This window comes from Oncorhynchus tshawytscha, linkage group LG22 (genome assembly GCF_018296145.1).
Source record: "Oncorhynchus tshawytscha isolate Ot180627B linkage group LG22, Otsh_v2.0, whole genome shotgun sequence".
Taxonomy (NCBI): domain Eukaryota; kingdom Metazoa; phylum Chordata; class Actinopteri; order Salmoniformes; family Salmonidae; genus Oncorhynchus; species Oncorhynchus tshawytscha.
The window spans coordinates 12206799-12495156 of record NC_056450.1 but is presented as its reverse complement, the minus strand read 5'-3'; the positions used below and the strand labels follow the sequence as shown (position 1 = coordinate 12495156).

Here is a 288358-nt window from a genome sequence, read left to right as displayed (position 1 = left end):
GGAGCTTCAAAGACCGGCCTGTGTTCTCCGCCATCATCAAGCTTCTGGAGTCCTACACATACCTGACACTAGACATCTACATCCCAGAGGGCATAGACATCTTTGACTACACCACGAGGGCAGGTGTGCTCCTCTAAATATCTAGCCTAAAGCATCACATTCATGAATGAATAATCAAATCAAATTTTATTTGTCACATACACATGGTTAGCAGATGTTAATGCGAGTGTAGCAAAATGCTTGTGCTTCTAGTTCCGACAATGCAGTAATAACCAACAAGTAATCGAACTAACAATTCCAAAACTACTGTCTTATACACACAAGTGTAGGGGGATAAAGAATATGTACATAAAGATATATGAATGAGTGATGGCACAGAGCGGCATAGGCAAGATACAGTAGATGGTATTGAGTACAGTATATACATATGAGATGAGTATGTAAACAAAGTGGCATAGTTAAAGTGGCTAGTGATACATGTATTACATAAAGATGCAGTAGATGATATAGAGTAAAGTATATATACATATACATATGAGATGAATAATGTAGGGTATGTAAACATTATATTAGGTAGCATGGTTTAAAGTGGCTAGTGATATATTTTACATCATGTCCCATCAATTCCCATTATTAAAGTGGCTGGAGTTGAGTCAGTGTGTTGGCAGCAGCCACTCAATGTTAGTGGTGGCTGTTTAACAGTCTGATGGCCTTGAGATAGAAGCTGTTTTTCAGTCTCTCGGTCCCAGCTTTGACGCACCTGTACTGACCTCGCCTTCTGGATGATAGCGGGGTGAACAGGCAGTGGCTCGGGTGGTTGTTGTCCTTGATGATCTTTATGGCCTTCCTGTAACATCGGGTGGTGAAGGTGTCCTGGAGGGCAGGTAGTTTGCCCCCGGTGATGCGTTGTGCAGACCTCACTACCCTCTGGAGAGCCTTACAGTTGTGGGCGGAGCAGTTGCCGTACCAGGCAGTGATACAGCCCGCCAGGATGCTCTCGATTGTGCATCTGTAGAAGTTTGTGAGTGCTTTTGGTGACAAGCCGAATTTCTTCAGCCTCCTGAGGTTGAAGAGGCGCTGCTGCGCCTTCACGATGCTCTCCGTGTGGGTGGACCAATTCAGTTTGTCTGTGATGTGTATGCCGAGGAATTTAAAACTTTACTACCCTCTCCACTACTGTTCCATCGATGTGGATAGGGGGTGTTCCCTCTGCTGTTTCCTGAAGTCCACAATCATCTCCTTAGTTTTGTTGACGTTGAGTGTGAGGTTATTTTCCTGACACCACACTCCACGGGCCCTCACCTCCTCCCTGTAGGCCGTCTCGTCGTTGTTGGTAATCAAGCCTACCACTGTTGTGTCCGCAAACTTGATGATTGAGTTGGAGACGTGCGTGGCCACGCAGTCGTGGGTGAACAGGGAGTACAGGAGAGGGCTCAGAACACACCCTTGTGGGGCCCGTGTTGAGGATCAGCGGGGTGGAGATGTTGTTGCCTACCCTCACCACCTGGGGGCGGCCCGTCAGGAAGTCCAGTACCCAGTTGCACAGGGCGGGGTCGAGACCCAGGGTCTCGAGCTTGATGATGAGCTTGGAGGGTACTATGGTGTTGAATGCCGAGCTGTAGTCGATGAACAGCATTCTCACATAGGTATTCCTCTTGTCCAGATGGGTTAGGGCAGTGTGCAGTGTGGTTGAGATTGCATCGTCTGTGGACCTATTTGGGCGGTAAGCAAATTGGAGTGGGTCTAGGGTGTCAGGTAGGGCAGGTAGGGTGGAGGTGATATGGTCCTTGACTAGTCTCTCAAAGCACTTCATGATGACGGAAGTGAGTGCTACGGGGCGGTAGTCGTTTAGCTCAGTTACCTTAGCTTTCTTGGGAACAGGAACAATGGTGGCCCTCTTGAAGCATGTGGGAACAGCAGACTGGGATAGGGATTGATTGAATGAAGAGGCTAAAAGCAAACAGGGGCAGACTGGCCATCTGGCAAATGGTCCATTTTTAGCTCAGTGAGCTTAACTTTTTTTTGTTCAAAACTATCATTATCTGGCGATAAGCTAGAAATTGGCCAGTGAGGGGGGCCTCAAATAAATGGCCTGGTGTGATAAACGCCAGGGCAGATTTCTGGTCCCAGTCTGCCCCTGAAAGCAAGGATTTGGTCCCTTACAAAGCATTGCTGTAGTTGATTCTAGGTTCAGGTGTACTGTACTGTGGCATCAACGTCAAGAGAGATTTTATTAAACCAAGATTAAATGTTGTAAATGATTTAACATAAGGGTGTGTTGTATGTGTATTGTATGGCGAATGCAACCTATAGCCTTATTGTAAGATTGTACAAATGTTGTAGAACACTGGGGATTTTTGGATGAGTGAGAATTTCAGCACAAAATGGATGTCAGGAAGAAAAATCTTCTAATGTTATTGTCACATACAATTCCTCACATGTTTGGTCCATCATTAGTGAGTTCTTTTTTGAAATTATACAGATGTAATAAGCGTTCTTGATGTCATCTTGTCATGAAACCAGGCAAGTCATTATAAATCACCACTTTTTATTGTCAAAAGGTACAGAATAAAAAATACAGATCTTCATAAGACGATTACTGGTTTATAATTGGGTGAGTATCACTCTTGTGCATTGAACTGTAGTAATGAGGCATGTATTGTGGTCATACAGTTGAAGTCTTGAAGTCACTGATCATGCTACGCAAAATTGGCCTTTAAGTGTACTTCACTCCCTCTACACTGTTGATTTTGTTCATAAAATTGCTTGTCATTGACCATGATGTTAACAAACCAGCAGTTTGGACCACGTGGAGGTGACATTTATAGGTGTACTGTAGAGTTGCTGTTGTCAGTCTCAAGACATTTCAAAACAAACTCGTCACATTGTCTCCATCACTCACACACTCACACACATCTAAAATCCTAAAGCGAGGCACAAACCGCCATTTTCATAACACACCCAGTAATTCGGAAATGGAATAAGTCCTTGCTCGACCGACTGGATCAAGAACAGGAATATCTAGATATTTTCACACTACTGAGCGGAGCCGAACCAAGCCAAGATGAGCAGGACTAGTTACACATAAACCATAGTTACTGGAACAGTGCTGGAAAGGACAGCAGGAAAGGAAATTATCCAAGCCAGCACAGTTCGGGCCGGCACTAGTGTTATGGAAAAAAAAAAAATACATTCATCAATATACCTTGGGTAAAAAGCAATTTTTTTGGTACTACTGAAAGTGCAAAGCCTCCTAAAACAGAAGCAGAGGTGCACAAATACCAAATAAAAAGCTACGTTCACAGGAGATAAAAACCTAACCACTCGTGTAAATCAAATTGAAAGATGTCAAACCCTTACTTAGAATAAAAATCTGCTCATGTGTTTTGAGTTAAACACGAGAACCAGTTATCTTACATGGATGCTCAATATTGTATTCACCATAGCTAGCCCGTGACATCTTTTTAAAATAGCACTGTAATTCTAGTATCTATAGATATTCAAATATCTGGTGGGAACGTAAGCACTAATACATTTTGCCTCCAATGAAATGAAACTAATCTCTCGTCGCAATAGTAGGAGGACAAAAAAAGGGACAAATTTAGATTAAAGAATGCAGTTTGATGCTCAAAAACAAACTTGGTTTTTGAAGTTAAAATAAAAAACAAAATTTTTAACAATCCCATGTGCACACACAATGTATTATGTACAATCACTGTGGTAGAGTTAAGTAGAACAGAAGATATGAACCAGAGTCTGTCGACCATCATTTAAAAAACAACCCCGGTGGTTTGAGCCCTAAATGCTGAAAGCCATGGTATATCAGACCTTATACAACAGGTGGGTCTAATCCTGGACGTTGATTGGTTAAAACCGCATTCCAGCCTGTGTCTATTCCACAAGTTACCACCTGCTAAATCTGATGTTAAAATGCCTATTTACTCTATTCCAGTGGTGTTAAGTACTTAAGTAGTACTTTAAAGTATTTTTAACTTCAGTTGTTTTTTGGGGGCATCTGTACTTTACTATTGATATTGGACAACTTTTACTTTACTGCATTTCTAAATAAAATAATGTATGGAATCAAAAGTACTCATATTTTGAATGCTTTAGCAGGACTGGAAAATGGTCAAATTGACACACTTATCAAGAGAACATCCCTACTGCCTCTGATCTGGCGGACACACTAAACACATGCTTCGTTTGTAAATTATGTCTGAGTGTTAGTGTGCCCCTGGCTATCCATAAAATGTAAATAAATGCATGAGCAATTTGATATGATTTATACTTTAGATATTCAAGTATATTTAAACAAATACTTTTTTTTAAACCCCCTTTTTTGCCCCAATTTCATGGTATCCAATTGTTAGTAGCTACTATCTTGTCTCATCGCTTACAACTCCCGTACGGGCTCCTGAGAGACGAAGGTCGAGAGCCATGCGTCCTCCGAAACACAACCCAACCAAGCCACACTGCTTCTTAACACAGCTCACATTCAACCATGGAAGCCAGCCGCACCAATGTGTCGGAGGAAACACTGTACGTACACCTAGCGACCTGGTCAGCGTGCACTGCGCCCGGCACAGGAGTCGCTAGTGCACGATGAGACAAGGATATCCCTACCGGCCAAACCCTCCCTAGCCCGGACGCTAGGCCAATTGTATGTCGCCCCATGGACCTCCCGGTCGCGGCCGGCTGCGGCAGAGCCTGGGCTTAAACACAAATACTTTTACTCAAGTAGTATTTTACTGGGTGACTTTCACTTGAGTAATTTTCTATTAAAACGGTATCTTTTTACTTTTACTCAAGTATGAAAACTGGTTACTTTTTCCACCACTGCTGTTCCATCTGACTGCGCAATCCAGTCTCATCAGATCAGGCAGGGAAGTTAAACTTGATCTCCTCTACAAAAAGCATCTAGACATTCTCACATTTCTTTTCGACTAACATTTAGTTCAACAGCGGATATTTGTATAAACCTTGCTTGTCTGTCTCCGAAATTTGCAATATTGTTTCAATATTCAAATTCGATCTCCAGCTGTCCCATAGTAATGAAGGTGTCGGGATGACAGGCAGTCAGCCTTTCTCAGCATCATTTTTATGGATACATGAAGAAATATCAATAGAAAACTGGTCAAACGAAACAAAGTGCAGCTAGTTTGCAGTCTTTCCAGCTCGAGTTTGAAGTGATTGTGTTAGCTGTGTTGTTGGCTAGCTCATTTGAACACATTTTCTATGCCAGGTGAAATTAAATGTCACTAAAAAACACATTAAAATGAAAATGAAGCTACTTTGTTGTTATTGTCTGCACTGTTTGACGTGACTAAGTTAGCTAGCTAGCAAGGGATAAGAACGTTGCCAGCCAGTTTGGCAATGGAACATTTAGAATGAACGACTGGGTCGCGTCTCTGGCAACCTAACCGATAGAACGAATGGCTTGGGTAGCAACACTAGATTTGTGTCAGGACTATCTCGTGGAAGGGTTAAATGGAATGAATAAAGTCACCAATATATTTATGAAAATCTGTAAATCATTATTTGAATATGTTGGTAACCCGTTGTATACAAGTGATAATGCCCAAGAAGCCGGTGTTTGGAGGATAAATTGGCATGGTCTGCCGGCCCCACGACTTTGTCTCGGGCCTAACGCCCGTGCCAATATATCCTGCAAACACCGGCTTCTCGGACATTATCACTTAAGTATTCCATGGGTATGACAAAATTACTTTTTACTCTTCTAATTACATTGGTAACCAGTTTATAATAGCAATAAGGCACCTTGCGGGTTTGTGGTATATGGCCAATATACCATGGCTAATGGCTGTATCCAGGCACTCTGTTGCATCGTGCATAAGAACAGATCTTAGCAATGGTATATTGGCCATATACCACACCTCCTCTGGCCTTATTGCTTAATTATACAATGGACTTCTTTTGTATCTGCAATATGATGAAAATAAAATATTTTGAATTAAATATGTATTACAAATTGGGAGCATGCAATAAGTTTGAATCTACCATGTTTACAGTAAGTCTCAAATGACTATTCATTACTGAAAATACTTCATAATAGTTGGAGTAATCTCAAGCACAATTATGCACACAGTACACACAAGACAGTACAGTACAATTCTGCCATTGTATTGTAAAAACATAACTAGACATTCAAACACTGTATTAATCAAAAACAAAATGGCTAAGGTACATTACATTATCCATCAAGTGGTCATGATGAAAAAGGCAGTTAAATCTTACAAAAACATTAAAACGTCCTCTTACGTCCTTTTTCGATCCGCTGTGGATAGCTAGCAGCAGCAGTCTGGGAGCTTTAGTTAACCCCGCCGGACGGCCTGTTGACAAGCCATGTGTGAGTTTGGAGCAAGGCCTTTAACTCCTACTACACTTTGCAACTCCAAAGAGATGTTGGGAACAAAATGTAGGAGACAGACCACAACAGGTAGTACACACATGCCGGAGAGAAAGAGGAACAGAACACCATGACAACTCCTGCAAAACAAAACAGGAAAAACAAATGAGATGAGTCGTCTACCTAATGAATAGCCTACCTTTTTTCATGGCTGGATTATTGTGATCTGAAACCATTTTAGAAAGCTTCCATTTCGATTTAAAAAAAGGGAAATGCCACCACTTTTCAACATCATATTCACTATCTCCAGCACCAAACCAGTGTCTACATATGCAAAAGCAGAGTTTCTACAGCATTGACCTGTGGTTAAAGATGGTCCTAAAAAAAAAAAAATGGTCCTTTTACAACTTCACAAAATAGGATCACATTTTTTTATACAAATAAATAATGGGATTTTTTAAAAACCTGCAACGAGTTTCTAGCCAGAGGGAGGGTATTTTCTTGCTCTCCAAGTCATAGTGGGTTCGGGTTATAGTGTTGTATAATCAGTTCTTTTAAAATGTTTTAAAATCAGTGCTTTAACTTTTGATGTCATTGGGCAGACCTTTACTGAATTTCCCACATATGTAGACATTTGTATTGTGCAGAAGATAATGAAAATGAAGTTGAAAATTGGTGGAACTGCCCTTCAAGTAAGAACTTATTCTGAATGGAGGATTCGTATTACTGCTCACATGTTTAAAGAACCTGCGGCCTCATTTATCAAAGGTGCGTGAGCATAAAAAGCTACTTTGCTTGCGCAAGTTTACCCACAAAGGTTGGTATTTAGAAATGTTGAACTTGACGGGAAAGTGTGCAAATCTTTTGTATTGCAAGCAAATATAGTTATTTTTCGGGAGATGTGTTTGCACAGGAATTATAATAATGGTAGGCTAATAAATAGTAGCCTAATGACAAAATGGATGCATTTGCAGTTGATAAGATCATATAGCAGCATGTCACCTAATACATTTATTATGCCCACATAGGTCTAAATCACAATCATATTGCAGGCCATGTTGCTCATTTTCTGACATAACTCATCTATTCCCTCTACACAATATTACTACCATTTATCCACCGCTCATTCAATAGCCAACCATGCTCGAAAGTAAATAGACCAGTAACCTACGTAAGTATGTGTAGCTAGTATTGCTGTGCAATAGGAGCTCAACATAATAGCGTGTACCAAGGCAGGATATAGAAACACAATCATGTATTGACAAACAAAATATTGAACAAGAATATTTTGCATAGACGTGTGGGGCGGTAGGCCGCATTTACTTTTAAATTCTTCAATAGACAAATCAATCTTGCAGAATGCACGGACAGTATTTGGCACTCGCTATAGGTGGCATGCATTTTTTTTTGTGGTGAAAAAGTTACTGCAAAAGATTGAAACATCCTACAGAAATGTGATCTAATTTGCTATTCCGATTTCTTTAAGAAACAGAGATGGCCAAGTACCAACATCTCCAAATCATACAGCAAATGAGGGCGTTTTTGTTTCCATAAAAAGGTGAATGGAAGGTGTTTTCCAGGCCGGGTTGTAACGCTCAGTCTCGAGCACACAAATATAGTATGGCTCTGATTTATCAGTGAAGACATGCGTATATATTACGAGCGACAGTTTGATAAATCCCAATCATTTGTGGCGCACGCAAATCGTAGAATCTCCACAAATGCCATAATTTAGTAAGAAATCTACACACGGTTGATACAGTGGGGCAAAAAAGTATTTAGTCAGCCACCAATTGTGCAAGTTCTCCCACTTAAAAAGATGAGGCCTGTAATGTCCATCATAGGTACACTTCAACTATGACAGACAAAATGAGGAAAAAGATTTGCAAATAAATTCATTAAAAATTATGGTGGAAAATAAGTATGTACTTATTTATAACCATTGTGTAAATGTCGTACTAAATATCTGCGTGTGCCATTTCAGAAAAGAAAATGTACGTCAAAAAAAAAAAAAAGATCTATAAACTTGGTGCAAGCCATAAATGCATTTTCCCCGTGTTTACCTGTCGTAAAACTGTGAATATGTGAACAAGCATCAAACTCCACCTTCAAACTCCGCCCTCCACCTTTTATGGTGTATAATTTGATACTATTGGAATTAGGTCACAACAGTTTGTAAATTAACAATAGCATATTTGATCACATTTCTGTAGAGGCGTGGGCACAATATTTTGCAGTAACTTTTTCAAATTAAAAACGCATGTTGCCTATAGAGATGGGCAGTATTTCTGTTACATGTATTTGAATTACTTCTGAGTGTTTTGTATTACACTGGGCTGAAATACACTCCAATGTATTTTGTGTTACACTGGGCTGAAATACACTCCAATGTATTTTGTATTACACTGGGCTGAAATACACTCCAATGTATTTTGTATTACACTGGGCTGAAATACACTCCAATGTATTTTGTATTACACTGGGCTGAAATACACTCCAATGTATTTTGTATTACACTGGGCTGAAATACACTCCAATGTATTTTGTAACAAGATCCTTTCGAAAGCTGTAATTTCAAAATACTTTTTCTATACCATTTCTTTATAGCGGTTCCCAATTTTGTGGCCCCCTTCCACCCTAAATTGGTATCAAGTCAGATGGCACAAAGGTGTGGTAAGAGCGGCTATTAAATCAACCACATCTAAATGTAAGAAAATCTACCATTGCAAAGCATGCTGAGTATTACTCTTATGAGCACTGCCCCACAACAAGCCCAATGACAATACCCAGTGTGCTTTGCAGTTGTTCATTTTCACATATACATTTTGGTAATTTAGCAGAAGCTCTTATCCAGAGTGACAGTGCATTCAACTAAGGTAGATCAACAACAACATATCACAGTCATAGCAAGACGTTTATGTAACCTTGACAGAAAATGTTGTTGCTGTTCTGCTGGCTACTTGCAAAAGTACATTTTACATTTTATTTTGTTACATTGGTCTTCAGGGTATTTTGTCATTTATACCCATCCCTGGCTGCCTATACCAAATGCCTGTCCGCACATTCTGTTTGATTTATTGTATATTTGGCAACAATTTAGAAGTAGGCTACAACCCACACCTTTATGCAAAGGATGAATTGTTGCTCAATATTATGTTTATCAATGGATTATGTTATGTTTCCATGTCCTGCCTTGGTATAGGTTCTGAGATTAAAAAGGCTTGGACTGTCTTGCTTCTGTCACACAGCAATACTGTAGCTGACTCAGTGTCAAATATTTGATATAATCTACCGTCTATTTACAAGGTTGGTAGAATGTATGCTGTACATAGAAAAGGACTGAGTTTCTGAACGAGAAAAACAATGGAAAATTATTGTGGATCTGTCTGCATAATGTTTGATTTCCAATTCGGAAACATTGTCTGAGCTACTCAAAACATATTGAAATGACATACTGCAGTAGCATACATAGGCCTACTTCCAAGTAATAAAAAAAATATCAACTGTCTCGAGGTTCACCTGGTAAATGAGTCTGTAGGCAATAAAACAGCGCTGCCTGTGGGATCACATACAGAGAAACCTGAAAAACATAACCTACTTACATAGGCTCAATTAAATGAGAGATACACATAGTAATTTGTTTTCATGGCTACTCTGGGAATATGAACCAATCATTGCTAGGTGAGGAAAAGGTGAGGAATTTATTCTGCAATTGTCATGAAAAATAAAATAATAGTAAATAGATTCCTAAATCTAATTATTTGAGATTTAAAGAAAATATTTTTGCTCTTCTCACTAACGGCAAATGGCTGCATCTTGTGATTATGAATAAGCGTCATAATATCCCCCGTTTGCAAAAAAATAAAAATACTTAGTTCTACTTGCAATACAATAGTACAACCACTAGAAGATATGCGTACTCATGGTCTAAAGACACTCACATCAAGTTCAGTTTTAAAAGTGGGAAAACTGGTGCATGCACATTTTGGGGTAGATGTTTTTTATACATACTCACCTTTACAAATGACGCCCCTGGTATCAACATTCCAATAGACTTCACAGGACCAAACATCCATTTTTTGAAGAATTGTTTAAGCATCTCTAAAAAAACAGTGCTATATTAACTATCCCAGAACAGTTTTTTTTGTTTTACAGAGTAGCTGTGTGGACTAAATTCTCTGGATGCCACTTCCCAATAGGTAAACAACCGGACCGTCTGCACATGTGCGGGATTCTCTACTTTACACCACTTATTTGTTTTTATGTAGCCATTGCTCCCTCTGCTCCGCTTCCCTTCCTCCTGTTCTCACTCGACCCACACACGATTGGGTGTCTTTGTCTGGTGTAGAAACGTCACCAAATTGTTGTAACTATAAACAATCATTGTCTGTTGTAACTATAAACAATTGAATTTACCCCCCACACACATTGTACCATATGTGCAGCAGACTGATCACTTGAATTGACGCGCCTTTGGTTATTAACCATGTTTCCATCAAACCTTGTTATGCGAATAAAGTGCATGCCCATTAAAAAAAAAACATGACAGGACTGGCGGAAACAGAAAACGTTTCGGTAAACTTTCCAATTGTCGATAAAACAAAATAGGCTCGACAAGGTGGGATCTTATTGGGTCGGTAAAATTAATTATGCTGAAATAACTTCCCAGAACCCGAGGTAAGTAGGAACATATCGCCACAGCTTCTAAACATAACCGTTCATGCTAATAGCTAGCCAGCGTAACGTGCTAGCCATCCTGTAACGTGATGTACACTGTTTTCAAATAGAAAAAGTAAAGATGCCATCAGAGGCAGAATGATGTACAGTATGTCGTTGTGCAGAACACTATCCCAGTAAAAAGTTAATACAATATTTTTTTGAACCAATGGCAATGACGTAGAACGCTACAACTACTATAAAAGAACTGGAGGAGATTGATGGACCCATCTATGTGGGAGCTGGCTTGCCACTGGCTGTTTGTGAAGTGTCGAACTCTTCTTAGCAGATACTACAAAAGCAGCTGTGAATAGGCAGTGTATTTCCATATTGCACAAGCTCACCGAGTTCTGATTCAGAGGGTTCTCTTTGTTGCACACAGAAACAATACTGGCTCCTGGATGCAGCACACTTAGTGGAAGGTTCTACGGGTTGTGCTAGATGGTGGTGGACAGAGATCATCCGCTCCTGCCATAGGCTTCCAGTAAAGTCTCTGAGGCGCTCTGAAAGCAGACAATTCGTCAGAGGCTGGGGGAGATGGCGTCTGTGGGAGCACGGACAGCTCCATTGAGGCCATCTCCATTTTGAAGTAGTCCATTTTCTTTTTCTAATACTTCTATGCGTTGTTAAGCAAACTGAAAGGGTGCATATGGCCACCTGAAAATGTGTTTGAACAAGCATAAAGGAAATGTTGGCGATTTACTACAACCTCAAGTTATAGAATGTTTGCTCACAGGTATAATTCATTGTCTGATCCCTTCTGATGAACAAAATGGAATTATGTGATCCTACCTTAACCCATAGGAAGTCTCACCCAATTGACTACTTTAAAATGGTGGAAGCCCTCAATGGCAATGTTCATGCAAAAATGTGTTATTTCCATGTAATGATCTCTATTGAACTGCCTGATGTCACGGCCTAGCATCAACATCCTCGCCGGACACAACGTAGTAGCTAGCTAACTAGCAAGGAGGAGATCAGAAGTTATTTTTAATGAGTGCATTTCGCAAGTGACTAGTTTGCATCCTCTGCCTTAACTAAAACCACTGCAAAGGTTTTGCCTGAAAACATTTCTCAAATCGCAACATCTTTCTACAGGCTACAGAAAGTGTTTGATTTTTTTTCAGGCTTTGGCCCGCCTACCCAAACTCTGTATTTGTTGGGAGAGTTGTCGATCTGAAGAACCTCCCCAGAATTTGTTGTTGAAATGTCCAAGAGAATCCAACATGTGCTGTTGCTCTAGGTCTGGGATAACCGAGACTACTAGCTAACAGGGAGGAACTAGAACCTACAATGCAAACATGGCTGCTAAACCTCCCATGCAGGCTACTTTCTGTCCCTAACACCAAAAAACGGAATAATATAAAATACGAATGTTTTTATCAAACTAAAACTGAATAAAAACCTATTAAATCAAGTCGGAAAATGAACAAACTTAACTGAATACATTTAAAAAACAAAAAACAGATGTTTCTATCAAAGATCTAATATAGAAACAGAAAACTATAATAATGGAGAACAGTGCTCATTTAATAAAGCTGAATCAATATCTGCAAGATCACATAATGATTCATGAGTGTTCTACATAACTGAATATAATAGCATAGTATAATGTCACTGTAAGACAAACATCCACCTCTTTTAAAAAAAAGATTTTTTTTAGCAAAATGTGCTTTGTTTGAAACAAAACCCAGATACAGTTTAACATCTGCTTCAAAAGTTGTTCACAAAAACACTGTACATAACTCAAATATCTAAATGCATTTTCCCATGAAAATGGTTGGCATGCAGATGCTGCATCGGTGTTTCACCCGTAAAACGTGAAGACTAATAATTCACGATGGTGTCGTGAGAAACGTGGAAAAAAAGAGAGAAAATGAACAGCAGCTACGTAAAAAAAAAAAAAAAAAAAAAAAAGAAACCAAAAAAAGGTAAAGTAGCACAAAGTGCAGAACGTGATACAGTTGTTCTGGGGAAGAGGCTTCCAGAGGTTGGCAGGACGGGGGCGGAAGAGGGCCGTCGTTTTGAACGTGCAGCCTCAGCTTTCTTTGTGTTTCTAACTTGAATTCTAAATTTTCAAGAGCTAATCCAGCATCTCCCTACTACCTATTCTACTGGTGCAGTTTGTTAACCCTGGTCCTGGGGACCCAAAGAGGTGAACCATTCTGTCTTTGCCGTAGCACTACACTCGCCCCGTGTAACCAGCCTGATCCGGCGAGCTTATATAAACGATCTGCGCAGCAAATTATTTATGCATGCTTGCGAGATCAGGCTTGGTTGTACGAGGCTAGCACTACACATATGATTCCACGAATCATCATCAACCCTTTGATTCATTGAATCAGATGTGTAGTGCTAGGGCAAACACTAAATAGTGCACTCCTTTGTCCCCTGGACCAAGAAACACCGCATCTGGTGTATTACCTCCAGCGTAGACCACCTTCTTCCAGGCCTGTGACTCCAGGACCCTGTCGTGAGGGTAGAAGCCCTGGTTGACCATGAAGAGGATCATGGCCACAGCAGTGACCCGCAGGATCACCATGTTACCTCCGGTCAACAGGGAGAGACAGGCCAGGATGGCAGAAGAGTAGATACATGGCAGGCCACGGTACATGAAGGGGATGCCTGGAGATGAATAACCACAGAAAGAGAGACGAGACCTAAATGAAGACCGAATCTGACATTATTCAGTCTTTATTCAGCCTAGACTGTACTTTGAATGATAAATACACAAAGAGTGAAATTGATCATGCCATTATCCTGGCATTTCACATTTCCTTGCAAAGTCACTTACCGCTGGAGAAGAAGCAGAGGCGGACAAACACAGACAGGACGTAGCACATGCACAGGATGTTGTCCATTAAGGCATGTGTCCTCAGGAGCAATGATGTTGCAATCCCAAAGGTTGTGAAATCTGCAAAATCATCCAGTTTAGCACCTGAACCAGAGAAAACGACAGGAAGTGACCAGTTATACATTTGTCTCATGACTTGTCTCACACGTCAGATTAATGTCCACATGCTACTGCTGTGAGGCTAGTTCACTGCTAACATAAGATCAAACAAGTCGATCTAATCTCGTTGATGCCAATGGTCTACTTCTCCCTTTCCTGTGTGCGCATTTGTGTTTATGTAAAAAGGGGTCATCTGTAGTGGAAATGTCGGTGTCAGCATAACAGGCCTGCCACTTTCCTTTGTAAACAACATTCCCGAATGCCACAGTCTGCTTGTCCCCCCAGAGCAGGGAGCATGTTGTCACCGAGAGTCGAGCAGGAGGTGATTCTGACCCCAGCTTCAATGAACGAGATGGAATTCCACAGCACAGGGGTCAACAATTTCAGCAATTTCAGATATGTTGAGTGCCGAAAGCGTTGGGATAAAACAGACAATTGGAGCATGAGCCCCCCGAATCAGACTGCTTAGTCGGAAAGTGAAAGTTCAACTGACACAAAAACGGGGGCACAACACCCACCTGCAAAGTCATGCAGAAAAACACTGTTGGAACACAAAGCCCCTGAAATATCCGGGTGACGATGCATTGTGGTGCACCTGCTGGGAGCTATTTCAGGCAGCCGTGGGATCCATGGCAGTGTAGACGTGACTATCTGCACACAGGAGGTCGTTATGTATAAAGCCACCTGTATGTGCCTTTTTATTACATCATATCCAGTTATGATCACTTGAGAATATGCTGTGTCGTGTACAATAGGAGTTTGCTTAAAAAAAAGGGCTATTTCCTAATAATACACAGTCTGCGGCAGACAGAATTCAACAAAGACATGGAACCAGTGCAATGCAGAGAAGATAATTTACTGATCTACCTACAGAGATAGAAGCTGATCAGCACAGCTAAATGACAGCAAGTACACTTACTGCAACGAGATTCGTTTTTCTGTGGTTTGCTATCGCTTAAGTTCCCTTGGGATTCTCCCATATATTAATGAATGTTTTTAATAGGGTCTTTGTAAGGAAAACCAGTTTGGTACAAACTTGTTGCAGTATGCAACCTACTGTCCCATAGGAGAACCCTTTTTGGTTCCAGGGGGAAAAAATATTTTGGGTTCCATGTAGAACCCTCTGTGGAAACCCAACAGTTTTACATGGAACCACAAGGGTTCTTCTAAGGGTTCTCCTATGGGGACAGCCAAATAACCTTTTAAGCTTCTGGATAGCACCTTTTTTGTTTATGCTGATTGGGTTCTACCTTTAAGTATTCACACCCCTGGACTTTTGTTACATTACAGCCTTATTCTAAAATTGATTAAATAGTTTTTCCTTCATCAATCTACACACAATATCTCATAATGCAAAGCAAAAACAGATTATTTTGCTAATCAAATGTTTCTGTTGTGGAAAAAATGAGATCACATTTACGTAAGTATTTAGACCCTTAACTTAGTTCTTTGTTGAAGCAACTTTGGCAGTGATTACAGCCTCAAGTCTTCTTGGATATGAGGCTACAAGCTTGGCACACCTGTATTTCGGGAGATTCTCAAATTCTTCTCAAGCTCTGTCAGGTTGGATGGGGAGCGTTGCTGCACAGCTATTTTCAGGTCTCTCCAGAGATGTTCGATCGGGTTCAAGTCTGTGCTCTGGCTGGGCCACTCAAGGAAATTCAGAGACATGTTCCGAAGCCACTCATACGTTTCTTTTGGCTGTGTGCTTAGGGTCGTTGTCCTGTTGGAAGGTAAACCTTCGCCCCAGTCTGGGGTCCTGAGTGCTCTGGAGCGAAGATCTCTGTACATTGCAACGTTCATCTTTCCCTCGATCCTGACTAGTCTCCCAGTACCTGCCGCTGAAAAACATCCCCACAGCATGATGCTGCCGCCGCCATGCTTCACCGTAGGTATGGTGCCAGGTTTCGTGACGCTTGGCATTCAGGCCAAATAGTTCAATCTCCACAGAGGAACTCTGGAGCTCTATCAGAGTGCCCATCGGGTTCTTGGTCACCTCCCTTACTAAGGCCCTTCTCCCCCGATTGCTAAGTTTGGCAGGGTGGCCAGCTCTAGGAAGAATCTGGGTGGTTCCAAAATTCTTCCATTTAAGAATGATGAAGGCCACTGTGTTCTTGGGGACCTTCAATGCTGCAGAAATGTTTTGGTACCCTTCCCCAGATCTGTGCCTCGAAACAATCCTGTCTCGGAGCTCTACGGACAATTCCTTCGACCTCATGGTTTGGTTTTTGCTGACATGGCTGTCAACGGTGGGACCTTATATAGACAGGTGTGTGCCTTTCCAAATTATGTACAGGATGATCAATAGAAACAGGATGCACCTGTGCTCAATTTCGAGTCTCATAAAGTGTCTGAATACTTATTTACATAAGGTTTATGTTTTTTATTTTTTTTTAAATCTGCAAAAATGTCTAAACCTGTTTTCGCTTTGTCATTATGTCAGTATTGTGTGCATATTGATGAGGAACAAATGCATTTAATTCATTTTAGAATAAGGCTGTAAAGTAACAAAATGAGGGGGGAATCCATGGGGTCTGAATACTTTCCGAATGCACTGTAGGTTGGTAAATGATCTTCTGAATTATACATGGCATCTATTTTTCTCTTTTAAGGTTGTAACCATTGCCCATTAGGCCATTTGATCCATCAGCTATAATGACCAGCGCCAGTAGTAGATGGCTGGGTTGTGTGCATCACTAGCCTGATCCTGTTTGTGGTGTCTTTCCCACTCATAGTCCTGGTCATAACTACATGTTTCAGGCTAGTGAATCATCAGTGTCTCAGTGGAAGTTTAGCCCCGGCTAGAGGTATTGGACACCACTCCACTCACCGAGTGGTGAGCATGCATCAAGTCGCCTGGCAACTGCCCCATCTGCCAAATCCAGCAGGTAGCCAATCAGGACCAGCCAGCAGGCTGCATGTTGGTGGCTGCAAAAGGAGGGTATAAAATGTTGGGTTGCAGTTTTACAAAATAGAAATGACAATAGTAAGACATTACATGATACAACTGTAATTACACAGTAACCTATGGATTACTTGTTTATTACCACTGTACTTATGGCAATATCACACCAAGGGCTGCTTTTTATTTTTGGATTAACTTGTGGCTTTTACAGAGTAAGAAAAACACACAAATATCATACAATAAAACAAGGCTAAAAAAACAATAAACAAAGGGGAATAAAGAGCATAACTTTGATACAGAAATAAATAAACAAGATGAACAGACAGACAAAACAATAAAAAAAGCATCACTTTTGATTTAAACAAAACTTTCCATACACGTTTGTCCATAGAAGAAGTGGTCCTTAAGTTAATTTTTCCCTGAATGCAAAAATACAGGAGATAAAAGGTGCTCGAAGTTGACCCATTTTGCATACCCCCACCATACCATGACACATCCGTGTCTTCATGACTGGAAAAGATCAATGGTTGAGTTTCATATAATTTCAAAGCTTACAGTGTGGTCAAACTATTTGATTATTTATTTCACACATTTTTTGCAAATTTATGTTAAAGAGAACAAAAATTTATTTCTAGTATATATTTTTTTAAATCCAGACAACCCTGTTTGTAAGCGTTTAAATTATATCTCAAAACGTGTATATTTTCCATTTCCTACAATGGCCAAATATGTATGGAAGGTTTTGGTCAAGTCAAATGGGGTGCTGTCAAAAATTGATTGAATTTAAATGGATTTATGCAGATCATAGACATACAAGCACCAGACGACACAATCACAGAGGTCAAGTATGTGTAAAAAGTTTTAAAAAGCCGACATACAGTGCATTCGGAAAGTATTCAGACCCCTTGACTTTCCACATTGACACGTTACATCCTTATTCTAAAATGGATCAAATATTTTTTCACCTCAAATCTACACACAATAACCCATAATGACAAAGTGAAAACCCGGTTTTAGAATTTGCTAACTTATATATAAAAAAAAAATAGAAATACCTTACTTACATAACTATTCAGACCCTTTGCTATGAGACTTGAAATTCAGATCAGGTGCATCCTGTTTGTATTGATCGTCTTCCTAGAGCTGGCCGCCCGGCCAAACTTAGCAATCGGGGGAGAAAGGCCTTGGTCAGGGAGATGATCAAAACCCCGATGATCACTCTGACAGAGCCCCAGAGTTCCTCTGTGGAGATTGAACTATTTGGCCTGAATGCCAAGCATCACGTCTGGAAGAAACCTGGCACCATCCCTACGGTGAAGCATGGAAGTGGCAGCATCATGCTGTGGGGATTTTTTCAGCGGCAGGGACTGGGAGACTAGTCAGGATCGAGGGAAAGATGAACGAAGCAAAGTACAGAGATCTTCGCACCAGAGCACTCAGGGCCTGGCCTCCCAGCCAAACTAAGCAATCGGGGGAGAAAGGCCTTGGTCAGGGAGGTGACCAAGAACCCAATGGTCTTGCTCCCCAGAGTTCCTCTGTGAAGATGGGAGAACTTTCCAGAAGGATAACCATCGCTGCCGCACTGCACCAATCAGGCCTTTATGGTAGAGTGGCCAGGCGGAAGCCACTCCTCGGTAAAAGGCCCATGACAGCTCGGCAGGGACGGAGAGACTAGTTAGTATCGAGGGAAAGATGAACGAAGCAAAGTACAGAGAGATCGTCACTCCAGAGAGCTCAGGACCTGAGACTGGGGCGAAGGTTTACCTTTGAACAGGACAATGACCCTAAGCACAGTTCGGTACAAGCCTCTGCATGTTCTTGAGTGGCTCAGCCAGAGCCCGGACTTGAAGCCAATTCAACATCTCTGGAGAGATCTGAAAATAGCTGTGCGGCAATGCTCCCCATCCAACCTGACAGAGCTTGAGGATCTGCAGAGAAGAATGTGAGAAACTCCCCAAATACATGTGTGCCAAGCTTGTAGAGTCATACCCAAGAAGACAAGGCTGTTATCGTTGCCAAAAGGTGCTTCAACAAAGTAGTGAGTAAAGGGTCTGAATTCTTATGTAAATACTTAAATGTGATAATTTTTTATTTTGAATACTTTTGCAAAAATGTTTTTTTTTTTTAAACGTTTTTGCTTTGTCATTATGGGGTATTGTGTGTAGATTGATGAATTTAATCAATTTTAGAATAAGGCTCTAACGTAACAACATTTTGAAAAAGTCAATGGATTTGAATACTTCCCGAATGCACTGTAGAGTAGGAGAACTTTCAAGTAATGGAAATCGCACCAGGCCAGGCAGACCTGAAATTAAACGTGGGCTTTGTTTTGGCCAAGTTAGATCAAAAAGGGGTTCCACATCTTAAAGAAATGCTGTAGAGAAAGCCTCATTGGGAATTAAATCAATGATCCTTTGTTCCCATTGACTTCTTGAGGGAGCCTTATTAGATGGCCACAGCAGAAGAATACATTTGTAGTTAAGTGTTAAATCTTCATCTCTTGTTCCCAGTATACAAGACTTTGCACCCAGCTGGGGAGAGCATTCAAATAAACTTTATCCATCTCTTGTAGAACCTCTGACCACATTTTTCTATGGAAGGCCAATTCCAGAAACAATGAATGAAAACCTGAAACCCTGAAACTATTACAGACTGCACAAATTAGGGTTAATTCTATACCTAGACACAGGAGTGACATACAGTTGACGTAGGATCTTAAAATTGCATTTAGGGCAGCTTTGTTGACAGAAAATATCATAAACGGTATCTTCTACTTACTGACGGCTTTTCGTGCCATAGACACTTCAGAAACAGTATATCATTTAACACCACCAATGCTTTAAGGGTGGTAGTTGATGTGTGCTGTATGTTTTAGAGCCGACGGTCAGACGACCTGACCTTGATAAGCTGCTTGCGTTCATCTGGCTTCCCTCAACAGCGCAGCCTTTTTTTTGGCAGGACATGCGCTAGTGTCAACCGTCAACAGGACATTCAAAAAAAAAAAGAAAAGCCTCACAGATATAACAAAGATGTATGCTATAATAACATAACACTGCCACTGTCTATGTTAGCCTTAGTATGGTTTTGTCAAAGAAAATCAGATACTGTATGCTGTGTTCACTCACCCGTTCAGGCTGCAGAGAATAGAGGCCATGCCCATGAGCATGTTGGCCATAGACAGAGCATTGGCTGCATTTTTGCGTACAAACTCCTTGAGCTGGACACCCGTGGCCTGCTCGCTTAGAAAGAGCTTATTGGTACGCTGGAAGAAACCTGAGAACAGTGAGGACAGTGATTGCTATTAGCTGGTGGTCCATGTTAGTTTCACTTAGCTGCTCTGAAGAGGATTGTAGCTAAAACACTACAGATGTGATAGGACCATGTCATATCTGATGGACATACCTAAACTGCTGTACAGTATGTAAATCCTGTTTTAAACGGATATATGTCAAACAAACCAAACACGCAAAAGATAATCATTGCTTTAACCAATATTTTCTTTGCCAATTATCAGCTTTAACGTGTTTGGCTAGCTACTTGTGGCCCCTCAAGACCAGGATAGAATCAGAAGCTGTACCAAGATATGAAAAAAGATGAATGCAAATTAAAAGGGAAAAAGTCAAACCTCATGCACCCAACCTACTGTGCAGCATCCAACCTACAGTAGTACTAGTAACCAGCAGATTTCAAGTATAGGCGAGAACCTAAATAAAATTCACAAGTGGTTTAGGTTGTGCTTCAAAAAAAAAAGTATAGTTGTTACACAGTATTAAATAATGTATTTGTTATCAAAGAATGAACATTTGCAAAGAAACTTCATTTTTTATATACAAATTGTACATTATTTACAAACCTATGCAAGATTGATTCATGTAGCTAATAAAAAGTAGTAGCACTTACCAAGAAGTATGTAAGTTTATTGGAGACCCACCATTCGATAGACTAATCCACTTTTCAGAAAAGGGGCTGGCACAGTATGTACAGTAACCATCATTTGGTAGTGTTAATATTCTCATAGTCATTGCCACACAGAATACTTATTCAGCAAATATATAGTGCATGTATAGCTGAGACGGGCTGGTGGGGAGAGAGTAAGTGACTGTCCACACATGGTACTATACTATTGTAATGGACTGTCCACACATAGTACTATAGTGCAACCCTGAGATAATGAGTCTACTGGGCTGTTGATTCATTAGGCTAGTTGACTGGCAAAACAGTGACCTGGAACAATGACAAAGGACATGACAGCAACATTCACATGGATGGGGTAGCTTTTAAAAAGTGCCAATGGCAGTTTGCTTGTTCTGTTTTTTTTTAATTTTCTTTCTTCCATAGTTTGTATTTTGTGGAAATGTCATAGTAATTACATCATTTCCTTATACATTTGTTATGTGAAAGCCAAGTATTGTTATATCAAAGTTCCTATCAGTGTAACTGTGTAATTCCACCATTATGGTTATTAAAGTAATCGAAGAGTAAGGGCAATTTAATTGGACTTTCATTGAATTAATGATGCCAGAATCTTGAAGCATTAAAAGGCATCATAGATAGGTTATCTTACTCAAAAAGCAGGACGGTCCAGTGACGCTAGATACTTCACTATGACCAGGGCTGTTTTTGTCCTTGCAATGCTGAGGGTTTTCAAAGAAGGCAAACAAAGGATCTTTGTTCTTGAGTGTCTGTGGCTTCGCTATGGAGTTTGGATTTCACACAGAAGTTAATAAGCCGAGGTGATAAAAGTAGCCAAGAGAATATTCTCTGCCGACAAAGACCCATATACCTCTACATAAAATAAACATAAATAAAAAGTTACCATAGCAACCCTTTTTAAAACTAAAAGTCTAACAAACTAACGTCTGTACGTGAAAAAGGGTTAAAGTCATGTTCCTACTATTCTGTTTTGCACACAGAACTTCGTGTGATTCCAAAGCCAGTCGAGTTCAAGAGACTCTTCATCTGAAAGAAAACAGTGTATGAGACATAGCACAAGCCAACAACAACTTTTAAGAAGTTCACTTGACAAGCATGCTTCTCATTTCTGATTTACATTTTACATTACTTGGCTTTCGACAACCTAACCAGAAAACCCCAAATAGTAAACTATGGTGAATCAATAAACAGATACATTTACAGTATCTGCCACTAATCTTTGTCTGTTTGCCTAGAATGTCAACAAATATAGAAAAATATTGAAATATTGACCCAGTTAGCAGCTCTTCTGGAAAAATAAAAAAATTGTCAACCTGTTTTTCATAACTCAATGGAAAGGATACGTCAGGTCTGATCCCTAATCCGGCCAGTCAATACTGTCTCACCACTGATAAATACCACCAAGTATCAAGCCAGAGCCAGATACATTCACACTTAAGTTTATAGATTTCAGGGCTTATAGTCACAGTGTCTCAGAGTAGAAGTCCCGATCTAGGATCAGTTTTGCCTTTTAGATCATAAGCAATAAGACAGTGGGGACCTACTCTGAGACGCTCTGTGAATACAGGCCCAGGATGTCTGCCTATTAAGACGAGCATGGGGGGCAAATTTCACAACTGGGAAATTATGGAATATGTACATTTAAAAAAACATCATGCTCACACTTTAACTGAGAAATAATTTCCTATTAATTTAATATTACAAAAATGATGAAAAATAATAACAAAAACAAGATATTATCGTAGCATTACATTCTACCTAATCACATACAACCTGCATTAACATTTGATTATAGATTTAATTTTGAGTAAATATGTATTATCCACTCTACAATTTAATAGTTGACAACTTGCTATATAACTCTAAGCTAGTATAAGTACAAGAAGAAAAAAAACTGATCTGAGTTGTGAAAAAATATATATATAATAATAAACTACACCGGTTTTGCATGATTCTTACCAGACCTTGGCTCTAGTGTTGACACAGAAAATCACAACCATGTCATGCACATTTGTCCAGGGGCATCCAGCAATAAGCACTTACCAGAGGACGGAGTCAGCAGAATCATGATTCTCTCTGCGTCAGTCTGCCCACAGCACAGCAGCTAGAAAACAGTCTACATTTAGAGACTGTTACCCAGAAACAGATTAAACCTAGTTCTGGACTGAAAAGCATACTTAAAGAAAAGCTTAAAATCAATTTCAGTCCACGACTAGACTTGTGTCCAGGTAACTGGTCCATCCACTTGCCTTATGCAAGAGTTGGATTGACATTAAAAGTTGCTCTATTGGCAGGGCATGATGAAGAGCAGTTGGGCAAATTGAGACTGCTCTGATGTTGCCCCATTGGGCAGGATACATTTTTTAAACTGCAAGAATTCCAGTAGCCTAAAACTATTCTTTCTAGTTCCGGCCCACTGTTTCATTGAAAGACGGACAATCGGTACATTCAAATAATGTCACCTCGAAACATAACACTCAACTGTTATTTTTCTTTAATAGCAAATGATCATGCGATTCAGACCAATATTATACTGCCTTATTCATTGACTCACCATACAAGTTAAGTTACACACTGAAGGAAGGCCATCATACAGTATACACTGTGTCCAGGAATGTCCGACTGATTGATCGTCAACGACTTTATTTTCATTTGGCCATCTATCAGTCTTAATGTCATGATCAACTTCATAACAACAAACAGAAAAACCACTGCTACAATAGCTAATGGCGCACGTAAATCATGTCTTATTTAGAGCTTGAGGTTTGAAACCATCTCTATTTGTCAATGATGGTATGCTACAAAACAATTAGCACTACTGGTTTAGTCCTCTGCAGTTGATAATTGACCGAGCGATCTTCTAATCATTCTCGGAATGGACTCTTGTCAGGCATAAATGAACACTGTATGCCTGCAGTACCTTAATCACCCATCAATATCTCGGAAATTGCAATGCATGTCTGAAGCGAATTTTTTACCACAAAAATGAATAAATGACATTAGGCTCATAGTAGCCTAGTCATTTTGCACGCTATACCAGCGTTATCTAGTATAGTCAAATACACTCCTATATATAAGATTGTCATTTTCAAAGTAAAATCTATTTCAAAAGCAATAATTCTAGTTCATTAACTACATGATAAATGTACTACAAAGATCCTACACACTAGATTATTTAGCTACAATGCCATGGATCACAAGGCACTCAGTGCTGTTCACCTATGCTATTGGTTGACCCTATTGGTTGAGACAGTGGGTGTGCGCCATAGAGATGGATAGAGGTCTCATCTTTGTCTCAATGTTCGCTGCCCATGCAATCTCCATATGTGGCTGTGGATCCAACTATTTCAGGATATTTAATTTTAGTTGAGTTTTGGCCACATGAGAGAACAATGTGGTGGTGTTTTTGTCTTACAGTAGCCTAACTTTATACTATGCTATTATATTTTGTGTAAAATAAAAATGTAGTGGTTGAAGTGTTTCCATTACCCATTTAGGCAAATGGCGCATTAATAAAATTGCAGACAGCTTGTATGCCCTCCCAACCTATCGGTTTCATGTCTCAGGTGGCCCACAAGGATAGAATGCAATAATTAACTAATATTTGACATTCTAATAATACTCATGTGTCAACGTGTTGCCATAGTGAAACTTGCCAGCCAACCAGAAAAGCAAGGTGAAGCAATTCACATATTGTTGAAAGTCAGGACAATCCTTGCCCTGGCAAATAAACTTTATTTTTATAGTTGAAAAATAGAGTTTGCTGTATGTCGTGTTCTGTATTTGTTTTGTACCCAGAACTCTGGGTCTTGTTCCTGTCTGCTCTTTTATGTTTAGATAACAATTGTATACCTGTCTTGTATACCTATACACCATTCGTGTGTGTGTGTTCAATAAAAAAATATTTGAAACAAAAATAGAATTTACAAGCAGAAGCCACTTAGAATTAAATGTCGAGTGGAGCTTTGTGACATCACGTGCCTCTTGTAACTTCTAAATTATTCGGTTTCATTCACTTGTCGCAATAAAAAAAAGTTTCACAAAAAGAAATCCACTCGAACGGATAAAAATGTTTATCTTTAGAAAATGTATCCTACGGTCACAGCCGGCTGCGACTGGGAGACCCATGGGGCGGCGCATAGCTGGCCCAGCGTCGTCCGGGTTATGGGAGGGTTTGGCCAGCAGGAATGTCCTTCTCCCATCACGCACTAGCGACTCCTGTGGCAGACCGGGCGCAGTGCACACTGACACGGTCGCCAGGTGCACGGTATTTCTGCCGGCTGGCTTCCGGGTTAATTGGGCATCGTGTCAAGAAGCGAAGGTTGAGAGCCGTGGTTGGGTTGTGTTTCGGAGGACGCACGGCTCTCGACCTTCACCTCTCATGAGTCCGTTCGGGAGTTGCAGGGATGAGACAAGACTAACTAAATAATTGGATACCATGAAATTGGGGAGAAAACGGGATTTTAAAAAATTATATATATTTTTTAAACCTATATCCAATTACAACTATTTTTTTGGGCAACATTGCTTGTCTAATAATCTTGAGTTGGTGGAAACCTGTCTACTGGCTGATAGCTCCCAACCCATAGGAATCAAAATCCAGTTGACTATAAATTGCTGAAGCCCTCTGGCAATGTCCATGCTAAAAATGTGTTATATTCAAGTTGAGACCTCTACCTATCTCTATTGTGTGCGCACACTACGCAGTTTCTTCACTACAATAGCCACGCGCAACTACATCAATTCCTTACTAACCTTACAAAAAAGATTGCAGTCAGAATGCAGTATGGTGCAAATACTGCGTCCTACATAGTTTTTTTTTTTACTGCAGTAATTTTGCAGTATAACTGCAATTAATGCGTCCAAAATATCACCGTCGACTGCAGTTACTGCACATTTACTAGTTTCAAATCTGCAATCTTTTTTTGTAAGGGTTTCCCCTAAAATGTGTAAACTCGGGTGTTAAACGCATCATTCTCACAGTAGATGTATTTTTTTAAATACAATAATTTTCAAAATACAAAAACAAAATGGTTGCTGCAATTTATTTTATACAAAGTGCGTCACACATTTAGGGGACAAAATCTACAATTCATTGCCTTTCTAAATAGAATTGACTGAAATACTTATAATAATTATATATGGAAGTCAACAATCGGTATTCTGCGCACTATGTAAACTGATTTGAGGATAGTTTAAACTGTCTGACTTACCTGGAAGGACCTAAAGATGATGCTGAAATAGTGCAAATGATTGACACGGCTTCAATGGAACTAAGCAATCGTATTAAATGAATCTCTTCTGTAATAATTACTTCTTCATGTGTACAAAGTGGTTGTTTGTTGCATCCCAATAACGTTTCAGTGGTTCACCTGTAAAAAAGCATCTCAGTCTGCGTCTCTGCGCGCCTGCTTTTAAAGTCCAACAGAAGAATCCGCTAGAATATTCCACCGGATGTGACGCACAATAAACCGTCTATCGTTTGTCTGGCTACTGTACTGTACAACATTACATTATGAGAATATCATAATTTCACTGATGGATTTAGTTATAACACAAGTGTAGTTGGTCATCTATTTTGTAAATGAACATTAACATATGTGACGCACTCTATCATAATCAGTCGGAAGTCGCTATGGCTAATTTCCATATGGTGGTTGTCAACATTTTGATTTTTCACGGTTTGGTTTCATCTGGTTTTAACAAAACAATCTATTTGCTTTCATAATCTGTATGTTTCAACGTATAATTCAGAGTATAAATATGTATTTTTTATCTTATAAAGGTAGAACGAAACATAGCAACGGAACACTTTTCCCATCGGTTCGGCGGACGCTAGCTTGTGACACACACACCAGTTTGACCTCGCATTGGTACTGTAGACCTACTTATGTTATGTTACTTTTCTGAGTCAATTCAGGTAGAATTCATCGTCCTGCGTGTGTGTAAATCGTGGCAGGCAGCATTTTAAATAAGGAGATGTGCATAAAGATAAGCATCCTATGTGTTTATGGATCCTTTCCCCTTAATGTGTCTTTTCAAAGACACAATCTCTAGTTCAGTAAAATAAGGAGTCTATTGCTTCACTACTTGTTTAGTTTCCACTTTTTGTTACTAGGTAAATAACCAACAGCCATTGATAACACAAGGTGAATACGATGAGGAAACAGTCCATGTCAGCAGGGCCCATCTTTTAATGAAAAAACATTTATTTAAATCTCTAGTTGAGTAAAATAATTTGTTCTGATTAGAAGATAATCCAGAAAATTGCAGTAAACACCGCCACACGCAGGCATGTTCTATTCTCAGTCTCCAATATAATCGCATAGTTTACATCTCCGTGTAAAAAGGCGTCCCATGGTCTACTTCGTCAACGAGCTCAATGTATTCCAAACACTTGTGGTAAGAAGAAGATCCCAATAATTGAGGTATCCTAGTAAAACGATGCATCCCTCTGGTATAATCTATTGCGAACTCAAATATATTTTACTTATAAAGTCAAAGACGAAATTAATTTCAAACCACTGGTCTCAAATATATTAGCATAACTAGGCTACACAGGACCCATTGTAAAATGAGAGGCTGTTCCTCATTTTAAAAAGTGCTCAAGTCCAACATGCCTTAGCTCTGCCGACTGGGGCGTGGTTTACGGAGCGCTCTCTGAAATATGCGTCGTATCGGCGTATTCCACCGGATTGAGTTCTCACCATAGCGGCACTATCGTATCTGCGCTAACAAAACCTACACTGAAATCGCTATTTGTTTTGAATCAAGCTGTAATGGCCTATTTTTAATGGGATGATTTTCCTTTGTGCCCAATCCAAAATACTGTAGCATATCATGGGCGGTAAAACATTTTTTTTAACCTCCGGCTACACTGTCTCCTCGCTCTTCAGATCTGTTAAAACCCCATCATATATTAGTCAGTCACACATTGTCCCTACTTTACTGCCTACCATTTCGATAGCTTTCTACTGCATCAATGGATTCCCATGAGAAATATATAGTAACGTTGTGCTAGGAGCTGGTCTTCTTCGGTGGTGTTTATTGGCTGTTGGTATCCAATGTTATGGTGCATTACCGCCACCTACTGTACTGGAGTGTGGGCCAGAGACAGGGAGAAACTAAATCCTACCTGCCAGCCCCGTTGCTCTTAAATAATAATATTTGAGACTATATCTAATGACGTTCTAGTCAATATACTCTTTAAAATATGTTTCTGTATCCCCTTCTCCCTCACACTAGAGCTCAGCCTCTCTCTTTCCCTCTGATACTGCCCACACTGTAGCGATACATGATCCACGATCAATAACCACACTTTCCTGTTGGATGCTTTCCTATCACATAATGTCTACACTGCACATGAATCAGAGCAAATAACTACTCTGTCTGGCTTGACTTCCTCCACCCACTGCAAGGCCAACAGTATGGCAATCAGCTCCGCTGTATATACAGCCAGATGATCTGTAATACATTTCCTGACTTTCACCCCACATTGACCCAGTATGTCCTGTCCTTTGATCTTTTGAACCATCTGTGTAAATGGCCACAACATCCTGATGCACAGTATCCAGATGTCTACTAAACAAATCAGATGGATCAACACCCTCCCTATCTTTCTGTAATCCCTCCAACACTTCTAGATCAACTACTAGAGGCGAGAGTAGTCATGCTGGATTTACAGGAATAGCTACCATTCGACTAAACTCCCTTCCATACAGTCCCATCTCCTTTGCCTGGGTATTACCCACCCACCCACAAAAGCTTGTGTTCTGTCTTCGCTCATGTTCCTAGCATGCCTGTAAAATCCCTTTCGAAGGATGAGACACCCCATGTCCCTGTGGATTGACACAATAATTCATTGCCAGCTGCTGTCTCCTAATCTGCAATGGCATATCCCCCCCATCTCCACCTGTAGTGCAGCCACTGGGGACGTCAGAAACGCCCTACTACATATTCTGAGTCCTTGCCTCTGTATGACATCTAGACTTTCCAATAAGGTCCAAACTGCCGAATCAAAGGCTTTACTGCAATAGTCTATTACAGATCAGATTGATACAACATACATGGTCCTCGATGAGGAACGGCCAGCACCCCACTCCTTCCCCGTCAGCCTGGATCAATGCAACATACATGGTCCTCGATGAGGAACGGCCAGCCTCCCACTCCTTCCCAGTCAAACCGGATCAATGCAACATACATGGTCCTCGATGAGGAACGGCCAGCCCCCCACTCCTTCCCCGTCAGACAGCGCATCACATTTAGCGCCTTACACTTTCCCACCACTCTCTCAATGTGTTCTGCCTAGGTCAGTCTAGTGTCAAAGTACACCCCAAGGAACCTGAAGACACCCACCCTCTCCAAGTTTCTCCCATATAACCTCAAGCATACCTCATCTCCCACCTACCTCCTGGAAAAGAACAGAGTTTTCTCTACAGAGAACCCAAATACCCACATTAATGCTCACCGCTCTACCTCGTCAATTGCTTCCTGTACCATCCTGACTATGTATGGCACATTTCTTCCCCTCTCCCATAAGGGCCCATCATCAACAAATAATAGCCAGCTGTACCTGAGAGTAAACATCACTGATCATGATTGAGAACAACAGAGGACTAATCACGCTCCCCTGTGGTGTATCCTTATCCACCAGGTAGCGATAGATAGAGATAGAGACTTCCCCACCCTCACCTGGATAGACCTTCCAAACAGGAAATCCTTTATCCAGTTGTACATTCTTCCTCCCATTTGTACATTCTTCCTTCCTTCCATATTATCAAGCTTGATTCACAACCCCTCCTTCCACATCATATCATGCGCCTTCTCCACATCAAGAAAGACAGCTACAACAGTCTCCTTGTTCACCTGAGCCTTCCTGACCTCTGCTTCTAAACGTGTTAACCCTCGCAAGGCTGCAGGCCCAGACGGCATCCCCAGCCGCGCCCTCAGAGCATGCGCAGACCAGCTGGCCGGTGTGTTTACGGACATATTCAATCAATCCCTATACCAGTCTGCTGTTCCCACATGCTTCAAGAGGGCCACCATTGTTCCTGTTCCCAAGAAAGCTAAGGTAACTGAGCTAAACGACTACCGCCCCGTAGCACTCACATCCGTCATCATGAAGTGCTTTGAGAGACGAGTCAAGGACCATATCACCTCCACCCTACCTGACACCCTAGACCCACTCCAATTTGCTTACCGCCCAAATAGGTCCACAGACGATGCAATGTCAACCACACTGCACACTGCCCTAACCCATCTGGACAAGAGGAATACCTATGTGAGAATGCTGTTCATCGACTACAGCTCGGCATTCAACACCATAGTACCCTCCAAGCTCGTCATCAAGCTCGAGACCCTGGGTCTCGACCCCGCCCTGTGCAACTGGGTACTGGACTTCCTGACGGGCCGCCCCCAGGTGGTGAGGGTAGGCAACAACATCTCCTCCCCGCTGATCCTCAACACTGGGGCCCCACAAGGGTGCGTTCTGAGCCCTCTCCTGTACTCCGTTCACCCACGACTGCGTGGCCACGCACGCCTCCAACTCAATCATCAAGTTTGCGGACGACACAACAGTGGTAGGCTTGATTACCAACAACGACGAGATGGCCTACAGGGAGGAGGTGAGGGCCCTCGGAGTGTGGTGTCAGGAAAATAACCTCACACTCAACGTCAACAAAACTAAGGAGATGATTGTGGACTTCAGGAAACAGCAGAGGGAACACCCCCCTATCCACATCGATGGAACAGTAGTGGAGAGGGTAGCAAGTTTTAAGTTCCTCGGCATACACATCACAGACAAACTGAATTGGTCCACTCACACAGACAGCATCGTGAAGAAGGCGCAGCAGCGCCTCTTCAACCTCAGGAGGCTGAAGAAATTCGGCTTGTCACCAAAAGCACTCACAAACTTCTACAGATGCACAATCGAGAGCATCCTGGCGGGCTGTATCACTGCCTGGTACGGCAACTGCTCCGCCCTCAACCGTAAGGCTCTCCAGAGGGTAGTGAGGTCTGCACAACGCATCACCGGGGGCAAACTACCTGCCCTCCAGGACACCTACACCACCCGATGTTACAGGAAGGCCATAAAGATCATCAAGGACATCAACCACCCGAGCCACTGCCTGTTCACCCCGCTATCATCCAGAAGGCGAGGTCAGTACAGGTGCATCAAAGCTGGGACCGAGAGACTGAAAAACAGCTTCTATCTCAAGGCCATCAGACTGTTAAACAGCCACCACTAACATTGAGTGGCTGCTGCCAACACACTGACACTGACACTGACTCAACTCCAGCCACTTTAATAATGGGAATTGATGGGAAATGTAAATATATCACTAGCCACTTTAAACAATGCTACCTTATATAATGTTTACATACCCTACATTATTCATCTCATATGCATACGTATATACTGTACTCTATATCATCGACTGCATCCTTATGTAATACATGTATCACTAGCCACTTTTACTATGCCACTTTGTTTACATACTCATCTCATATGTATATACTGTACTCGATATCAGCTACTGTATCTTGCCTATGCTGCTCTGTACCATCACTCATTCATATATCCTTATGTACATATTCTTTATCCCCTTACACTGTGTATAAGACAGTAGTTTTGGAATTGTTAGTTAGATTACTTGTTGGTTATTACTGCATTGTCGGAACTAGAAGCACAAGCATTTCGCTACACTCGCATTAACATCTGCTAACCATGTGTATGTGACAAATAAAATTTGATTTGATTTAAGCAGAGCACTGGGTCCATAGTTCCCCTACCCTTCCTGAACCCACTCTGATGTGGCTATACTATCCCCCTGCTCTCCAGGAAGTAAGTTAGACTCTCCGTAATCATACGTTTCATAATCTTACATACATGTGATAAAGCTATTGGCCGATAGCTTGTTGGCTTCGTTGGGTCCTTCCCTGGATTCCCGGATTGGTACCACTACTGCCTCCTTCCAACTGCCTGGTAGTTTCTCCTCCTTCCACCCTCTGTTGTACAACACCAATACCTTATCCAGTGCCTCATCACTAAAATGGGCCAACATAAGATAGCACACCTCATCTTTCCCAGGTGAAGTTAACCCAGCCTTACCTATTGCCCTTTTCACCTCTGCCATGGTAAATGGTGCATTCAACGCATTATTTATATCCTCCCTCCCATCCAGCACTCCAGGATGCTCCTCTCTCGTTCTCTCTCTCTTCCTCTGCCCTTCCTCTGACAAATTTGCCAAGCTATGTACTTGGACAAACACTTTGGCCATTATCTCTGCCTTCTCATCTGTTACTGCCACATCCTTCCCACTCGTCAACACTGGATAATCCCACTCCCTTCTGACCCCACTCATCCTCTTAATCATCCCCCACACTTCTCCCACTGGTGTCGCCCTTCCAATGGTGTCACAGAACTGAGGCCAACATGACCTCTTTGCCTGACGGATATTTCTCCTCACCAGGGCCTTGGCCTGCTTATACTGAATTAGATGTTGGAAGTTATGTGTTCTTTTCAGTACTCTAAATGCCCTGTTCCTACTCCTCACCATTTCCCCACACTCCTCCGTCCACCATGGGTTCACCTAGGGGTCATGAAAAGGGTTGTACCAAAATGTTTGATGTATTAGAATAATTGATTATGCTTATGTTTTATTAATAGAAGGGGAGGGGTTAGACATGTGTGACTGAGACAGAACTCTGCAGGGGAGTGTGTGAGATAAGAGACTAGTCAGACATTCTACAATAAATCAACTTCGGGGAGGGGATATTTATTGCCTAGCTTTTAGATAACACTGAAACTCTATGTTTGTACAGCTATGGATGCAGGGTTTTGCTCTCAGGATTAAAAAGGTAATGACGTAGTCAATGACCTCACTAAGGTGGGACTTCGGTTTAATAAAACAACTTGAGACCTTTTGTTTGATCCAGAACTTACTCGGAAACATGCGTGCCATGTTCCTGTTTGTCAACTTCTGTCTGCAATTGCATTAATAAAGGTTTTTGAAGGATTTCATTAAATATATTGTCATAATGATAATTTCACCAATGAGCCAATGATGATTGACAAGGACGAAAGAAACAAACCCTGACAGTATAGCCTCAGTAGCTGCCCCCACTAACGCTGTTCTCACCCAGTTATTCATACTATCCACATCCCCTCTCATATCCACCCGAGCCATCACCTGCTCACTCACTCAGCTTCTGAAACGGATCCCACTTGGCCCTTCCAAAAACACACCTTCCTACTCCATCCACTGACACCTCCTCCTTCCTCCGGCCTACTGTGCATACTATGGGGTAATGATCACTCCTCCCATACCTCCCACTCACAGATTCCTGCCATCGCACTAGATACCAGAGTGAGGTCCAAGACAGACTCTTTCCCTGTGGCTACATCAATCCTGGTCCCTCGGCCATCATTCAGGCACACCAGGTCTTTCATTTGTAGTTCACTATCACCCCTCCTCTCAACCACACCTCCACTACCACATCTCCACCACCACATAATCCAGTTCAACACCTTTGCCTAGCATCATGTAGGGAAAACCTTGCTTTAGGAAGGTGGCACATCCCCCCCCTACATCTCTGTCCCTGCGAACCACTACATATCCCTATATGATAAACTCCACAGTTGGTTTGAGCCATGTTTCCTGTGCTCAAATCACATCAGGCTAAGCTGGCATATCTACAATGAACTGCTTGAACTCCTGCCCATTAGCCAACGGGCTTCGAACATTCCATTGTAGTATTAACATCATAACTAAGATCCAGTAATACATGACTCCACCCTCGACTGATTGAGGTCATCTCGAACCTCTTCCCATGTCAACCCTGTCACACTCAGATGTCTCCCAGCAGCTTTGACTATTAGCAGAATCCTCTCTGTTTTAGACTCTGCTATTGATAGCTCTTGCTATGAACGTCAACAGCTTTCTCTTACCTATGCATAACATATCGCCGCCCACCTGCCCCGTAATCACCCTCTCTCCCTTGAACCTGTATCTCTCTGGACCTGGACCACCCTCACAGCCTCAGCATGACACTCTTCTCTCCACTCTCACTTGTTGCACCTCCACTGCCTGCTTCATAGCCTCACCCCCGCTATACTACTTTTTGACACCTGCAAGCATGGCGCTTGCAACGTCAGAGTTGTGGGTATGATTCCCGCAGGGAATCAGTAGGAAAAATGTCTGCACTCACTACTGTATGTCGCTCTGGACAAGAGCGTCTGTCAAAAGTAAATGATGAGGCTCAAGTAGGCTGTCTAGCAAATTAAAACCGAGTGTGAGTGAATGTGTGGCATGTGAGAGGGAAATGGGGGACGTGTAGCCCATGCAACCTAGCTAGTAACATTGGGACTTGTGTGTGATGGTAAGAGATTGGTTACAGAAATGCATGAAATGGCCATCAATAATGTTAGCACATAACATTATAGCAAACATGAACCATTTACAATACTAGTTTGTGTGTGTTCACACAGGCATTTCAATGAGTACAGGTTATTGAAAATGTATTGTCTCAGAGATTATGACGATGACTGAATGTTAAATAATTATATATTGTTATTTGTCTTATTTTCAGATTTAAAACATTAGTGCTCATTGGTAAGATCCCCGTTTCCATGAACCTCTGTCAGCTCGAAAAGGGGAAAACAAAAAGAAAGGAAACAGAGGACATCATATTTCCTTGATAGACAGCAAATCTGCAGAGGAACATTCAAGTTCCTACAGGTACGTTTTCTTTAGAGTAATACAACTTGTTGTTTTCTGTTATTATTGGGGATGCAATAGTATTAAACAGTTTGGGGTATTTTTTGTATTCTTTATTTAACTAGGCAAGTCAGTTAAGAACAAATTCTTATTTACAATGACAGCCTACCGGGGAACAGTGGCCTTAACTGCCTTGTTCAGGAGCAGAACAACATATTTGTACCTTGTCAGCTCTGGGATTCGATCGAGCAACTTTTCGGTTACTGGCTTAACACTCTAACCACTAGGCTACCTGCCGCCCCCAAGTATTTAACCACTACAGGTATCGGTATCCCCCAGTGGGACAGTTGAGCTAAGGTAGGCTAATATGATTAGCATGAGGTTTTAAGTAACAAAAGCATTAGACATATTTGATACGGGCAGAAAGCTTACATTTAGGCTAATCTAACTGCACTGTCCAATTTACATTCGCTATTACAGTGAAAGAATACCATGCTATTGTTTGAGGAGAGTGCACTGTTATGATATGCAATGGCTCATCATTTTGCACATACAGAGTGGCCAAAATTTAAATTGCGCCTGGGCTGCAATAACACATTATGGCCTTTTAACTTGCATTCCAAAGATGTTGGTACAAAAAAAACAAAAGCATGTTTTTTTCTTTGCATCATCTTTTATCAGATCTAATGTGTTATTCTCCTACATTAATTTCACATTTCCACAAACTTAAAATTGTTTCCTTTTCAAATGGTATGAAGAATATGCATATCCTTGCTTCAGGTCCTGAGCTACAGGCAGTTAGATTTGGGTATGTCATTTTAGGCCAAAATTGAAAAAAAGTGTTGGATCCATAAGAGGTCGTATCATGAATAGAAATACAAGAGCTGGGAATACATTGTGCCTTTCAGCACACATTAAAGGGCTTTTTAAATCCTGTATTTTCTTGTTTCAGAATTTCTACAGATAAGCTGACTGCAGTGATAAAATAAAGGCCACAACCATGGTATGTGAGAGGACTACATGGGATGTGCACACATTTGTGTGCATGTGTATGCAGTGGTGTACAGTACTTAAGTAAAAAATACTTTAAAGTACTACAGGTATTTTTTTTAGGGTATCTATATTTTACCATTTTTACTTCACTACATTCCTAATGAAAATAATGTGCTTTTTACTCCATACATTTTCCCTGACACCCAAAGTGCTAGTTACATTTTGAATGCTTAGCAGGACAGGAAGATGGTCCAATTCATGCACTTATCAAGAGAACATCCCTGGTCATCCTTACTGCCTCTGATCTGGCAGACACACTAAAAACAAATGCTTTGCTTGTAAAGGATGTTTGAGTGTTGAAGTGTGCCCCTGGCTACCCGTAAATTTAAAAAACAAGAAAATCGTGCTGTCTGGTTTGCTTAATATAAGGAATTTTAAATGATTTATACTTTTACTTTTGATACTTAAGTATATTTTAGTGATTACATTTACCTTTGATACTTAAGTACATTTAAAACCAAATAATTGTAGACTTTTACTTGTCTTATTTTACTGGATGACTTTCACTTTTAAGGTATCTTTATTTTTACTCAAGTATGACATTTGGGTACTTTTTCCACCACTGTGTGTGTATGTGCACATGTATGCATGTACATATATGCCAAAAACAAGTGCACACCACATGTAGTCCTTGCAGATAATCATGGCTTGAACATGTGCAGTGTGAGAGTGTTCCTGTCATATGTACACTGAGTGTACAAAACATTAAGAACACCTTCCTAATATTGAGTTGCATTGCATTCACCCTGTGAATGGCACACACACGATCCATTCCTCAATTGTCTCAAGGCTTAAAAATCCTTCTTTAACCTGTCTTTCCCTTCATCTACACTGATTGAAGTGGATGTATTAACAAGTGACATCAATAAGGTATCATAGCTTCCACCTGGATTCACCTAGTCAGTCTATACCATGGAAAGAGCCATTCTTAATGTTTTGCACACTCAGTGTATATTTCCACACTATGAGGTTGGAATACTGTGAAATTGTGAAAATTATGATAATGCCCCTTTAGTGTAAACGCAGTTTGAAAAGACAGCCTGAAATTTCGACCTGTTTTGGTGGGATGGAGTTAGTCAATGGACCAATAAGAGAGTTTGAAACCTCTCTTCCAATAACAGCACATTTTCAGTTTCCCCCTCCCCACCCAGACCAATTCCAGACAGTCCTAGGAAAATATCTGCTTGAGAAAGTGCTCTTTGCTAAGAAGCTAGTTCTTTTTGACAATTTTAATTGATCACAATTGGACCTTTAATGCATGTCTGTGGATGTGACTGTATGTGTACAGGTTTGCTACAAAATAGACCCACTTTCTTTTGAATTGTAGCTGCACATTGTGCAAATGCCTTCCTAACCATCTTAAATAAACATGCCCCATTCAAGAAATTTAGAACCAGGAACAGATATAGCCCTTGGTTCTCCCCAGACCTGACTGCCCTTAACCAACACAAAAACATCCTATGGCGTTCTGCATTAGCATCGAACAGCCCCCGTGATATGCAGCTCTTCAGGGAAGCTAGAAACCATTATACACAGGCAGTTAGAAAAGCCAAGGCTAGCTTTTTCAAGCAGAAATTTGCTTCCTGCAACACTAACTCAAAAAAGTTCTGGGACACTGTAAAGTCCATGGAGAATAAGAACACCTCCTCCCAGCTGCCCACTGCACTGAAGATAGGAAACACTGTCACCACTGATAAATCCACCATAATTGAGAATTTCAATAAGCATTTTTCTGCTGCTGGCCATGCTTTCCACCTGGCTACTCCTACCCCGGTCAACAGCACTGCACCCCCAACAGCAACTCGCCCAAGCCTTCCCCATTTCTCCTTCTCCCAAATCCATTCAGCTGATGTTCTGAAAGAGCTGCAAAATCTGAACCCCTACAAATCAGCCGGGCTAGACAATCTGGACCCTTTCTTTCTAAAATTATCTGCTGAAATTGTTGCCACCCCTATTACTAGCCTGTTCAACCTCTCTTTCGTGTCGTCTGAGATTCCCAAAGATTGGAAAGCAGCTGCGGTCATCCCCCTCTTCAAAGGGGGGGACACTCTTGACCCAAACTGCTACAGACCTATATCTATCCTACCGTGCCTTTTCTAAGGTCTTCGAAAGCCAAGTCAACAAACAGATTACCGACCATTTCGAATCTCACCATACCTTCTCTGCTATGCAATCTGGTTTCAGAGCTGGTCATGGGTGCACCTCAGCCACGCTCAAGGTCCTAAACGATATCTTAACCGCCATCGATAAGAAACATTACTGTGCAGCCGTATTCATTGATCTGGCCAAGGCTTTCGACTCTGTCAATCACCACATCCTCATCGGCAGACTCGACAGCCTTGGTTTCTCAAATGATTGCCTCGCCTGGTTCACCAACTACTTCTCTGATAGAGTTCAGTGTGTCAAATCGGAGGGTCTGCTGTCCGGACCTCTGGCAGTCTCTATGGGGGTGCCACAGGGTTCAATTCTTGGACCGACTCTCTTCTCTGTATACATCAATGAGGTCGCTCTTGCTGCTGGTGAGTCTCTGATCCACCTCTACGCAGACGACACCATTCTGTATACTTCCGGCCCTTCTTTGGACACTGTGTTAACAACCCTCCAGGCAAGCTTCAATGCCATACAACTCTCCTTCCGTGGCCTCCAATTGCTCTTAAATACAAGTAAAACTAAATGCATGCTCTTCAACCGATCGCTACCTGCACCTACCCGCCTGTCCAACATCACTACTCTGGACGGCTCTGACTTAGAATACGTGGACAACTACAAATACTTAGGTGTCTGGTTAGACTGTAAACTCTCCTTCCAGACCCATATCAAACATCTCCAATCCAAAGTTAAATCTAGAATTGGCTTCCTATTTCGCAACAAAGCATCCTTCACTCATGCTGCCAAACATACCCTTGTAAAACTGACCATCCTACCAATCCTCGACTTTGGCGATGTCATTTACAAAATAGCCTCCAATACCCTACTCAACAAATTGGATGCAGTCTATCACAGTGCAATCCGTTTTGTCACCAAAGCCCCATATACTACCCACCATTGCGACCTGTACGCTCTCGTTGGCTGGCCCTCGCTAAATACTCGTCGCCAAACCCACTGGCTCCATGTCATCTACAAGACCCTGCTAGGTAAAGTCCCCCCTTATCTCAGCTCGCTGGTCACCATAGCATCTCCCACCTGTAGCACACGCTCCAGCAGGTATATCTCTCTAGTCACCCCCAAAACCAATTCTTTCTTTGGCCGCCTCTCCTTCCAGTTCTCTGCTGCCAATGACTGGAACGAACTACAAAAATCTCTGAAACTGGAAACACTTTATCTCCCTCACTAGCTTTAAGCACCAACTGTCAGAGCAGCTCACAGATTACTGCACCTGTACATAGCCCACCTATAATTTAGCCCAAACAACTACCTCTTTCCCAACTGTATTTCATTTTAATTTATTTATTTATTTTGCTCCTTTGCACCCCATTATTTTTATTTCTACTTTGCACATTCTTCCATTGCAAAACTACCATTCCAGTGTTTTACTTGCTATATTGTATTTACTTTGCCACCATGGCCTTTTTTGCCTTTACCTCCCTTCTCACCTCATTTGCTCACATTGTATATAGACTTATTTTCCTACTGTATTATTGACTGTATGTTTGTTTTACTCCATGTGTAACTCTGTGTCGTTGTATCTGTCGAACTGCTTTGCTTTATCTTGGCCAGGTCGCAATTGTAAATGAGAACTTGTTCTCAACTTGCCTACCTGGTTAAATAAAGGTTAAAAAAAAAAAATAATAAAAAAATAAAAAAAACAAATAAAAAAAACAGGACATTAAACTGTAAATCAAATCAAATCAAATCAAATTTTATTTGTCACATACACATGGTTAGCAGATGTTAATGCGAGTGTAGCGAAATGCTTGTGCTTCTAGTTCCGACAATGCAGTAATAACGAGCAAGTAATCTAACTAACAATTCCAAAAAAAACTACTGTCATACACAGTGTAAGGGGATAAAGAATATGTACATAAGGATATATGAATGAGTGATGGTACAGAGCAGCATAGGCAAGATACAGTAGATGATATCGAGTACAGTATATACATATGAGATGTATGTAAACCAAGTGGCATAGTTAAAGTGGCTAGTGATACATGTATTACATAAGGATGCAGTCGATGATATAGAGTACAGTATCAACGTATGCATATGAGATGAACAATGTAGGGTAAGTAACATTATATAAGGTAGCATTGTTTAAAGTGGCTAGTGATATATTTACATCATTTCCCATCAATTCCCATGATTAAAGTGGCTGGAGTAGAGTCAGTGTCATTGACAGTGTGTTGGCAGTAGCCACTCAATGTTAGTGGTGGCTGTTTAACAGTCTGATGGCCTTGAGATAGAAGCTGTTTTTCAGTCTCTCGGTCCCAGCTTTGATGCACCTGTACTGACCTCGCCTTCTGGATGGCAGCGGGGTGAACAGGCAGTGGCTCGGGTGGTTGATGTCCTTGATGATCTTTATGGCCTTCCTGTAGCATCGGGTGGTGTAGGTGTCCTGGAGGGCAGGTAGTTTGCCCCCGGTGATGCGTTGTGCAGACCTCACTACCCTCTGGAGAGCCTTACGGTTGAGGGCGGTGCAGTTGCCATACCAGGCGGTGATACAGCCCGCCAGGATGCTCTCGATTGTGCATCTGTAGAAGTTTGTGAGTGCTTTTGGTGACAAGCCGAATTTCTTCAGCCTCCTGAGGTGAATATACTCAGGTGTGAATAGAGTGGGTACAGATTAAGACACAATAGTACCAGTAAATATATATATTGGATACTGGCCAATACTAACTATTACACCTGAAATCAGGTCATAGGGATACAACACTCCTCAGTGTAGTTTAGTTTACATGAATGTATTATAGTGTTGGGCTTCGAGTGAAGATTGACGATGTCATAAAATACTAGGTGCAAAAAAATATGGTACCTGCTATTACCGGTAAATTTTCCTTTCAGTCCTATGAATAAACATTATTGAAAGACACCAGTGACTCGGTGTACACTTAAATAAGAGTTTTTGATTGCAGTTAAATTAGATTTATTACTCAGAATAAGATTGCCCAGTTACCACACAGATTCCAAGGTTGATAAAAGGTCAAAAGTAAAATAGTCCCAAATAAACTTTTGTTTGTTGTCTACATGGCTATATAGGCTATATTCCTGTTCCTATCAGGCTGCACACCTGTCCGAACTGTTGTTCCTGACGCCATCTTTACTCATATGCCACTCTACAGGCAAACCCACAACCGGCCACTAGGTGTCAAACCAATAAGGGAGTTTCAATTACAATAATGTCAATGCAATTTCAATACATTTCGATTAAAATAACAAATCAATCAAATATCTTTAAACACATTTTTGTTCCACACACAAACTGTCTCTAACACTACTATTTGACTTAATGCAAGAACTTCTATTCTGGATGAAATATTTGTACATGTTTGTCCTATATTTGTTGGGATAATTCCCCATCCACGCTTGCAATATAACATTCACGTAATGCAGGTGAGCAAAGCAGCAAAAAAATGAAATAAAACCAGCATTTTCAAATGCTATCATTGTGACTTATTACAGCATATAAGAATTTAGCGTGCCTTATCTAATCTGATACTCATCATATACATTAAGACATTATGCCTTTGACGATATCCATGTCAGAAACCTGATTTTGATGTAACTTCCTTGGGAAACATTGGACTTTGTCAACAGGCCTGGTAATAGAGAAATCATCCTCACTTTCTCAGGTCTCTCATGTGTAAAGGGCTGGCCCATACAGATGAAAAGCACATAAAAAGGCGATTTAATTGTTTATTTATTTTTTATTTTACCAGGCAAGTCAGTTAAGAACAAATTCTTATTTACAATGACGGCCTACTCTGACCAAAACCGGACGACGCTGGGCCAATTGTGCGCCGCCCTATGGGACTCCCAATCACGGCCAGATGCGATACAGCCTGGATCTAAGGGTAACGATCGTATCATTTCCAGAATTTCCTGGGACTGGAGCACACGATAACTATAAGTGGATTATTAAATGGGAAATAAACAACCGCAAATACAGTATGGCTGCAACTGTCTACAGCGTCAAAATAAGTATATAACAACAATAATATGACTGAGAAAAAAATACAACTACTTAAAAATAACGACTGGCAAAAGAACACGACTAGGTAAAAAATTACATGACTGGCAAAAGAATACAACTCACAAGATTATAAATAGCACATGAATGTTTTAATAAAGAAACCATTGGGAAGGTCAGGAACACGAGCATTATCATCCAATGGACAATAACATTGTGTAGTACACTTCCATTCACTAGAATGTTGTGACTCTTTTTCAACATTTGCCTTTAATCTAAAAATGAAACAGACAATATTAACCATTTCAAAAAAGGTTAAATAATATCTTAATCAATAATGAAAGCGCCCATATTTACTTCACAAATAATCAGTACATCATTCATACCCAGGTTTATCTTATGATTAAGACCACACATAGGGCTTTCAATGTATTCATGATTTGTGTGACAGTTTCTCATCTGTGTTTATGCTGTGTTTTGGCCACATCTCCGCAATTAACACACTAACATGTCCCAATGAGTAATGGTAACACAATCAAAGAGTGTAACATACAGTAGTTTAGCCTAATCCTCAATTTTGTAATCTAATCGGATAGCCCAATGCAGAGCCATACTGTATATACAGTTAAAGTCAGAAGTTTACATACACCTTAGCCAAAATCATTTAAACTCAGTTTTTCACAATTCCTGACATTTAATCCTAGTAGAAATTCCCTGTTTTAGGTCAGTTAGGATCACCACTTTATTTTAAGAATGTGAAATGTCAGAATAATAGTAGAGAGAATGATTAATTTCAGCTTTTATTTCTTTCATCACATTCCCAGTGGGTCAGAAAGTTTACATACACTCAATTAGTATTTGGTAGCATTGTCTTTAAATTGTTTAACCTAGGTCAATTGTTTCAGGTAGCCTTCCACAATAGGTCGGGTGAATTTTGGCCCATTCCTCCTGACAGAGCTGGTGTAACAGAGTCAGGTTTGAAGGCCTCCTTGCTCATACACGCTTTTTCAGTTCTGCCTGCCCACAAATGTTCTATAGGATTGAGGTCAGGGCTTTGTGATGGCCACTCCAATACCTTGGCTTTGTTGTCCTTAAGCCATTTTGCCCCAACTTTGGAAGTATGCTTGGGGTCATTGTCCATTTGGAAGACTCATTTGCGACCAAGCTTTAACTTCCTGACTGATGTCTTGAGATATTGCTTCAATATAGCCACATAATTTTCCTCCCTCATGATGCCATCTATTTTGTGAAGTGCACCAGTCCCTCCTGCAGCAAAGCAACCCCACAACATGATGCTGCCACACCCGTGCTTCATGGTTGGGATGTTGTTCTTCGGCTTACAAGCCTCCCCATTTTTCCTCCAAACATAATGAATGTCATTATGGCCAAACAGTTCTATTTTGTTTCATCAGACCAGAGGACATTTCTCCCAAAAGTATGATCTTAGTCTGGCATTTTTATGGCGGTTTTGAAGCAGTGGCTTCTTCCTTGCTGAGCGGCCTTTCAGGTTATGTCGATATAGGGCTTGTTTACTGTGGATATAGATACTTTTGTACCCGTTTCCTCCAGCATCTTCACAAGGTTGATTTGCACTTCACACCAAAGTACGTTCATCTCTAGGAGACCGAACGCGTCTCCTTCCTGAGCGGTATGACAGCTGTGTGGTCCCATGGTGTTTATACTTGCGTACTATTGTTTGTACAGATGAATGTGGTACCTTCAGGCATTTGGAAATTGTTCCCAAGGATGAACCAGACTTGTGGAGGTCTGCAATTGTTTTTCTGAGGTCTTGGCTGATTTATTTGGATTTTTCCATGATGTCAAGCAAAGAGGGACTGAGTTTGAAGGTAGGCCTTGAAATACATCCACAGGTACACCTCCAATTGACTCAAATGATGTCAATTAGCCTATCAGAAGCTTCTAAAGCCATTACATAATTTTCTGGAATCTTCCAAGCTGTTTAAAGGCAGTCAACTTAGTGTATGTAAACTTCTGACCCACTGGAATTGTGATACAGTGAAATAATCTAAGTGTATGTAAACTTCCGACTTCAACTGTAGATGTAGAAATACACAAAGCACACATCCATTTAGCTCTAGCACAAACCAGTTGACGACCCCTTCTCAGGCTGATGTTACTGTTGGTTACCACAGTTGTTGCACAGACACTCCACTGAGACTGTATGGACTGAGGGGTCATGGTGGGAACGCCAGGGGGGCAAGACACTCATGGAGGAAAGGTATTAAAACCAAACATGAAGGGAACAGGGGGATGTGGGGAGGCAATACACAATAACCCAAGAAAATGATGCCAAGCTTTTCTGATTGCTCTACAACAGCAGAATCAAGCCTGAAATGAAGATATAACATTTTAAAAGAAACAAATATAAATAAAAATGAAGCAACTTTAAGTTAACTGATGGTGCTCATTTTCAGAATATTAATCAACATAATCTTAAGATTACAAAAAGTGAAAAGTTTGTGAACCTCGATGTGAATTTTGATGCCATATTTGTCATGAGGTAAACCAGTGTGGGCGAGCATCCTCATTGGAGCTACATAGGTCACAGCTAGCGAGCACCCCACCAGGGAGGTTGCAACTGCTTTCTCCTAAAGTAATCGACTCTGACTGCTGTGTGTCCGTTAGTCCCCCTCCAATATGTCTACCCCAATAAAAAAATTATGTTGGCATGAATGTGCTTCCATACAGTGTTAGGCACAACAGCTAACAAAATGATGCAGCTGTTAAAGAGTTCAATATCAGACTTGTTAGTTTCTAGAAGACTGTAACCAAGGCTAGTTGCTACTGAACCTGACTGAGGAACATCTTGAGTCAGTTCTGCGGTGACCCTCCTGAGGATTTAGATGGCGAGACTCACATTCAGTACACACACACACACACACACACATATACAGTAACAGTACACACTCGCTTTCAGTACACATATACAGTTCATACACAAGCATCTTATAGGGGTTTAAAGAGAGGGTGGGGGGTTGAGGGGCAACACATGCATACTGAACTTATAAGTACACATGTAGCCACTCACACACACTCAGACTAAACTGATATTTTACCTGACTGGCAGATAGTTGCCACATGGCTGACTGCAGAAGTAAAATCACAAAATGTCTTAGAATTCTCAGAACCACTCATAATAAAAAAACACAATACAAATCGCCATTCATTCTTTAAAACACCTTGACGTCTTTTGAGATCTACTCAATCAAATGGGACGTCGGTGGAGACACGTAAACGATGACGATTTCAGCTTATACTAAAACAAACCTCAGATCTCATGCATATCTGGAGAAGACCACAACCTCCCCAACCTCAGGAGAGGTGAAAGAAAGTAGGCACGTGTAGCATGTGTTTTACACTGATATTCTTTCAAATGTAGAAATGAAGAAACACATGTACTAGACAGACAAATAACTGCTAGTGGGCTGTATTTCCATGTCTAACTTAATAGCACCAAGTAAAAAAAAAAATGTAAAAATGTTTTACAGACACAAAAAATGGCAACCATGCTAGGTGTGGGAAAGCAAGTGATTTCAGAAACAGATCAGAAACGATTTGGTAGAATCGAAAAGCACGAGTACTTCTAATAGCGTTCTGCCTGTTTTTAAAATCCTGTCTTCCCCTGAGATGTGTCTTGATGATGCTTTGTGCCATGACCCCTCCCCCAATAGCGTAACAAGTCTGTAGGCATGCTCACCGCTACATTTCCCCTACAGAAGTGAAGAAAGAAGGCTTTAATGTCTGCAAGTATTAACACAACTAGGCCCTATTAAAAAAAGCCCTGGACACACAGTATTAGAACCCAGAATCAACTCTAGGACAAAGAGCAGTTATGGTTAGTTTGCATGTTTCCCCCACAAATATATAATATATATATATATATATGTATATAAATAAAAATTCAGTGCTGTAAAAACATCTCCAACTCCATAGGATCTGATCCATTGTAGAAGGCCTATGGCATTTGACTCTTTCTCATGACTAAAAGCTACTGCTGGGAGTATGAAAACTGTACTGGATCTCCTGTGTCCTTCATTGAGAATACAGCACTAAGCAAGTGAAGACTTGTTAGTATTTGTTCACTTTTTTTTGTTGGTTCAATGCACAGAGAGCAAAATATAATTTTGTTGTGTAGCTTTGTTTTTGGTAGCAGCAAAGCACCATGTTTTTTTTTCTCAAACTGACTGTATGTATGTATATGGGCAAGTCTCTCTGTGAGTCTGATTGAATCTTGTCTCCATAGTCTCTGGGTGTGTGTGTGTGTGTGTGTGGGGGGGGCTGCTATAGGTCTATGAGGAGCAGCGCCCAACGTTGATGCCATTCTCTGCGGCGGCCTGCAGCTCGATGGGTCTGGCTGGCTGATCTCCCGGCCGGGCGTTCATCAGAGACAGGTTCCTCACACAGCCTGTGAGCCCCGAGGAGAACTTCCCCCCCGTCATCGCAGATATATCTGGGGCTCCCCCTGTAACAAACAGACACATGAGCACACATACACACAGTGCACGTCCTTAGAGAAGACATATCACCTCTTTTAGTCAGTCATTTCCCTATTGATTTTGGACACTGTACTTTTGTACTATTTAGACACTTTGGGAAAGGGTAAAGTTCACATTTCCAACAGGATATTTAAGGTACTGTATTTCTCTACTCTTTGGAGACTGAAATATAATACTTGAGATTTTCCCAACAGGAAGAAGACGTACCCAGGTATACGTTGCCTTTGGTGTTCACCATGATGCTTTTGCCTTGTGATTGTCCTCGTTGAATGGCTGCTCCGTCTATCTGAATATATCCCTGTTTACCAGTTCTGATCACACAGAAGAAAACTTCCCTTACTCATATGATCAAGACACTTTGTCACAAAGCAGAGTCCATTCATTGAGAAAATACACCCCTACCAAAAAAATCGATTCAAAATAGATCTATCAGTGACATTAGAAATACATTTTTAAAGACACTGTGGAACAAGAGGTGAAAAATAAAAAGGTTAAAAAAAAGACAGTCCCTCCAGGATTTTTGGTGATATTTGCAGGCAAAAAATGCTTGATTTTGCTGAAGCAATTCAGATTTTGCATGGCAACATATGTCATGAAAATGTGCTGACGAGGGAAAACGTTTGTTGACGTCTGGCTTGATTGAACCATTTGTGCGGTAAATGTGGGGTGATTGGGTTGAAATTGTGAGCCCTCTTTTTGTACTGCGGGAATGGCTCAGTTTAATTTGATAATATTGCGATGATTTCACTGTTTTAAGTGGAAATAGTGCGGTGATTGGTTGAAATTGTGAGCCCTCTTGTTGTACTGCGGGAATGGCTCAGTTTAATTTGATAATATTGCGATGATTTCACTGTTTTAAGTGGAAATAGTGCGGTGATTGGTCAAATATGCAAGCCCTCGTATAACATGCAGGGAATTGTTGATTAATCAACAACAAAAAAATTGCGATCGCAGAATGGCAGAATCCCAGAGGTACTGATAATAGGAGGTGTAACAGAACACGAGTGGAAGGTCACGTATGGTACGTTACCTCACGGCAGTGACCTTATGCCATCTGCCATCATTGATGGGCTCTCTGGACTGTATCTGAGACTCTCCACTGCCCAGCTGGTAGCTGTGGACAAACAGGGAACATGCAACAATAGCATTACTACTGCAGTAGGATGACATACAGGAGAATGAGCAGCTATGTGCTTACTTAGGACTGGTGTAAACACTTTACCAATCAGTTATATACGAACCGTAAGCATGGCAATTATAAAAAAGAAACAGTCATGACAGTGATGCTTTCTTACCTGAAGACTAAGTGTCCGTTTTGCAGACCAAGACTTATAAAGTCCTTGCCCTTTCCTTGATCTCCAAGCTCCTGGAAATAAAGTTGTTTAGGTGACACATCGGAAAGTTATGACAGTATATTGATATATTAAAACCATAATGGATTTGTATTTATTTACTGAGTGCACAGATTCTCTGTAATTAAGACTTGTGGAGTTGCCTGTATTGTATAAGATATATATATATATATATATGGTGCATATTATAGTACATTGTTAAAGATTGATTGAATTGATAGCTAAAAGTGGTAGGCTGCTCCAGCCAAAGACAACGAAAGCCAAGTAGCCTTATCCAGATTGTTGTACATTTCAAAACATGTCGTCCATAGTAATGTAAGACTGTCAAATTCTCTCACAATACATCTATACATGAAGTACATCACAGGAGGCTGCGGAGTGGGAGGACGGCTCATAATAATGGCTGGAATTAAGTGAATGATATCAAAACACACAGAAACCTTGTGTTTGATTATCAAGCCATTTATTCCATTCCAGCCATTACTGTGAGCCCGTCCTCCCCAACTAAGGTGCCACCAACCTCCTGTGAAGAACATATCCTGAACTATACCATATTTACCAGGTGTTTTGGTGAGGTGGATACCTTTTTACTAGCATGCATCCTGCGGAAATGGCTAGCGCCATTAAAGGGCTCCTGGGGAAGATGGGAGTGGGGTCGGGTGAGACATGCAGTGCAGGCAAACAAAACAGTGCTCTCAAACCATGCCTGGACCTGGGACTGTCACATGGCTCGCTCAGAGCCAATCATGCCAAACCGACAGCCATTCTGTAAGTTGCATCAATCTCAATGAAACGAGTAATGAGTGAGCAGTGAGAGCCAAACATTATTAATAACCAAACAGAAAAGAGCAGTTGAATGTCAAGCGAACCTATTTGAGTCTTAGAAAAGCTATTCATACACATCAAATGTATTATTATTAATGTGAGTGTAAAAAGGTAGGTCATTTTGTGAAGGTGGGTTATTGGTAAATGTGTGATTAGATGGTAAGGATGATAAGGAGTGCTGTGGGGTGGGGTGGGGTACGGTGGCAAGGTTAGGACATACTACTCCCTGCCACAGGATCAGGCCCTCTTTGGAGGAGGTGTTGACCTTGAGCTCCATCTCGATGGTCTCTGGAGCGTCAGGGCCGCTGCAACACACACACACACACACACACACACACACACACACAGAGCCGAGATTTTAAACTACAAAGACCACGTCAATGCCTCACTACAATAGTGACCATTATAGAGAAGGAAACTGATACCAGCTTAAAGAAAGTTGCTTCCTTCCCCACTTGGGAAACTCTGTCTCACCTTCTGGGGAAGATCGTCTTGGGAAGAGCAAGGTAACCGTTGTCATAGAAATGAGCGGCATACTCAATGGGGGCATCTATAAAAACAGAGTAGAAAACACAACACTTTAGTTTCCTGTATGTTGCCATAGGTGGCAGCAGGCTGAATAGAACCATCCAATTGGCTCAGTTAGAAACTAAAGTAGTTACACAAGAGTGAAGACAGACATGGAAAGAGGGGAAAAGACAGAGCATCTTCTTGTTTGACAATAACATTTCAAATAGCTCTATTTTTGATGTGTATTCCTTACAGTACAGTATTTTAGACCAATGTTGCAGATTGAAGATTCTGTATTGACAGACAAACTGTACAAAAAACTCCAGTCAGATGACATTCTCCATAGTACATGTCATTCCTTACACGCACACATACACACACACACAAACTAGTCAAAAGATACAGGCATATCAGTGCAGTGGGGACCCAGATGATGTAGTACTCCATGTTATCATCTTCAGGAGTTTCAACACACCCCTGATAATACTTTCATCCAAATACTTTTAGTGGTTAGTAACTGACAACGAACATCCTTGTTCCAATATGTAGAAAATGCATTTCACAGTCAGTTTCCACCGACAGCAGTAGTGGAGTTGTTTCTGTTGTGGTTTTGGACAGGCAGTTCAGAGGATGGAACAGAGGTTCGTGTTGCAGTGAGTGGTTGGTTATTATGTCATAGACTCGACAGGACGCTTGTTTAGGAGAGGGAAAAAAGGGGAATTCTACATTTAAAACCTATAAGGTATCTCAAACAAGACAAAGAGAAAGTGTCACTGGGCCAAAAGCTGCTGAGACGCAACTGCAAGATTATGTAATATCCATCTGCATGCTACAGTACACTTAGCCTTTAACATAGAATTCCCCTCTCCCAACATGTCACAGATAGGACCACAAGCCACCAGTTGAGTGCAGAACAGACATGTGTAGTGTTGGTTTGGTAGTACAGTACACGTGTTGTGTAATTGACTTGTTTCTCTGATTTGCTGAGTGTGTTAGGCTGGCGGCGGGGGCCCACTGGGGCTCTTGAGGGCCCTCAGGTCGGTCGGTGGGGCCCCTGACGGTTAGTCACGGTTATGTCAGGCAGAACTGAAGGGAGGGATACTGTACCATTCCCCCCGCTACCCTCCAAATTCCACAGGGTCTCGGCGAAGCTGGAGACCTGGCCTGTGTGTGTGGGATATAACCATGAGAGGCCAGGGGTAAGACATGTGGCTCAGACACCCAACACTTCAGAGCACGGCTGGATCCTATAGACTAACTGTCTAATGTTATGCAGGTTCGAGTGTGGAGAATCATCTTCATATGGGACCATTCCTTAGACGAGGGGTCTGGTTGAGGTCTAGCTAACGCAACGTCCTATGGGATAGAGCTAGTTACCAGTAGACATACAGTTCCTTGCAAAAGTATTCATCCCCCTTGGCGTTTTTCCCATTCTGTTGCATTACAACCTGTAATTTAAATGGATTTTTATTTGGATTTCATGTAATGGAAATACACAAAATAGTCCAAATTGGTGAAGTGAAAAAAATAACTTGTTTCAAAAAATTTGAAAGAATAAAAAACAGAAAAGTGGTGCGTGCATATGTATTCACCTCCTTTGCTATGATGCCCCTAAATATGATCTGGTGCAACCAATTACCTTCAGAAGTCACAATTAGTTAAATAAAGTCTACCTGTGTAGTCTAAGTGTCACATGATCTCAGTAACACACACACACACACACCTGTTCCGAAAGGCCCCAGATTCTGCAACACCACTAAGCAAGGGGCACCACCAAGCAAGCGGCACCATGAAGAACAAGGAGCTCTCCAAACAGGTCAGGGACACAGTTGGAGTACAGATCATGGTTAGGTTATAAAAATAAAAAAAACATTAACTTTGAACATCCCACGGAGCACCATTAAATCCATTATTAAAAAATGTAAAGAATATGGCACCACAACAAACCTGCCAAGAGAGGGCCGCCCACCAAAACTCAGACCAGGCAAGGAGGGCATGAATCAGAGAAGCAACAAAGAGACCAAAGATAACCCTGAAGGAGCTGCAAAGCTCCCCAGTGGAGATTGGAGTATCTGTCCACTTTAAGCCGTACACTCCAGAGCTGGGCGTTACGGAAGAGTGGCCAGAAAAAAGCCATTGCTTAAAGAAAGAAATAAGCAGACACATTTAGTGTTCGCCAAAAGGCATGTGGGAGACTCCCCAAACATATGGAAGAAGGTATTCTGGTCAGAGGAGCCAAAAATGTAGCTTTTTGGCCATCAAGGAAAACACCATGTCTGGGGCAAACCCAACACCTCTCATCACCTCAAGAACACCATCCCCACAGTGAAGCATGGTGGTGGCAGCATCATGCTGTGGGATGTTTTTCCATTGGCAGGGACTGGGAAACTGGTCAGAATTGAAGGAATGATGGATGGCGCTAAATACAGGGAAATTCTTGAGGGAAAGCTGTTTCAGTCTTCCAGAGATTTGAGACTGGGATGGAGGTTCACCTTCCAGTAGGACAATGACCCTAAGTATACTGCTAAAGCAACACTCGAGTGGTTTAAGGGAAAACATTTAAATGCCTTGGAATGGCCTAGTCAAAGCCCAGACCTGAATCCAATTGAGAATCTGTGGTATGACTTCAAGATTGCTGTACACCAGCGGAACCCATCCAACTTGAAGGAGCTGGAGCAGTTTTGCCTTGAAGAATGGGCAAAAATCCCAGTGGCTAGATGTGCCAAGCTTATAGAGACATACCCCAAGAGACTTGCAGCTGTAATTGCTGCAAAAGGTGTCTCTACAAAGTATTTACTTTGGGGGGAGGGGGGTGAAAAGTTATGCATGCTCAAGTTCAGTTTTTTTGTAAAAAAATATTTTGCATCTTCAAAGTGGTAGGCATGTTGTGTAAATCAAATAATACAACCCCCCAAAAAAAAAAAAAAAAATTTTAATTCCAGGTTGTAAAGCAACAAATAAGAAATTGCAGAGAGGGGTGAATACTTTCGCCAGCCACTGTAACAATCTCGCTCAAAAGGGTGTATTCTAAAACTAATGTGGTGCTGTGAAGAGATCCAGACATTTCTTTATCTCCTAGCTACTGAAGACACAGCACTGCAAACAAAATCATCATTCACAATTATACCATACATCAGCTTTTATGGTAACAGGGCAATTCTTGGAGTAATAGGTAGAAAATTAAAATACAATATATTAAAGTGTTTTAATAAGGTTTATAATAATTCCTTATCCAGATACTTTTATCCAGAATTGTTCCATTCGCTCTGCTGGTCTCCCTCATCCTCTTTGATAACAAAGTTACATCTCAAAGGACTAAAAGATAATATAATAGATGTCATTTAGCAGACGCTATTATCCAAAGCGATTTACAGTCACGAGTACATGTTTAAGTATGGGTAGTCCTGGGAATTGAACCCACTATGCTTATGTTGCAACTGCCAGCGCCATACTCTACCAACTGAGCTTCAAAAGGACCACCAAGACCCCAACAGAGGACCAAGATATAGTGGAATGGTTGTGTTGTGTCCAGTGTATAGGAAAATAAGAGCAGTACTTACTCTGTCCACAGATGGGGCCATTGAAGCCTACTGGACACACACACTGGCCATTCACACAGCTGCCTCCATTCTGGCACTGGTCACTGCTCTGGCAGGTGTCCCTCACCACCTCACAGCGCTCACCTGCAGAGGGCACAGGGTCAGGGTTTAGAAGGGACAAAGTGGCATTAAGAGGACAGATACACACTGCAGTGACCCCATTTGCTAAATAGTTAACCAATAGCTACCTGGACTATCTGCACTGACCCATCTTTGCACTAACTCTTGACTCTCATCACATACGCTGCTGCTACTCTTTATTATTGATCCTGTTGCCTAGTCACTTTATCCCTGCCTATATGTACAGTACCAGTCAAAAGTTTGGACACCTACTCATTACAGGGTTTCTTTATGTTTTACTATTTTCTACATTGTAGAATAATAGTGAAGATATCAAAACTAAACTCAGCAAAAAAAGAAACGTCCCTTTTTCAGGACCCCGTCTTTCAAAGATAATTAGTAAAAATCCAAATAACATATCTTCACTGTAAAGGGTTTAAACACTGTTTCCCATGCTTGTTCAATGAACCATAAACAATTCATGAACATGCACCTGTGGAACGGATGTTAAGACACTAACAGCTTACAGACGGTAGGCAATTAAGGTCTCAGCTATGAAAATTTAGGACACTAAAGAGGCCTTTCTACTGACTCTGAAAAACACCAAAAGAAAGATGCCCAGGTTCCCTGCTCATCTGTGTGAACGTGCCTTAGGTATGCTGCAAGGAGGCATGAGGACTGCAGATGTGGCCAGGGAAATAAATTGCAATGTCCGTACTGTGAGACACCTAAGACAGCACTACATTGAGACAGGACGGACAGCTGATCATCCTCGCAGTGGCAGACCACGTGTAACACCTGCACAGGATCAGTACATCCAAACATCACACATGTGGGACAGGTACAGGATGGCAACAACTGCCCGAGTTACACCAGAAACGCACAATCCCTCCATCAGTGCTCAGACTGTCCGCAATAAGCTGAGAGAGGCTGGACTGAGGGCTTGTCGGCCTGTTGTAAGGCAGGTCCTCAGACATCACCAGCAACAATGTCGCCCATGGGCACAAACCCACCGTCGCTGGACCAGACAGGAATGGCAAAAAGCGCTCTTCAATGACAAGTCGCGGTTTTGTCTCACCAGGGGTGATGGTTGAATTCACGTTTATCATAGAAGGAATGAGCGTTACACGAGGCCTGTACTCTGGAGCGGGATTGATTTGGAGGTGGAGGGTCCGTCATGGTCTGGGGCGGTGTGTCACAGTATCATCGGACTGAGCTTGTCGTCATTGCAGGCAATCTCAACGCTGTGCGTTACAGGGAAGACATCCTCCTCCGTCATTTGGTACCCTTCCTGCAGGCTCATCCTGACATGACCCTCCAGCATGACAATGCCACCAGCCATACTGCTCGTTCATGATTTCCTGCAAGACAGGAATGTCTGTGTTCTGCCATGGCCAGCGAAGAGCCCGGATCTCAATCCCATTAAGCATATCTGGGACCTGTTGGACCGGAGGGTGAGGGCTAGGGCCATTCCCCCCAGAAATGTCCGGGAACTTGCAGGTGCCTTGGTGGAAGAGTGGGGTAACATCTCACAGCAAGAACTGGCAAATCTGGTGCAGTCCACGAGGAGGAGATGCACTGCAGTACTTAATGCAGCTGGTGGCCACATCAGATACTGACTGCTACTTTTGATTTTGACCCCCCCTTTGTTCAGGGACACATTATTCCATTTCTGTTAGTCACATCTCTGTGGAAATTGTTCAGTTTATGTCAGTTGTTGAATCTTGTTATGTTCATTCAAATATTTACACATGTTAAGTTTGCTCAATGGAATCATGTAGTAACCACAAAAGTGTTAAACAAATCAAAATACATTTTATATTTGAGATTCTTCATAGTAGCCACCCTTTGCCTTGATTTGACTGGTACTGTATATACAAAAGTATGTGGAAACCCCTTGAAATTACTGGATATTTTTTTGCTGACAGGTGTATCAAATAGAACACAGCCATGCAATCTCCATAGACAAACATTGGCAGTAAAATGGCCCGTACTGAAGAGCTCAGTGACTTTCAACGTTGCACCGTCATAGGATACCACCTTTCCAAGTTAATTTGTCAAATTTCTGCCCTGCTAGAGCTGCCCCAGTCAACTGTAAGTGCTGTTATTGTGAAGCGGAAACATCTAAGAGCAACATCGGCTCAGCCGCGAAGTGGTAGGACACACAAGCTCACAGAAGGGGAATTCTGAGTGCTGAAGAGCGTAAAAATCACCTGTCCTTGTGGCAACATTCACTGCAGAGTTCCAAACTGCCTCTGGAAGCAACGTCAGCACAAGAACTGTTAGCAGGGAGCTTCTTGAAATGGGTTTCCATGGCCGGGCAGCCACACACAAGCCTAAGATCACCTTGCACAATGCCAAGCTTTGGCTGGAGTGATGTAGAGCTCACTAACATTGGACTCTGGAGCAGTGGAAACGCATTCCCTGGAGTGGTGAGTCACGTTTCACCATCTGGCAATCCAACGGACAAATATGGGTTTGGCGGATGCCAGGAGAACGCTCCCACCCCCAATGCATAATGCCAACTGTAAAGTTTGGTGGAGGAGGAATAATGGTCTTGGGCTGTTTTTCAAGTTAGGCCCCTTAGTTCCAGTAAACTTTCTGGCAACAGTTTGGGGAATGCCCTTTCCCGTTTCAGCATGACAATGCCCCTGCACACAAAGCGAGGTCCATACAGAAATGGTTTGTCGCGATCGGCGTGGAAGAACTTGACTGGCCTGCACAGAGCCCTAACCTCAACTCCATCGAACACCCTTGGGATGAATTGGAATGCCGACTGTGAGCCAGGCCTAATCGCCCAACATCAGTGTCCGACCTCACTACTGCTCTTGTGGCTGAATGAAAGCAAGTCCTTGCAGCAATGTTTCAACTAGAGGTCGACCGATTATGATTTTTCAACGCCGATACCGATTATTGGAGGACCCCAAAAAATATTTGTAATAATAACAATTACAGCAATACTGAATGAACACTTATTTTAAGTTAATACATCAATAAAATCAATTTAGCCTCAAATAAATAATGAAACATGTTCAATTTGGTTTATATAATGCAAAAACAAAGTGTTGGAAAAGAAAGTGCAATATGTGCCATGTAAAAAAGCTAACGTTAAAGTTCCTTGATCAGAACATATGAAAGCTTTAACATGAGTCTTCAATATTCCCAGGTAAGAAGTTTTAGGTTGTAGTTATTATAGGACTATTTCTCTCTATACCATTTGTATTTCATATACCTTTGACTATTGGATGTTCTTATAGGCACTATAGTATTGTCAGTGTAACCATATAGCTTCCGTCCCTCTCCTCGCCCCTACCTGGGCTCGAACCAGGAACACGTCGACAACAGCCACCCTCGAAGTATCGTTACCCATCGCTCCACAAAAGCCGCGGCCCTTGCAGGGCAAGGGGAACAACTACTTCAAGGTCTCAGAGCGAGTGACGTCACCGATTGAAACGCTATTAGCGCACACCCCGCTAACTAGCTAGCCATTTCACATCGGTTACACCAGCCTAATCTCGGGAGTTGATAGGCTTGACGTCATAAACAGCTCAATGCTTGAAGCACAGCGAAGAGCTGCTGGCAAATGCACTCAAGTGCTGTGTGAATGAATGCTTACGAGCCTGCTGCTGCCTACCACCGCTCAGTCAGACTGCTGTATCAAATCATAAACTTAATTATAACATAATAACACACAGAAATACGAGCCTTAGGTCATTAATATGGTCGAATCCGGAAACTATAATTTCGAAAACAAAACGTTTATTCTTTCAGTGAAATACGGAACCGTTCCATATTTTATCTAACGGGTGGCATCCATCAGTCTAAATATTCCTGTTACATTGCACAACCTTCAATGTAATGTCATAATTGCGTAAAATTCTGGCAAATTAGTTCGCAACGAGCCAGGCGGCCCAAACTGTTGCATATACCCTGACTCTGCGTGCAATGAACACAAGAGAAGTGACACAATTTCCCAAGTTTAATATTGCCTGCTAACCTGGATTTCTTTTAACTAAATATGCAGGTTTAAGAAAAATATACTTCTGTGTATTGATTTTAAGAAAGGCATTGATGTTTATGGTTAGGCACATTCGTGCAACGATTGTGCTTTTTTCTGCATAGCGCTTATGTTAAATCATCCCCCATTTGGCGAAGTTGGCTGTCTTTGTTAGGGAGAAATAGTCTTCACAGTTCGCAACGAACCAGGCGGCCCAAACTGCTGCATATACCCTGTCTCTGTTGCACAGAACACAAGAGAAGTGACAATTTCCCTAGTTAAAATAAATTAATGTTAGCAGGCAATATTAACTAAATATGCAGGTTAAAAAATATATACTTGGGTAATGATTCTAAGAAAGGCGTTGATGTTTAGATACACATTGGTGCAACGACAGTGCTTTTTTTCGCGAATGCGCTTGTTAAATCACCCGTTTGGCCAAGTAAGCTATGATTCAATGATAAATTAACAGGCACCGCATCGATTATAGGCAACGCAGGACAAGCTAGGTAAACTAGTAACATCATCAACCATGTGTAGTTAACTAGTGATCATGTTAAGATTGATTGTTTTTTATAATATAAGTTTAATGCTAGCTAGCACCTTACCTTGGCTCCTTGCAGCACTCGCATAACAGGTAGTCAGCCTGCCACGCAGTCCCCTTGTGGAGTGCAATGTATTCGGCCATGATCGGTGTCCAAAAATGCCGATTACGATTGTTATGAAAACCCGAAATCGGCCCTAATTAATCAGCCATTCCGATTAATCGGTCGACCTCTAGTTTCGACTCCTAATGGAAAGCTGTTATAGCAACAAAGGGGGGACCAACTCCATATTAATGCCCATAATTTTGGAATGAGACGCACAACAAGCAGGTGTCCACATACTTCTGGTCTTGTAGTGCATCTACCTCAGTTACCTCGTATTCCTTCATATCGACATATTCCTTCACTGGTACCCCGTGTATATAACCAAGTTATCACTGTATTTATTTATTTATTGTGTTATTACCTTTCTATTATAATAAACAACAATTATCTCTGCATTGTTTGGAGGGCCTGTAAGTAGGCATTTCACTACTAGTCTACACATGTTGTTCACAAAGCATGTGACAAATACAATTGATTTGGTCAATATTATCAGAATAGGATAGAGTTATTGAATACCAATTCTTAAATCAATCTATGGCATATAGCTCGATTCAAACTGAGATCCCATAGATTGTACGTCAATTAACATTTACAATGGACTCACCCTCGAAGCCATCCTTGCAGAGACACTGGTATTCATACTCAGCAGTGGGCATGCATCTCGCCCCGTTCAGACAGGGGTTGCGGTCACAGGGACTGTTGTCCTTACACTGGACGATGGCCATGCTCTCTGTGAAGCTGTAGGACAGGTCCACCTTCTTACCATTGATGGACACCTGGACAAGGGACAATACACATGGTAGAGGTTAAAGGTCCTGTCAAGTCAAATTGTCAGGGAAAAGACATTGTTTTCCCCCCTCTATTGTACACGGATATTCTGTGACTGGATATCTGAAGTGACATTGGCGGTGCTAAGGTGATTATAAACATGACATTAGTGATTATGAATGGTAATAAAGGGAATCATGAATCCTCACGTGTCTCTCTCACTCTCTGTGTGTGTGTGTGTTGAGCGCACCTCTCCAACGCATCCATAAAACACATCACTGATGTTAAGGGTCTTGGGTACGATCTCCAAGTTGGGGACTCCTCCCAGGTACATGGGGGTGTGGATGTTCAGGCCCTGGGCCTTGCCAGGTGACGACCTCCTGACCTCCCGGCCACCGTCAACCTTCAGAGAGCCGTCCTTGTCGAGGCGCCCGGCTTCCACGCGGTGCCACTGGCCAAGGGTGATTGGCTCAGGACTGCGCAGGACGGCTTGGCCTGGAAACAAAGACAGTAGTAGCATGGGTTCCACTATGTCCACTATGTCTGAAGGCATCAGTGCTTTCTAGATCTATAAGCTAAGATTCAAGAATCTATGGCACAGCCAGAAAAAGCTTTCAGCTTGAAAACGAAAAGATAAGTCGGAGTGGATACACCAGGATGAGTAGCTATCGCAGTATTCTATATACTTATTTTCCACCATAATTTGCAAATAAATTCATTAAAAATCCTACAATGTGATTTTCTGGATTTTTTTCCTCATTTTGTCTGTCATAGTTGAAGTGTACATATGATGAAAATTACAGGCCTCTCATCTTTTTAAGTGGGAGAACTTGCACAATTGGTGGCTGACTAAATACTTTTTTGCCCCACTGTATATATATATATTTTCTTATTATAAACTGGGTGGTTCCAGCCCCGAATGCTGATTGGCTGGAAGCAGTGGTATATCAGACCGTATACCATGGGTATGACAGAACATTTATTTTTACTGTTCTACTTACGTTGGTAGTCAGTTTATAATAGCAATAAGGCACCTCAGGGGGTTGTGGTATATTGCCAATATACCACGGCTAAGGGCTGTGTCCAGGCTCTCTTCGTTGCATCGTGCATAAGAACCGTCAATAGCCGTGGTATATTGGCCATATACTACACCCCTTCGGGCCTTATTGCTTAATTATAATGTGTCTTTATGCTCTCACCAGTCCCCAGTTCATAGCGGAATTGCACGTATCCTTCTACCATCTCCAGGGAGACAAAGTCCTCTGTCTTCATCTTCTTGCCCACGCTGAAGAACATCAGGCCGTCCAGGGCCATGGGTTTGAACTCCATCTCGATGCGCAGGTCGTTGTGGATGTTGGTCAGAGGAGGGTATGCAATGTACGAGTCCGTACCGTCAAACAGGGGAGTAGTCACCAATTCACCTAGAGGAAACAAACAGCAACAAGATGTTGAAATATTATGTGACCAAAATGCCTAAAAACAAACAGGATAGAGAGAATATCTATTATATCTAGTAAGGTGTGATTATGCCTCAATTGCAATACAGGAAAGTGGGCAATGCACAGAAAAAAAAGAACAAAAACTGGTTTCCCTTACCGTCCATGCACTTGTTTCCAGACTTGCCCAGGTGGCATCGACAGTCGTAGCCCAGGGTGTTCTGACGGTTGATGCAGGTGGCGTCCGGTCCACAAGCCTCTGGGTGGCAGTGCAGGGAGGAGTGGTGCTGACAGTTACTCCCTGTGAATCCTCTGGGACAGCTACACTTGTACAGACTGGCCTCCGAGTCCTGGCACATCCCTCCATTCTGAAACACAACGCCTCAATGAATGAACAAATTCATATATTTTTCAAGCGGGGTCTGAGGACGTGGTTGTCAGCTGACCTGACAGGGGCGGTCAGTGCAGACGGGACAGTTGGACACGCCCGTGGAGCTGCGCTGCAGATCCTTGAAGATGATCTCATCACCTTGGATGACCAGCTTACGGATGCACCCTGGATAGAACCAAGAACAAGAACCGGAACATTCCAAAACAGTGATCAGCAAAGTCTTGTTTACTGTTAAGAAATAACCAGTTACCAAACAAACAAATACTGCATGTTATAAATGTGTATCTACTGTTCCCTGAAATATGGGACATTTGTGTTGCACCAGGTGTTCTGGTTGAAAGTGAACAAAGAGTGATCTCTCACCGACAAAGCCGGTCTTGAGGCCAGCTGTCTTGGCCAAGAGGGTGTAGTTGGGGTAACCACCCACATACAACTCCTCATTTAGATCCAGTCCCTGGAACTTTCCCTGTGATACCAGACAGGAAACAGTGTTCATGGATTAATCTCCTTGATACTGTATGTACTTTGTATGAACTCAACAGTCTTTGACTGACTATGTGAAACTACCCGGGAGCGTCTGTTGGATATTCTCTTCGTGTGAATGACATTGTTGAACAGTCTCTGGATCTAAAAAAAAATGAGAGCGGGACACTACCTGTGAGCTCCCATTGACGGGGGCCTCCCTGTCCACTATGATGGAGCCCTGGGTTTGGTTGCGGTAGAGCTCTATGGTGTGGAACTCTCCCAGTTTGATGGGGGTGGGGTAGCGGATGGTGGCCATGCCAGAACCCACGTCAAACCTGGCAGGAGAAAACAGTTCAGGTTAGCGTTATCGCTTTCATTGTCGTTTTTGCCAGCATGATTGTAATCGCCATTATCATCAGCTAATTTTGACAGAGACTAAGGACAGTTCAAGTTACCATTCATCAATAGCTTGTTTATTCTTACACATTGAGCTCATGTAGTGTTCATAGTGCGCCAGAATGATAGCTAGGTGCTCACCTGAACTCAGGCCTGCCTCCCACCAGCCCCAGAGAGATGAAGTCTGCTCCCATGGTCCTCTTCTGTCCATTGTAGATGATCATACCTGGTGGACCAGTGTAGGTACAGTTAGCTTGGTACACACCCAGACCCCCTGGAGCCAGTCAGAGAAAAACAGTCCCACTGGCACCAAGAGGGGAGCTGAGGTCACTCAAATAAGCTGCATGCTAGCAGGTTAAGGGCCAAGCTTGGGACAGTCAAAAACGGGTTCTAGTATCTGCTGCCCTGGGGCATCGCTCTGCTCTGTATCAAACTGTTCGTCTGTCTGGCTTGATCCATCTCTGCCTTCACACGGGCTGCATGCCAGTGACACATGCTCTGCTAAACTCTGCCCAACCATCATCAGCAAGGTCAAAGCCAGGGCAGTCGAAAACCATGCCTCCTCATAAATGTATCCGTAGCATCTATGGCTCTGAAACGTAGCGGTTATAGCAGAGAGATTTCTTAAATGCGGCACAATTGTTATTTTTTTTTTTGGGGGGGGGGTAGTTTACTCTGTACAGCTTCCATGAGCTGGTATGGAAGTTGTTATCAGAGTATGTGTGTCACCCATTGAAGCACCCCACCTCGCTGGTGGTACTGTACTCTTTACTAGCTTCAGAATTGCGAAGCCACATACAGTACTGTCCAATCTTTATTATGAGGCCTAATCACTGTATAGGCTAATAAGACATTAATTTTGCAATAATAAAGCTTGTCTTAAGTAGCAGCAGGGCAGTCTTGTAGGTAGAAGCTGATGCATAGAGATGAAATGGATTGTAATGATGACATCATACTGTCCTCATCAATAGGACAAAGACTAATGGAATGACGAGCGGGGGGCGCCAACACAGCCACCATGCCTGAATGAGGACATAGACCATTCTTCAATAGGCTTCTCTCACAGCCATCAGCTGTGCTCTACATTAGGATGCATTATGGCAAGGTAAAAGGTCAACATCACTGGTGGCTTTTCAGCCCAAAAAGCATCACCTGCATCAGTCCTGAGTGTGTGAGCTCAAGCACTGCGACTCACCCGCATAGAGGATGAGACCTTCACAGCACATGGGTGAGAAGAGAGGGAGTGTGTGGAGGGACAGAAGAGGGGGGTGAAATCATGTGAAGAAAAAAAACAAGGAAAGAGAACGCACTCAACGACACAAAGACATAACAGATGCAGTCAGGATCACTGTAGTCAGTGATCTTCAAAGCAAAAGTTGCAAATCCACTGGTGCAGAGAAAGCTATTTTTCAGTACATAAGTCTGACTGTAAGTGACTACAGCCTCACCATCAGGATTGTCTGGCCTGAAGCTGATCTTGATGCTGAAGGACTTGTAGGCGTTCTTGATGGTGGGCAGAGTGAGATGGGACAGGGGCTCCTGGGTGAAATAGGGCATCACTCGATCTGTAGAGATAAAGGATGGAGAATCGTAGAGTTAGATACTGGCAATATCAAAAGTTCCCCTCCGATTCCCCTCCCTCTCTTACTGCCTATGAACTAGAGATAGGGGATGGGGAACCATGGTGTTGGATACTGGCCTTAATGTAACAGTTGAAGTCAGAAGTTTACATACACTTAGGTTGGAGTCATTAAAACTCGTTTTTCAACCACTCCACAAATTTCTTCTTAACAAACTATAGTTTTGCCAAGTCAGTTAGAACATCTACTTCGTGCATGACACAAGTGATTTTTCCAACAATTGTTTACAGATTCCAGTGGGTCAGAAGTTTACATACACAAAGTTGACTGTGCCTTTAAACAGCTTGTGCCTTTAAACAGCTTGGAAAAGTCCAGAAAATTATGTCATGGCTTTAAAAGCTTCTGATAGGCTAATTGACACAATTTGAGTCAATGGGAGGTGTACCTGTGAATGTATTTCAATGCCTACCTTCAAACTCTGTGCTTCTTTGCTTGACATCATGGGAAAATCAAAAGAAATCAGTTTTTTTTTATTTGACATTTTAGACAATTTCCAAACGCCTGAAGGTACCACGTTCATCTGTACAAACAATAGTACGCAAGTATGAACACCATGGGACCACGCAGCCATCATACCGCTCAGGAAGGATACGTGTTCTGTCTCCTAGAGATGAACGCACTTTGGTGCGAAAAGTGAAAATCGATCGCAGAACAGCAAAGGACCTTGTGAAGATGCTGGAGGAAACGGGTACAAAAGTATCTACACTGCTCAAAAAAATAAAGGGAACACTAAAATAACACATCCTAGATCTGAATGAATGAAATATTCTTATTAAATACTTTTTTCTTAACATAGTTGAATGTGCTGACAACAAAATCACACAAAAATTATCAATGGAAATCAAATATATCAACCCATGGAGGTCTGGATTTGGAGTCACTCAAAATTAAAGTGGAAAACCACACTACAGGCTGATCCAACTTTGATGTAATGTCATTAAAACAAGTCAAAATGAGGCTCAGTAGTGTGTGTGGCCTCCACCTCCCTACAACGCCTGGGCATGCTCCTGATGAGGTGGCGGGAGGAGATCCTGAGGGATCTCCTCCCAGACCTGGACTAAAGCATCCGCCAACTCCTGGACAGTCTGTGGTGCAACGTGGCGTTGGTGGATGGAGTGAGACATGATGTCCCAGATGTGCTCAATTGGATTCAGGTCTGGGGAACGGGCGGGCCAGTCCATAGCATCAATGCCTTCCTCTTGCAGGAACTGCTGACACACTCCAGCCACATGAGGTCTAGCATTGTCTTGCATTAGGAGGAACCCAGGGCCAACCACACCAGCATATGGTCTCACAAGGGGTCTGAGGATCTCATCTCGGTACCTAATGGCAGTCAGGCTACCTCTGGCGAGCACATGGAGGGCTGTGCGGCCCCCCAAAGAAATGCCACCCCACACCATGACTGACCCACCGCCAAACCGGTCATGCTGGAGGATGTTGCAGGCAGCAGAACGTTCTCCATGGCGTCTCCAGACTCTGTCACGTCTGTCAAGTGCTCAGTGTGAACCTGCTTTCATCTGTGAAGAGCACAGGGCCCCAGTGGCGAATTTGCCAATCTTGGTGTTCTCTGGCAAATGCCAAACGTCCTGCACATTGTTGGGCTGTATAAGCACAACCCCCATCTGTGGACGTCGGGCCCTCATACCACCCTCATGGAGTCTGTTTCTGACCGTTTGAGCAGACACATGCACATTTGTGGCCTGCTGGAGCTCATTTTGCAGGGCTCTGGCAGTGCTCCACCTGCTCCTCCTTGCACAAAGGCGGAGGTAGCGGTCCTACTGCTGGGTTGTTGCCCTCCTACGGCCTCCTCCACGTCTCCTGATGTACTGGCCTGTCTCCTGGTAGCGCCTCCATGCTCTGGACACTACGCTGACAGACACAGCAAACCTTCTTGCCACAGCTCGCATTGATGTACCATCCTGGATGAGCTGCACTACCTGAGCCACTAGACTCCGTCTCATGCTACCACTAGAGTGAAAGCACCGCCAGCATTCAAAAGTGACCAAAACATCAGCCAGGAAGCATAGGAACTGAGAAGTGAAGTGGTCTGTGGTCACCACCTGCAGAACCACTCCTTTATTGGGGGTGTCTTGCTAATTGCCTATAATTTCCACCTGTTGTCTATTCCATTTGCACAACAGCATGTGAAATGTATTGTCAATCAGTGTTGCTTCCTAAGTGGACAGTTTGATTTCACAGAAGTGTGATTGACTTGGAGTTACATTGTGTTGTTTAAGTGTTCCCTTTATTTCTTTGAGCAGTGTCTTATTCTGACATCTCACATTCTTAAAATAAAGTGGTGATCCTAACTGACCAAAGACAGGGAATTTTTACTAGGATTAAATGTCAGGAATTGTGAAAAACTGAGTTTAAATGTACTTGGCTTAGGTGTATGTAAACTTCCGACTTCAACTGTATATTGCCTTCCACAGTGTTTCTATACAGCTGACTGACCATGGACTTTGAGGGTCGTTAAGGCCTCCACTTTGCCCTGCTTGTTGGAGGCAGTGCACACGTAGATGCCAGAATCCTCGTGGGTCACTTCGGGAACCGTCAAGGTGTTGACTACCTGTCTACACTTAGGAGGGAGTTCCCCATCCAGCTAGAGAGAGAAGGACACAGAACATGATACAAAGGGTCAAATCAGGATCCTGTTCACCAGGCACAAAGCAGATGAAAATGGTCAGAAACAGATAGTGCCTATCTTTAATAGTTTGTTGGCTACCTTGGACCATTTGATGGCAGGCACTGGGTATCCTGATGCCACACAGGGCAGGACAGCATCTGATCCCACTGTCACTTCGTTCAGCTCTGGCAGAGCTGCGATCTGGGGTAGGGCTTTACAAACAAATATCCAACAATACGATCAGAGGGGACAAGGGCTATAGGAGTACGCGTGTTGTGTGTGAGTCTTTGTGTCTATGTGTGTTTGCAGACGTACAGGTGCAGTACACTTCTCTTTCTACTCACACTGGACATGTAGGACCACCTGAGACTGCACAGAGCCCACGTTGTTGGTGGCAGTGCAGCGGTACTGTCCTGCGTCAGCATCAGACACCTGCTCGATCTTCAGCATGCCTCCCTTCACCATGATGTGTGCCGGCAGGGGCCCTCCCACCCTGCTCCAGCGCACCGTGGGCTGGGGCTCACCGATTGCCTGGCACTCAAACTCCACGGAGTTACCCACCATCACTGTCTGCACAGCGGTACGTACGTTGATCATCACCTTGGGCAGGGCTGTAGACGGGAGAGAGTTAATACCAACATTAAATTAATGCTGGAATGGATATATTTAGGGGGTGTCAAACTCATTTTGCCCCGCAGGCCGCATTCAGTCTTCACCAAGGTCCGGAGCACTGCAACTAAAATGTGTTATATCTCCATGCCATCAAAACAAGCAAATAGTCCTCTAGCCATCGCTTTTAAAATGTTCCATGCTCCCTGACTGTCTAACATTTGTTTCATTGACTGTTAGCAAGCTGGACAGAGAAAAGATACTATAAAATGTAGGTTCACTTCTGCACAGTTTCAGTTTGGTTTTAGCCATTTCAATGTCAAATGAGATCGTTTCCCCGCCCCCAAAATAAATAAAAAATTCACTCCCCTGCGGGCCAAATTGAATGAGCTCGTGTGCCGGATCTGGTTTGCGGGCAATATGTTTTATGCCCCTGATTTCGAACAGAATTATAATAGATTGCATAGAGCGGCTATACAAAATTCTCCACTGTTATAACTCAGGGTTGTGTGTCAAAACGCGTGTCAGTGTGCCTCACTGATTTTGTGGATGTTGGACAGACCTTGGATGGTAAGCTTGGCGGAGTCCTGGGCCTGGCCGTGAACACTGGTGGCTCTGCAGATGTAGATGCCCTCATTGCGCTGCTCCAGGTTCTCAATCCTACATAAAAGTACACAAACGTATCAGCGCAAGACAGATGTCGGAAATGCACTTCCTGATTTCACCAAGTGGTACATGACCCTTGATCATCATCTGGTTGATCCGTGTTTCCTGTACGCTGGGAATTGGGAAGCAAGTTCAGGGAGTGTATTTAATAAATAAATGAACATAGACCAAAACAAGAAACACGGGTAGCGTACAGACATGAACACTGGAACAGAAACAATAACGCCTCGGGAAAGAACCAAAGGGAGCGACATATATAGGGAAGGTAATCAGGCAGGTGATGGAGTCCAGGTGAGTCTGATGAGGCGCTGGTGCGCGTACCGATGGTGACAGGTGTGCGTAATAATGAGCAGCCTGTTGACCTCGAGAGCCGGAGAGGGAGCATACACGACAGATCATCATTTAGTTGTGTTGATCCTGGATCGTATTTAAGTTGTGTGTTATCCTGGATCATCTTTAAGATGTGTTGATCCTGGATCATCTGTAAGTTGTGTTGATTCTGGATCATCTTTAAGATGTGTTGATCCAGGATCATCTTTAAGATGTGTTGATCCAGGATCGCATTTAAGTTAGGTTAATTCTGGACCCTCATTTATTTGTGTTGATCATTATAGGTATTTTGACTGCCTGCTGTGAAGTGTCTCTCCTGGTGGGTGTGACTCACCTCAGCACCCCATCTTTGATGTGATGGTTGGGGGGCAGGGCTCCTCCCTCCTTCAGCCACTCCATGGTGGTCCCCAGGCCTCCTGCAGCAGAGCAGGTAAACTCTACAGCACTACCCCGGGCCTTTACCTCCACCTGAGGAGACACACGCACTGCCAGGGGGGCTACACACACATCCAAACATCCACATCCACACATCCACACACCCACACAAACACATTATGTTTTGAGTTCCCAGTCGCATGGCTTTTAGGTTTGCTTTTCATGAAAGCATTTCCCATTGCAAAGTAATTGAGCTGTTGGCTCAATTTGGTTTGCCAAATAAGAACAGACAAAGCTGTAACTGAGCACAGTACTTACACCTGACAGTGACTGTGGCATGTGCTTCACTGGTGCCCACTTTGTTGGTGGCGACACACTTGTAGGTGCCAGCGTCCTCGGGTGTGGCTAGGTTAATCTGGAGGTCTCCTCCTTGGACGTCAGCCCTGGTGGACAGGCTGCCATTCAGCTTGGTCCACTGGAAGAGCAGGGGGGGAGTACCATGGGCCAGGCACTGCAGCCGGATCACCTCGCCCACACGCACTGCCACGTCGTCGGGCAGGGAGGTGGCATAGGGAGGGGCTGCGTCCCCAAGACATGGAGGGTTAGAGAGTAGAGACAGGGACTGGTATTGAGACATTAGGATGATTTGAACATGACCTGACCTGTTCACCAGACGTGCTACCTTGTCCCGGACCTGCTGTTTTCGACTCTCTCTCTCTACCGCACCTGCTGTCTCGACCTCTGAATGATCGGCTATGAAAAGCCAACTGACATTTACTCCTGAGGTGCTGACCTGTTGCACCCTTGACAACCAATGTGATTATTATTTGACCCTGCTGGTAATCTATGGGCATTTGAACATCTTGAAGAATAATCTGGCCTTAAAAATGGCCATGTACTCTTATAATCTCCACCCGGCACAGCCAGATGAGGACTGGCCACTTTTAAGAGCCTGGTTCCTGTCTTTGGTCTCTTCCTAGGTTCCTGCCTTTCTAGGGAGGTTTTCCTAGCCACCGTGCTTCTACATCTGCATTGCTTGCTGTTTGGGGTTTTAGGCTGGGTTTCTTTATCTGCTGATGTAAAAAGGGCTTTATAAATAGATTTTATTGATTGATTGATTGATTGGACAATGCTACTCATGAGCAAAGCAAGGAACGGGCACCGAAGACCAACATTCAGTCACAATGCAAAGCTATGTTTCATATACACTAATGGACCAGTTCCTTATTATCTATGTTGTGTATCAATCTTTCAGTTTACTCGCGTTCATATCTATACACTTCCGTTCAAAAGTTTAGGGTCACTTAGAAATGTCCTTGTTTTGAAAGAAAATAACATTTTTTGTCCTTTAAAATAACATAAAATTGATCAGAAATACAGTGCAGACATTGTTAATGTTGTAAATTACTATTGTGGCTGGAAATGGCAAATTTCTTATGGAATATCTACATAGGCGTACAGAGGCCCATTATCAGCAACCATCACTCATGTGTTCCAATGGCAAGTTGTGTTAGCTAATCCAAATTGGTCATTTTAAAAGGCTAATTGATCATTAGAAAACCCTTTTGCAATTATGTTAGCACATCTGAAAACTGAAATGAAGGCTATTCCATGCGAGAAATTGCCAAGAAACTGAAGATCTTGTACAATGCTGTGTACTACTCCATTCACAGAACAGTGTAAACTGGCTCTAACCAGAAGAGAAAGAGGAGTGGGAGGCCCCGGTGCACAACTGAGCAAGAGGACAAGTACATTAGAGTGTCTAGTTTGAGAAACAAAGTCCTCAACTGGCAGCTTCATTAAATAGTACCCGCAAAACACCAGTCTCAACGTCAACAGTGAAGAGGTGATTCCAGGATGCTGGCAGAGTTCCTCTGTCCAGTGTGTGTTCTTTTGCCCATCTTTATCTTTTCTTTTTATTGGCCAGTCTGAGATATGGCTTTTTCTTTGCAACTCTGCCTAGAAGGCCAGCATCCGGGAGTCGCCTCTTCACTGTTGACGTTGAGACTGGTGTTTTGTGGGTACTATTTAATGAAGCTGCCAGTTGAGGACTTGTTAGGCATCTGTTTCTCAAACTGGACACTCTAATGTACTTGTCTTCTTGCTTCTTGTTGTGCACCGGGGCCTCCCACTCCTCTTTCTCTTCTGGTTGGAGCCAGTTTGCATTGTTCTGTGAAGGGAGTAGTACACAGCGTTGTACGAGATCATCAGTTTCTTGGTAATTTCTCACATGGAATAGCCTTCATTTCTCAGAACAAGAATAGACTGATGAGTTTCAGAAGAAAGTTATTTGTTTCTGGCCATTTTGAGCCTGTAATCGAACCCACAAATGCTGATGCTCCAGATACTCAAATAGTCTAAAGAAGGACAGTTTTATTGCTTCTTTAATCAGAACAACAGTTTTCAGCTTTGCTAACATAATTGAAAAAGGGTTTTCTAATGATCAATTAGCCTTTTAAAATGATAAACTTGGATTAGCTAACACAACGTGCCATTGGAACACGGGAGTGATGGTTGCTGATAATGGGCTCCTGTACGCCTACGTAGATATTCCATTAAAAATCAGCCGTTTCCAGCTATATTAGTAATTTACAACCTTAACAATGTCTACACTGTATTTCTGATCAATTTGATGTTATTTTGATGGACCAAAACTGGACATTAAACAAGGACATTTCTAAGTGACCCAAAACTTTTGAAAGGTAGTGTATGTGTACCCATATCTATCTCCATAGTGTTTCTGTACAGACTGGGAACTTGCTTTCAATGATGAAACCAATCTATCACTCATGACTAGCTGGCCAGACCAGCGTGCACAAATTTTGAGACTCACTCTCAACGTCCAGCATGATGGTGACTTCGGTGGTGCCCATGCTGTTGGTGGCATTGCAGATGTACTCTCCAGAGTCTGCCCGGCCAACATTGGGCAGGATCAGCGTGTTGTCCACTACCTTATGTCTCCAGGGGAGAGGGGCACGCAGCTTAGACCACGTGATCTTAGGGACAGGGAAGCCTGAAGAGTTGATTTTGAAAACACAATGAATATCAGTGTGTGAAAAGGACTTGTACAGTCAATTATTTGTCATGCCAATTCTATGATCTTAGCAAAGATGAGGTGAATATAACATCCATTTCCTCTCAGCTCTCATTTTACTTAAAAGTATTCTCTGTACTAACAAGTATCAGTACAAACAATACAACAATTATTCTCTTCTCAGTTCTCTTTGCTATATTTAAAGGTGGATTAGTTACCGTGAGCGTCACATCTCAGTGTGGTGCTCTGTCCCTCCACCACCACCATGAGGGGATCGGGCACAGAGGCACGGGGCGTGACGGGCACCTGGGCAGCCCCCTCCACCATCACCTCCACCCTGGTCTCTGTGGTGCCCTCGTCGTTGTGGGCTGTGCACACGTAGGTACCACTGTCCTCTGGACGGGCCACTAGGACCTGCGGAAGGGGAACAGCATTACCGGGTCTGCACAGCGTAGAATAAATAGCACACCCTGTCATTTAGTTTAGCGCGAAAATGAATGATATCCAAATACTAGGGCAGGTTACCCAGACACAGATTAAGCCTAGTCTTACACCAAGAAACCCTTTGAATTGAGAACCTAGGATTCAACTTAATCTGGGTTTAGGAAACCACAAAAGCTCAGTAACAATGACTTGGAGGTTTCATAGGAAGTTGAGGATCAGGAACACAAATGCAGTACACTACCTGCATGACGGCGTTTGACTCCATGGGCACAGGGCTGCTAAGCATGGTGTTGCGGGCGCTGTCCAGTCTGTGCCATGTGACAGATGGGCGTGGCTCCCCGGAAGCCTGGCACTCCAGGTTAATGGGTTCACCCATCCTGACTCGCACGGGCCCCTGAGGGGTGACGGTCGCTACAGGAGACTCTGGAAGGAAGGATGACATCATCAGGACGAACAACCATTTGGTCACTCTGTTGCCACGGCAATTACTAAGGGGGTTGTAACAGAGGGAAGATGCTTACGGTGAACCACATCAGAAACATCAACACCGTATGTGTGTGTGTGTGTGTGTGTGTGTGTCTGTGTGTGCCATACCTCTGATGATCAGAGAGACGATACTCTGGGTGATTCCAAACAGGTTGGTAGCCACACAGTTGTAGGTGCCCTGGTTGCTAGGGCGGGCGTCAGCGATGGTGAGGACAGTGCCGTAATGGCCAACCTTCACATTGTCTACAGAATTAAAGGTTTCATGTGGAATATTTTAGTCTGTCAAGTACATCTCTGACAAGCAGCAACTTTGTGTGTTTGATTAAAAACATAGCTAAATATGAAGGAAATGTAACAGGATACAGACTATATTATAGTACTATATATTACTGTAGATATTGTAGGTAGTTTGCTTGTGTGGATAATGACATGATTCTGACATCTGAAATTAATATTACTAAATGCAGTGGTGTAAGGTACTTAAGTAAAAATACATTAAAGTACCACTTAAGTCGTTTTTGGGGGGTATCTGAACTTTACTTTACTAATTATAATTTTGACATCATCCCTGGTCATCTCTACTGCCTCTGATCTTGCGGACACACTAAAGGGAAAGGGGGATACCTAGTCACTTGTACAACTGAATGCATTCAACTGAAATGTGTCTTCCGCATTTAACCCAACCCCTCTGAATCAGAGAGGTGCGGGGAGCTGCCATAATCGACATCCACGTCTTCGGTTCGGCGCCGGGGAACAGTGGGTTAACTGCCTTGCTCAAGGGCAGAACAACAGATTTTTACCTTGTAAAAAGCTCAGGGATTCGATCCAGCAACCTTTCGGGTTACTGGCCCAATGCTCTAACCACTAGGCCACATGCTTCGTTTGAAAATGATGTCTGAGGGTTGTTATCCAGAAATTAGGGTTGCTATCCGTAAATAAATAAAAAACATGAAAATTGCGTAGTCTGGTTTGCTTAATATGAGCAATTTTGATACGTATATAAGTATATTTTTGCAATTTAATTTACTTTTGATACTTAAGTATATTTAAAATACTTTTAGACTTTTACTCAAGTAGTATTTTCTGGGTGACTTTCACTTTAATCCTTTTCTACTAAGGTATCTTTACTTTTACCCAAGTATGAGAATTGGGTACTTTTTCCACCACTGACTAAATACCTGTCTGCAAAAGTCCTATGGAATTGGGGCCTCCCGAGTGGCGCAACGGTCTAAGGACCCAGGTTCGATCCCAGGCTGTGTTGCAGCCGGCCGCGACCGGGAGACCCATGAGAAGGCACAGGGGAGGGTTTGGCCAGCCGGGATGTCCTTGTCCCATCACACTCTAGTGACTCCTTGTGGCAGGCCGGACACACGCACGCTGACTTCGGTCGCCAGCTGTACGACAGTACGGTGTTTCCGCCGACACATTGGTGTGGCTGGCTTCTGGGTTAAGCGAGCAGTGTGTCAAGAAGCAGTGTGGCTTGGCAGGGTCGTGTTTCGGAGGACGCCCTCTCCTGAGTCCATATGGGAGTTGCAGCGATTGGACAAGACTATCTACCAATTGGGGAGAAAAGGGGTAATAGTAAAAATAAAAAAAGTTCAGACTTATTGAACTGAATGGGAGGGGCCTCACCAGGAAGGGGCTGGTTGTTGGACAGTTTCCACTCCAGCCGTATGGGCTCTGCTCCACCGTAGACTCTGCACTTGAAGCTGGCTGACTCTCCCTGTCGCAACGCTGCACTTTGGGGCTCAATGGAGATGATGGGGGTCTGCAGACCTACTCCAGGAAACACACACCATTACAACAAGACAACATTTCCTCTCCTCACACCTCACTAATCCTACAACATTTACCAGACGGTGTACTGAATGGGAAGCAAATACAGAACACGAGAAACTAGAAACCCAGGAAGGTTTGAACCAGGATAAGATCACAGTGTGGAATAGAAAAACATACTCTCAGAGGTCACTTTAGGGAGGGTTGGAAAACAAACAACTGGAAAAGTACCACCGTACCTGACGAAAGGCCACTAAATAAAGTTCTCTAAAAAAACAGATGTTCCTACTGTATATGCCTCTGGCTGTTTCACCATCATCCCTGGTGATATCAGTGGGGAGGATAGTTTCATTGTACTGTCACAGAGAGAATGGCTTAGTGACTTACGAGAGGAGGTGGCAGTGACTGAGACAGAGACTGAGGCCTGACGGACAGGAGTACCAGGCCCTCCCTCCACAAGACAGATATACTTCCCAGAGTCATCTGGACCGGCAGAGAGGATACGCAGCTTGGTGCCCAGAACCTACGCATGCACACACACACACACACACACACACACACACACACACACACACAGTACATATGAGTGACTATTCAGCTGAAATAAACAGAACAGATCTTCATGACATTACCAATTAGCTTTTACTAGCTGTGCGTGTATGTGTATGTGTATTCCAACCTGGTGATTGGCGGACAGGCGTCCACTTTCCCTGCTCCAGGTGACAGCAGGTGGGGGGTTACCAGGGACAAAACAGTTGAGGTCCAGGCTCTGTCCCTCCTGGACGTCAGCTATGGAGGGCTGGATGGTGATGGCTGACGAGATGGTGTCTCCTCCTATTGCTACACAGCAACAAACGCAGGATACAGACATTTACAAAAGTTATATTACTGTCAACACACAGCAGTACTCCTCTGGGTTAGGTTGACCTGGGTCGTGTTCAGTAGGGCGAAAATGTTTTGAAACAGAACGAATCAGTACTATCTGAACTTGTCCACTACAATACAGCAGTTTTTATATATTGTTGCACAGCATTTTAAAATGTGTACCCTACTGAAAACGATCCAAGTGCGACCTCTCACCTCTATTGACGGTGACCTCGATGCGAGCCTCTGAGGATCCGATGGAGTTGGTGCCCACACACAAGTAGGTGCCAGAGTCAGACGACTTGATGTTAGGGATTAGCAGGGTGCCAATATCTGTGCGCTCCATACTGGCCTAGAGAGGACACGGCAACGATCAAGAAGAGGGATGAAGACTATGTCACAATGGCCTTAAGACACGGACTACTGTGGTATGAACTACCTGACAATGATCACGTCTCTACCCAAATCCAATAGAAGGACACCATACAGACACATGAGATGACTTACCTTTGGAGAAACGCCTACTCTATAAACATTGGATTTCACAGACCACAAATGGTGCAAACAACAGACATTCTTGACATGATTTTTAATCCATGAGGAGGCAACACCAACAAAATCACATCGCAGGTGGATCTTCAGCATATATATATATATATATATATACACACCAGTTGGTTGGTTGTTGAGAATAGTAATGTTTCCTTTCATCAACATTACTATGATGATTCTACAGTTACAACTGTTGAATTGACAACGAATAATGATCACTATTCAAATAGTTACCAATGACATACAGTAGATGTCTTTGACACTAGTTAGTAGTAGACTACAGTAGGTATAGAAGTATGTTTTGTTGTCCATAGTAGTATGTTTTTGGACACTTTTGTACACTTAAAATAATCGTTGTTGAACTGATTCAGTACCATGTTGACAGGAATGGGAAACTGTTAGGGAATTAAGATATATGACATAGGCCTTTGAGCCAATGGTTTCATCACAGGCAATACAAATCTTCTCTATCCATGTATGAAATCACTGGAAATGTATAACAGATGTTTCCTAATACTTACAACATCATCAACCCTATGCCTTCATCTCTAAATTAATCCCAATGTTCAACAACCAAACACAATAGTAAGACAGCGTGATCCTCTTTTCCAATGGGGAAATAATCAGCCTGTGTATGGTAATGTCAAATCGAGTCCCTAAGCAACTACTTCACACTTAACTATAATGGACAGTGGGATGGACCTTGTCAATATTTCAAACCTTATAAAACATCAGCGTGTAAAATGGACCAGTGTTATGGCTGAGAATACACAGTAGTACACCTAAAGAGAATTTAAAGGGGTGTGTCTAGAGAGAATTTAAAGGGGTGTTTCTAGATGGAAAATTTAATGGGGTGTGTCTAGGTAGAGTATTTAAAGGGGTGTGTCAGGGCTGGGCTGGGTGGATTACAGTATCTGGGAGGTGGTGGTGGTGTGGCATCCATCCGTGGATAAAGCTGCTTAGCTCCGGCCTAGTCAACTGTGAGGGCCAGGCTAAAGTGAGCAGAAGCCGTGGCGGGCCCGGCTCAATGTGTGTCTGAACCCATTCACAAGTTTTCAAAGCAATCCATTTGCGAGAGCACACAGAATTTCTGCGTGGCCGCACGGCAGAGCCCGAGTCCCCCTGGGAAAAGCTGACACAACGCTGAAGCTCTCTGAGGCAGAACAAAACCCAGGGCCTCGGGTGGCAGAGGAGACACGAGGTACGGAGGGAATAACCCAAAGCCCCTTGGGGGGCCAGGACCTGGCACAGGAAGCAATGTCCCAAATACCTAGCTATGCCCTGGGGCCTGGGTGTGTACATAGAGGAATACTAATAATAATGTAAACAGAATGGAGGGGGATCAATATTTTGTTTAGGACAAACTAATGTAAGGGATGATATGATCATGTGGACAAATTTGAAAATGGAGGACGATGGATGGATGTGACACTTATAAGACAAAAACAACAACTAAACCATGCCATATGCATCATGGAGGCTTTGTGAGAAGCTCTTTGCTTGTGGTGAATGAATGGTGGTTACCGTGTGTGATGATGAATCAAAGGAACGTTTGATCATGCTTTTAGTAGAGTGTGTTGAAGGGTCAGTAGAGGTCAGTAGAGAACAACATGTGGGTCAGTAGAGAACAACAGGTGGGAAGAAAGAGATGGGACAGACAGACATTGAGACAGAGGACAGATGGACAGACCTGCAGCTCCTCAATACGTCTCTGTAACACATCGAGACTGTTGCTTTTAAACTGTTGGAAACCGTGAGAAGGAATGGCCTGAGCAAAACGTCAAGGAAAAAGGGGGGGAATAAAAAAAGGGGAGAAGGAAACACAAGAAGGAAAAAACAACGGTATGTCAAAATACACCAGAATTCACTTTTTTACCAACACAACCCACGGTGAGATACCAGCACCATATATTATATACAATATATAATAGTTACTCTTCAGATCAGGATATATCCCAACCTCATCCTGAGTCCCAGGCAGAAAGTATCAGATAGAAAGGACCTGTGTTTACCTGCGGGGGGAGTTGTCCTTCCTGTTTCTTCCAGGTGAGTCCGGGGCTGGGCCTGCCTCCAGCCCTGCAGTACAGCCTCAGAGTCTCACCCTCATAGATGTCCGCCCTCTGGGGGCTCACCTGCACGTGGGGCAGGCTGGCACCTGAAGCTTTCAAGCACACAGGAAGGAAACAGGAGATGACCAAATGAGTACCCAACAAGACTGGTAGACAATATGGGCCGGATTCAGAGTATTCTCAAGTAACAATACCACCCTATGAACCTGTGACATTGGCCTGCTGTTGATGTTGAGACCCACTGTGTAAGTAGGGCAGGGGTTCCCAAACTTTTTGGCTTTCCTGACCCAATTGAGGTGTGTTTTGAGTCGCGACCCACCATAAGTGAAAAAACATACACACAAAGACAAAGTCAAAAGTAGATTCATCATCTCTTCTTCAAAACATTCAACTGAATATAGATTTGAGTATGGTCTTTAGTGACCAATTTTAAGAAACTGACTGTATAATTAGGAAATTAGTTGTGCAGGGTTTTAAAAAAAAATCAAAATGGGGCGCAGAAACGGGCTGAATTCTGTCTGGGCCCTGGGCAAGAACATTTGAGGTGCTCATCTTGGCAGCGGAGAGACAATTGTGCAGTTTTAAAGTTAATTTCCTGCAAATCTACACATTTTGTCATGGAGCTGAAAGGACATTTTGCAATTTTAAAGCCAATTTCCTGCAGTTCTATACATTTTGCCATGGAGCTAGGAGAGAATCTTTCAGTTTTAAAGCTTAATTTCCTGCAATTCTACACATTCTGGCAAGACTAATGCTGCGTTGTTATGCTCAAACATAACAAATTCAATGGGGGCCTGATTGTCAAGCTTTTATTTTGGTGACTGTAAATTCTGAAAGATTGTCGGCTGTTATTAAAAAATATACACAGTACCTGTCAAAAGTTTGGACACCGACTCATTCAAGGGTTTTTCTTTATTTTTTAAAACTATTTTCTACATTGTAGAATAATAGAGAAGACATCGAAACTATGAAATAGCACATCTGGAGTCATGTAGTAACCTTTACCATTGGTCCTATTAGCCAACGTACAATCAATCGATAATGAAATAGACAAACAAAGATCACGTAGATCCTACCAACAGGACATTCAAAACTGTAATATCTTATGTTTCACCGAGTCGTGGCTGAACGACAACATTAATAAACATACAGAGGGCGGGTTTTATGCTTTTTCGGGAGGATTGAACCACAGCCTCTGGTAAGACAAGGGGTGGCGGTCTATGTATATTTGTAAACAACAGCTGTTGCACAAAATCTAAGGAAGTCTCAAGGTTTTGCTCTCCTGAGGTACAATAACGATAAGCTGTATACCACATTATTTACCAAGAGAGTTTTCATTTGTATTTTTCATAGTTGTCTACATACCACCACAAACTGATGCTGGCACTAAGACCGCACTCAATGAGCTGTATATGGCTATAAGTAAACAGGACTTTAATGGGGACTTTAATGCAGGAATACTCAAATCCGTTTTTACCAAATTTCTACTAGCATGTTAAATGTGCAACCAGGGGGAAAACAACTCTAGACCACATTTACTCTACACACAGAGATATGTACAAAGCTCTCATTTGGCAAATCTGACCAAAATTCTATCCTCCTGATTCCTGCTTACAAACAAAAACTAAAGCAGGAAGCACCAGTGACTCTCAGGGGTGCCTGCTCAGTCCCTTTTCAGTCAATCAAATTTAATCAATCTAACAGATTTATAAAGCCCTTCTTACATCAGCTGATGTCGCAAAGTGCTGTACAGAAACCCAGCCTAAAACCCCAAACAGCAAGCGATGCAGGTGTAGAAGCATGACTACATGGCCAGGCACGACTCCAACACCATCATTACGTTTGCCAATGACACAACAGTGCTTAGGCCTGATCACCGACAACGACGAGACAGCCTATACGGAGGAGGTCAGAGACCTGGCCGTGTGGTGCAAGGACAACCTCTCCCTCAACGTGATCAAGACAAAGGAGATGATTGTGGACTACAGGAAAAAGATGACCAAACATGCCCCTATTCTCATTGATGGGGCTGTAGTGGTGCAGGTTGAGAGCTTGGTGTCCACATCACGAACAAACAAACATGGTCCAAGCATACCAAGACAGTCTTGAAGAGGGCACGATAAAACCTATTCCCCCTCAGGAGACTGAAAGAATTTGGCATAGGTCCTCAGATCCTCAAAAGGTTCTACAGCCGCACCATAAAGAGCATCCTGACTAGTTGCATCACTGCCTGGTATGGCAACTGTTCGGCCTCCAACCGCAATAGAGGGTAGTGCGTACGGCCCAATACATCACTGGGGCCAAGCTACCTCTATACCAGGCTGTGTAAGAGGCAGGCCATAAAAATTGTCAAAGACTCCAGCCACCCTAGTCATAGACTGTTCTGTTACCGCACGGCAAGCGGTACCGGAGCGCCAAGTCTAGTTCCATACGGTGCCCCCTGCACATTGACTCTGTACCGGTACCCACTGTATATAGTCTCGCTATTGTTATTTTACTGCTGCATTTAAATATTTATTATTATTTTTATCTATTTATCATCTCTTTTTTTAAATATAGATTTTTACAGTTTTTATAGATTTTGTTTATATTTTATTTTTGTGTTTTTCTATATACACTACCATTCAAAAGTTTGGCGCCACTTAGAAATGTCCTTGTTTTCCATGAAAACATACATGAAATGAGTTGCAAAATTAATAGGAAATATAGTCAAGACATTGACATGGTTATAATTAAAGATTTTTAATTGAAATAATAATTGTGTCCTTCAAACTTTTCTTTCGTCAAAGAATCCTCCATTTGCAGCAATTACAGTCTTGCAGGCCTTTGGCATTCAGGTTGTCAATTTGTTGAGGTAATCTGAAGAGATTTCACCCTATGCTTCCTGAAGTACCTCCTACAAGTTCGATTGGCATGATGGGCACATAAGTACCAAACAGTCAAGCTGCTCCCACAACAGCTCAGTAGGGTTGGGATCTGGTGACTGTGCTGGCCACTCCATTATAGACAGAATACCAGCAGACTGCTTCTTCCCTAAATAGTTATTGCATAGTTTGGAGCTGTGCTCTGGGTCTTTGTCCTGTTGTAGGAGGAAATAGGCTCCAATTACGCGCCGTCCACAGGGTATGGCATGGCGTTGCAAAATGGAGTGATAGCCTTCCTTCTTCAAGATCCCTTTTACTATGTACAAATCTCCCACTTTACCACCACCAAAGCACCCCAGACCATCACATTGCCTCCACCATGCTTGACAGATGGCGTCAAGCACTCCTTCAGCATCTTTTCATTTTTTCAGCGTCTTACGAATTTTCTTCTTTGCGATTCGAACACCTCAACCTTAGATTAGTCTGTCCATAACACTATTTTCCAATCTTCCTCTGTCCAGTGTCTGTGTTATTTTGACCATCTTTATCTTTTCTTTTTATTGGCCAGTCTGAGAAATGGCTTTTTCTTTGCAACTCTGCCTAGAAGGCCAGCATCTGGGAGTCACCTCTTCACTGCTGACGTTGAGACTGGTGATTTGCAGTCAGGTCAAGATGATTTAATGAAGCTGCCAGTTGAGGACTTGTGAGGCATCTGTTTCTCAATCTAGACACTCTAATGTACTTATCTTCTTGCTCAGTTGTGCACCGGGTCCTCCCACTCCTCTTTCTATTCTGGTTGGAGCCAGTTTGCACTGTTCTGTGAAGGGAGTAGTACACAGCGTTGTAAGAGATCTTCAGTTTCTTGACAATTTCTCGCATGGAATAGCCTTCATTTCTCAGAGCAAGAATAGACTGACGAGTTTCCGAAGAAAGGTCTTTGTTTCTGGCCATTTTGAGCCTGTAATCAAACCCACAAATGCTGATGCTCCAGATACTCAACTAGTCTAAAGAAGAACAGTTTTAATTGCTTCTTTAATCAGCACAACAGTTTACAGCTGTGCTATCATAATCGCAAAAGGGTTTTCTAATGATCAATTAGCCTTTTAAAATGATAAACTTGGATTAGCTAACACAACGTGCCATTGGAACAGAGGAGTGATGGTTTCTGATAATGGGCCTTTGTACGCCTACCTAGATATTCCATAAAAAATCAGCAGTTTCCAGCTACAATAGTCATTTACAACCTTAACAATGTCTACACTGTATTTCTGATCAATTTGATGTTATTTTTATGGACAAAAAATGTGCTTTTTTTTATTTATTTTTAAACAAGGACATTTCTAAGTGACCCAAAACTTTTGAAGGGTAGTGTATATATATATTTTTTCTTTTCTTAAAACGGCATTGTGGTTAAGAGCTTGTAAGTAAGCATTTCACTGTAGTATTCAGCGCATGTGACAAATACAATTTGATTTGATTTAAGGTCGGGCAATTGTGGAGGCAAGGGCATTTGATGCAGCACTCCATCACTCTCCTTCTTGGTCAAATAGCCCTTACACAGCCTGGAGGTTTGTTGGGTCATTATCCTGTTAAAAAAGAAATTATAGTCCCACTAAGCGCAAACCAGATGGGATGGCGTATCGCTGCAGAATGCTGTGGTAGCCATGCTGGATAAGTGTGCCATGAATTCTAACTAAATCAGCACTACACCATCACAGCTCCACCTCCATGCTTCACGGTGGGAACCACACACGTGGAGATCATCCGTTCCCCTACTATGCGTCTCACAAAAACACGGCGGTTGGAACCATACATCTCAAATTGGACTCCAGATCAAAGGACAGATTTCCACCAATCTAATGTCTATTGCTCGTGTTTCTTGGCCCAAGCAAGTCTCTTCTTATCTTCTTGTCCTCTAGTAGTGGTTTCTTTGCAGCAATTCGACCACGAAGGCCTGATTCACGCAGTCTCCTCTGAACAGTTGATGTTGGCATGTGTCTGTTACATGAACTCTGTGGAGCATTTATTTTGGCTGCAATTTCTTAGGCTGGTAACTCTAATGAATTTATCCTCTGCAGCAGAGGTAACTCTGGGTCTTCCTTTCATGGGGTGGTCCTCATGAGAGCCAGTTTCATCATAGCGCTTGATGGTTTTTGCGACTGCACTTGAAGAAACTTTCAAAGTTCTTGACATTTTCCAGATTGAATGCCCATCATGTCTTAAAGCAATGATGGACTGTCGTTTCTCTTTGCTTATTTGAGCTGTTCTTGCCATAATATGGACTTGGTCTTTTACCAAATAGGGCCATCTTTTGTATACCACCCCTACCTTTTCACAACACAACTGATTAGCTCAAACATATTAAGAAGGAAAGAAATTCCACAAATTAACTTTTATCAAGCCCCACTTGTTAATGGAATTGTGCCTTGTTAAACTTTTAACAATGAATTGTTTAACACGTTTTTGGTTACTACATGATTCCATATGTGTTATTTTCGATGTCTTCACCATTATTCTACGATGTAGAATATAGTAAAAATAAAGAAAAACCTTGGAATGAGTAGGTGTGTCCAAACTTTTGACTGGTATTGTATATTCTACACACTTTCTATTTGGTTTTAGTCATTTAAGTTTAAACTGTAAGTGTTTTCCATCCCAAAAAAGTATATATATTTTTATATATACTGAACAAAAATATAAATGCAACATGTAAAGTGTTGGTCCCATGTTTCATGAGCTGAAATAAAAGATCCCAGATATGTTTCATACGCACAAAAACATATTTTTCTAAATTTGACAGGTGTGGCATATCAAGAAGCTGATTAAACAGCATGATCATTAGACAGGTGCAGCTTGAGCTGGGGACAATAAAAGGCCACTCTAAATGTGCAGTTTTGTCACAGATGTCTGAAGTTTTGAGGGAGCGTGAAATTGGCATGTTGACTGCAGGAATGTCAACCAGAGCTGTTGCCAGAGAATTTAATGTTAATCTCTCTACCATAGGCAGCCTGCAACATTTGGCAGTACTTCCAACCAGCCTCACAACCAACCGCAGACCATGTGTAACCACCCCAGCCCAGGACCTCCACAACCGGCATCTTCACCTGCGGGATGGTCTGAGACAAGCCATTCGGACAGCTGATGAAACTGTGGGTTTGCACAGCATATGTGGGAACTAATTCTTTGCACAAACGTCAGATATTGTCTCAGGGAAACTCATGCTCATTGTCCTGTCGTAGAAAATTGCAAGATGATGTTTTAATGCTTGTATTGCATTATAGTTGTTGTTTTATTCGACAGAATAGAGTATTGTGTGTGTGTGTTCTACTGAGGATGGGCCTCTATGAGATAGCACTGACAGAGGAGATTTACGATGTCTTTGGGTAATAAAGTCTAAAGAGCATTCCAGATAACATGAGGTAATGTTTTTGTGCTCTACCGTACCAAGGTGAGACGGGTTCTAGTTTGGAGTAGAGAGGGCCAGACACTGGTCTTTACAATGAAAACTGTTGACACAGCAGTAACTGTCTGCTATGTTTTATCGATATCTTCCATACAAATCTTAACCTTTGAACTGTTCCTAAGATCTGTGGTTCGTCAGTGTAAGTTGATAGGGGTGTATCTTGGCTATAAAAGATCTTTGTACTTTTTGTAGGTACTTTCAATGGTTCATTAGAGAGAGCGCATCACTGAAAGTCAAAAAGGCTATTGCAAAGCTTATTATTAAAAAATATGTAATTTAAGTATAACTCTGACTGGTGTGTGAAGTTTGTAACTCTCTCCTCATTTAGTAAAGCAGAAATATGCCACCACAGTCCTCACCACATCTTGACCTGACTGCAGTTGAGCGTTGTAACCTACTTCAGTGGGCAAATGCTCACCTTCGATTGTCACTGGCGTAACCTACTTCAGATGGTAGACAGCGTGTATGGCATGCGTGTACGACAGAGCGTTCCAGTTCCCGCCATTATCCAGCAACTTTGCACAGCCATTTAAGACGAGTGGGACAACATTCAACAGGCCACAATCAACAGCCTGATCAACTCTATGTGAAGGAGATGTTTCGCACTGCATGAGGCAAATGGTGGTCAGACCAGATACTGACTGGTTTTCTGATCCACGTCCCTACTTAAAAACAAAAACAAATCTATATTCCCAGTCATGAAATCCATAGTTTAGTGCCTAATGTATTTATTTCAACTAACTGATTTCCTTATATAAACTCTAACTCAGTAAAATCTTTGAAATTGTTGCACGTTGCGTTTTATATTTTATATTTTGGCATCCCGCGACCCACCTGGACCCCTGCTGTGACCCACAGTTTGGGAACCACTGACGTGGAGGACAGCCCGTGATGTGTGTTCTCCGTGGGTGTTGAGGGCCTTGCAGACGTACTCCCCCCCATTCTCCCTCTCCACAGCAGGGATGGTCAGGACCCCTCCACGGACCACAGCATTGGGGCTCATCCTATTACTGGGACCTAAAAACACATAGATTTCATGTTTCCCTTTTGAAAGTAAAGAAATTATACATTGTGAATAAACATTAAGAACACCTTCCTAATATTGAGATGCTGACCCCCCTCCCACAGTTGTGTCAAGTTGGTCGGATGTGTTTTGGGTGTTGGACCATTATTGATACACATGGGAAACTGTTGAGAGTGAAAAAACCCAGCAGCGTTGCAGTTGTCGTACCTGGGCCAGTGCCTTTGAACAAGGTGCTACTACCATACCTCGTACAAAGGCACTTAAATATTTTGTCTTGCCCATCCATCCTCTGAATGGCACACACACACAATCCATGTCTCAATTCTCTCAGGGTTTAAAAATCTTCCTTGAAACTGTCTCCTTCCCTTCATCTATTCTACTCTGATTGATGTGGATTTAACACGTGACATCGATAAGGGATCATAGATTTCGCCTGGTCAGTCTATACCACTAGCAGGTGTTCTTAATGTTTCATACCCTCAGTGTATACTTCCAAAACTTCAAGACTAAGCCAGCATAAACTCCATTGATAAAGAACAAGACAATGCAGTTCGTGCTGGCTTAGTTAATATTATACATTTTCCACTGGCTATAGCCAGGCCTTCCTTACCTATCCATTTGATGGCAGGGGTAGGGTTGCCAGTCACAGTACAGTGGAACTCAGCATGGCCTCCTTGCTGGATGGTCAGGACAGAGGGAGTGACAGTAGCCACTGGCTGGGCCGCCTCGCGAGCTACAATAAGACAGAGAACAGTAGAGAATGACTCAGAAATACATAGCCCGCAAAATACGGGACATTAGTGTTCAAAAAAGGGCAGGAAGGGGCTTTTCTGTAGGAAGGAGCTTTGTTTACAGTCAACACTTTACAGCTACTGCATGAGATTGGAAATGATGTCACACTCGATCAACAAACACTTACCTCATCCATTTGTTTCATAAATGGTAGCAATAAAGAATATATTCATGGCTACCAGACTGGAACTTGAAGTGACTTTAGTCAGAGTGCTTTTTTGGCTGTAGCGAATTTCATTGAGGCTGGGTCCTGACTCACTCAGGCCAAGACTGTGTCTGTGTGCAAATGCTTATGATGGAAGGCAGAGTGAGGGTGGCAGGACGAAGCCTAAGTACGTGGTCTATGCCCGTGCCCCTTGGCAGCCACGGCCTCTGTGCAGCCGATGCAGATGAGAGGTGGCAGGCTGGCCTTGGCAGGGCACACGGTTCTCTGGGCACAGCTCTCTGTGCCAGCTTGACTGGACACTGAGCCCCAGCCACATTCAATCCCATCTGATCCCAGGGCGTCAGAGCAAAAGAAATCCCCCTTTCAGCAGCCAGGGAGGACCATCAGGCTATTTAAGCTCTGAGATAAGCCCTGGTCTGGGTCTGGGACTTACTGATCTGACAGAAACAGACACTAAAAAGGCCAATATTTCATCATCTTTGTTTTTCTAAGAGGATGGGCACTGACTGTGGTGAGCCTCAACAATGAGACATGGAAATACTGGGGGAACAAAGTATACAATGATATATAATAAAGTTACAGTGTGATGATTGAATATTAGAGCTTGACTTTGATGAAGACTTATACAGTTGAGTGACCTGCGTGTGAACTTTGCAAAGTTCTCTAGTCTATTCTACAGATTTCTAAAAGCTTTTCCAAACCTGCCGTTTCCTTAAAATATCACTTCTGTAAATGGGTGGTGAGGTGACATCAGGCCATGAGTATTCTATCTCATTGAAACATTCACTGTGACAGTTGAAGGAGGCTGTCTGTAGTTAGATTCCAGAGGGAGATGAGGTGAACAATGAAGATGAGAGGAATTCTCCACCCTCCAGTGAGCTAACAGCCATGATGGTGGATATGATGTGGTGTACTAGGCACAGCATGATGTTTGAAGCACATTATGAAAGCTATTCCAGTGTGTGTCCCTGTGTGGGACTGGCAAGCAGACTGCAGATAGGGTGAGTGTGGGTGGGGTCTCCTCTGTGTTGAGTGTTGATTGGAAGACAAGAAGCTAAGTGCATCTACATAGAATGGGGAAATAAGAACATTCTAGAATCTTATTGAGTATGTAACGTTCCCTGTAAATAGTTCAGATACTTGAATACTATAAGGTAAAGATACAGATCTGATCTCAGTCGGATGAATGTACTAAAATGTGCAATTACGCAATTGCATTAAAAATGCGAGTGTGAATTACTGTGCAAATGGAAAACTTGAGGGGACCTGAGATTAAGTGCATGAGAAACTTTGTGGGTGGACTCAACCTTTTGTGGACTCAACCTTTGAGAGGAGCTTCCAACATAAATGACCATGCACCTGCACCTATGAACCCATACCATAGGAGCCAGACATGGCCTAGTAATGCTAATGTACAACCTACTATGTACTGTAATAACTAAAGTATATGATGTCAAGAGTATTACCAACATATGTTATCAAAAAGATTATATATATATATAAAGATATATGTTATCAGGAATATTGTCTGTTCAAAGGCTATACGTTTGAGGAGACGAAATGCAGAGCCAGCTTCGACTTGCATTTCGGCATTTCAATTAAGACCTTTGAAGATGCATGCCTCCCTATGATAGTCCAGTTAACCGTATAACCATGTAACCGTATAACCTTATGTGAAGTGCAAACTGTATGTAATCCCTGTGGTTGATTGTACATGGGCATTACCAGACCACCATTTTCATGCTGACGACGGCGGTAGATGAATGCATGCGTGACCGAGAGAGTGAGAAGCCCTCCAGGGGTGAGGTGGGGTGGAGGTGGAGAGGTGTGGCCATGCCATGCCCACTTACGCTTTCCATGTCCTTCCAACATTTCATAGGTCGTGTAAAACATCTGAGTCTGTGAGGCCTCTGGAAATGGGGGGAGGGAGGAGGAAGGGACAGGCAAACTGACAGGTGAGTCTCCAGGTCAACGGTGGAACACTGGCATTGGAATCATCATCCAATGCTCCTCCCACTGAGCCTGTGGCCCAATTATTCCCCAGAATACTGTGGTCCATCCAAGTACAGCCTGGTATTTCTTGTGCCAGTGATTTTCCAAAAAGCACAAGACAAAACAATACAACAGTAGAATGATAGGCAAGGAACATACCAGAACTTGAATGCAATAGGCACCAAATCCCCATCATGCATTTTAAGTATTCAAACAGGTTCTCCAATTCAGATTGAGAACTGAATGAGGAACAACAACTACGTATTGAGGACACTAGCCCCTTTCTTCAAAGAAAAATGTGCATTTTCGAGGATTGTCCATTTAGACACGTGCAAAAACTAATCTGATTCAGCCAGTACGACACATACAGACCAAGGAGTAAGGTAGCTTTTTCATGATGATCAGAGATAGCTGTAGTTGTATGTATTCACAATCAACACACACACTTACCTTTCAATGAATTTAGGTGAGTAATTGTATGCTTTCTGAGAGATTTCTGAGGTTCTGTGAATGTTGGGTAGGATATAAACCATATCACCTTGGAGATTGTGTTGTTGCATTCATATTACATACAGGAATGGGGAAAGGGGGATACCTATCAGTTGCACAACTGAATGCATTCAACCGAAATGTGTCTTCCCCTATGCTATATAAAACATTGCTGCTATGAACTATGGTCATTTACTGGTGTAACAGTGAATAAAGTCTACTCAGAGAGATTCAAAATCAACTAGTTACAGGTAAACTTCACAAACACATGGGACAAGAACACAACAATAAGGTATGGCAGAACACAAGACAACAAGAATACAGATAGTAGAGAGACACATTTACGAAACATGCATGTTAGTAGTCAAGAAGTCATATCTGGAGCCTTGTACACTGAGGGTGGTAATATCTTCTGACCCATTGAAGTCTCACTCTGCATGACTCAGTGTCATATCTTCAAGTCTATGATCATTACTTTAATCAACTTGATATTTTTCACAAAGACTTTCAGTTAAGATTATAATTTTTTTTAAACACATTGTGATATTTGTATATTGCGTCAGTATCCGTTAGGTATTACAAATCAATTTAAATCAGCACATAGTATACTGTACAGTAAAATATGTTTGAAACGGCACCTTTGGTTATCCTGGCAGATTCTGTCTATCGGCACACCAGCGAGATTTGAATTGGCATATTTCAGCCACCGAATCAATCTATTTGTCTCATAGTAAGATACTGTGTAAATATATATATATACAGTGCCTTGCGAAAGTATTCGGCCCCCTTGAACTTTGCGACCTTTTGCCACATTTCAGGCTTCAAACATAAAGATATAAAACTGTATTTTTTTGTGAAGAATCAACAACAAGTGGGACACAATCATGAAGTGGAACGACATTTATTGGATATTTCAAACTTTTTTAACAAATCAAAAACTGAAAAATTGGGCGTGCAAAATTATTCAGCCCCTTTTAAAACTTTCAGTGCAGCAAACTCTCTCCAGAAGTTCAGTGAGGATCTCTGAATGATCCAATGTTGACCTAAATGACTAATGATGATAAATACAATCCACCTGTGTGTAATCAAGTCTCCTATAAATGCACCTGCACTGTGATAGTCTCAGAGGTCCGTTAAAAGCGCAGAGAGCATCATGAAGAACAAGGAACACACCAGGCAGGTCCGAGATACTGTTGTGAAGAAGTTTAAAGTCTGGATTTGGATACAAAAAGATTTCCCAAGCTTTAAACATCCCAAGGAGCACTGTGCAAGCGATAATATTGAAATGGAAGGAGTATCAGACCACTGCAAATCTACCAAGACCTGGCCGTCCCAGTCTAAACTTTTAGCTCATACAAGGAGAAGACTGATCAGAGATGCAGCCAAGAGGCCCATGATCACTCTGGATGAACTGCAGAGATCTACAGCTGAGGTGGGAGACTCTGTCCATAGGACAACAATCAGTCGTATATTGCACAAATCTGGCCTTTATGGAAGAGTGGCAAGAAGAAAGCCATTTCTTAAAGATATCCATAAAAAGTGTTGTTTAAAAAGTTGCCACAAGCCACCTGGGAGACACACCAAACATGTGGAAGAAGGTGCTCTGGTCAGATGAAACCAAAATGGAACTTTTTGGCAACAATGCAAAACGTTATGTTTGGCATAAAAGCAACACAGCTCATCACCTTGAACACACCATCCCCACTGTCAAACATGGTGGTGGCAGCATCATGGTTTGGGCCTGCTTTTCTTCAGCAGAGACAGGGAAGATGGTTAAAATTGATGGGAAGATGGATGGAGCCAAATACAGGACCATTCTGGAAGAAAACCTGATGGAGTCTGCAAAAGACCTGAGACTGGGACTGGAGATTTGTCTTCCAACAAGACAATGATCCAAAACATAAAGCAAAATCTACAATGGAATGGTTCAAAAATAAACATATTGTTAGAATGGCCAATTCAAAGTCCAGACCTGAATCCAATCGAGAATCTGTGGAAAGAACTGAAAACTGCTGTTCTTCAAATGCTCTTTTATCCAACCTCACTGAGCACAGAGCTGTTTTGCAAGGAGGAATGGGAAAAAAAGGTGGATTCAGTCTCATCATGTGCAAAACTGATAGAGACATACCCCAGAGACCTACAGCTGTAATCGCAGCAAAAGGTGGTGCTACAAAGTATTAACTTAAGGGGCTGAATAATTTTGCACGCCCAATTTTTCAGTTTTTGATTTGTTAAAAAAGTTTGAAATATCCAATAAATGTCGTTCCACTTCATGATTGTGTCCCACTTGTTGTTGATTCTTCACAAAAAAATACAGTTTTATATCTTTATGTTTGAAGCCTGAAATGTGGCAAAAGGTCGCAAAGTTCAAGGGGGCCGAATACTTTCGCAAGGCACTGTATATATATATATATATATATATATATATATATTTTATTAATTTATGTTTTTGACAAGACACATTTGAAACATAAAAAAATGAATGCACTGACAAAACATTTTTACAAACTTTTTATCTGTTGTCAAAATAAATGTAAACTGTGTTTTTATCATGCAAGCAAACGCATGAATACAGCGTAAAATCAAGTACTAACCAATCATCTTTCCCTATCTATATATCTTGCTGTTTATGTAACATTTCTCTAACATTTCTCAAATTTGATTGTATAGTCAAAAAATTCTATGTTTGGATAACATATTGGTATAAAAAAATCAATTATATATTTTTTTACTGTGCCCCTGATTTATAAATGTTGAATAAAATGTTAAACCTCAACACAAATTAAACGCAACAAAGTGTGACATACGCAAGCAAGTAAGTTGACTTGTGACAGCATTGAAATCAAACTAGCCTCAATAACCTTTCAAAAGTCAAATCTTGAACACATTTTTCTTGGCGCCAGATTTACACATACTGGATAGTATGATGCAAAACAAGAAGCCTTACTTACTATTGACAATGCAATGCCTTGGACCCTCTTAATAATCAGATCCATAGAACAGATAGTGAAAGATATACTACGAACCTAAAGTTCAACCACAGGTTCTCTACCTGCTGCAAGGTTGATAGCACCATTTTCAACATTAACATTCATCAAAACAATCAGGAAAGTAATAAAGGATCAGATTTTTATACAGTGTGTGCTGGTTCTTTCCCTGTATGATCATCACGTCACACTCGAGGGAGGATGGAGATTGGGATCGTGATGGGGCTTCTATACAGTACTGTATGTCCCCGGGGTGATTGACTGAAGTCCTCTTTGAATGTCAGTCCCAGTCAGAGTCACTAAGCACCCATCTTGTCATCCATATACCTCATCAACCACTACAGCTCAAGGAGAAACCACCACCTTCCCAGCCAAGGTTGCAGAGCTCAGGAAAGACACCGAATAACCAACACCCTGCTAGTAAGAAAATTGAAGTGGCACAAACTAGTGTACAAGTGGCTAAAAAGTTACCAAACAACCACCGAACCCACAGTGAAGACAGCAACAGCTAAAGATCAGAGAGAAGATGTCACCGATGGCAACAGAGACCAAAGGACTGTCACCGATGGAAACAGAGACCAAAGGATTGATAAGTCCTCACTGAGTATTAAACCAAGAAGCAACTTGAAAATGAATCAAATATATGCCACTGGGCAAGACAACCTTCTTTGGTATATCAATTGGGGGTGGTAAGACCACAGTTCATAGTAATTAAAACTACTTGAAACTCTTGAGTGGGCAATATCTTTGGACTTTGGTAGCATTGAGGTCTACTGTGTGCAATGATGTCTTAGACAATTGATATTGTATCTTAAACTGATGGACCTTTTGATTATTTTATCATTAGTATATCCACAAGCGGTATACTGCTCATGGACCAGTCATGGGTTCTGACTTCTAAACTTGAAATATTGTTAATCATCAGGTACCCTAGGGAAAGGATAAATGGCCACAGTCTGGTTCCTACACCAGAAGTTAATAGTTATCTGTAGGAGGAATGTATATGGTTGAGGTCACTGATAAGGGTGGAGAGCTGTGAGGTCAGGTCAGGTCAAATTCACAGAGAAGGAACAGTTTATTACCAACATCACTTAACTTTATGACTAACAATACAAATGTAATGTTTATAGGGAATGAGGAGACTTAACCCAAATTGGGGTATATATACTTGTGCTGGTGGGAACATGTTTTTTCTCTGTTCCAGCTGTCTGACTCTTTGATTGATTCAACTTAGTTTAAGCTTTACTAATTGTCTGTGAGTTTTTAGAACCTAATACTAGTAAAGATTGTACACACAGTACGAAGGTCGGGCCGTTATTAGAAAGACAGAGACAGGTAGCATAGAGAGAGATTGGAAAGGTTTAAAGTGAGAGGTTATCGGAGTTTAGGAAGTGGGGGGCAGGGAGTGTGAGTGACAGGGGTTATGCTGTTTGCCAGAAGCTGCAGACAGATAAACACATTCAACACAGTGCATGATATAAGGGAGACCGAGGCAAAGCAAAAGGAAGGCGGGTCATGCACCATTCAAGGAGGGCTAAGGGGAGGAACTCAAAGAAACAGAGCTTGTAGGGTGGTGGTATAGAGGCTGATGGCTAACAGCATGATGGAGCCTGCCTGGGATCACGAACCTGGCACGTAGAGGACGGCTGTACCCTCGTCCATGGCAAACATATTGGAGCCTGTACACACGTAGATGCCAGCGTCCTCAGGCTGGACGTTCTGGATGGTCAGGATGCCGTTGAAGTCCATGGCTCTGTTGGGCAGCTTGCCGTTACCCCGCCGAGTCCACACCAGGGTGTAGGCTGGAGACTGGGAGGGGACAGATGGGTACAAGATGTGAAGTAAACACAAATAAGAGAGAAAGAAATGCAACAGGGTGGCCAGTAAGAGGGAGACAATTGTGCTTAATGTGTCTGACCAAGATGGCGTAGCAGTCGGACGTGTGTTTTGTCTTGTCCCGTGTATATATTGTTTTCTTCGTATATACAGTTGTAGTCAGAAGTGTACAAACACCGTTGTCAAATACATTTAAACTCTGTTTTTTTCTTCTTCTTTTGGTACAATTCCTGACATTTAATCCTAGTAAGAATTCCCTGTCTTTGGTCAGTTAGGATCACCACTTTATTTTAAGAATGTGAAATGTCAGAAAAATAGTAGAGAGAATGATTTATTTCATCTTTTATTTCTTTCATCAAATCAAATGTATTTGTCACATACACATGGTGAGCAGATAATTAATGCGAGTGTAAGGAAATACTTGTGCTTCTAGTTCCAACCATGCAGTAATATCTAACAAGTAATCTAACCTAACAATTTCACAACAACTACCTTATACAACTACCTTATACAAGTGTACAGGAATGAATATGTACATAAAAATATATGACCCGAACGGCATAGGCAAGATGCAGTAGATGGTATAGAGTACAGTATATACATATGAGATGAGTAATGGAGGGTATGAAAACATTATATAAAGTGGCATTGTTTAAAGTGGCTAATGATACATTACATCAAGATGGCAAGATGCAGTAGATTGTATAGAGTACAGTATATACATATGAGATGAGTAATGTAGGGTATGTAAGCATTATATAAAGTGGCTAGTGATAAATTGATTACATCAATGTTTCCATTATTAAAGTGGCTAGAGTTGAGTCAGTAAATTAGCAGCAGCCACTCAATGTTAGTGATGTCTGTTTAACAGTCTGATGGCCTTGAGATAGAAGCTGTTTTTCAGTCTCTTGGTCCCCGCTTTGATGCACCTGTACTGACCTCGCCTTCTGGATGATAGCGGGGTGAACAGACAGTGGCTCGGGTGGTTGTTGTCCTTGATGATCTTTTTGGCCTTCCTGTGACATCGGGTGGTATAGGTGCCCTGGAGGGCAGGTGTTTGCACCCGGTGATGCGTTGTGCAGACCTCAGTACCATCTGGAGAGCCTTACAGTTATGGGAGGAGCAGTTGCCGTACCAGGCGGTGATACGGCCTGACAGGATGCTCTCGATTGTGCATCTGTAAAAGTTTGTGAGTGTTTTTGGTGACAAGCCAAATTTCTTCAGCCTCCTGAGGTTGAAGAGGCGCTGCTGTGCCTTCTTCACCACGCTGTCTGTGTGGGTGGACCATTTCAGTTTGTCTGTGATGTGTACGCGGAGGAACTTAAAACTTTCCACCCTCTCCACTACTGTCCTGTCAATGTAGATAGGGGGGTGCTCCCTCTGCTGTTTCCTGAAGTCCACGATCATCTCCTTTGTTTTGTTGACATTGAGTGTGAGGTTATTTTCCTGACACAACACTCCGAGGGCCCTCACCTCCTCCCTGTAGGCCGTCTCGTCGTTGTTGGTAATCAAGCCTACCACTGTAGTGTCGTCTGCAAACTTGATGATTGAGTTGGAGGCGTGCATGGCCACGCAGTCGTGGGTGAACAGGGAGTACAGGAGAGGGCTCAGAACGCACCCTTTTGGGGACCCAGTGTTGAGGATCAGCAGGGTGGAGATGTTGTTACCGACCCTCATCACCTGGGGCCGGCCCGTCAGGAAGTCCAGTACCCAGTTGCACAGGGCGGGGTCGAGACCCAGGGTCTCAAGCTTGATGACGAGTTTGGAGGGTACTATGGTGTTAAATGCTGAGCTGTAATCGGTGAACAGCATTCTTACATAGGTATTCCTCTTGTCCAGATGGGTTAGGGCAGTGTGCAGTGTGCAGTGTGATGGCAATTGCGTCGTCTGTGGACCTATTGAGGTGGTAAGCAAATTGGAGTGGGTCTAGGGTGTCCTTGATTAGTCTCTCAAAGCACTTCATGATGATGGAAGTGAGTGCTACAGGGCAGTAGTCATTTAGCTCAGTTACCTTAGCTTTCTTGGGAACAGGAACAATGGTGGCACTCTTAAAGCATGTGGGAACAGCAGACTGGATAAGGGTTGATTGCGAGGGTTAAAATGTTTTACTCACGTTGGCTACAGTGAAGGAGAGCCCGCAGGTTTTGGTAGCGGGCCGTGTCAGTGACACTGTATTGTCCTCAAAGCGAGCAAAAAAGTTGTTTAGTCTGTCTGGGACAAGACATCGTGGTCCGTGACGGGGCTGGTTTTTCTTTTGTAGTCCGTGATTGACTGTAGACCCTGCCACATACCTCTCATGTCTGAGCCGTTGAATTGCGACTCCACTTTGTCTCTATACTGACGCTTAGCTTGTTTGATTGCCTTGCGGAGGGAATAGCTACACTGTTTGTATTCGGTCATGTTTCCGGTCACCTTGCCCTGATTAAAAGCAGTGGTTTGCGGTTTCAGTTTTGCGCGAATGCTGCCATCAATCCACGTTTTCTGGTTGGGGAATGACTTAATAGACGCTGTGGGTACAACATCACCGATGCATTTGCTAATAAACTCGCTCCCCAAATCAGCGTATTCGTCAATGTTGTTGTTCACCGCAATGCGGAACATATCGCAGTCCACGTGATCGAAGCAATCTTGAAGAGTGGAATCCGATTGGTCGGACCAGCGTTGAACAGACCTGAGCACGGGAGCTTCCTGTTTTAGTTTCTGTCTATAGGCTGGGAGCAACAAAATGGAGTGGTGGTCAGCTTTTCCAAAGGGAGGGCCTTATAGGCCTTATATGCATCGAGGAAATTAGAATAACAATGTTCTAGGGTTTTGCCAGCCCTGGTAGCACAATCGATATGCTGATAGACTTTTGGGATCCATGTTTTTAGATTAGCCTTGTTAAAATCGCCAGCTACAATAACTACAGCCTCAGGTGGTTTCCAGTTTACATAGTGTCGAATTAAGTTCTTTCAGGGCCGCCGATGTGTCTGCTTGGGGGGAATATACACGACTGTGATTATGATCGAAGATAATTATTTTGGTAGATAATGTGGTCGGCTTTTGATTGTGAGGAATTCTAAGTCAAGTGTACAAAAGCACTTGAGTTCCTGTATATTGTTATGATCACACCACGTCTCGTTAATGATAAGGCATACACCCCCGCCCTTCTTTTTACCAGAGAGATGCTTGTTTCTGTCGGCGCGATGCGTGAAGACACCAGGTGGCTGTACCGACTCAGATAGCGTGTCTCGAGTGAGCCATGTTTCCCTGAAAATAAGGTTACAGTCTCTGATGTCTCTCTGGAATGCTACCCTTGCTCAGATTTCGTCTACCTTGTTGTCAAGAGACTGGACATTGGCGAGTAGTATGCTCGGGAGCGGTGCGCGATGTGCCATGTCTATGGAGCCTGACCAGAAGACCACTCCGTCTGCCCCTTCTACGGCGCCGTTGTTTTGGGTCGCCGGCTGGGATCCGATCCATTGTCCTGGGTGGTGGTCCAAACAGAGGATCTGCTTCGGGAAAGTTGTATTCCTGGTCGTAATGTTGGTGAGTTGACGTTGCTCTTATATCCAATAGTTCCTCCCGACTGTATGTAATAAAACCTAAGATTTTCTGGGGTAACATTTTAAGAAATAACACACAAAAAAAATACTGCATAGTTTCCTAGGAACGCGAAGCGAGGCGGCCATCTCTGTCGGCGCCGGAAGTATGTTTATCACATTCCCAGTGGGTCAGAAGTTTACATACACTCAATTAGTATTTGGTAGCATTGCCTTTAAATTGTTTAACTTGGGTCAAACGTTTCGGGTAGCCTTCCACAAGCTTCCCACAATAAATGGGGTGAATTTTGGCCCATTCCTCCTGAGCTGGTGTAACTGAGTCAGGCTTGTAGGCCTCCTTGCTCACACATGCTTTTTCAGTTCTGCCCACACATGTTCTATAGGATGTTTGTCTCATCAGGGATGATGGTCGGATTTGCGTTTATCGTCGAAGGAATAAGTGTTACACCGATGCCTGTACTCTGGAGCGGGATTGATTTGGAGGTGGAGGGTCCGTCATGGTCTGGGACAGTGTGTCACAGCATCATCGGACAGAGCTTGTTGTCATTGCAGGCAATCTCAACGCTGTGCGTTACAGGGAAGACATCCTCCTCCCTCATTTGGTACCCTTCCTGCAGGCTCATCCTGACATGACCCTCCAGCATGACATTGCCACCAGCCATACTGCTCGTTCTGTGCGTGATTTCCTGCAAGACAGGAATGTCAGTGTTCTGTCATGGCCAGCGAAGAGTCCCAATCTCAAGCCCATTGAGCACGCCTGGGAAATCTATGATAATTGATCATTTCGATAAGCATTTTTCTACAGCAGGCCATGCTTTCCACCTGGCTACCCCTACCCTGGCCAACAGATCAGCCCCCATTGAAGCAACTTGCCCAACCCCTATTACTAGCCTGTTCAACCTTTCTTTCGTTTCGTCTGAGATCCCCAAAGATTAGAAAGCTGCTGCGGTCACAACCCTCTTCAAAGGGGGAGACACTCTAGACCCAAACTGTTATAGACTTATATCCATCCTGCCCAGCCTTTCTAAAATCTTTGAAATCCAAGTTAACAAACAGATCACCGACCATTTCGAATCCCACCGTACCTTCTCCACTATGCAATCTGGTTTCCGAGCTGGTCATGGGTGTACCTCAGCCACGCTCAAGCTCCTAAAAGATATCATAACCACCAGCGATAAAAGACAGTACTGTGAAGCCGTCAGCATCGACCTGGCCAAGGCTTTCGACTCTGTCAATCACCGCATTCTTATTGGCAGACTCAATAGCCTTGGCTTCTCAAATGACTGCCTCGCCTGGTTCACCAACTACTTCTCTGGTAGAGTTCAATGTGTCAAATCGGAGGGCCTGCTGTCTGGACCTCTGGCAGTCTATGTGGGGGTTCCACAGGGTTCAATTCTCAGGCCGACTCTCTTCTATGTATATATCAATGATGTCGCTCTTGCTGCTGGTGATTCTCTGATCCACCTCTACGCAGACGACACCATTCTGCATACATCTGGCCCTTCTTTGGAAACTGTGTGAACAAACCTCCAAACGAGCTTCAATGCCATACAACACTCATTCCATGGCCTCCAACTGCTTTTAACCAGTTGGATTTAGGGGGCGCTATTTTAATTTTTGGATGAAAAACGTTCCCGTTTTAAACAAGATATTTTGTCGTGAAAAGATTCTCGACTATGCATATAATTGACAGCTTTGGAAAGAAGACACTCTGACATTTCCAAAACTGCAAAGATATTGTATGTGAGTGGCACAGAACTGATGTTACAGGCGAAACCCAGATAAAAAAACAACCAGGAAGTGCCGCATTTTTTTTAAACCGCCTCATGCCAATGACTCCTTATATGGCTGTGAATGAGTTACGAATGAGCTTACGTTTTCCACGTTTTCCCCAAGGTGTCTACAGCATTGTGACGTCTTTTTAGGCATTTCCCTTGAAGAATGGCTGTAAGGGACCATATATGGCATGTGGTCCCATGGTGTCTCCCGCAGAAAACCTTGCGTAAAATACTGAGGTAGCCATTTTTCCAATCGCTTCTTATGAGAAACCAACTGCCTCGACGGATATATTATCGAATATATTTGTTAACTTCTTCGATATAGGGGGCACTCTTTTAATTTTTGGATAAAAAAACGTTCCCGTTTTAAACAAGATATTTTGTCACGAAAAGATGCTCGACTATGCATATAATTGACAGCTTTGGAAAGAAAACACTCTGACGTTTCCAAATCTGCAAAGATATTATCTGTGTGTGCCACAGAACTGATGCTACAGGCGAAACCAAGATGAAATTTCAAACAGGAAATGCCCCAGATTTTGAATGCGCTTTGTTCCAATGTCTCCTTATATGGCTGTGAATGCGCCAGGAATGAGCTTACACTTTCTGTCGTTTCCCCAAGGTGTCTGCAGCATTGTGACGTATTTGTAGGCATATCATTGGAAGATTGACCATAAGAGACTACATTTACCAGGTGCTCCGCTTGGTGTCCTCCGTTGCAATTATTGCGTAATCTCCAGCTGCGTGTATTTTACCATTTGCTTCAGAGGAGAAACCAAACTGCCACGAATGACATATCATCGAATAGATATATGAAAAACACCTTGAGGATTGATTCTAAACAACGTTTGCCATGTTTCTGTCGATATTATGGAGTTAATTTGGAAAAAAGTTTGGCGTTGTAATGACTGAATTTTCTGTTTTTTTTCTTAGCCAAATGTGATGAACAAAATGGAGCGATTTCTCCTACACAAATAATCTTTTTGGAAAAACTGAACATTTGCTATCTAATTGAGAGTCTCCTCATTGAAAACATCCGAAGTTCTTCAAAGGTAAATTATTTTATTTGAATGCTTTTCTTGTTTTTGTGAAAATGTTGCCTGCTGAATGCTAGGCTTAATGCTATGCTAGCTATCAATACTCTTACACAAATGCTTGTGTAGCTATGGTTGAAAAGCATATTTTGAAAATCTGAGATGACAGTGTTGTTAACAAAAGGCTAAGCTTGTGAGCCAATATATTTATTTCATTTCATTTGCGATTTTCATGAATAGTTAACGTTGCGTTATGGTAATGAGCTTGAGGCTATAATTACGCTCCCGGATACGGGATTGCTCGACGCAACAGGTTAAAAACACCTTGAGGATGGATCCTAAACAACGTTTGCCGTGTTTCTGTCGATATTATGTAGCTAATTTTGAAATTTTGAAGTTTGGCATTATAGTTGTAGCATTTTTCGGTCGATTTCTCATGGTGAAGAAACGGGAGCTTTTTCGCCTACAAAAATAATATTTTTGGAAAAAAGGAACATTTGCTATCTAACTGGGAGTCTCCTGAGTGAAAGCATCCAAAGTTCTTCAAAGGTAAATTATTTAATTTGGTTGCTTTTCTTATTTTTGTGAAAATGTTGCCTGCTGCCAGCAGAGCCTAGCATAGCATTATGCCACGATAAACTTACACAAATGCTTGTCTAGTGTTGGCTGTAACGCATATTTTGAAAATAATGACAGTTGTGTTTGAATGTATTTATTTCATTTCATATGCGATTTTCATGAATAGGAAAAGTTTCTAGGGGTATTTATGTCCGTTGCGTTATGCTAATGCGTTTGAGGCTATGATTATGCTCCCGGATACGGGTTTGCTCGTCGCAAGAAGTTAAATGCTTGTAAAACTAAATGCATGCTCTTCAACCAATTGCTGCCTCCATCCACCCGCCCGACTAGCATCACCACTCTGGACGGTTCTGACTTACAATATGTGGACAACTACAAATACCTAGGTGTCTGGTTAAACTGTAAACTCTCCTTCCAGACTCACATTAAGCATCTTCAATCCAAAATTAAATCTAGAATCGGCATCCTATTTCGCAGCAAAGCCTCCTTCAGTCACGCTGCCAAACATACCCTTGTAAAACTGACTATCCTAATGATCCTTGACTTCGGCGATGTCATTTGCAAAATAGCCTCCAACACTCTACTCAGCAAACTAGATGCAGTCTATCCCAATGCCATCCGTTTTGTCACCAAAGCCCCATATACTACCCACCACTGCAACCTGTATGCTCTCGTTGGCTGGCCCTCACTACATATTCGTCGCCAAACCCACTGGCTCTAGGTCATCTATAAGTCTTTGCTAGGTAAAGCCCTGCCTTATCTCAGCTTACTGGTCACCATAGCAACACCCACCCGTAGCACGCGCTCCAGCAGATATATTTCTCTTGCTCCTTTGCACCCCAGTATCTCTACTTGCACATCATATGCACTTCCAGTGTTAATGCAAAATTGTAATTATTTAGCCTCTATGGCCTATTTATTGCCTTACCTCCCCACTCTTCTACATTTGCACACACTGTACATAGATTTTTCTATTGTGCTATTGACTGTACGTTTGTTTATGTGTAACTCTGTGTTGTTTTTGTCGCACTGCTTTGCTTTATCTTGGCCAGGTCGCAGTTTAAATGAGAACTTTTTCTCAACTGGCCTACCTGGTTAAATAAAGGTGAAATAAAATAAAAAATAGTTTAATAATAAGGTATATGGTAAACAAAGGTGTTGTCAATTATAACCTGTTTCAGGATGCTAGGTGGTATTTCGCACATCACTACTTCACAGGAGAGGCAATTGAACGTCTTTTTGGAAGAATTGCCTCCTGGAACATGAACTTTCATGTGCCTTAATAACAAACATGTATTCCATCTGTAAGTATGAATAAAATGGTTAAATTACGACCCTAGTTGGTTAAGCCACAGTAAAATATCTTCCTGCTAGCTATGATTGGCTGAGATAATGGATGGGCTGGACATGCTGGAAGATGAGTTTGGATTGGTCTGCCATGTAGCATGCTTCTGTCTTCTGTTCTGCGTGTTTTAAATTTATATAATGTTAGCCATCGAGACCTACAAACGTTTTGCTACTTTACGTAACAACATTGATGCCCTGAATTTAGCAGGTGCTATTGACAGATCAGTTGAAAAGGTTGTGATGGGCTACTTTCTGCACACGCCACAGTCAGTGTGAACCGGAGTGACTTGACACAACATTCGCCAAACAAGATGTAGCTACAAACAAAATGGAGCTGTGTTCATCCATGTATACAGGTAAGAGTCTAGCTACATTTTCAGATTTTCTCATTTTGTCAGAAAGTCGTTTTCATTGCAAGTTAAAGCATACTGTTCGCTAGCTAGCGAAGGTTAGATTGTTGGCTCGCTAGCTAACGTTACGTTCATGATCTGTGTAGTAATATTATAAGAATCAGAAATGCATTGCTAGTTATAGCCTAATGTTAACTAGTTAACACAGAACCTAGCTGGTTAGCTTTAGGTACCTACATGACAATGTTTGGTATTGGTAGTAGTATGAGTTGGGATTATGCCAGTTCATTGTTAAACTAGCTAGCTAACTACATGTCTAAACAAAAGACTCCACCTCGGACGGATTATTACATGACCCATCAAATTAGCCAGATGTGTCTGTCTGAGGGTGATTACGGCCATCTATTGTATTTTATGAACATGTGTACATGTCTAGACAATAGTGACCCACTTAGCTAGATGTGGCTGGGGGTTGGTTATAGCATTTCTTTCACACAACCCATCAATTTAGACAAGTGCGTCGGGTAAGCGTCATCTAATAATCATTCAATATTTTTATCTGGACACTTTCGGTTTTTGATATTCAAATAACCATTTCACTGTACAGTTCACACCTTCTGTATCCTGTGCATGTGACAAATACACTTGATATAGTGTGTGTTTACCAGAGATGGTAATGTGAAGAACAACATGACATGCACCAAAGTCAGATTAGGATATAGGCCAAAGGACTAGACAAACTATTAAAAATAGGCCACAAGTTTTACCACTTTTAGTCTTGAAATGGGTCTATCTTTAAAGAGATTAGGTGGCTAAGGCTTAAGAGAATGATGCTAAATGGGGGTTGAAAAACATTGGTCCTCCAGTATGTGTACCAAACAATTCAAAGGGCCATTTTCTCAAAAGTGGGGTTACAAGTTTATCAACTTTCAAAGCAGAATGACTTTCCCATTGTTCCTCAACTGCAGTGTATGATATACCATTTTGTAGCTTTGAGTCTCTCCTTTTATCCACTGTAAAAAAAACTGAATTTCAAATTTTGCTACATAGGACAAAATCCAGGTGGTGGGAAATGATTTAAGCACAATACCAACCATCTAAGATACATTAAAATAAGCCGAATTGATTGCATTAATGTCTCCATGTCGGTCGCTAGTCTTACCTGGCTCTTGGCTCTTGGCTGTGATTTAAGCACAATGCCAACCATCTAAGATACATTAAAATAAGCCGAATTGATTGCATTAATGTCTCCATGTCGGTCGCTAGTCTTACCTGGCTCTTGGCTGTGCAGATGAAGCTGACTGTTGCGCCAACTGTGACACTCCGTGCTTTGGGCTCCTCGATGGTCACCTGAATGGGTTTGTACGAGACAGCTGGAAAAAGACATGCACAGAAACCATTCAGTAAACACTCAAATGTCCCAAGTTACAATTTCTTAAAAGTATTTACTGTCTCAACTTCAAACATATTTTGTTCAAGTCAGTTTTAACTATTCAACAACTATCTGTAAGATCAGTGGGGGAAAAAAATCACAAAAGTATTCCAAATGCACTATTTTAACGGACAATTACTTGTGACGACAATCTCAGCGCGGCTCCTGTTGGTGTTGCGTTGGTCTCTGCAGGTACAGACATACATGCCTGTGTCACTGGGCTGAACACTGGGGATATGCAGCTCCTCTCCTGAGAGAATAGGTAGGAATGAGATTAAATTACCAAGGGGAATGGACTAGTACTTCAATAGCGTAGAAAAGCCTTACAGTTTCCCATGAGTCGCATCCAGGGATTTTGGATCTTTTACTACGCTATCCAAAGTATAAATACAGTAAAGTACACACACTACAGGGTACAAAAATATGTTTTGAGCAAAAATATATTTTTTACAAAACTGAACTCTTCAAGATGTTGTTCTGCTGGGAATCTGTGATGTCATCACCTCTCTTTGTTGAGGAGCAATAGAGAACAAAAGAGGACAGCCCCCCCCCCACACACACACACGTGCCAAGTCATGACTCGCCTGGACCACCTATTGAGATGTGCCTTTTGTTAAGTAAATCAGGTGTTAAATGAGGTGAAAAGGAGACTGGAATGCCACTTGAAAGGAGAAGAGTAGAGGTACTCGGTGGATGGGCTTTCTATTGTTCTTAGGTCACTCTGCCCCCATTTCACACCAATTTGCCAGGGAACTCAGTCACCTGACAGGGTCAGTCAATCACAGGCCTTATCTGGTGGGGTAACAGACCCCCACTACCATCTGTACCTCAGTCTTTCTCTGCAACTCCAGGAGTGAATAGCAAGGTGACCAACCACCTGGCTGTAGCAACCCACAGAAGACTGACCGCTGGGCCTCACCCCATGGACTCTTCCCTCTCTGGACATTCCCTACTGTGTAGTGCATTTATGACCATACAACCACTTCTACTAGTCCCATCTTGCTACATTGGTGAGTGTGCATCTTAAGTGTGTGCAAAAAAAGTGTGTTCTACATCTGTCTCCTACTGGTCATTACTACACCTTCTAACAGAGACGCAGGGACAATTGTATCTATATTCACCAATACTGGTCTTTAGTGAGGAGTGTATACTGTGCCGCTATATACAACAACAGTAATGTATGTATGGCTCTTATGCTAGGCCAAGTCATACTCCCTATTACCCAGAACTGGTCTGTCCAGTATACTATACCTTGTCTTTGTCTGACGGCGCTGTTGGTCATGGGGCGTCCATCCTCCCTGGACCAGTAGTAGTAGTGGGGTGGAGGGCCGGTCACCTGGCACCGCAGGGTCACTGGGCTACCCTGGGCCACCAAAACCCTCTCAGGGTACACTTTCACCACCAGGGAGGCTGCCGCTGCTGGGTCAGAGGTTAAGGGTTAAAGGTTAGGGCACAAGGATCAATCGCAGAGACACTCTTGGTGGTTAAGTCTGGCAGGAAGAAAAAGTAGATTGATTTTGAGTTCCTTTTCAGTTGGTTCACTCAATACAACATGTATCCAAGTCTACTGGACGTTTTGGGTTCCCTTACTATTGAATGGACGACACTTAATCCTGTCTTGTGGATTTCCAACGTATCCAGTTGCACAGCTGTAGGGGACAGAGAGAAAGACATTCATATAGAGTCAACACAACGTCAAAGGACACTGAAAAGCCAGTCTGAATAGAGCAGCCTGGTACTAGCTCAGTTTGTGTTGTATAGCCATTGGCATGACAATGACCACAGGACACCGACAAGACAGAACAAACAGATCTGGGACCGGGCTAGAATAGAGAGGTAAAGAGAGAGTTGTGTCAGCTTACCGCTCACAGTACTGGCCAGTGTATCCAGGCTGGCAAGCAGTACACTGATAACCACCGTTACCAAGGCTCTCACAGGTGGGGGAGAACCTGGCAAACACACACAGATAAGCAAGTACAGTATACTCCAGTAATAACTAACCCAGTGGGATCTGTTCCAAGTTGGGATGTAGGGCAAAGTTTCAAAGACAGATATGAATGACTGAGAACTACATCTTGTTCCAATGGAGGACCATTTTGATACTGTTTATCGTTTTTACAGAAGCAAAGCAACGACCCCTTTTTATCCCCCAATCGGACTGGGACTGTGTTCTGTGTCCTAATCCTGTTAGCGGCTCACTACTCACTGGTTGTCAGGGTCGGTGTGAGGGCAGGCACAGGGCTGGCAGTCCTCTGGGGTTCCAGCGGTGGGATCCCCATAGAAACCTGGGGCACACTGCTCACACAGCTCTCCCTGGGTGTTGTGCAGACAGCTCTGGAGATGCGGGAAGACGACAACCACTCGCTTGTTATTCAATGTACTTGTTTCAAATCTACTGCTATTTTGGACCTGAGGCCATGTGGGTGGTGAGCTAGGATTCATTGTGATCTCAGAGGCTGAACTGATCCTACATTAGCATTCCTGGTTTTAAATTAACGAGGTTAACCTGGATAAAATGAAGGTTAAATAAACTAAATGAGAAATTCATCAAAACAACTGCCCTAAAGAGATTCTCTGGGCTGCATACCGTGCAGATGCCATTCTCGGGGTGGCAGGAGTCAGAGTGCCCGTTGCACTCACACAGCTCACAGTGGCCCAGGTACAGGCCCCCTCCGGTACGAGTGTAGCCAGGGGCACAGTCCTGGTAGAGAGAGAGTTACAACTGTCATCACACCGTGGGCTTGACACTCTCAGGGTGGGTTTCCTGGACACGGAGCCTGGTCCTCCTTCGAGCATGCTTTCTCCAGGAGGCAAAAAATTAAAAGTCTGCTGACTGTTCAAACATACATACATTTACGTTTGAGGTTAATTAGTCAACATTGCCACTTGTGGCAGAGAGAGAGAGAGAGAGAGAGAGCTCCTCTTACCTGACAGGAGAGTCCCTGGTAGGCGGGCGGGCAGCGGCACTGCTCCACTTCTAGAGCCTGAGCCAGGCCACTGTAGTTGGGCACGGCCACCTCCATGCTGACCTCGGAGATGCTGGAGGACCTCATCTCTGTGTAGTAGGAGGCCCGCACCAGGATGTCATCCAGGTCAGCCAGCACCATCATCAGGTGCTCCCTAGTGGCAGGCATGCCGTCGGGGCGACGCCAGTTCTCCTACAGGGCAGGGAGATGGGAGTTACTACCATTGTATCACCGGGATGCTAGTGTGACCTGTGTCAATGAGGAACGGATGGGGACTATAAAGATCACAGCTACTGTAGAACACTGACCTCTCTAAAGACGAGCTCAAACTGGCGGGACTCTCTTGTCCCCTTTCCCCTCTGCCAGAGCTGGCGAGCCACCAGGGTGATGTCATTTCCCTGTGGGCAACAATGACAAGGGCAACCCATGGCAGGTGAGTGTAAAACGAATTGATGCGACAGCAGTACATGGAAGAGAATGACGTTCATAACTTGTGGGGTCTATGTGCTGTGGAATGGATGCAACAACAGTAAATGAGATTGAACACAATGTTAACTTTGGTGTATACTTACAATAATCTGAACATCAGCGTCTTCGATGGCTGTTCCTCTCTGGCCGGCTACATAGGAGATGGTATACTTCAGCTTCCCACCATACGAGTTCACCTATTGTAGAGGTGGAGATAAATACATTTAGTGCCTCTTCTATTAGAAATGTGTCTTTCTGTAAGAGCAAAAAAACGCGAAGCGATCAAAGAGCACATGATGTATTACATTTCTCTAAGACGTTCATCTTCTCCAATAAAAACGGAGTCATGCTTGACATCCCACCACTTGGAGAAGTGTCTTAGTTAAACAGTGATCATTAATCAATAAGTGCTGTACACTACACAGGGTGGTGTCGCCCTGCCCTTCATTTCCCTTCCACAGCTCTGATAGTTCAGGTGGAGGAATGGTGGGGTGGTTCTGTGGCCAAACGGTTAACCGAAGGGTAAACACCCAGTCAGGGTGCAGGAAGGCTGGGCCTGGCTCGTACTGTTACCTTATCCCCTATGAACTGCTCTGGGAGCTGCCAGTAGAGCGTGTCATCCGGGTGCAAGCTGAAACCTTTGTAGAACAATGCGTACTGGGGCAGAGGAAGGAGAGCATGAGAGAGCAAGCCAGAGACAGAGCTCAAAAGATACGCAAGGAGAGAGAGAGAGAGAGAGATAGGCATCGCAAGCACAGTAGAGAGGAGAGCAGAGAAAGGGTTTACATTTTGGTCCCCTACTAGTTAACTACTACTTGGTGACAAAGTGACACTCACACCATGCGTTAACTGGCAACTAAAACAACAGCTTCCAGTGTGTATAATGTGAAAATCACAGCTTGTAAAGGTGACTGTGTGACATGTTTAGACCCTTATACAGTATAATTATAGATTACATATCCAGTGCTCCTCTTTAAGTGAAGAACTACAGAGTACGACTTTAACAGTAATTGTGTACTGTGCTTTAAAGAGGAAAATGCCACCCTGCTTAGTCATGGAATTTATGCACATACTGCCCTTTTCAGCCCTATCTTCTCTTTCTTGTTCTTTTGAAAAAGACCCAGGCGGCGAACACTTTGACAATACTAAGGAAAACTGTACAGGATAAACCTGTGAAATATTCACTCTTGTGATTTGTGAATGGATGACTTTATGATCAACCTGATCGGTTGTTGATTAACCTTCCTGGCTACAGTACACTGTATGTTATCACATGGAGGGAGGCAGTTTCCTCTGCTTGTGTTTGTCAAGAGCAGGGTCATGCAGTCAAACAGTCTGGTTGTCTGTCTGTCCGTCTGTTCATCATTTAGCCAGCCAATCAGTCAGCTAGCCAATCAGTCAGTCTGTCCGTCCGTCCGTCAGTCAGCCAGCCTGTCATCATGTCTACCTGGCTGGAGGCCCCTGCAGGCCCGGGGCCACTGGGAGCACTAGGAGGACCCACTATGTTCTTGGTCCCCCGCTGTTGAGTCTGTCAACAGGACCAGGCCCAAAAAGAGAGTAAACCAGTCAGTAACGACCACAATAACAACTATGGATGAGCTTAAAAGTTAAAGGATTGAGTGTTTCTCATAGGGGTTATTTTAGATGTACCTTCTGTCGAGGAGAGTGACCTGGGGAGGCTGTCTGAGGACTAGTAGGCCGTACCAGGGAGGAGATACCAGAGAGGGAGGAAGGGGGAGAGGGGGGCCTCAGGGGGGTATGAGACCCGGCCCGAAACGAGGCGCTGGGGACCTTCCTCTCAGAGGAAGAGGAGGGAGGGAAGGGAGGAGAGCCGGCTGGAAAGTTGGAGAGGATTGCCCAGATCTCATCATCCAGCTTCTTCACTTGTTCCTGGGGGAGAGGATGGGGAGGGTGGTGGGGGGGGGGCTCATGAGGGTTTCCCCAAAGGAGACCGCCCACCATGCAAGGTAAGAGACACACCAAGCACTGGGGTCTGGGGGACATGCTGTGTCATGCTCTTAACCAGGTCTACAACCCTGTGGTATGTACACAACTTCACTCACTGGGGCCATTGAACTGTCTAGTTTCTACAATCCTAAAACAGGGAAGTCTTGACGCAAAACATCCAAACACGTCGGCTATTAGACACAACATGGCTCTCTTCTCTTCAAATTCCAGAGCGCCTCACAATCCCATTCAGGTCTGTTTGTAATACACACACGTGCATTTTTACGACATGCATCTGGTAAATGTACTGTCAACGTGCTGCAGTTGCTTTCATGCTGATGTATACCATGCCACAGTAAATATCCAGTCACATACTGTCTTATGGGTGGTGGGATTATCTTTCAAGGATGTCATGGCAATTGACATCCCAAAAAGCAATCCATATCAGGGGAAGGGGGGAGGGGGTGGCTGGGTTGTACTGTTGTCAGTAGACGTGTTGTATGGACATAGCAGTGGGTGGCTAGGCTACAGTAGGAATACCTGGCTAGCTCTTTTGGACCTGGAGGTGCCATTACCCTTCGAAGACTTCATCATGTCCCAAACGGACGCATCCTTCCTCCGTTGCTCCTCTGTCCAGGCGGAGTCTCTCTAGTGTTGTGAATAAACAAGGCTCCCGTGATCACTTTCTAATTCCCCACGTGGGAGCCAGCGGAAGACTTTAGAACTAACGGGGGACTGGAAGAACGTAACTGCTGTTCACGGCTATCAATGTCGGACGTCTGCAAAACTCCTCCTGACTCAGTCGCTTCAGTGCACTACATCAGAGTCATCCACCGCGTGATTGGTCCATTAAACAGAGTGACGTCTAAGTAACCAATACGCGTAGAGTAGTGTAACCCGCGATGGCATGTGAACCTGAAATATTCCTAATATTACAGAAATGTGTGTAAATAGGGCCATTGCTGTATGTCGATTGCTGCTACAATGGAGCTGAAACTAGGAAAAATTTGAGACCATTGGAAATGGAGGAAACCCATGCATCTCAAACACACAAAACCTCCTACACTCAAGAAAATAAGGGTAATGTATGACGCATTTATCTCAACACAAATCAAATGACAAATCACACCAATCCTTTGTTTGAATTACAGGCAAACATTTTAGTCATCAATTCTTCACAAAAAGTGTTGTTTTATTTTTATGTGTAAACTGTCATTGGTGAGGGGCTGGTAAGTAAGCCTTTCACTGTAAGGTTGTACCTGTTGTATTCGGCGCATGCGACTAATACAATTTGATTTGATACTGGTCAATCCACAATCATCACCACACGACAAGCACCGCTCTGGTTTACCTGGTGCGCTCGTCTCATACGAGCAAAGAAAGCGTCCTTCTATAGAGTGGACAGGCAAACCAAGAGTAAAAATAACTCAATTACACTTGAATGATGCATAAAGAACCAACATCTTCTCAAGACAAATAATGAAATGCATCCATGTGATGCTTTCTAAAAGTAGATGCATCAACAAACAGTACAGTACTGACTTCTATCTCAGAGACTGCTATGGCCAATGCTTTCTGATGAGGTTCTACCGCCTTTAATACATGGTAAATTCATGGAGCATACAACCAAATGACAATTTCCCACTATGAGATTGGCCCTCAAACTTAGTGTTTTCTACGATATCTCATTTAGCAAACCCTTTCACAACAAAGACCAGCACAGACATTCAGGCAGAAATTGAGAGAGCATTTAAGCGCTGTTAGGAGCAGGAATGCTAGAGGATTCCCGAATGAGAAGAAGCCACTTCGCACCATATAGCGAGAGAGTGGGAGTAGACGTCGGGACAGCGTTTGTATCGTCTCTGATGGCCACGGTGGACAGATCCTCATCTGGGACTTACCTTATCCCCTTGGAAAGCCTCGGGCAGCTGCCAATAGTGGGGCTCCTGGCCCAGGTAGTCAAAGTTGCTGTAGGAGAGCTGGGTGCCGTCAGTCGACACCTCCACGGTGAATCCGGTGGAGATACGGTTGGTGAGCTGCCGGTTGACCAAAGCAAAGCCCTGGAAGTTGCCTGGGGTAAAGACGGATGACACCTGCAGGACACACATGAAGGGAAACCAATCGCACTCAGAGAGACAGGAACGCCATTTATTCAGTTCAGTAGAACTTTATTGGCAATTGCGGCGCTTTCAGCAGAGCTGTAAGTATATGTTTGTGTGTTGACTTGCCTATATTCCTTAATTGGTCATTGTCACGTCAAACTCAAACAAATATGAGACCAGCGCCAGGCTACTCTCAAAGTGCTCTCTTCGTATATTTACTCATATATTATTTTCAGGAAGTCGTTTCCTAGTTCTTGTCGCCTGGGTACCTGGTCTCTGTCGTGGGAGGAGCTGGAGCACTGTTGAGTGACTCCCATGCAGAAGCAGGATAGGCAGCCATCTTTGTTGTCTGTGCTGAGGTGGAAGGTTCCCTGCTTACAGTTTGAGCAATCAGGGCCCTCAACGTTCATCTGAGACACAATGATATAGTGTGAGAGGTGAACCTACACATACATAGAACATAGACTTGAATGGGAATGCCATTCAAGGGACTATATTTATATGGGACAAACCTAGAGAGATAACAAGTGGATAAGGATATAGGAGGATATCAATGGGGCTGGCGGTTTTAATGAAAAACATAGCGAAGCCTTGGTTTGCTTACCTTGCAGCGACACACACCATTTCCATTGCATCCTTCACTTCCTCTCTGATCACAGTCGTAGCAGTTACCTGTAAACATGCCATAGCTGAGCGTTGCACTCAGTGTGCCTTCATTCCACCAAATACTATAATGTACACAGCCACAATCTGTTAGCACGGTTAACACCGCCCCTGAGGGGGATAGAGTTATATTTAATTGAATAATCTACACCTACCATTCAGATCATTGTTGCCAACAATACACGTTTGTCCAAGCTGGGGGTTGCCTGTGTACCCAGCAGCACATCTGAAAAGGAGAACAGCCAACATTTACACTTTAAAACAAACATTTCCAGTCAAAGAGGACACACACAGGGAAGGAGCAATGGGGGCAGGAAACTGAGCGAGCCGTGTGAAGAGATACGTGATGAGGCTTGTCCTCGCAGCACACTCTTGGCCCAGAGTAGACACATGAAAATACACTGCTAGTCAAATACTACGCATGATGTATACACGCTACACAACAGAGCTGTCACATTATTAGCCAACAGCAACAATTTATTCATTGTGGATTTCCATTGTCCATGCACTAGGCATTCCCCAGGTCCCCTGCAATTATGAGGGGGGTTTATTTTTTAAACACTACTCACAATCACATTGGGACACATACAGCTTTGCTACACCACTTGAAAATCCACTGACTTTTGAGTATCCCAGATGCAAAAGAAGGCTAAAAGGTATGTATGTATTGGCGATGTTGGAGATAGACAAAGCACAGCCAATGCTACAACTCTCAACATGGGTCAAAATGTTGAAACCATCTCTCTTCTCATTAGGTTGCTAGAAGATGAACTGAGGAAGGTTGTGTTAAAGTTCATTTTCTATTTTAAAATAATGTGTCACCAAACCTTGATAAAAGACAGCAGAGCAGAGAGAATGAACCGGAGAATTGAAGTCTACGTGCAGAAAGAGGCATCATATCGCATCAGGATATAACACTGAGAAGCTAAGTAGAAGCAAGCTGAGGCACTATGTCCATCCACCAAAGCTCTGTCCAGCTAAAGAGCCCAATAGGCCAGGCCACCCTAGGGGAGAGCTACCCTAGCTGCTCCAGTTCTTACCTTGTCACTGGAAGCTCCACGGTTGAACAGCCAACAAACGCACAGCTTCAATGGGACTTTGGAAAAACCTGTCCAGTCTAACTTTACAGTAAGAAGCTAAAACAGTTTTTGGAAACTATCTGACCAATGCATGATGAAGCCAAATCTGGGATATTATTGAGGTCAAGAAATGGGTTGACATTTTACATGTTTCATGTTGCTATTTGGGTTATGCACAGTAAGCAAAAAATAAATAACTTGAAGTACAATCACAAGGCAGCAAGGGCCGAATGAATGCTATAAATACACAATACACCACAATCACATTTACATACACAATCATATCGATAGTCATCCAATCACAATAGCAGATGGAATTTAAACAGATTTACACCTGAACATAGGGACGTCGGAAAGCTTGGGCAAACTCACTTCAAATACTTAACTGGCAGTACTGTATAGTATACATCAGTGGAGGCTGGTGGGGGGAGCTATAGGAGGATGGGCTCATTGTAATGGCTGGAATAGAATTCATGGAACAGAGTCCATACTGTTTTGTGATGTGTTTGATACCGTTCCATTTATTCCATTCCAGCCATTACACTGAGCCCATCCTCTTATAGCTGCTCCCACCAGCCTCCACTCGTACACATATACAGTGCATTCAGAAAGTATTCAGACCCCTTCACTTTTCCCACATTCTGATATGTTACAGCCTTATTCTAAAATAGATTAAATCGATTTTTGTCCTCATCAACCTAATAATCAACCCCATAATGATGAAGTGAAAACAGGTTTTTAGACATTTTTAGCAAATGTATAAAAAAATAAAAATAGAAACACCTTATTTGCATATTCAAACCCTTTGCTATGAGACTCGAAATTGAGATCAGGTGCATCCTGTTTCCATTGATCATCCTTGAGATGTTTCTACAACTTGATTGGAGTCCACCTGTGATACATTCAATTGATTTGGAAAGGCACACACCTGTCTATATAATGTCCCACAGTTGACAGTGTATGTCAGAGTAAAAACCAAGCCATGAGGTCAAAGGAATTGTCCATAGAGCTCTGACACAGGACTGTGTCGAGGCACAGATCTGGGGAAGGGTACCAAAACATTTCTGCAGCATTGAAGGTCCCCAAGAACACAGAGGCCTACATCATTCTTATATGAAAGTAGTTTGGAACCACTGGTCACCCGTGCCAAACTGAGCAATCGGGGGAGAAGGACCTTGGGCACTCTGACAGAGCTCCAGAGTTCCTCTGTGGAGATGGGAGAACCTTCCAGAAGGACAAACATCTATGCAGCACTTCACCAATCAGGCCTTTATGATAAAGTGGCCAGATAGATTCCACTCCTTAGTAAAAGACACATCACAGCCCGCTTGGAGTTTGCCAAAGGGCACCTAAAGGACTCTCAGACCATGAGAAACAAGATTATTTGGTCTGATGAAACCAAGATTGAACTATTTGGCCTGAATGCCAAGTGTCACGCCTGGAGGAAATCAGGCACCGCTTATCACCTGGCCAATACCATCCCTACGGTGAAGCATGGTGGTGGCAGCATCATGCTGTGGGGATGTTTTTCAGCAGCAGGGACTGGGAGACTAGTCACCATCGAGGGAAAGATGAACGGAGCAAATTACAGAAAGATCCTTGATGAAAACCTGTTCCAGAGCTCTCAGGACCTCAGACTGGGGCAAAGGTTTACCTTCCAACAGGATAACGACCCTAAGCACACAGACAAAAAAAACGCAGGAGAGGCTTCGGGACATGTCTGTGAATGTCCTTGAGTGGCCGAGCCAGAGCCCGGACTTGAAGCCGATCGAACATCTGCACTGCAGCCGAGGTGAGTAAGACATATAAACGTGTTAACCCTCGCAAGGCTGCAGGCCCAGACGGCATCCCCAGCCGCGCCCTCAGAGCATGCGCAGACCAGCTGGCCGGTGTGTTTACGGACATATTCAATCAATCCCTATACCAGTCTGCTGTTCCCACATGCTTCAAGAGGGCCACCATTGTTCCTGTTCCCAAGAAAGCTAAGGTAACTGAGCTAAACGACTACCGCCCCGTAGCACTCACTTCCGTCATCATGAAGTGCTTTGAGAGACTCGTCAAGGACCATATCACCTCCACCCTACCTGACACCCTAGACCCACTCCAATTTGCTTACCGCCCAAATAGGTCCACAGACGATGCAATCTCAACCACACTGCACACTGCCCTAACCCATCTGGACAAGAGGAATACCTATGTGAGAATGCTGTTCATCGACTACAGCTCGGCATTCAACACCATAGTACCCTCCAAACTCATCATTAAGCTTGAGACCCTGGGTCTCGACCCCGCCCTGTGCAACTGGGTACTGGACTTCCTGACGGGCCGCCCCCAGGTGGTGAGGGTAGGCAACAACATCTCCACCCCGCTGATCCTCAACACTGGGGCCCCACAAGGGTGCGTTCTGAGCCCTCTCCTGTACTCCCTGTTCACCCACGACTGCGTGGCCACGCACGCCTCCAACTCAATCATCAAGTTTGCGGACGACACAACAGTGGTTCAGGATACAGCAGAGGGAACACCCCCCTATCCACATCGATGGAACAGTAGTGGAGAGGGTAGCAAGTTTTAAGTTCCTCGGCATACACATCACAGACAAACTGAATTGGTCCACTCACACAGACAGCATCGTGAAGAAGGCGCAGCAGCGCCTCTTCAACCTCAGGAGGCTGAAGAAATTCGGCTTGTCACCAAAAGCACTCACAAACTTCTACAGATGCACAATCGAGAGCATCCTGGCGGGCTGTATCACCGCCTGGTACGGCAACTGCTCCGCCCACAACCGTAAGGCTCTCCAGAGGGTAGTGAGGTCTGCACAACGCATCACCGGGGGCAAACTACCTGCCCTCCAGGACACCTACACCACCCGATGTTACAGGAAGGCCATAAAGATCATCAAGGACATCAACCACCCGAGCCACTGCCTGTTCACCCCGCTATCATCCAGAAGGCGAGGTCAGTACAGGTGCATCAAAGCTGGGACCGAGAGACTGAAAAACAGCTTCTATCTCAAGGCCATCAGACTGTTAAACAGCCACCACTAACATTGAGTGGCTGCTGCCAACACACTGACACTGACACAACTCCAGCAACTTTAATAATGGGAATTGATGGGAAATGATGTAAATATATCACTAGCCACTTTTAACAATACTACCTTATATAATGTTACTTACCCTACATTATTCATCTCATATGCATACGTATATACTGTACTCTATATCATCGACTGCATCCTTATGTAATACATGTAACACTAGCCACTTTAACTACGCCACTTTGTTTACATACTCATCTCATATGTATATACTGTACTCGATACCATCTACTGTATCTTGCCTATGCTGCTCTGTACCATCACTCATTCATATATCCTTATGTACATATTATTTATCCCCTTACACTGTGTATAAGACAGTAGTTTTGGAATTGTTAGTTAGATTACTTGTTGGTTATTACTGCATTGTCGGAACTAGAAGCACAAGCATTTCGCTACACTCACATTAACATCTGCTAACCATGTGTATGTGACAAATAAAATTTGATTTGATTTGACATCTCTGGAGAGACCTGAAAATAGCTGTACAGCGACGCTCCCAATCCAACATGAGAGCTTGAGAGAATCTGCAGAGAAGAATGGGAGAAACTCCCCAAATATAGGTGCGCCAAGCTTGTACGGTCATACCGAAGAAGACTCAAGGCTGTAACTGCGGCAAAAGGTGCTTCAACAAAAATACTGAGTAAAGGGTCTGAATACTTATGTAAATGTAATATTTCAGTTTTGTAAAACCTGTTTTTGCTTTGTCATTATGGGGTATTGTGTGTAGATTGATGAGGGAAAAAAATTTGAATCCATTTTAGAATAAGGCTGTAACTTAACAAAATGTGGAAAAAGTCAAGGGGGTCTGAATACTTTCCGAATGCACTGTACTTGCATGATTGGGCTAAATCAAATTTTACATGTACAATTTGTCCATATAATAGGGGTAATTTATAAAGTCTGCTGTGAAAGTTTCAATGTAATACTAAATACTGTATGTGTACGTCTTGAGGTAGTCTGACCCACTGGGCTAAAGGAAAATAGCACCAAACAACTCCTGTAAATACACAACTTTGAATATGGTAACTGTATATTATTTCATGATGGAGCTTTAAACATAATAACAATGTTGCCTCTACATGAAGAAGTTACTCTCAACTCACGCAGTCCTTTATAAAAAAGAAATAATTTGACTTATTCCATAGATACAAATACATAATAAAAATAAGCATAAATATCAGGACCACAAACAGATTCTTTTAGATACATGTTGAAATTTGTTCAAGTTTAAAAATATATATAAATGTACCTAATAATCAGGGATAATTTTGATTGGAATGGCCAGCCTTCCTAAAACAATGTGAAAAGAACCATCGGAACCATCTTGCTTCTGTTTCTTGTTCTTTTGGGATGATTTTTGATCGTTCCTTTGAAGTAGTTTGAGCAGGTCCAGAACATTGGACTGGGGCTGGGCTTTCTTCTTCTGTGGGCGTCTCTTGGAACTAGTAGCTTTGACTTTACTCTTCGTTGTTAACCTGGAACGCTTTGAAGAAGAGGCCGTTTTGGTGGGTGCCGACGTGGTGGTGAGAACTTTCTCGGAGTAACTTGTTTTAGCTTTTGACACTTCTTGAACTTTGTGGGACGGTGGAGCCAACTGGTATGAGTCTGGAGCAGTGGTTTCCAAGTTAGGTCGAGAGTTACCATCGTTTGAGTCGGATGGTTTCTTGACAACTGTTTCTTTGAGTTTAACATTGGGTTGAACCTTTGAATGAGGTGCAACTGATCTAAAGGCACTGTCTTTTTTATCGTTGCTCCTAGCACGAGAAGCATCCTTTCCCTTTTTAGCAGCTTCATTACGTGACTTGGACACCTGTGTTGGAGGCTTACGTTTATGGGATGGTGGTGCCAGCTGATATTTAGTGTTAGCCAGGTCGTCTACAGCTTCCCTTGGTTTTGATTGACGTGTCTGTGTTGAGAGCTTATTAGCTGTCACATGAAGCTTGGCCATCGTAGCCTTTGTTTCAGGCTTTGTTGTACTACGTGGTCTAGTGCTAGGCTTTGTCGTACCACGTGGTCTAGAGCTAGTCCTGGGTTTACTTATGGTAGTATTTTGTCTTGGGCTGGACTTTGAATTGACATTTCTTTTGGTGGATCTAGTTAATGGTTTAGGTTTTGTAGTTTGTTTGACTGTTTTGGTGGTGGACTTATGGGCCATTGTGGCTTTCTTAGCAGGGAGACGGGGCGTGGGTAAGCTATTGGGGACTGTGGCTCTAGTTTGTGACCTGGTGGTTGTGGATTGAGTCCCGACATTGGATCTCAGTGTTGTCACGGTTGTTAATTGAGAAGTCCTGAAGGAGTGTCGAATTGTGGTAACCATTGGCACTAAGGCTGTGGACACTGGTGGCAGAGCCATCGCCTCCTTAGCAGACCGTGCTCTGTGTCTGACGCGTTTCACCTTGTTCATCTCCTGAGCCAGGGCAGTAAACCCATCTATCACAATCTCCAGACGACCCTCCAGCCTTTTCAGACGAGTTTCCATGTCTGTGTAGCTACTCTCCAGTTCGCCCACCCTCTCCTTCTTCTCCAGGGTAGACTGTGACTGCAGCATCTCCAGCTGGGTGCTGAGATTGCTCTGCTGGCCCCTCATGGCCTGGATGCCCTCCCTGATGTCCAGGGTGTTGCTCTCCAACATGCTGAGGCGCTGGTTGAAGCGGTTCATGTGGAGCCTCATTAGGAACTGGAAGCTGTGCTCTCTAACCTCAGGGCTGGGCGTGTTCAGCGATGGAACCCTGGGTGGAGTCCTATTCAGGTGGACTCGGACCATGTCAGCTATGGGGGTGGTTGTGGTTGGGTGAGTAGGAGTCGTAGGGTGAGTGGCTGGGTGAGTAGGAGTCGTAGGGTGAGTGGCTGGGCGAGTGGGAGCGGGTGGGCGAGTGGTAGGGCGAGTAGGAATGGTAGGGTGAGAGGGTTGGGTACGGTGGCTGGTAGTGGACAGTAGGCTCCATGTGGGGGTGTATGGTCTTTGGCTATAATCTGTGTTCTCCTCTTTTTCCTCATCTGGCTGTTGGCTGTATTCAGTGTCCTCCTCATCATCATCATCTGGCTGCGGACTATAATCTGTCTCCTCATGCTCCTCATCTGGCTGCGGACTATAGTCTGTCTCATCATGCTCCTCATCTGGCTGCGGACTATAGTCTGTCTCCTCATGCTCCTCGTCTGGTTGTGGATTGTAGTCTATCTCCTCCTCCTTGTCTGGCTGTGGGCTGTAGTCTATCTCCTCCTCCTCCTCCTTGTCTGGCTGTGGGCTGTAGTCTATCTCCTCCTCCTTCTCCTCGTCTGGCTGTGGGCTGTTGTATATCTCCTCCTCCTTCTCCTCGTCTGGCTGTGGGCTGTAGTCTATCTCCTCCTCCTTCTCCTCGACTGGCTGTGGGCTGTAGTCCATCTCCTCCTCCTTCTCCTCGACTGGCTGTGGGCTGTAGTCCATCTCCTCCTCCTCCTCCTTGTCTGGCTGTGGGCTGTAGTCTATCTCCTCCTCCTTCTCCTCATCTGGCTGTGGGCTGTAGTCCATCTCCTCCTCCTTCTCCTCGTCTGGCTGTGGGCTGAAGCGTGTGTCCTCCTCCTCATCATAATCCTCCTCCCTCTCCTCCTCATCTCCACTGCCCTCTGGCACCACATGTTTCCTCAGGCTAAAGTTGAACACTGCCTCACCACACCCAGGCGGTAGGAAACCCTCATAGTCCTCTTGCAGGTACGGGTCCACACAACTGTCTTGTTTTCTTAATGATCAAAACATTAAAATGAGACATAGGGCAGGGTCAACTTATCAAAACATACCAAATGTTTGTCTACCCCAGTCACCTCATCGTCATCTTTGCACATCGAGTAGCAAAGAGTCGTCAAACAGACATGACATTAGAAAATAGATTTATGCCTTGCAGAGAGAATAATGTCAACATGGCCCAGGCATAAACACTGGCAGTATTAGCCCACAGCTTCTAAACCTTTTAACAAGCAGCTAAAGCAGGAGACTCAGAGAAAGTTCTGGCAAAGCAATCAAGCTAAGGCAAAGGAGAGAATGCAAAAGCCATGTGACAGAAGGTTTTCTCAGGACACAACTACAAGTCCAAACACGGAAAGACTTGGTTTCACCACTTATTACTTTTCTTGTCGTAAAAGCCAGTAACACAACTCATTATGACACGTGTAATCCCATGGAACACCAGACACATTTTTAAAACAAAAATGCCCATTGATAAACACAATGTCCGTTTGCCAAGCGCATTAACACAACCCAGATATTGACCGCTCAAATAGCATAAAGAGCAGTGCTACTGCGGAGACCAAACCCGACCCAGAGAAACCTTTACTAACTAACTGGAATGGGTGGCGTTGGTTTGAGATTCGCTTCTCCCACACCACTCCACGAAACACTCACATATCAATCATGACTGGTGGGAGAGACTGGTTGAAAGAGGGATGCAAATCGGACAGACATGCTACTATACCCGTTTTAATAAAGGAAACAAGTGGGTGCCAGACTAGTCACCTCTGCTTTCCGTGCTTTGGCCAGCCCAGCATCCCCAGACCACTGACCAGTAAGGCTGGAAGGGTTAGGTGGAGATGGAGCGAGTCTTACCTTTCGCAGCGCCGGCCGGTGGAGCCAGGTGGACAGTTATCACATGTCGGCTGACCGTCCGCATCCTTGTAGCAAGACAGAGAATACCTGCAGGGAAGGAAAATACTTTCATCGGTCTTGTAAACCAGTAGACAACCCTACTCTGCATTCTAAATATCAAGGTTATCGCTGACACAACAGTGCGAACTGCATGATCAGTCAATGACAGATCAAATGTCTTTACAAAGAGCAGGTTGACCACAGAATGAACTTTGATCTCTATGAGGTTGACCCATCAGTTAAATGTAGTGTTTTATAAGTAGATGAAAGATGTTTTTTTGAAGACAATAAGTCTGGAGCTTGTTCCAGAGACATTGATCCATCTAAAGGTGTAGTTCTGTTCTGAAGAGCAGGGGTTACCAATTTTTTTCACTCAGGGCCCCACTTCCAGCATTGGGGAAAATCCTGCGAATAATCATGAGAATTTTGCAGGTTTAAAGCTTATTTCCTACAACTCTACACATTTTGTCATTAGGTCCAAAGAAAATGTTGCAGTTTTAAAGCACATTTTCTTGCAGTTCTATACATTCTGCTATGTCTAATGTGTATTCATGTGATATTACAACAATATCTATGGGCTAGAAAACCTAATCCTTCCATTCCGCCCCTCGCACCCCACAGTTTGGGAACCACTACTGTAGAGCATTGGTTCTCAACTGGTTTTGCCTTGGGACCCAAATTAAAACCGGTTGTCTCAGTCACGATCCAATATTAACATTGTCATTTTTTGTTGTTGTATTTTTTGTATTTTACCCCCAATGTCGATCTTATCTCATCGCTGCAACTCCCGAATGGGCTCTGGAAGCGTCCCCCGAAACATGACCCGCCAAACCGTGCTTCTTAACACCCGGCCGCTTAACCTGGAAGCCAGCCGCACCAATGTGTCGGAGGAAACACCGTTTCCGTTTCTTTGGGCGACTGCCAGCCACAAGGAGTCGCTAGAGAGCAATGAGCCAAGTAAAGTCCCCCTTGCCGGACGATGCTGGGCCAATTGTGCGTCAACCTATGGGACTCCCGATCACGGCCGGTTGTGATACAGCCCGGGATCGAACCCAAGTCTGTAGAGACGCCTGTAGCACTGCGATGTACTAGGGCCGAAAACTACTTTTAATAATATATTTTTTAAGTAATTGCAGCATTTCTTCAAGCAGATTCTTGATGAATAATAATAATTTACAAGGTCACTAGTTTGAGACCACAAAATCAGCCAAATCCACCGGAATAGAGCTGCCAATATCTCTTAATACCGTGATTGAAGAAAATTTTTACAGAGATTAAATTATTTAATGAGTTTCTACCACTTTCAAGCAGGTTTTTAGTAATCTAGTTTAAGTTCAGACCGGAGTACTTTTTCATTTAAATAAATACTCAGAGACACTCGACCCATTCAAATGCTACCGCGACCCAAATTTAGGTCGCGACCAACCAGAATCGCTGCTGTAGAGTACATGAGGAGGAGTGAACTCACTGGTTGCTGGGGGAAGTGCCAGGGCAGGGGCAGGGCTGACAAGCCTGAGGTCCGTCCGTCATAGGGTTGCCGTAGAAACCTGGCAAACAGCGCTCACACCTTGGGCCGGCCGTGTTGTGAAGGCATTGCTAAAAAAGGGAGACACATGAAAGGGAAGAGAGAGAGAGTGGCGGATCCATCCATGGAACAGTGAAATCCTATTATGAGCCCATGTGTGTTCGGAACCTGTTTCCACATGTTGGGATTCGCCATGAAACCATTAGCGCATTCCATAGCAGACTTCAAAGCCAAGTGCAGCTGTAGCACTGTACTACTGGCATACATTACAACCGGAGGGTGGAGCGACTTACCAAGCACGCGCCTGTCTCCAGGTCACAGCCGCTGGCGTGGCCGTTACAGTCGCACCTCTCACAGGTACCCAGGTAGAGCCCAGAGCCTGTACGGGTGTAGCCCACATCACACTCCTGCATAGAAACAGATTGAAAGACATGGGAAAACAACACGGGCCCGTGGAGTGGAAACAACGCATGCAGCACAGTTGACTGTCTTGCCGTTCCATTACAGCTCTAAGAGTCCCACTCTGTGTTTCTTTCCGAGACGTCTACAGTACCACGGAACAAAGTGAGCACACTGGAACTTTACAACTCGAAGAGGTAACAGAGGAGGAGCTATAAGATCGGGATGTACAGTACATTGATTTTTGTGGTATGTGTGTGCTGTACCTGACATGATGGACCATTGTAGCCCTGGGGACAGGCACACTCCTCCACTTCCAGGGCCCGTTCGTTGCCTGTGGAATGTGGCACTGCAATGTCCATCCGGATGTCTGAGAGACTGAACAACAGACAGCGACACAGGTGAGGCAACAACAACAACAACAACAACCATAACAACATCAGCCACATGGGTGTTTACAGTAGAGCCTACTGAGAGCTGTTTCCTAAACGATTCTTAAGAATCCTAATCATGTGGAATCATTCGGAGTGAATCTCAACAGGGCACCTGGTTCGGTTTTACCTGGACTCAACCATGTTGACAGCGTAGGTGGCTCTGATCATGAAGACTGTAGTATCAGCTAAGGCCATGAGGAGGTGTTCACGTGTGCAGGGCTGTCCATCAGCACGCCTCCATGCAGACTGGAGGAAACACAAGGAGAGAGAAACGAAGCTCAGTGCAACACTGCCATGGCAAACTCAGGACTGGAGTTGGGATTATAGCTATAATTAGGTCATGGTAATCTAATTAGGTCATTTAAAAAAAGATCATCAACGAAGACAACATGGTATTGTATGTTGATGTTAAGATTACAAACAGTTAAGAATCCGTCAAAAAATAAACACTCGAGCACCTGAGTGCACACACACACACACACACACACACACACACACACACACACACACACACACACACACACACACACACACACACACACACACACACACACACACACACGGTGACCCACTTCTCTGAAGGTGACAGTGACAGTGGCGGGGGGGAGGGGCTTAATCTGGGAGAAGTGTTCCAGGAAGATGCCGTTGCCTTGGAGAACCACGTCTGGCTGTCTGTCAATCACCAGGGAGCGTTGCCGGGGCTCGTAGTGCACAGTGTAGCGCAGCTCCCCGCCGTAGGCTGTCACCTGGCAACAACATGTCAGAAAGAGATGTTCAAGATTCTAGAACAACCATTCTCTTAACTCTACTGGACGGTGGAAAGGTATTTCACTCCATGAGACTCTAAAGCTAGCCAGGTCACAGGTCACATGATGACATGTGCATGACCATGAGAGCTTAGTAGAGAGCTTCTCTTCATGTAGCCTCTATATTTAGCCTCTATATTTTCCACATGTTGAGAGAGCATGTGGACGGTGACATCTAGCATGACCACATTTAAATCACACCTTGCTTCCAGAGGGAACACTACTCAGTAAAAAATAAACGTGGATGACAGTTTCTCCTGTCCCTATAGTCTACTCTCAGGGTAAGAGGAGAAATACATGCAAGTGTAAAAAAAAAGAGTCAAAGCCTCCAACCACTCATCTCTCCCCTTGTCTCTCATCTCCCAGTCTTCCCTCTCATCTCCCCGTCTTCCCTCTCACCCCTCCCCGTCTTCCTCCTCTTCCCTCTCTCCCCCGTCTCCCCTTATCTCCACTCGCTCTCCCCTCTCTCCCCCTCTCTCCCCTTATCTCCACTCGCTCTCCCCCTCTCTCCCCTTGTCTCCACTCTCTCCCCTTATCTCCACTCTCTCCCCTTATCTCCACTCTCTCCCCTTATCTCCACTCTCTCCCCTCTCTCACCTTGTCTCCTCTGAAGCTGTCTGGTAGGACCCAGTAGTAGATGTCCTTGGGGATGTCAGAGAAGGAGCGGTACGCCACCTCCGAGGAGCCTCTCTGAGCGATGCCGTCTGTGATGGTTCTGGTATTGGCTCCGTTGGAGAGGGAGAAGAGCTGACCATTCACACCGCCACGGACCTGGGGGTCACAAACACACTTCAGACCCATGACACCTCTCCTCAAAGTACAAGCTAAAAGGGCGGGGGTACATTAAGACAGGCTCAATGCACTGCTGTGGTTTGGGACGTGCTTGTACATTCCTTGTATTTCCTGACCCCTAAAGTGTCTGCACTACTTATCCCATGAGCTGTAGAGCATGCTTCTTCAACGCACAGTGCTAACACACTTGATTCAGCAAATCGTCAAACACCATGATGAGCTGATTATTTCAAAGTGCGCTGGTCCTTCACACCCAGTGTATCTCCAGGACCAGAGCTGGAAACTCCCGGCTTGCAGTAGAAAACTGTTTGTCTGTTGGCTGACTGTTAGGAGTCAGTATAGTATGGTTACTCCCATGCTAGTGCGTGTACATTCCTTTTTATTTTCAGATCCCTAAATGTGCCCCCCCAAGTCCACTAACTCCCATGCCCTATAGAAGTTGTGTGTGTGAGTGCTAGTAAGGCCGAGCCACTGACCTGGTCTCGGCTCCACGTAGAGCTGACACACTGCTTGGTGACGCCCATACAGAAGCACTGCAGACAGCCCTCTGGGTTGTCCTCCGTCAGGTGGAAGGAGCCGCTCTTACACTCGTCACACTGCGACCCCGCCACGTTGGACTGCAACGCACAGAAAACATCAGCCACGCACATCTGCCATGAAACCCTGGCTGTCCGACCGGCTCATCAGTCACTGTCTGTAATCGTAAAGGATGACTGTACAACGGCAGCTAAGCTAAACGGGCTCAGGTTTATGACTGCCTCTATGAACTGACAATGGTGTTCAAGTGTCGGTGATTGAGAGTGTACTCTTCTACTATGGCATATCAAAACTTCTACATCTAATATAAAGTACAGTAGGCCATGAAGTACAGTAGGCCATAAAGTACAGTAGGCCATAGCAACGTAGTATGTTACCTTGCAGGCGCATGGTCTGCTGTTGGAATTCACTGTTCCTCGAATATCACACTTTGAGTTTGCTGAAGGAGGGAGGGAGGGAGAGACAGAGGGTGGGGAGATGGATCAACACCTGGGGGTGCTCCACCAACTCTAACCCCTTCACAATCACTCGACATACCAGGCCAATGACCACACCTTCTCAGCAGATATGATTGATGTTAATAATTACCCTGGGTCAAGACCAGGGCTCTTAAAGGTAGGACATAAAGCATGGTATGCACTATAAAGCAGAGTCATAATTTATATGTACAAATGTCTCGGTAAAACTGTCCAGGTGAATAACTTTCCTAACACATTTAAGCCCCCCAAAGAAACAAGAAACACTCACGGGTTGTAAAACATTTGCCATTGGGCTGCAATGGGTTACCCTGATACCCAGATGCACACCTATGGGTAAAAAACAAACACTTCCATCAACATCTTTTATAACTATTCCATATATACTAAAGCTAGCATTTCTTTAGAGAAGGAGGTAAAAGGGGAAAATGTCACTTCCTTACTTTTCACAGCGACGGCCGGTATAGCCTGGCGCGCAGGCGTCGCACGTGGCCTGGGAGTCATGGTCCAGGAAACAGGTGTCGGAGAACCTGAGGAGTCAGAAACAAACGTCACAGGATTTGGACATTAATATTTACAGCTGCCAGTTAATGGGTAGCGAGAGGGGTCACAAGTTGACAACACCAGCAATGTATGAATAAGCCCAATGCTCTTCTGGAGTGCTTAGTGAATCTACCCAATATGGATGTAAACCTGCTGTGTGAAAAAGCTCTTTCCATCTCTCTGTCTCTCTCCCACGGTGTGTTTGTCTGTGTGAGTATGTGTCACACAGGCTCACACAGGAAAGCTACTCCGATTTTTTAAAATATATTTTACCTTTATTTAACTAGGCAAGTCAGTTAAGAACAAATTCTTATTTTCAATGATGGCCTAAATATAGCTAACCAAGCTACCAATTACGTCACAAGTTAAGCTACACTAAAGTTACCCTTAAGAAAAGTATAGTTACTTAACTAAAGATACTTTGAAAAAGTAGTTCACTACATCCAAAAATGATCATATGTAAATCTGAAATGTCAGACTGCAAATCAACAGAACAGATCACTATGTGGTCATATGCTAACAGAATGTAGAAACGTGCCTATTAAACACACAAACTATGTTTCAAGTGAGAATTAGGCAGGTCTGATGCCAAGAGAAAAAAAACAAAAAGAAAAAAAATGATTGCCTACTTCTTGCAAAAAAAGTAGTTTGTAGTTCCAGTAGTTAGCTACACCGCAGCATGGCAAAAAAGTGATTAACTACTGAAAACACTACCTAGATTTGAATTCAGTTCAACTACCGCCAAACTACTGGAAAAGGTAGTTAAATTACTATTCGAACTACATGTAGTTCACTACTCCCCAACTCCGGTGTACTGTATGTGTGTGTGTGTGTGTGACCTCATGGTGACCCATCACCTGCGGGATGTCTCAGTGTATGGGCAGGGACAGGGCTTGCAGTCATCGGGGCGACCTCGCCTGGGGTCACCGAAGTAGCCTGGTCTGCACTTGTCACACTGAGGACCTTCAGTGTTGTGCTGACAGCTCTGATGGAGGGAGAGGAACGTAGTTCAGTTACTACCTCTATATTATGTACACGTGTCCACAGGTCATTAAACAAATAACGTGCAGCAAATGACTGGTACTTTTGCAAACAGCTACTACAGTCAGGTTAACAATTCAGCCACTGACTGTGAGAGCCACCAACTCAATGCGTTTGCTAGACATTCGCGACACTTGCAACATATTCAATTTACAGCTGAATGACATCTAGGTTGAATACAACTTCAAAGCTTTGACATTCACAGCCAGGCTTTAGTATAATGATAACGTTGTGTTGTGAGGAGTCCTCACCAGACATTGTCCACTGATGGGGTCGCAGGCGCTAGCGTGTCCGTTACAGTTACATCCAGCACAGGATCCCAGGAAGTTCCCCCCAGACACACGCTCAAAGCCAGTGGAGCACTGTTCACAGGACAGTCCTGAGTAGCCAGGGGGACACCTGGGAGGAACACACACCATGGAAGCCATTACAACTGTCCACAGAATCTATCCTACAATTCAAACACAATACAATACAATGCTATGCTAATTGATTTACCGTATACCTACAGTTGCAAGAACTAAAAGGTTCTCAGCACTCCTCCTCTTTTTTGTCACGGTTTAAGTCACTTTTTAGTGCCCGTGACTCTATGGAGCGATAACAAACAACATCTAATTCAAATCTTAACCTCGGCTGAAGTCAGTCTATGGGATCTCACCTGCACTCCTCCACATCTTTGGCATTGTCATGGATGTTGTACTCCACAGTGGTGGTGTCCATGACGATGTCGCTGAGCGCCACGCTCACCATGTGGTTGTCGTAGACGGTGCGGATGCTAATGCTCTCCAGGCTGGCCAGCGTCATCATCAGGTCCTCACGGGACACCTGGCGACCCGACGAGTGCTGCCAGTTGTCCTACAAGAACACACACAAACCATCGGAGGTCAGACATTGATCATGATCACACACAGCCCAGAAGGCTACATTTAAAACAATGGTCATTAACTGCACCATGGAAGGTTTAGACAGCAAAATGTCAGCCAGTATAGGATCATAGATAAGACGTAGACAAATGATCTTAAACCACTGATCTTATACTGCTGGGATCATCAATTAGATTCAGCAGATTTTTTTCTACAAATAATTTGTGGACTGCAATTTGACCGCAAGAAAGCCCTAATAGATCATATTTGACTAAAACATAATCATTTCAAACCTGGCTTACATTCGTATACGATCACATACTGTATATCTCTATTATGTGTGGGAATACCTTGGAACAGATTTCCAAAATAGAAATCAACTGGAGCTGATTTGCTGGTATTTATACAGTATTTTATGTCTAACAATAAAAAACAAATGTGTGTTTTGGGATGGGTCCAAATAAAATCGCCCTTGGGATAAATTTGGCCCGTGGGCCGCCAGTTGGGGAACCCTGCTATACTGTACAAATAAGGACTAGAGACAGTTACATTGTTTTGTTCATAAAGAGCTTGACAAAGTGTATATGAACCAAACTAAGCTAAAAGTGGGGAGGTTGTTGGCAGATGGACCCACCTCAGTAAACTTTATCTCCTTCTGGTTGACCTCTCTGGAGGGGGTGGGGTTGCCCCTGCGGTAAACCAGTCTCTGACCGTTCCCGGTCAGGACCACGTCTGGTTTCTCCTCAGGCTCAGTCTCGCCACGGGCCAGCGTGTAGCGCACCTTGTACTTCAGGGACCCTCCATAGGAGTCAATCTAAATAAACAGACATTCAGCCGCCGTATTCATTTCATAGTTATATAAGCCAGACAAAGCTCCGACGAAGGCTGTGAGGCTGAAACGTAAGCCATTAATAAGAGTAACACAAGCAGTGTGGGGGAGCGTCTTCCTTTGAATATAACTTAAACATTTCTGACACACTTTCTGTGTGCTGACACTTTTAGATGTGCATTTAAATATCTAATTCATATAGTAGGTATCTTGCTGGTGTAAGATCATTTCAACATGATGTCAAGGTTAGTCATTGGAGAGACAAGGGTTATGTTCTCCTGCTCAGAGGTTACTGATGCATGCCAAACCATACCAACGCCTGGATAGGCCACATCCTATGGTATAACCATTGGTTGATGCATGCAACACCTAAACAGGGGAACACGGCAAAAGTAGTGCAGAGCAGGAATTGATGTAGTGATGACGCCGCACCTTGTTTCCCAGGAACTGGCGTGGCAGCGTCCAAAATGAATCAAGGATGAGGAAGCGCCGTGATAGGTCGACTAGCTGGAACTCCTCTTCCTCTGGGTTGATGAGGAGCTGAGTGGAGGAGAGAGGAGGGGTGCCCGGCCGAGAGGGGTAAGTCACGTTCACTCCTGGAGTTAGGGGGGGAGGCAGGGAAAATTAAATAAGAGTTATGACATTCATGCAATAAACAAACGTTTTCATGCTTAACACCTCTTAAATGGGGAGCCTATTAGATTTGTTTTATTTAATTCAGTCTGGTATGAGAACGGTAGCCTCTATCTGCAAAAGCAGGGTGTCTGCAGACAGCTTGGTTATCTTAGTTATTGATCAGTGCCTTAAAATCTTTGGTGGGACTTACTACCATATATGGGCATACGAATCTATAAGGGCAGGCCCGAGCCAATGACCTCATTTCAAGACGCCTGCTACCTACATTCCTGTTAGCATTGTGAAGCATAAACTAAATAAACACAGAATACGTCTATACACACCGAAAGACACCGAAAGCCGGAACTCCTCAGATCATGAGGGCGGTCTTATTTGTCAGCCTGTGACCTACCGTTATTGATCTCCAGCCCAGAGAGTCAAAATGCTTATTTTACACAACGTTTTCACCAAACAGCTTCCAAGGCAAGCTTCCATTTGGTCTGTGTTTGAGCTATAGCTACATGGGGGGGTTATGAAATGAATCCTTGGGTTGATAGGAATCTAATGTTATCTGATGATGTGTGACTTAATGGCAACATCGAATGTCCACCGAGTGACTTGGCGCATTAAAAATATGATGTTGCCTGCTTACGAGCCGACGGCATCCATTACACAGGGGATTGGCTACTACACCACCTTGGCAGTCTTGTAGCCAATGAGATAAGCTTTCCAGGGATATGCAGTGGACCTGGGTGGGACAGAGCAAGGCCTAGAACATTTAGTGTGTACTATTGAACACTTTTTGTATTCGGCGCATGTGACAAAGTTTGAACTATTGCTACCCGGCTCAGAGATGAGTTGCATAGAGCACGCTACATTACATTGTAAACAGATTTCATGGCTTTAATTTCATGGCTTTAGCATAAAAGATGGCTTCTCAAAAAAAAAGGGGGGGGGGAAGAATATTGAACAGGAAGCTAAAAAGAAGGCAGCTATGAATAAGTATACCGACATAGAAGCTTTGAATCTAATACTGGTCGGACTCGGATCAGGGGAGCGATTTGGACAACGAGGATTTTGACTCGGCTGACGAAGATTGCCTTCTAGAAGGATTGGATCCACTTTAAGATCTGTAAGTAAATTATTTTCATGACTTTATAGAGCTAATCTACTATATGCACTTCATATTTTATAAGTTGTCTGCTTTTCATGGTTTGAATTTAGTTTACATAGGCCTATGTAACAAGTCATTTCGATGTTAGACAATATCTACTTTGGAATTATAAACTCAGCAAACAAAGAAGCGTCCCTTTTTCAGGACCCCGTCTTTCAAAGACAATTCGTAAAAATCCAAATAACTTCACAGATCTTCATTGTAAAGGGTTTAAACACTGTTTCCCATGCTTGTTCAATGAACCATAAACAATTAATGAACATGCACCTGTGGAACGGTCGTTAAGACACTAACAGCTTACAGACGGTAGGCAATTAAGGTCACAGTTATGAAAACTTAGGACACTAACAAAGCCTTCCTACTGACTCTGAAAAACACCAAAAGAAAGATGCCCAGGGTCCCTGCTCAGATGAGCAGTGTGATAGTGCCTTAGGCATGCTGTAAGGAGGCATGAGGACTGCAGATGTGGCCAGGGAAATAAATTGCAATGTCCATACTGTGAGACGCCTAAGACAGCGTTATAGGGAGACAGGACAGACAGCTGATCGTCCTCGCAGTGGCAGACCACGTGTAACAACACCTGCACAGGATTGGTACATCCGAACATCACACCTGCGGGACAGGTACAGGAGGGCAACAACAACTGCCCAAGTTACACAACAAAAGCACAATCCCTCCATCAGTGCTCAGACTGTCCGCAATAGGCTGAGAGAGGCTAGGCTGAGGGCTTGTAGGCCTGTTGTCAGGCTCAAAAAGCCACATTTTTTGCCCAGATGGCCACCAATTTTTAAACCCTTGTATTGGTCAGCCTGTTGCGTGCTTTAGTGTGTGTGTTCCCAAACAAGGACCAGTTGCGCCCTGAGGCGGCTGGATTTGGTGGCATTTGATCCAAAGACAGATCCAAAGTCCCTTCCACCTGGTGGCTGACGAGATATGTTGGCATGACTGCCATATTGCATCTCCATCCCAAAGCCATTGCTTGGAAGTGTAGTTCGCCAGACTGCCAAGAACCTTGCAGTCATCCAGGTCAAGGTGGAGAGACATGGTAGCGATGACACCATAGGCCTGGTTGATCTCTGCACCAGAGAGGATGCTCTAGCCAGCATACTTGAGGTCCAACATGTACGTTGCGGCGTGTATGGGCTTCAGGCAGAAGCCTTCACGCTTTTTGATGTATTTCAGAACTGCAGTTTCTTCTGCTTGGAGCAACAGTGAAGTGGGCAGGGCAGTAGGGATTTCTTCTCTTACATCCGCGAGCAAAGTCTGAACATCAGACAGGATGGCACTGTGTCCCTCAATCCGTGCAATGACTACTGCTATAGGTTTCAGGTATTTCAGACTGCTTACCACTCTCCCCCCCCAAATACCACATCCAGGAGGATCCTCTTGATGGGGCTGTCCATATCGGCAGACTGATATGGCCATTCCTGGAGAGACTCCTTCCCATCCAAGAGACTGTCCAACATTGTGGTGCTCTTATTCTTATTCTTCTCACTTTGCTTGGTGAGATAGATTGCTGCTATAACTTGATGACCCTTCACATACCTAACCCTTTCCGCCGCTCTCTTGTCGAGTGTATCCATTATTTTCAGTGCCCTGATGTCCTTGAGGAGCAGATTCAAGGCATGAGCAGCACAGCCAATGGGTGGCTCACATGAGGGTCGGACTCCTCCACTTTAGACCAAGCAGCCTTCATGTTCGCAGCATCGTCTTGTCACCATTGCAAATACCTTCTGTGGTCCAAGGTCATTGATGACTGCCTTCAAGCTCATCTGCAATGTAGAGACCGGTGTGTCTGTTGTCCCTTGTGTCTGTGCTCTTGTAGAATACAGGTTGAGGGGTGGAGATGTTGTTAATTAATTCCTTACCCACGAACATTCGACCAGCCATCAGAGATGATTGAAATACAGTCTGCTTTCTAACACCAACACAATGTTTGAGTGAGGTTGACATGGTAAAAATGGTTTTTATAGTGAACAAATAGCATTTAGGGATTGCAAATATGTAATAGCACTAGAATGATTTAATTTACAGACATATACCACTTTAGGGACACTTGGAAGCGTCCCGTAACCACACCCGACACCACTTACTAAAACATCTGCCCATTTCTAGTTGTTAGGTCTATCAATCAAATTTTTTCCCCTTCTGATATTGTTCACATGTTATGGAAGCCATCTGATGTGTGTTTCCAGCTCTAGTCATCAATAATTCACTTATAGCTTGTCAATGAAAGATGACTTCAAAAACAAACAAAAAAACGGTGTGTGCTTTGATCTTGTGTGTTCTGAACTATGTAACCCCTATCTATCTTCTGATCATTTCCTCATAATCTCCCAGATGTCTTCTTTTCAGATATACCACGTTTCCGCATGTCAGAATCATGTAATTACACATATCAGTTACTTTTGGGTATGTCTATTTAGGCGGAAATCTACACTTTGCCATTACGTTTAAGAGGTTAAAGACCTTTTTTATGTTCAGTAAAATCAATTACACATGTCTCGACTTTTTCGCAAAATGTTTAGTTCAGAAAAAATGACATCAATCATGACGTGTATGACAGGCATTAGTATTTGGTGATGTCCAGTACCTTTGAAGTCGTCCTCGTCAGTGAAGCGCAGATTGATCTGGTTTCGGTAGCGTCCAGTGTTCCCACAGTTCTTGGTGATGCCGAAGCAGAAGCAGGAGATACAACGTCCCTCCACACTGAAGTGACCGTCGGGACAGTTTCCTGGTGACGATGAGAGAGGATGACAAAACTGAACGAAAGGACAGTACGGTGCAAATAGAAGACATTAAACAGACATAGAACAGGCAAATGGATGCAGACAGATAACATTTTAGGCATTTCATATACTCACAAAGCCATTTTATTATTGAAATAATTCATTATGTGGTCTTTATACAGTGTTGTGGTGGCACATTCCAGGGAAGAGTAGTACACAATACCTGATTCCCACTAGAGCCAACACAAACCATACCCTGCTGGCTCTGATCTTTCCTTCTCACATTGTCCTTTCCAGCATGGTTCCAGCAGCTATCCTTTCCAGCATAGTCCCAGCAGCTATCCTTTCCAGCATGGTCCCAGCAGCTATCCTTTCCAGCATAGTCCCAGCAGCTATCCTTTCCAGCATAGTCCCAGCAGCTATCCTTTCCAGCATGGTCCCAGCAGCTATCCTTTCCAGCATAGTCCCAGCAGCTATCCTTTCCAGCATGGTTCCAGCAGCTATGGGTCCCAGCAGCTATCCTTTCCAGCATAGTCCCAGCAGCTATCCTTTCCAGCATGGTCCCAGCAGCTATCCTTTCCAGCATAGTCCCAGCAGCTATCCTTTCCAGCATAGTCCCAGCAGCTATCCTTTCCAGCATGGTCCCAGCAGCTATCCTTTTCAGCATGGCCCCAGCAGCTATCCTTTCAGCATGGTCCCAGCAGCTATCCTTTCCAGCATAGTCCCAGCAGCTATCCTTTCCAGCATGGTTCCAGCAGCTATCCTTTCCAGCACAGTCCCAGCAGCTATCCTTTCCAGCATGGCCCCAGCAGCTATCCTTTCCAGCATAGTCCCAGCAGCTATCCTTTCCAGCATGGTTCCAGCAGCTATCCTTTCCAGCATGGCCCCAGCAGCTATCCTTTCCAGCATGGCCCCAGCAGCTATCCTCTCCAGCATGGTTCCAGCAGCTTCCTTTCCAGCATGGTTCCTTTCCAGCATGGTTCCAGCAGCTATCCTTTCCAGCATGGTCCCAGCAGATATGGTGGTTGTCCTCTCCAGCATGGTCCCAGCAGATATGGTGGATGTCCTTTCCAGCATGGTTCCAGCAGCTATCCTTTCCAGCATGGTCCCAGCAGATATGGTGGATGTCCTTTCCAGCATGGTTCCAGCAGCTATCCTTTCCAGCATGGTCCCAACAGATATGGTGGATGTCCTTTCCAGCATGGTCCCAGCAGATATGGTGGGTGTCCTTTCCAGCATAGTCCCAGCAGCTATCCTTTCCAGCATGGTCCCAGCAGATATGGTGGGTGTCCTTTCCAGCATGGTCCCAACAGATATGGTGGATGTCCTTTCCAGCATGGTCCCAGCAGCTATGCTGGATGTCCTTTCCAGAATGGTCCCAGCAGCTATGGTGGTTGTCCTTTCCAGCATGGTCCCAGCAGCTATCCTTTCCAGCATGGTCCCAGCAGATATGGTGGTTGTCCTCTCCAGCATGGTCCCAGCAGATATGGTGGATGTCCTTTCCAGCATGGTCCCAGCAGCTATCCTTTCCAGCATGGTCCCAGCAGATATGGTGGTTGTCCTCTCCAGCATGGTCCCAGCAGATATGGTGGATGTCCTTTCCAGCATGGTTCCAGCAGCTATCCTTTCCAGCATGGTCCCAGCATATATGGTAGATGTCCTTTCCAGCATGGTCCCAACAGATATGGTGGATGTCCTTTCCAGCATGGTCCCAGCAGCTATGGTGGTTGTCCTTTCCAGCATGGTCCCAGCAGCTATCCTTTCCAGCATGATTCCAGCAGCTATGTTGGATGTTCTTTACAGCATGGTCCTAGCAGCTTTGATGGAACCATGCATAACCAGGCCAGCTCAGATCAGCTAGGCATGGCTTAGCTTGGCCCTATAGTGTGATTCAGGCAATAGAGTACATACCTGGTTTCTGTGTGAGGCTGAGCACCCCGTCAGGGATACCAAACACAAGGCCTTTGGCGTTGATGGCCTCACAGGTGTACGCCCCCTGGTCCGCCTCCTTTACGTCACGGATGGTCAGGCTGCCACGCCCATTCTCACTGGTCATTGAGATCCTGGGAAGACCGATACATATACATTGCTTACATTACACTGATGCTTCAACCACTGCAGCCTGTGTTCGACTCACCTCTAACCAAACAGTGACGATAACACTGGAGTGTCTAAAGGGCGTTCAGAGGACAAGGAATATTATGACTCTAAATCTCTTTCCTGAACTGACATATTGCTACAGGAAGTGCCATACAGCCTACACTCTGCAACTTTAGGCTTTCAGAATGGTATTTGTATAAAACAGCCATTCAATGGATGTACAGTAAGCTCTGTTATTGGACATGATTGGCCACAAAGCAATAATTGAATAACTCAATACTTAATGACAGAAGTGTTTGAAAGATGAGTCTTCTTTGAATCAAATCAAACATGACTTGTCTGTAGATATATGACAGTACTTAATCAGCAATGCAAGAAATGCTGCATTTTGTGGCCTAACGAGATTGGATAGCGGACAAATCCTCAGTCATTTTAAAATTGTTATGGTCTGTTTCCAATCAATTATACGCAAGACTCATTTCACACAATCCCACAAATTAATCCCGGCTTTCTTTCCAGAGCTATCACCGCACAGATCAACACTCTCTTCCATAATGGTATCAGACAGACAGAGTTTGACGAGAAGCCACTTGTATCACGCAACAGAGGGGTTCAGAACTCCACATGAAATACTTGTATGATGCATATTTACAACTTTAATGTCATTTTCTAGAGTCGAATGTTTGCCAACACTCACACACACACATTTTCAAACACAACATAACATCCCATCGATTCAGGAGTCATTCAGAATGGGGCCATTGGCCTAAATGTCGAACTAAGTTTGTGATAAGAGCTGTTATGGGGTGAACCAGACAAGGTTGGAAGGAGTAGGAGGACTGTACCAACTCACCTGCCACTGATGGGGATATGGCCCCAGTTGAGCCTCCAGGTGATGATGGGGGTGGGAACACCAACTGCCACACAGTTGAAAGTCACCGTCTCCCCCCGCTCCGCCTCAATAGATTCCTCCGGGGGACTGGTCACTGTGGGAGGAGCTTAAAGGGAAAGTTATGAGAAAACAACATGAGCATCTATAAAGCCAAGGATGCATGCACTGTGTGACGCATGATGGCGCACACACATTTCAAAACTAGTCCCCACTACCCAACCCCAATTTAAAACGGCAGTGGTTTATTTGTGGTCTCAATCTCTTTGGTGAGGCACAAACATGATGGAAAGTTCGGAAAAATATAACTGTTTGCCACTTCAGTGGTCACGGTACAAAGAAACCCACGGGGTGACTACACAGGTGAGAGGCAGAGGGATGCACGGGGTGACTACACAGGTGAGAGGCAGAGGGATGCAGGACAGAGAAAGACGGACAGGGACAAAGACAGAGAGATGGTATGATGGTCAGGGACTTACTGCAGCCGACCTCATCCGAGCGGTCAGGGCAGTCGGGCTCCTCATCACACTGGTAGCTAGATGGGATGCAGGTGCGGTCACTGAGGCACACAAACTGCTCTGGGGCACACGTGTCACCTGGACCTCTGGTGGCTGGAACACAAGAAGAGACAGAAAATGACTTCATCTTCATTCATGTAAACAAAGAAACTCACAATTGAAAGTGCTTTTTAGTCTAAGAACTAGAAAAGCGGTCCTTTAATGTTCAATCAATAAACGTGGGATGTGGAACTCACGGCAGTCGGTCTCGTCTGAGTTGTCCTCGCAGTCGTTGTCTCCATCACAGCGCCACAGCTTGAGAGCACAGCGGCCGTTCTTACACTTGAACTCATTGGGTTCACAGGGAGAGGGAGTGCCTGGAGCCAGACAGAGGGGCGTGATCAGAGGAGCACTTCAAATCAGACACATTGATCAGGTGTGTTGACATGAAGCAGATGCAAAGCTTTGTGACTAACGATCGTGTGTGTGTGTGTGTGTGAAAGGATGATGAAAGGGAGAGATAGAAAAGGGCACACAGAAGACTATTGCCCTCCCCTCTCGCCCTCCTTCTGTGTGCCTCCCTGTGCGTATACTGCACTTTTGAAGTCTTCGTGTGTGTCCCTGATTCTCACCACATCTGAACTCGTCGCTGCCATCAGAGCAGTCCCTCTCTCCATCGCACAGGTAGTCTCTGGGGACACATTCCCCATTCTGGCAGGTGGCCTGGTCCACTTTGCAGGGCCCTAGGGGGCCAAGGGGGCGTGTGGACTTCTTGATGGGGGTGGTGGTGGGAGGGGTGGGGGTGGGGGTCACTGGTCCAGGCTGAATCTGATCTGATCAGATCAAAATCAAAAAGAGTTTATAAATACTGTTCACACAGCCATAACCAGAGTTGCCCTGAGATATGGCTGTAGACGCCATGGTGTTAGAAGCCACAGCGAGGCAATAACCAGATATAACGCTCTTCTTAGGATACAACAAACCTCAGACCCTTTGCCAGTACTCCACACTCCACCACACCACACAAATGCCATTTCCACTACACCACACCAATGCCATTTCCACCACACTCCACCACACCAATGCCATTGCCACTCACCACAATCCAGCTCATCACTCATGTCATTGCAATCAGGTCTGTTGTCACACAGGTACTCCAGAGGGATACAACCCCCATCCTGACACGTGTGCTCATCCTTCATGCAGGGCAGAGGGTTGGGGATCACTGAGAGAGACGGGGGAGGGGGGTGGGGTTCAAGGGTCAGACATGCACAGGCTAAAAGGCCACCACACAACACAACGCTTGCTGTTCAAAAGTCTGGTTTTTAATACAAGGAGACCTTCCACGGTGGAGGCTGGCGTCACTTTAAAATCGGAAGATGGGCTCATTGCAACGGCTGGCATGGAATGTTATCACAGACGCCATGTGTATGATTCCATTCCAGTCATTACTATGAACCGTCCTTCTATCACCAGCCTCCACTGACCCTCCTGGGTCACTGCAGGTCATGCTCGGGCCTGGGGCTTCTCAAAGGTCTAACAGCTTACTGTACTGTACCGTAGGTGGGACATGGCCTGGTTCGATAGGCAATTGAGATCCTTCTGAAGAAACTCTTGACGATTTACACACTACAGAAACTCTGAAGGTTTTTTGAAGCTTACTTTTCTAGCAAAAAGCAATATCTGTAACTATCCTCATGCCATGCAAAAATCTTCGCAGTCCTCTTGGGCAATCCAAAAACCAAAACGTTGTCAGACATCTACTCTAGGTGCACACATGCATAACGTTCCTGCGTGAACTCTCACAGATTTCCAGAGAGCTAGTCGTCATCTCCATGCTCCTCATCCAGAAATAGCTACAGAACAGTCATATCGTTTCTACAGCAGCTCTGGCAGTCTCCGTGCAGCAGGCATGGTACCACACCTGGGATCAAATACTATTTGACGTCTTTCAAATACTTTTAGCATTTGCTTCAGCCTGCCTGGAGTGACAGTCTGCCTGGAGTTGGCTCTTTTGCTAGTTTTCTACTGGTTCCATTGAGCCATGCATGCTCAATCAAACCCATCTAAAGTATTTAAAATGATTTCCAATAGCATTGAACCCAGGTCGGCATGTTACAGTACAAACCTGGGACAGCCATGGGGTTCACAAGGGGCAGAGCTAGAAACCAGAGAGACAAGTTAAGGACACTACTTAGAGTTCACCTAGCCCTCCTTTTTCTTTATTTTCATATTGTACTGTTTTATTGACAGAAATAGGCCAGAATGATGGGGAGACTTATAGAGGAGAGGTCAAAATAGTGAAGAAGAACGGTGAAAAGAGGGCACCACCTAGCACTTTTTTAGCTTGATGCCTTGGGCTGGCTAGCCTAGCTTACTTGAAAGATTGTAATGAGATATGATCAATGTCTGAATTAAATAAAGAATACTACAGGTATGAGACTAGACCTTTTTTTTTCTCTCTCACTTGTACAGCATTTATAGTAGGAAGATGTCAGTTACAACTTCCTAAAATGGATGCCATACCTTTGACAACTTCCTTACATGGAAGCCGCTCCGTACACTGGACAGCCCTGATAATGCAGAGTCAACATTATCCCCTGTGGTCCTTACCTTCTCCCAGGCGTCTGAACTGGAATCCCTGAACAGAGGTGATGTAGGAGGCGATGGTTCCCTCCTTCACCACTCCATACAACATGTTGCGGATCTGATTTTCGTTGTTGTTGTAGTCAGAGCCCACATCAAGCTCTACAAACACATCCACTCCATTCTGCCTGGGCATCTTCCTAAACAGACCAAGACAGAACCAAGGGGGTTTGTTAAGAGATGGACGTGATGACAATAACGATTTGGGGCGGCAGGTAGCTTAGCGGTTTAGAGCGTTGGGCCAGTAACCCGAAAGGTTGCGAATGAAGGTGTAAAATCAGTCGACGTGCCTTTGAGCAAGGCACTTAACCCTAATTGCTCCTGTAAGTCGCTCTGAATAAGAGCGTCCGTTAAATGACTCATATGTATATTTTGCAGTACAGTGCTCACATTTGAATTTATGTTTGGCCCGGGGCATATCATGATTTTCTCATGCTAAGAACATTGATTTGTTACACGCAGCTTGGAGACTGTGTTTGCTGAATCAACCAGAGAAGAGTCTAAGATGAAGCCTCAGCATTAGCTCTGGGAACCAAGTCTTCAGATCGCAGACAAGGCTACTCGTCACGCGATCATGGTTCCCTGAACCACCTTTGTTACACCCAGGCTTAAGCAAGTAAAGTAAGTCACAGCAGCTGGAGGTGAACAGCGATCTTACTTGATGAGGACCACATTTACAGTCTGGATGCCTGAGATCTTGTTGTACTCTGACTCCAACTGTGGAAGAGAGAAAATAATACTTAGATGGGTACAAACGAGCATACAGATGTTTTAACAAGTTTAAAAACGTTCCTAACAAGTGCTCTTACATACATTGACAGTACAGTACAGTAGTATATTGTACAATAAAGTATATTGACTAAAATGATCTACAGTATTTGACCTGCTGACAGACATGACTTGGCAGTGGAATGCAAGGTGTGAGAATCCTGCCCTGGCCTGTGTAAACGATACAGCCCCTGTGGGGAGGGAGGGATGGATACACAGTGTAGAGAATCTATTTGGCTCTGGGATAGGTCTACTGTGCACTATATCTGGAATAGGCCTACCAGGTACAGCACACAGTATATGGTTTTAGAATAAGTCTACCATGTACAGCACACAGTGTATAGTTCTAGAATAGGCCTACCATGGACAGTACATGGGTCTAGAATAGGCCTACCATGTATAGTACACAGTGTATGGTTCTAGAATAGACCTACCGTGTACAGTATATAGTTCTAGAATAGGCCGTGTACAGTATATGGTTTTAGAATAGGGCTACCGTGTACAGTACACAGTGTATGGTTCTAGAATAGGCCTACCATGGACAGTGTATGGTTCTAGAATAGGCCTACCATGGACAGTGTATGGTTTTAGAATAGGGCTACCGTGTACAGTATATAGTTCTAGAATAGGTCTACCGTGTACAGTATATAGTTCTAGAATAGGCCGTGTACAGTATATGGTTTTAGAATAGGGCTACCGTGTACAGTACACAGTGTATGGTTCTAGAATAGGCCTACCGTGTACAGTGTATGGTTCTAGAATAGGCCTACCGTGTACAGTATATGGTTCTAGAATAGGCCTACCGTGTACAGTACACAGTGTATGGTTCTAGAATAGGCCTACCGTGTACAGTGTATGGTTCTAGAATAGGCCTACCGTGTACAGTATATGGTTCTAGAATAGGCCTACCGTGTACAGTGTATGGTTCTAGAATAGGCCTACCGTGTACAGTGTATGGTTCTAGAATAGGCCTACCGTGTCCACCACCGCATCCGAAATCTCCTGGAAAGACAGCGAGTAGATGTCCTCCATGTCAGGCCTGTACACGATGGAGTCTGTAAAGTTCACCAGAGCTCTGTAGTACGCTAGAACAGAAAGACAACGGTTAGTTTAACCACATAATGACATACAGGAACCACAGCGCACATAAAGGCCAACATAATGTACACAAGGCCACATTTGCATGAGATTTTCCTTTGGTGGTGTTGCCTTGTTCAAAAGGAATTGAGATTCATGTAGAGTTATGCTTGGCTACTGTTTGGGAACAATGTGCCTCTGGCAGAACTTGGATCTATGTTTGGAGAAAGAAACCCGAGAAACATAACTGTGGCTAAATTCAGAGCCATGTACAAATGATGAGGCATAGTTCCATATTGTGGTCTGTAGTAAACCTAACAACTGGGCCGCATTTACACTCGAACGAGAGGCACAGCAGGCATAAACATGCACACGCATGCCCGCACCAACACTCACACACACAAACACACTCTCACACTCTGTCTATAACACAAAACGTGCACGTCAGACACACACTTACGTCAACACTTGTCATACAAATACACACACATCCACACGTGTGGACAAGCACACACAAGTACAAGCACACTGTCAGCAACGGTGGGTCACTCACTACCTTGCGAGCTACACTTTTACTCACAGTGAACAGGTGACATCACAGTTGGAGTTCGATACTGAATGAGAAGGGAGCCCCCAGCCCAGCTACACCCCCAACCCAGGCAGCGGCACTACTATACCAACGGCTGAGGTGAAAAAAGCTCCAGTGAGTGATTCTCGACATTCCCTTCCCATCCATGAAGTCAAACACATCAGAGAGGCTGGGGCTCTACTGCCTACGGAGAACAGAGGCTAGCTAAGCTATGCTGACCTGGCGCTATGCAGTTCATACTCAAGTAGGTCATACTATAGATACTGTACTATCCATAGTGGTGGTCTATGGTCGGTTTATGCAACTTATAAAGTGTCACCTTCTGTAGACATACTGTAGGCTACTGTCACTGCTTTTCTACTTGGTCTCCTAGCAACAAAAGAAACAACAACTAATGGTTCGTCTTATTATTACATGGTCTATTAAAGGGTCTATTTTTATTGCAGATCTATTTTACTTTCCAAGACGCACATCTTCTCCCATACCACTCACAAATACACCTCCTTTAAATAGCCCAGGCCGGCTCACCCTCAGGGTGCACCTATTTTCACAACCCTGCCAACCTTGTTGAGCTGGCCTGAGTCTGCCAGCTTCTGTTCAGCTTGGTCTCTGCCTGGCCTGGTCCAGGTTGGGGGAAGGAAGTCAATATTTGGGTTCTTTCTTACAGTCAGTTGCTACTTGCCATGGCTCTACTGACGAGTCGTGTTTTCTGTGGGTATACCCTGGACTGGGGCCTCAAGTCAACAGAACACACACACATGCACCCTCCTGTCTTTCTCTTTCAGCCCCCCTCCCTTCATCTCTGCGGTTGAAGTAATTACATACTGCTAGACGACGTGTTGCTGTGTTCCTTATGACAATGACAGCGTGTGTTCATCATGCTTTAGGAACCCTGCTGTTTAATTAAAAGTTGGATTAAGAGTACCTCTCACACACACTGCGTTGAGGCCCTAAGGGGTCTGATAATGATTGTGCCAGTGACAGGGCAGACTGGCCGGCAGCAGTGTTATTTTTATTTCTTTATTTTATTTTACCAGGCAAGTCAGTTAAGAACAAATTCTTATTTTCAATGACGGCCTAGGAACAGTGGGTTAACTGCCTGTTCAGGGGCAGAACGACAGATTTGTACCTTGTCAGCTCAGGGGTTTGAACTTGCAACCTTCCGGTCACTAGTCCAATGCTCTAACCACTAGGCTACCCTGCCCCCCCTAATTACAGTTGGTGGTGAGAATCTGTCTTTCAAAGCAGATCTTAGTTTGCTCTAATTACAACGGGACATTGGCACAAGCTGGCCTGGTTCCTCCATGACACCTGCCACTTATTGTTGCAGAGTGAACAGGCCTCTCGAGTGGCGCAGCGGTCTAAGGCACTGCATTGCATTGCTAGCTGCGTTACTACAGATCCTGGTTCGATACCGGACTGTGTCACAGCCGGCCGCGTCCGGGAGACCCACGAGGCGACACCCAATCAGCCCAGCGTTGTCCGGGTTAAGGGAGGGTTTGGCCGGTCGGGATGTTCTTGTTCCATCGCGCTCTATGGACTCCTTGTGGCGGCCGGGCGCATGCACACTGACACGGTCACCAGCTGTACCGTGTTTCCTCCGACACATTGGTGCAGCTGGCTTCCGGGTTAAGTGGGCATCGTGTCGAGAAGCGGAGCGGCTTGGCGGGGTTGTGTTTCGGGGGACGCATGGCTCTCGACCGTCGCCTCTCCCGAGTCCGTACGGGAGTTGCAGCGATGGGACAAGACTGTAACTACCAAATGGATATGACGAAATTGGGGAGAAAAGGGGTTTTAAAAAAAGACTAAAAAATAAACCCACAGTGTACAGCTGTATAGCCTGGCATGGACATGGTCGACTGTTCCATACAGTCAGCCGGGCCTAAAAGGATATATTGTATGGTTTGAAAACAGTACCAGAAGACAAACAACATCAAAAGGGCTGACCAAAGGGCCTCATTTGACCCACAGATAATCTAATCACTTCACTTGGCACTTGCCCTGCAGCGGACAGCCACACACACACACCCAGTAACAGACATTAGCCCTGTCTCCTCTGAGCTCTCCGCTCTGATGACACGTCACGGCCTGGTGAGCATACTCAGTGCCCATGAGTTTTTGATTACAGCGTTGGGATGTGCCCTTACTGCTGACGAGGGCTCCCTGGCCTGCTCTCTCTATGGCCTCTCCCTCTCTCGTCTTTTCCTCCTCCTATCCCTCTCTCTGACGAGCATTCTGCCGAATGCCACTTACGGGAACATCCCCCGTCAAGCACCACCAAGGGTGATGAAACTGCCTGCCGAGAGTGAGAGAGTGCGGGGGAGAAAAAAAATGAGCCTGGAAAAATAGCATTCCAAACTCTTAATTCAGAAACGCATTTAGTTATTAAAGCTGTGCAGCAGAAATGTGCCGGTTTTGTGAGGCGAGCCACCCCCCCCTCTGAACACACAGAGGCCTGTAGCAAAAGACAAAGAGCTGATTGAGCACGCGCCCCAGGCTGGCCTTTAAAGCCCAGACGCTTTCAGCCTGACCTTCAACCCCCTTCTCTCCATTCAGTGCCTATTGCAGGGGAGTGGAGGAGAGAGAGGGGGAGAAAGAAAGAAAGAAAGAAAGGGCATAAGAGAATGAAAGAGAAGAGAGCGTGAGGGTTAAAATGAACGAGAGATAAATAGAGAAAGAAAAATTTGAGTGTGGGAGAACGAGACCATGAGCCTACAAGAACGAGACCATAAGCCTACAAGAACGAGACCATAAGCCTACAAGAACGAGACCATAAGCCTACAAGAACGAGACCATAAGACCATAAGCCTAAGCCTACAAGAACGAGACCATAAGCCTACAAGAACGAGACCATAAGCCTAAGAACGAGACCATAAGCCTACAGAACCCATAAGCCTACAAGAACGAGACCATAAGCCTACAAGAACGAGACCATAAGCCTACAAGAACGCCATGAGCCTACAAGAACGAGACCATGAGCCTACAAGAACGAGACCATGAGCCTACAAGAACGAGACCATGAGCCTACAAGAACGAGACCATAAGCCTACAAGAACGAGACCATAAGCCTACAAGAACCCATAAGCCTACAAGAAACGCCTAGACCATAAGCCTACAAGAACGAGACCATAAGCCTACAAGAACGAGACCATGAGCCTACAAGAACGAGACCATGAGCCTACAAGAACGAGGCCCAAGCCTCAAGAACGAGACCACCACAGCATCCATAAGCCTACAAGGGAATCAGCCTACAAGAACGAGACCATAAGCCTACAAGAACGAGACCATGAGCCTACAAGAACTCTGCCCAAGTCCCCACAGCATCCCACTGATGGTGGTCAGATGGTGGTCAGCCAAATAGCCCTGTTCTACAGAATAAGACTGCTTCAGAGCTCAAGGGAATGACTTCTGGCCCCAATATTACTGGAACCCCTTTTGTGCTCTCTCTCCCTAAGCACACAATCTGAATGTCAAAAAACCCTTTGGGGAAACAGCAGAACACTTCACTACTATATTGACTGTTTGATTTTCCACTTTATGTTCACTGTAGTGACATGTTTGTACAGCACTTGACGAATGTGTAAGGCTGAAACGTATGCGTGTTTCTGTTTCCCCCCCCCGCACCTTGCCCTGTCATCCTGGAGTACGTGAGTATATTATTTTAGCATCTCTGCCTCCTTGAGTTCTTCCTTTTTATGGTTTGAGTGCGAGTACTTTTTTGAGCTCTCTCTGTATTTTTCCTTCTACACACCGGCCACCTTTTTTTTTAGCCTGAGTGTAAACACTCATATTGGCTTTCCACTACACATACAAAAAAAATCCTACTGGCTGGCAGTGATCCTTTCACACAATCTGTTTGCATCATTGGGGTGGACCAACCCATTATCCAGTTCAGTCATGCTTAGTGTTGGAACTAAACTACAACTCTGAAAATGAAATAAGGGAATATTGGAAGTCACTGTAATGTGAAACATGTAACATGATTTTCAAGACTAAATGACACACGGCGACTCATCAAAAGAGAAATGAAAACCTATTTTAACCTAGATGTTTTTAGCTGGAAATTCTGGTGTCAATGGGAGGGAGTGAAAGCTATGACAAGATGCAACAACCCCATAATTTTCCATTGGCAACAGAAAACATTGCAGCCTGCCTGAAATGGGAAATAAACTTCAGACTGGACTCAAACTTCACAAGACCAAGAATCCCAGGAATGGTGTCTTGGGGTGAATGTGGAAATGAGAGTGTTTAGCTGAACAGAGCAGATGATGATAAGATTCGTCAAGGTATTTGAATAGAGGGAGAAGGGAAATAGTAACAATAGACATAGAGATCAGATAGACTTACTGAAGTCTGCCTGGTCTGGGCTTAGAATTTCCCCAATAAATGGAGGTTCCACCAGCAGTGCTATGGTAAGGGGAGTAGGGTGGGGGGGGGGTCAAAGATAGGGGTTCCCGAGTGGCGCAGCAGTCTAAGGCACTGCATCTCAGTGCAAGAGGCATTACTATAGTCCCTGGTTCGAATCCAGGCTGTATCACATCCGGCTGTGATTGGGAGTCCCATAGGGCGGCTCACAATTGGCCCAGCGTCGTAGACCGTCCTTGTAAATAAGAATTTGTTCTTAACTGACTTGCCTAGTTAAATAAAGGTTCAATAATAAAAAATAAAAAATAGGGGTCAAAAGAGAAAACAAGAAAAAGGACAGAGTTACTCGAGGCAGGTGAGTGTGGCACGGAGTGTGGCACGGAGTGTGGCACGGAGTGTGGCACGGAGTGTGGCACGGAGTGTGGCACGGAGTGTGAGGGGAAAGAAAAAATGGAAAGCGTTGATTAGAAAGAACAGAACATTTCTCAAGGGAGTTCTCTCAACAGAAACAGTTGCACAACTAAGAAAAAGTCCCTGGGCTATTCAGACTGAATGAATTGTGAGGAGGGCCGAGCTTTGTGGAAATTGAAAATCGGGACGTGTGAACAGTGTGAAAATACCTCGTAGGGCACAAGGACAAGTCTGTGATAACCAATGACTGTTGGTTTGAGTGCGAGTACTTTTTGAGCTCTCTCTATAGAATCCTGATGTGTAAAGTAAATCCAATGGAACTACAACGTATTAAATGTGGTTGCAGTCTATCAGTAGATCTGTTACATCCCACTGTCTTTAACGTCACGTCACATAGACATATGTGAACCAGATGATAAATGAGACACACATTTAATGAATATCAGAACACACGAGTCTGAGTTGCATGAGTTGTACACTATATCTAGTATAGCAGCAGTGTATCTGCAATGTGATATTCCTCTGACATCAATGCCACTTGTCACAGAGAGGGAACTTACAATGTTAATAACGATAAAATGTAAAAATGCTAAACAGTTGTCTATAATGTACAGTGCATCTGTAATGACCCATACATTCAATGCTAATGTCCATTCACAGAGCAAAGTACTTCAAATGTAATGATAATATGACAAAAACTGTACATTCAATCAATATCTGACATGACAGTCCTCCATATATGTAGAATCTAAAGAGTATAGCAGCAGTATATCTGATCACACTGCAATGAGTGATACGATCTGCAATGCTCCTTTGACATGCGTGTCCATTCACCCACTCATTCCAGTGTGAGCTTGATGATAAATGACCAACGCACTGAATGGAAAAACCAATGACAAAGCTCCGTTGCATGACAGAGTCCAGGGAAGAAGGTCAGAGGTTATCTCTTAGGGAATTATGTCAATATATCACTGGGAGCTGAATGGAAATCCTTCAGACTGAACACACTTCCCTCCACTCTCTGCATTTGCGTGTGCGTCACAAAATGAAACCTTAAAAGTAGTGCACTACTTTTGACCACAGGGCTCTCGTCAAAAGTAGTGCACTATTTACGGAAGAGGGAGATATTTGGAAAGCAGCCTGCTTCTCTGATGGTTGGATCCACTCTGTAAAAAAAAGGGGGTTTCGGACTCAGAGCGTCAACTAGGAGTTGGCACTTTCTGTTGTTCCCATTAGGATGGAAAAGGCTGGGAGACTGGACTGATTTCTCACTAAAAACCAGTGCAATATATCACACTGGAAAAGACATCAATGGGACTATTTTCTGATGACTCAATCATTCTTCCATTGCTTTGGTTAGACCAGAGGACATGCTCTGAAAGACATTGAGCAAGAGTTTGAGAAGAAATTGTCATTGTGTAAACATTTATACTAGGTCATTTAAGCAATAAGGCCCCATGGGGTGTGGTACATGGTCAATATACCGCAGCTAAAGGCTGTTCTTACGCACGACGCAACGAGGAGTGCCTGGATACAGCCCTTAGCCGTGGTATATTGGCCACATATCACAAACCCCTGAGGTGCCTTATTGCTATTGGTTACCAATGTAATTTCAGCAGTAAAAATAAATGTTTTTTCATACCCGTGGTATACGGTCTTATATACCACGGCTGTCAACCAATCAACATTCAGGGCTCGAACTACCCAGTTTATAATAAACATTATATCACTGTAGACTATTCTGCAAAGAAAAACATAATAATAATAATAATACAAATCTCATTTGCATTTATATCAGTGCAATAATATGCATTATGCAATGCTAACTCTTACAGTGAGATCCTAGCTGCAGAAACTCTTAAAAAGGCTCCAGTCCAGAGTCTGTTGCAAGTCCCCTGTCATAAACTTGAACTGCTGGTGAAGCCTATATAATCAAGTAGGTATGCTGGATCCAGCTGTGCCCCTGCTGCGCACACAGGCCTTCGCTGAGACAATATCATTGAATAGACTGGAGAGAATCTATGATGCATGCCCCTCCCTTGCTTGGCGAGGAAGCTCATACGATTTAATGAAGGGATCGATGTAAGTTGACGCTCTAAAAACAGAAGTCACGTCTCTAGAGGAAAGATGGCTTCAGCCAGCTCTGCTTCACAGTAACATTCTCCAGAAACAGTATAGAAATGCCTTTATGTTCCTGTCAAATACATAGAACAATGACAGTGTGGTGCGTGTCAAAAGGGCGGCGGCCCCTTCCCTAAAGGCTAAAGGGTTTGTGGGTAGTCCAGTTCATGGTGACCCAACCTAATTAGTGTTAATGAAGCATCTGCACAACTTCAAAGAGCTACTGGAAATGTTGCGATCCTTGTCACAGTCAAATTGCTGCCATGAGAGAAAGAAAAAAAAAGAGCAGAGAGGTCGTGGCTAAACTCTCCTGTTAAGTCCTGGGCTACTTACTGTTTGCCGTCGACGACTCCGTACGGTAAACACTGTTTCAGTGACTATCTGAGTTTTTACTAGATCAAAGAGTTGTGGGTAGTTTTGTTTCCCATTCTTTTGGTCATTTCAGCGGGTAATGTGAATGAGCTTTTTCAAACTACCGGAAGAAAAGCTGTAAACCGTTTAGCGAATCCCAGGAGAAGGATTATTACTATGATAATCGACAGTTGTTTACTCCCAAAACGTAGAGCAGGAAACCATGTCCGAACTGAAATACACAATGAAAACAAACTCCGCACTGGAGGGAACTTGAGACTATTGAATAATCAGCTCGATAAGTGAACCACCATTATCTATTCACATATTTTCATTGGGATGTTCCGTCATATTTATATCCAAAGTACATCTTAATATTTACCCTCAAGTAGCCAAATCGACTTGCTGGCCTGACGAGCACACATGCAGGATTAGGTTTGCGGGACAGAGATGAGTTGATATCCAACTGACATCAGCGATAACCCCCCACTGACATCCTGTCAGTAATGTAGGTCATTTAGACAGATGTATTTGTTACCATCTACTACTACAAATAAGTTGAGAATAGTATCTGAAACCGTAACAAACTGTGTAAACTCGGTGTAAACTAAAGCTCTTGAAGAAGTGTTTGCTAAAGAGGAGAGGAAAAGTCTACTTTTCCAAGGCAACATGAACTGTTATTGGCACAACCGACTGTAGCAGCATCAAGGGCCCAGAGCTGGAGTGGATGAGTAAGCTGCTTCCCATGCCCCCTTTCATCATGACAGAACATCTTGTTCCCCCCACCACCCAATTAAATTGACTGCTACTATTGTTACACTAATATACAGCATGTTAACTATTCAAATGTAGTTCTTAAATTTAGCCTTTTTCTGACTAAGAAAGAGTACATACAAATACCAGTACCTGGTTCCTCGTTCATATTGAAATCAAGAAGGGAAAAATGAAGGAAAATAAGCCAGCTTACTATTGTGCAATGTCCTTTTTTGACTCGGGTGGGGGGTGGGCAATTTGTATTGTAGATATTCTTCATTTTAAATACAAGTTAATGTGTTTTGGGAAGGATTCTAAGGGTGATTATTATGTTGCATAAACATGTTTAGTGCTTTCCCCCAGAATTATGGCCTAGATTGTTGCTTCTCAGGGGACAGATTGCTGCTTCTCAGGGGATAGACTGCTGCTTCTCAGGGGATAGATTGCTGCTTCTCAGGGGATAGACTGCTGCTTCTCAGGGATAGATTGCTGCTTCTCAGGGGATAGACTGCTGCTTCTCAGGGGATAGATTGCTGCTTCTCGGGGATAGATTGCTGCTACTCAGGGGATAGATTGCTGCTACTCAGGGGATAGATTGCTGCTACTCAGGGGATAGATTGCTGCTACTCAGGGGATAGATTGCTGCTTCTCGGGGATAGATTGCTGCTACTCAGGGGATAGATTGCTGCTTCTCGGGGATAGATTGCTGCTACTCAGGGGATAGATTGCTGCTTCTCAGGGGATAGATTGCTGCTTCAGGGGATAGATTGCTGCTTCTCGGGGGATAGATTGCTGCTTCTCGGGGATAGATTGCTGCTACTCAGGGGATAGATTGCTGCTTCTCAGGGGATAGATTGCTGCTACTCAGGGGATAGATTGCTGCTTCTCGGGGATAGATTGCTGCTTCTCGGGGATAGATTGCTGCTTCTCAGGGGATAGATTGCTGCTTCTCAGGGGATAGATTGCTGCTTCTCAGGGGATAGATTGCTGCTTCTCAGGGGATAGATTGCTGCTTCTCAGGGGATAGATTGCTGCTTCTCAGGGGATAGATTGCTGCTTCTCAGGGGATAGATTGCTGCTTCTCAGGGGATAGATTGCTGCTTCTCAGGGGATAGATTGCTGCTTCTCAGGGGATAGATTGCTGCTACTCAGGGGATAGATTGCTGCTACTCAGGGGATAGATTGCTGCTACTCAGGGGATAGATTGCTGGGGATAGATTGCTGCTTCTCAGGGGATAGATTGCTGCTACTCAGGGGATAGATTGCTGCTTCTCAGGGGATAGATTGCTGCTACTCAGGGGATAGATTGCTGCTACTCAGGGGATAGATTGCTGCTTCAGGGGATAGATTGCTCTACTCAGGGATAGATTGCTGCTACTCAGGGGATAGATTGCTGCTACTCAGGGGATAGATTGCTGCTACTCAGGGGATAGATTGCTGCTACTCAGGGGATAGATTGCTGCTACTCAGGGCTGTTGCTAACGTTTTGGCCCTGCATGCCCAATCAATAATTTGGCCATGATTACTACAAGGTTTAGATAGCTGGCTAGACCTAGCAATCTAGAACATTTTAGCTGACACGGGCTAATTGAGTGAGTGTCAGTGACTGACATAAGAGGAAAACTGCTGATACCAAATTTAGAAGTTTCACATTGTATATTGTACTAGCCTATCTGAAAGTAAGTTGTGACCCTGACTGACCTCCTAAAATCTAAGTGTTTATGTTGCTTATGCCTAGAGACCTGCTACTGCTTGTCAGAGTCTGGAAGATAGGCAAGCTGCCTCTGGGGAGACAAATGGGCTTTCTTGAGCCTACTGCCTGAGATTCAGAGAAACAGCCCTCCTCTAATTCTGTAGCCTACTAGAAACCATATATTTTAGAATAATAATAATGCCAAAGTTGGCTTTCAACTCTTAAAATTAAGCCCAATATAACCGTTAGCAACTATCACTCATTTTGAGAAAAAAAACCTTTCTCCATTGTATGAATTTACCATGTTCAATTTGACTGCCCTATTTTATTTGTTCTAAGCCAGCACAGAGATGTGAGGGTTTGTTCAGGAGGAAGAAGAGAAGAGTGCAGGCAGAGCCACAGTCACCAGTTAGAACTCATAACAGATTATTATCAGGAGCCTCAAATTATGTTGTCGAGCAGCAATTAAGGGCTGCGCCATTATTTATGCTTGAATCTGAAGAAAAACGTAAGGAACAGATTTAATTGTGACCGACACTCCAGGCTAATATTCTCCTGAAGATAATGTAAGAATTTGTTAAAAAAGAACATTAAAACAATGCTTTGGGTCCCACAGTTTGGGAACCATTCAGTAAAACCATTCATACTGACACTGAATAATGATCAAAGACAATGCCTTGGCACTGTGAACAAATAAACAATCAAGGATTAAGGGATGAAATTGAAATGCTTAACCCCATCAGACAGTGTCCTAAAATACTACAGTTTTTTTCTTCTTATCCTCCCATGAGTAGTCCTCCTATCACACACCATCCCTTCCTCCCGTAGCAAGTTCTGCTCAGCTTTCTGCCCCCTGTTCACATCAGTGACGCAGGTGTGTCTGAGTGTGACCAGTGACCCCCTCCGAGAAGGCCTGAGCAGAACCACAACAAAGAACACACCAACATAACTGCAGCTGCCGCCGCTTGTCCTTCTGCCCCCTGTCGGTGTGACTATCTGAGAGCCCAGGCAGTCTGATAAACAACGCCACTGACTGACACACACATTACACACGTCACACTGTGCTATGAAACAAAGATAAATGAGATAAATAATGATAGTAAAAAGCTTCGGGCCACCTTAAATGAATTTTTGGCAAAAAGGCTAACTCAGCTCCATCATTCATTGAATCAGACGGCTTATTCATCACAAAACCCACTGATATTGTCAATTATTTTAATGATTTTTTCATTGGCAAGATTAGCAAACTTGGGCATGACCTGCCAGCAACAAGTTCAGAATCTAACTGACCACATTTTGAAAGACAACGTTGTAATTTGGAATTCCGTGAAGTGAGTGTGGAAGAGGTGAAAAAATGATTGTTGTCTATCAAAAATGACAAGCCATTTGGGTCTGACAACTTAGTAGTGGACGATATTGCCATGAGAATGCTACCTGCTCCAATGCATAGTGCCAACTGTACAGTTTGGTGGAGGAAGAATAATGGTCTGGGGATGTGTTTCATGGTGTGGTTAGTGGTTAGTTTTTAGTGTAGGGAAATCTTAATGCTACAGCATACAACAACATTGTCGATGATTCTGTGCTTCCAACTTTGTGGCAACAGTTTGGGGAAGGCCCTTTCCTGTTTCAGCATGACAATGGCCCCGTGCACGAAGCGAGGTTCATACAGAAATGGTTTGTCAAGATCGGTGTGGAAGAACTTGACTGGCCTGCACAGAGCTCTGACCTCAACCCCATCAAATACCTTTGGGATGAATTAGAATGCTGACTGCGAGCCAGGCCTAATCGCCAGACATCATTGCTCAACCTCACTAATGCTCTTGTGGCTGAATGAAAGTAAGTTCCTGCAGCAATGTTCCAACATCTAGTGGAAAGTCTTCCCAGGAGAGTGGAGGCTGTTATAGCAGCAGACGTGGGACCAACTCCATATTAATGCCCATGATTCTGGAATGAGATGTTTGATGAGCAGGTGTCCACATACTTTTGGTAATGTAGTGTATGTGGTAGTAGAGTAGTGGCCTAAGGGCACACACTTAATGTGTGGTGAAATGTAATGTCATGTTTTTAATTGTGTACATACAGGGAGGGCATTGTGAGAATCTTCCCATGACCCCAAAGTTAAAACAAACTTCCTGGAGGCCCTTTGACCCATCTTAAACAAGTGTTGTCACTCTGCTGGAAATAACTTCAAATATTAATTAAAAGGGATTAATTATGTATGTTTGAATTGTTTTAAAATAAATTAGTGTAAGAATACATGACACATTGTATATACATTTCCACATACTGTTTGCAGATGGGATTTCAAACATCACAAAAAACAATAAAGAACCAAGCAGTCTCGAGGTCAATGTAGTCTGTGATAAAATGCCTTTAAACCAAGGGAAGACAGACCGAGTCAGACTGGAGATAGTGAATTTTGAAGCCTCTGGTTTAAAATTAGCATTGGGAAGAACTCTCTAACTAACCTCTGTTTCTATGGCTCGAAACAATGTTCTCTGGCTGCTCTAGGAATGTCTGCAAGGAGGCGGGTGCATGTGAACCAGTGGAATACCGAGAGATGAAAGACAGGCTGGAAGATGTCTCCCATAGAACTGTATCGAGATATGCTGCAGAGGTCAAGAGAGGAGGTTGGGAGGGACCATGCTGAACTGAACTTCAGAACCTTCAGTGGACCAAAAGACAATAGACAAGAGGTTGAAAATAACAGTTAAAGACTCTGTATTCGTTTCTCACACAGCTTCAAATGCCAGATCAACCGGTTCAAATGTTAGGTCCCTGAGAGACTAGGAAAGGGGGAAATCTTCAACACAGCAAACACAACAGTATGTGCATCATAATGGGTGCAGAAGTGGCACCTCTACTTCCATCACTCTACACTATGTAAACGGGGGAGTAAGGAGAGCCGAGGGTGTACATGCCACAAGGACAACCCGCTGGACAGGGAGACTCGGCACCAATGTGTTGACCAGACAAATCCAACTCAGGAAACTCAGTAATGTTCCTTCCCAACTGCTTTCATATAATAATCTAAAAATGGAACGGTGAGCACAGCACACTGTTGCCCCGGCCTTCACCGCTGCCAGACAAGGCATGTTTTCTATTCTGAAACAGAAAATTCTGGCTGAGTAATTGGATCCAGTATTTAGTCATGGATATTTACTAACAACAAGTCCAAATTGTAACACTAACTGAACTGAAGAGTGAAAGTTAAAATAGACATTTTTACTGCCAGAAATAGCAAGTTCTTCGTGATATTTATTTTATTTATTTTATTTTACCTTTATTTAACCAGGTAGGCAAGTTGAGAACAAGTTCTCATTTACAATTGCGACCTGGCCAAGATAAAGCAAAGCAGTTCGACAGATACAACGACACAGAGTTACACATGGAGTAAAACAAACATACAGTATAAACAAGTCTATATACAATGTGAGCAAATGAGGTGAGAAGGGAGGTAAAGGCAAAAAAGGCCATGGTGGCAAAGTAAATACAATATAGCAAGTAAAACACTGGAATGGTAGTTTTGCAATGGAAGAATGTGCAAAGTAGAAATAAAAATAATGGGGTGCAAAGGAGCAAAATAAATAAATGTATTAAAATTAAATACAGTTGGGAAAGAGGTAGTTGTTTGGGCTAAATTATAGGTGGGCTATGTACAGGTGCAGTAATCTGTGAGCTGCTCTAACAGTCGGTGCTTAAAGCTAGTGAGGGAGATAAGTGTTTCCAGTTTCAGAGATTTTTGTAGTTCGTTCCAGTCATTGGCAGCAGAGAACTGGAAGGAGAGGCGGCCAAAGAAAGAATTGGTTTTGGGGGTGACTAGAGAGATATACCTGCTGGAGCGTGTGCTACAGGTGGGAGATGCTATTGTGACCAGCGAGCTGAGATAAGGGGGGACTTTACCTAGCAGGGTCTTGTAGATGACATGGAGCCAGTGGGTTTGGCGACGAGTATGAAGCGAGGGCCAGCCAACGAGAGCGTACAGGTCGCAATGGTGGGTAGTATATGGGGCTTTGGTGACAAAACGGATTGCACTGTGATAGACTGCATCCAATTTGTTGAGTAGGGTATTGGAGGCTATTTTGTAAATGACATCGCCAAAGTCGAGGATTGGTAGGATGGTCAGTTTTACAAGGGTATGTTTGGCAGCATGAGTGAAGGATGCTTTGTTGCGAAATAGGAAGCCAATTCTAGATTTAATTTTGGATTGGAGATGTTTGATATGGGTCTGGAAGGAGAGTTTACAGTCTAACCAGACACCTAAGTATTTGTAGTTGTCCACGTATTCTAAGTCAGAGCCGTCCAGAGTAGTGATGTTGGACAGGCGGGTAGGTGCAGGTAGCGATCGGTTGAAGAGCATGCATTTAGTTTTACTTGTATTTAAGAGCAATTGGAGGCCACGGAAGGAGAGTTGTATGGCATTGAAGCTTGCCTGGAGGGTTGTTAACACAGTGTCCAAAGAAGGGCCGGAAGTATACAGAATGGTGTCGTCTGCGTAGAGGTGGATCAGAGACTCACCAGCAGCAAGAGCGACCTCATTGATGTATACAGAGAAGAGAGTCGGTCCAAGAATTGAACCCTGTGGCACCCCCATAGAGACTGCCAGAGGTCCGGACAGCAGACCCTCCGATTTGACACACTGAACTCTATCAGAGAAGTAGTTGGTGAACCAGGCGAGGCAATCATTTGAGAAACCAAGGCTGTCGAGTCTGCCGATGAGAATGTGGTGATTGACAGAGTCGAAAGCCTTGGCCAGATCAATGAATACGGCTGCACAGTAATGTTTCTTATCGATGGCGGTTAAGATATCGTTTAGGACCTTGAGCGTGGCTGAGGTGCACCCATGACCAGCTCTGAAACCAGATTGCATAGCAGAGAAGGTATGGTGAGATTCGAAATGGTCGGTAATCTGTTTGTTGACTTGGCTTTCGAAGACCTTAGAAAGGTACGGTAGGATAGATATAGGTCTGTAGCAGCTTGGGTCAAGAGTGTCCCCCCCTTTGAAGAGGGGGATGACCGCAGCTGCTTTCCAATCTTTGGGAATCTCAGACGACACGAAAGAGAGGTTGAACAGGCTAGTAATAGGGGTGGCAACAATTTCAGCAGAAATTAGCAGTAGAAAAAAGTCTCCAGTGTAGGAAAGCATGTCGATACAGTAGGACAGTCAGACTGGATGGTTTATCAGACAATTATTTTGCGGAAAACCCCAGAAATCCCATATATTCTCAATTATATTTTCAGACTTTCCCACTTCCTTTTGTATTTGAATACACTTTTGTGTAGTGTGTAATGCATATCTGCCAAATCTGATTTGACCCTGAGGCCACTAATCCAAGCTTCCCAGCAGGATTTGGCCCGAGAACTACAAACACGCCCCAAGTGGTGTCTGGTGTGTTCACATGTATAATCATGAAATGGGTCAACAAACCACTCATGTGCTCCAATTTGACTGTTGGAGGCTTAGAGATTTTAAATCTACTACTGCGGGTGTGATCTGCTAATGCTGTGAGCAACCCGTAACTCACCTGCTTAGTCATGGCTAACTCTGGATGCTTCAATAAAGGAGGTGTACAGTTGAAGGACTTTTGTACTCCTTACCTGGACATATCCAGCTTGCTAGGCCTCAGTGCTGAGCCATTTCAGTGAAGAAACCCTTACAACTTTTTAATTTATTTTTAAAACAGCCATTTCACATGTGAAAACTGTTAAAAGGATAGTTCACAGGAACAACTTTCATCATTCCTATTTTTTGATAAAGCACACTTTTCTTTAACCTCAACGTCAACCTTTGACATCGCATTGTTGTTTTTAGCTGTATAGATTATGTATTTTGGATGTTTTCAGTGTATGTTCAACGCTTTCAGACAATGTGATTAATCACAAATTATTTTTTTACAGTGCACTAAAATGACAAAAAGTGAATTTGAGTAAACTGATTAACTCTGACAGCCCTATTTCAAAAAGCATCTCTTTGCAGAACAGTATCTCTTCACATTCCTTCCAAAAGCAAACGCATTCACACATTTTAAAATACATTAAAATCCCTGTTAGGCCTTTAGATTAAATGGAACAAAAAACATTGGACATCTAACAATAACAGAAGCTAGCTAGCTAGGGTGAAATGAAAGGCTAGCTATCGCCTATCACTAAGCTAGCTGGCGGTTAACAATTAGCATGCGACCATTAGATACAAATGTCATAAAAAGTAACTTTCTAAAATACATATCAATATGCGAGGTTCAAATATACACATGTAAATACTCAATATGAGCCCTCATTTGTAAAAAATAAAACCATTTAAGAGCCAAAAACATTTATAACGGATATTTAAACAAATCAATCCGAAACGCCATCTTGTTCTCATTGACTTGCATATAAAAGTGAACTAGCTAGATATACTTAGCCTGTCTACACTCCTGAAAATCTCTCTTGTTTTTCACTCGGTCAAAACAATTAAATGATACATAAAAATGACCAGAGAACTCGTCACAGTTTAGTTAAACATGTAACCTATAGATTTTGAAAACGTAACCATGCGTACATACCAGAAAACAGAATAAAAATAAGCCACTCCTCTGTTCTTTTCACTTCTTCCAATGTCATTGTTTTTCACATGTGAAAGTGAGATTTACACATTTGGAGTTCTTACATGTGAAACTGCAAATGTGATTTATACATGATTGTTTTTCAAATGTGAACTTGCAATTTACATGTAAGGTGATCACATGTTATTCTCCTCACATGTATATAAAAATAAAATAAAAAAATGAAAAAGAGTAGTGTTAACATGTGAACTCTAAACGTTAAATTTAAGCTCAGTGCGTTTGCTTTTGGAATTAATGTGAACAGACACATTTCTACAAAGAGATGATTTTGAGTTTTAATCAGTTAACTTTTTGTAATTTTAGTACGCTTATTTTTTGTTGTTGATTAATTACATTGTATAAAAGCCTTGAAAATGCAAAATACATAATCTATACAGTTAAAAACAACAATGCGATGTCAAAAGTTGACATTGAGGTTAAAGAAAGTGTGCTTTATCAATTCACCTCATTTTGCTAACTGTTAATTTGGACAAAAATCAAGATGTCAATATTCTTGTAATTCTTTTTATATAGAACATCTCAAATTACCGCTCAATTTGAGCAAATTCCAAATACGTGATTAATCACAGCAAATCCTTGCTATTAACTTGATTTTTTAAATTTTATTACATTTGACAGCCCTATTTTGAATTGAACAATCAACATAATGGTCAAAACATTGGGTTCTCAAGGAGACCTGGGAGACCCAGGTTTTAATCCCGCCAGATACAAAAGCACACATGTGAAACTTAGACTATCATGTGAAATGTTGGGAAACCACGTGTCATGTGAAACACGTGAGAAATCTATGTAAAACTTCATGTGTCCGAAAACCACGTGTCACACAATTTTTTTTCCAAGTGAACACTTTCACACGTGATTTGTTCCTACATGTGTCAGATGAGAGGATGAATTCAAGTTTGAATCATACAAGATTGCATTGCATGAGGCAATAACATACGCATAAACATACAAGTGATAAACGGCAGCTGTGGTGACCTGAGGGAATCTAAAGGGGGATATCTCTATCTGATAGTATAAACTAGAAAACAAAGAAGGGATTGATGTCCTCGATGCATGTATGGGGACAGCCTTAATGCTTACGTCGAGATGAACAAGGAGATACAAATAAATCCCACACTTTGCTAACAGGAACTCCTGTTGTCCAGAATGTTGTCCACCGATGGCTAAACACTATGGGTGAAAGGAATACAGGAAAGTGGTTGTGCTCCAGGTACATCAGCATGACTAACATGCAAACATTGTGTGCCCATAATGTACATATCGGCCCTCAGAAAGAAAGATCCTGTTGGCATAGATCTACCAATCTCAAAAAGGATAGCACTTGAATCACGGGAGGGGGGACAGATGCACAAGGTGAGGCAGGATTTAAGGTGACCATGCCCCAGAGTAGTGTCCAGCCTTAGGGTACTCCCATTACTCCTATGATAAATTGCCTTCTGAACCCGTGTTCTTAAAAAAAATATATAAAAAAAATTGAAACATTTTGGATATGCTTGGTTGGTCATTTTTAACATAGTTTTATGTCGTCTTAATCCACAAACTACATCATACCTAAAAACACTTTAATTTTAAATGTAAAAATGTTAGCATGAACAGATAGACTGTCGCATGTAATGTATGCCATGATTATCAGCCAAAAGGAACTATTCCGATTCGATAGCCCTGCTTTTAAGATGCGGAAAGGCTGTTGCGTACTGTTTTGCTTGAACACAAATTAAGTTTCATCTTCCCAAGGACTATGTTTGACGATCCTCATGGTTTCAAGCTATTACGCGTGATGATGATGGAAAGCTGTGGGGCTCTGGTTACTCGATATATTTTTGTGTGTTCGACGCACTCCATCACTGGTAATTCGCTAAAACACTTGTTTGTATCAAACTAGCTATGTGTATTGCATAAAGCTTGCTAGTTAGCTTGTAGTATGGACTAGTGAGCTGTATCCATCCAAGGAACCGCTATAATATTCATCTGCATTTGGATATTGCCAGCTAACTGGCAAAACAAGCTAGAGGTAAACAAACAGTGATGTACGTTTAATGGGACAGCTATACTATCTTTACTGCCAGTGTTAGCAGGTCGGGCAACACATTTTTGAGGGGCAGAATAAGTATCATGAAATTCATTTGTTGTTGTGACAGCCAGGTATGTTAATAACGACACGTGAGGCTGCTGAAAAAGTGTCAGCGGTTTGCTTAGGATCCCGCCAAAGTTAAGCTAATTACATGGGAGTACCCTATGGCTGTACCCTACTCGGGGGCATGGTCACATTAAGCTGCACCGTGTGTATCTATTGAGGAATGCAAAACAAAGGTGTTGGTGATGTTTGCTTCAGCTCTGTATTGTTTATCTTCTCTTTCATGTGCTTGTGTTTTCACCTCAGCCATTGGACGAAAGGAAGAGATGTGAATGTTTACATCTCGGGCAAAAATCTGCCTCCCTGTGTTATGACCAGAGACTCAGCCCTGTGAAAGATGGCGCAGCCGGATGTGAGGGGGACACCATTCAGAGACAGTCTAACAGACAGTTTCTCCTGGATGCATTCAAACAAGCGCATGCACACACACACACACACACACACACACACACACACACACACACACACGGGGGAAGACACCACAGACGAGTGATCTCTTCCACAGATCGACTAAATAAGGCCCTCACAGAAACGTTTCAACAAACAAGGTGTGAAATTCCACTGCCAGTAAATGTTGCTGTGGAAGACCCTCTATGTAATGAGGTGGTGTTTAACAAATCATCAGTTTCGTCTAAAAGACCACCATTGTGTGGTTACTGTAGATAATCATGTACACTGAGTATAAAAAAAACATTAGGAATACCTTCCTAATATTGAGTGTGTCCCCGTAGGGCTGTGGCGGTCATGAAATGTAATTTTTATGGTGAAAATGATCTTCCCCAAGCTTGAAACTCGAATGCTGGGTATGTATGCCAGTTAGGCTCTACACCTGTTGTAAAGCGGAATAATGTGCTTCATTTGAAGTTATTTGGCCATTTTAGTGATACAAACGTTATCAAAACATATAGGCCTAGACTACATGAGGTGTGCGACTATGATTTGGTTCATTTTCATGCCAGCCAGGTAGGCTATACTCCTGTTGTAAAGAGAAGCAATGTGCTTAACATTTGGAAAGTTGCTAAATAAATAAAAACTCAGCAAAAAAACAGTTGTTAAGACACTAACAGCTTACAGACAGTAGGCAATTAAGGTCTTAGGACACTAAAGATGCCTTTCTACTGACTCTGAAAAACACCAAAAGAATGATGCCCAGGATCCCTGCTCATCTGCGTGAACGTGCTTTAGGCATGCTGCAAGGAGGCATGAGAACTGCAGATGTGGCCAGGGAAATAAATCGCAATGTCCGTACTGTGAGACGCCTAAGACAGCGCTACAGGGAGAAAGGACGGACAGCTGATCGTCCTCGCAGTGGCAGACCATGTGTAACGACTCCTGCACGGGATCGGTACATCACACCTGCGGGACAGGTAGAGAATGGCAACAACAAATGCCCGAGTTACACCAGGAACGCACAATCCCTCCATCAGTGCTCAGACTGTCCGCAATAGGCTGAGAGAGGCTGGACTGAAGGCTTGTAGGCCTGTTGTAAAGCAGGTCATCACCAGACATCACCGGCAACAACGTCGCCTATGGGCACAAACCCACCGTCGCTGGACCAGACAGGACTGGCAAAAAGTGCTCTTCACTGACGAGTCGTGGTTTTGTCTCACCAGGGGTGATGGTCGGATTCGTGTTCATTGTCGAAGGAATGAGCGTTACACTGAGGCCTGTACTCTAGAGCGGGATAGATTTGGAGGTGGAGGGTCCGTCTGGGGCTGGGGCGGTGTGTCACAGCATCATCGGACTGAGCTTGTTGTCATTGCAGGCAAACTCAAAGCTGTGCGTTACAGGGAAGACATCTTCCTCATGATACCCTTCCTGCAGGCTCATCCTGACATGACCCTGTAGCATGACAATGCCACCAGCCATACTGCTCGTGTTCTGCCATGGCCAGCGAGGAGCCCGGATCTCAAACCCATTGAGCACGTCTGGGACCTGTTGCATCGGAGGGTGAGGACTAGGGCAATTCCTCCCAGAAATGTCCGGTAACTTGCAGGTGCCTTGGTGGAAAAGTGGGGTAACATCTCACTGCAAGAAATGGGAAATCTGGTGCAGTCCACAAGGAGGAGATGCACTGCAGTACTTAATGCAGCTGGTGGCCACAGATACTGACTGTTACTTTTGATTTTGACCCCCCCTTGTTCAGGGACATATTATTCAATTTCTGTGAGTCACATGTCTGTGGAACTTGTTCAGTTTATGTATCAGTTGTTGAACCTTATGTTCATACAAGTATTTACACATGTTAAGTTTGCTGAAAATAAACGCAGTTGACAGTGAGAGGAAGTTTCTTTTTATGCTGAGTTTAGTAAGCCTAGCCTATAGAAAGCTAATGGAGCCCCTTATTTTTAATAAGAGGCCATGAATGTTTTCTCACGCAATTGCATAGCCTATAGAAATGTTGCGCAACATGAGCTCATGGGCTCTCATGAAGTGTTTGATTAGATTTTCGATTACATTTGCATGATTTGAGGGAGAATCGAGTGCTGAGATCCAGGCAGTTAGCAAGTTTGGTAGGCTACTAACAACCATCAGCAGCATCAGAGCTAGGAGAAGCCTAATTACCATGACTAAACGGTCACGTGGAATTTGACTGCCATCATGACTCGTGAGTAGTAGTAATACGATTTCTGTAAAAGCCCTAGCCCCCCCCCCCCTTCGCCCTCAGAACAGCCTCAATTTGTCCAGGAATAGACTCTGAAAGGTGTCAAAAGCGTTCCAAAGAGATGCTGGCCCATTTTGACTCCAATGCTTCCCACAGTTGTCAAGTTGGCTGCATATCCTTTGCGTTGTGGACCATTCTTGATACACACGCGAAACTTAGCAGAAGAAAAGAACAGCGGCATTGCAGTTCTTGACACAAACCGGTGAGCCTGGCACCTACTACCATACCTAGTTTAAAGGCAAATGTTTTGACTTGCCCATTCACCCTCTGAATGGCACACATACACAATCCATGTCTCAATTTCTCAAAGCTTAAAAATCATTCTTTAACCTGTCTCGTCTTCTTCATATATACTGATTGAAGTGGATGTAATAAGTGACATCAATAAGGGATCATAGCTTTCACCTGGATTCACCTGGTCAGTCTATGTCATGGAAAGAGCAGGTGATCTTAATGTTTTGTACACATCTATGGGACAGGTGGCCATTTAAATGAGGCAACCCTGGTGGGGGATGCGTTTTTGTTTATTAGAATCTATTTTTAGCCCACCATGTGTTTTTTCTTCCAAGAGTGCAGGGAGTGTTATGCTCAGGGCTGAGGGCTCAGGGTTCTTACTTGTGCTGATCTCAGTCACCACCGTGGGTTCTGGCGTGCTTCCATCCTCCTCTCCACTGGGCAGATCTACAGGGAAGATAAAAGAGGTGTGGTCAGAATGTTAGCATAGCTCAAGGCCCAGGGAGGACTCATTCATTTACTCAACAGGTGGAACATACATGTATACGTCTGAAGTGCAGCAGGGTCAAATCATATCAAATTGTCTTTGTCACATGCTTGGTTAAACAACCGGTATAGACTGACAATTAAATACTTAGTTACGGGCCCTTCCCAACAATGCAGAGAGAAAAAAAATAATAATAGAAAAATAATAACACAAGGAATAAATACACAATGAGTAACGATAACTTGGCTATATACACGGGGTACCAGTACCGAGCTGATATGCAGGGGTACAAGGTAATTGATGTACATACATGTATGTACATATAGGCAGGGATAAAGTGACTATGTAAGAAGATAGATAATAAACAGTAGCAGTTGTGATGAGTCAAGAGTTAGTACAAAAAGGGTCAATGCAGATAGTCCGGGTAGCTGATGGTTAACAATTTAACAAACTATTTACAGTCTTAAGGCTTGGGGTTAGAAGCTGTTCAGTGTCCTGCTGGTTCCAGACTTGTTGCATCGGTACCGCTTGCCGTGCTGTAGCAGAGAGAACAGTGTATGACTTGGGAGGCTGGAGTCTTTTACAACTTTTAGGGCCTTCCTCTGATAGCGCCTGGTATAGAGGTCATGGATGGCAGGGGGCTCAGTGCCAGTGATGTACTGGGCCATACGCACTACCCTTTGTAGCGCCTTGCGATCGGATACCAAGCAGTTGCCATACCAAGCGGTGATGAAGCCAGTCAAGATGCTCTCAGGGGTGCAACTGTATAACTTTTTGGGTATCTGAGGGTCCATTGCAAATCTTTTCAGCCTTCTGAGGGGAAAGAGGTGTTGGTGTGTGTGGGCAATGATAATTCCTTAGTGACACGGACACAGAACTTGAAGCTCTCGACCAGCTCCACTACAGCCCCATCAATGTGGATGAGTGTGTGCTCGGCCCTCCTTTTGTCTTGCTGAAGTTGAGGGAGTGGTTTTTGTCCTGGCATGACACTTACAGGTCACTGACCCCCTCCATATAGGCTGTTTCGTCGTCGTCGGTGATCAGAACAACCGTCGTCGTGTCGTCAGCAAACTTAATTATGGTGTTGGAGTCATGCGTGGCCATCGTGGGTAAATAGGGAGTACAGGAGGGCTCTAAGCATGCACCCCGAAGGGGCCCATGTTGAGGGTCTGTGTGGCGGATGTGTTGTTGCCTACCCTCACCACCTGGGGGCGCCCTGTCCGGAAGTCCGGGATCCAAGTTGCAGAGGGAGGTGTTCAGTCCCAAAGTACTGAGCTTAGTGATGAGCTTGGAGGGCACTATAGTGTTAAACGCCGAGCTATAGTCAATGAACAGCAGTCTTACGCAGGTGTTCCTCTAGTCCAGGTGGGAGAGGGAAACAGAGATTGCATCATCTGTGGATCTGTTGGGGCGGTATGCCAACGGGAGCTGGTCCAGGGTGTCTGGGCTGATGGTGTCGATGTGAGCCATGACCAGCCTTTCAAAGCATTGCTTGACTAAAGATGTGAGCGCTACTGGGCGATAGTTATTTAGACAGGTTACCTTGGTCTTCGTGGGCATAGAGACTGTGGTGGTCTGCTTGAAGCATGTAGGTATTACAGACCCTTGTGCACCCAGGGGATTATGGTGGAGATAATAGTTACAGTAAACAGTTAGGTTCACCATGGATGGGACCACTGTTAACACTGTTTGCAGTTTTGTAAGGAACAGTTCAGGGGTAGTATGAAGTTCTGTACAGTATAGTATTGTAATCGTGATCTTAAAATATCGTAAATAAAAGTTTGTCTATGAAAAGAAAGCTGGTTTGCGATTCCAGCTGTGTTTGACCCTAGACCCCACCTCCTGATGCTTCATCGGCAGCGAAGTCCTCGTCATCGTCCAGGAAGCGCTGAGATCTTTGGACAACAGTCCTCGATGAATCCAGGTCCTCGGGCAGCGGCACTTCTCCCCACACCTTGGAGCTCTGAGCCACCTGCAGACAGAAAGCACACAACACTACTTAAGAGATTTATAAGGGTTGAAGTCTCATGTCTCCAGATAGGGTGCCATTTGGGACGCAACCCAGGTTGCCTATTTGGTGCACTATAACTTATAGGACTATGGTCAAAAGTAGCACTATATAGGGAATAGGGTGCTATTTGGGATGCAAGCCCAGGTTAGTTAGGTTACACCCAGCAGGACCATTATACAGGGCCTGGGAGTGGAAGGAAAAACAAAACCTGAGATGGTGTGAGGCTGGGAGCTTCACACAGGCTGGGAACTTTAACATTCATTATCTAGGTCAGGGATGGGTAACTGGCAGTTCTGTAGACCCATGGCTCAACCCTTCCCCCCAAAATAACTGTAGCGAGTTAGAATAGTGGTGCAATTTCGAAATTTGGTTGTGCATCAGCTCTTGTTAGCCCATGTCAGCAATTTGGTTTTTGTTGTTTTTTAGATTGGTAAGTTAGTCTAGCCAGCTGTCTAAACTTGTACTAATCATGGTCGACAGGGGGGCACCCACAGGGGGGCACCCATTGTCACGCTCAGATATATTAAAAACTGATGAGCAAAAAAGACCGTATAACATAATACAAATACAGAGCAATTTCTGCCAAAAGATTTTGCTAATTATATTCATTTAAAAATGGGCGTCCTAAAGACTGCAATAAATAAAATCTAGCTAAATTAAAATCTCCATTAACATTCTACTTTTTAAAAAGTGGAATGAACTATTGTGGCCTTCCATGGCTTCCTGTTTCACTGGAATATAAAAATGAGGAAACAAGCATATACAATCCCTTTCATCCATCACCATGGGGAAAGGCAAAAGACTCAAATGAAAGACAAATGGTGGTTTACTTTCATAAACCAGGCAATTGGTACAACAAAAATATCACCACTATTAACATGTTTAAAACCACTGGAATAGTGGCAAACATGACTGGCAAAGGACGCAAGTGTATTTTGTCCCCAATGCAAAGTGAGTCCAAGGGCCACAGTTGGCAGAACTTGGTCACATCTTGGGGGTCACAGTCTCCATATCTACAATTAAAATGCCACCTCCATGCCAATAGGCTATTTGGAAGGGCTGCCATAAAAAAAAGCCTTTGAGAGCAAACAAATATAAACGCCTGGAGTTTGCTAAACTGCATTGACACTTTGATTGGAACCGAGTGCTATGGTCAGATGAGACTAAAATAGAGCTATTTGGCCACACACACACACCAGTGGTGGGTTCAGCATTGAAAGGATGATACAAATGCAGAAAATAACCTCATTCCTACTGTAAAATATAGCGGTTTTGCTTACCACTGGTCATATTGGGGCCCTTGTTAAAACTTCTTGGCGCACCCATCCCAATTCAACATCCGCTGAATTGCAGGGCGCCAAATTCAAATTAAATTACTACAAATATTTAATTTTCATGAAATCACAAGTGCAATATACCAAAACACAGCTTAGCTTGTTAATCCACCTGGCCTGTCAGATTTCAAAAAAGCTTGACAGCGAAAGCAAACCAAGCGTTTATTTGAGGACATCTCTCTCAGCAGACAAAACATTACAAACAGCTAGCAGCAAAGTAGATTGGTCACGAAAGTCAGAAAAGCAATCAAATTAATCGCTTACCTTTGATGATCTTCAGATGTTTGCACTCCCGAGACGCCCAGTTACACAATAAATGTTCCTTTTGTTCGATAAAGATAATTTTTATATCCAAAAACCTCCATTTGGTTGGTGCGTTTTGTTTAGTAATCCACAGGCTCGTGCAGGTCACAACGGGCAGACTTGTGACCAATTCCAAATAGTATCCGTAAAGTTCGTAGAAACATGTAAAACATTTTTTTTATAATCAATCCTCAGGTTGTTTTTACAATAAATAAACAATATCAGTAGCCTTTTCAATAGGAGAGAGAGAGAAAAGGTCTGCTCCAAGCTGCTCGAGCATGTAAAACTCTGGGGACACACAGCTATCCATTGACGCGATGTGATCATTCTCGCTCATTTTTCAGAATAAAAGCCTGAAACTATGTCTAAAGACTGTTCACACCATGTGGAAGCCATAGGGAAAGGAATCTGGTTGATATCCCTTTAAATGGAGGGAAGGCAATGGAACAGAGAGGTTTCAGAAAAACAGCACTTCCGGATTGGATTTTCCTCAGGTTTTCGTCTGCAATATAAGTTCTGTTATACTCACAGACAATATTTTGATAGTTTTGGAAACTTTAGAGTGTTTAGAGTGTTTTTTTTTTAATTGTTAGTTAGATTACTTGTTCGTTATTACTGCATTGTCGGAACTAGAAGCACAAGCATTTCGCTACACTCGCATTAACATCTGCTAACCATGTGTATGTGACAAATAAAATTTGATTTGATTTGATTTATCCTAATCTGCCAATTATATGCGTATTCTAGCTTCTGGGCCTGAGAAATAGGCAGTTTCATTTGGGTACGTTATTCATCCAAACACTGCCCCCTAGTCTCAAGAGGTTTTAAGGTCAATGGTAGAATGAACTCTACCAAGTCCCAGGACATTTTTGCCAAAACACTGGTTGCATCTGCTAGGAGGCAGAAACTTGCCCACAAGTGGATCTTCCAGCAAGACAATGACCCCAAGCACACAGAAATGGTTAAGTGACCACAAAAAACAACATTTTGCAATTACCGTCGGTCTCCAGACTTGAACCTTGTTGATTTTAATTGACGAGGGCTGTCCATAAGCAGACTGAATGACATCAAGGATCTGGATAGATTCTGTATGGAGGAATGGTCTAATGATCCCTCCAAAAGGTGTTCAATTTCATGAAACATTGTAGAAAAAGCCTGAGTGCCATTATCCTCACAAGGGGAGGGTGCACAAAGTATATAAACAGGGGTGGCAATCATTTTGACACCTATCTTTTTTTTATTACTCTGTAGGTAGAGGTGTGCCACGTGCACTGTAGTGCAAAACAAAGAGTCAGACAAGGAAATGCAGTTCTCAAATGGGGATTTATTAACTCAAAAGGCTTAACATGTAGCTTTTGGAATCTTCATGTCCCAAAATAAAGTTCTCACTCAACATGGCAAATGCTACAAAACAAACACTGGCCATTTAATTCAATAACTAAAGTAAACTTAAATACTGGGAAAGACCGTCTTTTACCCCAGGGTATAGAGTGATTCAAACCATAATCATATTGGGGTTCAATTCTTCTGGCTGGTCCAACAATTGCGGCAGAGCTTCAGTGTATCCTCCTCGCACCTGTCTACCATGTGAATGCCCCTGCATGGCCTATGTGCTGCTGCAGCCCTAATTGCAGCAAGGTGTGCAGCTGCAGTTTATTAAGCCTCTGTGGATAGCTGCCACACCTTGTAATGAGTCATTTGGCCACCAGGTGGGGCCAAAAGTGGGCCTTTCCCACCCTAACACCCCTCGAGTGCTCACAATTGGTTAAGCAAAATCTTATTCCCGGAACAATTTTATTAGTATGAAATAATATAATTCTCAAATTTTTGAGCATAACATTTTGCTCATGTGTATTATTTATTTTATACAGTATTTTTTATACTCATTAAGTTTGCCAATCATTTTGGAGGTGACTGTGTCTTGAAACCAGTGGCTAGTTGAGGTTGATATCAGAATAGTTAGATGACACAAATCGGTTCAAATATGTTTTAAACTCCATCCACCCAGGACAGGCAGGCAGGAGAGCTTTATAGTGGGCCCTCAACAGAGGATCAGAAAGCACTTTGTCATGGAAAGATTGTCACCTCTTGGGCTAGTAAAAACATCCTCACAGTGGAGTAGAAATCACTGAAAGGGGGGTGATCAGAAGGTGTTCCTTGATTTAGTCAAGGTGTGAAGATATTGTTAAATGCAATTGGAGAAGAGGGCAAAGGTATAAGAATTTGATAATAGTTCAATAGTGGGGGAGGGAAAGGGGGAAAGTTGTACAACTGAATGCTTTCAACTGAAATGTGTCTTCCACATTGAACCCAACCCCTCTGAACCAGAGAGGTTCATGGACTGCCTTAATCAACCGCCACGTCTTCGGCCCACAGAGAACAGTGGGTTAACTGCCTTGCTCAAGGGCAGAATGGCAGATGTTTACCTCGTCAGCTCAGGGATTTGATCCAACAAACTTTCACTTACTGGCCCAATGCTCTAACCATTAGGCTACCTGCCACCCCGAGTCTATCTCTGTGGAAGGACATTACTGACCCAAAGAACCCATACAAATCTAACTGAAGACATGAAACATCTAAACAGATAATCTGATACCTGATCATCTTGATAATGTCTTGATGATACTGCCCAAGGTCTCCAGACTACTCGCTCAGTTTAAAAATATGAGCTAAAAAAAGAGCCCTAATCTCTCTCCCTGGGTCAGTACCATCCCCACCAGTCCAAAACCTGAGCTATAGGTTTGCCTACTTCCCTGGCAGCATGCCACCCTTGGCATTTCCAGTCAGCATGGCATGCCAGTTCACATTTTCATCCGCCCTCATCATGGCAGAGTTTCCCGTTTAAATGACTCTGGATAATAAATAACTTTATCTCTCCCCCAAATCCTCTCTCCCCTGACTGAACACCCTACAACAACAACCCAGGGCCTTTTTCAAAAGGAAACCGCTGACTGCACCAATTCTTTTCACTGGAGCCAACCAGCCAACCGTTGGTGTGATCATCTCCTGCTTCCCGGTCCCACTCCCTTGGGATGGATGGGGTCCGATGGGGTTCTCTCTCTCTGTCTGTCTGTCTCTCTCTCTCCCTATATCTCACTCTTTCACTCTCTCCCTCTCTCACTTATTCTCTCTTTCTGGATGGGCGATACATTGCCATTTTTGGCAAACAAAAGCCTTTTTTTGTTGGAAAACTTCATCAACTGATATGTTCCTCATGAAACAATGCTGTGTCAGTTATCACACTTTCACTAACAGTCAAACATAGGGCTGTGAAGGTCATGGGATTTTGGATGACGGTTATTTGTTATTATCGTTCTGATAGCAACATTTTCTGACTGCATGTGCTGCTGTTGTAGGAAGGGGTTGGGGGTGTTACCTAGGCAACCAAAGATTGTTTGCCACAACACCTTGCTGAAACCAGGAGCAATAAAGTTTCATCAAGTTGTAAAGAGTCCTTGTTACCGTGGAAACGGACTCAAACATGCTTCATCTTTTTGAATGCCCAGTAGTCCCGTCTTCAGTCAGCTGTTCATTCCACAAAGAACTCTAAAACTTCATAGTTTTGCCTCCTCTCGTCTCTCCTTATATCGGTTGTTAGATGTAAACTAGGCATACTTTTACTTTGCTGCTTTTGGGTAAAGATTGCTGACTTGAATATGAAGTTGATAAATAAATATACATTACCAGTCAAAAGTTTGGACACAACGACTCATTCAAGGGTTGATCTTTATTTTTACTATTTTCTACATTGTAGAATAATAGTGAAGACATCAAAACTATGAAATAACACATGGAATCATGATGTAACCAAAATATATTTTATATTTGAGATTCTTCAAAGTAGCCACCCTTTGCCTTGATGACAGCTTTGCACTCTCTTGCCATTCTCTCAACCAGCTTCATGAGGTAGTCACCTGGAATGTATTTCAATTAACAGGTGTGCCTTGTTAATTTGTGGAATTTCTTTCCTTCTTAATGCATTTGAGCCAATTAGTTGTGTGTGACAAGGTAGGGGTGGTATACAGAAGATAGCCCTATTTGGTAAAAGACCAAGTCCATATTGTGGCAAGAACAGCTCAAATAAGCAAAAGAGAAACAACAGTCCATCTTTACGTTAAGACATGAAGGTCAGTCAACACGGAAAATTTCAAGAACTTTGAAAGTTTCTTCAAGTGCAGTCGCAAAAACCATCAAGCGCTATGATGAAACTGGCTCTCATGAGGACCGCCACAGGAAAGGAAGACCCAGCGTCTTGCGTGAATCAGGCCTTCATGGTCGAATTGCTGCAAAGTAACCACTACTAAAGGACACCAATAATAATAAGAGACTTGCTTGGGCCAAGAAACATGAGCAATGGGCATTATACCGGTGGAAATCTGTCCTTTGGTCTGATGAGTAAAAAGTTTCCAATCGCTGTGTCTTTGTGAGACACAGAGTAGGTGAACGCATTATATGCGCATTTGTGGTTCCCACCGTGAAGCATGGAGGAGGAGGTGTGATGGTGTGGGGGTGCTTTGCTGGTGACACTGTCAGTGGTTTATTTAGAATTCAAGGCACACTTAACCAGCATGGCTACCACAGCATTCAGCAGCGATACGTCATCCCTACTGGTTTGTGCATAATGGGACTATCATTTTTTTTCAACAGGACAATGACCCAAATCACACCTCCAGGCTGTGTAAGGGCTATTTGACCAAGAAGGAGAGTGATGGTGCTGCATCAAATTACCTGGCCTCCACAATCACTCAACCTAATTGAGATGGTTAGGGATGAGTTGGACTGCAGAGTGAAGGAAAAGCAGCCAACAAGTGCTCAGCATCTTTGGGAACTCCTTCAAGACCGTTGGAAAAGCATTCCTCATGAAGCTGGTTGAGAGAATGCCAAGAGTGTGCAAAGCTTCTTTGGTTACTACATGATTCCATATGTGTTATATCATGGTTTTAATGTCTTCACTATTATTCTACAATGTAGAAAATAGTAAAAAAGAAAAGAAAAACTCTTGAATGAGTAGGTGTGTCCAAACTTTTGACTGGTACTGTATATACAGTATAAAACATGTATTTTATTATAATTGTATCATCATATTCAATGCATTATTTGTTTATTTATTATGTATCTATTTATTAAGCAGGTTATTTGATTTTATTTTCATCCATAATCATCGGTTACACGATTACACCATTACCGTGCCAGCCCTAGCCAAATGTTTTCGATTTTTCCAGAACAGGAAAAAGATCAAAACTAGTGTGACCTTTGTGTCCCTCTTAAGAGTTGGGACAAGTCCACTGTCTTGTGGTTATCATTCCCTCCAGATAATTTGAGACCCTGCGACCTGCTCTGCAGTTTTCCTGCCCCCAACCCAACCTTGTCAGTGTAAAGGAGCTACACACCCAGGCAAAGTGGTGAGGGGGGTGGGGGAAAAAACACATTCCACCCATTGTTGGAATCCCAATGTTTACTTTTGAATTAGGCTTTTCACAATGACAAACGTTTGCCTTGCTAGAATGTAAAAGGAGGTACAGACAAAAAGGGACAGGCACACATTCTGTGGGGTATCAAAGGACAGGTGAGTCCACATGGTGAAGCCTCGAGACAAGATATCCCCTCTAAGTTTGCCCAGCTGCTGTTTACAGTGCAAGAGGAGATGAATACCAACATTTTGTCTCATTTTGAACAATCAATGACCAGCAGCAGGGGCAGAATGATCAGGAGGAACAGGGGGAGTTGGGACAACGCCTCCAAGATCCCATCGTAGCGTAGAGCACCATCAGCTATCCTGCATGTCTTGAGAGTCAAACATCTGCTGTCATCATAGCGAGACACAGAGCCAGACAGATGTGTGTCCATGAGATTGTGTAAATAACCTTGTTTTTACACACACACACACACACACACCAGTCCAGCATTCCCATCCCCACCATGACCCTGTAACAGCCAACAGCCAATGCCTGTCAAGAGAGAACAGCGTGAGAAGAATGTTCCAGGAGATCAACTTCACCACCTAAACCAGACATCTTCCAGATACAGATACAGCAAGGTCTAACTTGTCACTGAAACTAGTTACTGGTTTTACTTCATTACAAATTTCTTACAATATAATTTTCCGGCATTACACATCTTGTAAAAAAGTTCCTCTTCGGGCCAGTATTTCCTAATTGTGCTAAAAGGTTGCATTTCTAGCCTCTTCTGAGAATGCTGATGAAAGCAAGAGCTCAGACTCCATATCTCTGTAGAGTCCAGATGGTGGTGGGTGTATGATAGCAGCAACACAGGGAACAACACAACATTCAGAAAACCCCTTCATGTTATTTCCTTCACGGCTAAGTCCTAACAATATCTCCTCAGACATGAGGAGGGAGGAGAGACGACGCTACCTGGGCTTTAAACAGGAACACAACTCTAAACAGTTCAGCTAGCAGCATTAAGTGGACGAAAGCATGACACGGGTAGGCTCTTCCCTGCCTGCCTGCACACACATGCACACACACTGTAAAGCTTTCTGGCTGCTGCCCTGTGTAGAGTCCCACCTAGCACAGCACTTGGCACCAGGGACATATGCTTTATCTCTCTGACCCCAGCTTCGGGACTATATGTAGAGTAGAGTAGATACACACACACACACATGCTCAAACGTACGCACACAGGCACATGGACAAGCAAACAGACAGACACAGACACGCTGAGAAGCTTTTTGTCCTGTCTATCATCCTCTTAGAAACAGCCTGACAGCTTTTTACGTTTGTACGAGTGATGACAGGCATCAGGGAAAGAGGGAGAAAGTCAGTCCCTGAGAAACACTGTTATTCCACACCTATTACACTGACTGAGAAACACTGTTATTCCACACCTATTACACTGACTGAGGCGAACAGGAGCAGCACAGGAGACAGACAGAGAGAGAGAGAGAGAGATGTCCACTGGTGATGTTTGACAATTACAGTGCCTTGCGAAAGTATTCTTACAGTGCCTTGCGAAAGTATTCGGCCCCCTTGAACTTTGCGACCTTTTGCCACATTTCAGGCTTCAAACATAAAGATATAAAACTGTATTTTTTTGTGAACAATCAACAACAAGTGGGACACAATCATGAAGTGGAACGACATCTATTGGATATTTCAAACTTTTTTAACAAATCAAAAACTGAAAAATTTGGCGTGCAAAATTATTCAGCCCCTTTACTTTCAGTGCAGCAAACTCTCTCCAGAAGTTCAGTGAGGATCTCTGAATGATCCAATGTTGACCTAAATGATGATAAATACAATCCACCTGTGTGTAATCAAGTCTCTGTATAAATGCACCTGCACTGTGATAGTCTCAGAGGTCCGTTAAAAGCGCAGAGAGCATCATGAAGAACAAGGAACACACCAGGCAGGTCCGAGATACTGTTGTGAAGAAGTTTAAAGCTGGATTTGGATACAAAAAGATTTCCCAAGCTTTAAACATCCCAAGGAGCACTGTGCAAGCGATAATATTGAAATGGAAGGAGTATCAGACCACTGCAAATCTACCAAGACCTGGCCGTGCCTCTAAACTTTCAGCTCATACAAGGAGAAGACTGATCAGAGATGCAGCCAAGAGGCCCATGATCACTCTGGATGAACTGCAGAGATCTACAGCTGAGGTGGGAGACTCTGTCCATAGGACAACAATCAGTTGTATATTGCACAAATCTGGCCTTTATGGAAGAGTGGCAAGAAGAAAGCCATTTCTTAAAGATATCCATAAAAAGTGTTGTTTAAAGTTTGCCACAAGCCACCTGGGAGACACACCAAACATGTGGAAGAAGGTGCTCTGGTCAGATGAAACCAAAATTGAACCTTTTGGCAACAATGCAAAACGTTATGTTTGGCGTAAAAGCAACACAGCTCATCACCCTGAACACACCATCCCCACTGTCAAATATGGTGGTGGCAGCATCATGGTTTGGGCCTGCTTTTCTTCAGCAGGGACAGGGAAGATGGTTAAAATTGATGGGAAGATGGATGAAGCCAAATACAGGACCATTCTGGAAGAAAACCTGATGGAGTCTGCAAAAGACCTGAGACTGGGACGGAGATTTGTCTTCCAACAAGACAATGATCCAAAACATAAAGCAAAATCTACAATGGAATGGTTCAAAAATAAACATATCCAGGTGTTAGAATGGCCAAGTCAAAGTCCAGACCTGAATCCAATCGAGAATCTGTGGAAAGAACTGAAAACTGCTGTTCACAAATGCTCTCCATCCAACCTCACTGAGCTCGAGCTGTTTTGCAAGGAGGAATGGGAAAAAATTTCAGTCTCTCGATGTGCAAAACTGATAGAGACATACCCCAAGCGACTTACAGCTGTAATCGCAGCAAAAGGTGGTGCTACAAAGTATTAACTTAAGGGGGCTGAATAATTTTGCACGCCCAATTTTTCAGTTTTTGATTTGTTAAAAAAGTTTGAAATATCCAATAAATGTCGTTCCACTTCATGATTGTGTCCCACTTGTTGTTGATTCTTCACAAAAAATACAGTTTTATATCTTTATGTTTGAAGCCTGAAATGTGGCAAAAGGTCGCAAAGTTCAAGGGGGCCGAATACTTTCGCAAGGCACTGTATATAAAAATAAGATATAAAAATAAATAAATAGAGTCGCACACTCTCTGTATATTTACAGTTGAAGTAAGGAGTTTACATACACTTAGGTTGGAGTCATTAAAACTTGTTTATCACCCACTCCACACATTTCTTGTTAACAAACTATAGTTTTGGTAAGTCGGTTAGGACATCTACTTTGCATGACACAAGTCATTTTTCCAACAATTGTTTACAGATAGATTATTTCACTTAATCACAATTCCAGTGGGTCAGAAGTTTACATACACTAAGTTGACTGTGCCTTTAAACAGTTTGGAAAATTCCAGAAAATTATGCCATGGCTTTAGAAGCTTCTGATAGGCTAATTGACATCATTTGAGTCAATTGGAGGTTTACCTGTGGATGTATTTCAAGGCCTACCTTCAAGCTCAGTGCCCCTTTGCTTGACATCATGGGAAAATCAAAAGAAATCAGCCGAGACCTCAGAAAAACGTTGTAGACCTCCACAAGTGTGGTTCATCCTTAGGAGCAATTTCCAAACGCCTGCAGGTACCACGTTCATCTGTACAAACAATAGTACGCAAGTATAAACACCATGGGACCACGCAGCTGTCATACCGCTCAGGAAGGAGACGTGTTCTCTCCTAGAGATGAATGTACTTTCGTGAGAAAAGTGCAACTCAATCCCAGAACAACAGCAAAGGACCTTGTGAAGATGCTGGAGGAAACAGGTACAAAAGTATCTATATCCACAGTAAAACGAGTCCTATATCGACATAACCTGAAAGGCCGCTCAGCAAGGAAGAAGCCACTGCTCCAAAACCGCCATAGAAAAGCCAGACTACGTTTTGCAACTGCACATGGGGACAAAGATCATACTTTTTGTAGAAATGTCCTCTGGTCTGATGAAACAAAAATAGAACTGTTCGGCCATAATGACCATCGTTATGTTTGGAGGAAAAGGGGGGAGGCTTGTAAGCTGAAGAACACCATCCCAATCGTGATGCACGGGGGTGGCAGCTTCAAGTTGTGGGGGTGCTTTGGTGCAGGAGGGACTGGTGCACTTCACAAAATAGATGTCATCATGAGGGAGGAAAATTATGTGGCTATATTGAAGCAACATCTCAAGACATCAGTCAGGAAGTTAAAGCTTAGTCACAAATGGATCTTCCAAATGGACAATGACCCCAAGCATACTTACAAAGTTGTGGTAAAATGGCATAAGGACAACCAAGTCAAGGTATTGGAGTGGCCTTCACAAAGCCCTGACCTCAATCCTTTAGAAAATGTGTGGGCAGAACTGAAAGTTTGTGCGAGCAAGGAGGCCTACAAACCTGACTCAGTTACACCAGATGTCAGGAGGAATGGGCCAAAATTCACCCAACGTATTGTGGGATGCTTGTGTGGGCAGAACTGAAAAAGCATGTGCAAGCAAGGAGGCCTACAAAACTGATTCAGTTACACCAGCTCTGTTTCGAGGAATGGGACAAAATTCACCCAATGTCACAACTTCTGCCGAAGTCGAAGCCTCTCCTTGTTCGGGCGGTGCTCGGCGGTCGACGTCACCGGTCTTTTAGCCATCATTGATCCATTTTTCATTTTCCATTGGTTTTGTCTTGTCTTCCTACTCACCTGGTTTCAATCCCATTCATTACTCGTTGTGTATTTAACCCTCTGTTTCCCCTCATGTCTTTGTCAGAGATTGTTTGTTATTTCAGTGTTGTGTTGTATTGGTGCGCGACGGGTCCTCGTACACACTTTGTTTATTTGTTACATTTAGTGTTTGGAGTATGTTTCGTTTATTGTTATTAAACAACTCCATTACACTCAGTTGGATTCTCCTGCGCCTGACTTCCTTGCCACCGATACACACGACTCTAAGCCTTATTGTGGGAAGCTTGTGGAAGGCTACCCGAAACGCTTGACCCAAGTTAAACAATTTGAAGGCAATGCTACCAAATACTAATTGAGTGTATGTAAACTTCTGGGGATGTGATGAAAGAAATAAAAGCTTAAATAAATCATTCTTTCTATTATTCTGACATTTCACATTCTTAAAATGAAGTGGTGATCTTAACTGACCTAAAACAGGGAATTTTTACTAGGATTAAATGTCAGGAATTGTGAAAAACTGAGTTTAAATGTGTTTGGCTAAGGTATATGTAAACTTCTGACTTCAACTGTATAAACTGCCAGTGATTTATTGGGTAAAACACCAAATGGGAAGAAGGCACAGTGATACTGGAACATTGGTGTTTTACCCAATAAATTACTGGAAGCTTAAGTAGAGTGTGCGACTCTCTTTGTTTTGTTAGCGTCCAGTTTATTCTCCGCTAGTCAGTGCTTTAGCTCCAGCTTTTTATTGACAATGGGAGTATGACAACATGATGACTCTGTGCCTGAGTGTGTGTGTCTGTGTAAATGCATGTGAATTTCCTGTGCACGCTTAGCCCCTTGAACAAAGTGGTGGGGGGATTGACAAACTGCCACTTGTACCACTAAACCTCAGGCTGAGACCCTCTTGGATAAAGAGGACGATGAGAGAAGCCCCTCTGCTCTCTACAGAGCTCTACACAGAGTCCAATACAAAGTGATGCTGGGACAGGAAGGAAGCATACGAGCCTCTTTCAACAGACAACAACTCTCTGACAACTAGCTACAGTATTATCTATTTTCAATGTTCCATACAGACATTGACACATGCAGGGTCACAATATTTCTAAATGGAAAGACGGATAGGGAGAGAGAAAATGTAAATGTATAATGTGTAAATGAGTGTGACCGCATGGTGAACTGTCACCGGCGGGATGTTTTAGTGTATGGGCAGTGTGTGTGTGTGTGTGTTTGTGTGTGTGAGATAAAATGAACAAAAATATTAGAAATATTACATTCTGACTGCAATACTCAGAATGACTGCAATCTTCCCCCAGGCCATTCATTCTCTCCTACATACAGGATGCCATGCATGCTAACAGCCCCCCCCCCATTTTATAAGAAATGTCATGCAATTGTACTAATTCATGTAAATGATAACTTAGTGAAAGTGACTAACAAAATTATATCTTAGTGACTGAAATAACAAGAGAAAGACTGCTGATGCACAACCGAATGTTGAAATTGCACCTTGTGTATTCTACTATTCTCATTAAGTTGACTCCTCCCCCCAAAATCATTTTTGCTTCTGCCTGGAGCCGGCCCTGCATGCTACGATAAGTCACCACTCCCACAGGCATTCCAGTGTGTACCAGGCCCGGTATTTCTCTCTAGACACCCTTGACTAACGTCTTGGAAGGGTCCAGAGTCAGGCTCAGATTAGCTGCTCGTCATGTTGGAGACAGCCTATAATCTCCTAGTAGTGTGAGGAGGAACTTTGTAGCCTATGTAGAGCTGGGTGATATGGACAAAAATCCATATTGCGAGAAATAGCCTGAATTGATAACAATCATGCGCACCACAGTTTTTTTAATGACCCTTTAAACTACTACAGGTAGTTTGATGTTGTAGCCATCAATTGTCCCATTAACAATCACCCATATTGCAAACCTATTTAATTTCCAAATTCACATTTCTGTGGTATAGGCTACTTAGCGTAATGAACTATATCAGCAATGTGCCTGCGATCAAGTGATTGGTATGGTTGGAGTCGGCAATTTCTGGTTTATCAACCCAGCTCAAAGCCAACGTACAGCCCCTGGTTTGAAGTCCACCATGTGTTTCACATTACATCTACTTAACAAGTCATTGCGGGTAGCGCCTGCTGCCTCTGGCCTTCAATGTACAATCTTGAATTTTTCATATTTGCTGCATATATTGACTGTATGCCTGAATAACATGAAATAGGCTGATAAAATGGGAAGTGTTCCAAAAAAATGATCAAGGAAAACAAATCAAGAACACAGTTGTCATTGAAATGGTAACTATTGAGAGTATGAGTCATTTAGCATGCAACCCTTTATTGTTTTTTCACCACGGCTGATTTGAGATAAAACAAGGGGAAACTATGGCCCTATATTGTTCCCTGTCGTTTTTCCACAGAAGGCCCTGGGAGGAACACTGTTAAAAACGACTTCTGCCTCAGCCTGCCAAGCAGAGACTTCAGCCTTACAAGGGCAGCGCTCCGCTCCACAGTGTCACACACACACACACACACCTCTTTATTTTACACCAGAGCTATTGTTCAGGAAGGCATGTCAAAAGAAGCGGCTGGCTTGTATGGACTTGCAAGGTGAGACTGCTGGAGCAGCAGAGCTAGGCAAGTGAGGAGAGAAAGGAGATGTCAAAACCACAATTAGAGGGAGGGTGTGATTAGAAGTGAAGAAATGTTTGGCTGCTCCGTGTCTTGCTGGGCTGGGGAGATGCTTTTCTCTTTTTCCCCAGGGACAAAAGGAACAGTGGAGTAAGCCAAAGGAGGGGAAAGGATAACACACATGTACACACATGTACAAAGATACAGACAATTTCAAACAAAAACATTTTGTAGATGAAACATACATACAGAGAGCCGAGTATGGAATACTTTTAAAAACAGAGAAACTCTATCTGGGAAGTGAGGCTCTGTGAAATTAAAGATGCTGGACTGGCAGGCAGGCTTTTGCAATTGTTCCTGTGACAAATGTAGCCTAAAATACGTATTGGTTAACTGGCAACTCTACAATTTGAAGCACATCTCACCTTCCTTTACTGTATATGAAAACACTAACAGCCATGCTGCAATATCGTAATTGACTGAGAGTGGTGTTTTGGAGGCAAAGGACCTACTCTGTTACAAATGGCTGGCGACACAGAGACCAGAGGTGGAGCTGTGAAACCAGAGAACCCTGTCAGACACCACCCTAAATAAAACATCTAAAACCAGGAGAACCATTTTCAACCTTGATGATAGCAGAATCATGAGACACCGAGTACATATTATTAACATTTTATGTATAGTGAAAAAGGCATTGGAAAGACCCAAGCTGATATGTATTTTCCTCCCATGATGTTCCTTGTCTATGAGGAGAGTTGGCCTATGGAAGAGGTTTGTAACAGGCATTAGGCAATGGAGGATCCTGGAACTATACTGAACAAAAGTATAAAAGCAACAAGCAATAATTTCAGCGATTTTACTGAGTTACAGTTCATATAAGGAAACCAGTCAATACATTCATTAGGCCCTAATCTTCGGATTTCACATGACTGGGCAGGGGCGCAGCCATGGATGGGCTTGGGTGGGCATAGGCCCACCCACTCGGGAGACAGGCCCACCCACTGGGGAGCCAGGCCCAGCCAATCAGAATGAGTTTTTCCTCACAAAAGGGCTTTATTACAGACAGAAATACTCCTCAGTTTCATCAGCTGTCCGCGTGGCTGGTCTCAGGTCATCCCGCAGGTGAAGAAGACGGATGTGGAGGTCCTGGGCTTATGTCGTTAGACGTGGTCTGCGGTTGTGAGGCTGGTTGGATGTACTGCCAAATTCTCTAAAACGACGTTAGAGGTGGTTTATGGTAGAGAAATGAACATTCAATTCTCTGGCAACAGCTCTGGTGGACATTCCTGCAGTCAGCATGCCAATTAAACGCTCCCTCAATACTTGAGACATCTGCAGCATCGTGTTGTGTGAAAAGCATATTTTATAGTGGACTTTTATTGTCCCCAGCACAAGGTGCACCTGTGTAATGATCATACTCTTTAATCAGCTTCTTGATATGCCACACCTGTCAGGTAGATGGATTATCTTGGCAAATGAGAAATGCTCACTCACAGAGATGTTAACAAATTTGTGCACAAAATTTGAGAGAAATAAGCTTTTTGGAACATTTCTGAGGATCTTTTATTTCAGCTCATGAAACATTGGACCAATACTTTACATGTTGCGTTTATATTTTTGTTCAGTATAGTTGACAGGACAGAGCTACAGTAACAGAAAATATAGGCCAGGGGTAGGCAACTAGAACACAATTATAATCATTGTACTGTACATTGCAAATTGACCGCAACTAAGGCCCAAGTTTCTTTTTGCTAAAGTCCTGGTGATTTTAGTATTTCTTGACCAAAAACTAAAATCTTAAGGGGCACCAAAAAAATCACATGCTGCCTGTTGCAAACCCCTGGTATAGGTTAATCCATGTGTCAAACAAACACAAGGCCCGTGGGGCAAATTCAGCCCATGACACATTTCTATCCGGTCCAAGCAATGATTTGGGTTGTGAATTCTTTTTGGCCTGCTTCCATAAAGCCCGCCGTGAGTTGCACTACAAGTCACAGCAAGCACTGCCAACGTGCTGCACGCCAAACGGCAGTGCATTTCCACACACACAACCCCTCGTCCCAGACCCACACACAGAGCCACACACGAGCCAGCCAGTGCTCTGTATCATATTAACACTAATGGCACTGACCCAATCTTCTACCAGACCAAAACCTGCAACAAAACACCATGCAAAGGAGAAACATGTAGGTCTATGACAGAAACATTTAAGCAGGAGCCTTTGCTGGCTACTCAACTACAAGACATTTTGAGTGCAAAACATACAGCAATGTTGCATTCAACCGCACCAGTGATCCATGCAGTGCAAAACAAAGGACAACATGTTTTAAGTTTAAATATCACAACAACCTAGCTATGTTTTGTTATTTTGAGTTATGAAATCATTTTTCGATTAGGGTCGCAGCACATTATGCAAGTTGGCAAGCATACCAGCAAAGGCTGGACAAACATTTTTGATCTCTTCTTTTGTTTTAATATGTTAAAAATCCAATATGAAGCATCCTACGTACATAAGTGGACAATACAAAGGGCCATATTTTTTAAAAACTTTTTTTTTTTTAAACAACAGGCCATTTCTAATGGACGTTTTTTGGTAACAGGCTATGTTTGACCCACTTACATCTTGTGTTTTTTCAATATGGCCTTGCGCTGATTGAGTTTGACACCCCTGGGCTAATCACCCTGAATGGAAAAACATGTGAAGTATATGTTACAAAGGTAGGCAGATATTCCATCTAGTAACAGTAGATTGTAACTGTCACGCCTGCTCCTGCTCTTCCCCCCTGGCGCTCGAGGTCGACAGGCTGCCCTGCTTTACGCACTCCTGCCACCATCAGTACGCACACCTGCCTTCCCTCGTCACGCGCATCAGCGATATTGGACTCACGTGGACTCAATCACCTGTTAATTACCTCCCCGATATTTGTCAGTTCCCCAGCTCTGTTCCCCACTGCTGCATTGATTGTCATTTATCTTTGTGTATCCCAGTTCTGACGCTGTTCCCGTCCTGTTGCATGTCCGTTCCAAATTGAATGTCAACTCCCCGTACCTTCTTCTCTTCTGCAGCGTCGTTCCTTACAGTAACTGTAGTCTGTGGGTGTGTAGATTGAGTGGGATGGAGCACATTCCAAGACAACTTTCCTTCCTTGACTGTGAGTGTGAGAGAGGGCCCCAGATGGCACCTTCAGATCCCCCCCTTCAATTATCACCACAGCAGTCCAAACCCCACACTGTCAATGACTGAGGTGGCTGAGACAACACTCCACAACTGTCAAAACAACCTAGTGAGACAAATTGACACACTGTTAAGATCAGACTTATTCGGGATATTATTCACAGATAATGGCCACCATAATGTTATGCGTTACTGCTTCGGCCTACTATCAAAAAAGAATCCACTGACGTTGCCAACCTGAGCTGACCCCAAAACTCAAAAAATGAATCACCTTGACTTAAAAAAACATAAACACGGAAAAGCATTTTTATGCGTCTAAAAATAGAGCTCCATTTCCGGTAAGGAGCTTTAGAGAGTGACCCAGCAGGCCTCCAAGAGACAGCGACAGCATCCCAAAGAGCACCCTATTCCCTACATGTTGTGCCTCTTTTGAACGGAACCCTATGGGCCCTGGTCAAAAGTAGTCCACCGCATAGGGAATAGGGTGCCATTTGGGATGCAGACTGATCCTCCCTGACCGTGTCCAGTTCCCTCAGACGACAGCTGGGACAGCGAGGTGCTGATTGAGGTGGTCGTCTGGCAGCTCACAGGGGAAGAGCAGCTAGGGTTATTTATAACGGGATGGAAGGGCCCCTCGCCCCAGGAACGCCACACTGTGTCATTTAAGAAGCCCCGATAACGTTTCCGTCCCCTGGATAACTCCTGACTGCCAGGCTCTGTCAGCCTACCAAGGGGAAGGGATCAATAGCTTCGTCATGTAAAAGGACGGACTCACCGATTGAAGGCTCCAAGTACCTAGTGCTGAATACTAGAGAAAAGGCCAAATGTATTTTATTCAAGGATTATGGACATCATTCTATAATCATACAAAGGATGTAGGATGTATCTTACAATTTGTGTTCATGGTTGTCAACAATAATAAGCAGCAAAGTTAAAAAACATTTTTTTCAAATATTCACTCAAGATCTATTTGAATTCATCACAGATCTTCAGGAGATAGCAATAGCACCACAATTCTCTGCTGGATGATCTACGCTTCTCATGGAGTGTTTAAGCCAAGTAAGTCAAGCTCATCTGATTTCAAGCTCTGCCGGCCAGGAGGAGTTATGAAGGAAGTAGCGGCCGCTGTTTGATGACTCTGATAAAGCTCTGGTTTCTCACACCAGTAGCAGCACCAGCAGCAGTGGCAGCTTTACATTCATCCTCCACTCTGGCTCTCATTTTCGCCTCAGGAGCGAAAGTCTGACACTACCTGTTGCCTCGGCCAAGCTAGCTCACACTGTGCCACGGACCACCAGGTCAAAAGGAATGAAATGAGTTAACTCACAGCCTTCTGAGTCTCACCATAGGAAATGTCTCATTCTCATAGATAAAAAAATTCATTGCAAAGCAGGAAGAGCAAAGAAATGTCAAGAAAACACTGTAAAGTCAAATGACCATATTTTAGTGCAAATCAGAGCGTTCTCAAAAATGACCTTGTTTACAAAGTTTTGTGAGAGATTGTGAGGTAAAAGATAAGTCTAAAACTAGAAGTTATCAGTCCTACATCAACTTTTTCTTTGCTAAACTGGTCAGTGTAAAAGCCTAGGGATAGAACATCCTCACGGCCAGGGGTAATTTCACGTTGCAAAGCCACTTCCAGACAGTTCCCAACTTCACAAGGTATTGCTATTTGGGACGGCTATCTCATAATTAACTGGGAATTGGCAGTGCACCACCGTGGTGAAGCTTTTGGAATGTCGAGCGAGCAGTGAGCAACGACAACATGCCGCTGCCGAGCATCTCAGACCACAAGTTCAACCTCTTTGTTTGGTAACCTGATATGCTCCTTTTCAGCGAGGATCACAACAAAAACCTCCTGCTAACAGGACAGGCCACAGAGCTTTGTGGGGGCCCCATCTACAATTCAAAGACGCAATGCTCTTTCTATTTGAGACCTTGCAGTAGATATTTCAACAGAATGACAAACATGGTCAGTAGTTATTTTCTGTTGAGGGATATACAGTAGGCATTATCATTCGATAAACAGTACATAAGATGACGGAGAGTAATGTCCAGATGTTTTACGTAGCAACATTGAGCATGACACAGAAGAGGTTATAAAGACTCATGTTGACAATATCATCAAAGGCCTGTGCGATGGAGAGAGGGGAGAAGAAGGAGAGGTATTCAAAAGGTTATCCACTGTCTTAAAAAGCCTGTTCCATCCTCTACTCTGGAAATGACCTAACAGCCTGTGCTCTCTGGGAAAGGCAACACTGGGATGAGAGGAGACAAGACGACTGGGCAGGGAAATAAGATCTGGCTCGACACACACACCACAACGCAACATATCCTTGGGCATGAGATCAACTTCCATTACAAAACCCCAGGAACAACAGTACGGAGAGACTTCACACACGGACGTCTTGTAACTTCTAAATGACGACCACAAGTCAAAGGAGTCTGCATTTTCAGAAAAACTTCCCTGTTTTATGAGAATGAACATGTCCTAGCCATGTGCTCATCAATAATTACAGTCTATGGAAAGTTTCCAGAGGGGATTTTTGACAGAAAAGTCTGGACATCTCTGATGGATGAGGTCTCAGTGGATGATCATCTGATACCTTGGATTTGGTTAAGGTTTACATTACATTCTGATGATAGGACCTCTTGGGCATCAGGCCTACGGTAGACATGGTTGTCATTCCCTGTATGTGTCTGTCACTTTGATTAGTTCCCTTCACTGTTGATTTGCAGTGCTGGTGTTATTTATTCAAATATCAGTCCAGTAGTTGTATTAGAGGGTTAGAGGATGAGTCACTGAACCACCGTCCTGTTCTAGATGACCATATGAGTTACCACCATGGGATACTACAAAAACCCTGCAGGTAAGAAAGTAAGCATCCCATCCCTTGGAGAGGGACGTGACTGTCTGTAGACTGCAGGGCAAACGTTTGACTTTGGTTGAATGAGTCGTGCATAGAAGAAGAATACGTCTCAAAAGGCTTTGGTAAAACCTTTGGAAAGGCCATCAAGAAGCGGTGCCACATTCAACAGGCTCGGGGGACAGAGAAGTCATCTCGCCCAGTGACAAAAACGTCACACAACACACAGATCTGATTGAAACTGACTGCAGCTATTCTGGAGCGACTCTGAATGCAATGCAGTCTCCTTTGTTGAGATTGTTATTCACTTATTAAATCAACACAGGACAAAAATGATTTCAGGGTAGGACCTATACTTCACATACTGTAGCCTAAGGTAACAGTAGTCATGACTCACGACAAACAATGAGCGATAAATGTCTGCAGCTGTTTCCACATTACAATGTGGGTTTTGGCAGGAACATCATAAGTCAACTCCACATCAGCGAACTAAGGTAACGGCACCAGTTAATTAATCACGTCACCAAGGCAGCAAAAGTGTTTCATACAGAACAACCAGCATGTTACACAATCCATTTTCCATTCAAATCTGAATTGAAGTAGTATGCACTTTCATTACCTTCTAATCAATTAGACAAAAAAAGCTGTGTTCCAAAATGCCTACTTGTGTACTATCGGGAGCGTATAGCGAGTATGGAAGTCAACTGTCATTTTTCAAGTGCGATTCCAAACATAATAACTCGGAAAGGCACGTATGTACTAAGTTTACTGGAACTTCTATAAGCGTACTTGGGAGATCTGGAAAGCAAAGCATGCTGGGAGCATACTTTCTTTGTTCCCTTCTCTGGGGAGGCTATGCCATAACACCTTGCGAAGCTAACTTTCTTCTCGGCACTTTCCCCTACCCTCTTTGTGTTGCATATCAATAAAATGTTTTGAATAATGAAATGACCAATTAAAAGTCAATCGGTGACAACTTGATCAAGGCTATGTATATGCAAAACTGTACTGAACAAGCTTTTGATCGTTCATCACCTTAATGTCCCTCACTTGGGGATGCACATATCTTTTATTCTATTCGACTGAGCCATTTACTTTATGTTTCGTATTATCTTGTATTATTTGATATTGTTGTTGTATTGTCGAGACGGAACCTGCATGTAAGCATTTAGTTAGAGCATGTGTATACTATACATAACCATTAATAAAACCTGAAACTTGACCTCGGTACAATGTGCCATGTTCTAAGGATTCAAAACCAATAAAAGGGTTAATAGTTATAAAATATGACAAATGTTGAGATCTCCCCACTGTTCTGGTTTTGAGGATTGGGCATCTAGGGGTTGCAGTTCATCTGTCTAATCCCCTACAAGGAGAGAGAAAGGCATTAACAAACATTGACGTACGATAAAGGAGAACGTGCCCAATTGAATTACACGCATGCATATCCAACAGGAATATATATAACATTTAATGAATACACCATTGTAGTATTGCAATTTTGTATTCATTAAATGTTATATATATATTCCTGTTGGAGATGCATGCATATAATTAAATTGGACATGTTCTCCTTCATCATTTGTCAGTATTTGTTTGTATCCAATGCATTTAGCTTACATTAGGATGAAGGAGCCTTCTAATCTAGTTGTACTGCATCATATTGCCTACCAATATTAGTTATCAATGCACAAGGTGAACATGGAAGCAAGCTATGTGGAACATCAGTGTCATTTAATAACATGAGTGGGTGTTCTAGTTGTACGAATTTATCACAATGCAAGACAATGAATTGGAGAGAAAAAAACACCAGCAGTCCTAATGCAACGTAATAATAGCTTCACAATGAAACACCCCGCTTCTGGCTATTTATCATTCTTAAACAGTAAGCGAGATAGCTTACTCCATTATTTCAAATATGTTTAGCTTCAGCCTCTGTACAATGCATAAAACCTTACCTGTCCTACGTCCACAACGCTGTAGCAGCAGACCCAGCAATTTGTGAAAGGAGAATCCCACATAAAATGATTCCGTCAGACTAAGGACAAAGTGAACACAATAAAAGCTTTGAACATGAAAATGTTTCCCAGCTACTTCAGAACAATAGTCAACACAATCAGTGTATTCTGTAAAAGTCGGCCTCCTTGTTGCAACTACAGCTTCACTATACAGTATTCCAGTGTATGAGGCTATGATGCTGTGTACAGATTCACCTGAGTCCAAGTTTATTCAAATATGCTTTTGTTAAAGCCTCTCTACAGCCTATTTTGGCAAAACCGTTTCCCATTTCCCAGAACCAAAGACATTGTCATCTTTACATGGCAGCCTGCTGTAGGCTACAGTAAGCAGCACACAGCTGCTCTGAAATCCTCAAACCTTGCCATTTGAGGACAGTCCACACTAAAGAAACATGCTTTACAAAAACTCTAGTCGCAAAAGAGTGGGACACAAAGCCAGCCAACGGTTGCGCAGCACTTCGGGACACCCACTCCCATACTGTTCACACAAAAGGGGACTCCAGGAATATTTAAATAGGTCATGCTTTCTGTCCGCTGTTCATTAGAGCATGCATGGGTATTGGGTACAGTAATAAGAATTCAGAAGTCTGTATTAAAACATGAATCATTTATAAAAAAAATTTAAAAAACGTAATAAAAAAATTGCAACAGAGAACTTTTCAACAAGTCATTAGTGTCATGACGCACATCCACCCATGCTAGCCGTGTGACCCTAAGCTTGGGGCTATACCAAAGAACTTTCCAGGGTTTGGTCCTTCTGTGCTTTACTAGATGTGGTTTACTTTCCTCGATCCGATTTGTGATCATTTGAGAATAATGGTGGCAAATCTTCTTTATTTATATTTTATTTAACCAGGAAGGCCCTTGAGACGCGCCCAAAAACACCACCAGTAGTCTCTTTAAAACCATGAACCAACGTAAAGCAGGAAAAATGTGAACATTCCTGAGGCCAATTATATGGCTTCAGCATGTGAGAAGGGATCAGGTGCACACTTGGTCTGCAAGAAATGCTTTGTCTCTGATTGGCTCTCCTCGGCTCTATTCTCTGGTTTAAATCCTTGGATTTAGACTACCCCTGTCACCCACTGACAAAGGATCAAGGAGCTGGCCACTCGTGGACCGACGGACCACAGGATTATCTCTTCTAGAGGCTGGGTCAGAGATGAGAGGAGAAGGGTCTGTCTGGGTGAGAATCCTGGGGATATGAAGGTTGGATTTCACCCCTTTGACAGGGGCAGTTAGGGAAGACTGTCTTCTACAGGTCTGAATCTACTCAAAAAGGACCATACAGGTCCTTATATTCTATCAAACCTTGACATTCCAGGCTGGAGTTGAGCATAACTTGAACTTCTGCATAAATATATTGAAGCCCATGGGAGATTTACATAAACATACACTGCACTTCAAAAGTTTGGGTTGACTTAGAAATGTCCTTGTTTTTGAAAGAAAAGCACATTTTTGGTCCATTAAAATAACATCAAATTGATCAGAAATACAGTGTAGACATTGTTAATGTTGTAAATGACTATTGTAGCTGGAAACGGCAGATTTTTAATGGAATATCTACGTAGGCGTACAGAGACCCATTATCAGCAACCATCACTCCTGTGTTCCAAGTTTATAATTTTAAAAGGCTACTTTGATCATTAGAAAACCCTTTTTCAATTATGTTAGCACAGCTGAAAACTGTTGTTCTGATTAAAGAAGCAATAAAACTGGCATTCTTTAGACTAGTTGAGTATCTGGAGACTCAGCATTTGTGGCTTTGATTACAGGCTCAAAATGGACAGAAACAAAGACCTTTCTTCTGAAACTCGTCAGTCTATTCTTGTTCGGAGAAATGAAGGCTATTCCATGCGAGAAATTGCCAAGAAACTGAAGATCTCGTACAATGCTGTGTACTACTCCCTTCACAGAACAGCGCAAACTGGCTCTAACTAGAATAGAAAGAGGAGTGGAAGGCCCCGGTGCACAACTGAGCAAGAGGACAAGTACATTAGAGTGTCTACTTTGAGAAACAGACGCCTCACAAGTCTTCAACTGGCAGCTTCATTAAATAGTACCCACAAAACACCCGTCTCAACGTCAACAGTGAAGATGCGACTCCAGGATGCTGGCCTTCTAGGCAGAGTTGCAAAGAAAAAGCCATATCTCAAACTGGCCAATAAAAATTTAATATTAAGATGGACAAAAGAACACAGACACTGGACAGAGGAACTCTGCCTAGAAGGCCAGCATCCCGGAGTCGCCTCTTCACGGTTGACGTTGAGACTGGTGTTTTGTGGGTACAATTTGAAATGGGTCCTCCTCCATATCATAACACATGATCATAGCACCTTTTGCATGTCCATAAAGTATAGTACTGTACACACAAGGATATAATGGGCACCTCTTGCTGAGTCACTAAAAGACACATTCCTCTTGTGGGACTTAACAAGAGCAATAACATGACTAAAAGTAAGAGTTCAACTTTGAACAGGTTCTTAGCAGATGTTTCAACAGTAGGACATTCAGAAACAAGAATTAAATCGCACTGTTGTAATACCTCCAAGAACTCCGTGCAGAAACAACTCTGGAACTCCCGGCCAAGCCAGCGTGGGGCTGGAGTGGAAGACGCAGACGGCGTTTTAAATAGCAACTTATTCCCTACATGGTGGGACTACTTTTGACCAGAACCCATTGGGCTCTGAACAAAAGTAGTGCACTCTATTGGTAAGAGGGTGTCACGTGGGACTCGGACAGACAGTGGATAAGCAGGCTGTGCTGTCTGTGAGACTGAGAGTGCAGGATGGAGATATGGTTATAAATGAGAGCTAGGGGGGAAAGCTGTTAGACTGCAGATTAGACTTGGGACAGCAGGCCAGCCAAGGTCAACATGGGATGTCTACTATGCCATATATTATTTTATTTGGCAGCAGTCCGATTTAATATCTGACTTATTACCATGCCAGCTATATACCCCTTGCTAAAACATGCAACTCCTGCATTGAATTGACAGTTTTCATATCAATACTAATTTGAGTGTGTTTGTATTCATTAAAAGGCCATTTTTGTGAAGATGCCAGTCTTCTGACAGAATATCTCCATTCTCTCCCGTCTCATCCTCCCTGCTTATCAGATATAGACCTAGTCTCTCAGACAAAGGCCTTCAGGATTACACACAACACAAACACCAAGATAACACATCAGGCTATTGACTGTATAACCACATTATTTGAGACAATTGAGACTTGGATTGTGTATGTGTGCCAATCAGAGGGATAATGTGTAAGACGAAAAATGTAAGTGCCTTTGAACGGGGTATGGTAGTAGGTAGGTGTGTGCCGAGTAGTCGGACAAAATAAGTATCGTAATGGATATGGGCAATTTTATGGATACGATTATGATACAAGTTTTTTTTTTAAATGATCTGCTGCTCTGATTGGATAGAGTGAAGCAGTATTTCTCCTTCCACTCGCTTCATAATTTCACCGGATCACTTTCTCGCATGTTTTCAGTCTGATCATTTAGATTGCTACTGCCTGCTACTATAATACATCACATGAAGAGGACAATTGCTATCAAGCTATCAATGTGCATAATATCTAACAAGTTGGACAAGGTTAGGGAAAAGAAAGATGAAACGCTGATTCGCTTTCTGACTGAGTGACAGCAAACTTGGATGCCCGCTGCAATTGAGGACACACATACACACCATTAATATGGAGTTGGTCCCACGTCTGCTGCTATAACAGCCTCCACTCTTCTGGGAAGGCTTTCCACTAGATGTTGAAACATTGCTGCGAGGACTTGCTTCCATTCAACCACAAGAGCATTAATGAGGTCGGGCAATGATGTTGAGCAATTAAGGCCTGGCTCGCAGTCAGCATTCCAATTCATCCCATAGGTGTTTGATGGCGTTGAGGTCAGGGCTCTGTGCAGGCCAGTCAAGTTCTTCCACACCGATCTCGACAAACCATTTCTGCAGGGACCTTGCTTAGTGCACAGGGCATTGACATGCTTAAACAAGAAAGGGTCTTTCCCAAACTGTTGCCACAAAATTGGAAGCACAGAATCGTCTACAATGTCATTGTATGCTGTAGCGTTAAGATTTCCATTCACTGGAACTAAGAGGCCTAGCCCATACCATGAAAAACAGCCCCAGACAATTATTCCTCCTCCACTAAACTTTACAGTTGGCACTATGCATTAGGGCAGGAAGCATTCATCTAAAACTCAAAGATTAGGCCTGTTCAAATCCAGGTAGGCTTAAGCCGCTTTCCTCCTTTTCAGAAGCTGCAGATGCAACCTAGTCTGACTGAAGGTGGCAGAAGCGGAAACCTCCCAAAATATTTAAGTATAATTGTGTGTGAAACTAATGAGCAATAATCCCACCATTAAGAAACTCGAACCACAAACCACACTTCAGGGATCTGGGAACTTTAGGGATCACTTTTTCGCTACAGATGTGCAATAAAGCTGATATTCTAGCCAAGAGAGGGATCTGCTGTAAAATGAAGCCTCTGAAAGTCTGCTTCTGTGCTCTGCCCCGGTGTAATGTGCTGCTCATTACAATTAGCTAGCCCACATAGGAGCTGGACATGAAAGAGTGGAGTTGACCAGAAAGTCGGGTCAATTTAACAGGAAACCACATCCCATGTCTTAACCGCTATCCCCCAACGTTGGCACATATTCAACGCAGATCATAATTATGTACCTCGTGTGGTCTACCTAACAGTTCTCTCTCCTTGGATATTTTCGTCCAATCAAAAAAAAGGATTTACAAAAGGATGAAACGTGTCCATACAGTACGTACAGGGAGCATGTAGGGGTAAACTCAAAAAGCCCGGGTAGATTACTAATAACGTTAAGTCCTTGCGAAGTGTTCCCTTACTGGAAACAGTGAACAACATTATGGGATTTACGGGGATTACACAGCAGACCAACAGGCTGCCGTCTCACTGCCAAGAAATAAACATACTCGGAAACATCTCTTCGGGTCCTCCACCATTTGACAGAAGCATTTCACATCACCTATCCTTTCATTCAAACACTTGGTATAATTTAGAAGGTGCGTTGCAGACTGCGCACCAACACCGACTGCTTCTTCGCCCCCCTACCTAGACATCTGTTTGCCAGAGGTTTATGCAACAATACAAGAAAGCAGGGGGCCCATTGTTGGGCCCATTCATTGAGAGCAGATGTGAAGCCTCCATTTCCTACTATAATACGATGTAATTACAGGAATGGGAGGATCTGGGTGTCGGTGAAAAAGTCTCCCGAGCTCTGGATTGCAATCAGTCAGACAAGTCAGGTAGACTAGAAAGCAGTGACACTAACTACAGACAGACAGACACATCTGTCTGTTCTTATGTGACTCACAGGCATTGTTATCATCCAGACAAGCCCTCATCATGAGCCAGTTCGTGATCTTTCTTAAAGGAAAATGACTTTCAGCCTAGACTTTCACAATACAATTTTAATAAAAAGTGTCATTTTAAAAATATTTTCCCTGTAATTTCTCTAGCAAGCATTTCCTCACAACCCAAATATATGAGCAAACATTCTCTTGACATGATTCTAGCAGGGTTGGGGATTTGACCAGGAGGGGCAGCAGGAGAGGAGAGAGAGAACAGAGCTGACTGGTTTTAAGGGACATCCCACCCTGGTCTGGGCTGATCAGACTATGATAAACTCTGAGCCTGCCCTCCCCCTGTCTGTCTCATCTGGCCTTAAAAAAAACAAATATGCATGAAAAAAACTGCTTTGCCCTGCATTATTCTGTTATGTCTGTAAATCTCCCCTCGGTGAAATCTTTTCCATTAGTTCTGCACAAGGGATCCCTAACGCCTGGCGAAATAACAGCGCTGTGCCCACAGTGGGCAGGGCTTGTGTCTGTGCCAGGGAATCTGACTGCAGTCTCGCCTCTGTGCCAAATTGCTACCACCTTCCCACCCCTTGTGCCCAACGACAGGGCCAGAAAGGGCAGACAAGGCCAGAATAGAGGCCCAGTGGGAGTAGTTCTGGTGGGGATTGGGGAAAGTCTGGGGCCCCTCACCTCCCCAGTACAACTGAAACAGCCTCCTCCAGAGGCCCTCCAGCAAGTTGACATGAATCACAAACTCTCACAGTTAAGGGAAGAAGCATTTAATTACCCATTTAAAGGCAATAATAGCTTGACTTGGCTAGAGGTGCTGTTAGCTGAGTGAATTCGATCTGTGAAGCCTCTAAAGGTCTACAGTAGATGGTTGTGGGGATGTTTAGAATTGATCAACAAGAGCTGACTGGACACATAGATTGCATTGAACTGAAACATTCGACTCAGACATGAAACATTAAAACAGGTCTTTCTATAAATCCACGTGTTAACTACATTCTCTAATAAACAAACAAAGGAATCCAAGACCCAAGACTCAAAACTGTAGTAACAACAATGACATCATAGGTCTTAATTAGGAATAAAAAAAGCACGTGTTAGAATGAGTTGCAGCTGTTGTGCCCACAAGCCCATGGTTCTCATTGTGTTTACCATCAATTGTGTTCCCTTCGACAGAGAACGGCAAGCAGGCCCGCCGCCCATGTGCTTCCAATACACTTCTGGTGGGACTCACTGCCATCAAAAGATCATTATTACTAACCTGCTAAGGTTCAACTGAGTCTTGTAATGAGTCAAGCACAACTTTAGCGTTTTAGCCTGTTGTGTCATTCTGGGAAGATTCACAGAGGTAGGCTATATTTACTGAGAACATCTGCTCAAGTACTGAAATATTAAACAATGAAGCCTTTAGAGTCATAACTCGTGATAAAAAACTTCTGAAAGCTGTGTAAATTTAACCTCCAGATCTGTTATCTTAATTGGACCACTCTGTTGTCCTAGAGAATTTTCCTGCGCAGGAGAAAATGCTAATTGTAGTGTATCCAAGGTTTTAAAAGGCTTCTAAAAGTTTGAAATTTCCACTTCAACATTTCAGACTTGATTTTCCCTAATGGAAAATGTGTCAACCTCTACAAAATGTCCCATTCATTATAATCCACATAGTGACTCACATTTCATGTTGCTGCAGGATTATTTTCCTGATGTGAAAATTAACCTTAACCATCTGTTGGTTCATGCTGGGACTAGGCTGGGTGGTATCACCTAAACACACTCTGCCTGCCTATAGATAATCGATCTTAAAGGGATACTTTTGGGGGTTTGGCAATGAGGCCCTTGATCTACTTCCCCAGAGTCAGATGAACGCGCAATGACTGGAAGTCTATGGTATGTGCTAGCATGTTAGCAGATACCATAGACTTCCAGTCCAGTGTTGGCTGCTGAAGGGAGAAAGGCTCATAATAATGGCCGGAAAAGAGCAAATGGAATGACATCAAACACCTGGAAACCAAGTGTTTGATGTATTTGATACCATTCCACTGATTCCGCTCCAGTCATTCCAACGAGCCCGTCCTCCCCAATTAAGGTGCCACCAACCTCCTGTGTTCCATGCATATCGCATCGTCTGGCAAAACTACCTTGAATTTCCTTTATACTGGACACAGAGACAAAAAAAATGGTATCCACACTGGTATCCATTTGTCTGACTCTGGGGAAGTAGATCAAGGGCCTCATTGCCAAAATCCCAAAGTATTCCTTTAAGATAGATTATCTAGAGGCAGGAAAAGTGTGTTTGGGTGATACTACCCAGCCTAGTCCCAGCATGAATCAACAGATGGTGTAGAGAAAATAACATATAACCACTTTAGTCTGCAAGCCACAGAAATTCCCCTCATGACTGGTAGTCAGTACTGGGTAAACCGTTCCTAAATATATAGCCAGTTGTGCCCAACTTCTGTGCACACGATAGAATGTCCCAAAAACGTCATGTGATGTTGATGATTATTTTCATACTATTTCCATGAACATAAAGAACAACGTAGGTATGAAGTAATTCAGTCCCGTGACTAGACAGTCTCCAGTGGACACATTTGACATTAGGGAAAGTCAGTCGTGCAACTGAATGCCTTCAACTGAAATATGTCTTCCGCATTTAACCCAAACCCTCTGACTCAGAGAGGAGCGGGGGAGGGCTGCCTTAATTGACATCCACGTCTTCGGCGTTAACTGCCTTGCTCAGGGGCAGAACAACAGATTTACCTTTGTCAGCTCAGGGATTCAATCCAGCAACCTTTCGGTTACTGGCCCAACGCTCTAATCACCGGGCTACCTGCCGCCACATAGTGAGTAGAACATGTCTAGCAAGTATGGTGCAATGGTCATGATTCTGATCTAATGAATTGTTGTATCTCTTTTTTTAGTTCACCTTTATTTAACTAGGCAAGAGGAAGAGGAAGCACTCGGCCATACACAGGATCCACATTACATCCTTGCCCACAACTTCCTCCAGTAGCCTGTGGGAGACACACTCCTTCCAGTCTGAATAACAATAACAGCCCACCTTACAAGGAAAACTTGACTTTGGCCTGAACCTCAGAGACGTTACTAATAGGTAGGCACATATGTTTGCCAAGTGGAAGAGGAAATAAAATGTTATTGGTCACATACACATATTTAACAGACACAAATCTCAAATTAAAAGGCTGGAATTAAGAAATGCATAAATATTAGGATGAGCAATGTCGGAGTGGCATAGACTAAATACAGCAGGATACAGTGTATACATATGACATTATATATAAAAAAATATATATTATTAAAGTGACCAGTGTTCCATTATAAAGGTGACCAGTGATTCCATATCTATGTACATAGGGCAGCATCCTCTAAGGTGCAGGGTTGAGTAACCGGGTGGTAGCCGGCTAGTCACAGTGACTAAGTTCAGTGCAGGGTACTGGATGGAGGCTGGCTGGCTATTGACGGCTATTTAACAGTCGGATGGCCATGAGATAGAAGCTCTTTTTCAGTCTTTCGGTCCCAGCTTTGATGCACCTGCACTGTATCTTTTTGGCCTTCCTGTGACATTGGGTGCTGTAGGTATCCCGGAGGGCAGGCAGTGTGCCCCTAGGGATGCATTGGAGAGGCTGCACCACCCTCTGGAGTGCTCAGCAGTTGCGGGCGGTGCAGTTGCTGTACCAGGCGGGGATTCAGCCAGACGCTTTCAATGGTGCATCTGTAAACGTTTGTGAGGGTATTAGGGTCCAAGCTGAATTTCTTCAGCCTCCTGAGGTTGTAGAGGCGCTGTTGCGCCTTCTTCACCACACTGTCTGTGTGGGTGGACCATTTCAGATTGTCAGTGATGTGTACACCAAGGAATTGGAAGCTTTTCACCTTCTCGACTGCGGTCCCGACGATGTGGATTGGGGCGTGCTCTCTCTGCTGTCTCCTGAAGTCCATGATCAGCTCCTTTGTTTTGTTGACGTTGAGGTTATTTTTCTGGCACCATTCCGCAAGGGCCCTCACCTCCTCCCTGTCGGCTGTCTCGTCATTGTCGGTAATCAGGACAACTACTATTGTGTAGTCTGCAAACTTGTTGATTGAGTTGGAGGCGTGCGTGGCCACGCAGTCAATGGGTGAACAAGGAGTACAGGAGGGGGCTAAGCACGCACCCTTGAAGGCTGAGCTGCATTAAATGCAGACAAAATTTGACAAAGAATTTCAATCGCTCCAAACGCATTGAAGATCATAGATAAATTCAGCTTCATCTCAAGTTATAAAATGAATCTAACCAGATCAGCCCTACTGCATCTCACAAGACCCCCATGGAGGATTCCATCTCTACTTATGGAATCACAATTTCACACGTTTCCCATATTAAATATTTGGGATTAGATATATTTCCTTCTTGAGATAAAACCATTGCCAGAAACTTTAACAGAACTCTAAAATCATTTCAATCCGACCTCAGTAGATGGAATAAAAACCCAATTGCTTAAACCGGTAGAATATCTATTGTCAAAATGAATATATTGCCACGGCTGAATTTCTGTAGTTCAGCTCATTTTATGGCAAGGTAAGCAATCCCGGATAAAAATGTATACTTTTACAAAGAGGGAAAGATGTAGGAGGACTATCCTTACCAAACTTTAAATTGTATTTCGAGGCTTTATCATTTCGTCCCATCCTAAATTGGTTTAGACATGATTCTTCTGCCCCCTGGCTGAGAAATATGGTGTCTCCTATTGCCCTGGATGAGGTGGACTTCACTGATATGTCCCTTAAACAATGTAAACCACGCTTTGGTCCTATTATTGCTCACGCAATTTATATTTGGCGCAAAATTGAAAGACAATGTAACTGGGAATCAAAATGGCATGCCCATACTCACATATTTCACAATAATGCATTGTGATCTTGAGGGACGCCTTTTGGATCCCCCTAATGGTCTAAATGTGGAATCCGGACCCTTACCGATATCATGGACAGTAATGGTTTGAGAACATTCCAAGATTTGAAAGACACATACACATTACCAGGCAACTCCTTCTTTCTATATTTGCAATTTAGATCGGCTATGCTGGCCTATGGAGTCCGTTGGGAAACGCAACTACCTAAACATCCAATGATGTGATTTATACTGAGTTACAGTTCATATGAAGGAATCAGTCAGTTGAAATGAATTCATTGGGCACTTATCTATGGATTTCACATGACTGGGAATACAGATGTGCATCTGTTGCTCACAGATAGCTTAAAATAAATGCCCCCCCCATGGGCCTCACGATCTCGTCACTGTGTATTTGTGCATTCAAATGCATTTGGGTTCGTTGTCCATAGCTTATGCCTGCACATACCATACCATACCAAGTGCTGTCACGTTGGAGGCGGCATATGGTAGACAAATGAACATTCAAATCACTTGCAACAGCTCTGGTGGACATTCCTGCAGTCAGCATGCCAATTGCACACTCCTTCAAAACTTGAGACATCTGTGGCATAGTGTTGTGGGACAAAACTGCACATTTTAGAGTGGCCATTATTGTCCCCCACCACAAGGTGCACCTGTGTGCATGCTGTTTAATCAACTTCTTGATATGCCACACATGTCACAGGGATGGATTGTCTTGGCAAAGAAGAAATGCTCACCAACAAGGATGTAATTAAATGTGTGCACAAAATTGGACAGAAATGCGCTTCTTGAGCATATGGAACATTTCTGGGATCTTTTACTTCAGCTCATGAAACATGGGGCCAACACCTTACATGTTGCATTTTATAATTTTGTTCAGTGTAAATTATCTGGGCTTACTAAAGGACAACTTTTGGAAAGCTCATATTCTGAGCTAATCATTACAAAAGTATGGTCCACAGATCTAACATAGAAAAGAAAAAGACTACCAGTAGAGGGTAACACAAAGGTGGGGCATCGGGATTCATTCTAAGTTGTTTTTCTAATGATGGAGATATAGTTTATTACAATTGTTGCATTACTAGAGAACATTTGCTATGAAGAGCATTCCTGGTATACTGTGGGCAGCCTCATTTTGAAGTACAGTAGCCTTGGGAAAAAAATCTCCTTTTAATTTAAGTATATTGACACAAGAAGTATGAGTAGACCTCTCATATTGAATCTCTACAAAATAATATCTAGCTGATTGCCATCAGCAGCAGTACTCTCTCAGTCTTAACTTATGCACAATGTCTCTCTCTTACTCTTACTTACTCCACACTTCTTCATCTCTGGCCAACAGATGCAGGCCAAATTCTAGTCAGATACTCTGGAATTCACGCTCACTGATATTCTCTTGTCATTACATTAGCTAACACAGTGAGTGGTTATCATTTGGTTCAAATTGAGGGTTTTTCCATGACGAGATCATTTGGCTAATGCCAACGGAACCTGCTGAATGAACGCTAGGCTAACAAGCCTGTATGGAACATATTACCTGACTGGACGCAGTTGAAGCTGTGATGGAAATCAAAATATCACATGCGGCCCTTCAGAGGGAACTATTAACAGGAAAGTATGTAGTTCTGGCGAGGTTTGGTGCTATGGGGTCCTAGGCAATTAATTAATTTCCAGGTTAAGACTTACATGGTCCCACTATGCAGCTTTGACTGTGACCAAACAGTATATGAAAATCTCTCAACAGTCGACAGTTCAGTTCTGCTTGCTTCATGTTTCCACAGATCACAGCAACTGAGTTTCAACTTTTCTTCTGAGAACGAGATTGGATACTTGGAATGACGGTGCGGTGGGTTTGTGCATGTTCACTCTACATAAGGGGATTATGGGAAAGCAGGGAGCACTATAAACCGTGTTTTGAGTCCACAGATAAGGACGCCTGAGAGGAAAAACAGGCATGATTGAAGATCTTGGGGATTTTCTAATCCAAACACACTTCAGAGAGCAGATAGTTCCAGGGAAGAGAAGAAAAAACAACACACAGGGTTTCTGCTGTGGCTATGTAGCCTAGGCCCTATAGGAGAGGACAGACAGGACATGGTCTGACTGCAATGCGCCCCCGCATGGCACAGGAAAGCCTGAATAAACTTTTACTCCGGGGAAGTGAGGCTCGACTTGTCCTGCAGATAAATCCAGGTGTCATTTCCCCCAACAGGACGATGTGTCAGCACCAGGGTGGCCCCGTTCTGTTCTGTAGACAATCGCAAACAACTAACCACCACACCAAACAATGGTCTGTTAGATGAAGGGGAAAAAAATTCCTAAATCCCAACTCTCTGTCGCCTGTTGCTCTAAAGATACCTCATGATGAGACCAATCACTTAGCCAGATTTCCTCCCTGGTTTCTCAGGATACACCAGAGAGTGCTGTGAGTAGCAAGGCTCAAGCCACGCCCACCTGGCAATACACATCTCTTTGCCATATTTTGGCTGTATTTGAGAAGTGCAGATTTGTCATCTAATTGCCTCTTTACCAATTGCTTTCAAAATAGAAACGGACAATATTGACACGATTACCTGTGCAAACCACCTTTTCTCCTGGACTTTACTATCGGGAAAACGTCTGAAACGTTGTCTCAAAGGGACAGGGGTATCGTCAGAAATCGTTTTGAAACTGTTTTGACCCGTGTGTTTATCAAAGTTTACATATCGACGGGGATCAAACGCACTGACATGGCAACTACATGACAAGAGAGAAGCAAAAACGGTCTACTTACAGTATGTGTTCCTCTTGGTTGGATAGAAAATTGTTGATGTTTGATTAGATTATAAAGTAAGGGCCTCCCGAGTAGCGCAGCAGTCCAAGGCACTGCATCGCAGTGTTGCGGTGTCACTACAACCTGGAGTTCAATCCTGGGAGTTCCATATGGCGCTGCACAATTAGCCCCTTTTACTCCGCAATTTCGTGATAACAATCTTGTCTCATCGAGTCATGCATCCTCCGAAAACATGACCCGCCACGCTTCGCTTCTTAACACCCGCTCTTAATCTTGAAGCCAGCTGCACCAATGTGTTGGAGGAAACACCATTCTACTGACAACTGAAGTCAGCTTGCAGGCGCAACAAGGAGTATCTAGAGCGTGATGAGCCAAGTATAGCCCCCCCGGCCAAACCCTCCCCTAACCCAGACGACTGTCTCTCATTATACATTATTGTACAATTGTTTATGTGCTGTAATACAGTCAATATTTGATGGATTCTTTTTTATGAATAAAAAGTTGAGAATCTTACACCATTCTGCAGCTGTTACATTTATCTGAACTTTTTTTTTTTACCTTCTATCACTTTTGACGACCGTTGCTACTGTGAATTAAGTCACGCAGGGTGAAACTCACGCTCAGGTGGCTTGGAGATGCAGCCGACGAGAAAGGCTGTAGTGAGCACAGTGTAATTTACTCAGCACATCCTACTGTGGTTTAACCCAGCATTTTCCGAACTAGGGGTCACGACCCCATGTGGAGTCACTTGATTTGAAAATGAGGGTCACGTGAGAAACTCGTTTCCCTCTATCGTTTCCCTCTACAATGCCCACAAGCCTCGATAGAACAGTGTACGAGACCAGACACTAAATCAGACTGGGGGAATAAGAACATAATCAATGATTGTTATTATCCACAAAGAAGATCTTAAAAAATTATTACATGACAATCTTTTGAACTTTCCAATACCTTTCTGATGCATTTCAGTAATTTCAAACCATACTTCCTTCCCGATTGAAATACTGCCAAAAGTGCTGTCAGACTGATTTGTAATAGATTGTCATAGCCCCAATTACATCACTTTTTTTTTACATGATGAGGCCGCACATTTAAAAAAATAAAAAATGGGGTCTAGGGACAAAAGAGTTTGGTAACCCCTAGCTTAACCAAAACCCTACTCCCACTACAGAGGCTGGTGGGAGAGGCTATAGGAGGACGGGCTCATTGTAATGGCTGGAATGGAACGGTATCAAACACATGGAAAACACATGTTTGACTCAATTTCAGCAATTACAATTTTTCCTCCTATAGCACCTCCCAACCAGCCTCCTCTACCCCACTAGTACCCCAACAGAAAGCATATACATAGAAAGGTGAATTTACAAATAACACAAGGTATATTCTGTAGAGTCTAGAGGGAAGAGAGAGAGCGAGAGAGCAAGAGAGAGAGAGAGAGAGAGAGAGTGGTTGAATTGTCCATTCTCATAGGAAGGCTGTTGACATGCTAACTCTGGGCAGACTCATGCTGGCCTCTCAGGGGGTTATCTCCTAGCTGCTCTCTCCAGTCTAATGGGCTGTGTAGGCTGAGAGAGAGGATAAGAGGGGTGTAGAGCAGAGGCCCTGGGTGCTGACTAGAGAGCTGAACACTACCAGGCGCAGGACTACAGGACCACAGGACTACAGGGCTACAGGACTACAGGACTACAGGACTACAGAACTACAGGGCTACAGGGCTACAGGGCTAGAGGACTACAGGACTACAGGGCTACGGGAATACAGGACTACAGGGCTATAGGACTACAGGGTTACAGGGCTACGGGAATACAGGACTACAGGGCTACAGGGCTACAGGAATACAGGAATACAGGACTACAGGGCTACAGGACTACAGGACTACAGAACTACAGGGCTACAGGACTACAGGGCTACAGGGCTAGAGGACTACAGGACTACAGGGCTACGGGAATACAGGACTACAGGGCTACAGGAATACAGGACTACAGGGTTACAGGGCTACGGGAATACACGACTACAGGGCTACAGGGCTACAGGACTACAGGGCTACAGGACTACAGGGCTACAGGACTACAGGACTACAGAGCTACAGCACTACAGGACTACAGGGCTACAGGACTACAGGACTACAGGGCTACACAGAGGCAAACTGAGACATATTTTGTCAGGGGCTTCAAAAGATACCTGTTTGCCAACAGTGCACTAGCACTGTGCATTACAGTTACTGTGTCCTGGATGCGTCCACTAGGCCAACTGTACTGGGTCAGGCGCAAGCTCTATTTGGATTTTGCATCCAAATAGTTGTATCCAGCAGACTTTTGAATAAAGTATCACTTTTTACAGGATAAAATGACAAAGTTGTCACTCACAGCATCAACAGAGGCCCACGAACCCAGTAAAAAAATTAAAAACATAACCAGAAGTTACAAGTCTTTTCCCCCTCTTAATTACCTTCCTTTTGCAGTGAGGCAAAATGACCCAAGGGCAGTGAAATACCCGTTGCCCGGTTTCCTCAATAAACATCAATGATTTAATAACACCCAGGGAGAATGTGCATTTTACTGGAGTTAAGAAGGAAAAAAAGTATTGATAAAACAGAGCTTTTCTTCTCGGGACAGGCAGGGGCTTGTCTGACATTGAAGGAAAGGATGGCATGGGCCTTCTAGTCTCTGTTCAGTGGTTTGGGAATCACCAAATAAGGAAGCGGATTTGTAATCAACAAACCACAGGATGGCAGGGTCACTAGGAGTTAAAAAAAGAGTTAGGTTAAAAAAGAACAATACTTTCTTAATAATATACTTTTGGCAACAAAATTAGAGGCTTCAAGCACATCATTTATTTAGCCAAAGAAGCCTGGGTAAATAGGGTAACGAACCCGCTTCAAAGTTGCAGAGCAGGGAAGTCTACAACCAGGGAGTAGGAACCATACATAACAATGCATTAACTCCTCTGGACAACAAGGAGGGCATTCAAATGGCTTAACGTTAATGCAAGGGGAAAAGACAATTATGGAGATTCTACAGAACACAGACGACGATAAAGAGCCTTCGACGGGAGAAAATGTCATACAGTTAACTTAGCATTTCAATGAATCTCCAATAAGTGCAGGCCAAGAGACAGGCAGCCGGGAGAGAAAGTCTACCAGCAAAATATGAAGTATGTTTCCTAAATGGCACCGTATTTCCATAGGGCTCTGGTCAAAAGCAGTGCACTATAGGGAATAGGGTGCCATTTGGGACACACAGGAATAGTTTCCCTCCGCTGAGGCCTCGGGCCAGTGGGTGACCTTGTCATGAACTCAACTGGCTCTCTGACTGACGTACATAGTTCCATAAAAGAGGTATGGGGAAGAATCCACCCAGACTAAAGCTTATTCACTCAAGCTGAATCCCCCACTAAACAGTTACTGGCATCAGGTATATTAGACTTCACATTGGACTGTTTATGTCTGGAAGGACTTCTTAGAGGCCATTCCCATTGCTCACACCAGGTCATTTTAATGTGGAAATGTGGGTAATATTTGGTTGAGATGATTGATCAATGAGATTTCAACCTTTATTCACCCACTTGAAAAGAGTTGAATTCCCAATGGGTCATCACTACGCTTTCAACCACCTAAAAGCACAATCAAATTCCAATGGAAAAACAATATCAAATGTTTTGATTAGTTGTCATCTAAATGTGTTATCTCTGCACTTTCAACCATTTAAAAGCACAACAAAGTTCAAATGGAAATACAATTTCAGATATTTTGTATTTATACAACAATCTAATGCAGGGGTGTCAAACTCATTCCATGGAGAGCCTGGTGTCTGCTGGTTTTAGTTTTTCCCTTTCAATTAAGACCTAGACAATCAGGTAAGGGGAGTTCCTTACAAATTAGTGACCTTAATTCATCAATCAAGTACAGGGAAGGAGCCAAAACCCGCAGACACTTGGCCCACCATGGAATGAGTTTGACACATGACTTAATATCTAATCATCATCATCATCATCTAATAGCAGAACCAAATGACCTGGATTGCAGTTGAGATTACATTAAAAGTACGTAATGCAAGTGATCAATGATGTTCAAGATTCTGCACAGATTATTACAGCAATTGTGAAGATCTCCGCAGACCTGCTATCTTGAACATGCACGATTTCCATGATTACATAAGACATTAGTTACAGTAGGCTAACCCCAAAATGTGGCCATGGAATGTTGAATAAATACGGTTACATTAGTTTGTTAGATAGCCTAAAGTTAAGGCTATGTACTGTACTACAAAAATATTATTGAATTTTATTTGGTTGACAACACAACCAAATAACATTTAAAGGATATCGATTTATTTGATAGTTCCATCTGAGCCACTGGCTTAATTCTTCTTTAACTTTTTTTTTGGTTTAGTTGGAGATGTGAATTCAACATATAATTTGTTAATTTATCAAACAAGTTCATAGGCTATTATATGTATTTAAAAAGTGATATTGAGTTGTGTTTGGTTGTCAACAAATTCCAGTTTGTCTACAAATGAATAATTTATATGTTGGATTTAGGTGTCCATCTCTACCAAGAATCAAAGAACTTTATTTAAAGTGCATTTAAAGTTTGATTTGATGATGTCTTATTCATTAACTTCTCTAGGGTAGGGGGCAGCATTGGGAGTTTTGGATGAAAAGCATGCCCAAATTAAACTGCCTGCTACTGTGCCATAAAAGCTATATGAATATGAATATAATTAGTGGATATGGATAGAAAACACTCTGAAGTTTCTAAAACTGTTTGAATGATGTCTGTGAGTATAACAGAACTCATATGGCAGGCAAAAACCGGAGAAAAAATCCAACCAGGAAGTGGGAAATCTGAGGTTTGTAGTTTTTCGACTCTTACCCTATCGAATACACAGTGTCTATGGGGTCATGTTGCACTTCCTAAGGCTTCCACTAGATGTCAACAGTCTTTAGAACCTTGTTTGATGCTTCTACTGTGATGTGGGGGCCAATGAGAGGGGAATGAGTCAGAGGTCTGCCAGCAGCCACGAGCTCAGTCTCGCACATTCACGTGAGAGCGACCTGTATTCCATTGCATTTCTGAAGACAAAGGAATTCTCCGGATGGATCATTATTGAAGATTTATGTTAAAAACATCCTAAAGATTGATTCTATACATTGTTTGACATGTTTCTACGGACTGTAACAGAACTTTTGGACTTTGTCTGCTCGTAGGTCATGAAGTTGGATTACTGGGCTGAACGCGCTAACAACAAGGAGGAATTTGGACATAAATGATGGACATTATCGAACAAAACAAGCATTTATTGTGGAACTGGGATTCCTGGGAGTGCATTCTGATGAAGATCATCAAAGGTAAGTGGATCTTTATAACGCTATCTCTGACTTCTGTTGACTCCAACATGGCAGTTATCAATTGGGCTTGATTTGTCGTCTGAGCGCCGTACTCAGATTATTGCATGGTTTGCTTTTTCCGTAAAGTTCTTTTGAAATCTGACACAGCGGTTGCAATAAGGAGAAGTACATATTTAATAACACTTGTATCGTTTATCAATGTTTATTTTTAGTATTTCTGTAAATTGATGTGGCTCTACTGATGTGGATGTTGATGTGGCTCTACTAAATTGATGTTTTGGAACTACTGAACATAATGCGCCAATGTAAACTCATGTATTGTGTAACATGAAGTCCTATGAGTGTCATCTGATGAAGATCATCAAAGGTTAGTGATTAATTTAATCTATATTTCTGCTTTTTGTGACTCCTCTCTTTGGCTGGAAAAATGTCTGTGTTTTCTGTGACTTGGCTCTGACCTAACATAATCGTTTGGTTTGCTTTCGTCATAAAGACTTTTTGAAATCGGACACTGTGGCTGGATTTACAACAAGTGTATCTTTAAAGTGGTGTAAAATACATATATGTTTGAGGAATTTTAATTATGGGATTTCTGTTGTTTTGAATTTGGCGCCCTGCAGTTTCACTGGCTATCGACAGGTGGGAAGCTACCGTCCCACATACCCTAGAGAGGTTTTAACAAGCTGGAATTAAAGCCAGACTAAGTCAGTGGCACAGATGGAACTATCCAAGCAGAAGATACATACTCCTTCAAATGCTGAAATTTGGTTGCATTTACAACCAAACACAATTCAACATGCAGTTTGTTGGATTCATGTCTCCAGCTCAACCAAAAATCTAAGTTAAAGAATAGGACTAAATCTAATCAAATTTGTAATGCACTATAAATAACATCTGATTTGATTTAGTCCTATTCTTTAATTTTGATGTTGAGTTGAGCTTGAGATGTGAATCCGACATATTAATGATTAACTTGAAGATTACATTTGAAATCAACCAAAGCTTGAAACCCTAGGCCTCTATGTATTGCCTATTTTTAGTTGAACCCTGGGTTGAATTGAAACCCAGCAGCTGTTGATGACTTTGCAAATACTATATAGGCCTCAATAGTATCATTGACGATACTATTCAATTTGCTCTTTTAAACCTACCCTTTAGAATGACTTCAATAGCAACAGTGAATATATTTAGTTATAAAGAGGTCTCTGAATAATCATTCTCACAATAGTACAGTGGTAGTCGTCAGTGACAAATATAAAAGCGGGGCTTTGTTAAAACCCTGGACGGGAGACCAAATGAATAGCTATAGATCAACTCTCCAGTAGGAGGTGCTGCCCAGCCTTGTTTATTTTTATATAGTGGCTATAACGTTGAAGATCGGATGTTTCAAATGTACAAAAATTCAACATGTTTCATACAAGGTTTGTCTATGTTGAAATTGGCTACAACGATGACAAAATCCTGTGGTTGAAATTTCACCCTTAATCCAATGTATTTTCCACATAAATATCTGCGTCACAATACCAATACCAACACACTTAAAACTTAGCTCGTGGGTCAGTCAAGATCTAGCATAATTCCACGAGGGATGAAGAGAGCAAGATTTCTGGCCAGAATGTCACAGCAACATACTAGTAGTTTTGGATGATGTGTGTTCCAAAAAACAGGCTAGCAAAGATCTAGGGGAGAGAGAATAGGGAGGAAGACAGAAAGGGTTTCTCAGGGTCTCCTGTTGCATCAGGCAAGGTGGCACTAGGAGAGGAGCAGGCTATGGTGCTTCTGCTCATGTCAGCACATGCTCAGTCCTGCTGTACCAGCTGAGGTGCAGCTGTGTTTGGAGTCTGCCCTTCCGCCTGACACGGACGCGACACACATGAAAGCGAAGCACACGCTCCCCATAACAACCACAACCGCAAAGCACACTGCATTGTGAGAAGAAATATAAGAGGTTTGTTTGTCGAGTGAAGTGACAAAACAAATGATTTTCTGCTTTATTAACTGCGACTGCCAAATACTCTGCACACAAACACTATTTTGATGCTCTCCGACGAATGAGTAAGAATGGTGGGAGAGAATGAATACATTGTAAAATTAGATGCTTGAGGCTTCACAATCAACTTGAAACCAGATGAAGAGTACAATTTTGTATGGGAACCCTGAATGGAAATGTGTACCCCCAAGGCACAGGGCAATCAATCTCTGGGGTGAATAAATCATAAAGAGGCCCATACTGTGAACTATGAAAAAAAGAGTCCTAACCTCTGTGACCTCTGTCCACCCAGGCCCTATTTGTCACACCTCACTTCTACTGCAGTGTAAATAAATGCTGCCTGCACTACCTATAGTGTCTGCTGCACTCCATAGGTGCACAGCCATGTGTGCGTGTGTGTGTGCGTGCGTGCGTGCGTGTGCACCTAAATATGTTTGAGGAGGCCAGGGCAAGCCAGCCACTTCAGGATAGTATTGTCCTCAGAGACAAGATGGCCTCCTTTGCCTCCTGGGGTGAGAACTAAGTCAACAATGCAATGTTTGTCAAGCCAAGTCTTCACCCAATTAGCTCAAATTATTGAGGCCCAACTTTCTAAACTGCTGTTTGCACTGCAGTGCACCAGGGACCCTGGGTGGGGGCCTTACTGTGTGAATCTTGACTGCTGTGCAGTGAACAACAGGTAAGCTAGTCAATAGAAAACGTATTATTGCTAATCGGTTTAGACTGTCTGTATTTTTGATTGAACATAGAAAACTGGGTGGGCAGGCGAAAAGATGAAACACTGTAAATCACTGAACCGTTGCAATTCACTCACTGAAATACTGTATGTGGTCATTTTGGCTTTGCATCCCTGCATCTAAATCTCAACGCACAGACAGATCTGGGGTGACAAAGCAGCAGCACACAGTAACAGACGGCCCTCTATCCACCGGATGTGTACCAAACTCACTAAAAGCGGCAGTAATAAAGCCTCTCTTGAAAAAGCCAAACATTGACCCAGAAAATATATTGAAAAAACTATCGGCCTATATCGAATCTTCCATTCCTCTCAAGAATTTTAGAAAAAGCTGCCTTCTGAAGACAAACAATCTATACGAAATGTATACGAAATGCTTCAGTCTGGTTTTAGACCCCATCATAGCACTGAGACTGCACTTGTGAAGGTGGTAAATTACCTTTTAATTGCGTCAGACCGAGGCTCTGCATCTGTCCTTGTGCTCCTAGACCTTAATGCTGCTTTTGATACCATCGATCACCACATTCTTTTGGAGAGATTGGAAACACAAATTGGTCTACATGGACAAGTTCTGGCCTGGTTTAGATCTTCTCTGTCGGAAAGATATAATTTTGTCTCTGTGAATGGTTTGTCCTCTGACAAATCAACTGTAAATGTTGGTGTTCCTCAAGGTTCCGTTTTAAGACCACTATTGTTTTCACTATAAATTTTACCTCTTGGGGATGTCATTCGAAAACATAATGTTAACTTTCACTGCTATGTGGATGACACACAGCTGTACATTTCAATGAAACATGGTGAAGCCCCAAAATTGCCCTCGCTAGAAGCCTGTGTTTCAGACATAAGGAAGTGGATGGCTGCAAACGTTCTACTTTTAAACTTGGACAAAACAGAGATGCTTGTTCTAGGTACCAAGAAACAAAGAGATCTTCTGTTGAATCTGACAATTAATCTTGATGGTTGTACAGTTGTCTCAAATAAAACTGTGAAGGACCTCGGCGTTACTCTGGACCCTGATCTCTCTTTTGACGAACATATCAAGACTGTTTCAAGGACAGCTTTTTTCCATCTAAGTAACATTGCAAAAATCAGAAACTTTCTGTACTAAAATGATGCAGAAAAATTAATCCATGCTTTTGTTACTTCTAGGTTACACTACTGCAATGCTCTACTTTCTGGCTACCCGGATAAAGCACTGAATAAACTTCAGTTAGTGCTAAATACGGCTGCTAGAATCCTGACTAGAACTAAAACATTTGATCATATTACTCCAGTGCTAGCCTCCCTACACTGGCTATCCTCCCAACACTGGCTTCCTGTTAAGGCAAGGGTTGATTTCAAGGTTTTACTGCTAACCTACAAAGCATTACATGGGCTTGCTCCTACCTAACTCTCTGATTTGATCCTGCCGTACATACCTACACGTACGCAACAGTCACAAGATGCAGGCCTCCTAATTGTCCTTAGAATTTCTAAGCAAACAGCTTGAGGCAGGGCTTTCTCCTATAGAGCTCCATTTTTATGGAATGGTCTGCCTACCCATGTGAGAGACGCAGACTCGGTCTCAACCTTTAAGTCTTTACTGAAGACTCATCTCTTCAGTGGGTCATATGATTGAGTGTAGTCTGGCCCAGGAGTGTGAAGGTGAACGGAAAAGCTCTGGAGCAACGGACCGTCCTTGCTGTCTCTGCCTGGCCGGTTGCCCTCTCACCACTGGGATTCTGTGCCTCTAACCCTATTACAGGGGCTGAGTCACTGGCTTACTGGTGCTCTTTCATGCCGAGGGGTGTGTCACTTGAGTGCGTTGAGTCACTGACGTAATCTTCCTGTCTGGGTTGGCGCCCCCCTTGGGTTGTGCCGTGGCGGAGTTCTTTGTGGGCTATACTCGGCCTTGTCTCAGGATGGTAAGTTGGTGGTTGAAGATATCCCTATAGTGGTGTGGGGGCTGTGCTTTGGCAAAGTGGGTGGGGTTATATCCTTCCTGTTTGGCCCTGTCCGGGGGTATCATCGGATGGTGCCACAGTGTCTCCTGACCCCTCCTGTCTCAGCCTCTAGTATTTATGCTGCAATAGTTTATGTGTCGGGGGGCTAGGGCTAGTCTGTTATATCTGGAGTACTTCTCCTGTCTTATCCGGTGTCCTGTGTGAATTTAAGTATGCTCTCTCTAATTCTCTCTTTTTCTCTTTCTTTCTCTCTCTCGGAAGACCTGAGCCCTAGGACCATGCCTCAGGACTACCTGGCATTATGACTCCTTGTTGTCCCCAATCCACCTGGCTGTGCTGCTGCTCCAGTTTCAACTATTCTGCCTGCGGCTATGGAACCTTGGCCTGTTCACTGTGATTACTATTATTTGACCATGCTGGTCATTTATAAACATTTGAACATCTTGGCCATGTTCTGTTATAATCTCCACCATAGCCTGGTTCCTCTCTAGGTTTCTTCCTAGGTTTTGGCCTTTCTAGGGAGTTTTTCCTAGCCACCGTGCTTCTACACCGGCATTGCTTGCTGTTTGGGGTTTTAGGCTGGGTTTCTGTACAGCACCTTGAGATATCAGCTGATGTAAGAATGGCTATATAAATACATTTGATTTGAAATTTGATTTGAACAGACTAAATCGCTTACTTATTAATATACCACATGGCCTGACACAAAGCATGGCCTGACACCCTGGACTCTATCACTAGCTATATCAAGATGTTGCATAAGAGTTAAAAGGGGATCGTTTTACAGGATTAAAAAAGAACAAGTTTATGACAATGGGCACACAGGCTGTATATGAGCTCAGAAATCCAGGGCAACCTTCCCCTTACACACAACAACCAATGAAGTCAGGGGACACTTGTGGCTGTGGTATTCTATACCGGGAAGGAGGGTTCACAGAGCCAAAATAGTCAGCAGTGCTCGGTTCTGATGTCAGACAACCAGAAAACAAAGTGGCCTCCAAACTCCAAACTGCTCGTATTATCACGAGAAGGACAGGGTGTCAGGTTCATAGAGATATACCATGTTCTATATCTATGATCAGGACAGGCAGAGAACAAGATTAGAAACCCTGGCCCTGAGTCGACTACCCTGGACAGGTGCTGGTGGCTTCATCAGTGTGTTAACAATAAAACCCGTTCACTTAAATGATCCCCAACATTAGATATTTATGGTTAAAGGCAGGATGAGAGCAGTTGATTGAGTTGTTCAACTGTTAGGAGCCATTTTATTGGACTTTTATTGACATTAACCAGGTTTCCATCCAACCTTTTCATGCGAGTTAAGTACATGTCGGATAGAAAAATGTAATGACTGCCTGATGGAAACAGAACATTTGTCGGTAAACTTTCCAAATGTCAACAAAACAAAATATGCTATGCGGGATCTTTTTGTCTGTAAAATTAATTATGAGAGAAATATGGGTGGAAACGCTTTTACGCTCAAATATTTATATAATAACAATTACATCGAAGTAAACTTGCAGTCACACGATGACATGTAGTGTGACCCTTCCACTACGACTCGTCGGGAAACGATGCAGTTTATTAGGCTACAGATGAAATAAATGATGATGAACTTCACAGGGTTGTGAAAGTGAAAGTTGATGATCCTTTACAGAAAATATCAACGGTCTTATTCTGGTGACATGATCGTTGATGTTTGGCTTTTGTCCATAATAATCTCATCATGTATGTAGGCTATACTTGCACTGTATCTGCGAGCAGTTGACTAGAGCGCACATGCCAATACCATTGTGGGCACACTCACTATATAAAGCAACATTTTTTTGTGAGAAACCATCAGTAGAGTTGAAAATGCAATGGAAACCCATTTAACTTGTTTTTTTTTTATTTGGTACATGGGAATTTAATATATTATGACATCAAGCACAACCTTTTATCTGCAACAAGTCCATTTGATGGGAGCACAATGCGCATATCGTTTTTATGCCGATTTTAGAATATGCACATGAAAATCTGAAGCCAATTTGATGGAAACCTAGCTATTGATTGTTTGAGTTGATTGCTAGAACTGGCCCTCACATTCCAGACGAGTGAAGGGGGCCCTTTACTAACATCAGTACATCTGCTTAATTGAATCAAGTGTCAAGCCTGTCACAGTGCAGAGTCAAAACGCTGGAAACAGATACTGCTCCTTGTCCCAGATAATTCAATTATGCTGCTATTGTCACCGAGGTTACTTGTAAAACTATGGAAGCCATCTGCCATTACCAACAAGAAATTGAGTCAACCTGTATAACATTCCTGCCAAATGAAAAAAAACAAAATAAGTTGACCTTCGATAGCGATTGATGATATGCTTGAAAATGCACCCGAAACAGAAAAACCACATACTTCAGCCAATTGGATATGACAACAACAACACTTTCCATTATCGTCATGTAAACCACAGGAACTACAGTGGGCTCTTCTGAAAAGGCTTAACTTTTGATCAAATTAAAAACAGAGTAGTAGCAGACAGACAGGCAGACAGACCGTGATAGATTTTTCTGTTAGAGAACAAATAGGCGAGAAACCAGACATGATCTCGGGTATAGTCTAGTAATTATTCTCATAATGTTTGATAAAGTGGCAACTCCTACAATGCACATCACTTGAATGCAGGGCCCAGGCTACATCGAATACATGATCCTTATGATCCAAGGACTGTGAAGCTCTGTCTGAAGAGGTATTCACAGACCATTTTGAATGAATTGAAAACATTATGTCACTAACACAAGGACTGTATCAAGTTGAAAAGTACACGGATGAATATTTATACAAGAACAAGTGGCATGATCAAAGTATATTGACACAATGAAGATATGTTATAGACACCAGTATTTTCCCCAATGAAAAAAAGCTGTTACCGTTGATTTTATTGCACAGTCACTAATAAGCAACCAATTCTAGACGCTGACCAGTTTCTTTCACTACCCGTCCATCATTATTTTATGTAGCCCTAGGTTACCTTTATTGTCTGCAGCTACCACCTATAACTGAATAAACGTAATAATCAGTTCCTTCTGGGTACCAAGTGAGTTAAATTAGCTACCATTGCATCATTTTGCAAATAATGGAAATGTGGTCAAATGTAGCTAATTTTCCTGAAGTGTTTCAAGTGAAGTGAGTGTGATTCAGATATAAGTTTGAGAAAGTTTAAAGCATGTAGACGCCAGATAGACTATGAATAGACTGTTTCTATGGACAGAATTAGATCAACTCTATTCCACTAGAGATTCTAGTTTGTCACATTACTTTTAAAGGCATCTTTATGAAAAGTATAATTCGTTCGTGGGGAATTATATATGTTCAACTATGGTATATGTAACAACACTTGAACTGAAACACTCAAGTAACAAATAGCCAATACGTTTCATATTTTGTAATAACGTTTTGAAAATAATTAACTACGTTTCTTTTCTTTGGGAAATAAATAAGGTTGCTGTGCGTGCAACGGTGTGAGCACTAGAGCAGATGATCTACAAAAGCTGGTTCACCAGAAATAAATGAAACTTCAAAATAAAGTATGCAAAAAATAACTTACATTCACTAGATGACAGGTAAATATCAACGAGACGATAAGTCCAGAGACCTTGTGGATCCGCGTGCCCATGTTCCACCAACCCAGCACAGGCTGCAAATGCTGGGGAAAGGAAAATCAATGTCTTTCACTTCTGGCCACTGAAGTAATATCAAGGTGCGCCTCAACACTTTCTACGTCCCACACGCGGTGGGACTTCATCAACAGAGAATTATCCCTTTGTGCGTTTTGTTATGGAAACAGAACAAAAATATTTATCAAAAGTGCCGTGAAATAGATAGATCGGTTTGCGTCACTTCGGACCCACTGTCTTTTGCACTCAAAACTTCGACTTGTAAATGCGAGCGCAAGTCAGTGAGTCACTGGGAAGTCTGACGCTATTGAGACACACGAGCCACTTCCCTGCATAAAAGGCGGAATGGAATTCAGGGAGTGCTGCTGATAGGCAGTCTTAATCACTCCGTGAGGAGACGCCACATAGGACATATTTAGCGTTACAGTTTTTTTAAAAACACATTGGTTCAAAATGTGTTATAAAGTTAAAACAAATTTAATTGGATCATAAATTGGATTTCATGTATAGATTAATACTTATTCATAATTACGTTAAATGACTCACCAATTTAAAATCCACTCGGATGCAAATGTTGTACTTTTTCCTAATCACTTGATTGGTCACACAATGATGCCCTCTTGGCATGTATTTTAGATCTACTCTCATGCCCGCCAAAGACGTGTGGCTCGCTTTTGTCATGCATAACCACAATCCAAACCAAAAGTGGTTTGAGGAGAGAGCTATGTTTTGATACTACACGATGTGGATCACTTTACCTTTAAAGCATGAACTATTCCAGTTGAAATTACTGTAGCCTGTAGGCCTATGTGAAAAGTTTGCACCAGTGGTTTAGGCCTACCTTGACGCTGGTGAAGTCTGCACATCGGCGCCCTCTGTTGATCTTAAATCAGTTGCCCTTGAATCAATTGCCCTTGTGGGCCAATCATGAAGGCTTGATGACGTTTCTCCACTGCATATCAGATCATTTATGTGATTAATAGTACATTACAAACATACTATTCTTCATGAAATCAGCACACAAAACCATAATTGAGCAAGTACTTTTCTAAAATGATAATAGTGTAAGCCTAGAGTAACAATTTAATAATAACTGAAAAAAATGGTGCAACTGGACTCCATTGGAAACAAAAAGAGACTTGCTCTAACAGTTCTAGCCTACAGATGAACTATTAAGCCTACTAACCTTTAGGCCTGAAGCACGTAGGCCAGGTCTGGCTATTTTCAACCCCATGCTCCCATCCCCTGAACACCTACAGAGAGAGCATTTACTGACAGTGGATTTATGTTTGTGTTCATTCATATCCATAATTGGTACAAAGAACGCCTCCATCTCAAGAGATCACACCGAGCAGCTGCTGTCAATTAAGAGTTTAACCCTGGCATTTCAGCTGCAGCTTGTTCCACTATGTTTCCACTCCTCAAAGGCTGCAACAACACTGATTAACAGAAGAGATATGTGTAGTTACATAGGCATGCATGGTACAGTGTAAGTACGGTGTCATACGATGTAACTACACTATAATTACATTATACCGGCATGTAATGTATATGCATTACACAGTGCAATGTGGAACCAAAGTTACATGGCACGCCACCGTTATATGAACACAAAAACACATACTGTAAATTGTGATCGGCCCCAGGGTTAGAGCTGGCGCCTCTGCTCTTCCTTGGCTTTTCACCTGCGCCAGTTCCTAGGACGACGAAAGCGGTGTGCAGGATGAGAGACTACAGGCTCGTGCGTAGTGCATGCGAGGCACACTGGACCCACTCCAATTTTCCTACCGCTCCAACAGATCCACAGAACATGCCATTTCCATCGCTATTCACATGGCATGACATCTGGACAAGAGTAACGCCTACAGCATCAGTCAAAAATTTGGACACACCTTCTAATTCAAGGGTTTTTCTTATCTTTAATATTTTCTACATTGTACAATAATAGTGAAGACATCAAAACTATGAAATAACACATATGGAATCATGTAGTAACCAAAACAAAGTGATGAACAAATCTAAATATATGTTATATTTGAGATTCTTCAAAGTAGCCACCCTTTGCCTTAAGTTCCTCAGCGCCCGCAACCACAAGGCCCTCCAGCGGGTGATGAAGATGGACCGTGCTCCCACCCATCCAGGACATCTACTCGAAATGGTGCCTGAGGACAGCATCATCAAGGACCCCTCAAACCCCAGCCACAAGCTGTTCACTCCCTTACGGTCGGGCAGACGGTATCAGAGCATGAGGACTGATACCAACAGGCTCAGAGACAGTTTCTACCTACTAGCCATCAGACTGCTGAACACTTGAACTGGACTGACCACCTGCTCTGATTCTCCATACCTTAGCACACATGCACTCACTCACACAGGCTTGCTGCTACCAGACGTGTATTTACTATAGCTAATAATGCACAATTTAAACACCCCAATCCACCCCTTCCCCAAAGCATGTGTACATATTGGACCACACATTGTGCCTTCCTGTATTATGCTTATGTTAAAATGTTTATTATATTCTACTGCCTTTGACTTTATGTCAAAGGCAGTCTTTTATTATTTCTTGTTGTTGCATTGTCAAGAAGGAACATGCAAGTAAGCATTTTATTGTACAGTGTATACCATATGTATCCTGTGCATACGACTAATAAAACTTGAAAGGACTGTTCCTGGATACTACCAAGGTGTGGTGGTCTTTTCTGTCCCTTTTATAGTCGCCGAAGCGTCACCCAGGTGGGTGATACACTTTGGGGACTTGACGATCCAAACTACCTAGAGATGAGCTGAATATCGTAGACGTCAATGTGCCTGATGAAGAGCTCTTGTGGCCTGACTGACATTTCTCCTGTCTGTAGGCCTACTATCTATGCTCCCCCGCCTCAAGCAACCGCGTTTCGATCCTGCCTCGATGTCTTATCATCTTAAACTGCGGAAGTCAAACACCCAATAATCTGCCATCTGTTGTTGCGTGTTTTAAAAAAAAGAGACTATGAGATTGTTTGTATCGAAAAGCGCTATATAAAATATTCTTCTTCTCTTGGATTCAAGAATCACAAAGGATTATTTGTGTTGCAGGACTCTGAATCCACAATGGTGTGATTTGGAATATAAATGAAAATCATCCACCATTAGATGGATTTTTATGTATTGTGGACGACAGTTCGGGAAACACTGTTTGGCGTCATAGAGTCAGACGTTGAGGATTTGGTCTGTGTATGGTGTGTACACAGACCAAATCCTCAACATCTGACTCACAGACTCCATCTATTGGACACTTACCTTTACATCCTTCAACTTCTACTGTGTGAGTATTCAAATGTAATAGAGACATAAGCAGTACTATATTTATATCTAGGTGTGTATTCTTTCCCCAAGAAGCTCTCTCCTCTAGTGCAGCCAAATGTGCATGGCTTCCAGCCGAGATACTCCAATGATAGATTCTAGCGTTTGCATCATTAGATTCGGGCAATGGACAACTGAGCTAAAAATGACAATTGACTAAGGCTACAGACATAGTGAGTCAGTCAACTCTACAGTCTCTCATTAAATTGAGTGAATGCAACGGTAACCTTCAAATAAATACAAAACTGTATAGAAAGACAACCAGAACAGAGCATTACACAATTACATTTGGACATCACAACATTCAGCTATAGTGCATTAATACCCATTCACTGAACACCCATTCACCTCAAACTAAATCACTCAAGATGAAAACAACATATTATAAACATTAGATGTTCTGGCTAACAGTAAAGGTTGTCAAATCAAATCAAATGTATTTATAAAGCCCTTTTTAGATCAGCAGAAAGTGGTTATACAGAACCCCAGCCTAAAACCCCAAACAACAAGAAATTCAGAAGCACGGTGGCTAGGAAAAACTTCCTAGAAAGGCAGGAACATAGGAAGAAACCTAGAGAGGAACCAGCCTCTGCGGGGTAGGCCAGGCCTCTTCTGGCTGCGCCAGATGGAGATTATTTAGAGTACATGGCCATTAAGGCCAAATCGTTGTTCAAAATGTTCATAGATGACCAGCAGGGTCAAATAATAACCACAGTGGTTATAGAGGGTGCAGTACCGATTCATTTTTTGCAGAGCGCTTCAAGGAAAAACATTGTTTTTTACTGATTACAATGTTTTTGATTGTCACAAAGATGTTGCAATCTTGTAAGAGCAAAAATTGAGTGTAAAAACAAGAAAAGAAAGAACATTTTAAAGGAACAAACATACATTTCCAATCTTGGTCCTTTTGTTCACATATCCAGATAAACATTGGTCGAGGATATTTTTATTAATGGCACATGAAGAGACAAATGTTTCCTGAGAGTGCCGTCATGCCTGGATTGGTCTCTGGCAGGGCAGGACTTGAAAGTAGAGAAGTTTGCGTAGAAAGTTAAAGGAACCAGGCATCTGTTTGTAGAGGCCTTTGGCTGAGTTTTGTGAAACTTCATGGTTTACCTGACCACAAACAAAAACATTAATAGCTTCATAAGAGAATATCCTTACTGCCGTTCAAAATAAAAATACAGCTTTATAACACCATTTTTAAAAAAACTATAAATAAACTGTATTGTCATTTTTTCTTTACAATATTAAAAACAACAAACTCACCATCATTAACATGGTGACCAGGTCATTATCGGCAGCATTGTCTTCTAAGACGTTATCCAGTGTTTCTACATACCAGGAGCCAGCTTGTGTATCTCTCCAGGAGACGTAACCTGTTCAAGTCACACAGACAAACAGCCATCAGGGCGACAGGCATACGAATGACACTTTCTTGCGATTGATCACCACAAATAAGTAATGTATTTGAGAGCAGCCCCCCACTTTCTTGCAATTGATCACCACAAATAAGTAATGTATTTGAGAGCAACCCCCCCCACTCTTGCGATTGATCACCACAAATAAGTAATGTATTTGAGAGCAACCCCCCCCACCACAAATAAGTAATGTATTTGAGAGCACACACACACACACACACACACACACACACACACACACACACCTGGGAAGGTGGAGTAGGACACCAGTATGTCACTAGGTGTGGGCAGTGTGGCCCTAGCGTCTGGCTCATCAGACGGAGTGCTCAGAGAGTCACTGCTGGAGGACATGGGCATGGCGTCCGTCTGGTCATCTGTTCCTCCAATACAAGGCCTATCCTCGTCAGGAGTCACCTCAAAGCCTGTGTCTCTCTCACCTGCCAGACCACAACGCATATGTATTATCTTCATTAGAGATATAGATCATGAACGTAATAGACATAGTAACATCCCATCTACAGTACCAGTCCAAAGTTGACACAGCCACTCCTTCCAGAGTTTTTCTTTATTTTTACTATTTTCTACATTGTACAATAATAGTGAAGACATCAAAACTATGAAATACCACATATGGAATCATGTAGTAACCAACAAAAAAAAGTGTTAAACAAATCAAAATATATTTAACATTTGAGATTCTTCAAATAGCCACCCTTTCCCTTGAGGACATCTTTACACTCTTGGCAATCTCTCAACCAGCTTCATGAGGTAGTCACCTGGAATACATTTCAAATAACAGGTGTGTGTTTTTAAAGTTAATTTGTGGAATTTCTTTCCTTTTTGATGGCTTTGAGCCAATCAGTTTGAGCCAACGGAAAATAGCCCTATTTGGTAAAAGACCAAGTCCATATTATGGCAAGATCAGCTCAAATAAGCAAAGAGAAACGGCATGAAGGTCAGTCAATCCAGGAAAATGTCAAGAACTTTCAACGTTTCTTCAAGTGCAGTCCCAAAACCATCAAGCCCTATGACAAAACTGGCTCTCATGAGGACAGGAAAGGAAGACCCAGAGTTACCTCTGCTGCAGAGGATACGTTTATAAGGTCTTTGTGAGATGCAGAGCAGGTGAACGGATGATCTCTGCATGTGTGGTTTGCACCTTTAAGCATGGAGGAGGTGGTGTGGGGGTGATTTGTTGGTGACACTGTCAGTGTAAGGGCTATTTGACCAAGAAGGAGAGTGATTGAGTTCTGCGTCAGATGACCTGGCCTCCACAATCACCCGACCTCAACCCAACTGAGATGGTTTGGGATGAGTTGGACCGCAGATTGAAGGAAAAGCATCCAACAAGTGCTCAGCATATGTGGGAACTCCTTCAAGACTGTTGGAAAAGCATTTCAGGTGAAGCTGGTTGAGAGAATGTCAAAAGTGGTTGAGAGAATGTCAAAATGTCAAGTGTGCAAAGCTCTCATCAAGGCAAAGGGTGGCAACTTTGAAGAATCTCAAATATAAAATATATTTAGATTTATTTAACACTTTTTGGTTACTACATGATTCCATATGTGTTATTTCATAGTTTTGATGTCTTTACGATGTAGAAAATAGTACAAATAAAGAAAAACCCTTGAATGAGCAGGCATGTCCAAACTGGTACTATACATATTAGTATCCTAGCCTGGACTCCAGCAGTTCTAGGTTTCTCGAACGAGAATCCGGGGTGGTGACTGACAGAGAGAGACTGGTTTCCCCAAAATATTTCCTCCACTGTTGGAGATGTAACCCAGTGTACAGACTAGTATTACAACACATTTATAACACTATTGTTACAGTGCTGCATAAGCAGTACTAAGGGATCACTAAGCATAAGAAACTCCTACAGCGAAGTTGTCTTACCTCCCCCACAGGCCTGGATGAAGAAGAGCTTGGGCTTGCCCTGTAGGGATGGGCAGTTCTGACCATTGAGGTAGTTTGTGATGAGCTGAACTGGGACATTGGGCCCGTCCACTCCATGCACTGCACCAGGGAAGCGATTGTGACTTACCTAAAAAAAATATGCAATGAAATAAGATTATTCATCTCCAGAAAAACAAACTTTTCTACTTTCTATGCATTTGTAAAAGGATAGAAGGAGTCTCTTACCTCCGTCCCATGTGATAGCATGATCACCACACAACAATCACATTGTGAATGATCCTTCTTGGACAAAGCTGATAGCTCCTGCCTTATTTGCTGAAATATAGTTATTACTGTAAGCATTAGATCATTAGGCCAGTATCTAAGTTAAACATGAATAGATATAAAGGAGGGTAGCTGAGGAAATACTCACCTTCTGTTTCAGGTTTCTCTTGACAAGGACAATAAAGTTAAGGGATTGAAATCTTCTCTCCAGTTTGTCGCAGTCTATGTTGGACCCTGTGCGGTTATTCAGCTCTGACTGAGGCTCAAAATCGACATTGTTTATGATCAGGCAGTGTCCACAGGGGCTGGCATCCATCTTATAACTCTGAGAGAACATGAAAGAAAAGCAAGCATTGATTCCACAGTAAATCCAAACTATAAAATTAGGGAACTGGTTAGACTCAAATTTAGACTTGTTGTAATCTTGACGAGGCAAGATACAGTATGTGGATTTATATAGCATAATATGTGAAGTTAAATTCAACAGAACTGAGATACAACAACTCCGCTGGAGAGTACTGCCGAAAACCACAATGGGGAACGGATGCTACATTTAGCCTATAGTACATAGAGCCAAAAGGCAAGATAACTTACCTGAATACTGTCACGTCTAACTCTTCCTGTTGCCCTGGGTTTTCCAAACTCCCTTTCAGGGGCTGTAATAAACATCACCACTTTTATACTTGAATATTCAGAGACATGTCAAAGTACGTACAGAAAATTGTTGTGATCACTTACATAAACTGGGAGTGGTAGGCGTAGGCAAAGGCCTAACTGGTTGACTTGGATAGACAGGTGTTATAGGCAAAGGTCTAACTGGTTGACATGGATAGACAGGGGTTACCACAGTGTCCACATGAGAGTCTGTCAAAATAGAGCAAAATCCAAAGCAAATATGAACATTTCAGTAGTATGGACCGACATTGCAATGAATCACAGATGATATTTAACCACATAGGCATACTTACAAACTGGCAAAGGCCTAACGACTGGCCGGACATGGACAGGCAGAGGTAGAGGCTGGCTCTGTGGTTCCCCCGCCAACAGGAGATCCGGCAGGCTATGCTGCCCTTTCTCACGAAGGCACTCTATTAAAGCTGGGAAGGCCCGACTCCCACGAGTTTCCAGGTCTCGAACCAGCTGTCTGGCTTGGTCTCGTCTGGTTCCTGATCTCTGAAATTGAGGAACAAGGCATGGGCTTGTGAGAACTGAAAGTAGCATATGATACTTGGTTAGAATTCCAGACTTCGCTGTGTGCAAAAGCATGGAAATGAGGATAGCCTAATCATAATGATGTCTATTCCTGGGATTCCTGCAAGACAGACAATAATAGTCAAGAAGAATAGCGTCACACCTTACCTTTATCTCGTCGATCATGTCTTGAGTAAAGATTCCTTTTGACAGAAGTCCATCATACATATCTGATGGGTTCAGCTCGCTCACGAGATTGACCCTATTGCGTTGGAGAATCCTTTTGTGTCGCTCCTCCATTCTGTAGGCTTATATAAGGCATGAAACAGGAACTCTGCAATGATTATGTGGCAGAGAAGAGAAATGACCAAACCAGTGCCATTTCCATAAGTGTTCCTAAGAATGTATGTATTTACATGGTAGTACAAAGACAATCCCAGTACTACAAAATATTAATGAGCAATACAAACAGCAAACAGGCTGTTTGCCTGTTTGAAGGAAATTCGACTTCCGCGTTATCCCAACCCTTCCGAAAGACACACAAACATAAGTTGGAGAGGTTAGAGCAGAGGGTAGCCATACTGTGGGGCCCGTGGATCAGTTGTGGGGGTTAACGGCCTTGCTTAAGGGCACAATGGCAGGAGATGGGATCTAGGATTTCTATAATGCGGGTGCAAACTCACTTCTCACTTATTTATTCCCCGGCAGACCCAGGATTCGAACTGGCTGCTTCGCGAAAAATGGTGAAAATGTACCTGGCTAAGACATTCACATTCGCTAACTATCTTTATCGCCTATTGACGAGAGTATCTTCTTGCCAAAGTTGTTTTGTTAAGAGCCCCAACACTCGTTCTGAATGTTAAAATGCATCGCTTGCAGGATGGTTTTGGAAACATCTTTTTTTTTTAAAAGAATATATATATTTTTTAAGCTTTCTAGGGTTAGGGTTCCTACATGGCCATATTTCCATGTTACAGCGCTTGTTCATGGAAAACAGACGGAAGACAGAGGCATACCTGTGCCAATAGCTATCGAGTCTCCAAACACCTATGTGTAAATGGAAGACGTTCACCACAATGTTGTCACTGAAAAAAAACTGTGTTTAAACCAGTTTATACAGTGTGAGTGTGAGTGTGCTAGTAAGTTTATATTTTGAATTTGTGAAATGATATATTTTAATGTGATTTGAAAGTAAAGCGTTTTATGTTTCTAGAACAGTACCCGCAATTGAGAATCGATTCATGTTTAGATTGAGTATTTGGCTGTTTTGGTTGTCAGTGCCAATTCGCCTCTAAACTGAACATGTAAGGTCCTTGGACTAAGGAATAACGTTAGGTCCTTTAGTCCATTATTGGACTAGTTAGTACCTGCCTTTCCATAACCATTTAATATGGTATCATAATCATGTTATGATTATATACACATTAATGGGTCCAACACATACTTTAAGCACATTTTTAGCAGTTGTTACTCAATTAAACTCATTAGAAAAGTCCATTTAAACGTTCTGTACCATTCGCAAACAGGCTAACGTTAGCTAGCTACATAATGAAACATTGACCAGGGCTAAAGTAATGTTACACGGAAGTCTTGAGCTGAGTTTTACAATACAGTACATGTATACATATTTATCTGTATACATCTAGTATACAGTTGTAAATTAGAATACAAATAACACACTGAATATAATGACAAACAGTGGTGATAAATATATATTTACCAGCTCCGTGTGATCTCCTCACAGACTTAAATGTCCCTTTCTATTTCACCACCGACTTCCTTGTTTACATCGCACATCTTCGTGATTGATGGATTGCAATAGACTCCAATTCCCACAATGCTTCTCGGTGTAGCTGGTCCCTCCTTCACACTGGATGCAGTCCCAGCAGGTTATCATTTACGGAGGAGAGATAACGTTAGAGAGCTCGGATGATGCTTCAAATTACGCCTTTTCCATGCTTTTCATTCGTAGAAAAGCAGTGACAGAGACATTTTAGATGAATGTGACAGAAGAACAGTTGATCCAACCAGATTCTTGAGGTGCGTGTATGTTTTTCAACAAGCTAGCCTGGATAGCTAGCGAGCTCTCTGTTATAAATTGATGGCATAGCAATGTGGTGATTCAAGTCAATGGCAATGTAATGCATGTGTTCTGTTTTAAATCTTCACATGTGGCAATTATAATGCCATTGCCTGCTAAAATGCTGTGTTTAGGTGGTTATTTTAGTCTGTGTATATTTCAAAGGTTTCCCATTGGCATTCAAATCTTCCATTTACCGATACAGACTCATTTGCCCAACCGTAGCTAGACATCCCATCAGGCAGATATGTACTATCTGACTGTCTTTGTTGGTGCTTTCCAGACAAAAACACATGGCAAGAAGAACAAGGATGTTTTTGACATTTCCTGGTATAGTGGTTGTCTGTCTGCATCTTCTGGGTGGCTCAATGGAGACAGCCAATGAAGTAGACCCATACAAGATTCTTGGAGTGACCAAAAGTGCAAGTCAAGCTGAAATCAAGAAAGTGTACAAGCGCCTAGTTAGGGAATGGTAAGAACATCTTTAACTGACCCTTTCTCTTCTGGGTGTCAGGACTCAGTGGATATATTTAGCATTAAGGCAAATGACCCTGTTGACAAAAATACATGGCCAGTGATGCATGGTTCCTTTATTTCTGTAAGGCATCCGGACAAAAACAAAAATGAAGGCGCTGAAGATATGTTCATCAAGATTACCAAATCTTATGAGGTAAGAGAGTATCCAATATTTGCCAACATTAAAACCTCAGCAGTTTACTGTAAATGCTTTATTCCGAAGGGAAGGCTCCACCCTCTGGTAACCATATGCGTCTGCTTTCTACCCAAACTCTAAGATATTATCCAATGAGGAGAAGAGAACCAACTATGACAGGTATGGCCAGACTGATGACACCCAGCCGTATGGTCATGGTCACTATGGTCACCGCCACGACCACTTCTACTTCGACGAGTCCTTCTTCCACTTCCCATTCAACAATAAGGGCAACCGGGAGTTTGCCGACAGCAAGTACGCTCTGCACTTCAACCAGTATGTGAATGACGTGGTGCCTGACAGCTATAAGAGACCGTACCTGATCAAAATCACATCCGACTGGTGTTTCAGCTGTATCCACATTGAACCGGTCTGGAAAGAGGTTGTGTTGGAGCTGGAAGCCTTGGGTAGGAAAGTTATGAAATGCATTACACAAATGAAAATGACTCAGCGACTTCACCTTCCACATGACAGTGTTTTACATTACATGCTAGTCATTTAGCAGACATTCTTATCCCGAGCGACATACAATCAGTGCATTCAACTAAAGTAGGTAAAATAACAATACGGAGTCTTGGTTTGGCTGATTGTGTTCAACTGGTGTGTTATGTCTTAGGTGTGGGGATTGGTGTGGTGGACGTTGGTTATGAGAGACGTCTGGCCAATCACCTCGGTGCTCACCGCACCCCATCCATACTGGGGGTCATCAACGGGAAAGTGACCTTCTTCCACTACGCTGTGGTGAAGGAGCACCTGAGGCAGTTTGTGGAGGACCTGCTCCCTCAGAGACTGGTTGACAAGGTAAAATTACATGTTTTTGGCAGATTTGTTTTTTGACTCACCATTGTTGGCATCTCAGCAATTATGTTTACAAAAAATAAACTGTTTCAGGTTACAGACAGGAACGACTTTCAATTCCTGAACAGCTGGCATGAGCAGAACAAGCCGCACGTGCTTCTGTTTGACCAAGTGCCTGTAGTTCCACTCTTGTACAAGGTAAGCCATTGTCTAGATCAGTCCTCAGGGTCCTGATTGGTGTCACACTTCTCCCCCATCCTTAGCAAACACAGCTGATTTAAACTAATTGCATGTTTAACTGAAGATCATGATTATTGGAGTCAGGTGTGTTAGCTGGGGCCCAGGGGGCAAAAGTGTGACAACAATCAGGCCCCCGAGGGCGGGAGTTGCCCTGGTCTAGATGAGTCAGTCTGGCATCAGTTTTAACCACCACTGAGAGTGCTGTTCTGACTAACTATTATTTACTTCCTTCCGGAGCATAGACCATTGACGACAGCTTTCTAATACTTGCTTACAGTTGAGTTTTTTTCTCTTATATTTTTTAGCTGACTGCTTTCGCCTATAAGGATTATGTTCAGTTTGGATACGTGGACCAGGGCCTGTCAGAGACCGCGAACCTACTGAAGCAGTTCAACATCAACACCTACGCCCCCACCATGCTGGTCTTTAAGGAGAGTACAGACAAGCCTGCAGACATTATACAGGTGGATACTAGATGCTTTACTAGACTCGACTACTGTGGATCCTCTTACTTTCCCACCAGACAGTTTGATTGAATAATTAAATAGCATTTGAATACCTGAGTAGTATCTGAGGTATTACTGACATATTATCTGTATTACTGACATATCGTTGATTATATTTAGAGATGCGGTGTTTGTTGTTAATTAAGCTGATTCGAGACATGGCATTTCATGTAATTGATGCCTATGTGTCGTTGTTCTCTAGGCTAAAGGGATGAAGAAACAAATCATTGATGAATTTATAACGAACAACAAGTTTCTCCTCGTCCCTCGACTGGTGAACCAGAAACTGTTTGATGAACTTTGCCCTGTGAAGCAGTTCCACCGACGCAGGAAGTAAGCTGATGCTTTTCATTTCCTTTTTGGCTCAAGTCTATGTCTATTTCTAAACATATCGTTTATGAACAGCCAGTTTACACGATTTCACTTTTGCATCATATTCCCAAACATCTGTCTTTTAGGTACTGTGTACTACTGATCACTGGTGATGAGGAGTCCTATACCATAGGAAACCAGGCCTTCCTCACATTTGCCTCTACCAACACTCTGGAGGTGGTGAGGTTTGCCTACGTCTACCAAAGACTGCAACAATCACTGTGTGATATTCTGCTGAAGACTAAGGACAGCACACCTCCACCACCACAGGTAAGTGTATGCTAACATCGCTGTAGTGGAGATTAACTTTGTTAATGTGATCTCCTTGGATGCATCTTAAGAGCCATATGGACTGCAATTCAGTTTTTGAGATCTTGTGGTCGAAGTGTCTGTATAATGAGCTACAGCCACTCATCCTCTCTCTCTCTGTTATAATGTATCACAAGGTGAAATCACCTTTCCCTAATGCTATAAGCTCATGTGGATGTGTGTGTCTGCCTGGGTGTGCTTGCTCGGCAGGTGTTCATCTTGGAGCGTCGTAACCCAGCAGGGAAGGTCCTGTACAAGGAGGTGGCGGGCGGTTGGAATGGTACTGATGAGGATAAACAACGTCTGTTGGATGAGCTGGAGAGGCTGCAGAAAGACCCCTCCATCCTCAACTACGACGCCATGCTGCCGGAGCTCAACAATGAGTTTGCCTCTGTAAATTGTGTTCCACAGTATTATCCTCATTAGAAAGGCTGGCCTACTTAAGTCTCGGCAGAGCAAGGGTAATGATGTAGTAATTAGTACTGTGTCCAGAGATAAGGTATTTGATCAAATGTTCTTTTATGGCATTCCAAATCTGCAATGGTTTTTAATATAATGGATAATACAGTACAATTATAGGCAGTAAATGTATATATATTTTCCAGATGTTTCTTATCCGATGGATCTACACAGCGTATGATTACATTTCTGAAATCCTTGATGATATTCTTCATAATAATTGGTAAGTTATCTTTTATTCAAAATTGTAGGTTTGTATTTGGGAGCGGACGACATCAGGAGGAAAGGACATAATCAATGTCTGTCATGTGTTTCTGCAGGCGTGAGATGATGCCCCTCCTGTCGTTGATATTCTCTGCCTTGTTCATCCTGTTTGGCACGGTGGTGGTTCAGGCCTTCAGGTAAAATGGAGGAACAGTGTGATTCTGCTACTCAAACACATCACCTTGAGGGAAACTGTTTCGGCTTACCGTTCTGCTTTGTGGGGTTTCAGTGACTCCAGTGAAGATGGCAAATCCAAACCGAAGGCAAAAGAAGGAACTAAGGCAGAAAATGGGTCACCGGGTAGCAGCAGCACCTCAAGGCAAGACAGCATTTTTTATTTTAAGCTATATTGAAAATATTAAAGCTGTGACTAAAATATGATGTTTTGGTTTAACTATCTGACATATTTTTGGGGTTATATTTTGCCTTTCACTTTCAGTAAATGAAAATGAGTGGTTCAGTGGTTCTGCTTTTTATTTTATTTTATAGTCGCCCACCTAAGAAGAACTTTGTGGAGGTGACGGAGCTGACAGACATCACATACACCAGTAACCTGGTGAAGCTGAGACCAGGCCATATGAACGTGGTACTGGTGCTCACTGATGCCACCAAGAATGTCTTACTCAGCAAGTTCGCCAAAGAAGTCTACTCTTTCACCGGGTGAGGGCAGGATATGATCCCACATGGTCTGGTGCTTGAGGTGAAATAGACATCCATTGAATGATGTATGTTTTGTGCTTATAACATGAATATTTATAGGCGAGTGGTATGGTGAACACAACTGCTGTTTTTATATTCACATTCTAAATGCTTATACATGTTTAAAGGGTTACCAACATATCATGTCTTCTCCTCTTGCCACGACAGGAGCCTGACTCTGCACTTTTCCTTCCTGAACATGGACAAGCACAGTGCGTGGATGGAAACACTGTTGGAGTTTGCCCAGGACGCCATGCAGATAGACACCGAAGAGGATGACTGTGCCCGCCACAAGATAGACTACACAGGCTATGTGCTGGCACTCAACGGCCATAAGAAGTACCTCTGCCTCTTCAAGCCTGTCTACACTGGGGAGGAAGGCGGGTCCTCCGAGGAGGAAGGGCCTGGGGGCGCCACTGGGGGAGGGAAGAGGTCTAGGTCCGGGTCCAGGGACGACCACCCACCACGCAGGTCTACGCCCAGGTCCCGCTCCACCGCCACACTGCAGATCCACCACAAACTGGACCGCCTGGGGCTGTGGATGGAGAGGCTTATGGAGGGAACTCTGCCCCGGTACTACATTCCTGGCTGGCCGGGCCTGGACAAGATCACAGGCCCCAAATAGAAATCGTGTCAATTACTTATACTGTACGTTGTGAAAAAATATCCCCAAAAAGATATGCTTGGAAGTTTGAGATGCATTGCATGCACACATCCCAAGTCAGGATACAGGCCTAAATGGACGCGTTCCAAAGCTATCTGTGTTTAAAAGCCACAACGACGCCGAGTTATCCTCATGGCTGTGTTCAGAGGCTACTGTATGTTTTGAGTGATTGCACTAGGACATCGTTTGAAGAAATTACATTCAATAGTGAGGTTGGCTTGGGTCATTGCGACAACTGTACCACATTTATCTGCCGTCATGTTCTGCTGCCTTTTTTGCACTTGAAATATTTATTTGTTACGGAAGTACTTAGAAAAGTAGGTTCAGTAAAAGAGGGAGGGTACAGAATATGGTGGATCTCAAAGCAACAACCGTTGAACAGTTCCTAGATTGCGTTCCCTTTCGGATCCCTTCCTCTGCATGCTGTCATTAGTTAGCTACTTAGTTCTAATATCGACTGCTGTTACAACCTCTAGATGAGCTAACTGAATCACTGTGGTCATAAGTAGACTCCTGCCTTTTTAGAACCGTCATCCATCATTATTCAAATATCTAATCTATCAGATTGTGCTTTGATATTAGCTTCACTGTCCCAATGGTGATTGGTCAGTACTGTGAATAGTGATGCATGTCTCTACTAGATCTATTTTCTTCACCATTTTGACCTCACTCCAAAAAAATATATTTTATTCTTGTGCAATATATACTGTAACTACAATGCCTTCCATTTATCCTTGGCTGCTAATATTTCATGTTCATTCTTATTCATGTAGAAATAGGCTATTTAAAAATAAGTCTAACGTTATACTTTAGCTTTTTGTTACATGACCACGTTTTTTTGCATTAGTCTATTTCCCTTTATTTTTTACATGAAAGACAAGAGAAACCTGCACACTGCTCTTGCTAGTGTCACTGTTCCTTATTAGGCTTTTACATATCGTCCTCTTGGCCTTCGTCAGAGCTTTTTTAGTTTTACAACAGAACTTGGCCAGTGGCTTCATATAGCAATGATATAGTGTACAGTGGCTTGCGATAATATTCACCCCCCTTGGCATTTTTCCTATTTTCTTGCCTTACAACCTGGAATTAAAATAGGTTTTTTGGGGGGTGCTTTGTGTCATTTGATTTACATGCCTACCACTTTGAAGATGCAAAATATTTTTTATTGTGAAACAAACAAGACCCCAAAGTCAATACTTTGTAGAGGCACCTTTTGCTGCAAGTCTTTTGGGGTATGTCTCTATAAGCTTGGCACATCTAGCCACTGGGATTTTTGCCCATTCTTCAAGGCAAAACTGCTCCAGCTCCTTCATGTTGGATTGGTTCCGCTGGTGTATAGCAATCTTTTAAGTCATACAACAAATCTCAATTGGATGAGGTCTGAGCTTTGACTAGGCCATTCCAAGACATTTAAATTTTTCCCGTTAAACCACTCGAGTGTTGCTTTAGCAGTGTGCTTTTGGTCATTGACCTGCTGGAACGTGAATCTCCGTCCCAGTCTCAAATCTCTGGAAGACTGAAACAGGTTTCCCTCAAGAATTTCCCTGTATTTAGCATCATCCATCATTCCTTCAATTCTGACCAGTTTCTCAGTCCCTGCCGATGAAAAACATCCCCACAGCATGATGCTGCCATCACCATGCTTCACTGTGGGGATAGTGTTCTCGGGGTGTTGGGTTTGCGCCAGACATAGTCCTTGATGGCCAAAAAGCTCAATTTTAGTCTCATCTGACCAGAGTACCTTCTTCCATATGTAGGGGAGTCTCCCGCATGCCTTTTGGAGAACACTAAATGCGTTTGCTTATTTTTTTTCTTTAAGCAATGGCTTTTTTCTGGCCAGTTTTCCGTAAACTTCCGCTTGAAGTGGTCCTATGGACAGATACTCCAATCTCCGTTGTGGAGCTTTGCAGCTCCTTCAGGGTTATCTTTGGTCTCTTTGTTGCCTCTCTGATTAATGCCCTCCTTGCCTGGTCCGTGAGTTTGGTGGGCAGCCATCTCTTGGCAGGTTTGTTGTGGTGCCATATTCTTTCCATTTTTTAATAATGGATTTAATGGTGCTCCGTGGGATGTTCAAAGTTTCTGATTTTTTTTATAACCCAACCCTGATCTGTACTTCTCCACAACTTTGTCCCTGACTTGTTTGGAGAGCTCATTGGTCTTCATGGTGCCGCTTGGTGGTGTTACAGACTCTGGGGCCTTTCAGAACAGGTGTGTGTATATATACTGAGATCATGTGACAGATCATGTGCCACTTAGATTGCACACAGGTGGACTTTATTTAACTAATTATGTGACTTCTGAAGGTAATTGTTTGCACCAGATCTTATTTAGGGGCTTCATCGCAAAGGCGGTGAATACCAATGCACACACCACTTTTCCGTTTTTTTTTATTTCTTTTTTAGAAATTTTGAAACGAGTCTCTTTTTTTTTTTTTTCACTTCACCAATTTGGACTATTTTGTGTATGTCCATTACATGAAATCGAATTATAAATACATTTAAATTACAGGTTGTAATGCAACAAAATAGGAAAAACGCCAAGGGGGATGAATACTTTTGCAAGGCACTGTGTGTTGGAGAATGGACAACATTTCATGCGACATTATCTGATCTATTTTGAAATAAAAAACTAAACTTTATTGTGCTTAACTCAAATTAATTTACAAACAAACTAATATTGTTGTCATGACAATAGTTTAGTTGGATTTGGAAATGCTGTACATGTTCTACCACGTCATCTGTACATATATTAACATACTGTATTACATCAAATATGTGTTGTTTTTACATGGATTTATTATAATCATGTGGTCATATCATTCACCAATACTGTTGTTTGTTCCATATATAAACATGTTTTTGTTACAAAATTAAAGTACAATGTTGACTAAATAAATGAATCTGATGTTTCACATGTCTCAAAGGTTCTGCTACAGTGCATATCCTCTTGCTGTGTGAAATAAATGCTTTACGTTCATATGTTGCCAAGACAAATTATATTAAGTTGTATTTCTCAGCTGTATCAGTATCCTTGTTTGGCATGATATGGTCACACCAAGTGATTATTTTACCTTTGATTGTACTGTTGTTTGTACCTCAGGCGGCTGAAGAAATTCAGCTTGGCCCCCCCAAGCCACGGACTAACTCTGCTACCGTCCAACAGATGGAGGCAGCACAGGTGCGTCAGAGCTGGAAGTAGAAGCCTAAGTGTTGTTGCCCATTAGTTTACTCCAATTAGGGGAGATGTGGTAGGGTAAGGGGAAAATAATAAAGGAAAATATATTTAAAATAATATCTATAAAAAAATATATGGGGGGATTACATATTAGGCAGACAATTACGTTGATAGAAGCCACAATCTATTTGCAATATTAAAGCTGATTCACCCCGTTATAGAGAACGTAAACCACTGGACACTTTCTGTTTCACACTTTAAATACTGTATTCTCATGACAGCTAATTTTAATATTTATACTACTGTACATTGTTACACCCTGATCTGTTTCAACTGTCTTTGTGATTGTCTCCACCCCCCTCAAGGTGTCGCCCATATTCTCCATTCGTCCCAGTGTATTTGTACCTGTGTTCTCTGTATGTTGCCAGTTCGTTTTGTTTCTTGAAAGCTACCAGCGTTTGTTTGCCTGCCCCTGTACTAGAAATAAACTTGTTTCTTCGACACTGTCTGCATCTGGGTCATACATGAAACGTGATAGTACGAACTGGCCATGACTGACCCAGCAGACTCGGACCAGCTCCGCAACGCCCTCTCCTCCCAAGGAGCCACCATTGGAATGCACAAGGAGTTGCTTTGTGGACTGATGGAAGGGTACCAGACCTTGGCTGAATGCCATGACTGAGCATTTAACACATTGCTGGAGCAATTCCGTGGGTTGTCTGTTAGGCAGCCTACCACAATGGTGATCTCCCAGCCTACCCCAGTGTCGCGAGAACCCCGCATACCTACGCTGGAGATTCCGGAACCTGCTGGGCTTTTCTCTCCCAGTGCTCCTTCATTTACGAGCTGCAGCCTTCTTCTTTCCCCTCGGACGGCTCGAGGATAGCGTACATCATAACGCTGATGCCCGGGAGGGCACTCTACTGGGCCACTGCGGTGTAGGAGCAACAATTCGCCGTCTGCCTCAGTCTGGAGGAGTTTGTGGAGGAGGTTTGGAAGGTGTTTGATTCTCCATTGTCCGTTAGAGAGGCTTCTCTTTCTGGAGAAGAAGGACAAAACCCTTCGCCCGTGCATCGACTACCGGGGTCTCCACGACATCGCGGTGAAGAACCGCTATCCTCTACCTCTCAACTCCTCGGCCTTCGAGCCGCTCCAGGGGGCCACCGTGTTCTCCAAGCCGGACCTACGGAACACCTACCACCTGATGCGGATATGGGAAGGGGACGAGTGGAAAACTGCCTTCAACACAGCCAGTGTTCACTACGAGTATCTGGTTGTGCCATTTGGCTTTACCAATGCCGTGTTCCAGGCTCTGGTTAATGATGTTCCCCTCGACATGTTGAACCGGTTCGTCTTCGTCTACCTCGATGACATCCTCGTCTTCTCCCACTCCACCCAAGAACATGTGCTCCACGTCCGACAGGTTCTCCAACACCTCCTGGAGAACCAGCTTTTTGTAAAAGCAGAGAAGTGCGAATTCCATCGCTCCACCATCCCCTTTCTGGGTTACATCATCGCTGCAGGGAGTGTACAGATGGATCTTGGGAAAGTGAGAGCGTGGTGGATTATCCCTACGTCCAGAGTACAGCTGCAACATTTCCTGGGATTCGCCAACTTTTATTGATGCTTTATCCAGGGCTACAGCACCCTGACTTCCCCCCTGTCTGCACTCACCTCTCCCAAGGTTCCGTTCACGTGCTTCCCAGCTGCTGACCGGGCGTTTCGGGATCTCAAACACCACTTCACCACAGCTCCCATCTTGGTTCATCCTGACCCATCCCGCCAGTTCGTGGTAGAGGCCGATGCTTCGGATACTGAAGTGGGGGCTGCTCTCTCCGGGGGGGGGCTGCCCTGGACCTCAAGTTACATCCCTGCACCTTCTTCTCCCACCGCCTCAATGCCATGGAGAGGAACTACAATGTGGGGAATCGTGAGTTCTCGAGGTGAAGATGGCATTGGAGGAGTGAAGGCACTGGCTGGAGGGGGTGGTCCTTTCATTGTGTTTACCGACCACAAGAACCTGGAACATCTCTGCAACGCCAAGCACCTCAATTCCAGGCAAGCTAGGTCAGCCCTACTGTTCACCCGGTTCTACTTCTCCCTTCCATACTGCCCAATTACAAGAATGTCAAGCCGGATGCACTTTCACACCGCTATAGTCCCATGGCTACTACCCTGGAACCTGAGACCATCCTTCCCACCTCGTGCCTAGCGATGGCACACAGCTGGGGGATAGGGAAGCAGGTTCGTGAGGCGCACCGTTCCCAGCCGAACCCCGGATGTTTGTTCCTGACGCGGTCCGCTCCTTGGTCCTGGTCTGCTCCTCCAAGCTTGCCTGCCACCCGGGCTCTCATCGGACACTGGCTTTTGTGCGGCCTTTTAGTGGCCTACCATGGTTTCTGACATCTCCGCATTCGTCGCCGCTTGCAAGGTCTGTGCACAGAACGAGACTCCTCGTCAAGCTCCGGCTGGTCTCTTCCAACCTCTGCCTGTCCCTCACCATCCCTGGTCTCACATCTCCCTGGACTTTGTCATGGGTCTCCCCCCGTCTGATGGCAATATCGCTATCCTGACTGTAGTGGATGGGTTTTCCATAGCCGCCCACTTCATTCCTCTCCCCAAGCTACCCTCTGCGAAAGAGACGGCCCAGCTCATGGTGGAGCACTTCCGGATCCATGGACTGCCAATAGACATGGTCTCCGAGTGGGGTCCTCAGTTCTTGTCCCGGTTCTGGAAGGTGTTCTGCACCCTCATTGGGTCATCGGCCAGCCTCTCCTCCGGGTTCCATCCCCAGTCCAACGGCCAGTTGGAGTGAGCCAACCAGGACCTAGAAACTACTTTGCGCTGCCTGGTCTCCGCAAACCCAACCACCTGGAGCCAGCAGCTTGTTTGGGTCAAATACACCAGCAACACCCTTCCCTGTTCTTCCACAGGCCTATCACCCTTTGAGTGTTTCGTGGGTATCAGACCCGCTCTTCCCTGAACAGACCCGCTCCTCCCGGCATACCTTCGGCCCAGATGTTTGTCCACCGTTGTCTGGTCGGCCCTCCTCAAGACCACCTCAAGGTATCGACGACAAGCGGATCGTCACCGGACCCCGGCTCCCCTGTATCGTTTCAGGCAGAAGGTATGACTGTCCATCCGGGATTAGTCTGTCCGGGTAGAATCCCGCAAACTCTCCCCCTGGTTTATCAGTCCTTTTCCCATCTCCAAGGTCATTAGCCCCTTTGCTGTTTGTCTTCTGTTGCCCCGTACCTTATGTATACATCCCACCTTCCATGCGTCAAGAGGGAAACCCATGTCTCACAGCCCGTTGTCTCCTGTTTCAATCTTCCCCATTATCCCCAGTATATTTATACCTGTCTTCTCTATTTGTTTGTTACCAGTTAGTTTTGTTTCATGAAACCTACCAGTGTTTGTTCCCCTGCTCCTGTCTGTTCTTGCTCCTGTTTTCTAGTCCTTCTCGGTTTTGACCGTTCTGCCTGCCCTGACCCTGACTGCTGTTGACTGAGAACACATTCTCATTTACAGGAACAACCTGGGGAATAGTTACAGGGGAGAAGGATGAATGAGCCAATTGTAAACTGGGGAATATTAGGTGACCATGATGGTTTGAGAACCAGATTGGGAATTTAGCCAGGACACCAGGGTTAACACCCCTACTCTTACGATAAGTGCCATGGGATCTTTTATGACCTCAGATTCAGGACACCCGTTTAATGTCCCATCCAAAAGACAGCCTGGGGCAATGGGATATTTTTTAGACCAGAGGAAAGAGTGCCTCCTACTGGCCCTCCAACACCACTTCCAGCAGCATCTGGTCTCCCATCCAGGGACTGACCAGGACCAACCCTGCTTATCTTCAGAAGCAAGCCAGCAGTGGTATGCAGGGTGGTATGCTGCTGGCTGTGTCACGTATAAATGATTGGAGTCAGACACAGGAACATGTAATAGGGGGTTTTAATACTCCACCCAAAAATACAACATGCCATGAAAGAATACGGGGACGAAGCCCAAAACAAACACATATACAAAAACACAGGGTTGTAAACCCAAACAAAAGAGCGAGCTTAAACCTCTAATAAATACATGGGATGAGACCCGTAATAATAAGTGCACAACAATACACGAGACGGGACCCGTAATAACGAACACATAATACACAGCACGAAAACCAACTCCACAAAGCACAGGTACTCACAAGATCAACAGACATGGGAACAATAACCGACAAAACAATGGTGAACAGAGGACACATATATACAATTACTAATCAGGGGGAATGGGAATGAGTTCAGTGACGCCTAGAGGCCGGTGAAGTAGGCCTCCAGAGCTGGTGCACGGAATGAGCAGCAGTACCGGGGGAATCCGTGACAATCTAACAATAGGTGCCCTTCTTTGCGAGGCATTGGAAAACCTCACTTTTCTTTGTGGTTGAATCTGTTTGAAATTCACTGCTCGACTGAGGGACCTCAGATAATTGTATGTTTGTGGTATAGAGATGAGATAGTTATTCAAAAATCATTTTAAACACTATTATTGCACACAGAGTGTGTCCATGCAACCTATTATGTGACTTGTTCAGTACATTTTTACTCCTGAACTTATTTAGGCTTCCCATGACAAAGGGGTTGAATACTTATTGACTCAAGACATCTCAGCTATGAATTGTTTATTAATTTGTAAAAACAGAATTCCACTATGACATTATGGGGCATTGTGTGGAGGGCAATGATTTTTTTTTTTTAAATCTAAATTTAATCCACCTTAAAGTCAGGTTGTAACACAGGAAAATGTGGAAGAGGTCAAGAGGTGTGAATACTTTCTGAAGGACCTGTATTTTTAACTATTGTTAATGTTTGTGTCGCCATAGGTGAGGAAGACCACTACACACAATGAAGTGTGTACCTGTCCTCGGCTCCACTCGTAGGCTTCAGGTGAGTAGCGTGTTCCACACAGCTCTATCTGGACAACCCTCTTGCAGTCCAGCAGGCCCTTCTACCCACAACGTCTGAAGGGGGTCCCGGGCCAATCTTGGGCATCCACATGGATGAGACCCACAGGGCCGAGTCTGACAAACACAGGACACAAATGTACTGTTTCACAGAAATAGATTCAGCCTAGTCCTGCATAACAAAAAAAATGTGCTCATCAGAGATTCTCCATTGAAAGTGCTTTTTATTCCAGGACTATGCTTAATCTTTGTCCGGGAAACCGGCCCTGAAAGTATTCTAGTTGTTCTTGCATATGAAAAATGCAAGCTTACAAGTATAATACTTATTTCTCAGCAGATGCTTTGAGAATACGGTATGCTACGGTGTGATCACCACCTGTTTTCAAAAAAAGTGGGCCTATACAGTTAAACATTACAACAAATGTATCTTGAGTGCTTCGTGTCAAAACATTATAACAGTAACCTTTGTCCTGCATCTGTCAGGAAGGTTAATTCGACATTTAGCCTAAATGTGTGACGAGGAGAAAGACGGAGCAGGTTTTGAGGCACATCTGAAAGGTAAACTGAACACTGCTGAACTGCAGTTAGTACGCCTTTGCTATTAATGTCCAAAATCACTTTCCTCACATCTCAGATTGCATAGTGCAGAAAAGGGGGCTCCTCCTCACCAATAGTAAGGTGGATAAAGCCCGTGGCCAGGATTGTACGGTAGGCCTCATACACGTTGACGTCCCCAACATCAGCCACCGTCAGAGACTCATAGGGCATTGCCCGGGTGTCACTTTTGTAGGCCCTCAACATGGCAGACCCTGCTCTGATCTGACGATAGATAAATCTGTAAAGGACCATGCATTGTCTTACTTTTGTGTAACAAGCACAATTTGTTAGACACAAGTGAGAAAGTTACAGATGCACAAATATCATACCCCCCCCCCAAAAAAAATGCTAACATCCCGTTATTGTAATTGTGAGAGGTTAGCATGTCTTGGGGGTATGATATATGTGTCGAACTCTCACTCATCATTATTCATGATTCATTCAGAATTATCGGTAACCATGGTAGCATCCACATTTAATGTGAAAGTGTTTAGAAACATATTCTATTCTTATTTACAATAAAAGTGACTCCAAAATGGAACAATATGTTATTTACCATTCATTTCTATTGGGTACAATATAATCTGAAACCACCAAAACAAACAGCAAATGCATCCAACAAGTTGTAGAGTCACAAGCTTGATGTAGTCATTGCGCGCTATGAATATGGGATCAAATACTAAACTTTTTACTACTTTAATACAAAAGTGAATTTGTCTCGTTACTTTTGCTCCCCTAAAATGGGGGTTCTATGTACAAAAAGTGCTGTAATTTCAAAACAGTTTACCCGATATGCATGAAAATACCCTCAAATTAAAGCTGACAGTCTTTAACCTTACAGTCATTGTATCATTTCAAAACCAAAGTGGTGGAGTAGAGCTAAAACAACAAAAAATGTGTCACTGTCCCAATACTTTTTGAGCGCACTGTATTTGTTTCCTGAAAGCTCTACACACATGGGTGGAAATGGGGAGAGAAACTATTTTGACATTATTATTATTTTCCTTTTTCAGGTAAATTCAATGATTTTATATTGGTGGGTTCCCACAACTTCACAGAGTGACTTTTCTATTTCCACCACAACCTGAGGTCTTCCAGGTCCACATTGGACATGAAGCACGTCTGTACTGCAGCTCTGCCTCTTCCAAGCACCCACTGGGCCTGCAGCCTCTCAGGAGCACCATGGCAGACTGGCACAGCAGCCAATCAGCTAACGTCTTCATACCAGCGCTGTCCTGATTGGCCAGGGCCCGCCTTCCCCAGAGGCTGAGATGCAGCATGTTGGCAGCCACTCTGGCACTGGGGCACTGCAGAGAAACAACGATATGAGCATAATATGAGTCTTGGATTCAGGGCATATCTCTGATACCTCTGATAATGTAATGGATTTGCATACTAAGCACCAAACCCTTTTTTACCATTTACTGAACGGAATCCTGAATGAATCTTTAATACCTTGCATACCCTTCAATGAAGTAAAGGTTTGAAAATCCTAATTAGACTCCTACCTTATTGGGGTTCCTTCGCATGAAGGAATTACATATATTTTTAAAAAAAAGTTATTTATTTATCTAGGCAAGTCAGTTAAGAACTAATTCTTATTTACAATGACAGCCTACTGGGGAATTGACTAGAGGCAGAACGACAGATTGTTACCTTGTCAGCTCAGGGATTTGATCTAGCAACCTTTCAGTTACTGACCCAATGCTCTAACCACTAGGCTACCTGCCGCCCCGAGCTGCATGTCAGCACACTGGCAGGTAGGGCAGGGAGCTGCTTCTCCTGGAAACACCTGCTAGCCAGGCCCCCTGTTCCATAGAACAGGTTGGCCTGGCCAAATATCTCATAGGAAATGGCACTGACAGCCCTGGCATCTGCCTTGCTGTAATTGATTACCACTCCCTGGCTTGGAACTGCAGTGGCCACCTTTGGAGAGAGCAAAGATGAAAAGATGTTCAGCAACTCCTGGTAGAACAATCGAAGTTTGCTTCAAAAATTGATCGATAGAAAGGGTTTATAGAAAGTATGGCTGAACCCATTTAGTCGACTGGTCGATAGGCTGTTGGTCGACTGAGATGTTTTTAGTCGAGCAGTCGCAAATATACAGTATGTTTTTATTTTATTTTTATGGCACACGGACACCTGTCTGATTCACGCCTGTCTCAGTGGACTAATCCATTGCAAAGGTCACGGGGATGACACACCAGTATCACCAGTAGTACGTTTACAGTTCTAATCTACAATGTCTGTTTGGGTACTAGAGTTTCTGTTTATGGATTCAACATATTATTATTACAGTATTTTACCATTCTCATTGTCAGAGTGGACACGGTGTTTGCGGACCGTACAACCTAGGCTACGCTTGTGAGGAATGCGTTTTGGTTTATTTAATTCCATTTACGAGTTTTGTTTGTAGCGCTCCTGTCAATGTTGAGTAAGGAAGTACACCTGATTGTGCATAGAATTAGGCCTAGGCTAACTGGCCTGCATGCAAATGTAGGCCTGTAAATGTACCCATTTGGGGATCTGATTGAGAAATATGAAGTCATTTTTTTCTTCACCTCAAACAGCAGGTGGTTTTACATATATTGAGAATGACAACAGTTCCTCAACGTTTCTCTTTCGATAACTCCTCGCGTGAAAGGGGGGGGGATATCATGCTCTGATCCAGTGGAAACGTAATAAAGTAGGCCTACCTGATTACTTCTTATCATTTGCACAAATAGTTTACAGCTGTGTCTACCTGGAGCTCACTGGCACAGGAAACTCGGGGGGCCAAGAATATTTTATACAATGTTGCAAGTTTGCTAGTGCCAGCTTCAGGCCGGACCAAGTTGTTCCTTGCAGACATGCCATGCGTAGCCATTGTGATTTATACAATATTAATATTATATAATTTTTGTATTTTACCCCACAATTTCGATCTTGTCTCATCGGTGCAACTCCTCAACGCGCTCAGGAGGCAAAGGTCGAGTCATGCGTCCTCCGAAACATGACCTGCCAAACCACGCCTCTTAACACCTGTCCTCTTAACACGGAAGCCACCTGGAGCAATGTGTTGGAGGAAAACTGTACAACGGGGAACCGAAGTCAGCTTTTAGGCGACCAGCCTGCCACAAGGAGTCGCTAGAACGCGATGGAACAAGGACATCCCGGCCGGCCAAACCCTTCTCTAACCCTGGACGACGCTGGGAAAATTGTGCGCCGCCAAACCGGTCTCTCGGTCACGGCCGTCTGTAACACAGCCTGGGATCGAACCCAGTTCTGTAGTGACGCCTTACGATGTAGTGCCTTAGACCGCTGCACCACTAGGGAGGTCCTCCTGGCTCCCTTTTGAGTCATTTGTTTGTCTTAATTATTTGATCACAGTGTTCTTAAAGCATAAGACAAGCTCAATAGCCTACATATAGTTGATTTTAATAAAACACATAGGGTGTGTCTGTGTAAGGAAAACTGCACCTTTTAAAATTTCAACCAATCGATTGGTCAAAAGAACAGATGTATCTCGGTCGACCAAGCTTTTATTTAGTAAGGGATAGCCCTAATAGAAGGGCTTGTTGTTTTGAATGTTCAGGTTTATGTTATTGTATTTCTCTGAGGATGATTACCTTAGGTGCCATCAGGCAGGAGTTGCCATATTTGTTCACCCATATAGAGTTGAAGGGCAGCTGTAGACTAGAGTCTTTCTGAGCCAAGCAGCAGCCACAGTCAGTGATAACCAGCTAGGGGCAACCATCTGCACAATAAAGATATTAAATAACAATACGATTACTCAATGTTGGTTGAAATGAGGAAGAGGTCCAGCAGCTGCAGCACCATCAGAGAGCCCTCTCTCCTGCTGGGCACGTTCACCTCCAGGCACTGACGCAGGGTGTACGGGTAACTATGGAAACAGGGGGAGGAGAGGTTAGATCAGTATACTCTGGGGTGGGTGAATATAGAGTTGGACGAATCTGGACATAATACATAATGGGCCGGTTTCCCGGACACAGATTAAGCCTAATCCTGGACTAAAAAAACAAATGCTTTTTAGTCCAAAAGTTGGCTTAATCTGGGGCTGGGAAACAGACCCCAAGAGATTGAGATAAAGCTGGAGGATGGATGGAGGAGAATGATCCTTACTTCTTCATGACCAGGAGCAGAGTACGGTTGTTGCCCAGGCTCTCAGGGTTGAGTCTGGCAGGACATCAGGGTACTCCTCCTGGGCACCGGGTAGAAGGGGTACGTCCGCTGTGAACAGCCGGTACACCCTGATCACATTGGGTTGGGCAGACGTCTCCAAAATACCTGCAAAACTAACCAACAGCTGTTCAGTCAATAGAAATCAACTTGAAAGGCACTCTTGATTGCATGCCAAAACTCAGTTTTATGTTCAGTCAATCTTTCGAGAGACAATCTCAAAATATGTTGGGCTATTCTGTGTCTATTGAAAGTAAGTTGATGCTGTGACTGATTGCTGTTACTAACCCGTTTAACGCAATCTGTTCCTCTTTTTCCTGTTGCCTGGTGAGAGGGCCTGCAGGGATCAGCTCCTGGGACATGGGTCTCAGAATAGCCTTGCTTGATGAACCAGCCTGCAGGGGAACAGGGAATACAATCGTATTACTATGCCAATTGCATGCTGAATATAGCCAGTATTCTACAGTAATATTTGAAAACCAAAAGTAACACACACTCCATGTGCCCCAATAATCTGTCCTTACTTGTTGTAAGAACAGGCTATACAGAGTTTCCCCCATATTTCTTCTACGACTCCTTTTTTAAAAATCCATGAAGTTCATGATATCTGAATATGGCTGTGCAATTAAATAAACAAAAATGATTTTGACAAATTTATTATTATTTTATTGTACTACATGTCGTACTTCCTTTTGGTAGTTCGGGAAATTGTAGCTAGAACTTGTAGACAGTGACAATTTTAGCATGGAAATCTTGGTGGGGCAAAAAAAAAAGTGGGATGCATGCCATCAAAGCCACTACACAACACAACACTGAACAATACATTAATAGCACTATACCACTGCACACCTTGCTTTCAGCAGAGCCTTGTCTGACAGCGAAACAGTTCATTCAGCCTCATTTACCGCCTTTGAAAAAAAACATAGCTGATATGGCTGACTTGCTTAAAGAAATGTGAAGAAATTTCTACTGACAATTAAGATGTACAAACTATGGCATAAGGGGACGACAAGCGGATAAGAGGCAATCCGCAATTTCGATTAAGACATTAATGAGCGAACTAGGACGAACGTAGTCAATGCAACTATTTGTTGACCATCTGATCATTTATCACTCCAGTGTTAATCTGCTAAATTGTAATTATTCGCCTAACTCCTTATGCCTTTTGCACACAATGTATATAGACTATTTTTTTCCTTATTTTTTTCTACTGTGTTATTGACTTGTTTATTGTTTACTCCATGTGTAACTCTGTGTTGCTGTCTGTTCACACTGCTATGCTTTATTTTGGCCAGGTCGCACTTGTAATGAGAACTTGTTCTCAACTAGCCTACCTGGTTAAATAAAGGTGAAAAAAAAATACTATTTGTTCAGCACTTTTGAAATGTACGGCGACAGAATTCAGAACATGGGTGGTTCTTACAGTATTCTCCTTGTACACCAAGTCAGAACCATAGGATACATTTCTCAAAAACAGGCTATAGGCTACATGTGCACCACCAAGTCAGATCAGTAGGTGAAAATAGACCAAATTATTAGGGTGAGGCACATGGTCTACTAACAGCTTACATACACTTAGTATTACTTTCTCAGCTACAGTATACATATCTCCTTGGCATATTACATAATTTATGCAGCAGCATAAAATACATTTTTGGACTCACCTTGTTGTGCTGTGCACACTTGAACAGGAGGGTGGCGCGGTGGTCCTTCGTGGGCAACTTCTGTCATCAAAGTCTGGCATTTTCTGGATTTATGGTGCTTCCAAGACAACTGGGAACTCGGGGGAAAAAAAGGTTGAATCATGATGATTTCAGTGATGTTCAGGTCGTAGCTCTAGAAAGAGGCCCGAGTTCACAACTTACAATTCCGAGTTGGATGAAAGTTCAAAATGTATTTTCCCAGTCGAAGCGCGTTTTTCCCGAGTTCCCAGTTGTCTTGAACTCACTAGTCAGATTTTGCAGTTCCGAGTTAGCAGTTATTTTGAGCGCTGCACAAATCATGCTTCATTGACAACATATCCAACGTTGAATGTTTATAATTTTGAACTAGGAAAAAATACCCTTAATCTTAGACTTGGGACAATAGCCACAGCCACTCCACTGAATAGCAGGCTAATGATTACTTTGAAATGCTTGCAGTTAGCCACTGATTCCTTCCAAATCACTCATTGCTGAACTTGCAATTTCTAACTTGTTTTGTAATGTTTATGTCCAATGGCCGATGAGCACCGAAACATTTTATCTATAATTTCTCTGCATTATTTCTCTTCATATGACAAGGATTAAAAAGAATTTGCCAGTAGATTGTCGACTTGATTCATGATGATGACTACTAGCTAAGATTTTGAAGGTATGATGCTGACAGTCCAATCAAAGCTACTATAGATATAACGTGATTTGACATCAATCAATCAATCAAATTTATTTATAAAGCCCTTCTTACATCAGCTGATGTCACAAAGTGCTGTACAGAAACCCAGCCTAAAACCCTAAACATCAAGCAATGCAGGTGTAGAAGCACGGTGGCTAGGAAAAACTCACTAGAAAGGCCAGAACCTAGGAAGAAACCAGGAACCAGGCTATGAGGGGTGGCCAGTCCTCTTCTTGCTGTGCCGGGTGGAGATTATAACAGAACATGGCCAAGATGTTCAAATGTTCATAGATGACCAGCATGGTCAAATAATAACCAATTTGGGTTTCCAATCTCTCCAAAAGAATGTGGTGATCGATGGTATCAAAAGCAGCCCTGTCTAGGAGCACGGGGACAGATACAGAGCCTCGGTCTGACGCCATTAAAAGGTCATTTACCACCTTCACAAGTGCAGTCTCAGTGCTATGATGGGGTCTAAAACCAGACTGAAGCGTTTCATATACATTGTTTCTCTTCAGGAATGCAGTGAGTTGCTACGCAACAGCTTTTTCCATTTTTTTTTTTAAGAAATGGGAGATTCGATATAGGCCGATAGTTTTTCATATTTTCTGGGTCAAGGTTTGGCTTTTCAAGAGAGGCTTTATTACTGCCACTTTTAGTGAGTTTGATACACATCTGGTGGATTAGAGAGACGTTTATTATGTTCAACATAGGGGACATCCTTTTTTCTGTCAATAATGACCTTGAACCTTCTTGGATGGGCATTTCTAATGTAACTCTATGGCAGCACCCAAGGGGCTAGAATTTTAGAGCGCTACCCTTAGACTTGGCGGTGACATAATCCCCATGAGTGACAGAACACTGAGCCAATCACGGCGCAACCCTCCGTATTTTCTGCTGGCTTTCCCCACCATCACAGGAAGCACTGTTCTAGGCTGAAACACCTGCATTTTGGAGCTGCCTTACTCAAGAAAACAAAAAAAAGAGACAATGTTTGTATGTGGCTTTATTAACTCAATGTTATATATATATATATATTTTACATTGTTTGCAAACTGATATGTGACACATATTAATGCCAAAATAACATGCAAAACAGGCAAGCCCAAATAAATGTGGGTTTCATAACAGGTGGTGCAGCCAAAATGATGGGTCTCCACTGCTTGTAGATCAACTTGTAGCTATTAAAAATATTGCCAGAACATTACTCTGTCCAGCTATCTGATAGGCGTTATTAGATACTGTTTGGCGTAGAAGAGATTTTTCGGGAATTGAGGAAGTATCGACAAGTTAATAATGTTGGCCGAAAATGATCTTCTACGCCAAACAGTATCTAATAACGCCTTTCAGACAGCTGGAACAGATATGTTATGACTAGGCAATCTTTTTTTATAGCTACAAGTTGATCTACAAGTTCTATCTACAATTTCTGAACTATCAAAAGGAAGTATGACATTTAGTATGACCTCAAATCTGCTAGTTAATCAACTTGCTGACTAGCTAAGACTTAACTCCAGTGTTCGATCCATTGCAGTGATCTTACTACGGAGCTAGGCTATAACTAACTACAGCTATTGTTATTGTATATATTAGCTGCCTAAAGCCATGTTGTTATTTACCTGGATTTACTGGCATGTCACAGCACTACTTTTGTCGTTGAATCAAACACGCCCCAGACCAAAAGCACCACTTTATTTCTTGGCAAACCGTTGCTCCCCAAACCTCCTGAATCCACCGGACTGCAGCTGTGTAGCAATATCACTCAACAACGTGTGGTAATATCGGTACCGAACTGGTAGGAAAGTTTGAGGCTGAACGGTGTGGACTGGTTGTCCTACACTAAGACACTCACCTTGGAACTTTGCTGTTAGTAACCTAACTGGAAAACTGACCGTTCCAACTCCACCCCACTGCTGATGGCATGTTTTACAGACATGCTTTACCAATAAAGCAAGTTTATACTTTCTCCATCAGTCCTCGTCGTTCATAAGATCCACAAGGACAAATCGTTATGTAAACAAACTAGAACATACAGAGGCATTCTTGTTACAGTCACCGGATGTTATTTTGTTACTTGACCTGTTTTAGAATTAAAGAGACAATTGAAAGTGCGACAATTACAATTTTACCGGCGTCAGCAAATTATGCAAATAGGCCTAAAAACGATTTAAACTTTACTCAATTGTCCTAAAGCACTTTCATATTTTTGAGTAATACATCAAGTATTTTTAACATTGATACTTCAATCACTTCCAATCATACACATGCAAATAGTAATGTGAATGTGAGCTGTGTAGCCAAATATAATTTGATGTAATCTACTGTATTTCCAACACTTGTTAGAAAACACATTGAGGCATTTTCCTCATTTCTGAGACGCAAGTCAATATCCACTGGCATTATCTAATACTAATAAATTGTCTAGTTGTCTTATTGGAAGTCTAACATTCTTCATGTATGTGGCTAGGGGTTATTGACATTTCATGGACTTGTAATGCTGTTATGAATGATTCCTGTTTTTCCTCTTGTCTTGTGAATACTATTATGACCCACTCTGTGTAGTCAACATGGTCTTTTTCTTCAGGTCTTCAGGTCCAAATGACACAGGAAGCAGCTCTCCTACAGTCATTTCCACATAAGACCCATCAGGCTTGGATAGGTACACGGACCACTGATCACCAAACTACAAGGGAAAAGTTAGTTGGATTACTTGAGGTTGTTCCATTATAGTTGGATGGCTTTGTGCTGTTCCATTAATTTTAAATCCACAGTAGATGTAGGTTTCCTGGATTAGACCTTGGATCCATTCTCAATGCAGTCTTTCCCATTCCCTTTCCGTTTGAATAAACATTCAGAAAATAAATGGATTCAAAGTTGACCCATTTTGCATACCCCACCATACCATGAGACATCCATGTCTTCATCACTGGAAAAGATAAATGGTTGAGTTTGAAATCATTTAAAAGTTTACAAACAGCGTTGTCAAACTATTTTATAATTTCTTGACATTTAAAAAATATATATATTTTTTTTTAAATCAAAATGATAAAATAGTTTTAGAACTCTGTTTGTAAGCTTTTAAATGAGATCAATCTCAAACGTTGATCTTTTCCAGTGGTGATGAAGACATGGATGACTCATGGTATGGTGGGTATGCAAAATAGGTGAACTTCTAGTACCTTCATCTCTTGAATGTTTCGACATTCAGCTCCAGAAAGTCACTTTCTGAGCACTTCTACGACAAGCAAATATCTATGGAATGTTTTGTTCAAATCAAAAGGGGGTGCTGTCAAAAAGTGATTGCATAAAATTGTTTTTTACCATGCGATCATTCACAGATCATTGACAAATCCAAGTTGTATAAATAATCGACTTACCTCTCGCATGAACTGTCTGCAACCTCCACATGGTGAGATGAACTGGTCTTCCAGGTCACTACAAAATCAATCATATCATCAGCCAACATTTACCTGCAGTGATGATTTTCAGTACTGTGTTGTTAACCAATATTTTATGTTGACAGTAATACAGTGTAGTAGTATTTAAACACTTCAGGGAGATCACTTGATAGGAGTAGAATGTTTTAACCATCTACACACTCTGACGGGCAGCAGAACCCAGTGAACTCAAACAATTTCATGTAAAAGTGTTATGTAGTCTGATGAACTCAACGGGACGAAATATAACTGAATCAATAATTATTTTGGATCAACTGTTGTTTACTCGGAAACAAGGCAAAGTTCAGGAATACTGCACCTGGCAATGGCAATAGTCTTGAAACGTCTGTATCCCTCGGAAACAGCTTTTGCAATAGTTGTTCTCTCTGCACAGAGACCAAGATTGTAGCTTGCATTTTCTACATTGCATCCTGTTAAGAAATAAGGAGGATGCTTTAGTTAATGTTTTCTGTGTTCGTAAGAGCTCCCGGAATCTCTTGAATGGTATCAAATCAAATACAGAACATGCCTTCATCCTTAACAACACTATAAAAGTATTTTAATGAATCTCAATGATCATTCTTGATTCAGATAACACTTAGAGGGTTAAATGTGATGCTGAGGGCAGTCTGACTGTCATATATTGTTATTGACTTTTCATATTGTATGACCTGCACTAAACAGGAATGTAAATAATCAGGAATGTAGATATTCTGTATATTTGTACATCTCTGGACTAGTCGTACAGGCATATATATATATTTATTTTTTTACGTTGACATTTTAGTCATTTAGCAGACGCTCTTGTCCAGCAATAAGCGACTTACAGGAGCAGTTAGGGTTAAGTGCTTTGCTCAAGGGCACAGAGACAGATTTTCACCTTTCAACCTTTCGGTTACTGGCCCGTTGCTGTTATCCGCTAGGCTACCTGCCTCACCTGACCCACCCTCCACGCCTCTCTGACAGGATTAACCATAAACAATCTAAATGCTAATGTGTCAAAAATATATATATTTTAAATGAAATAGAAAACTATATGACAAGTTAGTCTCGACCAGGCCATTGTTATACCATTCAAAGCAAAACAGGATAAAAAAAAACAGTATTAAAACAAGGTTTAGACCTATTTAAAACATTTTTTTTGGAATAGATTAGAATAATTAGTTCTGTAGAAAGCCTTCAGTGCAAAATATACACGAGGAGGTATTCTTACATTTAAGTACAGAGAATAAAGTCTGTGTCCACTGTGGACAAGACGTTTGATTTACCAAGCCTTTACTCTACTGAGGACTTGCATTGCAATCACTTAACATTGCAGTGCCAATGAATGCAACAAATGTAACATTGCCTTGGTCTTAACAACCAATGTCATAGTATCAATACTAATAATTACTAAGTGCACAGTGAAATCAAAACATTGGCACCACTGACCAACCTGCACAATAGTCAACATTGTGAGAAATGAATCTAACGAAACACCTAAATACTTTTTTTGGGGTCAAAAAATAGGAACGTCTAAACAATCTAAACGCTAATGTGTCAAAAAATATTTGAAAAAATTAAACAGAAAACTATACAACAAGTTAGTCTCGACCAGCCCAAACATTAAAAATAAAAATATTCTGTCTGTGCAGTAGTTCAACAGGCACAGGAGTTTTTGATCGCAAACATGTTTTACCAATATTGAATCAGGAAAATGCTGTTTGTATCCACTGATGGTGGCCAGACCAGCCACTCTGACAACAAGAAACTTTATAACTTATTATTCTCCTTTTAGTAATTCCATTCCTATACAGAAGGCACATCTTCTAATTCATTGTTCATAACAATGATATAAGCAGTCGTGACTGCGCTGTTGGGCTTTATTCAAGCAATCTGAAGAGTTAAATACACAGCATACTGTACCAAATAAATCAATGGATCCATTTTATCAGCCCCCAACCCATGTATTATTATTATTATAATATTATTTGTAAGCCCCTCACCTGTAAAAACGGTTCCATCATGTGCCAACAGGGCTGCCCCCACCCGGAACTTGCTGTAGGGACAGTAGGCAAACTCTTTGGCCCCCTGGGACTGGTAAATAAGAGGTTTAATCCAATCCTCATTCTCTTCTTCATTCGAGTGATTGCTGGCTTCTATGTCTGCTTCGTGGACCCTGAGCTCATTGATCCTGAGGTCGGTCATAACAACACTTTCTTTGTCAGTGTCTGTGTTGTATCTGTGTCCGTGTGAGAGTGTGTTGAGAGGTAGTTAAGGAGGTAGAAATAGAGAGTGGATTGATTGACAGCTGTAGATATAAAAGCAGGTTTTTAAGAGCCACATGAAGTGGTGCTGTGTGTTTGGTGCCTACGATATCTGTAAAGACATAGTTTCCTTATTTGCCACATGTGCCGAATACAACAAGTGTAGACTTTGTACAACAAGTGTAGTGCTTACTTACAAGCCCTTAACCAACAGTGCAGTTCAAGAAGAAAATATTTACCAAGTAGGCTAAAATAAAAAGTAATAATAAAAAGTAACACAATAAGAATAACAATAACAAGGCTATATACAGGGGGCACCGCTACCAAGTCAGTGTGCAGGGATAGAGCTTAATGGCTTGGGGGTAGAAGCTGTTGAGGAGCCTTTTGGTCCTAGACTTGGCGCTCGGGTACCGCTTGCCATGCGGTAGCAGAGAAAACAGTCTATAACTTGGGTGACTGGGGTCTGACAATTTTATGGGCTTTCCTCTGGCACGCCTATTATATAGGTCCTGGATGGCAGGAAGCTTGGCCCCAGTGATATATTGGGTACTGCCCTCTGTAGCGCCTTACGGTCAGATGCTGAGCAGTTGCCATACCAGGCGGTGATGCAACTGGTCAGGATGCTCTCGATGGTGCAGTTGTAGAACCTTTTGAGGATCTGGGGGCCCATGCAAAATGTTTTCAGTCTCCTGAGGGGGATTTTTTTTCCCGTGCCCTCTTCACGACTGTCTTGGTACAGTGCCTTGCGAAAGTATTCGGCCCCCTTGAACTTTGCGACCTTTTGCCACATTTCAGGCTTCAAACATAAAGATATAAAACTGTATTTTTTTGTGAAGAATCACCAACAAGTGGGACACAATCATGAAGTGGAACAACATTTATTGGATATTTCAAACTTTTTTAACAAATCAAAAACTGAAAAATTGGGCGTGCAAAATTATTCAGCCCCTTTACTTTCAGTGCAGCAAACTCTCTCCAGAAGTTCAGTGAGGATCTCTGAATGATCCAATGTTGACCTAAATGACTAATGATGATAAATACAATCCACCTGTGTGTAATCAAGTCTCCGTATAAATGCACCTGCACTGTGATAGTCTCAGAGGTCCGTTAAAAGCGCAGAGAGCATCATGAAGAACAAGGAACACACCAGGCAGGTCCGAGATACTATTGTGAAGAAGTTTAAAGCCGGAATTGGATACAAAAAGATTTCCCAAGCTTTAAACATCCCAAGGAACACTGTGCAAGCGATAATATTGAAATGGAAGGAGTATCAGACCACTGCAAATCTACCAAGACCTGGCCGTCCCTCTAAACTTTCAGCTCATACAAGGAGAAGACTGATCAGAGATGCAGCCAAGAGGCCCATGATCACTCTGGATGAACTGCAGAGATCTACAGCTGAGGTGGGAGACTCTGTCCATAGGACAACAATCAGTCGTATATTGCACAAATCTGGCCTTTATGGAAGAGTGGCAAAGAGAAAGCCATTTCTTAAAGATATCCATAAAAAGTGTTGTTTAAAGTTTGCCACAAGCCACCTGGGAGACACACCAAACATGTGGAAGAAGGTGCTCTGGTCAGATGAAACCAAAATTGAACTTTTTTGGCAACAATGCAAAACGTTATGTTTGGCGTAAAAGCAACACAGCTCATCACCCTGAACACACCATCCCCACTGTCAAACATGGTGGTGGCAGCATCATGGTTTGGGCCTGCTTTTCTTCAGCAGGGACAGGGAAGATAGTTAAAATTGATGGGAAGATGGATGGAGCCAAATACAGGACCATTCTGGAAGAAAACCTGATGGAGTCTGCAAAAGACCTGAGACTGGGACGGAGATTTGTCTTCCAACAAGACAATGATCCAAAACATAAAGCAAAATCTACAATGGAATGGTTAAAAAATAAACATATCCAGGTGTTAGAATGGCCAAGTCAAAGTCCAGACCTGAATCCAATCGAGAATCTGTGGAAAGAACTGAAAACTGCTGTTCACAAATGCTCTCCATCCAACCTCATGAGCTCGAGCTGTTTTGCAAGGAGGAATTGGAAAAAATGTCAGTCTCTCGATGTGCAAAACTGATAGAGACATACCCCAAGCGACTTACAACTGTAATTGCAGCAAAAGGTGGCGCTACAAAGTATTAACTTAAGGGGGCTGAATAATTTTGCACGCCCAATTTTTCAGTTTTTGATTTGTTAAAAAGGTTTGAAATATCCAATAAATGTCGTTCCACTTCATGATTGTGTCCCACTTGTTGTTGATTCTTCACAAAAAAATACAGTTTTATATCTTTATGTTTGAAGCCTGAAATGTGGCAAAAGGTCACAAAGTTCAAGGGGGCCGAATACTTTCGCAAGGCACTGTATGTTTGGACCATGATAGTTCGTTGGTGATGTGGACACCAAGGAACTTGAAACTCTCGACCTGCTCCACTAAAGCCCTGTTGATGTTAACGGGGGCCTGTTCGGCCCACCTTTTCCTGTAGTCCACGATCAGCTCCTTTGTCTTGCTCACATTGAGGGAGAGGTTGTTGTCCTGGCACCACACTGCCAGTTCTCTGACCTCCTCCCTATAGGCCGTCTCATCGTTGTCGGTGTTCAGGCCTACCAATGTTGTGTAGTCAGCAAACTTAATGATGGTGTTGGAGTCGTGTTTGGCCACGCAGTCGTGGGTGAACAGGGAATACAGGAGGGGACTAAGTACACACCCCTGAGGGGCCCCATTGTTAAGGATCAGCGTGGCAGACGTATTGTTGCCTACTCTTACCACCTGGGGGCGGCCCATCAGGAAATCCAGGATCCAGTTGCAGAGAGAGGTGTTTAGTCCCAGAGTCCTTATCTTAGTGATGAGCTTCGTGGGCACTATGGTGTTAAACGCTGAGCTGTAGTCGATGAACGGAATTCTCACATACAGTAGGTGTTCCTTTTGTCCAGGTGAGAAAGGGCGGTGTGGAATGCGATTGAGATTGCATCATCTGTGGATCTATTGGGGCGTTATGCGAATTGGAGTGGGCCTAGGGTTTCCGGGACGATGCTGTTGATGTGAGCCATGACCAGCCTTTCAAAGCACTTCATGGCCACCGACGTGAGTGCCACGGGCGGTAATCATTTAGGTAGGTTACCTTTGCTTCTTTGGGCAAAGGGACTGTGGTTGTCTGCTTGAAACATGTAGGTATTACAGACTCAGTCAGGGAGAGGTTGAAAATGTCAGTGAAGACACTTGACAGTTGGTCCGTGCATGCTTTGAGGACACGTCTTGGTAATCAGTCTGGCCCAGCGGCTTTGTGAATGTTGACCCGTTTAAAGGTTTTGTTCACAACAGCTACCGAGAGCGTTATCACAGAGTCATCCAGAACAGCTGGTGCTCTCGTGCATGCTTCAGTGTTGCTTGCCTCGAAGCGAGCATAAAAAAGGCATTTAGCTCGTCTGGTAGGCTCGCGTCACAAGGCAGCTCGCATCTGGGTTTCCCTTTGTAGTCCGTAATAGTTTTCAAGCCCTGCCACATCCGACGAGCGTCAGAGCCGGTGTTGTAGGATTCAATCTTAATCCTGTATTGACGCTTTGCTTGTTTGATGGTTTGTCTGAGGGCATAGCAGGATTTCTTATAAGCGTCCGGATTAGTCTCCCGCTCCTTGAAAGCGGCAGCTCTAGCCTAAAGCTCGATGCGGATGTTGCCTGTAATCCATGGCTTCTGGTTGGGATATGTACATACAGTCACTGTGGGGACGACGTCATCGATGCACTTATTGATGAAGCCGTTGACTGAGGTGATGTATTCCTCAATGCCTTTGGATGAATCCCAGGAACATATTCCAGTCTGTGCTAGCAAAACAGTCCTGTAGTGTAGCATCCGCGTCATGACCACTTCCGTATTGAGCGAGCCACTGGTACTTCCTGCTTTAGTTTTTGCTTGTAAGCAAGAATCATTGACCAAAGTTGTTCATCAGAAATTAATAATAAAATGAAGAAGTTGTGGTTTGGCATGGGGCCGTTCCACACAGAATTACATGAGATATTTGTGTTATCCCATACGATTGCTTCTGTGTTTGCCCTCTACTCAGAGCCAGGACCATATATTTAGAGTGTTGGGCCAACTTTTAAACATTCAGTTACATAGCAATATAGACATATTTCCCATGTAATGTTAATGTTGTGCTAACATGATTGCCATAGAATGTTTGTAGCATCATGTAAATTAACATAATGCAGAAACCTCAATGGCCCAGCTCTCTATAAATACATGACTCTGCTCAGAGTCACAGCCACTGCTCTTGTTCATATGGTTTCAAACTGTGGCAATCAGGGGTGGAATAGGACTCATTTAGGAACCACTCTCATCCCTGTGTGAGGCATCTTTCTGGGACGTTGGTCTTGATTCAGTTGATGGGGTTGTCATTGTTTCTCACTTTAGTGTAGACTCCTGGGAAGTAAGGGTTGGCACGGCTGACTTCCCATGAGACAATGCCTTCTAAGTTTCCATTGCAGATAAGGAGTCTGCCCGAGTCACCCTTGTGGAGGAAATTAATTAATTACATGCTATGCAGTTTAATTAGACATACTATGCTGTTTTTACTTCGAGCATTGTCCATTGTTTAACAGTATAGTTTTTATTTATTATACTATATTCTCATTGTAGAATAATAGTGAAGACATCAAAACTATGAAATAACACATGGAATCATGTAGTAATCAAAAAAGTGTTCAATATATTTCACTTGTGAGGTTCTTCAAAGTAGCCAACCATTGCCTTGATGACATCTTTGCATACTCTTGGCATTCTCCCAAACAGCTTCATGAGGTAGTCACCTTGAAATGCATTTCAATTAAAAGGTGTTAAAAGTTCATTTGTGGAATTTATTTCCTTCTTAATGCATTTGAGTAAATCAGTTGAGTTGTGACAGGTTAGGGCTGGTTTTCAGAAAATAGGCCTATTTGGTAAAATACCAAGTCCATATTATGGCAAGAACAGCTCAAATATGCAAAGAGAAATAACAGTCCGCCAGTATTCATTACTTTAAGACATGAAGTTCAGTCAATCTAGAAAATGTCAAGGACTTTGAAAGTCTCTTCAAAGTTTCTTCAAGTGCAGTCGCAAAAATCGTCAAGCGCTATGATGAAACTGGCTCTCACGAGGACCGCCACAGGACCGCCACAGGAAAGGAAAACCCAGAGTTACCCCTGCTGCAGAGGATAAGTTCATTAGAGTTAACTGCACCTCAGATTGCAGCCCAAATAATTGCTTCACAGAGTTCAATAACAGACACATCTCAACATCAGCTGTTCCGAGGAGAATCAGGCCTTCATTGTCGAATTGCTGCAAAGAAACCACTACTAAAGAAAACCAATAAGAAGAACAGAGTTGCTTGGGCCAAGAAACACGAGCAATGGACATTAGACCGGTGGAAATCTGTCCTTTGGTCTGATGAGTCCAAATTTGAGATTTTTGCTTCCAACCACCATGTCTTTGTGAGACGCAGAGTAAGTGAACAGATGATCTCCACATGTGTGGTTCCCACTGTGAAGCATGGAGGAGGAGGTGTGATGGTGTGGGGGTGCTTTGCTGGTGACACTGTCAGTGATTTATTTATAATTCAAGGCACACTTAACGAGCATGGCTACTACAGCATTCTGCACATCCCATCTGGTTTGTGCTTAGTGGGACTATCATTTGTTTTTCAACCGGACAATGACCCAAAACACACCTCCAGGCTGTGTAAGGTTTATTTGACCAAGAAGGAGCGTGATGGAGTGCTGCATCAGATGACCTGACCTCCACAATCACCAGACCACCTCAACCCAATTGAAATGGTTTGGGATGAGTTGGACCGATGAGTGAATGAAAAGCAGCCAACAAGTGCCCAGCATATGTGGGAACTCCTTCAAGACTGTGGAAAAGCATTCCTCATGAAGCTGGTTGAGAGAATGCCAAGAGTGTGCAAAGCTGTCATCAAGGTAAAGAGTGGCTACTTTGAAGAATCTAAAATATATTTGATGTGTTTAACACTTTTTTATTTACTCCATGATTCCATATGTGTTATTTCATCATTGTGATGTCTTCACTATTATTATACTATGTAGAAAATAGTAAAAATAAAGAAAAACCCTTGAATTAGTCGTTATTTCCAAACTCTTGCCTGGTACTGCATGTTAATATTTTTTTGCTGATGCAGGCTTGTCTTCTGTGACTTAGTCATAAGTCTGGGTGTACAGATAAGAGCCGTTTGGGTGCGACTGCAGTATGTGACATCCTGTTTCCACAATCTACAGGAACTTAGCTGTGTGGAAACATGCGGGAATTGTTGATCTTGTTGAAATTGTTGAAATACTCAATTTTTGCAAATCTAATAATAAAGTTGTTGTTTGAAAGAATCTGCAGTCTCTCTTCCTATAGAATTTCTACCATACCCTGTAGAACAATAACACAAAAGACACAATAGTGAACAAAAGCTCTGGTCCTTTTGTTAGTGCTACAAATTAACTCTTAGTAACTTCTGACCAACTCCCTCCACTCAAACTCGAGCCATGAACTGACCCTCTCCATCCGCAAAGGATGCAGCATTCAGCGACTTGGCCTCTATTGGTTGACCTGACATGTCATGATTGTTTGTTTGTTTTTTGCTTATAAAGCGCTTTGAGATGTCTATTCTGAAAAGCACTATAGAAGTTTAATACATTCATATGATTATTTTATAATTAAGAGATCAACGCATATCCTATGACCTGGAGACCACTATCTGATTTCCCTTGTCTGAACACATACATTTCCCTAATCCAAACGGTAAATATCCCCATTGGCTCTGGCCCAGTTTTTAAGGGCCACACCCTATTATTCACACCAGTTTATACCTAGGCTCTTGTGACAGATGTTAAGGATTTGGTTCTGGGTGCCGAGATTAGGCTTTACCTAACAGGAGTCCTTGCCACCAAAGTGGGTCCTACCGCATATCATGTTGTCTGTGGTCCTCCAGTAGCAGCAGCAGTAGCAGTAGTAGCAATAGCAGCAGTAGTAGTAGTAGTAGTAGTGGCAGTAAGGTCTACACCTCCGCAGCACAGGGGACAGGTAGTAGCTGTAGATACGGGTGATGCCCTAGCCGCTCACCGTACAGGTGGTGTACCCTTGGAGACCAGGGGTGTTGTCTTCTGGCAGTGCGGCAGGCTGAACTTAGGCATTGAGCTGGGCTCGCTCACTGAGCTAGAACACACACAACCATAGCAAAGGCGCACAATCAGATGCTGACCAATCAGAAGCAGGGATCAACAGGGACGGAATGAAGTTATGGGTTTTAGTATCTAGGCTGCAGTAGCATCTGAAGATGCGCAGTCAGCAGACTAACTGAAATATAAAGTACAAACAACCGTAACACCATCGATAGGTTCCGATATCTACACTAGCATACCACTTGCCCAAGCTTCATTGTAAGTGGTATGCCTGTATGAGTATTGAAACGACTCTAGCTCATGGTGGTGAAACGTTAAAATAAAGTCTCTTACCTTGATGAGCATGATGTTGTTGCGGCTGTAGTGATAGAAAATCAAAACACTTTCATTTCAATTTAGGACCAATAGAATTGTCCAAAACCCGTTCGAGATAAGATGAATCCACCCAAATATGCTATTGTGTACACTGTACACCGATATCCATCCCTCTCCCATAATTGTAGTCAGTACTCACGGTTTCCAGCAGTGGGCAGCAGACACACACCTACTTGGGTCGGAAGAGTGTGGCTCCACGGTAGAGGTCCCTGTTACGCCTGGTACTTGATAGAGTATGGCTGGACCTCCTGGCCTCTGATGATTCTCTTTGTAAGTGTCTCTGTGGATTAGAATGAGAGGACAGTTATTCATCTAAATTAGTAAACTGGTTTACACAGATTCCTACACGGGCGTACGTTAAAAACCAATATGGATACACTAATTGAACAGAAGGCTGAAAAAGGAATACACGAGGACAGATTAATGATTCTGTTCAAGGTTCTGTGGCTCTCATTAGAAAAACGATGTAAATTATGAAACCGGTGTAAACTCCATGCACTCCATGCATACACAAAATCACTAACCAGCTGGATATTGGCAGCAACTGTACTTTAAATTGTCATACTATTATAATGTACAAACATCATGTTTTTCACCGACACCGTACCTTATGCTGTGTATATAAAACGGAGTATACAAAACATTAGGATCAGCTTTATTGAGTTGCACCCCTATTTGCCCTCAGAACAGCCTCAATTCATCGGGGCATGGACAAGGTGTCGAAAGTGTACCACAGTGAGGTTGGCTCATGTCGACTCCAATGCTTCCCACAGTTGTGTCAAATTGGGTGGTGGACCATTCTTGAAACACACTGGACATGTTGAGTATGAAACCTAGCAGCGTTGCAGTTCTTGGCTCACTCAAAATGGTGCGCCCGGCACCTACTACCATACTCTGTTCAAATGCACATAAATATTTTGTCTTGCCCATTTACCCTCTGAATGGTACACCAACACAATCCATGTCTCAATTGTCTCAAGGCTTAAAGGGATACTTTGGGATTTTGACAATGAAGCCCTTTAATCTATGTACTTCCCCAGAGTCAGATGAACTCGTGAATACCATTTTTATGTCTCTGTGTGCAGTTTGAAGGAAGTTGCTAACCAGCGTTTGCGCAATGACTGTAGGTCTATGGGTATCTGCTTTGTGCTAATGCTAGTTAGCATTGGCTCACAAAACTATCTCAAACCTCCTTCATACTGGACCCCTGAGACATAACAATGGTATCCAAGATTTCATCTGACGCCGGAGAAGTAGATAAAGGCCCTCATTTCCAAAATCCTGAAGTATCCCTTTAAAAACACTTCTTTAAAACCTCTACAGGATCGGTGTGCTCCCCAAGGGACGGTTGAGCTAACATAGAATCATGTGATTAGCATGAGGTTGTAAGTCATTTAAAAAAATCCCAGGACATAGACATATTTGATATGGGCAGAAAGCTTAAATTCTTGTTAATCTAACTGCACTGTCCAATTTACAGTAGCTGTTACAGTGAAATAATACCATGCTATTGTTTGAGGAGAGCGCACAATTATGAACTTGAAAATGTATTAATAAACCAATTAGGCACATTTGGGCAGTCTTGATACAACATGTACAAACATCATTGGCTCAGTCATTCAATCAGTCTAAAACTTTGCACATGCACTGCTGCCATCTAGTGGCCAAAAACTAAATTGCGCCTGGGCTGGATAATACATTATGGCCTTTCTCTTGCATTTCAAAGATTATGGTACAAAAAAACAAAATATGCATGTTTTTTTTCATTGTATTATCTTTTACCAGATCTAATGTGTTATATTCTCCTACATTAATTTGCACCTACATTAATTTGCACCATTGAGAGCATCCTGACCGGTTGCATTACCGCCTGGAATGGCAACTGCTCTGCATCTGATCGGAAGGCACTGCAGAGGCCAAGCTTTCTGACATCCTGGACCTATATACTAGGCGGTGTCAGAGGAAGGCCCAAACATTTGTGAAAGACCCCAGTCACCCAATTCATAGACTGTTCTCTCTGCTACCGCACGGCAAGCGGTAACTAGGGCGCAAAGTCTAGGTCCAAAAGGCTCCTTAACACCTTTTACCCCAAGCTATAAGAATGCTGAACAACTAAACCAATCAAATGGCCACCCAGAATATTTACATTTTTACACTGCTGCTACTTGCTGTTTCCTATCTATGCATAGTCACAAATGACCTTGATTAACCTGTACCCCGCACATTGACTTGGTACTGGTATCCCCTGTATATAGCCTGGTTATTGTTATGTATATTTCTTGTGTTACCTATTGATTGATTCAATTTTTTTAAACTTTAGTTTATTTAGTAAATATTTTGTTAACTCTATTTCTTGATCTGCATCGTTGGTTAAGGGCTTGTAAGTAATATTTCACGGTAAGGTATACGTGTTGTATTTGGCGCATGTGACAAATACAATTGGATTTGATTTGATTTCACTGTACTGTTTTACACCTGCTGTATGTCATGCATGTGACAACAAAATGTTGAAACTAACAATGTTAGTCTGATAATGTAAGTTGTTGTGTTGTACACTGTTCAATGGAAATGTACTACAGGGACTTCAAAGGTCATAAGAACCTTTTCTAAAAGACCTGACACCTTTGTTGATGATGGTAAGATGTCACATACAAAAGTTATTCAGGGCTGGACTTAGGCTAATCACAGCTCTTTTTGCATTAGATTTCAAATCAAATGTATTTATATAGCCCTTCTTACATCAGCTGATATCTCAAAGTGCTGTACAGAAACCCAGCCTAAAACCCCAAACAGCAAGCAATCCAGGTGTAGAAGCACAGTGGCTAGGAAAATCTCCCTAGAAAGGCCAAAACCTAGGATGAAACCTAGAGAGGAACCAGGCTATGAGGGGTGGCCAGTCCTCTTCTGGCTGTGCCGGGTGGAGATTATAACAGAACATGGCCAAATGTTCATAAATGACCAGCATGGTCAAATAATAATAATCACAGTAGTTGTCAAGGGTGCAGCAAGTCAGCACCTCAGGAGTAAATGTCAGTTGGCTTTTCATAACCGATCATTAAGAGTATCTCTACTTCTCCTGCTGTCGCTAGAGAGTTGAAAACAGCAGGTCTGGGACAGGTAGCACGTCCGGTGAGCAGGTCAGGGTTCCATAGCCGCAGGCAGAACAGTTGAAACTGGAGCAGCAGCACGGCCAGGTGGACTGGAGACAGCAAGTAGTCATCATGCCAGGTAGTCCTGAGGCATGGTGCTAGGGCTAAGGTCCTCCGAGAGAGAGAAAGAAAGAGAGAAAGAGAGAATTAGAGAGAGCATACTTAAATTCACACAGGACAAGGCAGGAGAAGTACTCCAGATATAACAGACTGACCCTAGCCCCCCGATACATAAACTACTGCAGCATAAATACTGGAGGCTGAGACAGGAGAGGTCAGGAGACACTGTGGCCCCATCCGATGATACCCCCGGACAGGGCCAAACAGGCAGGATATAACCCCACCCACTTTGCCAAAGCACAGCCCCCACACCACTAGAGGGATATCTTCAACCACCAACTTACCATCCTGAGACAAGGCCGAGTATAGCCCACAAAGATCTCTGCCACGCACAACCCAAGGGGGGGTGCCAACCTACTACAGCCTGCACACAAACAGGCACACTCACGCATTCAGAAGTATTTACCTTTCAGAGTACTCTATTTGTTATTTGTTCTCTGCTCAAAACAATGGAGTTGATCAGGCTGTTGATTGTGGCCTGTGGAACATTGTCCCACTCCTCTTCAATGGCTGTGCGAAGTTGCTGGATATTGGGGGAAACTGGAAAACGCTGCCATACATGTTGATCCAGAGCATCCCAAACATGCTCAATGGGTGACATGTCTGGTGAGTATCCAGGCCACGGAAGAGCTGGGACATTTTTATATGGTCTGCATGTGGTCTGCGGTTGTGAAGCCAGTTGGACGTACTGCCAAATTCTCTTAAACAATGTTGGAGGTGGCTTATGGTAGAGAAATTAACATTACATTCTCTGGCAACAGCTCTGGTGGACATTCCTGCAGTCAGCATGCCTATTGCACGCTCCCTCAAAACTTGAGACAGCCGTACATTTTAGAATGGCATGTTATTGTCCCCAGCACAAGGTGCACCTGTGTAATGATCATGCTGTTTAATCAGCTTCTTGATATGCCATACCTGTCAAGTGGATGGTTATCTTGGCAATTTAAAAATGCTCACTCACAGAGATGTTAACAAATTTGTGCACAACATTTGAGAGAAATAAGCTTTTTGGAACATTTCTGGGATCTTTTATTTCAGCTCATGAAACATTGGACCAACACTTTACATGTTATATTTTTGTTCAGTTTATATTGGTACCCTTGACAGATGAAATGGCTCATAGGATATACTGTAGGCTCCTGCTCCTATTTCTGAAGAGTGAGGCAGCTGGATGTACAAGTACACCACCTGGACAGGATACTAGTCTATCGCAGGGCCAAGATAACTGCCCATAAATGCTTATTGTAGCCATCAATGAGCTTGCTGCACTTTTCTACTGGAAGCTTGGCCCTCTGTTGAGCTGCAAACTGCTCCAATTCTGCAAAGTTTGAGGGGTGACTTCAACCAACTGCTGCTTTCAATGTGATTCAGACCTGCACTCAACGCTAGCCACTACAGAACAGACAGTATCGCCATTTCTTCTTTAACCATTCCTGGGTGTTTTTAATGGGTTTGGTGTAATTGTCCTGCTGAAAGACGCATACTCTTCGACGGAGACCCAGTTGTTGGACACTAGGTCGAACATTGGAGTCCAAAACACCTTGATTTCATGATGCCTTGCACACATTTAAGGCCCCCAGTACCAGAGGTAGCAACCCCACAGCATCATTGAACCTCCCACACGTTTGATCCAAGGGTGTTCTTTTCTTTGAATGTTTCATTTGGAATCAAATAAAACATTAAAAGAATTGTAAACCTAAGTTTCAAAAAGGAAAATAGTTTGTGCAATGTTGAAAATCCAATAAAATGGTATGGGACACCAAAATATTATTTCAATGTCAACTGATTTTTTTAAAAATGGGGAATTATTGAATTTATATATTCGTCCACTATAGTTACAGTGTCATTGTGATAACCGTTTACATTGTTGTCTGATCCCATCTCTGATTCTATACTCCAAACCTTGATAGGAAAATTCCCAACAGACAGAAACAGTTTTGTAGGTCAATTCTAAGCCAACTCTTTTGTTACTCACAAATACACAGAGGACTGAGGAGTTGTACTATGAATATACTTGTTACAAACCAGGCCTGAGCTCCTGAATGAACAAGCCTATTGACACAAATTGACAAAACAACATCTGACAGTTCCCTATAGCGCTCGTCACTGCTGTGACAGTAACGCAGACTAACCTCTCCATCCCTATAAAGTATGTTATTAAGCCTCTCGCTATCAGTAACTCTCCTGCTTGATGGTTGTGACCAAAGACCAGTGGTGGAAAAAGTATTCAATTGTCATACTTGAGTAAAAGTAAATATATCTTAATAGAAAATGTCTCAAGTAAAAGTAAAAGATGCCCAGTAAAGTACTACTTAAGTCTACAATGATCTTGTTTTAAATGTAATTAAGTATGGTGGTGGAAAAGTACTCAATTGTCATACTTGAGTAAAAGTAAAAAGTAAAAGTAAATGCTATACATCAAATTTCTTATATTAAGCACACAAGACGGCACAATTATTTTAATTTTTCGGACACACTCAGGCATCAATTACAAACATGGTATTTGTGTTTAGTGAGTCCATCAGATTGGATTCAGTAGTGATGATGACAACGCATTATATTGATAGGTGCGTGAATTGGATCATAATTCTGTCTTGCCTGAGCATTCGAAATGTAACGAGTACTCTTTGGTGTCAGGGAAAATGTTTGGAGTAAAAAGTACATATTTTCTTTAGGAATATAGTGGAGTAAAAGTAAAAGTTGTCAAAATATAAATAGGAAGGTAAAGTACATACCCCCAAAAATGACTTAGTACTTTAAAGTATTTTTACTTAAGTACTTTACACCTCTACCAAGGACTGTGATTTACTAATGGCTGTTGAGGTGGTCCAAGGGCAGACAGTGGCTCATGACTCTGCTTTATATATGGGCCTTTGTAGCACCCTGTTCCAATTATGCTCTTACGGTAAATTGGGTTTATTGAGATCATGTTCTTCTTTTCCTGAAAGGAAAAGTAGAGTGTGTCACACTACTGTATATATCACACTGTTTGCAATTCAACAGCATACGTTTGCAATATTTTCCACATATTCAGAAAGGAAATAATAGAGATTTTGAAGAAAGCATTATGCAGTACATTATGCTCAAGGATGTTCTTTCCTGATTGCCACTGTGTTAGTGATATCACGTTATTATATAGATACGTTGTGTGAAATGATATACAGTCATGATTCTGTATATATTTTTCCAGAAGGTTCTGTTACAGTATAAAGGATATATAGAATACTGTATGCACATGTTAGGGTGTAATCAACTTTGTAGATCAAGATAAACACAAAACCTTTCTCGATTAGAGTATATGTAAGAAGGAATTAACAGAGCATTTACGTTTGACCTTTTTAGATTCCGGAACTGGAATTTAGTGAGCGCATGGTCCACTGATATCTATCTGGTACAGAAACTTAAATAACAGACACCCGAGCTGGACTGTTAGGTAAATTCATCTCGATATCAAATGTTGTTACAGGTCAGGGGTCAAAACAGTGAGGTCACCGTCATCCAGACAGGTAGGATTTGGGTAAATTCCACTGAAATTCCAGTTAATTTTCTTTACAAAAAGGAACATTGGAATTTCAGTTTTACTTCTTGAATTGACAGAATGAATATGGTATTGACCCCAATTATCCATGACCCCAGGGATATGAAGATGGGGTAATGCCCTTGCACTGTGGAAAAACAGCTTTTGTCAGCACCCAGAGGATGAGCAGCGGAGGGAGGGAGCGAGGGAGGAGGTTGCTTGCTGTGTCAGACAGTGTCAGATGCAAATTTGCTGGCTGAGGGCCATTAGCTGGCTGAGGTCAGGAGGTCCACCAGGGGAAGGTGGCACTGGTGAGAGAGACAGAGAGAGGGAGACAAAGAGAGAGAGAGAAATGCAGAGAGAGAGGGTGCGTAAAATGTCACTGATGAGCCCTGTCAATGCTCTGTGCTCCATTTTTAATGATGCCCTAGCCAGGCCTGTTGGGAAGATGTACTGGGCCAAGCCTGAGGCAGTACACTGCTGCGGCGCAGTCAAACGGTAGTCGATCACTCCAGACAGTAGAGATCAATAAGAAAAGGCACAATAATCATGAAGAGCTGAGAAACCTCACTCTTCACTCTCTTTTTCATTAAGACATGAAGTCGACCCATTTCTCATACACATTGGTAGTACTTTAGCCGTAAAACACTCACCAGGGGTGATCTTATGGTAAGACAGTGTATTGCATTTAGGCCTCAATTCAATCAGTTGCAAGTCAAGACAAAACGCATAGCAGGTTGTTGCATTCATTCAGAGTGTTTACACCTACACCAGTGTGTTGGACATTTTGCAAAACACACATTTACTTGAAGAACAGTGCAGATGCAAATTCTGGTAACAGAATGACGGCACAGACAGCACAAACCGTCATTTTGTTACCAAACTTTGCAGCTGCGCTGTTCTTCAAGTAAATGGATTTTTGCAAAAATGTTCAGTGGAAATTGTTAAAATTAGTCTTTGTGCATGGAATTGTATGGTTTGTTTAACTTTGCGATCATTGGTTTTATGTTTGGCATGTATTTTAAAGTGAAAAATTTGAGTCTCAGCATCACTCTGTTTCTGTGGAAATTGCCCTTTTGTCCCTGGGAAACTAGAGAAAAACATCTCCCGAGCCCAGCAGCAATCAGCCGCCTAACATTTCTTCCTTTCTAATCATTAGAAAAGACTGAAAAGGTCACAGTACAGGTTATTCCAGGGGGTGTAGGCTTTACGCTGCTGCTTCAGTTACAGTGCATTCGGAAAGTATTCAGACCCCTTGATTTTTTCCAAATTTTGTTACATTACAGCCTTGTTCGAAAATTGATGCAATTCAATGTGTTCCTCATCAATCTACACACAATACCCCATAATGACAAAGTGAAAACATTTTTTTTTTATGTTTGCAAATGTATTACAAATAAAAAACAGAAATACCTTATAAGTATTCAGACCCTTTGCTAAGAGACTCGAAATTGTGCTCCAATTTCCATTGATCATCCTTGAGATGTTTCTCCTGTGGTAAATTCAATTGATTGGACATGATTTGGAAAGGCACACCTGTCTATAGAAGGTCCCACAGTTGACAGTGCATGTCAGAGCAAAAACCAAGCCATTGAGGTTGAAGGAATTATCCGTAGAGCTCCGAGACAGGATTGTGTGGAGGCACAGATCTTGGGAAGGGTACCAAAACATTACGGCAGCTTTGAAGGTCCCCAAGAACACAGTGGCATCCATCATTCCTAGAGCTGGCCGCCTGGCCAAACTGAGCAATCGGGGGAGAGGGGTCTTGGTTAAGGAGGTGACCAAGGACCTGATGGTCACTCTGACAGAGCTCCAGTTCCTCTGTGGCGATGGGAGAACCTTCCAACAGGACATCGATCCTAAGCACACAGACAAGACAACGCAGGAGTGGCTTCAGTCTCTGAAGGTCATTGAGTCGCCCAGCCAGAGTCCAGTCTTGAACCTGATCGAACATCTCTGGAGAGATCTGACAATAGCTGTGTAGTGAAGCTCCACATCCAACCTGACAGAGCTTGAGAGGATCTGCAGAGAAGAATGGTAGAATCTCCCCAAATACAGGTGTGCCAAGCTTTTAGCATCATACCCAAGAAGTCTCGAGGCTGTAATCCCTGTCAAAGGTACTTCAACAAAGTACTAAGTAAAGGGTCTGAATACTTATGTAAATACTTCATTTTTAAAAAATAAATGTGCAAACATTACTATTAACCTGTTTTTGCTTTCATTATGGGGTATTGTGTGTAGCTTGATAAAAAACAAAACAATTTAATTCATTTTAGAATAAGGCTGTAATGTAAACAAAATGTGGAAAAAGTCAAAGGGTCTGAATACTTTGCGAATGCACTGTATATATTGTTTCAGGACGACAGGGTGGCCATGGAAACGGACATCGGAACTAAGAAACCTGAGAATACTGTTGAGTTCCTAGATCCCTTCACCTTAAGATTGGATTAGTGTAGCACAGGTCAAGGTGAACGTCTCTGCCTGGTCTGGCCTCTCCTTTGTTTCAGCATGGACCTGCCTTCAGTTTTACTATGTATACTTCTGGAACTCCTTGCTGTGAGCTGTAAGCAAATGTTTCATTTCCCATTTTCTGGTTAATATTACTGTTGTAGTACGTGGCTGTGCTTGAATGTGATTGAATGTGAAAAGACGAAGGTAAAAAATGTAGAAAGGATTATAGTAGAATGTGCTCATTGTGGTCATAAGCTTTAACAGTTTTTCTATGTTCTGTATTTCTTGTTTCTGATGTCATAGTCCCAAGGGGTATATCTTTTAGCCAATTATTTGTCACTGTCATTTTTTTATCTAGAGATGATTATTGCTACAGTTGATTTGTTTGTAATTAGGAATCCTAATTTAGAAATGAAATCACGTTGACAGTTATGGCTGAGGTCCAAAGTGGGAAGAGTCATGTATCGAAAATGTCAGGCTCACTCTCATCTGAAAAGGCAAGTTATGATGTCTGACTTATTTTGTCTGACCAAACAATTATTGACGAGATACTTTTCCACCCAAACACTCATGAGGTGATTTTCTTCTCGTACTATTTGTAGCTTCTTTAACAGATGCTCAATAATGCATTTGTACTCTAGCAACTGTTTTCACACATCAATTACAGGAAAGAGGCATAGTATGTATCCAAGTTCCAAAGTGCATTTCAGTTATAACTTTGGATTGAAAAACTATGGAAGCAACGCATGTTTATTAAGCCACTTAATAATCAATGTAGTTTCAGATTAGTGTCTTCAAACACATGCTCTCTGTGCCTTATAGTTCTTGTTCATTATGTGTTAGTTCCCTAGGTCTTAGTTCCATAGACTTACGTATGTCATGAACGTGCTAGTTCTCATACTGTGGTAGACAGGACATAGTCATTGTCCATTTCAAGCACATACTGTACCAGAATAAGGGTGCAGCCTATGCAGCTTGGCATTTACTGAGATGACTCCTGTACTGGAGGCAGCTCTGCGGAGTGTTCACTAGCTGGCAGAGCCACAAAGTCATCAAATCTGATTTTTAACTCTAACCTTAACACTGACCTTAACCACACTGCTATCCCTAATGCCTAACCCTAACCTTAAATGATGGCCAAAAGCACATTTTTGTTTCCATGAATTTTGACAACATAGCCAATTCTGACTTTGCAGCCTGCCCATTACGTTTATATTTGACGTTTTAATAATTTATTAGACGCTCTTCTCCAGAGTATTCATCTTAAGATAGCTAGATGGGACAACCACATACCATCTAGCGGAAACCGCTCAGTTCTGCCTCCAGGGCAAGACTCACGACAATGAACGTTAATGTGCAGTTCGTGCTGGGTCATATTGTATAGGGTTACCTTTCCTGCTGCTTCTTACACGGAACTGTCTAATTATAGAGTGGGACAGGATCAATATCCAGAAACGTAATGGAGCATTGGCTTTCATTCCATAGAGAGATCTCAGTTCCTGTCTGGTCTCTACCCACTGGGCACAGACGTCATTTCAACTTCTAGTTTTGATTTACATTTGGTTGAGTCGTCAACTAACGTGAATTCAACAACAAATGTCACCATGTCCTTGGATTTAGGTTGAAACTCCCTTATGTTGATGATTTTTGCAAATCCAATCCGTTTTTTGACGTTGATTCAACGTCATCACGTTGATTTCTTTAGTTGAAATGACGTGGAAACAATGTTGTTTCAACCAGTTTTTGCCCAGTGGGTGGTGCTCAAACCTGGGTTTTATGTGTGTTAACTTGATTAACTACATACTGTACCTAGACTGTGTGTCCTAGACAATTTCCCGTTCTAGGACAATACAAAAAGACTAAATGTGGCAGGTATGATGCAGATAAACTTTAGTTAATGTAGTACATAGACCTTAGTTCACCCTGGTAAAATAAAGTTTATTGTATCCTATCCTATTCTATCTTATCCTCTCCTATACATGATGAGTAAACAGACAACAGTAAAATGAGGGATATTACAGTCTCCGCAATATGCTTTATATGTATAGATATCCACAGAAACAGCACAAGCAAAACAAAGCATGTCATGGAAAATAAGATCCAATCCAGGTCAAATTCAATATTGTCCCCCAAAACATGTTACCAACATGAGAGGCTACACTCTATAATGGCCACAGTGAAATGTGATAGATGTTGACTCTGTGCACGCCTGAGATTGGATTTTATTGATCTGTACAGCATCTGTGCCATAAAACCTTATGATGTTGTCTTTATGAGGTGTGTGCTGCCACAGTAACTGTTACAACCGTATGTGATTGTGTTGTGTACTATATCCTTATGTTTTTTTAAATATCACAGGCCAGGAGCTGATACAAGGGCGTATAGTGGGAGGATATGCCCCTGCACCCCATTCCATCAAATACATTGTATCAATACAGTCAACTAGAGGACAACACTTTTGTGGAGGATCCTTGATAAATACATACTGGGTGCTCACAGCAGCACATTGTACTATAGGGTAAGTTAATTTTGTAAGTTATGTATGTCGCAAGCGCAAACCTGATCTAACTGGGCAAAATTAACCAGGTCAGATATGATATAGATATAGTATACAGCATTACTCACTCTGTAACTTAGTATTGATGGGAAATAATGTAGCTACGGTGGCCTCAAAAGTACACTATACAGGAACTGGGAAACAATATAATAGACTCATTGACACAGGGCAGCTCGACTTGACATCCATAAGAGTGTGTTTGTATGTGCGCATGTGATGTGTGAGTGTGGTGTGTGTGCATGCATGCGCGTGCGGGCGTGAGTGTGTCTGTGGGTGTGTGTAAGTCAAGTCCATTAGCAGGTCCATGGAGAGGTGTCAGATTGTCCCCGCTGAAACGTATCAAGGCTGAGAGCAAGTGCCTGAAAGCGATAGGGGCACCAAGCTCACAATAAGAGGTTTTGTGCCGTGTTTCTGTGGCACAGCAAACTGACTCAAGCATCCCAGGGCCCAGAGGCTAATCGACATACTTACATACGGTCACCAAAACACAGAAGCTTTTGTTCGGGAAAGTGAATTTACACATTAACCCAAAAGGCAAGATTTATGTCTGTACATTTTTATGCATATTACATTTTTTAAAGAATGGAATCTAGGACAGATATTGTGATGCAAGCTATTATTGCTGAGAGACCTTTGTGACACTTTTTTGGGGTAATATGTGACTGTGGGTGTTGTTATGCATGCATTCATTAAGCCTTTATAACAGATATATAACACATTTTAATATTTGTCATAAGCTGTCATAAGTACTTTTAAATAGTTATGAGTCACAGTATGAGATGTTATGAAACCGGTTATAATAGTTGTTAAAGATGACGGTTCGTCCTGTTGTCATATGCTCTGTCAACTGCTAATAAAAACTGCTATTACATAGTCTGTATGACTCTTATGTAGCATGACAACTCATGCTGCATAAGAGTCAAGATACCAGATTTTGTAACAGGGTGTTATGTAATTTACCAACCAGTATTACATTGAACGTAATGATGGGCGTCATAACCATGTCATATGGTGTGCACGGACAAGTACATTTACATACATTTTGAGATGTTATTAAACAGTGATAAGTGGGCTTACACACACAGGATGAGTTGAGAACATCACAAACCTTGACCATTCAAAGGATCTCCTAGAGAAACGTGCAAATGGGAGCACAGATGTACTTAGCTTGCCCAAAAAAAAAAAAAGGTTGAAACGAAATGGATAACAAAACCAACTTTGCATGGGACACAACAGGATTTGTGACAGCTGTGAAAAATGAATATGTGCAAGCTGCAGTAACAATGACTGCTATATTATGAAAAAATGGCTTGCTAATCAGGTAATTGACTAGTTGGTTTATGTTGCAATAGAGAGAGATAATAATGGTGTCTTTTTGTAGGCACTCACGGAGGCTAACTCCGCTATGGCTCGTTGGGAAAAGATTATGGGGAAATTATTTTTTTGTTGTTGTAGGGTTTTGGATACATGCTGAAAATAAGATCTGTGGTAAATTAACTGTCAGAGAAAAGGAACTACAACTAGCTAAAGCTAAATTTAATTATTTTCGACATATATCTTAAAACCCTATTATTTTCTCTAATAATTTCCACCACAGGAATGGCTAATGAACCAGAGGTAGAAAATGCTAACTCATTTAGTTTTTTTAGGACTACTAGCTGGTGAGCTTTATTGCAGCATTTTGCTGACCCACTGACGGCTAACGTTAGCTATCTAGCAATCTGCTAGCGCTAGCTAGCTAACTTTACTAGCTAAAGGTGGAAGTAAAAAACTCTGTAGCACATTAACATTCTCTTTTACTTTAACCACAATTACCTTTTCATGCTAATACACGTTATTTAACTCAAGCAAACTAACATTATTGTTATCCATGTTATTTAGTGCCAATATCTCTTCTCCCATCTTATTTCCCACCTTTTATTCTAATTTCAGCAATATGATTCCCTGGCACGAGAGCTCTCAATAACATTTCATTGGATCTCCAAACTGTCCATGAAATTTCAGCTATGTTATGTGATTTGCTGACACAAAGCATATCCAATGAAAAGTCATTAAGAGCCCTTCTGTCAGATAATCATATCGCTGAAATCGGAAGGGTCAAAAGAAGGGTTGCAGGGGCCTCCCGGGTGGCGCAGTAGCCAAGGATGCTGTGCTGCAGCGCCAGCTGTGCCACCAGAGACCCTGGGTTCGCGCCCAGGCTCTGTCGTAACCGGCCACGACCGGGAGGTCCTTGGGGCGACGCACAATTGGCATAGCGTTGTCCTGGTTAAGGAGGGCTTGGCCGGTAGGGTTATCCTTGTCTCATCGCGCACCAGTGACTCCTGTGGCGGGCCGGGCGCAGTGCATAAGGTTGCCAAGGTTGCCAGGTGCACGGTGTTTCCTCCGACACATTGGTGCGGCTGGCTTCCGGGTTGGATGCGCGCTGTGTTAAGAAGCAGTGCGGCTTGGTATCGGAGGACGCATGACTTTCAACCGTCGTCTCTCCCAAGCCCGTATGGGAGTTCTAGCGATGAGACAAGATAGTAGCTACTAAAAACAATTGGATACCACAAAATTGGGGAGAAAAAGGGGTACCATTTTTTTTTTATTAAAAAAGGTTGCTCCTTATTTGAATTTAATGAGTTAGCCACCATACTAGAGTGGCTAATGCCTAGGAATGCTAGATGTTGCGTATCACGTTCAGCCAATCACTCTGCAGCAGTCTGTTGTTTACCCCTGGCTGAATGCGGAGCGCAACATCAGGAAGTAGCATTAGCTACTCCAGCATGGTGTTTCAAAAAGAAAGTATGCATATTTTCATCATTTTCTTCCCGCCTTCTCACCATTAAATTGAGTTAAGGAGGAAATTGCCGCCTTTACAGCCTGAATGGACATGAACAGTCATTTTTAACACCCATTATAACCGGTTTTATAACATCTCATACTGTGACTCATAAAATTGCACCCAGAAGAAGTCTTCACATGGGATTTATGGTGTCACGTGATTGATGGCTTTGTCCATTCATATATATAGTCATTGGCAAAGTGTTACCCTAGTTTGTTTTTAACTATGTTGGTTGAGCTACAGTTATGGTCTGGTGAATGAAAAAAAATTAAACTGCTGAACAGTCATTCCCTCCAATTTGTCAACACATACAATAAGGCCTACTGTGTGTATCCATGGTTGGCTCTGCATTAACTTGGAAGTAATACAAATATGTCTCTTTCCTTTACAGGGTGGAACAAATTATGATAGTAGCAGGAGACTATTCAGTAAGCATGTATGAAGGGACCGAACAGTTCTTCATACCCCAGCTCTTAATACCCCACCCCCAGTACAACAAGATTACGAACAACGCAGATATTATGCTTATCAAGGTAAAAGAGAGAAAGAAATACTGGTAATATCTGTAGTATCTAGGTAGGCTATGTAGTATACTATATCAATTGTACCACCCTTTGGCTTGATGACAGCTTTGCACACGCTTGGCATTCTCTCAACCAGCTTCACCTGGAATGCTTTTCCAACAGTCTTGAAGGAGTTCCCACGTATGCTGAGCACGTGTTTGCTGCTTTTCCTTCACTCTGCAGTCCAACTCATCCCAAACCATCTCAATTGAGTTGAGGTCGGGTGATTGTGGAGGCCAGGTCATCTGATGCAGCACTCCATCACTCTCCTTCTTGGTAAAATAGCCCTTACACAGCCTGGAGGTGTGTTGGGTCAGTGTCCTGTTTAAAAACAAATGATATTCCCACTAAGCACAAACCAGATGGGATGGCATATCATTGCAGAACCCCCACACCATCACACCTCCTCCTCCATGCTTCACGGTGGAAAACACACATGCCGAGATCATCTGTTCACCTACTCCGCGTCTCACAAACACACAATGGTTGGAACCAAAAATCTCAAATGTGGACTCATTATACCAAAGGACAGATTTCCACCGGTCTAATGTCCATTGCTCATGTTTCCTGGCCCAAGCAAGTCTCTTCTTATTATTGGTGTCCTTTAGTAGTGGATTCTTTGCAGCAATTCGACCATGAAGACCTGATTCACGCAGTCTCCATTGAACAGCTTATGTTGAGATGTGTCTGTTACTTGAACTCTGTGAAGTATTTATTTGGGCTGGTAACTCTAATGAACTTATCCTCCAGCAGAGGTAACTCTGGGTCTTCCTTTCCTGTGGTGGTCCTTCTGAGAGCCAGTTTCATCATAGCGCTTGATGGTTTAGCAACTGCACTTGAAGAAACATTCAATTTTCTTGAAATGTTCTGGATTGACTGACCTTCATGTCGTTTAATTAAGGTAATGATGGACTGTCACTTTGCTTATTTGAGCTGTTCTTGGCATAATATGGATTTGGTATTTTACCAAATAGGGCTATCTTCTGTATTCCACCCTTACCTTGTCACAACACAACTGATTGGCTCAAATGCATTAAGAGGAAATAAATTCCACAAATGAACTTTTAACAAGGCACACCTGGTTAATAATTGAAATGTATTCCAGGTTACTACCTCATGAAACTGGTTGAGAGAATGCCAAGAGTGTGCAAAGCTGCCATCAAGGCAAAGGGTGGCTATTTTGAAGAATCTAAAATATATTTTGATTTGTTAAACACTTTTTTGGTTACTACATGTTTCCATATGTGTTATTTCATAGTTTTGATGTCTGCACTATTATTCTACCACATAGAAAAAAAGTAAAAATAAAGAAAAACCCTTGAATGAGTAGGTGTGTCCAAACTTTTGACTGGTACTGTACTTTTTCACTCAAGGCTTAGTGAAATGTCATCATTAGGTGTTTTATTACTCTTTGAAGGCCTTGGTAAAGGACAATAAGTTTTTTCTTCAAACCTAACCTGACCCACATTTCCTGTGCCTGTCTCCATCTCTTTTCAGCTGAAAGCTCCAGTGTACCTGAATAGCTATGTGTCCATCGCTCCGCTGCCCCGCCAGAGTGCCTCGGTGGCAGATGGGCGGTTGTGCAGGGTGTCAGGCTGGGGGTTCACCAGCTCTAGTGGGGGACAGATACCCTCCTCCCTGCGCACGGTCAAACTTCCCATCGTCTCCACAGCCAAATGCAACAGCAGTGAGTCTTTCAATGGGAACATCACATCCAACATGATCTGTGCAGGCTACAGTGCTGGCAGACAGGACGCGTGTAAGGTAGGACCCACGCTATAGCTACTAGGATAGGGTTTTACGATTTCTAATGCTATGGGTCGGATTATACCTAATACTAGACTAGAAAGCATGTTTAATACATATTTTCCCTTGAGCATGGCTATTAGTCGAGGGAGTAGGTTTAAGCTTGGTCCGTCAAACATGCCTTGAATCTTTAGGATATCTAGAAAAATCGAATTTGGCATCCAAATATTGATTGCCATTGCACACGGTATAGAAGAGTTTGTGTCTCTAAACTCCAGGCTTTTGTCTGTCTGTTGTTTCAGGGAGATTCTGGGGGCCCACTGGTGTGTGAAGGTCGGATCTATGGTGTGGTTTCCTGGGGGATGGGCTGTGCCGATGCCAAGTACCCAGGAGTCTACACTGCTGTGTCAAAGTATCGCAGGTGGATAGACCGGATCATGTTCAGCTACTACGGACGCTGCAGCAAGTATTAGAATCAAGTGTTTCTGTCTGAAACACTACCCTTACCTTGAACTTGAAACATTTCAGAGAGCTTGATGTGAAACACGTCCAATATTGGGGATAAAAAGTCTCCCAGTGTCATGTAGCTTTTCATTGCTTTTACTTTTTTATAAAACATCGATAGAAACATGGACCATTCCCAACATGTTCTTGCAGTACAGTATGTTGCTACTTGTAGTCCCCTAGCAATGCTATTCCACAAAGCAACATGATGAACAACTGATAAAATATGAATCATGTCAACAATAAAACATTTATTTAACAAGAGATGTAATGCCAAGTTAACATGGTTTAGTTTATATGAACACCAGTGTTATCAACCAGACACTAATGCATAGAGCATAAACTTGAATGAAGCAACTTCAAGACTGAGGGGTGAGTGCATGTATATTTAGACTACATAGAATAGTTAAAGAATTGTGAAATTGTAAGTGTGTTATAAAAAACCGAAGTGAACTGTATGTTTTCCTTGTTTTATATAATGCATCACTACCAATTCAAGGTGGACTGGTTTTATTTTCACCATTTGTATTACAAGGGTGTCATCCAGATTTAATTGAGGGATCAAATTCTGGACAGGCATATTTACAAAAAAAAATAGTAGAGTTGTTATCAACTTCCAAAGTTCCCGAACAAATATCCCCGCTGTACCCATAATTGTATTTATTTATTTAACCCTTATTTTACCAGGTAAGTTGACTGAGAACACATTCTCATTTAACAACAAACTGCGGGAAAGTTACAGGGGAGAGGAATGAGCCAATTAGATGCTGGGGATGATTAGGTGGCCATGATGATATGAGAGCCAGATTGGAAATGTAGCCAGGACACCAGGGTTAACACCCCTACTCTTGTCTGCTCATTGGTGACGTGCATCATCAAATCTGCTTGTATGCTGATGATGTTTTGATATTCATCTCTAGCCCTGAGACTTCTTGTTAATACTGTTGAATTACTCCGTGAATTCTCAGGCTACAAAATTAATTTAACTAAATCAGAGGCTATGCCACTTGGTTGTCTTCCCTCTGTACCTATTACCTCTTCCCCCTCAGGTTTTACATAGCTGGGTATATTTGTAACTCCTAAATTCCAGCAAATGTTCAAAGCCAATTTGGTTCCCTTATTCGATACAATAAGACAGGATCTGGAGCGTTGGAACTCTCTTCCCGATTTCATGGTTGGATAGAAAATCCCGCTTGAAAATTAACATTTGACCTGGACTACTTTACCCAATCCAAACGATCCTAGTCTTACTTTCCAATAAGGTAATAAACTATTTAAGTGGCTGGTTAAGTTCCTTCATATGGAGTAAACACAAGCCAAGACTTGACAGTATTGCAGCTGCCAGGTTCTACGGGTGGCTTGGATCTTCCCAATATTAGGTTTTATCAGTGGTGTGCCCACTTCTGTTATATTTCTGACTGGATCACAAATGATGACTCCTCTATTTGGTTAGATATTGAGACTTCTTTTTCAAAATACCCCCCTGCAGGATATTTTATTTTTCAGAAGGTTAAAGCCTGTAAAAGATCACTGCAATAATCCCATTACACTTAACACACTCAAAGCATGAAGGTCAGTTCAATGTTTTTTGGGAAGGTCCAAACTAACCTCTGCTCTTACCCCAATTCTTAACAACCCAGATTTTCTACCAGGATTGCTGGATGCTGGCTTTAACATTTCGCTTAATAAGGGCATAGGCAGACTAAATGTTTTATTTGTTGATAAAAATGTAATTTAATTTGAGCAGATGGTTGAGAAATATTGACTTCCAAAGTAGGACATTATCATTTGAAGAGCACCACCTTAATTGGCAACCCTGATGTGTCTGTCATTGAAATTATGCTTTTTTTCTGACAAAGGGAAATGTCTGTAAGTTTATTTTATGATGCTGTGAGGTCCTTTTCTACTGTTGACACACAGAGGGTCAAGCAAGTGTGGGAGAAAGAATTGTCTGTTATTATTGACGAGGAGATGTGGGAGGACATTAGGAGATACATGTATGCAAAAACAATATCTATCTGTAGTCGTACTAGAGCAATCCATTTAAGAATAATACACAGATTGCATATATCCCTAAATAGCAAAACATCTTTTTACAGTAGATTCTATTAAGGATTGGCATAAGATACTATTTGAATGGATGCCATTGGATTATCTGACATGTACATTCAATTCTAAAACAGATCAGTTCTACAAAGTGTGGGAACCTTATTTAAATGACCTAGAACCTAATTTATCAGCTATTATGCTTGCATAATAGCTTACCTGTCGCTGGACTACACTGTACGTTCCATGTGTTGGACCTGATTCCTTTATTTAAACTGAGCTTTTGTGTTTACTTTCTGTCTGTATGTAAATGTAATATATACATTATTTTCTTTGTTATTCTTGTTTTATCTTTGTTACTGTATCTCTTAATATGGGAGAAAATTGTGATATTCCAATACAAATACTGTTACAAAAAAAGAAACCACCCCTACTCTTATGATAATTGCCATGGGATCTTTAAGGACCACAGAGAGTCAGGACACCCGTTTAACATCCCATCTGAAAGACAGCACATTACACAGGGCAATGTCCCAAATCACTGCCCTGGGGAATTGGGATATTTTTTTTTAGACCAGAGGAAAGAATGCCTCCTACTGGCCATCCTCTTCCAGCGGCATCTGGTCTCCCACCCAGGGACCAACCAGGCCCAACCCTGCTTAGCTTCAGAGGCAAACCAGCAGTGGGATGCAGGGTGGTATATTCAGCAATACACTGGGAGTGAGTTAATTACAGAAATAAAATCCAGTGGAACATAGCTACCCAGTTCGTTAGGGATGTGCATCAGTCTTCATTACTTGTTTTCTGAGATACAACAGCGTCCTTACGTAGCTAACCATGTGATTCAAAATTAAGTCTGCAGTTGCTCAACAGCACGACTGCACCAATTTCTGTCTCAAACACTTGTACAGTAGCCCTCATCTATACGTCATCCGGATATCACGGCCACTCAGTTTGCTTGAGGTCACCATCTTTAATAATATGGTTGTAGATGGTGCTCTTTGCTTGATGAATTACCTCAAGACTGGCGTAGAAGCCTAATGAAGTATGCATAGAGTCAGGCCCGGCTCTGCTCTGCAATTTCTTCTAATGTAATGACTAAGACTTTGATTGATTCCCTCACCCTGCCTGGCGGAAGTGTAAACACTCAACCAAACAGCTGGGATTCCAGGAAGGACCCGCCTACCTCTCCTAGAGACTGCCTTAACACCTTGGAGAATATGTACAGAATCGAGTGACTCCTGATAGCGCTAGGCGTATCACAACAGAATGAATAGTTGATAGCCTGCTTAACGGGCCTCTCTGGTTTCACTGCTGTTGGCCAGGAGTCATATAATATGATTGACATGTTTCTTGGCCTTTTTAAAACTTTGCAAGTGGTTACATAAAGAGTGGTTACCATTGTGTCGCTGCCATCTTTAGAATGTCATCTGACATTTGAGTATTTTAGTTTGCCATACATACATTAACCTCAAATAAATTTGGAAAAGTTTTTGTTGTGTTTGTTTGTTGAATAAAGAGTATTGTAGGCTATCGATTCTGGCACAGACAAACAAGCAATCCCAGGGGAAAGGGCTTCGTGACTGCGAAGACAAAGCTTGTTATATAGTTTGGGGAATGAAAATGGACTTCCATAAACTAGGCCAGGCAGCAATATCCATATTTCCATAACTGATGTGTTGGATGATTTTTTTTACATTACATCCTATGGGAGAGATTTGTGACATACACTATATATACAAAAGTATGTGGACACCCCTTCAAATGAATGGATTTGGCTATTTCAGCCACACCCCACACCCACAGCCATGCAATCTTCATAGACAAACATTGGCAGTAGAAAGGCCTTGCTGAAGAGCTCAGTGACTTTGAATGTGGCATTGTTATGGGTTGCCACCTTTCCAACAAGTCAGTTCATCAAATTTCTGCCATGCTAGAGCTTACCCGGTCAACTGTAAGTGCTGTTATTGTGAAGTGGAAATGTCTAGGAACAACAACGGCTCAACCCGAGAAGTGGTAGGCCACACAAGCTCACAGAATGGGACAACTGAATGCTGTACGTAGCTCGTAAAATGGTCTGTCCTTTGTTGCAACACTAACTATCGAGTTCCAAACTGCCTCTGGAAGCAACGTCAGCACAAAAACTGTTTGTCGGGGCTTCATGAAATGGATTTCCATGGCCCAGCAGCCGCACACAAGCCCAAGATCACTTTGCGTAATGCCAAGCGTGGTGTAAAGCTCAGCAGTGGAAATGCATTCTCTTGAGTGATGAACCCCGCTTCACCATCTGGTAGTCAGACTGACAAATCTGGGTTCGACAGATGCCAGGAGAACGCATAGTGCCAACTGTAAAGTTTGGTGGAGAGCCTCCCGAGTGGCGCAGCGGTCTAAGGCACTGAATTGCAATGCTTGAGGCTTCACATCAGCCCCGGGTTCGATCCCAGGCTGTGTCACATCCGGCCATGACGGGAGACCGATGAGGCGGTGCACAATTGGCCCATCGTCATCCTAGTTAGGGGAGGGTTTGGCTGGAATGTCCTTGTCCCATTGCGCTCTAGTGACTCCTTGTGGTAGGCTGGGTGTCTGCAAGCTGATGCAGTTGTTCTGTGTTTCCTCCAACACATTGGTGTGGCTGGCTTCCGGGTTAAACAAGCAGTGCGGCTTGGCAGGGTCGTGTTTCGGAGGACACATGGTCCTGACATTTGACTCTCCTGAGTCTGTACAGGGGTTGCAGTGATGGGACAAGACTGTAACTTCCAATTGGGGAGAAAAAGGGGTAAAAGTACAAACAACATCAAAAAAGTTTAAAGGAGGAATAATGGTCTGGGGCTGTTATTCATGATTCATGCTCCTTAGTTCCAGAAAAATCTTGTCGAGATTGGTGTGGAACAACTTACACAGAGTCCTGACCTCAACCCATCGAACATCTTTGGGATGATTTGGAAAGCTGACCCCGAGCCAGGCCTAATCGCTCAACATCACTGCCTGACCAAACTAATGCTCTTGTGGCTGAATGGAAGCAAGTCTCTGCAGCAATCGAGGTTGTTAAAGGTTGGAGGTTGTCAATGGAGGTTGTGGAGGTTGTTAAAGATTGGAGGTAGTCAATGGAGGTAGTGGAGGTTGTTAAAGCAGCAAAGGGAAGACAAACTCCATATTCATGCCCATGATTTTGGAATCAGATGTTAGACCACATACTTTTGATACTGTATATATATTATAGTACCAGTCAAACGTTTGGACACACCTACTCATATCAGGGTTTTTCTTAATTTTATAATTTCATAGAATGTAGAATAATAGTGAAGACATCTAAACTATGAAATAACATATATGGAATCATGTAGTAACCCAAAAAATGGTTAAACAAATCAAAATAAATGTTATATTTGAGAATCTTCAAAGTAGCCACTCTTTGCCTTGATGACAGCTTTGCACATTCTTGGCATTTGGCTTCATGGGGAATGCTTTTCCAACAGTCTTGAAGGAGTTCCCACATATGCTGAGCACTTGTTGGCTGCTTTTCATTCACTATGCGGTCCAACACATCCCAAACCATCTCAATTTTCGTCTTTCGGATGGGACGTTAAACGGGTGTCCTGACTCTCTGAGGTCATTAAAAGATCCCATGGCACTTATCGTAAGAGTAGGGGTGTTAACCCCGGTGTCCTGGCTAAATTCCCAATCTGGCCCTCAAACCATGATGGTCACCGAAGAATCCCAAGTTTACAATTGGCTCATTCATCCCCCTCCTCTCCCCTGTAACTATTCCCCAGGTCGTTGCTGTAAATGAGAACTTGTTCTCAGTCAACTTACCTGGTAAAATAACGGATAAATAAAATAAAATAAATAAAAGCCAGGTCGATTAGAAAGGCCTGCTCGCTGAAGTGTTTCAGGGAGCGTTTGACAGTGATGAGTGGGGGTCGTTTGACCGCTGACCCATTTCGGATGCAGGCAATGAGGCAGTGATCGCTGAGATCTTGGTTGAAAACAGCAGAGGTGTATTTAGAGGGCAAGTTGGTTAGGATGATATCTATGAGGGTGCCCGTGTTTACGGCTTTGGGGTGGTACCTGGTAGGTTCATTGATCATTTGTGTGAGATTGAGGGCATCAAGCTTAGATTGTAGGATGGCTGGGGTGTTAAGCCTGTTCCAGTTTAGGGCACCTAGCAGCATAAGCTCTGAAGATAGATGGGGGGCAATCAGTTCACAAATGGTGTCCAGAGCACAGCTGGGGGCAGAGGGTTGTCTATAGCAGGCGGCAACAGTGAGAGACTTGTTTTTAGAGAGATGGATTTTTAAAAGTAGAAGTTCAAATTGTTTGGGTACAGACCTGGATAGTAGGACAGAACTCTGCAGGCTATCTTTGCAGTAGATTGCAACACCGCACCCTTTGGCCGTTCTATCTTGTCTGAAAATGTTGTAGTTTGGGATGGAGATTTCAGAATTTTTGGTCATCATCCTAAGCCAGTATTCAGACACGGCTAGAACATCTGGGTTGGCACAGTGTGCTAAAGCAGTGAATAAAACAAACTTAGGGAGGAGGCTTCTAATGTTAACATGCATGAAACCAAGGCTATTACGGTTACAGAAGTCATCAAAAGAGAGCGCCTGGGGAATAGGAGTGGAGCCAGGCACTGCAGGGCCTGGATTCACCTCTACATCACAAGAGGAACAGAGGAGGAGTACGATAAGGGTACGGCTAAAAGCTATGAGAATTGGTCGTCTAGAACGTCTGGAACAGAGAGTAAAAAAAGGAGGTTTCAAAAAGGATAAAATAGCTTCAAGATATAATATGAATACAGTGACGGTAAACCTAGGTATTGAGTGATTATGAGAGAGATATTGTCTCTAGAAACATAATTGAAACCAGGTGATGTCATCGCATGTGTGGGTGGTGGAACTGAACTGGATCTAGAGTGAAATAAGCCAATAAACACTAATCAGAACAGCAATGGACAAGGCATATTGACATTAACTTAAGGAGAGGCATGCTTAGTCGAATGATCATAAGGGTCCTGTGAGTAGTGAGGGTGGTTGGGGTCACGGCGTTTCAGACAGCTAGCCGGGCCATCGGTAGCAAGCTAGCATAGGATGGAGGTCTGTTTTTAGCCACCTCGTGCGTTTCCGTCAGTAGATTAGTGGGGTTCCGTGTGGTAGAGGGGATCAATCCAATTGGCAAAATAGATATAGTTAAAGTGACCCCCAAAAAATTGTCCAATAGACCTATCCAGCTAGCAACCGATAAGACAGCTAACGATTAGTGGGCCGCAGATGGGCGTTCAGGTAACGTCGCGATGAAGGGGCCAGTTGGATAACTCCCTCGGCAGATAACGTCAGTAGTCCAGTCGTGAAGGCTCGGTGGGGCTCTGCATCGGCAGTAAAATGGGTCTGGATAGGTGATTGTAGCCCAGGAGTGGCTGATGGAACTCTTCAGCTGGCTAGCTCCGGAATAATTGATGTTTGCTCCGGAACCAACGTAAGCCAATAGTCACACTAGCTAGCTGCGAGATCCAGGTGTAAATGTCCAGAGCTTTCTGTTGAAATCTGGGGATATGGAGAGAAAATAGGTCCAGTATGATCTGGTCTGAGTCGCGCTTTTCGAGCTAAAGGATAGCTGATGACCACCAACCGTGGTTAGCTGAATACTAACGTTAGCCAGTAAACTGGCTAGCTTCTGGTTAGCTTCTGGCTAGCTTCTGGTTAGCTTCTGGCTAGCTTCTGGTTAGCTTTTGGCTAGCTTCTGATTAGCTTCTGGCTAGCTTCTATTGTGGATTTCAGATTTTAGGTAAATAATACTTATTTTTTTAAACAGGAGAGTGTTTTGAAGTAGATTTTTTGGAAAAGAAAATATATATATGATATGCGAAGAAAGATGTAAATATATACAGTGGGGCAAAAAAGTATTTAGTCAGCCAGCAATTGTGCAAGTTCTCCCACTTAAAAAGATGAGAGAGGCCTGTAATGTTTATCATAGGTACACTTCAACTATGACAGACAAAATGAGAAAAAAAATCCAGAAAATCACATTGTAGGATTTTTAATGAATTTATTTGCAAATTATGGTGGAAAATAAGTATTTGGTCAATAACAAACGTTTCTCAATACTTTGTTATATACCCTTTGTTGGCAATGACAGAGGTCAAACGTTTTCTGTAAGTCTTCACAAGGTTTTCACACACTGTTGTTGGTATTTTGCCCCATTCCTCCATGCAGATCTCCTCTAGAGCAGTGATGTTTTGGGAATGTTGCTGGACAACACAGACTTTCAACTCCCTCCAAAGATTTTCTATGGGGTTGAGATCTGGAGACTGGCTAGACCACTCCAGGACCTTGAAATGCTTCTTACGAAGCCACCTCTTCATTGCCAGGGCGGTGTGTTTGGGATCATTGTCATGCTGAAAGACCCAGCCACGTTTCATCTTCAATGCCCTTGCTGATGGAAGGAGGTTCACTCAAAATCTCACGATACATGGCCCCATTCATTCTTTCCTTTACACGGATCAGTCGTCCTGGTCCCTTTGCAGAAAAACAGCCCCAAAGCATGATGTTTCCACCCCCATGCTTCACAGTAGGTATGGTGTTCTTTGAATGCAACTCAGCATTCTTTGTCCTCCAAACACGACGAGTTGAGTTTTTACCAAAAAGTTATATTTTGGTTTCATCTGACCATATGACATTCTCCCAATCTTCTTCTGGATCATCCAAATTCTCTCTAACAAACTTCCGACGGGCCTGGACATGTACTGGCTTAAGCAGGGGGACACGTCTGGCACTGCAGGATTTGAGTCCCTGGCGGCATAGTGTGTTACTGATGGTAGGCTTTGTTACTTTGGTCCCAGCTCTTTGCAGGTCATTCACTAGGTCCCCCCGTGTGGTTCTGGGATTTTTGCTCACTGTTCTTGTGATCATTTTCCCCCCACGGGGTGAGATCTTGCATGGAGCCCCAGATCGAGGGAGATTATCAGTGGTCTTGTATGTCTTCCATTTCCTAATAATTGCTCCCACAGTTGATTTCTTCAAACCAAGCTCCTTACCTATTGCAGGTCCAGTCTTCCCAGCCTGGTGCAGGTCTACTATTTTGTTTCTGGTGTCCTTTGACAGCTCTTTGGTCTTGGCCATAGTGGAGTTTGGAGTGTGACTGTTTGAGGTTGTGAACAGGTGTCTTTTATACTGATAACAAGTTCAAACAGGTGCCATTAATACAGGCAACGAGTGGAGGACAGAGGAGCCTCTTAAAGAAGAAGTTACAGGTCTGTGAGAGCCAGAAATCTTGCTTGTTTGTAGGTGACCAAATACTTATTTTCCACCATAATTTGCAAATAAATTCATTAAAAATCCTACAATGTGATTTTCTGGATTTTTTTCTCTCTAATTTTGTCTGTCATAGTTGAAGTGTACCTATGATGAAAATTACAGGCCTCTCTCATCTTTTTAAGTGGGCGAACTTGCACAATTGGTGGCTGACTAAATACGTTTTTTTGCCCCACTGTATATACACGGGACACGACAAGACTAGGACAAAGTACGTCTGACTGCTATGCCATCTTGGAATGAAAAGAATGCCAAGAGTGTGCAAAGCTCTCAACAAGGGAAAAGGTGGCTACTTTGAAGAATCTAAAATATATTTTGATTTGTTTAACACTTTTTTGGTTACTACATGATTCCATATATACATATATATCCTCATATCTTAGAGGATAGATTTTTCGATTTTTAGAAAGCAGGATGTTATTCAATTGTTTTATCTTATCTTTAACTCTGCATTGTTGCTTTGAATAAGTCAGCATTCCTCTTGTTTGTCTACACCCGATGTCTACGAAGCATGCAGTAAATAAAATGATGTTTGATTTGAAGCAGCATAGCCTAATTGATGACCGCAGTAGATGCCACTGAGCACCACAACAGATGACACTTTTATCTGCTACTCACAGGTGTCCAGAGAGGTTAAATTCAAAGGATAATTGAATCAGTCATGACGTTACCATTAATGGATAACAAACGTTTTAACTGATTAAATTATCCTCTACAGTTCAGACTGTCATTAATACAGAAACATACCACTCAGAGTCAATTCTCCTGCCAAGATACAAACAGAGACAAAGCGATCCATTAGCTAATGTAGAAACACAAGTCATAGCTCCTGTATGGTTGAAAAGAACAGAACAAATTCCTCCAGTTAATAGTTGTCCTGTCTCATAATTGGTCTGACAGACAGTCTCAAGCGTTTACAGCCAGTCAGCACTGAAACCAATTACCACTCAAATGGGGCCCATGTATTCTTCCCCCTGATTGAGAGAGAAGTCGAATCGACTCAAAATCAAATCGCATGCTTGGCAAACAACAGGTGTAGACTTAGAGTGAAATGCTTACTTACGGTCCCTTCCCAACAATGCAGAGAGAAAAAACATATCAATAATAGAAAAATAGAAAAATAATATCAGAGGAATAAATACACAATGGGTAGCCTAGCGATGACTTGGCTACCCTGAGCTGACAAGGTACAAATCTGTTGTTCTGCCCCTGAACAAGGCAGTTAATCCACTGCTCCTAGGCCGTCATTGAAAATAAACATTTGTTCTTAACCTACTTGCCTAGTTAAATTGAGGTACAGTTGAAGTCGGAAGTTTACATACACCTTAGCCAAATACATTTAAACTCAGTTTTTCACAATTCCTGACATTTAATCATAGTAAAAAATTCCCTGTTTAAGGTCAGTTAGGATCACCACTTTATTTTAAGAATGTGAAATGAATAATAGTAGAGAGAATGATTTATTTCAGGTTTCAGATTTCAGCACATCCCCACTGGGTCAGAAGTTTACATACACTCAATTAATATTTGGTAGCATTGCCTTTAAATTGTTTAACTTGGGTCAAATGTTTCGGGTAGCCTTCCACAAGTTTCCCACAATAAGTTGGCCCATTCCTCCTGACAGAGCTGGTGTAACTGAGTCAGGTTTGTAGGCATCCTTGCTCGCACATGCCTTTTCAGTTCTGCCCACACATTTTCTAAAGGATTGAGGTCAGGGCTTTGTAATGGCCACTCCAATACATTGACTTTGTTGTCCTTAAGCCATTTTGCCACAACTTTGTAAGTATCATTGTCCATTTGGTAGACACATTTGCGACCAAGCTTTAACTTCCTGACTGATGTCTTGGGATATTGCTTCAATATATCCACATAATTTCCCCTCCTCATGATGCCATCTATTTTGGGAAGTGCACCAGTCGCTCCTGCAGCAAAGCACATCCACAACATGATGCTGCCACCCCCATGCTTCTCGGTTGGGATGGTGTTCTTCGTCTTGCAAGCATTCCCCTTTTTCCTCCAAACATAATGATGGTCATTATGGCCAAACAGTTCTATTTTTGTTTCACCAGGCCAGAGGACATTTCTCCAAAAAGTACGATCTTTGACCCCATGTGCAGTTGCAAACCATAGTCTGGCTTTTTTATGGTGGTTTTGGAGCAGTGGCTTCTTCCTTGCTAAGCGACCTTTCAGGTTATGTCGATATAGGACTGGTTTTATTGTGGATATAGATACTTTTGTACCTGTTTCCTCCAGCATCTTCACAAGGTCCTTTGCTGTTGTTCTGGGATTGATTTGCACTTTTCGCACCAAAGTACGTTCATCTCTAGGAGACAGAACGTGTCTCCTTCCTGAGAGGTATGACAGCTGCGTGCTCCCATGGTGTTTATACATGGGAACTATTGTTTGTACAGATGAACGTGGTACATTCAGGCATTTGGAAATTGCTCCCAAGGATGAGCCAGACTTGTGGAGGTCTACCATTGTTTTTTGAAGTCCTGGCTGATTTCTTTTGATTTTCCCATGATGTCAAGCAAAGAGGCAGTTTGAAGGTAGGCCTTGAAATACATCCACAGGTACATCTCCAATTGACTCAAATTATGCCAATTAGCCTAACAGAAGCTTCTAAAGCCATGACATCATTTTCTGGAATTTTCCAAGCTGTTTAAAGGCACAGTCAACTTAGTGTATGTAAACTTCTGACCCACTGGAATTGTGACACAGTGAAATAATCTGTCTGTAAACAATTGTTGGAAAATGTATTTGTGTCATGCACGAAGTAGATGTCCTAACCGACTTGCCAAAACTATAGTTTGTCCACAAGAAATGTGTGACTCCAACCTAAGTGTATGTAAACGTCTGACGTCAACTGTATACATATAGGTAGGGATAAAGTGACTAGGTAAGAGGATAAATAATAGACAACTGGAGAAAAGCTACAGTCGCAGAAATGTGGCCAAATTGAGACGAATAGCTCAAACGCAGAGTACTGTCAGTTTTGGCAGTGTGCACCCGGGAGAGCGCAGATGTACGTTAAAACCCGGAGACATTTATAAGGCCTGTAAAACACTGCTTGAAGACAAGGAGAGGGGAAATTATGTGTCCTTTCCAGGGGCAGGGAGGGACACGCATTTGTCAGATGATGAAACACATTCCCTACTCTCTGTAATTGAGCCTAGTCATAATGAATGTGTCACATACTCACCTTCCCATCTGAGATGGACTAGTACTGTGAAGGGAGGGAACATCGTATTGTAAATGCATTATATTGTACATTGATTTGGATTTTGAGTGAAGGAACATAACTGTCCTATGTTGATCCTGGATTGTCATTTAGCTGTGTTGATACCGAATCATCATTAAATGGCAACAGCATATTGCAAATGCATGTATACCGCAGAGGTGGCTGGAGATGGGAGCACGGCTCATATTAATGGCTGGAATGGAGTAGATGGAATAGAATGAAACACGTGGAAACTAAATGTGTTCCATTTTATTTACTCCCTTCCAGCCATTACTATGAGCCGGCCTCCCCTCAGGAGCTCCACCGGTTGTATGCGGTGAGTGTCGGTGTATTTTCATACCATATTTCATACCTTTTCGTTGTAAATTATAATCTCTTAATTTGTTATGCAATCTCCTATTCTGGAAAACCAGGACATCTGCTTAGCTACAATACAGCTAATTGACCCCTCGCTAAGCCCCAGAATTGTAGGCAACCAATCGTAGCGCTAAAATGGATAGCAACTGTTGTCAAATCCAACACCTCGGACAAGCTCACATTTGAAACACATGCAATCCATTGAGGCCATTACAAAAACAAAGAGTTTTAATCCAAAACTGTTTGGATTGTTTAAATGGCTAAATGATTCTACAGTGCACCAGGGGTACTTGCTACTGTGATTACTGAAATGCAAAGCCTGTTGATGGAGTATTTTTCGAATCCGAAATGATACATTTGTTACATTGTTTGCTAGCTCAACTGGTTAGCTAGCTCTCAGTCTTATTGACCAACCAATGTTGCTAATGCTAACTTGTTTTTTCGAAATATATGTTAGCTAGCTAAGTTAGCCATGTTATGAATACAACTCTTCAATGCTGTCGACATCAGGATACGATTTAACTGCACTAGTTTGCCACAAAAGTGGTTAGTCACTTTGGCTGCCTGCTGACAGTGTATTCAGAGCCATCTAGTGCTAGCCATAATACAACCTTCATTTTAACAGGTTCCTGTGAAGCAATTGTAATGATGGTTTCAAGTTTTTAATGTCACGTGCACAAGTACAATAAAATGCCTTTCTTGCAAGCTCTAAACCCAACAATGACGTAACCAATATCAGTGTAGTACTAAAAATAATATCAGATAGAACAAAAACACACAAGACATAAAAACAAGAAATAAGACGATACGTTTCGTGAAAATCAACTTAAAAATGAACACCAAAAGAATCACAAAATAGAAAAGTTGTGTCGGAGCTCAAAAACGTACAGTATGGCGCCATGTCGTTGTAGTCAGTCCACCACAACAAATCCGAGACTCTCCTGATTAACAGGGAAGGGTGCAATTGCGGCCTGCAATTCTGGGCGTTCTTGCATGTGGGCATTGCTGCATCTGCAGGAACCACTCTTTATACTTCAATT

At 42.9% G+C, this 288358-nt stretch overlaps 8 protein-coding genes and 2 pseudogenes across 28 annotated transcripts; 2 read left to right on the top strand and 8 right to left on the bottom strand.

Annotated features, from left to right (window-relative positions):
- Nucleotides 1-2531: 2531 nt before the first annotated feature.
- Nucleotides 2532-27440, bottom strand: LOC112221819 (transmembrane protein 269). Of its 6 annotated transcripts, none has more exons than XM_024384171.2 (9): nucleotides 26247-27431; nucleotides 26088-26109; nucleotides 22918-22978; nucleotides 20067-20214; nucleotides 16867-16964; nucleotides 13878-14021; nucleotides 13508-13708; nucleotides 11428-11586; nucleotides 2532-6507 (listed from the first exon to the last, which is right to left on the bottom strand). In XM_024384171.2, the coding sequence occupies exons 1-9, from the start codon at nucleotides 26258-26260 to the stop codon at nucleotides 6398-6400; spliced, it is 957 nt and encodes a 318-aa protein (XP_024239939.1). In that variant the 5' UTR covers nucleotides 26261-27431; the 3' UTR covers nucleotides 2532-6397. The 6 variants fall into 6 exon arrangements, with proteins under 6 accessions (XP_024239939.1, XP_024239941.1, XP_042159712.1 ...); XM_042303776.1 differs by lacking the exon at nucleotides 2532-6507 and adding an exon at nucleotides 8229-10468 and having other exon boundaries at nucleotides 26247-27440; XM_042303777.1 differs by lacking the exon at nucleotides 2532-6507 and adding an exon at nucleotides 8229-10468 and having other exon boundaries at nucleotides 26189-27439.
- A 17331-nt stretch (nucleotides 27441-44771) lies between these two features.
- LOC112221519 (basement membrane-specific heparan sulfate proteoglycan core protein) lies at nucleotides 44772-213512 on the bottom strand. Of its 15 annotated transcripts, none has more exons than XM_042303773.1 (82): nucleotides 213131-213512; nucleotides 163812-163944; nucleotides 161867-161932; nucleotides 139460-139569; nucleotides 138375-138433; nucleotides 137684-137856; nucleotides 137199-137231; nucleotides 135703-135903; nucleotides 135328-135447; nucleotides 135053-135184; nucleotides 134538-134682; nucleotides 133496-133647; nucleotides 131449-131589; nucleotides 127499-127662; nucleotides 126872-127051; nucleotides 126033-126229; nucleotides 125626-125773; nucleotides 125191-125318; nucleotides 124234-124320; nucleotides 124062-124120; nucleotides 123692-123753; nucleotides 123254-123394; nucleotides 122583-122756; nucleotides 121752-121925; nucleotides 121307-121425; nucleotides 121012-121123; nucleotides 120640-120753; nucleotides 120290-120417; nucleotides 118783-118869; nucleotides 110183-110253; nucleotides 109969-110036; nucleotides 109634-109774; nucleotides 109164-109355; nucleotides 105420-105512; nucleotides 105156-105245; nucleotides 104809-105039; nucleotides 104469-104582; nucleotides 104088-104215; nucleotides 103744-103830; nucleotides 103472-103530; nucleotides 103133-103300; nucleotides 102015-102131; nucleotides 101722-101822; nucleotides 91612-91792; nucleotides 86366-86425; nucleotides 84168-84290; nucleotides 83368-83550; nucleotides 76150-76298; nucleotides 75828-75905; nucleotides 73802-73937; nucleotides 73401-73561; nucleotides 73109-73244; nucleotides 72578-72721; nucleotides 71054-71188; nucleotides 70701-70882; nucleotides 70234-70429; nucleotides 69815-69994; nucleotides 67300-67560; nucleotides 66941-67103; nucleotides 66173-66270; nucleotides 65346-65612; nucleotides 65101-65213; nucleotides 64830-64977; nucleotides 62184-62300; nucleotides 61931-61948; nucleotides 60877-60961; nucleotides 60530-60674; nucleotides 60238-60340; nucleotides 59930-60039; nucleotides 59644-59851; nucleotides 59247-59468; nucleotides 58298-58542; nucleotides 57884-58055; nucleotides 52534-52656; nucleotides 50081-50137; nucleotides 48938-49013; nucleotides 48684-48768; nucleotides 48198-48272; nucleotides 47582-47652; nucleotides 47317-47400; nucleotides 46494-46597; nucleotides 44772-46252 (listed from the first exon to the last, which is right to left on the bottom strand). In XM_042303773.1, the coding sequence occupies exons 1-82, from the start codon at nucleotides 213197-213199 to the stop codon at nucleotides 46080-46082; spliced, it is 10635 nt and encodes a 3544-aa protein (XP_042159707.1). In that variant the 5' UTR covers nucleotides 213200-213512; the 3' UTR covers nucleotides 44772-46079. The 15 variants fall into 15 exon arrangements, with proteins under 15 accessions (XP_042159707.1, XP_042159693.1, XP_042159700.1 ...); XM_042303759.1 differs by lacking the exon at nucleotides 137199-137231 and adding an exon at nucleotides 136170-136295; XM_042303766.1 differs by lacking the exon at nucleotides 137199-137231 and adding an exon at nucleotides 136170-136295 and having other exon boundaries at nucleotides 48222-48272.
- Nucleotides 106062-109153, bottom strand: LOC112221818 (proline-rich receptor-like protein kinase PERK1). Its single transcript, XM_024384170.2, has 3 exons — nucleotides 108614-109153; nucleotides 106966-107205; nucleotides 106062-106843 (listed from the first exon to the last, which is right to left on the bottom strand). Exons 1-3 carry the CDS (start codon nucleotides 108629-108631, stop codon nucleotides 106694-106696), a joined length of 408 nt encoding a protein of 135 aa, XP_024239938.1. The 5' UTR covers nucleotides 108632-109153; the 3' UTR covers nucleotides 106062-106693.
- Nucleotides 213513-216768: 3256 nt separating the features above from the next.
- On the bottom strand, nucleotides 216769-223195 carry casp9 (caspase 9, apoptosis-related cysteine peptidase). Of its 2 annotated transcripts, none has more exons than XM_024384169.2 (11): nucleotides 223056-223195; nucleotides 221504-221669; nucleotides 221113-221317; nucleotides 220883-221008; nucleotides 220739-220800; nucleotides 220293-220469; nucleotides 220106-220195; nucleotides 219860-220007; nucleotides 218212-218403; nucleotides 217815-217924; nucleotides 216769-217661 (listed from the first exon to the last, which is right to left on the bottom strand). In XM_024384169.2, exons 2-11 carry the CDS (start codon nucleotides 221633-221635, stop codon nucleotides 217536-217538), a joined length of 1368 nt encoding a protein of 455 aa, XP_024239937.2. In that variant the 5' UTR covers nucleotides 221636-221669; nucleotides 223056-223195; the 3' UTR covers nucleotides 216769-217535. The 2 variants fall into 2 exon arrangements, with proteins under 2 accessions (XP_024239937.2, XP_042159692.1); XM_042303758.1 differs by having other exon boundaries at nucleotides 221504-221643; nucleotides 223056-223145.
- A 20-nt stretch (nucleotides 223196-223215) lies between these two features.
- Nucleotides 223216-229553, top strand: dnajc16 (DnaJ (Hsp40) homolog, subfamily C, member 16). The gene is made up of 15 exons (XM_024384168.2): nucleotides 223216-223375; nucleotides 223699-223887; nucleotides 224019-224085; nucleotides 224210-224534; nucleotides 224744-224928; nucleotides 225019-225123; nucleotides 225471-225629; nucleotides 225874-226004; nucleotides 226130-226313; nucleotides 226563-226745; nucleotides 226958-227034; nucleotides 227132-227212; nucleotides 227305-227394; nucleotides 227565-227735; nucleotides 227943-229553. The coding sequence occupies exons 2-15, from the start codon at nucleotides 223709-223711 to the stop codon at nucleotides 228397-228399; spliced, it is 2394 nt and encodes a 797-aa protein (XP_024239936.1). The 5' UTR covers nucleotides 223216-223375; nucleotides 223699-223708; the 3' UTR covers nucleotides 228400-229553.
- A 6759-nt stretch (nucleotides 229554-236312) lies between these two features.
- Nucleotides 236313-237490, bottom strand: LOC121840505 (agmatinase, mitochondrial-like). Its single transcript, XM_042304375.1, has 2 exons — nucleotides 237235-237490; nucleotides 236313-236683 (listed from the first exon to the last, which is right to left on the bottom strand). The coding sequence occupies exons 1-2, from the start codon at nucleotides 237413-237415 to the stop codon at nucleotides 236574-236576; spliced, it is 291 nt and encodes a 96-aa protein (XP_042160309.1). The 5' UTR covers nucleotides 237416-237490; the 3' UTR covers nucleotides 236313-236573.
- Nucleotides 237491-237825: 335 nt separating this feature from the next.
- On the bottom strand, nucleotides 237826-244665 carry LOC112221813 (annotated as a pseudogene).
- A 95-nt stretch (nucleotides 244666-244760) lies between these two features.
- On the bottom strand, nucleotides 244761-249489 carry LOC112221814 (cytidine deaminase). Its single transcript, XM_024384167.2, has 4 exons — nucleotides 249138-249489; nucleotides 247472-247583; nucleotides 247093-247150; nucleotides 244761-246398 (listed from the first exon to the last, which is right to left on the bottom strand). Exons 1-4 carry the CDS (start codon nucleotides 249337-249339, stop codon nucleotides 246258-246260), a joined length of 513 nt encoding a protein of 170 aa, XP_024239935.1. The 5' UTR covers nucleotides 249340-249489; the 3' UTR covers nucleotides 244761-246257.
- Nucleotides 249490-253776: 4287 nt separating this feature from the next.
- On the bottom strand, nucleotides 253777-257683 carry LOC121840501 (annotated as a pseudogene).
- An 8503-nt stretch (nucleotides 257684-266186) lies between these two features.
- LOC112221412 (trypsin) lies at nucleotides 266187-275088 on the top strand. Its single transcript, XM_024383560.2, has 5 exons — nucleotides 266187-266282; nucleotides 268529-268688; nucleotides 271943-272084; nucleotides 273612-273878; nucleotides 274163-275088. The coding sequence occupies exons 1-5, from the start codon at nucleotides 266228-266230 to the stop codon at nucleotides 274331-274333; spliced, it is 795 nt and encodes a 264-aa protein (XP_024239328.2). The 5' UTR covers nucleotides 266187-266227; the 3' UTR covers nucleotides 274334-275088.
- Nucleotides 275089-288358: the final 13270 nt, after the last annotated feature.

Bases quoted from the DNA above. Each gene is read 5' to 3' on its own strand.
- casp9 (XM_024384169.2), bottom strand. From the start codon at position 221,635: ATGGAGGAGCGACACAAAAGGATTCTCCAACGCAATAGGGTCAATCTC. The intron at 220,196-220,292 runs GTGAGTATTTCC...ACTATATTTCAG, and splicing joins AGAGAAACCTGAAACAGAAG to CAAATAAGGCAGGAGCTATC. The intron at 220,008-220,105 runs GTAAGAGACTCC...TATTTTTTTTAG, and splicing joins TGCTATCACATGGGACGGAG to GTAAGTCACAATCGCTTCCC.
- LOC112221819 (XM_042303776.1), bottom strand. The intron at 20,215-22,917 runs GTAAGTGCTTAT...CACTGTTCTCAG, and splicing joins TCTGCTGACTCCGTCCTCTG to GTTTCTTCCAGCGTACCAAT. The intron at 16,965-20,066 runs GTGAGTGAACAC...CTCCTTTTGCAG, and splicing joins ATTCTCTGCAGCCTGAACGG to CCACCAACATGCAGCCTGCT.
- LOC112221519 (XM_042303759.1), bottom strand. From the start codon at position 213,199: ATGGGCACGCGGATCCACAAGGTCTCTGGACTTATCGTCTCGTTGATA. The intron at 75,906-76,149 runs GTAAACACAGGT...CGTTTTGCTCAG, and splicing joins AAGGACAACTCCCCCCGCAG to GCCATTCCTTCTCACGGTTT. The intron at 50,138-52,533 runs GTAAGTACTGCT...CCACACACACAG, and splicing joins TGGCCCCATCTGTGGACAGA to GCCAGGTCTCCAGCTTCGCC.
- LOC121840505 (XM_042304375.1), bottom strand. From the start codon at position 237,415: ATGGTCCTTTACAGATTTATCTATCGTCAGATCAGAGCAGGGTCTGCC. The intron at 236,684-237,234 runs GTGAGGAGGAGC...TGTGTTTGTCAG, and splicing joins CTTTATCCACCTTACTATTG to ACTCGGCCCTGTGGGTCTCA.
- dnajc16 (XM_024384168.2), top strand. From the start codon at position 223,709: ATGGCAAGAAGAACAAGGATGTTTTTGACATTTCCTGGTATAGTGGTT. The intron at 225,124-225,470 runs GTAAGCCATTGT...TATATTTTTTAG, and splicing joins TAGTTCCACTCTTGTACAAG to CTGACTGCTTTCGCCTATAA. The intron at 225,630-225,873 runs GTGGATACTAGA...GTTGTTCTCTAG, and splicing joins AGCCTGCAGACATTATACAG to GCTAAAGGGATGAAGAAACA.
- LOC112221818 (XM_024384170.2), bottom strand. The intron at 106,844-106,965 runs GTACATCTAAAA...TCCTGTTGACAG, and splicing joins GTCACTCTCCTCGACAGAAG to ACTCAACAGCGGGGGACCAA.
- LOC112221412 (XM_024383560.2), top strand. From the start codon at position 266,228: ATGGACCTGCCTTCAGTTTTACTATGTATACTTCTGGAACTCCTTGCT. The intron at 272,085-273,611 runs GTAAAAGAGAGA...ATCTCTTTTCAG, and splicing joins CAGATATTATGCTTATCAAG to CTGAAAGCTCCAGTGTACCT. The intron at 273,879-274,162 runs GTAGGACCCACG...CTGTTGTTTCAG, and splicing joins GCAGACAGGACGCGTGTAAG to GGAGATTCTGGGGGCCCACT.
- LOC112221814 (XM_024384167.2), bottom strand. From the start codon at position 249,339: ATGACCGACCTCAGGATCAATGAGCTCAGGGTCCACGAAGCAGACATA. The intron at 247,584-249,137 runs GTGAGGGGCTTA...ATTTCTTAACAG, and splicing joins TGATGGAACCGTTTTTACAG to GATGCAATGTAGAAAATGCA. The intron at 247,151-247,471 runs GTGCAGTATTCC...TTGATTTTGTAG, and splicing joins AAGACTATTGCCATTGCCAG to TGACCTGGAAGACCAGTTCA.